The 243,793-nt window shown below is 41.6% G+C and overlaps 3 protein-coding genes across 16 annotated transcripts in view; 2 read left to right on the top strand and 1 right to left on the bottom strand.

Moving 5' to 3' along the window:
- Nucleotides 1–226: 226 nt before the first annotated feature.
- Nucleotides 227–35,201, top strand: LOC120398753 (lanosterol 14-alpha demethylase). Its single transcript, XM_039526352.1, has 10 exons — nucleotides 227–481; nucleotides 2,104–2,202; nucleotides 11,529–11,705; nucleotides 17,563–17,689; nucleotides 20,738–20,912; nucleotides 28,100–28,219; nucleotides 29,647–29,842; nucleotides 30,957–31,052; nucleotides 33,429–33,597; nucleotides 34,226–35,201. Exons 1-10 carry the CDS (start codon nucleotides 329–331, stop codon nucleotides 34,402–34,404), a joined length of 1,491 nt encoding a protein of 496 aa, XP_039382286.1. The 5' UTR covers nucleotides 227–328; the 3' UTR covers nucleotides 34,405–35,201.
- Nucleotides 35,202–36,211: 1,010 nt separating this feature from the next.
- On the bottom strand, nucleotides 36,212–223,967 carry AKAP9 (A-kinase anchoring protein 9). Of its 8 annotated transcripts, none has more exons than XM_039526343.1 (51): nucleotides 223,713–223,967; nucleotides 179,443–179,691; nucleotides 164,721–164,765; nucleotides 153,543–153,596; nucleotides 152,929–153,099; nucleotides 149,087–149,242; nucleotides 146,709–146,906; nucleotides 142,887–145,334; nucleotides 140,752–140,965; nucleotides 136,079–136,158; nucleotides 133,093–133,231; nucleotides 132,132–132,229; nucleotides 129,205–129,355; nucleotides 128,543–128,741; nucleotides 123,775–123,871; nucleotides 122,880–122,972; nucleotides 120,321–120,692; nucleotides 117,204–117,428; nucleotides 114,496–114,636; nucleotides 113,933–114,036; nucleotides 110,807–111,015; nucleotides 103,881–104,107; nucleotides 93,469–93,631; nucleotides 84,027–84,239; nucleotides 81,696–81,734; nucleotides 80,212–80,444; nucleotides 77,676–77,795; nucleotides 75,377–75,553; nucleotides 74,951–75,055; nucleotides 73,210–73,362; nucleotides 72,293–72,472; nucleotides 64,123–65,217; nucleotides 61,142–61,288; nucleotides 59,490–59,996; nucleotides 58,976–59,039; nucleotides 57,345–57,466; nucleotides 56,481–56,672; nucleotides 53,858–54,046; nucleotides 53,546–53,702; nucleotides 52,416–52,635; nucleotides 51,622–51,772; nucleotides 49,915–50,583; nucleotides 48,882–49,096; nucleotides 46,836–46,944; nucleotides 45,438–45,623; nucleotides 44,601–44,801; nucleotides 43,979–44,211; nucleotides 41,713–41,798; nucleotides 39,687–39,810; nucleotides 37,461–37,600; nucleotides 36,212–36,760 (listed from the first exon to the last, which is right to left on the bottom strand). In XM_039526343.1, exons 1-51 carry the CDS (start codon nucleotides 223,758–223,760, stop codon nucleotides 36,717–36,719), a joined length of 11,952 nt encoding a protein of 3,983 aa, XP_039382277.1. In that variant the 5' UTR covers nucleotides 223,761–223,967; the 3' UTR covers nucleotides 36,212–36,716. The 8 variants fall into 8 exon arrangements, with proteins under 8 accessions (XP_039382277.1, XP_039382278.1, XP_039382280.1 ...); XM_039526344.1 differs by having other exon boundaries at nucleotides 53,558–53,702; XM_039526346.1 differs by lacking the exon at nucleotides 81,696–81,734 and having other exon boundaries at nucleotides 53,558–53,702.
- A 6,634-nt stretch (nucleotides 223,968–230,601) lies between these two features.
- Nucleotides 230,602–243,793, top strand: part of MTERF1 (mitochondrial transcription termination factor 1) — a 14,386-nt gene continuing 1,194 nt past the window's right edge. The window contains exons 1-3 of one of the 7 annotated variants that reach the window (XM_039521876.1): nucleotides 234,591–234,667; nucleotides 239,906–239,960; nucleotides 243,502–243,793. The exon at nucleotides 243,502–243,793 is cut by the window's right edge and continues 1,194 nt beyond it. In XM_039521876.1, the coding sequence (XP_039377810.1) occupies nucleotides 239,958–239,960; nucleotides 243,502–243,793 (295 nt within the window). In that variant the 5' untranslated portion in view covers nucleotides 234,591–234,667; nucleotides 239,906–239,957. Of the gene's footprint in view, nucleotides 230,689–234,527; nucleotides 234,668–234,687; nucleotides 235,090–239,905; nucleotides 239,961–240,002; nucleotides 240,243–243,501 lie in introns of those variants that run through there. The other 6 variants (XM_039521877.1, XM_039521880.1, XM_039521874.1 and 3 more) reach the window with 6 other exon arrangements.

The raw sequence follows: 243,793 nt of genomic DNA, 5'->3' as shown, positions 1-243,793 counted from the left end.
CGACCTAGCGAAGCAGCCGGCGGCTGCCAATTGTAGAACCCGCCACTCGCTCCACCCGCTAAGCCCCGTCCCCACCCGCTGTCGCGAGCACTGCCCCGCCCCGCCCGCGCGGTCGACCTGTGGCGCTCGGACGCCGATTGGTTCGGAACACGGTGGCCGTCATATAGGCAGAGATCAGCCCAGCGCGCGGAGGCGTGTCTAGCGCCTCCCCCGGGTGGGGAGGCGAGGCCAGCCCAGGCCCCGCGCAGCGCCGGGGCAGCGCTTGTAGCGCGGCAAAGCGGCTGGGGCCCCCGTTCCCTGTAGCCGCTCGCCCTGCAGCTGGGGCGGGATGCCGAGCCTGCTGGATGTCGGCGGGTTCATGCTGGAGCGGGTGGCCACGGGCAGCCCCCTCTCCATGGTGCTGGTTGCCGCCGCCTTCGTGCTGAGTCTGGGCTACCTGCTGCAGCTGGGTTTCCGGAGCCAGCCGCGGCCCGACCAGGGGGTAGGTCCCGGGGCGGAGGAGAGGGGCCGGTAGGGTGGGGGAGGCTTTATGTGGTCGTGGGGACCTCGGCTGTGGGAGGGGCCGCTGCCCCGGAGGCGGGGTGGCGAGGGGAGGGGGCACCCAGCAGCACCGGGGGGCGCAGGAAGAGGACGCCCGTGTTACCTTGCTCGGAGGGGGCTGCTCTGCGAAACCCGCAGCGTTAAGGGGGTATCTGAGAAGAGCCTGCTGCCCTCAGCGGCCTCCCCCCCACCTAGCCCTGGGGTGAGCGGGTCCGCCTTGGAGCCCAAAGCCTCGGGTCGCACTTAACTCGTTCTGTCTGGAGAAACCTGTGTGTGCCCCTTCTGGGCAGAGAGCTGCCCCCAGGGAAGAGCTGGCAGGGTCTGACTGTATGGGGGAGGATTTGTGAAGGAGTATTGTATTTGGCTTTGTTTCCAGAGAGTCACAAGCTGCACACGCTCTGGAACAGCCCCACTGGATGGGGCACTGCCCTACCTATTGCGCAGAAGAAAGGTGTCTTTGCCTCCAAGTAGGACTGACTTTTTGGAACAAGCTTTTTAAAATGCACTTACATGCATGGCCGTCCTTAGGATTTATGGGGCCGTGTGCAGTATTATTAAACTGGTGCCCCTATGCCTGACTTTCTCTTAGCAACACAAACATAAGCTTACAGTATTGGAAAACTTGCCATGTGCACTTTATTAAGAACAGCTTAATTGTGCCACCTTCACTCCCCAACCTCTGCATAGTGCTGCCTTCACCCTAGCCCCTGCACTTCTCGCCTACCTGTGCCCCAATCCCAGCCTGCCAGTGTGACCTGCCACACCATCCCCCTGCCCAGTACCCCCTTATGCCCAGCAACCCCCATGCCCAGTGGCCCCTCAGCCAGAGATCTCCACCACAGATCCCTATGCCCAGCAATCTCCCACCCACAGACCCCTGCCCAGTGCCCCTCTCACTGTCCCTCCCGCCCTGCCCACCACTCCATAGTCCTTAGGGAATTCAGCACTAAAAAATTAAGTTCTGTGCACAATATTTTAAAATTCTGCAAATGTTGTCAATAAATAAATGTGGAGGCTCCAGCATGGCAGTGGCAAGCATAGGCCACTGCCTGTGTGTAGGTGGGAGATCAGGCTGCAGCCTTCCCTCCCCTCCTAGGATAGGGACTTGGCAGTGAGATACCTCTGTGTGAATAGCTGATACTAATGGCTGAGTACAGCCCTCATCCAGGCCCTTGCCTGTCACGGCTCTGGGTCATCAACTCCCAAATGGCCTTTCATTCTCCCTAAAATAGTCTCATTGCAGCCTCATCTATTATACAGCACACTTAATATCTTTCCATTTACCGTATCTTTCTAATCTAGTCTCATTAACCCGTCTCCAGAAGTATGTATTTGAATCTTTCCTATCTTTAGATCTTTGGTTAATAACAATCTCTTATCCAAAGCTCTAGGTGCCATAACATGAGTAATGTTATGATTATTTATCCATATACGTTCTCGGCCAGTGTGAGTTGTTTAATCCAATTATTCACCTAATAAATCATGAAATAAGTCAGCAGTCCTAATGCAGTATTTAATTCTTTTTTGAAGCAATCTAAATATTAAATGAATATTCTCTTGCAGAAATACCCACCTTATATTTCATCTAATATCCCTTTTCTTGGACATGCAGTAGCATTTGGAAAAAATCCTATTGAATTTTTAGAAAATGCCTATGAAAAGGTGAGTCTTGCCTAATGAGTGGTTGAGTGTACCTAGGACATTCTTATTTGTTTTGCTACTTTCTGTGTTCCCAGAACCTATTTAGAATTTGGATAAATTTGAATCTCCTTGGAATGAAATGTTTACACGTTGTCTGCTAGAGTTCAATATACCATACAACCTTGATAGTGTGGGCATATAATGTGGTAATGCCTCATTCTGTGGGCAAGTTAATGATAGAAAGGTAAGGGAGATGTCATTTGATTAATAAAAATCTACAGAATCATAATTTCAATGGTGTCATCTTTTGTGGTGGGGCAGGTTGGATTTGGTGCCTCCTGTCCCAGCTTCAAGTCCTCTGGTTGGTGGAAAGTTCGTTAATGCAGTGTCTTTGGAATTGGGTCAAGCTGGATATCATTCAAAAACCTTTTCTTCCACAAACTCACAATGATACCAAACATAATAAACCTAGAACAATTATGTAGATATGCAATTGAGAAAAAATATTTTAAAATTAACATTTCGAATTATACTTTGATATAGGGATGTGTTGCTTACATAAAAAAGACATTGATCTTTGGTAATTCTAGGTAAGTTGGCCTTGATATGTAGAACTGAAAACATTCATTCATCAAAGTCATCATCAGTGTTGTCACCAGGTAGGGCATCATTGCTAGACACGTTGTCACATTGATCCTCATCCACACCACACTCGCACATCTAGGTACAAGACAGGCTACTGGTCAAACATTTGTAAAGTGGTAGGCATCTGGTCTTTTCACACGAACATTTGATTAGCTGAATGATGGATTCAGGAGCGCATGGTATATTGCACAAAACTGGTGTGATCAGTTCATCCTCCAAGACTGATAGGGAAGTGTAGTTTTGGATTTGCTCAAACATCCCATCCCACTACTTTATAATTTGCCTTCTTAATAATAGGTTGTGACATACCAGGATACAGTCCAGACTAATGGACTGTATCACTCCTTCCCTTGGGGTGATCTTTAAAATGTTCTGCTGCTGTAGCTTCCCTGCCTGGGTTGCTCACAAACAGTACTTCTGGGAGAATTCTGCATCACTGTGCAATGCAGAATTTGCGCAGAATTAATGTTCTGTGCAGAATTTCATTTTTTCCTGCGGAATTGGTGCTGCAGAGCTGCTGGCTGCCACTAGAGACCTCTGGAGCCCAGAGAGCCTGACTCCCCAGGTTGTGGAGTTCCCCAAGGGTCAGTCCTAGGACCAATCCTAATCAATTTATTCATAAATGATCTGGAGAAAGGGGTAAACAGTGAGGTGGCAAAGTTTGCAGATGATACTAAACTACTCAAGATAGTTAAGACCAAAGCAGATTGTGAAGCACTTCAAAAAGATCTCACAAAACTAAGTGATTGGGCAACAAAATGGCAAATGAAATTTAATGTGGATAAATGTAAAGTAATGTACATTGGAAAAAATAACCCCAACTATACATACAATATGATGGGGGCTCATTTAGCTACAACGAGTCAGGAAAAAGATCTTGGAGTCATCGTGGATAGTTCTCTGAAGATGTCCACATAGTGTGCAGAGGCGGTCAAAAAAGCAAACAGGATGTTAGGAATCATTAAAAAGGGGATAGAGAATAAGACTGAGAATATATTATTGCCCTTATATAAATCCATGGTACGCCCACATCTCGAATACTGTGTACAGATGTGGTCTCCTCACCTCAAAAAAGATATTCTAGCACTAGAAAAGGTTCAGAAAAGAGCAACTAAAATGATTAGGGGTTTGGAGAGGGTCCCATAAAAGGAAAGATTAAAGAGGCTAGGACTCTTCAGCTTGGAAAAGAGAAGACTAAGGGGGGATATGATAGATGTATATAAAATCATGAGTGATGTTGAGAAAGTGGATAAGGAAAAGTTATTTACTTATTCCCATAATACAAGAACTAGGGGTCACCAAATGAAATTAATAGGCAGCAGGTTTAAAACAAATAAAAGGAAGTTCTTCTTCACACAGCGCACAGTCAACTTGTGGAACTCCTTACCTGAGGAGGTTGTGAAGGCTAGGACTATAACAATGTTTAAAAGGGAACTGGATAAATTCATGGTGGCTAAGTCCATAAATGGTTATTAGCTAGGATGGGTAAGAATGGTGTCCCTAGCCTCTGTTTGTCAGAGGATGGAGATGGATGGCAGGAGAGAGATCACTTGATCATTGCCTGTTAGGTTCACTCCCTCTGGGGCACCTGGCATTGGCCACTGTCGGTAGACAGATACTGGGCTAGATGGACCTTTGGTCTGACCCGGCACGGCTGTTCTTATGTAGGTTGCAAATAGAGGACACTGCCAGGTGGAGGGGGAGCTGAAGGGTTCCGGGCAGCTGCAGTTTCCAGCATGCCCTGGAGGTGTGTGGGAAACTCTGGAAGCCAGCATCATGTTGTTTCTCCCTCTGTATTCCTGGGCTGGGCTCTGGGGGAGGAGGGAGTGCAGGTGTCTGGCCCTGCAGCTGGGCTCTGGGGGCGTAAGGGGTGTAGGTGTCTGGGGGGCACCTTGCAACTGGGTTCTGGGAAGGGGGGAGTGTGGGTGTCTGGCCCCACGGCTGGACTCTGGGCGGGAGAGGATGTGGGTGTCTGGCAGCTGGGCTCTTAGAAGGAGCCAGACATCCACTCCTCCAGCACCCACCAACTGTATGCCCCCCTCCGGCTCCCACTTCCCCTGGCAGTGTCCTCTATTTGGGAGTCTCTATATAGTAGCCTTAGGGGAACAGGGCAAAAAAACAAGTTCCTCTCAAGATGTGCTCAGCTGGCATGCGTGATGCATCCAGACTAAGACGCTCATAAAAGCATAACAGAGAAACAGGAACTGGTTGTCATAGGCAATTCTTTAACTCTTTACTCCTGGCAGAATACTTTTTGTTGTCTTTATTGTTAAAGACCTACTTGCTGACAGGCAATTTGAAATAAATTACCAAAATAATTGAAACTGGCATGACTATATTTTTATTTTGACAAATATGCAGAAGTTTATTAACTACAAAGAGAGATTTTAAGTGAGTACAAGTATGTTGCATCGCAAGAGCAGGAACGAAGTCCAAGCAGAGAGAGAGTGTGTGTGTATGCAGCCATCTTTATTCATTCCCAGCATGCTCTTATATACAACATGATAAGCAATCACAATTGCTAATTAGTTAATTAAACCCACACAGCCGCAGCTGTAACTCATAGGGTAATTATCATTCTACACACCTGTCTACCTATTCACAATTAGCTGGCCAATGAGAACAAGCCCAAAGCCAGCCCTTCACACACAATTCCAATCCAGAAGCCTTCAGCATCTCACATTCAATCCCACATCTCCCCCCTTTATTTACAATCAAAAGAAAAGGGAAAAGGAAAATAACACCACAATCTATCTTAATCAAATATTATGTTATTCATAAAACATTTGCAACTCATAACAGCATAACATTATAACCTATCATAAACAAAAAATTAAAGCTTTATAAGATCAACCTATATGACCATTCAATCCTTAACATATAATTTCAAAAACATCAAAAAACAAAACACAATAAACAAATGATGTAACCTCTGCAGGACCCCCTTTTTTTTTTTGAAACATCCCTCAGATGTCAGGTGATCAAACTGACACTGAGGGTGGTAAAACATCAAACCACATGACAATACAACAACAATTCTGGCCAGAAAACAGACAACACAAAACATAACAAGGAACATAAAACATAAATCTTAGTTCTAAATAATAATTGCATGGTACCACACAGATTTTCTTTCAAACACAAAAAATCATCTCAAGTGAGTAATTCATTCATGGAGGATCAGACAGAAAAAGTCCTGGCAGAGCTAACAAACAGCTCTCCTCCCGGGGCTCTGGTTCCGCGACATCTCGTGAGGCTCCTCCGCATCTGCCTGAGGCGGACCCACCTCGCTGGCATCCACCTGGGACCCGCATCAGTGGTAACACACACATAACCCCTGCCCCACGTTAGCAAGTCAACTGGTCCTTTCCATATTTGCTGCTGATAATCAAACCATTTGACCCTGCTCTTCCCCAGTCATCCCGCTGACATGTTTAATCGCTGGGGCACCTGGCTGTTTTACCAAGATGTAACCAATTATTGTCTTAAAGAGGCATGAGCACATTCAATAATAGCGTGTAGTTTGTCTGCTTCAGCCTGAAGGGTTTGGACAAGCAGTTCTTTGGCTTGTAGCTCCTTCTTAATTTCACTCAGCTCAAGAACAGCAGCTCTATAATGACGACGGTTATGTGCTGCATCTACTTTGGCTGCCGCAACCTGCTTTTGAAGGTTATTCACTTTTGATTTTTCTCTTTCTAAGTCAGTCTGTAAAGCTTGAATATTTAGGACTGCTTGAAAGATTCAGCTGCACCAGGTCTGCCTCTCTCTCTGCTAGTAATGTTTGGGGATGTTGCTGTGAGCAATGTTAGACTGACCAAGACCAGTGAGCTTCCCCGTTCATGTTCCAGTTCGAGGCCAACTTCTTGTTTATTTCTTCCAAATTTATCTTTCTCCTGAAACCTCTAGATTCTCGAAGCTCCTGGCTGGTGAGTGAAATTATGTCTTGCAGCTCTTTCTCCGACATCATCTTACTGTGGCTAACAGCCTGCAGCTCTATCTCCAAAGCTTGAATCCGTTCATGAGAAGCCTGGTTATTTCCTCCATCAGCGATTTGTGCATCCCGTTCTTTTTGCACTGACTGGAGGTGGCTTTCTAACTCCACTATCTGCTGGTGAACCTGGGATACTTCCTTCTGAAGTCTTGAGCATTCAACATCAATGGACTGCTTTTCACTTTGAAGTTTCAGTAACTCCCGTTTTAATTCTTTCACTTCCAAATCCAGCCGCTTCTTTGTAGATTTTAATTCACTAATCAGCTGGTCCTGTGAACTTGCATCTCTTTGATAAGCTTCCACCATTACCTTTTGCTGTAAGAACTGCTCCTTTACTATTTGGGTCTGTTTCTTCAGGCTGGCACTTTCCTGTTGCAGATTTTCCATCTGGCTCAATTGTGCCAAGATTTCTGATACTGCCTCAGTACTTTCACCTAAGAAGTTTGCGCCTTCATCAAGTTCTTCTTTGCTTGCTTTTGCTGCCTGCAGAGCTACCTCTAGGACAATCTTCTCATTCTGCAAATATTGGATCGTGTCATCCTTAGAAATAACATCACCCTGGAATTCCTCTAACCTGGCCACCAGCTCATCATATTGAGTCTGTAGGTCATTTAGGGACTGCTCTTTGGTGTGCAATGATTCTTGGGTTAAGGTGAGCTGCTTCATGAGCACTAGATGCTCTTGCTGTAAAGATTCAAACTGTAGATCTCGCTGATGCAGAATCAATTTAACCTGTTCCAGTTCTCGCTCCAGTGTTACTGCAAAATCAGCCATTTTCTGAAGTTGTCTTCTCTCATCCTCAAACTCCTCCAATCGTCTCTGCGCGGTGAGCCATACTGGACTCAGGGAGAAAACCTCATCGCCCTGAGCCACCGATTTCCAGAGCTCACAGCCCAACCGCTCCCAAACAGTTTTATTACTTGATTGAATGGAAAGTCCCCTCTTCGTCCCCACGCAACAGGCAGGATAGCATCAGAGGAACTTTTCTCCCCACCGCTCTGTGATGCGTATCAAATCTGCTGACGCAGCAGTTCCCATATTAGCTGCTCACTTCTTGGTTCGAGTGTGCCTCCCTTGTCAGATGCCCTGCGGCTCCCAGCCGCGGCTCCCAGCCACTTGTCAGGTACGCCTCCTGATTGCTTCCCAGCCGCTCCCAGCCGCTTGTCAGGCACGCCTCCTCTCGGACGCCCTGCAGCTCTCAGCTGCTCCTGCAGCTCCCAGCTTTGATGCGTTCCCACTTGGGCGGTTCTGGAACCAGATCTTGACCTGTACCTCGCTGAGCTTGAGGCGTGGTCAGGCTCAGGTACTTCTTGCAGTGGAATTCCTTCTCCAGCTCCAGCAGCTGCTGCTGGGACTTCAGGCGCGTCCTTCTTTTTCTTTTTATCAATTCAGGTCACCAACACTATCTTCATTCAAGATTGGCAACAGTGGTACTAGTGCTTATCTTGTTTTAGTTCTGTTTGCCTTCTTGATAGTTCACGATTTGTCTTCTAGTGACTTCATGAGTTTAGTTCTCTTTGCATTTCATTCATTTCCTTTGTCTCAGCCTTCTCATACTTTCCTCTCCTTCTCCTAGTGATAACCAGTACAATAATTCCAGCAACAATTGCTAGTACCACCACTACAATGACTGCAATAACACCAGCAGTCAGATGTTTCATGGAAAACTCTGGGGGCTTTTCATCAACATAGTAGATTAGAGCTTGATCAAATTTTAGAGGTTCTTCACTGATGTTTATCTGTAGTGTGAGTCACCTTTGACATCTTTTTCAAAGTAGTAAGCCACGTCAGATATATCCACACTCTTGGCAGACTTCTGGGAAACATTTTGTTTCAGTTCAATAGTGATATAAGGTTTTTCATACACAACATCAGTTATATACTCTAGATTCAGCTTAAATTCATTTTTGATGATTTCCTTCAAAGAGAAGCATCCACAGCTGTACTTCTCTCACTGTGTTTTGTTTCAATGATGATCCAGCTTGTTCTGACTAGTTCACTGCACTGTAAGTCTGTATCACATCGGGGTCACCATTTGTTGCATCGCAAGAGCAGGAACGAAGTCCAAGCAGAGAGAGAGTGTGTGTGTATGCATCCATCTTTATTCATTCTCAGCATGCTCTTATATACAACATGATAAGCAATCACAATTGCTAATTAGTTAATTAAACCCACACAGCCGCAGCTGTAACTCATAGGGTAATTATCATTCTACACACCTGTCTACCTATTCACAATTAGCTGGCCAATGAGAACAAGCCCAAAGCCAGCCCTTCACACACAATTCCAATCCAGAAGCCTTCAGCATCTCACATTCAATCCCACACAAGTAATGAGACATAAGTCAGCAATGATTACAAGAAAAATAAAGATAAAATGTTTACTAATACTTAACAAACTACATTAGATTCAGAGCAAGTTCTCACTACATTCTTCAGGAAATTACTGACCAAACTCTTAGGTCAGAATTCCTCCCCCAGGCCTAAGCTGCTTCCTTTGTCCTTCAGATGCCATGACTATGATGGGCAGAGAGAGAGAGAGAGAAGGTGTCTCCCCTTCCTTTTTATAGTCCTCCCTGCTTTAAGAAGCATTTTCAGCTAGGAGTATGGTGACAGGCAGTTTGTGTGGGTGGGAACTCTATATTTCTTTGCTAAGATGTAGATTTTTCACCCAAGCCCTCTTTCCTGCCAAAGAGTAGCCACTTACCAGGTAATGGCTCATTGGCCTTGTTTACACATAGCCAAGGCATCAGCTTGCTATTTGTCTGTGAGGAACTTTTTGGTCACTCCCTAGACTTGGATCATGTATTAACACCATAGAATGGAATCTTATAACTTTACATACAACGTTGCCATACATATTTTACCAGGATAATAATGACCAGCAAATTATGTTTTTAAATGACATCTCACAAGACATACTTTGTGCAAAGATAATTACAAAAGCAGACACAGAAGTATGTTCTGTCACACAGGTGTAAATGCACCTGTTATCAGTGGCAATATTTATCTGCTTTTTGGAAAACATCCACCAGTGTAGCTCTGCCATGTGTCGTAATGTTGATTTTTGTCGAATATGTATCTACATAATTGTTCTAGGTTTGTCATGTTTGGTACCACTGTGTTCGTGGGTTGAGCTGGGTATCATTTCTCTCTTTTCCAATGATACTGTATTATCAACTTTTCCACCATCTGGAGGACTTGGAGCTGCAGAGGCAAGGGGCAGTGAGTCCCCACCTCCCAAGCCACAGAGGATGACACCATTGAAATTGTGATACTGTAGATTTTTATGAATCAAATGACATGTTCCTTGCCTTTCTGTCATTAGTTTGCCACTGGAATTCCACATGCTCCCAGGCTATGACTGAAACAGAGTCACATCCCTGGATTTCAGTTGTGGATGTGACCTGATTTCAAAGAAGTGTACATATAGTTGAGGGAAGCCTGCCAGTGGATTCAGTAGTTATCCAATGAGCTGTTTGAATTACTTACCTTAACATTTGTTGGTACTACTCATGCTGTTTTTCTCAGTCTCTTCCTTGCTGATAATCTTGGGTCCTGTTAAGAGGTCAGCATATGATTGGGCCACTACCCTGACTACTTGAAGAATTTGAGTGTCTGTTGTAAACTATGAATAATTGGGTGTTCAGCCGCACCAATATTTTTACTAGCCCAGGGAAAAAATGAAATGATACTGATCTTGTACTCGTAATGTCTGAATTATGTCAGAAGAAGGCTTAACGGTTAGACTTTGGAACCACAGGCTTGACTCGTGGTACTATTGATTTCATGCTTGTGAAATGGACAAACTTAATATGCACATCAGGGGGATTTGGTCAAAGAAAACCTTAAAGTAGAGTTGGTTGTGTTTTATTGGAAAGTACAGGTTTCTTAAACCCAAAAATTCTCATGAAAGTGATTTGGGTTTAAAATTTCAGCAAATGATCCAGCTTGCTCTATACCATGATTTCCAGGCTATATGTCCTGGGGTTGGGAACCTGAAAGCCCTGCCAGATCCAACTGGAGCTTGGGCTCTCAGGACTTAGTCTCCATGGCAGGGAGCCTGGAAGCCCATATTCTCGTGGGGGATTAGCTTTTGATTTCTGAAGCAAGGAGCCTGGAAATCCTGGGGGTTCTCAAAGGTTCCAGGCTCTCTACTGTGGAAGTCTCTACCTCTCTATGTCCAAGTCCCCTTACTATTTCTGTGGTTTCACACATTCCTGTTTTAAAGAATGTCTTTCCCCTGTTGTGTAAAACCCCCCGCACAAATGAAAATGGAAACTGACTCATTAGACACAAAATGCAATCAAGTAAACAGGAAAAACACAAATCCTTTATTTATAATCTTGGATATTACATCATAAATATATTTGGGAAAATCAGATTTAAGTTTGATTTAAGGTATCATGTCCCATTAAGTGATTTTTAGTCACTTCTTGCAAGAGTAGGGGCTTGTGCTTATTTCCTTTGGTCAAACTTCTCCTCTCTTACCTCTCCTCTTCTTCCCCAATGTGCAGTGCAAACTATGCATCAGTTGTCTAGTTGGCTGCTTTTCTCCTTTCCCACCCCAGAAGTGGCTGCACTCCAGTAGTATTGTGGGCATATAGATTTGAAGCAATTAAAATCTGAAAGGTTCTACATAAGGATACATTTTTTTTTAACGTTCCAAATTCTCATTATTTTAAATTAACTTGTCCTTTTCCCCCCCTCAGTATGGGCCTGTGTTTAGCTTCACTATGGTGGGCAAGACGTTTACCTACCTACTGGGTAGCGATGCTGCTGCCCTAATATTCAACAGTAAAAATGAAGACCTGAATGCAGAGGATGTATACTCTCGACTGACCACACCGGTCTTTGGCAAGGGAGTTGCTTATGATGTACCTAACTCGGTATGTATTTAGAGTACAAAGTCAATTAAACATCTAGCGTGTAGATCAAATCCTCACAAGGTTTCCATGAGCTGTTTGGCCTATATGATGGGGATTGACAATATCAGTGAAATTCTGGTAGTGTGGTTTGCCGATACAGTTGCTGATTTTGATTGTTAGGCATAGAGTGACCAAAGACTGAACACATTTAGGCTCTGATATTGTTTTTTATATGGCCATCTACTGGTTTGGACAAAACTCGTGGGTTAGACCTTCTCCTTCCACCACAGTGGAAAACTAACAGCTTTGTCTTCTTTGTTTTCCTTCCTCCTTTGAGCTTATACTTTCCGAGTGCTGCAGCACCTCACTGGCAGTTTACTTTTAACCTAAGAGCACCTTTAGGCTCACTCCTTTCCATGGGAGCTTCAGAGTGAGATTTTTATATAGAGAGATGTATAGATCTATCTATTTCATAGAACTGGAAGGGACCCCAAAAGGTCATTGAGTCCAGCTCCCTGCCTTCACTAGCAGGACCAAGTACTGATTTTTGCCCCAGATCCCTAAGTGGCCCCCTCAAGGATTGAACTCACAAACCTGGGTTTAGCAGGCTAATCCTCAAACCTCTGAGCTATCCCTTTTTCTACCAGGCCTATTTGTACATACAAATGTGCGGCGGTACCACCTCCCCAAGCAACTCTGATAGTCCCTCTCTCTAGTACCAGATCTAAGTGCTTAGTGGGTTGTCTTTACAAAACCTTGCACTTCTACCCTCACCAGCAGGTGGTATTGAGTCTCCTCAGTGCAGTAGACAGCAAGCAGCATAACCCCTCTCTGTTACCTCTACCTTCTTTGCTTTGTATTCTTGCAGAGGCTGAGACTGGAGAGGAAGGCAGCAGACCTTCCTCCCTGACTATGGGAGGATGGAGGACTGCACAACAGTTGCTGAGAGTTTGAGGATGATAGTTATCTAATGTGCTGCTATGGAGGAAAAGAGAAAGTTAGAACTATGAGGTCTTCAGAATCCTTTCATTCTTGAAGAGCCAGATAAACTAAGGCTGACTGGCTCCAATAATTTTAATCAAACCAGTAGGTGGCTGTATATTTGCCATGCTGAAAGTAGCAAGGTGGAATACTTTTGCAGATTGCCCACAAGTTAATTTCAGAATGGACCAAGAACATGGAACTTGCTGCCTGATGAAATACGTGTTTGTTTGTTAAGCTCACTATTCAGAGCTAAATGCTAAACTCCCCTCTTCAACCAAGCTGTCCAATACTATCCACATTCTCAGATGCACTTTTAAAAACCCATAAGCTGTTGTCTTGGTGGCTGGGAAGGATAAGTGAGTGTTTGTGTGGGGTTTTTTTCTTTGCTTTTTGGAACCTATGAAGCTCTCTGGGAAGAGGCAATGAGTTGAATGGGTAGATAGAAGTTAGTTAAAATCTGAAAGAAGTATAGACAGAATATTGACTTAATGACTACCAAATGTTGACCTGAAGAGGTTTGCCGAGTAGTTGCTCCAAATATGAAAGTAAACTGCAATGGCACTTGAATTTCTTTCTAGATAATAACATTCAATTGCTGAAGCTTTTGAGCGTGGAAAAAGATTAAAAAGCTTTAATTACAATTTAATGACACAATGTTCATGTTCAGAAAGCAGTAAGAACAGGATTTAAGTGTATCCTAGAATGCAATTCCACACATTTGCCAGTTTCCATTCACGAGAGAAGAATCTAGACTTGCTCTTGAAAATATAGTAGAAGCTTATGTTATCAGGAACTCACTTCCATCAGTAGTTCAACTACCAACCAGGATTTTAGTTTTCAGTATTTTGTTCTTTATGTACAGTAATTTTGTAAAATTAAAATAAAATTCCCCACTACTAGTGACAGTGACGTGAGTTGAAAACCTCCCAGCATTTATAATTTAGCTAAAAGTTCAATAACATGAATTTCCAAATTAGGTCATAGTATTGATTTAGGTTTTTTTAATATTACTTGCTCTATCTGGCTTCATTCCCAAAATAGGGAGTAGCAGTAAGAGCCAGAAGCAGAATGGGATAAGAAAGCTTAAGCTGGTATAGAGTACAGCGGCCCATCTGTTTGGAAATAATGCCAGTACTCTGCTTTTTCAAGATAGGTCCTTTTTGAGGGGTTGCTTCTTACTCAGACCGTAATTTTCAGCAACAGCTACCTTACACCAGTGCTATGAAACTTGGTCAATGTGATACTTGTTAACGTGGATAGAACTGTCAAAAGAGCTAGACTCAGACTTTGGAACTTAAACTCACAAAATATAAGAATGACCATTGATTATGCTTTCAGAACTAAATGCCAAACCCATTCCTTTGATTAAGCTTCCTCATATGCTACATGAAACTTAGGAGAGGAAGGAGCTTGCTACTTTTTATGCCACTGCAGGTGAAGAAGGGAGGGTTGGTTTTTGTTTTTTTTTGTGTGAGGTGCTGTAAGCGAGGACTGGCCTGTCTCCCAAGGTCTGTGAGAGTCCAGTCCACACAAGAGGTCCACTTCCTAGACACTACAGCGCTAATACGCGATGGTCACATAAACACCACCCTATACTGGAAACCTACTGACCTACACACCTCCAGCTTTCATCCAGACCACATCACATGATCTATTGTCTACAGGCAAGCTCTAAGATACAACCACATTTGCTCCAATCCCTCAGACAGCAACAAACACCTACAGAATCTCTATCAAGTGTTCTTAAAACTGCAGTACCCACCTGGTGAAATGAAGAAACAGATTGACAGAGCCAGAAGGGGACCGAGAAGTCACCTACTACAAGACAGGCCCAACAAGGAAAGTAACAGAATGCTACTAGCCGTCACCTACAGCCCCCAACTAAAACTTCTCCAGCGCATCATCCAGGACCTACAACCTATCCTGAAGGACGATCCCTCACTCTCACAGACCTTGAGAGACAGGCCAATCCTTGCTTGCAGACAGCCCCCCAACCTGAAGCAAATACTCACTAGCAACCACACACCACACACCAAAAACACCAACCCAGGAACGAAACCCTGCTACAAACCCTGGTGCCAACTCTGATGGTGTCCCTTGAATAGATATGTGGACATAGGACCTAACCACATCAGCCACACCATCCGGAGCTCATTCACCTGCACATCTACCAATTTGATACATGCCATCATGTGCCAGCAATGTCCCTCTGCCATGTACATTGGCCAAACTGGACAGTCTCTACGCAAAAGAATAAATGGACACACATCTGACATCAGGAATCAACATTCAAAAACCAGTGGGAGAACACTTCAGTCTCTCTGCTTACTTAATAACAGACCTCAAAGTGGCAATTCTTCAACAAAAAACTTCAAAAGCAGACTCCAATGTGAAGCTGCAGAACTGGAATTACAGTAACCTCTCACTTAAAGTCGTCCCGGTTAATATTGTTTTGTTGTTACGTTGCTGATCAATTAGGGAACATGCTCGTTTAAAGTTGTGCAGTGCTCCCTTATAACGTTGTTTGGCAGCCGCCTGCTTTGTCCACTGCTTGCAGGAAGAGCAGCCCTTTGCAGCTAGCTGGTGGGGACTTGGAACCAGGGTGGACCAGCAACCCCCCCACTTAGGGGAGCTCCCTGCTCCCCTAAGTTCCCTGTGCAGCAGCCGCCCAGCAGGTTACCAATTGCCGGCAGTTCAGCTGTCCCTCCCCCCACTGCCATGTGCTGCTCCTGCGCTCTGTCTTGGAGCTGCTCCCCAAGTCTCCTGCTTGCTGTGTGGGGGTGAGGGGAAGAAGGGGGCTAATGTCAGCGTGTCCCCCTTCCCCCCTGCTCCTGCACCCCACTTACCTCATCTCCATAGAGCAGGGGACGGGACTGGAGGGAGCTTCCTGGCAGCAGCTGCGTCTCAGCTTGCTGATTAACTTAACAAGGCAATGTACTTAAGAGTGAGGTCAGCCTACTTAAAGGGGAAATGCGCATCTCTTTTCTTTCTCAGGGTGTGTCTGTCTGCCATGCTGTCTCCCCTCCCTCCATTCGTGCTGCCTTGTAGAGTGTGAGGCTACATTAACGACAATGAGTTAACCCTTGAGGTCTCAGCCGAGTGCTAGTTCATCATTTAACAGTAGGGCATTCCCTGGGAAATATCCCATCCTCTTCCACCCTCTGACTTCACCACCTCAACTAAGCTTCGCAATCATCACTGCTGTGTACAGTATTAAATTGTTTGTTTAAAACTTATACTGTGTGTGTGTGTGTGTATATAAAATAAATAATACACACACTTTTGTCTGGCAAAAAAAAAAATTCCTTGGAACTTAACCCCCCTATTTACATTAATTCTTATGGGGAAATTGGATTCGCTTAACATTGTTTTGCTTAAAGTCGCATTTTTCAGGAACATAACTACATTGTTAAGTGAAGAGTTACTGTAATTTGCAAACTAGATACCACCAGATTAGGCCTGAATAAAGACTGGGAGTGGTTGGGTCATTACAAATCCTAAACTTAATTTCCCCAATACTAATTTCTCCCTACAGTTACTCACACCTTCTTGTCAACTGTCTGTAATTGTCCACTCTCTTATCACTTCAGAAGTTATTTTTCCTCTCTTGGTATCCTGCTGTTAATTGATTTATCTTGTTAGACTGACCTAACACTTGGTAAAGCAAACCCCATTCTTTCATGTATTTATATCTGCTCCCATATCTTTTACTTCATATATCTGATGAAGTGAGTTCTAATCCACGAAAGCTTATGCCCAAATAAATTTATAAGTCTCTAAGGTGCCACAAGGACTCCTCGTTTTTTTTATAGACAATGATATTATTACACCTAAGTTTCATCTAAATGTTAATATTCCCTTTTGATCTCAGAATCAATAGAGTATAGTAATGGACAGGAACCATCTGGTTACATGATTAACATCTAACAAGATGCAAAGAATCCTGTGGCACCTTATAGACTAACAGACGTTTTGCAGCATGAGCTTTCGTGGGTGAATACCCACTTCGTCGGATGCAAGTATTCACCCACGAAAGCTCATGCTGCAAAACGTCTGTTAGTCTATAAGGTGCCACAGGATTCTTTGCTGCTTTTACAGATCCAGACTAACCCGGCTACCCCTCTGATATCTAACAAGATGTAAGTAAACACATACAATTAGTATTTACCGCTAATTCTGTAACAATACATGTTTCCATTTCAAAGCTCTAGTTTATCTGACATGGCTTTGTTATAAAGAATGGCCCTAATTACCATTTAAGTACTCTTGTAATATGTCTTTAAAGTTTGAATTCAGGTAATTTAGCCTGATAGTTGCTTAACCCTTTCTGGCTCAGTGTTGCAACACTTAGTTAACATTTTCAGATTTGGGTGCCTAAAGTTAGGCATTAAATAAGTGGCCTAATTTTCAAAAGATGCCAAGTATCTGCAGCTCCCGCTGAAGTCAATAGGATCTGCAGGTGCTGTTTAGCTATTTGAGTGACTGAAGTTAGGAACTCTATTTAATTCTGAAAATGTTAAGCCAAATGTAGTGTCATTCTTTAATAAATGAGTTCTGCTTTGACTCTAAGAGATTTGCAATTTGTTGCAGTTTGGTTGTCCTTAAGCATTCTTACTTGAAAACCAAAGCAGCTAAACTCAAGTGGTTTATAGTTTAGGGTGGTTTTTTTTTTAAAATTGTGTTTTGGAATTTGTAAAGAGTGTATAGTAGATTTTAGAGTCCTAATCTTGATTTCATTTTACTTTCGTTTCTAGAAGGTTCTCCCTGTCCACGGTGACTCTTATTTTTCTATTTCTGTCTTTTCTGTTTTAGTACTGCTTGCAATACGCTGTTAATGACTAAACTGTGATTATGTTCCTCATGTTCTGTACCTCTAATATCTTAACCCTTGCAGGTATTTTTGGAACAAAAGAAAATGCTAAAAACTGGGCTGAATATAGCTCAGTTTAAACAACACGTACCTGTAATTGAAAAAGAAACAAAGGAGTACTTCAAATCCTGGGGAGACAGTGGAGAAAGAAGTAAGCAAGATCAGATGCTTTTGTGTTTTGAAAAGTTATACTCAAGGGAGTGCACGAGAAGTAGACAAAACTAGCTTTATATGATAGTATTTTGATCTACTTGAACATTTTTAATAGAAAGGAAAGACAGGTCCAACTGTATCACACATCCCATGCTCAAAAGAACCAGGTACAAAGCATGTTCTTTGCCTACTTAAAGCTGAGGGGAGGATGAAGCCACTCACAAACTTAGTAGTAGGTTGTAAAGAGCTAATTTGCTCTTGGGCTTTGTAGTCTCTACCGGTTTGTTCCCAACTAACAGTTCAGGCTGCATTAGGATAGTTTTGCAGGGGTTAGGCCACTTGTGCCTAATATCTTCACTGTTAAACCAGCAACTCATCATTTCTAAATGTTGTTGTTCCCTCGTTCCAGAATCAAGATCAATAACTCAAATGCTCTTTAAAGAAACAGACTATTTATACTTCCTTAACTAAAACAGTCTGACTTAAGCCAAATTAGATTAAAAATTAATCAGAAAAAATAGACACCCCCCCACCTGTCCATTTTATTAGTCAGCATTCCCAAATTTCATTGACTTGAATAGGGCTGCTTCATCATAGACATATTACTCCTGGGGGAATTCTGTGCCACTGTGCAATGCAGAATTTGTGCAGAATTAATGTTCTGTGCAGAATTTCATTTGTTCCTGCAGAATTGGTGCTGCAGAGCTTCTGGCTGCCACTAGGGGCTGTTGGAGCCCACAGAGTCTGACTCCCCAGCTCACAAATATAGGACACTGCCGGGGCGGGGGAGCTGGAGGCTTCCCAGCAGCTACAATTCCCAGCATGCCCAGAAGGAAGGAGGCGGTGTGCAGGAAACTCCATACAAGCTCAGGACCCAGCATCTGGCTGTTTCTCTTCCTAGATCCCTGGGCTCTGGGGGTGGAGGCAGTGTGGACTGGGGGGAGGGAGGGCACTCCATAGCTGGGCTCGTGAGGTGGGGTGGGATGGGGAGGGAGTGCATGTTAGGTTCTGCGACTCCCTCCAGCACCCCCAAATACCCCCTCCCAGTACACACACCCACCCCTCAAGCACCCCTAGATACCTCCCCCAGCTCCCCTTCCCTAGCAGTGTCCTCTGTTTGGGAACTTCTATATGGTAACCCTATGGGGGCAGGGAGAACAAATGAGAATCTACTAAAAGACCAGAAGGGCAGAGTTTTCCCCAAGATATGCCCATCTGGCACATGTGACACACCCAGACTGAGGCGCCAAACAAAAACATAACAGAGAAACAGGAACTGGATTGTTGTAAGGGTTTCTTTAACTCTCCACTCCTGGAGGAATCTCTTTTGTTGTCTGTATTGTTACAGACATACTTGCTGATAGGTATTTTGAAATAAATTACCAAAATAATTGAAACTGGCGTGATTGTTAGTTGTCAAAATAACATGCATAATTTTTAATTTTTTGGTGCAGAATTCCCCCAGGAGTAGCATGTGCATGAGTAAGAATTGCACAGTTGGGCCCACAGAATAGAAGATGGTTATGACTGAATTACTTGTTTCTAGAGCAGTCTGTAAAACTATCAGATTTATCAGCAGAATATTTTTTGTTGCTGCTCACTTCTTTTCTGACAGCATGAGCAGTCTTTGTCCAACCCCTCTAAATGTGACGTTACTCTTTTCAGGGAATGTCTGTTTGCATACACCCTAAGATTATCTGTGAAAGATGTAGGATTGTACAGAAGCAACTTCTTTTCCTGATAACTGTAGCTGACACTTTAAAAAACAGCTTTCCTCAAACATAACCAAATTTTTCCATCTTTCCTTGCCTGTATATTGGAGTAGCTCAGCAAAAACACTCACATCATTAATGAAGTTAAGGAAGTTAACAATGCCTTGCTTTTGTATCCTTTGTTGAATTTGTTATTGTCATCTAAGATCCCAGGAAGTCTCTCTTCCTCTGTACTACAGGCCATGATGGATTGTCAGTATGGTCCAATCTACCACAAAAGTGGTGGATTAAAGAACAGATACAGAGGTTTTTAATCAAGCTAGACACAACAATGACTAACGTACAGACCAGTCCCCCAAAATACAAAGTAGTAATAAGAGCTTCTGTAGCCCCTTAACCTGAACTGCCCATAATTTGGTCTCTTGAGGTCATTCTCAGTGAACCAGCTGCCACTCCCTTCCTCAGTGCTGTCTTCCCTACAGCTCCCTAGTAAGTGAAGGAGTCTGGGGTCTTCAAAATACAGACTCCTCCTCTTTTCCCAGCATGTTTTGTTACATAACATGACAGCCATACAATTTTCTCCCATGGTAATAGAGCAGCTCGGACATCCTCAAATAGTTACTCCTTCCTGACTACTGTAGATAGGACGCTGTGCAGAGTAGGCTTTGAGTCCAACCTTCAGGTCTGAGGATTATTGTTCCAGGACTAGCTTCTTGGTATTGTTTTCTCTCTGAAACCAGATCTCGTCAGTCTTCTTCTACAAGTGATGCACCCTCCTTTCAGAGCTATGAGCAGGGATCCTAGCACAACATAGCCTTTATCTCCACTGGAAAACTTTATCTTGGAAATACTTAAAATATTTTCCTTCAGTTGGTTGAAATGCACTTTATGTTCCCACAGAAGTGCTTCAGATCAACAGGGTGATGCTGGGGTATGAGTTCAACCATCATGGCAATTACTTCTGGATTTTGTAGGGGTAAATAACAATCAAGTGCCAGTTTGGGCACATCTTGCTTGCACAAACGGGCTTGGGACTTACAGCTGCCTCAGTTAGTGAATCCCCTTTAGTTCTCTGCAATGCTTTCTATCTTCTCTCCCAACCAGCCTTTCCCAGTAATCCTTTCTGGAAGTATCCCCTCCCCACTGTCCCAAAACAGGGATCCATTTGTGGAAGAACACTTCCAGAAACTCATAGAAAAGATTATTTCAAATTCTCCGTGTGTATTCAGTCAATACCTTTTTTTTGGCAGAAGTGAAAGTAGTGGCCTGTAAATATTGACACCATCTCCCCAAAATGGGTGCTGACTGACTTTCCTTTTCCTCCCTTTATTCAGATTTGTTTGAAGCTCTTTCAGAGCTTATTATTTTGACAGCAAGTCATTGTTTACATGGGAAAGAGATCAGAAGCCTACTCAATGAGAAGGTGGCACAACTGTATGCTGATCTGGATGGGGGATTTACTCATGCAGCTTGGCTTCTGCCAGGTTGGCTTCCTTTACCTAGCTTCAGGTACCAAAAATAACATGTTAAACAGTATATACACCTCTACCCCAATATAACACTGTCCTCGGGGGAGGGGTATGTCAGTGGTTTGAGCATTGGCCTGCTAACCCCAGGGTTGTGAGTTTAATCCTTGAGGGGGCCACTTAGGGATCGGGGGTAAAAATCAGTACTCAGTCCTGCTAGTGAAGGCAGGGGGCTGGACTCAATGATCTTTCAAGGTCCCTTTCAGTTCTAGGAGATAGGTATATCTCCTATTATTATTTAATATAAAATCTTACCGCTTTATAGGTGAAACCACATTAATATCAAACTTGCTTTGATCCGCCGGAGTGAACAGCCCCGCCTCCCCAGAGCACTGCTTTACCATGTTGTATCCAAATTCGTGTCATATTGGGTCATGTTATATCGGGGTAGAGGTGTACTTAAGAAACTTCTGTGCCTGTTTCAGCTCTTTCTTAGAGTATGTTTTAAGTAAATATGAATTTTAAATAAAAATGGAATGCAAGGATATTTCCTGTAGGGGAGTTTATCAAAATACTGTTTTCATGGTGTAACCTCAACTAGAAATTAGGAAGGCAGTTGCTTTTAACTGACATCTAAAAGCATAAGACCTATAGCATGCCTAAAAGCATAACAATTACAGCATAACTAAATGTTATCCCCACAACTATTGAGTACCTACATTTGAGTCAAAGCATTTAAGAATGTGGGTTTGGGAGTTTCTAAACATGTTAATTCAGGATAATTGAGCTGCCTAAATTTAGTGTATGTAATTAAGTATATACTGATCTAATTCAAAGCACTTTTTGAAGCTTTGTTCATTTTCTACAAAGCAAATAACTTTTATGTAAGATATTTATTATATTGGGTCTGATCCTTCAAGTTCTGCATGAGCACATGGGTTTCTTTGCATCTTGTCTTAAATTCATTTGTATTAAAACTTTAGAATTAAAATGGCTACTACAAATATTTTGGGTTTTTTTGCGTAGTATAATTGTATAGGCCCTGGCAGCTTTGATGATTCATCCTTTGGGTCATGTCACCATTACACATATGGGGTGAGATCCTGCTCTTACAGATGTCTGCTGTTCACTCTTATCCTCGACTTGCAGGAAAGCTAGCAGCCATCCCAGGCCAGGTCTCAAGGCTTGGCAGCATCAGCTTTGTCTAGAGGATCCAGGTTTACTTACTCATGGCCTACGGCAGAGCACAGCACTGATCTAGTCTAGTACTGAGATGATTGATAACAACCTCTTTGGGCTCCAATACCGTATGAGCATGGCATGTGGGGCATATGTCCCCTTTTGGGTCCTCAGTACTATTAAGGACTGATTTTCTTGGTGCGACCAGTCTCAGCCTCCCTCCCTGGTACAGCAGGCCATCTGAGAGGAATGGGTGATACTGGCCACAGTGGTGTTGCCAGACAGGATCGGTCAGCCTCTACCCCTGAGGATTACAAACTGTTCTAGGACCTTTTTGGGAGGGTAGCAGCAGCCCTGGAGATAACCACCAAGGAGATTCAGGACACGCTGCACAAGGTCCTCGACATCCATCACTCCTTGTCAGTAGGGCGCATAGTGAGCCCAATCAACAAAGGCTGCCTGGAGCTCACAAAAGACCTGGCTAGCTGATAGATGGTATCAAGTCCCAGCTACTATACACAAATTGTTCTACTCCCATGCAGTTCCAGGATCCTGGTCATATCATAATCACAGCCATCGAGAATACTCACTGGGGTTGTCAGAAGGTGACGCGTAAGGATAAAGAGGCTAAACACCTATCTCCTAGGTCATAAAGCTCACTTCTCATCAAGATTCAAGATGCGGATAGTGGTCTTAGAGAAATACGATCATGTATCTAGTGTGCATTACAACCATTTATTGGAAAGGTTCCACCAGATTACAGGCAGAACTTTTGCACCATCCTGGTGGAGGACTGTTTAGTGGGCAGAACAGCACTGCAGGCAGTTTTGGCTGCCGCTGATTCTTCCTCCAGGGCAATGGCAATGGCAGTTCTTCATGGCTGGCTTTTGGGGGCATACCTGGACAGTTGCAATTTAGAACTTGCTTTTTGAGGGCCAATCCCTCTTCCATGAGAAAACTGATAAGGCAATGAGATCTCTCAGATTGCAGAACAACCATCAGTTCTCTTGTTACATACACTGAGCCTGCAAGAGTAGGCATTTTAAGCCTCAACCTTTCCAATATCAGCCATTTGTCTAGTACAGACCACCTGAGCCTCCAGCCCGCAGGCAGAGGTCCTTGAGATGAAAATCTGCTACTGGTTTTTCCTCCCAGTCACTCCCCTTATGTTGACAGCAAGCAGGCAGTACATTTGATTTGGTGCCTGAGGACCGCATACCATTCTTCTTGTGGTCTTTGCCTTCCCACCTTTTTGGTGACCATTTGACCCACTTTCAGCACGTGTGATCCGACATCATGTCAGACTGTTGGGTTCTGGAGGTAGTCTGGGCAGGCTAGATCATTCTGTTTGTCTGTCTTTCCTGGCCATTCTTGATGCATTCACGGCAACAGCCTCTCTACCACTCAACAGATTTCATGCCATATGCACTCTTTGCTTCCACCTACAGTCCCATCCTTTAGAGTGAGGTCTTGCTTCCTGCTGCAAGGTCTTATGGCAGTGTGTAACTTTTGTAACCTCATTTGCAAAACTCCAGTTCAGGCATGTTTGGGCCTGGCTCTCCTCAGTCTACAGCCCAAGATGTCACTGTCTAGACAAGGTGGTGCATCTTTTCCTGACAGTTCTTCAGTCTCTGGATTGGTGGACAGACCCTTGCAATATGCACAGGGGAGTCCCATGTGCTCCTGGTTCACCCTTGAGAACTATGGTCACTGTTGCCTTCACATCTGGATGGGGAACCCCTATGGACAATCTAACTGTGTAGGGCCTCACATATCAACGGCCTGGAGCTCAGGGCCATGTACAATGCCTGCCCTGCCTTCTTTCCTGTGATTCCTGGTCAATTAGTCCTGGTAATGAGGGACAGTATGGCAGCTCTGTTCTACTTAAATAGGTGGTGGTAAGTGCCGAGGGCAGGTCCCTTTCTCTGTGCCAGGAAGCCATTCACCTTTTGGGACTTTGCTGATAAAGCAATACCATGGTGTATTGCAGACCATTTCCCTAAATTAGACAATGTGAAGGTGGACAGTCTTTCTACAAGGGGTCATTTGGGACCTCTTTAGGCTTTGGGTCCCCCACGTAGACCTTTTTTTGCAAGAGCACAGAACAATGACATTTTTGCTCTTGGGACGGACGTAGTCCTGTCTGTCGGATATGATTCTCCTTCCTTTGGACAGAGGGTCTCTTCTATGCATTCCCTCCGCCCCATCCCTCTGCTACCTACAGTTCTGCAGAAGATCAAGTGAGAGAAGGCCATACTGGGGCTATGAGGATTATATTGGCTAAGGCAGATGTGTTTCAGGGAGCTTTACAACCTCTTTGTAGTGCCTTCTATCTCTCTGCCCATGATCCCCAACCTTGCCCATAACAGTGGCTCAACCTTGCACCAAGACATGAGCATCCCTTCACCTGACAGTGTGGCTGCTTGCTGGCTGATGTCAGTAGAGCTAGCCAGCTCTCAGGATGTTCAGGGTATTCATATTAATAGCAGAAAGACCTCCACTATGTCCACTTCTCTCCAAGTGGATGAGATTCTCACATTGGGTGATGCAATATCAGACGTCCCATGTCCTTGCTAGCATCTAGTATATTCTGGATTACCTGCTGCATCTCAAGCATTCCAGGGTCTCACTAAACTTGATGATGGTGCACTTTCAGGTCATCTCCATGATCTACCTGCTCATTGACCAATTTTTGGTTTTACCCCACTCCATGGTGAAGAGATTTTGAAGCGCATCTCAAGGCTCTACCCACTGGTCAGGGATCTGGCTCCAATGTGGGATCTGAACCTGAACTTCACATAACTCAGGGAACCTCTCCCCCCGCTGTGACAGATTTCTGTTACCAGTCTGCCTGAGGCGTCAGGTGATCAGACTGAGGACGCAGGATTGTTAGGGGAGGAGATGGGGCACACCCAGGGTCTAAGTTTTAAAGCTTTATTAATAAAATAATATAATAAAATAACAGCGGTGAGTGCGGGGAACGCTCCCACGTCACTCAGGGAAAGAAAGAAAGCGTTAGTGCCCCAGCCCTAACCCACCTTCAGACTCTCACATGCACAACCCGAGGCTGGCCAAGCCTGGGTGTAACATCAGAAGAAGACAGGGGGAAGGATGGACAAGAGTTCTGTCTTGTGCACAAGCTGTCCAGGGTTTGCTGTTGATCTCCAACTTGCTTCAGCTCTCAGGAGGGTTTTAAGTCCTGGGTTCTTTCGGGGGCATTCGTTCAGGGACCTCTGTTCCTCGTGCTCTTTGTACCAGTCCAAACCGGCTTTCTGTGGCTTCCTCAGCATTCCCAAAACACACCAGCTTCAAGGACGTGGGCCTTTGTTTTTCCCCCCTCGCTGGCCTTCACCGTTTCACTCGTTTTTACACTCTCTGCAAACCTGCTCAGTTCTCCTTTCTCACAGTTGGCTGGGGTGGGTGAGATCCAGATAACAGGCTTCTTGGCTACATAGAGCCTATTCGAGTGCAGTGACCTTGGACTGGAGCTGGTGTCCTATCTTCAGATTGAGCTGAGGCATTGCGTCAACCCATTCTCCTCTCCCTCCCTGTAGACGGGTCAGACTCACCCCCGCGGCGCCTCCTGCTGGTGACTCCAGGAATTAGCTCTATTCCAGCACTGGAGCGCCCTCTGCAGGCTGGTGATCCACCTGTCCTCTGGCCCCCGTGTCTCTCCCTGGACCTGGTGTCCTTTTACATGGGGTGCTTCCCCCTGGCAGTAACCCCTTTCTCTCAGGGTTACCCCTTCTCAGGGAACCCCCACCCTCTATCCCCACCTTGCCTCAGTATTGGCTACTGCCAGTCATTGTCTAGCCCCACACTCTGGGGCAGACTGCAGTATCAGCCTACTCATCACAGGCAAAGGGGTTTGGACCTGCTGCCTTGGCCTACCCCTGGGCTGCCCTCTGCAACCCCCAGTACCGGTTGGCCCTGTGCTAGGCCACAGCCTGGGGCTTTCTAGGCTGGAGCTCCCCAGCTCCTCAGCCTTTCCCCAGCCCTGCTTCACTCTAGGTACCTTGCCTATAGCCCCTGCAGCCAGGCCCTTCATCCTCTTCAGGCAGAGGAAGACTGTCTGGGCTTCTGGCTTCCCTGGCCTTTTATAGGGGCCAGCTGTGGCTCAGTTTGGGGCATGGCCTCACCTGCCACCACTTTTCCCAATCAGCCTAGCCTTCAGAGCAGCCGCTCTCAAGCCCTGCCAGGCTGCTTTTTCAAGCCTCGGCCCCTTCCCAGGGCTGTTTTTAACCCCTTGAGGACCGGAGCAGGGATCCACCCTGCTACACTCCCCCCTTCGGCCTCTCGCAACCTGCAAAGGAATCTTCCACTCCACACTCATACCTTTAACCTGTCCCAAAATGCCTTGCGATGTTTGCAACAGCATTAGCAACATACAATGCTGATCTGCCTCCCCAGGGGATCCCCTGAGGGAGGGGGCCACTGGGTTGTGACACTGCCCTTGAGCCTCCGGCCACATGCTTCTTACCTTATTTGTTAATGAAGGAGACCTTCCTCTTGGCTAATATCTCTGCCTGGAGAGTCAGAACTCCAGCCCCTGATGGTAGGACTACCTTATACATTATTCAACTGGACAAAATATCCATGAGTCCGCATTCTAGATTCCTGCCCAAGATGTTGATTGAATTTAATGCTAATGAAACTATCCTCCTACCTGTATTCTTTCTCAAATTTCATGCCAGCAGACTGAACAGGAACTACATCCCATTTGAGTGGGCAGAGCCATTTTGTTCTACCTGGACAGCACTCAATCCTTCCAAAAATTACCCAGACTGCTCCTGGCCTGTGCAGAGGGTCTTAAAGGGCAGGCCATATCTTCACAGAGAATATCAAACTGGATCGCCTGGTGTAGCTGGACGTGTTATCAGTTTGTTGTGTGGCTACAGATCAGCTATGTGAAAGCACATTCCACCAGGGCACAGTCTAGCTCTGTGGCCTTGCTGGCAAACCTCTCCTTTCAGGAGATTTGGAAGGCAGCAACCTGGACTCAGTGCATGCTTTTGTTGAAATTATATAGTCAGCTCCTTGACCACACTTTTGGTTAGTTATGACATATGTTCAAGAGACCAAATAACTAATGTCAGTCAGGTTTATTGCTCTAAGCCAATCATAATGTCGTACAGGGAAAAGGTTCTCCATGATACCAGTCTCTGGGAAGCCGTCTCGTGCAGTGATGTTACATTCACCTTATGCAGAAGATTTGCTCATAGAGTTACACATTTCAGCTGGGTAGTGTTTTTATATGATGATTGTACAAGTCACATCTCTCTTTATATGTCACTAAAATCTAACCCATTAGTTTGTCCCAGTTCCCAAACTTCTTGTTCTGTTCCTGCCTCACCCTTGTTTTGGATACTAGCATTCCAGGTACTGGTCCATGAAGGTACTTCCCTCGCTTGCACTAAGAATGTGTCTCGATTTTGACACGTTTCCTATCTGCTTATGCCAAATGCTTGCTTCAGCAAATGCAAGGTGTTACAGGATACTTAGTATAAATGAACAGAGTTATGGTATAGGCCAGTTTAGGCAACAACACTATTATGATTTGTGCTTAATTGCAGGGTGGGTTGGGGCATGTTGTAATACAAAGCAGCTGTCTCTCTGGCCCATCTCATCAGCTCAATGGAACCTGAACCAGTTTTCCCAGTCTTACGTTCCTTTGTGTTTCTGGTGTGTGCATTGTACTGTGATGCACGTTATCCACTCCATATTCCCCAAAATCCTTGATGCAATTACACCTATCAGATCAAATACCTAATCTGCTCTGTGCCTGTTCTGCTCCTCAAAATGGTATCTGAAATTACTATGACCCAGTTAACAATATTTGGGTAGTAAATGACTGACATGTCACTGAAATATTCCTTTTAAAGACTAGTGAAAACTTTGTGAATAAGTATTTTAGGCATTTTATCTAAACAGTCTTTTGGATTTTTCACTGATTATTTGCAAAGAAAAATTCTGCACATTTGATAAGTATTTACAGCATTTTGTGTGTTTTGTTTTATATACAGACCCTAATAAAAATGCTTTGAATTACAGACGTAGAGACAGAGCCCACAGAGAAATAAAGAACATTTTCTATAAAGTGATCCAGAAACGCCGGCAATCTGGGGAAAGGGAGGCTGACATGGTCCAAACATTGCTGGATGTTACCTATAAGTAAGTGCAAGTGTTGAAGGTTTGTCATTTAGAAGCGTAAGGGGGAAGTGCGTAGTACTTTAACAGGGTGTGCTTCATTTACCAAAATTTCCCAAGTCATTGCTGGCGCCGCATGACTCTTGTCACCCTCCTCACATCTCTTCCTTGGGTTATTTGGCTTTCTCCCCTTGTATGCAGCTTTCTATAGGCTTTTGGAGAGAGCACTTCTTTCCATGCCATGTTGATGAGGATAATGGGTGGAATTTAGGCCTTTTTGCCACCTGCCTCTAGAGGCTGAAGGATTTCACTTTGTTTAGGTGCAGACTTTGTGAAGCACCCAAACAGTAGATTTCTTAAAAACAAGATTGATTTTAAGAATGGAAAGAAAAATCAGACTAAAATAAAATGAATGGTTTGCATAACATACCCCCACCTGAATACTGTGCAAAGCTCAGGGAACTAGGCTTTCTTATCTTAATTATAGAGAAGAAAGATGTTACATGGGTAGGAAGCAAAACCCTTCCCTCCCCCCTTAGTCAGTCTAACAGCCTCGTTTTCCATCTCACTTACCCAACCTACTTATCTATCCTTAGGGCAAGGAATTCTAACCTCACTAGATGAGGTCATCTCAATGTTTCCATAATGCAGATTTTATCAGGAGTCTCGTCCAGAGAGGATATGCCACAGTTAGTGTCTCCCCCCCCAAACCAGTAAAGTTGTCTTCTAATCATCTCTGGAAAGCTTCCCAGCCTTATCTTCAAGTCCCATATTTCAAAAGCCCTGTTGAGCTCAATTTCTGTAGACTAACCAAGGTGGTTGGTTTTTTAATTTAATTTCCATTATGTACTGCAGGAGTTAGACTGTACCTCTGTGGAATGCCTCAATTTCTCAACTGTACCCCTGCTGGATGCCTCCTCCAGTTTCTCTGTTGCCCTCAAGCCTCTTTTTTTAAAAATCTTTCAGCAGTTTCTCTTACCATGAAATATATATTGACAGACCCTTTCTCACACCTCTGTTCTCTGTAGAAAGAAAAAGAATTGTCTGTGCATTGGTGATTCAGTAAAATTCCATGTACAAATGGCAGACTTCAGGTGTGGTCTTGCCAGGTTCATTACTAGCTGTGTTTAAATGTAGATCAAAACATTAGGAGGTAATTTGTTGTAGATGCTTAGCCAAATGTTGGAGGCAGCTGTCAGACAGCTGTTGCTTTTCTCCCTCATGGCAGCCATGTGACGACTTTCTCTCTAGCTCCTTGCCTTGCAATCTCTTTTCTTTCCCATGCATCTGCAGTTCCGCAACTGGAAGAAGGACAAAACTGAAGCTAAAAGTAACTACAGTCAAACACTTAACATGATGCCTTATCTGGATACCTAATCAAGTAACATGATGGCACTATATCTGGATACCTAATCAAGTAAAGCTAGAATGTATTTATTTCCTTAATCTAGGGATGGCCGTCCACTGACAGACGATGAGATTGCTGGAATGCTTATTGGGTTGTTGTTAGCAGGCCAGCATACGTCTTCTACCACCAGTGCTTGGCTTGGCTTCTTTTTAGCTAGAGACAAATCAATACAAGAACGATGCTATGCAGAACAGAAAGCAGTTTGTGGAGAAGACTTGAGGCCCCTAAATTATGACCAGGTTTGTTTGATGTATTATTTTCAAAAATTTAAAGATAGACTGAAAGTTAATTTATTAAAGTGTTTAAACTCTTAATTGTAACAAAGTATTTGATTATAGCATCTATGTCACACATATTCTAGATGCTCATATCCTTGAACTTGGTGAATGAAAGCAGGTTTTGGTGGTAACTTGCATTCTAATATCACCTTCTGGATAGTGGAATCTTCTTTTAATTCAATCAAATGAAGAAGCAGAAACAAACAGGGTAGCTAGTGCAGTGTATACCATATATACTCGATCATAAACTGGTTCGTTTATAAACTGACCCCCTGCCAAGATGGATAAGTAAAAATGTGGAAGATGTTTATGACCCATTTGTAAGCCGACCCTATAATTCAGGGGTCAGCAAACTTTTTGGCTCCTGGGCCATCAGGATAAGCCGCTGGAGGGGCCGAGATGGTTTGGTTACCTCGAACGTCCGCAGGCACAGAGGTAAACCTAAGTAAACAAAGTGTCCCGGCGCACCAGCGGCTTACCCTGATGGGCCGGGACAGCAACTGGTGTGGAAATTTTTTTGGGGGGGGAGAAGCTGGGAGTAAGGAGAGTAACCCCAGTGATCACCCCCCACATGACCCCACCCCTAGCCCGGGACCCCCACGCACTCCCCATCCCATCCCTTCCCACCTTATCTGGGGAGGGCCAGGGGAGGATGTGTCTGGCCTGACTGGAGCTGCTCTGGCAGGCCGGGCGGCACGGCTGCAGCCTGCCAACCCCGAAGCTGCAGCTGCTTCCGAGGCTGGGGGGTAGAGCAGTGTGGCCAGAAGCGGAGACACTCTGGCCCCGCCTCTTCCCGTCTGGCTCTGCTGTGTCTCCTTGCTCCCTCTGTTGGGGGGAAGGGGCTGTGTCCCACCTCTCCCTCTCTATACCTGGTCCTAAGCTGACCCCCCTTCTCTGGTGCTTCCCTTTTTTACTAAAAAAAATTTGGCTTATGAACGAGTATATACAGTATTTGGAATTATGTATTTAAAATATGAGCAGCTTATCGCATGGATTTTTCAAATGGAAAAATACTGATTTATGAATGTTAAATATTCCTAAATCATAAGGTAACTGATATTTATTATATTTGCAGCTGAAGGAGCTGAACCTGCTGGACCACTGTCTAAAAGAAACTTTAAGGCTTAGACCTCCTATAATGACCATGATGAGAATGGCCAGAACTCCCCAGGTGAGCATATTTGTTGGCTCTGTCCAGATCAGTGGTGTGGCTGTAATGTAAATTAATTGTAACCCTGTAGTAGATAGGGAATGACACAGTCAGAAAGGATGCAAGTCCAAACTAGGTTTTTAACTTAGCAAATGTGTCACCAACAATGAGATTAGTGCAGTGTGCAGCACACTAATTAGCACAGGGGCATAGGAGGACTGGAATGTGATAGTTTGAGCTTATTTCTGTCAGACCAGGGAAAATGAAGAAAAGTTTGGGAGTCAGTGGCTGTCATCTGTTTATCAGAGAACTTGTTGTTGTGGCATTTTATACCTCGCTAAATCACCGGTGCTGTGGGTCTGTTATATACTTCTTTTAATGACATGAAGATCAGGATTTCCCCTGCCTTGGAACTTGTCTGCTTTTGGCACTTGTGAACATGAAATTAGTATATTTAACTTTATTTATTGTACTGTGGTATTTCTGTTGGTAAACTAATCTTGCTTCCTCCTGAAGGGCCTTCGGTCTCCTACATTGACACTTGTTTCTTTGTACTTTGGAGAAAACACATTTCTATCTAGTGTGAACTTTTCATCTCTAGCCTCTTGGTCTTAGTTTGATTTGCAGTTTTTCTAACCTGTTCATAACCTGCCCATCTTACCTGATATACCTCACATATCCTTCTGAAGTGCACATAGGCTGAGCACTGACTTCAGCTGATCTGAAAATGAGACCCTATGTGTGTCTGATACTAAGCAGTCTGATTACCTCTGTCCCCTTGGGCACAAACACCCATTTAAAAAAAAACAACCCCCCCCCCCACAGGGTGTGTGTTTTTAAAAAAAATTTACTTTTACTGTTTGTGGTGTTTGGATGCTCACTTGAATGACCTTAACTGCATTGCAGCTAAGGGTATGTCTACACTACAAAATTAAGTTGAATTTATAGAAGTCGGTTTTTTAGAAATCATTTTTATACAGTCGATTGCGTGTGTCCCCACACAAAATGCTCTAATTGCATTAAGTCGGCAGACTGCGTCCACAGCACTGAGGCTAGTGTCGACTTCCGGAGTGTTGCACTGTGGGTAGCTATCCTGCAGTTCCCGCAGTCTCCGCTGCCCACTGGAATTCTGGGTTGAGATCCCAGTGCCTGATGGGGCAAAAACATTTTTGCGGGTGGTTCTGGGTACATGTCGTCAGGCCCCCTCTCCCTCTGTGAAAGCAACAGCAGACAATTGTTTCTCGCCTTTTTTCCTGGGTTACCTGAGCAGCCGCCATACCATGGCGAGCATGGAGCCCGCTCAGCTCACCGTACATCTCTTGGGTGCTGGCAGACATGGGACTGCAGTGCTACACAGCAGTGGCTTACTGCCTTTTTGGCAGCAGCGGGTGCATTACGATTGGTAGCCATTGTCGTTGTACCTTGGGTGCTCTTTTAGCTGACCTCGGTGAGGTCGGTTGGGGCGCCTGGGCAGACAGGGGAGTGACTCAGCCAGGTCATTCCCATCTTCTGCCACGCACCCAGGAGATGACGATAGCTAGCAGTTGTACTGCACCGTCTGCTGCCAGCCTAGGATGTAAAAGCTAGATGGAGTGGATCAAAACAAGAAACTGACCCGATTTGTTTTGTGAAATCAACAGCCTGCTAAACCCAGGGTTTTGAGTTCAATCCTTGAAGGGGTCATTCTGTGTGACAGTTGTCTGTGTTTCTCCTTGATGCAAAGCCACCCCCTTTGTTGATTTTAATTCCCTGTAATCCATGTTGTCAGTCGCCCCTCCCTCCCATTTGTTCTTATGCCAACATTGTCCTTTATAAATACACCACGGGTAAACACCAAAGAGGGAGAAGAGCTATTTAAAGCTGTCTCCTCTCAGTCTTTAAGAGCTTAGTTTGTTTACCTTGGCAAAATAGTCTCTTATTGTAGTATCAGAGGGGTAGCCATGTTAGTCTGGATCTGTAAAAGCAGCAAAGAATCCTGTGGTACCTTATAGACTAACAGATGTATTGGAGCGTGAGCTTTCGTGGGTGATGCATCCGATGAAGTGAGTATTCACCCACGAAAGCTCATGCTCCAAAACGTCTGTTAGTCTATAAGGTGCCACAGGACTCTTTGCTTCTCTTATTATAGGTTTTCCATTCCCCATATCTTCCTAATAGCTCTTCTCTGCACCTGTTTTTACTGAATTCATCTTTCTTGACCATCGGTGTGAGACTTAAACATAGTATTCCAGATGAGGTCTAACCAGTTAGACTGCTCTAATTGTTCAGTTAAAAGAAAACAACTCTTTATAAGCCAAGTTGAGGATGACACTTTGGAGAACTTTTGTAGAAGGGAAAAGAGAGAACTGCTTTTTGTAACAGGACTTTTTCCCCCCCCCTTCTCCCTTCCCCTTGTAGACTGTTGCTGGCTATACTGTTCCTCCTGGCCATCAGGTTTGTGTCTCTCCCACTGTTAATCACAGACTTAAGGATTCTTGGATAGAAAGTTTAGAATTCAAACCTGACCGTTACCTCCAAGATAACCCTACAACTGGAGAGAAGTTTGCATATGTGCCATTTGGTGCTGGTAAGTCAAATGATACAGTAAGAAATTGCATTAGGACTGCGGGGTTCTCAAACTTCATTGCACCATCACCCCCTTCTGACAACAGTTACTACATGACCTTAGAAGGGGGGTGGAGCAGGAGTCACAGCCTGAGTCCTGCTGCCTCAGGTGGGGCTGGAGCTAGGGCTACAGCCCTGGGTCTCAACAAGTCTAATGCTGGCCCTGGCAACCCCATTAAAATCGGGCTGTGACCCACTTTGGGGTCCTGACCCAGAGTTTGAGAACCGCTGCATTAGGTCATGGATAAAATAGCAGCATGAAGATTTTTGCCAAGAAAATAGAGCAGATTCTGTTCTGTAGATAGTATATTTGCTGCTGTGAAGGTAGGGTTGGATTTGAAATCAAAACAATGTACTAATTGCATTAACCAGCAGTGCAGTTAAACACATACGTACATGCTTAAGTCCTACTGATGTCAATCAGTCTAAGTATGTGCTTAAGCGCTTTGCTGAAGTGGTGCCATAACAGTTGTTTAAACACAGTGAAAGAAAGAGTAGTATACATTTAAAACAAATTGTTTAACTCTTATTTTAGCTCAAGATGCATTACCAAGTGCAATAACTATTCTCCTCTGTGGGTTTTCTTCTAGGCCGTCATCGTTGCATTGGAGAAAACTTTGCTTATGTCCAGATTAAGACTATTTGGTCTACTCTGCTTCGTTTATATGAATTTGAGCTCATCGATGGATATTTTCCTACGATAAACTATACAACCATGATTCACACACCTGATAACCCAGTTATCAGATACAAGAAGCGATCACACTAAGTTTTGGAGACAAAATTATTTCTGTATTTAAATTGTGAAAATGACTGTTTTTGAATAGTTATGACACAATTAAATGGTTAATATAAAAGCTGGTCCATTGGATGTGTAGTGTTATGAAAGTGAGGTTAATCTAACCAGAAAGTGTGAAATTGTTGTATTCTGCACAGTACTGTATATTCTAAATTAACCAATTATAAAAATACTATCTTTTCTACCTGTGTAACAATTTTAAGGTGGATGCTGCATATTAGTATAGGTGAATTCAACTGTTCAGTCAAATCTTTTTTTTACAAAGATTAGATGTTCACCTTTGTCCTATCTTAAATTTTAATTGGTGCTTTAAAAAAACCTACTTTCCTTGATTCAGCTACTTTAAAGGGCAAGACTAAGCTCATGGACATCAGGGGGAACAGAATCTGTTCTCTGATGCTGGTGCATATTTTAATGTGAACAAGTTGGGACATGCTCACTCTGCAGATTTTCAGCCCTGTCTATATTTGCAGAAGTGAACACTTTTATATAAGGAACTAGTCAGCAAAAATTGCCATGAGTTTTAATTTAGAAAACCTTAACATTTTCAGTATCTTTCAAATGTGACAGGTGATTTACGTGCTCATCTTGAGACAGTTTTTGAAGGGTCTGGATTTTCTAAAAGTGCTGAACCATCCACCCTCTGAAAATTAGTTCTGTTTTAAATTATGTAAAATTAGGCATCCAAAATAATTAGTCACACTTGGAAGTCTTGGTTTCAGTGCAAAGATTAGCAGTAGAACCTTACAAAACCAGAGTTAATAGTTAAGAGTTAATAGTTAAGAGTAAGCATATAAACTACACTTCTCAGATATCTTTAACTGTGTTCACTGTTTACTAAAGAAAGTGAATGAAATACCTAGTGTACTACTGTATTAACTAGAGTAGTGTTTAGAGTGATGTAGAGGGGAGAATGGGTACTGTATAGCAATAATATATAATTAATTATTTTTTTTTTTTTAGAAGTGCCTGCTGTTTGGGGGACAAAAATAGTCTCATCAATATTAAACCTTCTGCCACCCTTTATTATTAAATCTTGGCAATGTAGGCAAAGACTGATGCTGCCCACAAAGAGAGACAGTGAATTAATAAGGTTCTTCTCCCATAATGCCACATGGCCTGTCCAAACTCTGTTCACAGGGGAATGAGTAAATTTTATTTCAGGACTGTTAAATGTTGTACTTGTGTGGTGGAAAATAGCTCTGATGTGACTATAAATTTTAATGAAAAATTTCTGTAAAACTTTGTGAAATAGTTTCCTGTGCTCAGAATGCTGTCCATACTTTCAGAAAAATATAGAAAGGAGGCTCTTTTTACTTACTGTTTTAAAACTTCCTTCTTGCTGAATTTTAATAAAGGAATGGATCAGTGTGAACTTAAGCCAGTCTGATGCTGACGGTAGTTAGTAACAAAACTGTGTGGTCACAACAAAGTGAAAATCTCAGCTAGCACATCCCCATTTTTAGACACTAATATAAAATAAAGCTCTTATCTGTCAAGCTGTTGCCTTAGGAAACTCCCCTTGCATAGAGGCTGAGTAAAATTAATTCCTAATTATTTACTATAATAGAACATCATGCTGAGTCTGGACTTCTTCCCTAGGCAGCTGCTGGCAGCACTGCGGTGCTTACCATGAATCCTCTTACCTACCCCTGAAACTGAAACCAGCAAGAAAGGTGGTGAGAGTACATTTTTTTTGTTGTTTTTTTGGCAAGAGTCAGGGTTTAATAGTGTGCACAAGAAATACTCCTGTACTTAAAATAACCTGAAACAACAATTAAAAGGATGAAGTCATCTTTATTTCAGTACTTTGACAAAATACCCATAAAATTCAAAACTTCTACCTTACAAAAATAGGTCTCTACAAGTGATATATTCTGTCTGCACTGCCATAGCAAATATATTAGGACAGAATTGTGTAACTTCAGTAGCTGTGTCAGAAAAAGTGCAGTACACTCTGAGCTACACATTCAGCAATCAAATACACAAGGTTCATCTCCTGGCATCCCATTTGATAAATACACACTTTTTTTATAACTTAATCATTTAAATTAGCATTCCACAAATATACATGTAATTTAATGATTTTTGAATGAACACAAAGTGCCTATATATATAAATTCCAGTCTGCGTGGATGTGCCAGCAAGGGAACTCTGTAATCGTACAGCTGTGTTCATGTTGGTCCCACAATGTACACATTATACAAAAGCACAGAAGGAGCACAGATTTACAAAAAGGTAGTTCATTCATCATTACCAGTGATGGAGATGTTGAAAGGGTATTATCTTCTAACACCAGAGTGCAAATGAGTGTAGGAAGTAGAACCTGTAAGATTAAAAAAAATCTTAAAGTGCTTGGAGAAACTGGATAACTTATAGACAGCATTAGTTATCTGACATTTCTGCAAGACTCTTCAGATGACCTGTGCAGATTGCACTATAAAGTAAAAGATATACTTCAAGAACTAAACTACTTGTTTCTAAGCTCTGTTTTGTTAAAGTGGTTTGACTCCTTATCAAACTAGATTTGGGTCATTTTGAACAGTTACTGCTAGAAGTTTTGAATCCTGTTAGCTGATAAGTTAATGGAGGTATTTCTTAACTGGAAGAGCCTTTTCAGAAAGCATGAAAAAATGCTGCAATGTGTCATCCAGTGCTTGTCAGCATGGGAATAGGCAACTGAGCCAAACAGAACCAAAGCTGATTAAACAGGAGGACTCTTGATGCAAAAGAGTTTACAAAACCAATCCCCTCCCTGTCATTCTTAGATGTTGATTAAAACCTTGCTGCAAATTTATCAGACAGCCCCAGCAAAAGCTACACCACATATTTATTCAGTACATAACTGAACAGTTTCATTCCTATATAGTTTCTGACACTCTCATGTGTAGTGGGCTTTTTGCTCCTTGAGTTCAGCTGTGAGTTTTCCCCTTTAAGACTGAACCTGAGAAACCAGCACATACTTTCTAACTCAGAACAAGTATTCTGTGTCTTTGTACCAGGAAGAGGAAAGCTTGAGTATTTACCTGACTGTACGCTTCCAAGTCGCCTCTGTAGTGCCTCCAGTCGACTGATATAATCTGTTAAAGCTCTGTCAGGATCATAATTCTGCAGTTGAGAACACGCAAGGGAAGCTGGGCTTAAATCAACATGGATGCCCTGGTACCTAGCAGACGAAAAACAATGAGCTGTAGGTTTCAAAAATTGAAGTTACTGTACTGGAATCCTGTTTCAAAGGAGAATGTAGCAGCCATCTTACGAATGTTAAGTATTACATATATGCTGACTTTTAGAAAATCACAGTGATCGACTGAGGGTATTTAACTGACTCCCATCCTGACTCCCCAGTTTCTTGGACACACTGAGGGGAAGGATAGCTCAGTGGTTTGAGCATTTGCCTGCTAAACCCAGGGTTGTGAGTTCAATCCTTTGAGGGGGCCATTTAGGGAACCGGGGTAAAAATCTGTTTGGTCCTGCTTTGAGCAGGGGGTTGGGACTAGATGACCACCTGAGGTCCCTTCCAACCCTGATGATTTCCCCCACCCCACACACATTAGATCTACACTGCAAAAAAGACCCATGACAGTGAGTCTGAGGCCCGTCTAGGGGACTCTGAAACCTGGCAAGGGGGCGTCCAGAGGCCAAGCAGGAATGCTGTAGCACAAGTCCTGTGAGCTGGAGTCTGTGGCTCTGAGATGTGCTGCTGTGGGGTGGTGGTTTTTTTTATTTCAGTGTAGATGTAACCTCAGCTGCCTAACTTCCCTGCTATTCCCAAGATTTTTGTTGCAGTCCTTTGAGGCAAAAGTCACAGGTCAGTCTTCTATTGAGACTGCATAAAACATGCAGAAGTAGCAGTAGTTTCAAGTATGTTTGTTTTAAATATTTCTTCTAAGAAAAAGCAGGATGTTTGAAGAAGCTCTGTATTGTTTTAGTTCTCCTCCATAGTTTCCAGCTGCTAAATCACATTAAAGACAACTACAACTAGATTAAATATTTTTCCATGTAACCAACTGCTGTGTAGTAAGATGAAGCCCTGAAACATAAACTCTTGTGTCAGACGTCCAGTCTGAGGCCTGAAGCCTAAACCAAAGTACTGCCAGGCATTGCTAAGCAAAAGCTGGGCTGTAAGCCAGAGGCAGGCCCCGCTCACAGAAGTTGGCGAGAAGAGGGTTGTTAGAAGCAGGTGCATCCACACATAAGTGCCAAGATGACATCAGGACACTCCACAGACATGATATAAGGAACAGGCAGGTGCATCCTAAAGACAGGGTCAAAAGGACAGCATGATGGATAGCTCTATCTGTTTGAAACAACATGATCAAAGGAGGAGACAGCACCCTAATGAGTCAGTAGGGATGAGTAATCTGTCCTGTAACTGTGTAAAAGTAGGTCCCAGAGTGCGCATCTTTGTCCAGCCAAGGGGGCAGCGGAGTGTCCCACCACTGACTGAGCTGTGCCAGGGGCACATATTCGTAGCATGTCCTATAGAGTCTATAGGAAACTATTACTGTGCTTCGTTTGACAATAAACCTGGCTCAGGTTCCTTCGTACCTTACTAGGTCTGTGGTCTTTGGGGGTTCTCTCGGGGTTTGCTGTGTCAGCTATCTGTGCAGAGCTGGGGCAGCACACAGAGGGAACGTGCACGCAGCCGACTGTTATCATCATCGAACAAAAGCAGAGCACCACATCGGTAGCTACTGACAACATGCTATAGTTGCCGTAGGTTATGAGACTGCAAATGAGAGGGGAGACTATTTGTACAGTAGCGGGAGAGGAAGTGTCCATGGCACTAGGTGAAAATACATCCCACAGCTTGAGAACTCCTGGAGCCTGATTTTCAGAAGTGCTGAGGACCCACAACTCTATTTGAAGTCAAGAAAGACTGCAGGTACTTGAAAAATCTTGCCTCGGGGGTGAAATACTGGCTCCAATGACTTCAACAGTGCTAGGATTTCACTGTGGTGTCCTAGTGGTGATGCTCTAAATGTCCATAGATGAGGGCTTGGCATGAGGCGCTAGAAGCATTTACATAATTTTGAAGCAACCCCATTTGCTGATTTATGAATACTGCTGATGGTTTCTGAAGAACATTATGTTCAACAGAAGGCTGGAGACTGCAAGGTTAGGCCTTGGACAGAAAATATATAGTATAATACATATCAAAATGTGAAATGCCCACACTCCTAAAGTGCATTAGTATTAATTGTAGAAATAAACTTTTCAGACAAAGAATAATTATTTAACAAACTTACCTGTGTTGAGAATTTATAGGAGATCTGAGAGACTCTAGGTCTGATCTGGATCTATCAGAAGAATGTCTGTGTTCTCCGTAGAGCTCCAGACCACCAGCTAACGAATCAGGCCGTAGCTCATTACCTAAAACAACAAAGAAGTATTGTCTATACAAAAAATATCAACTTGTGAAAATCAGACATTTTGCACATTGACAGATATCCCAGGTGCACTCTTTGTTTTACATGTGGTAAAGTGAGAGTTAAAAACTACACCTAGTTAAGAAAGTGCAGCTATTCTTGCCTACTAAGCTGACCAGTACTGTTTACTTGTACTCCTTCCTCTGCCTACAGCCGTCTCTTGTGTTACACTTAGACTGTGAGCTCTTTTGGGGCAGGGACTGTCTTTTAGTTGTGTGTTTGTACAGCACTGGTACAATGGGGGCTTCATGACTGAGGATCTTAGCCACTGCAGCAAAATAGATAATTAATAATAAAAGTAATTGCCACTGTATGATCACCTGTTTTGACACCTAATCTGAAATTAGGAAGCCATAGAATAGTATGTATACTCACAAACTGCATGTCTTAAACTTCTAGGTCAAAGGAAGTCTCAAACAGCTGTATCAGCTCTTCTGTTTAGTAAGAGTAATTTTTGTAAAATGGAAATTTTATGTTCTACCATGAGCTTTCCCAGCATATAACTATGGGTTGCTTCCCCCCTCTTATTCAGGTACAGTAGTTACAACTTTTCACTTCTCAGGATCTTGGCACTTCCTGTAACCACGATCTAGTCAAAACTTCCTTGAGGCACTCTCAAAAATAGCTATTTTAACAGTATTGAGTAACTATGAATATTGGATGGAGCTTCACAACCAGGATTGGGAACTCTGCAGAAAAACAGTTTTCAGGTAGAAAAATTAGATTTCCTTTTCTACTCCATAGGCTGGAATGACAGGATTCTGCCTAGCAGTACCCTAATTTGCATAAGGCTGGTACTGCATGGAGTTGCACTGGTTAATTTAGAACTATAGTTCTGATGTAGCCCTATATTAACACTATAATACTTAGTGCACGTGTGGTCTGCGCTCCCAGTCTTTCCCAGCAGACTTCCATTGCTAAAGGAGACTCGCATTCAGCCCAGGAAGCTTTCTTGAACCTCAAGAAATAGAGATTACTTCATCCTTTTACGATTTCTTGATAGAAGACCATGGGTGAAATCCTGGCTCACTATAGGCAATGGCAAAACTCCCATTGACGTCAACAGATTCAGGATTTCACCCCATGTTTACATAGCCAGGAGTGAGTAAAAGTTTTTTTTGACCCTCCTCAGGCAAACGGAATCAGATTTCCTGGATTTTAGGTACATTCCAGGTAGAGCTGGTGCTAGGCATAAGCAGACTAAGCAATTGCTTATGGCCCTGATCAGCTCAAGGGGGCCCCCATTCACTGTGTTGGGGGGGCAAAATTTTCCTGCTAGGGCCCCCAGTGGGCTAGCACTGCCTCTGATCCAGGAGACATCAGACAACTTTTTTGTCTGGGTTGGAGTTAAGACAAAAAGGGAGGAAGTGTTGCTCAACACAAGGGTCAGCAATGTTGCCTCGTCTGCCCTTGCCTCAGGCTGGTGTGGTGGGCCCTGTGATAGTCAAGGTTCCTGCCTGTCCATGGCCTGAGAAGGATTTACTCAGTGAGCCTTCTGGGGGAAGGGTCTTTGATACCGGAGAACACTTCAGCAGACACAGAAAAATCTCACAGTTCACATGCTGCCCTTTGCCTAAGATGAAGCTGCTACGTTTAAAAAAAAAAAAAAAAAAAACCTCCTGCACATAGATTTGCATCTCATGAGAAGCAAGGTACAAGAGAGTTCAGAGTAGTGTCTGTGCTGAGTGGAGTGAAATCTGAGAAACAGATAGGTCTAACAACTGAAATGAAGGGGAAGGAGCAACCCATTGGTTCCAGATCATAGGAGGTCAACCTAAAATATTCACTCAGCACTAGTATAATTCATGGATGATGCTTCTTCAGACATTGTCAGTCAGTGAGTTACCTGTGTTCAGGCTAAAGCCATCCCTGTTGACACTTATTAAATCAGAACCTGTAACTCGGTGCCATCGACGAACCAGGAACTTCATTCTGCATTTAAAATAAAATAAAATGAAAAAAAAATACTTTAGAGTAAGCCAAGTATTTATTTAAATAACAAGCTTATAATGTTCCAGGGGGTATAATAATCCACACAGCAACAAACTGAGTAAGAAGATAGACTTTTAAAACCTAAAGAACCTGGATTAAACAGAAATAGAATTTACCTAAGAAAAAGATATGGGCCATATTCTACCTTCAGTTATACCTATACAATTCCAGTGATGTTTGGGTGTTGAACAGGTCTGACTAAGGGCAGCATTTGTCCTAGATGTCTACATTACTTAGCATTAATATCTTAAAATATAAGTCACAACAAATAACTGCAAAAAATTTCAGCCCCAATGCAGAAAAAAGCTCCATGATAGCTGTGGTATATTATAAACCCTTAGTCACTAGGTCCCCCATCTTGCAAACACTTTCACTCATACTTAACTTGAAGCATGTGAGTAATCTGAATTCAGGGGACTGCTCATGTGCCTAAAGTTAAGCATGTATGTATTTTCAGCATTGAAGCCTCACAAAGGAATTAAAAAACCAGATGTAGTCACAGTATTTACTGCTTATACACAATATCACTCTCTATCATCTCCAAAAAGTTTAATTATAACAACTTGATTTCTTAGATACATTTCCATTTTATGGATTACAATGCCTGTGTTTTAAGGGATTGTTTTTACTTTTAAAGAAAAAGTAGGTTACAGAAAAGAAACAATGATACATTTCTAAAATACACAGGCACTCTGGAGACGTCACCAGTAATTCATTAGTAATTTTTAAAGCTTGTTATCATAGCCCATAAATTCTGACATCAGTGGATTACAACACAGAGCCAGACTGCTTTGATTTACAGTTGTGCTGCAGAATGGCTTAAACAACTTGCTCCATTCTTCTACATTACCAATGCTCTGTGTAACTGCATTCTTTTTAAGATGCACTGTTTTCATGGTTACCAAGACTTACAATTTTAGAGTGTATCACAAAAAATGCTGGATTACACAAGATACTTAATTTGATAAAATATAAGGCCCTATGTGAATTGTGGGAAGATTGTCAAATAATTGTGGCTGAGTTATAATAATAATTGGAGATATACCTATCTCATAGAATTGGAAGGGACCCTGAAAGGTCATTGAGTCCAGCCCCCTGCCTTCACTACCAGGACCAAGTACTGATTTTGCCTCAGATCCCTAAGTGGCCCCCTCAAGGATTGAACTCACAACCCTGGGTTTAGCAGGCAAATGCTCAAACCACTGAGCTATCCCTCCCTTGCAGACAAGACATGGAAAATCATGAAAAGTAATAATGGACCTGTATTAATTGCAGTAATTTGGAAAAGCTGGCCGCCCGTGACTGACAGCAGGAGCCCCTGCGGCCCAGGACTGACAGCTGGAGCCCTGGCTGCCCAGGACTGACAGTGGGGCTGATTGTTAAAATACAATATACAGTAACTCCTCACTTAAAGTCGTCCTGGTTAACAATGTTTCGTTATTAGGCTGCTGATCTATTAGAGACCATACTCGTTTGAAGTTGTGCAATGTTCATTATAAGGTTGTTTGGCTCTCCCCGCTCCACCTGCCTTGCGCTCCTGCAGGGAAGCGGGGTCAGAGTGAGGGGGCTTGCCCCATTGCGTCAGCCCCCATGCCCTGGCCCCACTCCCCAGCAGGAGTGCCAGGCGGGTGGCGTGGGGAAAGCCCCCATGCCCAAACTCTGGCAGGAGGGCCGGGTGGAGCAGGGCAAGCCCCTACGCCAGGACCCTGCCTCAACTAAGCTGCACAATCATCATTGGTGAGTACAGTATTAAATTGTTTGTTTATATAAATATACACTATACGTTTTAAATAATTTTAATGCCTTTTGTCTGGTGAAAAAAAATTCCCTGGAACCTAACACCCCCCCCACCCCCGCCGCCCCCATTTACATTAAGTCTTATGGGGAAATTGGATTCGCTTAACTTTGTTTTGCTTAAAGTCACATTTTTCAGGACGATAATTACAACATTAGCGATGAGTTACTGTATATACACCTGAATTTAGTATCAAAATTGCAGTGGAAGCCTAATATTGTGGGACCTGCAATTTTGCAACATCGCAAATTAAGTAGGGCCTTAATAAAATATATGTTAAATTCAATGTTCACATTTGGTTAACCTGTAACTTCCTGTGATTTACCTTGAAATTGCAATGGACACTCTGACCACAGAGCGAAATCTGGTAAAACCCTTTGAACGATGTGTAATAATTTCTAGGTCAGTGTATGAAGGCTGCCCACCCATTCTTGCAATGAGGGCCAGGGTGGCTTCTTCACACTCTTGGAATCCACCTACTAAGAGCAGTAAGTATTTTTTCTGATATATGAGAGCTTTCCGAAAGCTCTCTGCTCTCAGGTATTTTCCATAAATGATCTAGATGACAAGAAACAAAGAAAACACTGTAAGTAAAGCATTCAGAGGACTGTTACAATTCCAAGATTTTTGACATCATTATTGTTGAAGTTCATCTGTGATTATTCATTTCCTGCCCCTGCCTGCACTAATGATAACATTCTTTGAATACCAGTTCCATAATATAGGGATGTTTTGAGCTGCAAAAAAAAATATGTAACTTACAGAAGAGTTTTTAATGTCTTACTCCAGGGAAAGTTATAATGTTTCCAAGACCAAGCCTCTGAAAACTGAAACATACTGATGTCCCCAGTTAGTCTAAGTGAAAATGATGCAATGGAAAACAGGCCCCGTTCTAAACAAGACAGCCCACTGTGCTGAGAGAGTGCAGTTGGGGACAAGCTTCCTACCTTTAAAACAGCGTTTTCAGAATTCGATCCCAATTCTCTCAGAAAAGCTTCACTCCTTAGTTCTGCTCTCAGTTTGGACAGCTCTGCATCAGCTTGTTTCAAAGATTTCTGTAGTAACAGCTTTTCTCTGTTCCAAATCTCTCTCTCAGAGGCAATGAGTGTATCGATATTAGCTCCATTGTCCAGTGAGTATCTAGAAGACTGCAGAGGGACCAAACCCTATTTTAGCAACACATCTTCTTGTAATTTATTCATTGATTCAGTAGTGTGCTCATCACATTATTGAGTGGGAAACCCAGGTCTGACCCTTGGGCCCCCACACTTCAGGATAACTAGGGTTGAGAGCACTGTGAGATGATGCTATTAACTTCCAAGGAAAAGTATACTCATTGCTTCTGTCCCAAGAACCCAAACTAACAGCTAGCTTATAGTAGCTTTATAATCTTGAAAACACCTTGAGTCTGTTAGCTCCTAAAGGGGATGATGGGATGTAACCCGCCTGAGGAGGCACAAGGGACTTACAGGGAAAATGGCAGCCAACTATGCAAAGGCGGATGAAAACAAAGTGCCTGTCTATGGGGAAAAGAGAGCTTGCCCAGGTACCCTGATTACAGACAGCTAGAGGGCAGGACAAGGAACAACTGACATCTGCTTGCTGGGGAGGGGAAGGACGGGAAGAAAGGCAGAAAAGTTAATCACCCTTCTTCCCCTCCTCTTAGACTGCCAGCCCACTGAGTACTGAAAAGAACTTGTGTAGATATATTTCATGTGAAAACAGGGTGATGCTTTTTAGTCTATACATATTTGTTTATGGCAGTGCATAGAGAAGATACATACATAGTCTCCACAAGGTCCTCTCTGTTGGTATCGTCTGAGTTCCTCCTCCAGTTTCATGGCAGCGTTCCTCAAATTGTTCTTTTCCTCACTCAGTCTGCTGACAAGCCCTGTCAGCTCTGCATTTTGTCTCAGCAGTTTTTCAGTTAGTGAGCTAGCGGTGGCCCCAGGGGGCAACGCTAACTTCAGCTAGAAAGGAAAAAACTTGCATGAGATCAGATTGATACGACTCCTACCCTAGACGACAAATTTTGTGGATGATAACAGTGCTTTGTTACTGTATCTGAGCAGGGGCGGCTCCAGGCATTTTGCTGCCCCAAGCATGGCAGGCAGGCTGCCTTCACGGCGACTGGCAGAGCGCCCCCAGTGGCTTGCCGCCCCATGCACGCGCTTGGCGTGCTGATGCCTGGAGCCGCCCCTGTATCTGAGAAATCTGAAAAGCGTAATGTTAATCTAAACAACCGGTGAGTTAATACACAGGTACAAAGTATCAGAGGGGTAGCTGTGTTAGTCTGTATCCACAAAAACAAGGAGGAGTTCCGTGTCTCTAAGACTAACAGATTTATTTGGGCATAAGCTTTCAAGGTAACTCCCTTCTCTTCATGTGCCAATATATATTTATGCCTGTATCTGTAATTTTCACTCCATGCAGGTGAAGAAGAAGGTTTTTTACCCACAAAAGCTTATGCTCAAATAAATCTGTTAGTTTTTAAGGTGCCATCGGACTCCTCGTTGTTTTTACACAGGTACAGTGACTTTTTATGGTATGTTATAGCAGAATATTTCAACACAAACTAATCTATTATAATAATAATGTGCAATATTTATTTTTATTATGTTCACATTTGTTTCTAAAAACCGAAAGAGCAGTTTTCAAGTTAGTGCTATCTTAGAACAAAACAAGGAAAGCTAATTTTGAACTACTTTGAAAACAGATGTTTCACACTGATGTTGGCTTTAAGGTTGAGTTCAGTCAAGAACCAAACATTGCCCAAATGTTATTCTTTGTGCCAGACTGCCTCATTTCATGTTCTGAACATTCTTAATTGCACGCAGATTTTCCTGTTGCATTTCTCTTAGTAAAGACAACATAGGTTAAGTAAATGTCCTGTAACAACCTCATATAGTAAACATAAAACACTGATTTTTCACATCTGGGAAATATTGAGTAAAGTTTTTCCCACAGTAGGTTGCAGCTATATGAGTTACGTTTAGTAACTTTTAGTACTTTTCCTAAAGAAAATGCTAGGAAATGTGAAATATACGTCAATTTGTGATTCCTTCTCAAAGCTGACAGGTAAAAAGGAAAGGATTTACAGCACTCTTTCCCAATGTTAAATGAACACAGACTATAGTTAACTTTTCACTGTATAAGTTTACCAAAAGTGATTAACTTCTCACCTCTTCTAGTTGGGACAATCCAGGTAATGTTCCCAACAGTAAAAGAACATCTTCAATATTACTTTGTACCTCAATAAAGTTGTCATCATCTGCTGTTTCAAACTGTAACCTGGAATGAAAATAGCAAATATTTATAGTGTATGCAGTATAATACAATGTAACTACAGTGAAGTATATAGTTCTATAAAGTACTAGATTTCTACAGTTCTATAAAGTACTAGATTTCTACGGTTCTGAAGAAAGGCACAGGGAAAGTGATTGAAATTTCAAAAGTAAACAATGCCATGATGAACTCAATTCTCACAAAGTAGAACTGTCTTTTTCTGGTTATTGAATTTGTTTTTTAGCAAGCACCGCTTTCAGTTTTCTGTAGACACTGTTCGTAAATACAGACATTTTGAAAAGCTGGCCATTTCTCAGACACTCACAGTCCAAAAGGGTTTAATAACATTACAAAGTGCTCAGTTTCCCATTTCAGCACCTAAATTAAGCTGGCCAGCGTTTAAACAGCACTCGGCACTAAGCAGCTACTGTTGTTTGGAAGGGGAGCTTTACAGTGCTGAGAATCCTTGGACTTTTGGACCCTAAGTCTCCCCAAAATTCTTAAATCATTGTGACCAATTGTATTTGAGACATTTTCAGAAGTGCAGAATATGTTCAAAGTACACCTCTACCCCGATATAACGCTGTCCTTGGGAGCCAAAAAAATCTTACCACATTATAGGTGAAACCGTGTTATATCGAATTTGCTTTGATCTGCCGGTGTGCACAGCCCCGCCCCAGTGGAGCACTGCTTTACCGCGTTATATCCGAATTCATGTTATATCGGGTCGCGTTATATCAGGGTAGAGGTGTATTGCACTTCACACTAAGTTTTTCTGATAGTAAATCAGTGTAATAGCAGAATCAAAAACGGATTCACCCTGGGCTTCCATGCTGCTGGTGTCACAAATAAAGTCCCCTCTTAGCAAGGTGGTAGTCAGTAAAAGAAGGTTCAGGAATGTCAATCTGAATGAGTATTTTGCAAATAAAATTCACAATTTATAGAGTCCCTGATAATCCTTTTTGTTTCACCATGAATGTTCAAAGCATTACTGAATACAAGAATTACTCAGTTCTTTTTAGGGGTTTTCCACCTACATCAAGCTCAAGTAACCCCCTCCCACCTTGCATAAGAAGCCTCCATTTTTGTCGGAACTAACGAAGGATTACACTAAGTGTTAATATTTAGAACTGGATTCACTACTTTGTGATCCAGTTTTACGCTGGTGTAACTTGACTAAAGTTACACCACATAAAACTAGAGCAGTGGTCTCCAACCTTTTTACACCCAAGATCATTTTTTGAATTTAAGGGCAACCCAGGATCTACCCCGCCCTTTCCCTGAGGCCCCGCTCCTTCCCCAAAGCCCCACCCCACTCACATCATCCTCCCCCCTCTGTCACTTGCTCTCCCCGACCCTCACTCACTTTCACTGGGCTGGGATGGGGCGTTGGGGTTTGGGGGGGGTCCTCTGGGCTGAGCCTGGGGCAGGGGTTCAGAAGGGGGTGAGGGTGTGTAAGCTCTGGGAGGGAGTTTGGGTGCAGGACAGGGCTCCAGACTGGGGCAGAGTGTTGGGCTTCAGGAGGGGGTACGGGGTGCTGGCTCTGAGAGGAGGGTCAAGGCTGAGGGTTGGGGTGCAGAAAGGAGTATGGGGTGCTAGCTCCGGGAGGGGCTCAGGGCTGGGAGTGTAGGAGGGGGTTCCGGGTACAGGAGGGGTTGCTGGCTCCAGGAGGGGCTCAGGGCTAGTCTGGGGTGCTGGCTCTGGAAGGGGACTCAGGGCTGGGAGTTGGGGTGTGGCCTCCTGCCGGGTAGCACTTACCTCCGGCGGCTCCCGGTTGGCAGCACTGCCAAAGATCGCAATCAACTGGGAGATCCTCTAGGATCGACCAGTTGGTGACCACTGAACTAGAGTAACACAGGAATGGAAATTCTGATTCAAGTGCCAAGATGCTACAGTTTGTTGGCTGCTGCTAACAAAAACATGTAGCTGAAGATGCATCTAACCTGCTGGTGGCTTTGTGTGCCAATTGTTTCAGCTTTGAAGATATGTTTTGTAGCTTTTGTCTGATGTTCTCCAGAACTTTACTTCCTTCACTTAGATCACCTTCTCCTTTCACTTCAGTCAGCGTGGGGTAGGTTGATTCATTCATTTCAACGCCTTCCATTTTCTGCTGTAGAACCCAATTTCTTGTTCTCTCATTGGATGTATCCCAAGTAGTCTGCATATGTATGTATAAAAATGCAAATGGTACATGTATTTCAATTGAAAAACACTTAAAATGTAACCAGTTCTAGGTCAAATTACAGAAAATAAAATGCATGTTGAGTCAAATTCTACACTGAATTATGCCCCATGTAACCCTATTTACTTGAATGAGGTTGTATGTGGTCTGAGTCAGTACAGAGTTTTGTCCATTATTCCTCACCTTTAGCAAGTATATGGTATTTCCAACACACACTCCTAAACACATGGCCACATTTTGGTTTATGTGGGGTTATACACCCCTTCCAAATGGGCCCAGATATACCCTGAAAAAATGGTGTTACTAGGTTCTGTATTGTGCCTGAGGCCAATCCTATGCACAATCACCTGGAGCATTCCTGAATAGGAATAATTTATTCAATGGGCTGGGTGCTGGGACTACATCTTGGTCTGCTTGGCAATGGATATATGTATGCGGACATACAGTCAGGCTTTGCTTACTTCTCCCGTTGCCACTCTCAGTTACCCCCCTCTGTGATTTCAATTGCACAGGACACGTGGAGTGGTGTCACTAGATCTTCCTGGCGTAGGCAGAATTGGAGTGGTCTAATGCTCCTGCCCATGATTTTGGCAGCCATGCTGTGCCTCACCAGCCAGGATTTAGCCCAAAGCAAGGAGAATCTCCAAAAGACTGAATTAAAAGAGTAGCAAATGAATCTGATGAAAATTGCTCTTCAACTTTACTGGCCATCTAATCAAACTAGAGATTTAAGAGCACAGTGACAACTTCAGAATTCAGCTCAGTGTTACACATTTTTCTAAGCTCTACTGTACCTCATTGAGATTCTGGCACATTGCTCTTTCAGCTTCCTTTTTTCCCTCCCTTGCCTGTTCTTTTTTCTGTAGCTCCTGTATTAATTCCTGCAACTTCTTTGCCTCATGCTCTAGTTTATGAACCTGTTGTCTCTTCTCTCCAAGCTGCCAGCGAAGATCTTCCACTTTGGACTCCAGTTCATGTACTTTCTTCTGTGCTAATATGTTAGCGTCCTGTTCTGTTTGCAGCGTCTTCCTCTGAATCTGCCTCTCCTTTTCCATCTGTTGCCTCATTTGCACAGAGTCAAGTTTATACCTCTCCATCTCACTGACTAACTCTACTATATGGTCATGTTTTTCATCCATTTGTTTCTGTAAATCTTTAAGTAACTCTTTAGTTGGTTTGTGTGTTCCATCCTGCCCCTTATCTTCAACACTCTGAAGCTGAGCACACAGTTCTTTCTCCCTTTCTAGGGCACTGCTCATTTCAAGAGCTCGGACTTTCTCTGATTCAAGTAGCACCTGAAGCTCAGAGTTACGGCCTTGTTCATGTGACAGCTGGGCTGCATTCAGAACTTCCTGGGATTCAATTTTCTGTTGCAGGTCACCGGACAGCTGCTTCTCTTGTTCCAAAAGTTTATTTAATTGTAAATTCTTTTGGTTTTGATCCTCAAGAGAAATTTTCAAATCCTTCAATAAGAAAATAAAAGAAAGTGACTGGTTATATTCATTTAAAATATGCCCTTTTGCTGAAAATGTAAAGTATTTAAATCTAGACAATTTCCTTTAATGCCATGAATCTTGATTAAAAAACAAACATTAAATACTATAGAGAGCCAAATTCTGCCATACCCAGTGCCTTGAGAGGTAGCATGGATGCTGGGAAATGCATCCTCTGCCACAGGAGTCCTGCCAGCCAGGATAGGATTCCATATGGTGGGCCCTGGTACACAATGCTTAAAACAGGACCAGCAATGTGCACCTCTGTATAGTGCTGTGTACATTCTAGCCAGATGTGGGGGCTGTGTCTGCTGCCTTGTCAGCCAATACATCTCTTTGAAGATGTAGTATATGCAGGCTGACCCCTTTCCTATTCATATCGGAAACACCATTGGTGTGATACAAAGCCAGCTGAAATTCATATGAAGACTCCCATTGATTTCAACGGGCTTTGCATCAGGTCCTTTCTGCCCCGCTGCTTGTGTGGGAGTGATTCTGTACACCAGGGTTTCTCAAACAGGGGTCGCTGCTTGTGTAGGGAAAGCCCCTGGCGGGACAGTGTGTTTACCTGCCCCGTCGGCAGGTCCGGCCAATTGCGGCTCCCACTGGCCGCAGATCGCTGCTCCGGGCCAATGGGAGCTGCTGGAAGTGGCAGACAGTAAGTCCCTTGGCCTGCGCCGCTTCCAGCAGCTCCCATTGGCCTGGAGCAGCGATCCGCGGCCAGTGGGAGCCGCGATCGGCCGGACCTGCCGACGGGGCAGGTAAACACACCGGCCCGGCCCGCCAGGGGCTTTCCCTACACAAGCGGCGACCCCTGTTTGAGAAACCCTGCTGTACACCTTCTTCCAACTCCAGTGAATATACTGCAGCAGCAGAGGGGAAAATCTAGCCAATAGATTGCACAGTACATTAATCAAAAGGTAAGCTGGGATGAAATGTTAGAGAAAATCTGAAAGTATTTGTATATTTTTTAATGCTGAGGATAATTTGAAAGCAAAGATAGGGTACCTCTAGCTCTTCTCTTCCTCTTTCTTCATTGCGTTCCATTTTAGCTTTCTCCTTTTCCAAAGCCCATTGAAGCTCTCTTGATTTTTTCTGTTCATTTGCCATTGTATCTTTTAACATATCTAGCTCAGCTGCTTTTTCTTTAACCTCAGTCCTAATAAAGATACACAGGCTACCTTTAGGATTATTGTTTTTGTCAAAAAGCAACAAACTACACGGGGGAAAAAAGCATTTAACATTAACACACATACAGAACTGCTTTTTAAATCAGTGTGTAGGAGGTACATTTGCAAAGTCAGTAAAGAGAATCTGTGAAAATTATTTCCTTAGCATGATTTTCCTACCCCGGTCACCTCTGCTGTTGACCTCAAAGCAAGAGTAATTAAGTCACATAAGCTACATGGAACTGCACATCACAAACTACCTGTAACTTTCTCACACTATGCCAGTCTCAGCATAAACTGTTTTTTTTCTTGCTATTGTGTTAATAAAATATTTAAAATTTTATATGTAATGGTCTAAAGTAAGTACAGAAATCTCAAAATACCTGTCCGTGGGTTGTGAAAGTATTTCAGAGGAAGCAATAAGTAAAACTAAGAAAAAGGAAGCTTTCCTTGTTTCCATAGGATTACATTTCAATTGGGATAATTGGATACTTGTCCTCAGCAATGTTTTATAGAAATCTTAAACTCAGATGGTAACAATTTTCTTAATAAAATTAATATGGTAATAAAAGGCAATACAAGAATGAACATCTAAAAGCCAATGAAGGAAGGGTTAGCCACTGAAAGCCACACCTGATGGTTTCCAAGTCTTTGAAGTGCTTGTGCTGGGCCTTAAGGGTTGTTTCAAGTTCTAGTTTAGCTTGGGCAAGTTCATTCGTCAGTTCTGAAACCATCATTCTCTCAGAATTCAGCTGGTCTTGAAGTTCAGCCGCTCTGTCCTTCACACTATGGAGCTCCACTTGCATCTCCAGTATCTGAGACTGCTTCTGCTGCATGTTGTACTCCAGTATTTCTAGAGATAACATCATTAATATGGAACTTACCCAGGTAGCATTCTACAAACAACGTTCCTCATTTGGGGTGAAATTTGCCCCTGTGCATACAAACATCAAAATTACTCTTGCTCCACATAAGCTTTCCAAATGGTGCCTAGGCCCTGTGCCAGATCTGTGTACAGGAGTGAATTTTACCCTTTGTGAGGATCAGTTAAAACATAAATATTTGTTTAGCAGGACTTGAATGCACAATTATTTCAATTTCTTGTACCCAGCCTTTGGCTCCCACATGCCTTTAAGCTTGCAGGATCTGAGCAGGATCCAAATACTGTCTTTGAAAAGGGGCATGCTAAAATGACTCTAGTCCATTAACATTTTAAGAATTATAATTAGATAAAAATATACATTCTATAGATTATTTGGAAATATATAAAAAGACGGAGACATTTTGATATTGCCAAATATACTCATATGTAGAAAACATATTTGGCACAAAGCACAGAAAGGTTATAGTAAGTACACATCTAGTCTTTGAACATTTTTCTCTGTCAAGTCTATACATGACAATCTTAATCACTATCAATGACTACTCATTTTAAAGAGATACTCTCAAAGCTGTTAGACCTAAAACCTGAAGTACAGGCTCAGAAAAAATCCTGAAGGTGCAAACTTCAATATGGGTTCACTTTCAAAATCACTCAGCATCTCTTTAAATTAAGTAACAGAGGTAAGAGTTTGTAAGCAGAGAGATTATTTTAATTTTCAAAAGGTAGATTGGTCAGATAAGAGTGAAAGTTTTGAATCCTCACAATGACAGAGACAGAATGAAGGGCACAATCTGAGGAAATATACCTACACTCTATCTGTAAGCATATTTTTAAAAGTGTGTTTGAACACACATGCACAGGTATACACTTATAGTATTACCACATAAAGAACCTTGACTTTTTGGATCAATCTCTTGTTCTCTCTTTGGATTAATTTTTCTATTATTCATCTGAGTGCGCAGTACTTGAATTTCCATTAGCAAACTTCTTCTATCTGCATTCTGAATGAAGTCCATTGCCGTTCTCTGGCTAATAACCTGTTAGTGTTACAAATTTAAAAGTAAAACTCCAAAAAGTAATTAATGCAACACTTAATAAAGGAAACAGTTGCTTTGTAATGCTTTCCCACTGCATTTATACATCAGAGATTAAAATGTAACATGCTTTAAACAGAAGTAGTGTTTTGCCTCACCTGTTCTTGAAGTCTGTGCTCTAACTGGTTCATCAATACAATTGCATCCTTGGTACCCAGTTCTGCAAGTTCAGTTTGAAATGCTGCTAGAAGAACATCCTGTTCTCTCAGAAAGACTTGCTGAACAGCATGCAGAAGTTCACCTCGCCAGTCTGGAACACTTTCAGGAGATTCACAGTCCACATAAATCTACAGTGGGATAAAAGTGACTAAGTATTTAACAGAATTGCAAGTATACTGATTATGTTAAATTATAATTTTATGTGTGCAGAGTCAGTGGAACACTAAACTACTTTCATTCAACAGATACAATTTGTGTCTGTGCACATACAGATTTGTGTGTGTATATGTACTTACCGTATACATGCAATTATTCTCTCTGTATGCATAAATACTACTTACTGCATGCAAACTGACATTTGCATTTTTCACAGATCCCTATATTTGAAAATTTGACACCAGGTAGCAATATTCTGTTTTATATTGCATCAGATTCTCCTTTTAGTGGTATAGCTTTTAAGTTGGAACTCTATGCACTGACTATTACAGCACTATGTGGTACTGTACCACACCACTGAGTGTATACTGTACTAATGGTTTTCATGGAGCAGAGTTAATCTTGGTTACATTTTGTAGTGACACTGCCAGATTCTTTGACTTATTCCTTTCCCTTTGTGCCGTACAGGCAGTGCAACAGGCAAGGAAACTACCCGCATATCTGAAGCAGGGAATACACTTTGTGTAAGGCTCCTCAGAGGGCATGGAGCCAGTGTACCTTGCTCCTTAGCCAATCCCCTGCAGCCCTAAACATAGAAGATGTATTGGGGATGCACTCCAGCTAGCCCCAGAGCTGGTAAACAATCCCTTGCAGACCACTGACACCTGGGGTGGAGAAGAGCAGAGAATCAAGGAATTGTAACTGCAAATCCTCGGTTGCAGCAGATAGACTATGCTGTTACTTACTATGGGCCTGATTCTGCCATCCTTACTCACATTGGTAGTATCTCACGCCATATCTAGGCCCATTGAAATCACTGAGCAAGGCACTATTCACGGTAAGTAAGAGTGGCAGAATTCATGAGTTGTTTTTTTAATTCGATTTCAGTTTATAAAAATGCATCCATCCATTGCTCTAGGAGCATGTACAAATAGGACTCAATGATCTGTCTCACATAACATCTTTCATAGTTATCTTACTTCTAGAAATGTTTGTAAAGGCTGGCTTACTATTCTGTACCTGGGTTCCCAGGGATTTTGTATTGTTAAAAGGTGAATTTCACTAACGGTTTATTTATTTATTTATTTATTTTAAATCTCTCAGGACTATTTTTTTAAATTTTGCAGTATATAGTATGATGTATATTTAGACTCTGATAAACAACACAATATCTTTGTTACAAAATAGAAGTCAGGCACAGATGGAGAAGGGTACTCTGAAATATTTGTAAAAGGTTTATACCCTTCCTCTTAAGGCCAATTTTCCAAATATAGCATCTAGATTGTGGCACGAACAAGCATTATAAATCACTAAAACATGAAATAAAATGAAATGAAACAACAAAATAAAGTCCATCTTAATAAAGATAAATATTTTTTTCCTCTCAGTGTAACTAAATTGGGAACACTCCAACATTTAAAACGAACATCTCCAATAACCAGCACAACAAGAGAGAACGTTGGGCAAAATTGTAATGCAGAGGCAATATGAACATCTGATTGGAAGAACAGCTGTAAGGTTCAAGTGCATTATATTAAAAAATACCAAATTCTCAAGTTCTCCTAGTAGAAAGAAAGTATTGATTATATCTGGCCCAATTCTGTTAGGTGTTGAGTACTCTCACCTCCCACTGATCTGAATGGCCTCGTCTAGAATTGGATTTAAAGGTATGTTATTAGATTGTGTTGTTAGATCTATCCAAATAAGACGTTCTAAAACTCTAGTCAAAATAAAGTAAATTGTACTGCAGCATATCCTGAACTGGCTGAGTTAAAACCTAGGCTCCTCTCTAGGCTTTAACTCAATCAGTTTAGCACATGCTAAAGCAGTGGTTCTCTGGGGTTACACAGAGGTCTTCCATGGGTACATCAATTCATCTAGATAATTGCCTATTTTACAACAGGCTACATAAAAAGCACTAGCAAAGTCAGTACAAACTAAAATTTCATACAGACAATGAGTTGTTTATACTGCCCTATATACTATACACTGAAATATAAGTACACTATTTATATTCCAATCAATTTATTTTATAATGTTGTGGCAAAAATGAGAAAGTAAGCAAATTTTCAGTAATAGGGTGCTGTGACACATTTGTATTTTTATGTCTGATTTTGTAAACAAGTAGTTTTTAAGTGAGGTGAAACTTGGCGGTACACAAGACAAATCAGACTCCAGAAAGGGGTACAGTAGTCTGGAAGGTAGAGACCACTGTGTTAAAGTATACATTTCTGGAAATTTGCTGAAGATTCGGAAAAATTCAGTTTTGGTTTGACCCAAACCAAATTCCACCCCCCTATTTTTTGGGGCTGCCAGTGAACCAAAAAATCAGTTATTCACACACCTCTAGTTTCAAATGCTGCTGTATAAATTATTTTGATCTGAGTTTTATAATATTGTTTGTACCTCAGTTTCCCTATGCAGTTGCATTTGTGTAATTAAATCCTTCAAAGATGAAACAGTGCTCAGAAAAGTTTTCCTTTCCTCAAGCCATGATTCTGGCCCTTGTTTAAGAGACAGTATATCCCTTTCACTGTCAGGAAATTCAGTGAGAGACAGCACCTGTACGCCTTCATGATGCACTGCTCGTAGCAAACCCTATAACAATAATATAAGAAAAAAATTATAATACTGACAGTCATAATAGTGATCTTGACTCATGAGCACTAGAATTTGGCATCAAAACGAATCAGAAAAAGGAGGCTGGTTATGCAAGAGAAAGCATATTTATAAGTAGCTTGGTGAATATGATTAATGTTGAGACTAGAAATACAGAAAGTGCCTGATTATTTAGTAGGGTTTTAGAAATATATATATTCCCCCCACACTCCCCCAAAACAAATATTGCTGTAGTCCCTGAAGTTCATTACAAAAAAAATCTATTAGATCAATACTACAAATTTAAACTGAGTTCTCTACATAAACTTATATTTTAAAAGTTAAATCCTGGAAAGTTTCCATTCAAATTTTGAAACTCGCATATGGGCTAGGGCTAGCACACAAGATTGGTGGCAGGAGACACATTCTTCTTTATAATGGTTAGAAATGAAAATAACATTCTTATTTGTTAAAATTATTTATATAGTTCTGGCCTTTGCTGGTAGCCAACATGTTATATAGTGGTGATATCTGAAAAATGCAATTAAATAATTTTTAAATATCTATACAGGGCACTTCATCCCAAAAAGAGAAGATCTACATTTCAGACAGTATTAAGGAGCTTTAAAATGATCTTGTTTTGAAGTAAAAATTACATCAGCTCTAATTTACCTTTATTTTCTTTGGAAGCAGATCTGTTGAAGTTTCATCATCTTCTCCTAGTCCTTCTGATACTATGTCAGATCCCTGGCTCTGGGTGAGATAAATTCCTTGACTCCAGTCCGAACTAGAGTCTAAAATAAAAGGAAAAAACAATAAAGTTGAATTGCTTGGAAACCTTTAAATAACAGATAACAAAAAAGGACTTCTGTTTCTTGGTTGTTCGGACAAGTGGTTGCATAAAATCTACTTTTACGCTTTTCTTCTTTGCTTTCAAAACACAGCAGCAAAGAAAATCATTTAAAATTCTGGGAGACAGAATCAAGACATTTATCTGAACACTACATAAACCTTTTGCCAACTGACCCTTCTGAGTATCTGTAGTCTCTGCCTCCAGTTGAATCTATACCTCCACCCCGATATAACACGACCCGATATAACACGAATTCGGATATAATGTGGTAAAGCAGTGCTCTATGGGAGCGGGGCTGCGCACCCCAGTGGATTAAAGCAAGTTTGATATAACACAGTTTCACCTATAACATGATAAGATTTTTTGGCTCCCGAGGACAGCGTTATATCGAGGGAGAGGTGTACTTCCTATTTGCTACTGTAGGATAGAGTGTGTTAATTTTTATGGTAAAAATTTGATGGGTCTGACTCACTCCTGTTGGTGCACATACTCAGATCACACCTGTCTGCAGCCATGGAAAGAGGTGCACGTGAGGAGACACTAATATTGCCACCATGAGAGATTTTGCCAGCAGCCTGCAGTTTTAAATTCCATTCAGGGCTGAGGAGACTGCCCTGGATTAACGCTGAAATCAGTATGAAGAAAGGATGGAGGGACTCTGCCCAGGCAGAAGGAACCAACTTCCAATTTCTTTCCTCAAGGCAGCTCCATGCCCCCTCTGTCACACACACGTTTCTGTCCTAGAGTAATGAAGAGTCACATAGAGATATAATGCTCTTTGTCTTTCCCAGATCTGCCAGCGTTTGAGTACTATGGGATTTTGTTTTGATTTTCACTGCTGCTCCTGTTGTAATTCCTTTTGTTATTGCAGGTTGCTTTTTGTTTTGCTTCTTGGGCTACAGGTCTCAATGCAAGGAGTTCCTTTAACACAGAAGCCTATCAGGCAAACAGGGAGTGAAGATCAAGGTCCTGCTTACAAGTTGGGTTTGAATTGGATCAAGTTTTCAATACAGACACTTGATGTTCCTATGGGAAGATCGTGGGTAAAGAATAAGGGGAAGATTCTGCCTTTATAGGAGGCAAAAACTAAAGCATTTTGGGAAGAACACTTGATGATGGTATTACATGTTGCTTATGCTGTGTTTTTTCTGAACTTTAAGTTTTTTGCTGTGCTGCTGCTGCATGCTGGAAGTAGAGGAGAAAAGCATCAAGTAAGTATCTGTTGCATCTTTAATAAAATCCTGACTTTGGTCCAAGGTCACAGTAGAAAAGTCATAATTAATAAGAAGGAAGCCTGCAAGATTGATATTTTACCTTGTCAGGTGACTTCAGTTTCCATTGTGCTAGGATTAAAGTAATGCACAGCTACTTTTGTTTTCTATCATACAAACAATTTAATTTATAATACTATTATGGGAAATATGAAGGCTATAAAACAATTGTCTCTCACCACTAGAACATCCATCTCTGGCCATATAAGATGCAGTGTGTGGTAACCCAGAAATTGGGACTGCCTATATTTGGAAAAGAAAACATTTAAAACTTTGCAAAAAACACAACCTGACACATAAGGGCCCAGATTAATCAGAAGAGAGCAGCTGAACAGAGGACCACATGGGCTACTCCCTCCTAATCACCCGGCAGTATAGATCCTCTCAAAAGGGGGCAGAAATGGGAAGGTTCATGGGCCAACACTTCTGCTTCACAAGTCTATTGAGCTGGCTGGACACAAGAGGGCAGCAGGTTGCTCCAACCTAAGGGATGGTAAAGCTGGGGAGGGATTTAGGAACTCTCCCTGAGGTGGAGCAACTCTACACAATTTCAAACACAGTATAGTGCCTTAATGGCACAGTCTTCCATGATTAAGGGGACTCAAAATAGGAACCCTACTTAGGAGTAGCATGAACTAAAACATTCTTTATAAAATACAGAATGACAGAATAAAAAAAAATTACAATATATACCTCTTTAGCTCTCAAAGTTTCTATGACGTCCTTCAAAGCATTACATTCATCTGTTAATACCTGGACTGCAACAAACTGCTCTCTCTTCAATGCTTCAGATTCAGAAATATGCCTGGTTTCCATGTCCATGATTTCAGCAGCATGGAGTTCTTGCATTTGGTCAATTTTATCGGTAAACTCTCTTATGACCTCTGCAACCTCCTCTGATGAATATTCATTTTGTAAATCATTTTGGATTTCTGCATTTTTAACAAGGATCTGTAAAGTTTGGTTGGAGCTATTGATTTGCATAGTCTTATCAGTCTGAGATGATGAACTTTTTCTGGTGAAAGTTGGGTCTTCTTTGGTAGAAACATTATCTGGTTTGTCAACATCCTTTCTGTTGTCAAGTTCTGCTATTTCTTCTTCCTTTCTCATATAATCTGCAAGCTTCTTTTCCGCTTCAACTAGGTTGTCCTGGACTCGGTGTAGCTCTTCTTGAAGATGTGTCATACTTGTTTCTCTTACCTAAAGATATAACAAATTTGAATTGCGGATACCCAAATACCTTTAAAGAACCAAGTTTAGTATTTTTAAATGCTCTATACCAGGGATCGGCAACCTTTCAGAAGTGGTGTGCCGAGTCTCCTTAAATTAGAGTGAATAAATGGTATCACGTGCCAGTAATACATTTTAACGTTTTTAGAAGGGCTCTCTCTATAAGTCTATATTATATAACTAAACTATTGTTGTATGTAAAGTAAACAAGGTTTTTTAAAATTAAATTAAAATGCTGATCTTATCAGTTTAGTGCAGTGGTTCTTAACCTGGGGTGCACGCACCCCCTGGGGGTGTGAGATGCCATTTCTGGGGGTGCGAGACGTGAGATTTTTTTAGAAGGGAAATCATTGAAAACACAAATTAAGCACAGACACATAAGTACAACTACTTTGTTTCATCAAACCTATGTATTTATTAACATTATTCATGTTTTAACAATTACTGTAATATACAAGCAAAGTTTTTAAGTTTTCAAGTTTTTAAGCTAATTGTAGTGTAATTTTTTATAAGGGATGCAGAGCGCTGGGACCGGGCCAGGAGCAGAGCCCTGGGCTGGCTGCCGGTACCCCAGGCCGGCAGGAGGGCTGAGCGGGGCTGGAGGACCATACCCCAGCTGGCAGGGGGCTGGGCGGCTGGAACCCCAGACCAGCAGTGAGGTGAGCGGGGCCGATGGCCAGGACTCTGGGTTCTGTCCACCGGCTCCTGCCAGCTGGGTTCCTGGCCGCCAGCCCTGTTAAGCTGTTGCCGGCCGGGGGTTCCGTTCAGTAAAAATCGGCTCACATGCCGCCTTTGGCATGCGTGCCGCGGGTTGCTGACCCCTGCTCTATACAATGAGGAGTCACAGCTATTCTTTTTAGATTAATCTTGTTTAGATGGATTATGTCTGTTAGATGATAACACAAAGTTATTATCTCAAGAAACAGAGTAGATCCTGTAAAATTGGTATAACTCCCTTGAAGTCAATGGAATTGCACTTATTTGCAGCAACTAAAAATCTGGTCCACAGCATCATGTAGTTTGAACAGTATGAACAGTGTGTACTGTACAGTCATTTTTATTAATTTTTTTTCACTGGGAGAGAGAAAACAATTATGGAACTATCCGGTTCTTACCATTAATTCCTCTTTAAGTTTTTCTGACTTTTCTCTGTAACTACTCAGTTCTTCCTTGGCAGCAGCTGATTCAGCTTTGATTTTCTCTAGTTCACTTTCAGCAATGAATACACTTCCTTCTTGACTTTGACTTAGTTCTGTGACTACCTACATGTCAGTACAAAATATAAGCAGTAGTAGATAAAACATCTATTACAATGGCATCAAAATATTAATGATGCTGACCCCTGCATGCAACTCCACAAATGCTAGAGATGAGCCAAGCCACGTGAAGAAACATCAAGTGCCTTGAATAGGTGGTGGTCAGACCTAACCTAACCTCCAAGACTTACGTTTCAAAAGGCCACTTTTCTAGATTAACTGGGATCCCCAAACTGGAAAAAAAAACAAAAAACTGGAAGTGCTGTGAAAAGGATAATCTTCTGGGAAGCTCTCTGGCCAAGGATGGAAAAAACACTAATATACTAAAAGGCAGCAACAGGGCTGTGAACAAACAGTAAGCCTCTGGAAAATGAAGTCTGCTAGACACCATAAAGTTTTAAAGAGAAGTTTCTGACCTTAATTCAATAGCGTTTGTACAAAAGGTTTTAGCACCTGTGGTCCAGGCCCTGCATTCCATATCTGTGAACTTCAGACTTTCAGCAGCAAAGCTGAGGTTTTCATTAAATTGCTAGCTACAGAACATACAATCAACTCAACTTTGACTCAGAGGGTAAAATTAACAGGTGATCTATGGAAGGCAGTATGAACATAATTTGGCATAAGTTAAACATTAAAGAGGTATAAGGTGAGGGTTATTGCAGAAAGCAACCAAAGGAGGGTGTAAAAAGGTGTAAGAGAAAAAGGAATCTCTTTCAAACCACATGCACTTTTTTACCCCTTCTTAATCCTCTTGTTGGCTCTGTTTGTTACTATGACTGTGTTTTTGCTTCCTAGGCATATGAATTACATAGATGTGTAATGTAACCCCCATATACTTCGCCTCTAAATCTGACCCATGGAGTGGGAAATTTCAGACATTACACAGTGGGCCTAGAATGTGGCAAGCCATAGGATCTGTCACAACCTCACTATTATTAGATGAGGAGACAAGGATAAAACTAAGTTTCTTTGAATTTGACTTCCATAATTTTAATAAATGGCAGTGACAATGAAGTTAAAATTGATCATGTTAACAAGTCAAAACCGGAAAGCAGGTATCTGTGCAATGAAGATGCTTTCCTGGCATTAGATAAGAGAAAGGAAACTAAATTATCCAAAGCAGGAACAACCTCTAGTGCCTTTGTTATTTATGTTATAAGAGCATCCTAAATTGGAATTTACATTATATTTTTGTGAGATCAGCTTACTTCAGCTACAAGTGTTTTCATGCCCCTTCATTCCAAATACAGATGGAGTAACATTGCTAATTTAATATTCAAATAGAACATTGTTTCCTAAAAGCAAATAGCATTGAACTGTTGTTGCAATGTTAAAAATGTGTAATTGTTGAATTCATACCATTTTAATAGTTGTAAGACTATTTTAGACAGGAGTTGGAATGGAATTTGGGTAGAAAGACTAGCTTTTTGGACTGCCTGGAGAGAAAGTAGGGGGAAGACTCCTCTTGAAGAAAGGAGAGATGGTCTGTATAGTGTAGGTAGGTAGGTAGATATTCTGAGACCTGGGGAGATCCAGGTTCAGTTCCGTGTTCTATCACGGACTGATTTGCTCAAGATCACACATGAACTTAGCCTCTCTGCCCCATCCATATAATGGGATAATAGTACTTCCTGCCCTCAGAGGGGTGCTGTGAGGATAATTACATTAAAGATTGTGAGTTGCTCTGATACTATGATAATGGGAATTGTATGAATGGATAGATTAGATAGTGCTATGGTCTTGGTTATATATGGACAGAGAACTTTGTTAGAAGAATCCCTTTGAGAGGATTATACCTGCTTGTAAATTTTCACTGCAATATATACAAATAACTAGGGCCCAATATCGCAAAGTGACTTAGGCTTAATACAGTGGTGGTTAAGAGAGTCTCCTGAGAGGAGGAAGACTTCTGCTCAAATCCTTTCTCCCCATCAGGTAGCATGGGGAATTGAACCTGGGTTTTACACATCCCAGGTGAGTACTTTAACACTGGGCTAAAGGTTACAATGGAGGCACTACGTCCAGCCATTTTGGATGGAGTTAGGCATACACCGCTGCTGTTCTTGCAAGAAATGGTTTGGGCACCAAAGGTGTTTCCCTTCCAGGAGAGGGTTCTATGCTGTGGATCCCAAGCAGAGACACAGGCACCTCCCTGCAGCTGGCTTAACTACCTGAGAGGGCAAGACATAGGGCATATCCCTTCAATAAGCATCTCCTGTTGACTAGCTTAGGCAGCTCCCTGTCTAGCATGCCGACTTTCTCAGGTGCCTCTCTCTCCCCTTTCATTATATAGAGAGCCTAATACCTAACTCAAGCTTTATGGATTCCAGTGATTTTTTAGGTGCCTAAAAGTTGGGCAGTGCAATGTTGAGTGTCACAATGCCTAAGGCCCATTGTGATTCAAGGCCTAAATCAACATGCATGCCCCAAATTAAACCTTTAATAAAAATACGTTTTTTAAGACTTCCAGTGCCTCAAAAATCAATCTGCAGATTCATGACAAGCACATCATCAATCTTATCATCTTCAGAAAATATTCACAAAAGTTGAGAAAAGTATGCTTAGTTTTTAAAACACCTAGTTCCCATGAAAAGGCTGGATATGTTTTATTCAAATATCCACAGGAAATCAACAGTGGAATTTACCAAAAGTGCAATTTTTGTTCTATTTGTAACTCAGAGGAGTATGTACATCTAACACAGCTCTGACTGAATCTGCAGTAACAGAATATTAATGTCTTCAGTCTTATTAAAAAATGTGTGCACCCACCACAGTTCCCATAAAAATAATTGATTCTTAGGCAAAGTGAGCAAAAGATCATGAGGCATACAATTTTTTACCTCAGATGTTTGCACCTCTCCCTGTTTAGGGGTCTTTTTAATCTCCTCTTTGTGTTTTTCCTGAATGTCTTCTAGTAACTGCTGAAGTTCTAACAGTCTGTTTTCTTTTTTTATAGCCTCCTTCTGTGCAATTTCTGCATTTTCTTTTTCTAGCTCCAGGTTATTGTACATCTTTGCCAGCTGGTTCTCCATCTCTGAAAGTTTCTCTGTTAATACTGATAATTTTGATTCTGTCTCTTCTTTAGCTATGTGATTTACATTTTCTGTTTGTGTGTTTTTGTTTGCTTCTTCAGCGCCTTTTGAAAATGCCTGCATTCTCGGCCTCAGTTTATTTTGCTCTTGAATTGCATTCAACTGAACTTGGCTCACAAGAGCAGCAGCAACCTTTTCCTGAAGCATCTCTTCAAGTTCCAGTATTTTCTTTTTAAGTACTTCTGTTTCAACCTTGGCTTGCTCTTTCAAGTCCTTTATTTGGTTGTAACACTGGCACAACTCTGATTCCCTCTCTTTAATAGCTGCCTGAAGATGCTGCAGCTTTATCTCCATGTTGCTGATGGTGATCTTTGTATTTTCTTCCACGGACTTAAGCTGGATTTTATTTTCTAGCAGCTCTGGTGACTTCTCATTCAGGGCTTCTTCCAGTTTTTCACTTTTGTTTTTGCTCCTATACCCTACTTCTGCCTTGTCATCTTTCATCAGTAAATGCTTATATTTCTCTGTTACTCTCTCATGTTCCCTCTTTAAGATATCTAGTTCTTTCTTTAAGTGGTTCATTTTTAATTTAGTTTCTTCAAGCTCATTCTTTGTCATGGATGACTCTACATTATTATCTTCCACTTGCTTCTTTAAAGCTTCTTTTTCTGCCAACACTGTATCAAGCTCATGTTTCAGACTGTCAGCATCCTCCTGAATGGAAGCAACATCTACAGGTTCTTTTTGTTCAATATTTGCCAACTCCTGCTGAAGCTTTTCAATCACTTCATTCAGCTGTTCTATTTCCTCTTCACTGTTTTTCTTCACACGCTCTTGATCACTTTTTAGGCATTCTATCTGGGCTTCAAGTTCTCTTATATGCTCATTTTTTTCTTCAATAACCTACAAAGTCAATGACAGAAATTTATAGTTACTAATTACTATAATAGTTAATATTATATAACAACCAGATTATGCTTTCTCCTGGATTTGCTGGCAGCGGTTTGTTTAATCATTCATCCTGACATCTTGTGAAAGAAGCATAGTAGCAATAAATGAAATTGCCTTGATGATTTATCGCTCATAGATCTTTACATGAATCAAAGTACAGACGTGTTGGACTTGGAAAAGAGGTGTGAGCTTATTGAACTATCTACTTTCTACAAAGCTACATGTGAAAGCTGAAGCTTTCATAATATTTTTCCAGCTTTCTTGTCTAAAGCTCTGACAACATCCATCCCCTGGGCAAATTATTACTGAGGTTAAAGCAGTGGTCCCCAACGTGGTGCCCGCGGGTGCCATGGCGCCCGCTCGGGCATCTATGTGCGCCCGCGTACTTGCCAGCAGACAAGCATCTGCCAAAATACCGCCAAGAAGTGGCAACGTCAAGAGGCGTCGCTGCCAAAATGCCGCTGTCAAGAGGCGTTGCTGCCGAAATGCTGCTGATTGTCGTTGCCGCTTGTCAGTGGCATTTCGGTGGATACTTGTCCGCCGGCCATGGTCCTCAGTGGCTTGTCGTCCGGCGCCCACCAGATGAAAAAGGTTGAGGACCACTGGGTTAAAGGGACTACCAGCTGTAGTAAGGACTGTGCAGATAAATCTCTTTGCACAATCAGGGCCTTAGACATAGTTTGACTTCCAGCACCCAAGAAACTAAGGGCATGGCTACACTTGCAGATGCAGAGCGCTTTGAGTTAAACCAGCCTTCGTAGAGCGCTGTAAGGAAAGTGCTGTAATCTGTACACGCTGACAGCTGAAAGCGCATTGGCGTGGCCACATTAGCAATTCTTGCAATGGCCACAGAAAGCAGTGCATTGTGGTAGCTATCCCAGCATGCAAGTGGCTGCAACATGCTTTTCAAATGATGGGGGTGGGGTGGAGCATGACAGGGAGTGTGTTGTATGTATGTGGAGGGAGAGAGAGTGGGTTTTGGGGGGGCTGAGAGCATGTCAGCATGTTGTCTTATAAGTTCAGACAGCAACAGACTCCCAACCCCAAGGTCTCTCTCTCTCTCACACAGAGCATTCCACAGTAATGGTTGCTTTGTCTCAGAGCAGATAAGCTTTCTGGCTGTCAGAAATGCCTGCAGTGATTCCAAAACAATGACAAAAGTGGCCACTTGACTTAAGGGGATTATGGGACGTGTTAATCTTCTCGCCGAGGTGGAGTACCAGGAGTGCTCTAGCCCTGGAGTCAGAGCACTCTATGTGCCTTGCCAGTGTGGACGGGTAGTGAGCTAGGGCGCCCAGGGTTGCTTTAATGTGCTCTAACTCGCAAGTGTAGCCGAGCCCTAAGGGTCTTGGAATCATCTTACCTTCAGAGTAATCATTTTGCAGTATATTCCACAAATAATCTCCCTCTCTCTAAAAAAGCAGTGGATCCTCAGTCTTGAAAATAACAGTTTCAAGACTGAGGGTTCTAGCATACACAAGTTAGATACTATATTCAACTAGATTAGTCAGATACTGTATTTCTTCACCATTAAAAAGAAGCAGCTCCCCTTTCCAAATATACATTCATCTAGTGATATTCAGATAAAGCTATATTGGCTCTACCACTTAAAATATACATTGGATATATATATGGAATGTGAAATATAATGGATTTATAATGGAAATGCAAACAGGCCCTTAACTATATCAATATTATTAAGCACAAATATAATACGGATTTTCTTTTCCTTTCTACATATATGTACCGGTATATATATTCTGTGCAAGCCACCTGTAATGAAGTAATTTATTTTGCACAACAATTTAATTGAAAGAAGATAGAGATGGAGATGCGGCACTATTTGTGAAAAGACTCTATAATGCTGTCAAAACAATTCAGCAACAAAGAGACTTGTGATGATACAAGGAGAGCAAAACAATACATTTCTGGACTAACTCATGATATTTGAAGTTACCAGATTCATATTCTTAACTACCCAGAAATTAGTCGAGTAACAGAAACAGCCCAATATATGTCCTCACTGAAGAGGATGACTTTATGATGCAGATAATAGGGAATATGACCAAAAGAGAGACTGACTTCTGGGAAATTTGGGGTCAGTGAACATAAAAATTTACCAGAATAAGGAAAGAGTTCACCAACAGCAGCAGTAATAAAAGAGTATAAGATTTCAAGAGGATTTCAAGAGGATAAGTTTTGGGGAATTAAGACTATAATATGCAATGTACAGTGGGAGAAACTTCTCATTCCACAAGTGTAGAAGAATGCTGGAAGACCCTTAAACACACTATAATATAGGCGCACCAGAGTAAGAGGAATAAGGATGAGAGAAACAAGAAGTGGTCAATATGGCTTCATAAGGAATTGATCAAATATCTTAGGTTAAAAAAAGTCTGTACTGGAAATGGAAAAGTAGCAGGCAATCAAACAAGAATATTCAGTCAGTCAATACTTGTATAGAAAAGATAAGGAAAGCAACAAACAATGAGTTAATGATAGCCAAAGTACTTCACAGAGTAAAAAGGGCTTTCAGAAGAATATCAGGAGCAAAAAGCCCACTAAAGAGAAAATAGGTCAGCTAATAAAGAAAGTTGGGGATAAAATTAATGACTACAAAATGATTATACTGCTGAATTTCCCTTTGCTCTCTACCCTTCAATATGTTTAGACAATTGAGAAAATTGTAAAGTTGTAAAATGATCTTATAAAAATGGCAAAAAGCAAGATTACTTGGAAAATGTGAACGTATATAAATCAGTAGGGCCAATTTTGCATCTTAACTAATATGTTAAGTACGTTTTCCAATTAACATATTTTTGGAAAGTCTTGGAGAATTGCAGAAATCCTAGAAGACTGAAGAAAAGCAACTGAGGTACTGATTTCCAAAAAATGAAAGAAGAGTGATCCTGGCAATTTCTACCTAGTATGTCTCATTTCTGACCCCAGTAAAACTGTTGAGCAAAAAAAAAAAAAAAAAATTTTTTTTCTTTTAGTGGATAATGAAACCATGAGTAGCAAGCAGTTTGGGTTTATAAAGAAGAAATCATGCTGTAGACATTGATTGGTTTACCACAGAATTACATTTGAATTTTAGTAAAGCATTCACACAGTATCAAGAAATCCTGCACACAAAATTCATTTAATTAGGCATGAGTATAATATGCAATATTATTCAGTCAAATAGACTGAAAGTTGGTGAAAGTGATTGTAAAAACAGAACAAACACTGAAGGGAGGAAGAGATCTATAAAAGTAATGAAGGGATCGATCTAAAGTAGTGGTTCCTGAACTTTTTAGCAGGGCGACCCAACAACTGCATTTTGCCTGATTTTGTGACCTGCACAAGGTCCATCTTTGGAAAGGGAGGGGCATACAAAATCATAGGCTAGTGTCCTCCATTTCCACTGCCACCTCTTCCTCATCCTTGCCCCGCTGAGAGGGCACTGGCCACCTGCAGCAGCACCCTCTGCCCTGGCCCTGCAACCCTAATACCGACTCGTTTAGGTGGGGAGGCCCGAGCGGGGGTTTGAAGGGCGAGCCTACCTCACATTCACCCTGCAGTAGCAGCTCCTGTCCTACAGGTTTTGGCCTGGCTTCCTACTCCAGGCATTGCAACCTGGTGCACAGGGTTGCTGCGCCACTCAGGTCTGGCCCAGCCACCCTTCCATCATGACAGAGGGACAACTGGGCAAAATCTGCGTGAGTGGCATTGCAACCTGGTTTGACCCAGCCACCCCATGGGACAGGAGCCACCGCTGCAAAGTAAGTGCCGGGTGGGGGGCCACCCCTCTGAACTGGGCCCACAACCCTCCTAGAACCTTTATGTGACCCACTGGAAGGTCACAAGCCATTGTTTGGGAAATACTGATCTAAGGTCTAGTCTTATTTATATCTATATCTTGCACCAAGGAGAAAAGGGAATTATTTAACATGCTAGAGAATATAACTAAGAGTGATGGGATGAAATTAAGAAAGGGATAATATAGGTTGAATCTGAGCAAGACTTCTGTTTTTTGAGATTTAACAACTTCATTTTGGGGGTTATTTTTAGCAATTTTTGAATTTTACATAGCTAAAAAAAATCAGGGTTTTTCGGGGCTTTTTCTTTGTAAATACTGTAATGAGTAATGTACACTATAGTCCAGGGGTCGGCAACCTTTCAGAAGTGCTGTGCCGAATCTTCATAAATTCACTCTAATTTAAGGTTTCACGTGCCAGTCATACATTTTAACGTTTTAAGAAGGTCTCTTTCTATAAGTCTATAATATATAACAAAACTATTGTTGTATGTAAAGTAAATAAGGCTTTTAAAATGTTTAAGAAGCTTCATTTAAAATTAAATTAAAATGCAGAGCCCCCCGGACTGGTGGCCAGGACCCAGGCAGTGTGAGTGCCACTGAAAATCAGCTCGAGTGCCACCTTTGGCACGCGTGCCATAGGTTGTCTACCCCTGCTATAGTCATTACTCCTGTACTATAATGACTAATCTCTTGATAATGTTCCCTAGAGCACTTTAACCTAGTACTCTTTCTAGCAGCACTAGTTAAAAGTAGGGAACCTAATAGGTTCTATATGGACCAGTTAATGAGCAACACACATTAGTGCGCTTTAGAAATCATAGCCCCGAAGTCTGCATTCCTGCTATGTGCATATAAGCTCCTAGACACACGTAACCATTTCTGGGAGTTTTCTGGTGTTCACTTGATAAAGCGAGCACCTGTACAGTAACTGGAGTGCTTTAAGATATTTGTCTCTCAGCATGCTCCACTTCAAGTGTGTGTATGCCCGTGCAGTTTCAATCAGAGAGTTCTGTCAGCATTGTCTGTGGGCCCATGCAACTCCTTTTCTTTTAGGCTCCCTATCACAGGATCAGTGTCTTTTCTTCCTGAAAGGCTTTGAAGTCTCTGAATGTTCCCCATGGTCTTTGCTTACTGGATCCAAAGAAGTCACTGAAGCGCTAAGAGGCTGAGGGGAGGAGAAAGGGGGAATTCACACCTCAAAAGAGGAAACAGGTCTCAAAGAATACTTCATAAGGAGCAAGTTCAGTCTGTCCTCCCTCAGTTTCATAGATCTGCTCTTGAAAATGCAGCAGACTTTGCATTTTGATAGAACGTGAGACTTTCTAAAGCAGTGGAGGCAGCTGGAATACCCGTCACTGAGGGGAAAGGACCTGTGGCAGGTCTGGCAGGGTTTGAAGACTGGGTTTTGGAACATAACCCAAGGAGAAAAGGCTGCATACAAACAGGGATTGAGGACAGCAGAGGCCCTGACTATGAAACAAAGGAGGGGGTCTGAAAGCCTGTGCAGAGGGAAAAATAAAAATGACAGACTAAAATAAAGGAATAATATCAATAAAACAAGAAAAAAACCCAAGCAAGCTATGAAAGCTAAACTACCAGACACCACACACTGTGTTTCCAGCTGCACAGAACTGAGAAGGAACTGGAGCAGTGGCAGGTCTGCCCTCTCCCTATATGCCTTTGGACCAGAGCACAAGGATGTCTAGGGTGCAGGCGCAGACCGTGGACAGTGCTGACAAAAATCTCTGATCGAAAGCACATGGATGCACACACACTTGAAGTGGAGCACCGAGAGGGACAACAACTTGAAGAAGAAACAGTTATTTCATTTTTTTCCCCAATCAGGGAAGTTTTATCACTATTTATTGGTTAAAATAAAAAAATCAGAAGCTCTAAATACACAGAAAGCTTCTTGACAGTAAGTTATATTAGATTCTGGGATAGGTTCACAGTGAAAGTGTTGAGGGACATTTAAAACTATACTGGACAGAGTGTGGGAACAATCTTGCACTGTTAGGAGATGTTCTTCTCTACCTCTAATTTCTATTATTCTTTCATTATAAGTTCAGGTTCACTACAGCTAGAATTAGCACACTGAAATGTATTAAAAACTATTCAATTAATTGGAGTTCAATGTAAGCAGATTCCACTATCACCTTGTGGGATGAAATCCAAATGCTCAGTCAGCTCTTAAGTGTACACACAGCTGTTCTTTATGACTTACAAAAGGGCCATATGAAATGAAGGATATGTGTCTTTGGAGACTATGTTTATTATTAAAATTTATATGGAGAGAGTCATGTGTACAACTATTTGAATAGAAGATAAAATCCCACCATAATAAATCATCCAATTTGCTTTCTACAGAATATATGAGACTTTGGGCCAGTTTCTCCTCATGCTTATCCTAATTTAAATCAGAAATACCTCTGTTGGGATGGTGAATCTATCCTGCACTAACCTGTTGTGCTCTAACTGTCTCTTTGCACTCTGCTGATGCACATTAACAAAGATGACTAAATCAAACTGTTATTGCATACAGCAGACAAGCCCTGAATTATACTAATGTAAAATGGATGCAAGTCAGTGGAGAATCAGGTCCATTGTCTATTACAGGAGAAAAAGAAGTGTCAATAGTAGTTTAGAAAGCAGCAAAAAGCTAGAACTATTCAAGTATAGAAAATATTGGAAATGGTTCTTATTCCACTTTGTCTTATCAATATAGTGCTGCAAGTCTCTTGCCTGAAATCCTTGCATTTCAGACAAGCATTATACTGTATTAGAAAAGGTCTATGGCTCATGATATGATCAGAAAGGCTGCATTTACACATATCTAGTGAACTCATAGCTTCATTAGTTTGAAAAGAATGAATTTCAGAAATGAAGCATTATCCAGAAGGTGGCACCAAAATGCAACCTACTAAATATATCTCATATATACAAGACAGTAGAATAAATTCAGAAAGTATGCTGAGATGCAACTCAAGATGTCTGCATCCTGATAGGCTGCAAGAGGATCAAGAGTACTTAAAGACAGCAAAGTATATATGATTATATAAACAAATACAGGCAAAAATAATTCTAATGTATTTTCTTAATAGAACGTCGGATCCATAAAAGAACTGAGAAATAGTAATTAGTTTTGAAGGTTAGAGCACTGTATTCTATTAATGACTAAGTAAATGTGTTCTTTAAATATAAACAAAAGATTTCAAAAAAATATACTTTGTTGTCTGTTGTGATTTCAAGTTGCTGTTGCAGTGTTGTTATTTGTTCATTAAGATGATCTATTTCCTGCTCCTTTTTCTGCATGATCTGAGCAAGTTTCCCAGGCACTATACAATGATCCTTTATGGGTGCATCTTCAGATTTCTGGATCACTAGTCCCAATCTTTCCATTTCATCCTATCGAAAAAAATCCATAATATGTGATATAATTACATGTACCTTTTTTTTAATATTCTTCAATTAATAGATTATTTAAATGATAGAAGATCACATGAAATACAGAATGGTTATATGAAATTTTTAATATTTTGTATGTTGCTGTCGCGGAGTGTGGGGGAGTCAGGGCCCTGCACCCCCGGGCTCCCTGCGATTCACCAGGACTCTCAGGCAGTCAGTAAAGCAGAAGGTTTATTTAGACGACAGGAACACAGTCCAACACAGGTCTTGCAGGCACAGACAACAGGATCCCCCGTTAGGTCCCTCTTGGGGCCCCAGGAGCCCCACAGCCTCCATTGGGGATCAGAGCCCTGTCTCTGCTTCCCTTCTTTCCCCAGCCAGTTCCAGTCTGCCCAGCCCCCTCCGGCCCCTCCTCTCTGCTCAGCTTCTTTTCCGGGCCAGGAGGTCACCTGACCCCTTTGTCTCCAACACCTTCAGCCAGCACCTTTGCAGGGAGGGGTCCGGGCCATCAGTTGCTAGGACACAGAGTGTCAGGCATTCGGCTGCATGGCCTTTTGCTTTGCTAGATACTTAAGATCTGCACACAGCACCCCAGTAAGAACAGTCCCACTTCATCACAGTTGCACAGTACAACACTTGAGACATCAAATAGAGTTAAGAATCTTGGTTTTACCCTAGAATGAATTTATTCAGGGTAAACAGGAATGAAACTACAATCTTGTCTGTTGGATAATTACCTTAAATAATTTATTCTCTTGTTCCAGTTCTTGAAATCGTGTAGTGGATTCCTTTCTCTGGATTTCTAATTGCATATGTAATTGTTGAACTTCTTCATTTTTGTTTTCTAGTTCCTCTCGAAACTGCTCCAGTTGTTCTTCAAGGTTTGTGATCTGCACATCCAAAATGTGGATTGAAGGGGTTAATAGACACACAGCAGAGCCACATTTAAAAAACAATAAAATATACCTGGGATCAGTTTTGTGTCTGCAAATTACAGAATTTTACTCAAATGAGATATTGTGTTAACCAATATACTGGCCACTTTGATTGTAAAGATACATTTGATTCTTACGACTGAATGGATTTGGAAATAGTGATCTAGAAGTAGACCAGGTCACTCATCCATCCTCTGAAGGCCTGCAAGCTATCTGTATGCAAAACTCCCCCTGATGTCAGCTGAAATCACTATGACTGTTCCAGTGAGGGAGAGCTTGCAGGACTGGGCTCATTTAAATTTACCAGTTCTACCTCACAGTGGCTTTAGATTCTCAAAATGCTTAACTGACATTTTAAAAACTGTTTACATGAGCTTCTCTTATTGCTGCCTTCAACAGCCTTTTCAAAAAAATTAAATATAAGTGAGCTGAATTCCACTTTCAGTTACACTGGTGTAAATCTGGAATAATTTCAGTGAAATCAATAGAGTCCAGATTTTCAAGAGTGTAACTGAAAGAAGAGTTTGGTCCATTACGTTTAAAATCACTTTAGGATAACGGCTGGGCTTTTCAAAGGATCCCAATAGAGTTAGGTGCCCAAATTCCAATGAATTTCAATGAGATCTGGGTACCTACCACCCTCAGGTTCCTTTGAAATGCTCACCCATTATTTTTACACTTCGCTCATATGACTGAGAACTTTTTATTTCTTAATTTAGACTAAATGGGCCATATCTGGATCTCATTTACACTATGTGAAATTAGAGTAACTCCACTGACTCAGTATCAGTGTTATCAGAATGTGGCCCTTTATCCTTTCTCTCAGGATAAATACTTCTGTAATCACAACTGAACTACATTTGTACTGAATCTCATTTTTATAAAAGAGGATTTCAGGCATCAGACTGTGGATGATGTTCACACCTTCATTTTAAGTTTCCTGAACTCCATTCTGTTTACCATCAGGATACTTGCTTTTTGGCTGGAAAGGTATAATGTAGGTCTTTTCCAAAAACACCTCTAACGTGTGCAGGCTAGTGCTGGTGGTGGGGTGCCCTACTATCACCAACACCCTCGTAAAGGTTAAGCATGGCACATTTTTCCCCATTGCAAGGAAAAAGCAATGGAAATCTAAAAACCAAGTGCATTCCTGGTCTTCCCTCATAGAAACCTGGTATCCTCCAACACTGCCAGTCTGCTAACCAAATATATAGTCCTAACAAGATTTTCTCCACAAGTGTACACAATAGCTTCACTAGAACTTAGACGGGAAAACAATTCAAATAAAAAGTGTCACCGACTGAATAAACACCACCACTGCCTACAGCACTTCAGGAGGTCCTTGGGAGAACCTATTCCAATAATTACCAGGCATAAGCCTGCTCAGCTTGTGGGAGTTGTTGAGATCACTGTCCGATATTGCCTTGCTGCAGAGTCTATAAACAGTGAACTACAGATTGCTGCATTGAGTCAGGTGCAAAGCAAAAATCACCAATAAGTAATTCATATTAGAAGGAAATTTCAACATTTGGAGATACTCTACCTCTTTTTCCTTTCTATCTACAGCTTCTTGTTCAGCCTGCAATTGTACTTCAAGGGGCAAATCTCCCTTCACAGTGGCAGCTCCACACTGCTTTCTTTCCTCCACCTTTAAACAAGTATTATAATATTAGCTACTTTAGCTTTCATTTATTTATTATTAATTGAGTAAACATTGCCGTATTCTTAAGTAAATGAAGAATAATAGGAAATACACCTCTACCTCGATATAACGCTGTCCTCGGGAGCCGAAAACTCTTACCGTGTTATAGGTGAAACCGCGATATATCGAACTTGCTTTGATCCACCGGAGTGCACAGCCCCACCCGCCCAGAGCACTGCTTTACTGCTTTATATCCAAATTTGTGTTATATCGGGTCACATTATATCAAGGTAGAGGTGTACATGGAACTTTTATACACAACAATACCTTTTGCAAATTGTCTGCGCTGATAATTAAGGCTTGTTCCAGTTCTCTTATTCTGCACTCTAGTTTCTCAATTTCGTCATTCCGTTCTTGTATATCTCTCTGAAGTTGCTCTTTAGAGAGCAAAAGCTCACTGCATTTGTCTGTTTTTTCTTGTAGATGGTTTGTTAACTGTTCAACCTGGTGGACAACATGGTAAGCATGAATACTCTGTAGCATATTGGAATGTGTTTCTAGCATTAGTATAACACTGATTTTTGAGGGAAAAAAACTTGTCTGTTAATGAATCTCCAACCTCCCTGGCAGAAAACAGTGCAAAATTAGAGTCTTGTAGCTCCAAATCCAATAAATACAAATTATGCCTCTGATGAGTTTTATGTTTTGCATGATGGCATTTGCTACTCCCTACAATTTATTTTGTCCTTCTGATGGTTCTCAGACTCGCTATTGGGCTAAGACATATACTGTGGTATCCCTGTGCAGCCCATCAGTGGGATCCCTGAAACATCCAAGGAAGAAGTGTCTTGACTCTGGAGAACAAATTCAATTCTGGCAGTTCTGCTATTCTTCAAGTCCTATACAAATATCTGTGCTAAAAGTCCTTGAACCAAAAATAATTTGTGAAAGAAGGAATGATAAAATGCTATGTTACTATGGAGGCAGAGTTAAAGTTGTCTGGGAAACCTTAATTATGTATTTCTGTACTTCAAAACATTTTAGCTTTTTATAACTGCTCTAACTTCATCTAGATCTTTAACATTCAAGTCAGTTAATACAGTTCTACCTTAACTCTAGATTAACAAGAAACTGTGTTTTCTGCCTAAGTTTTTAAATAGGATTTGGAGATGGCTAGGTGGTCAGCACAAGCAAGAGGATGTAGATTATATGGTCCCACTTTCTGCAGTAAAAAACATCATCTAGATAAAGCATTCTGAATCTCCTGAAGTTGAGACATTAGAGGCCTAGGAGAACCACATTAAGGTAGTAATGAAAGTAATCAAGATGGTAAGTAATTAAGACACAATTAAAGATTTCAGCAAAGGTACGTCTAAGGTAAACACAATTGTGGCACTGTTCTAGATGTGAAGTGGACAGAATTGCAGGTAAGGAAAATGTGTGAGTAATGAGTTCAAAACATCTGGCCTGAGGCACAAAGATAAGGTCTGAGTTAAACTGAGTGATGGGGGGAGATGGGACAAACACAGCTTTTCATTCATGAAGTGGATTTCAGTATCTGAAGTATTTAGAAGTTACGATTTAGCCTGGTGCTAACGGAGTCAATGCAATTTAACAGATGGAAGATAGAAAGATCAGATGGAAGGATGCCACCCAAGTTTGAAGCAACCAGTTAGACATCCCAGAGGGAGAAGATAAATGGAAAAGAAAAGAGAGTCTGAGACCAAGTCTAAAGATAGTCCATTGTGGAAGAACTGACAACATTAAACAGTAAAAGTAAAAACAGAGTAGTTAGTAATGTAAAATGCAAGCAAAGAGAAGAATACTGCTATTGGCTCAAGGCACTTATACAGAATAGAATAATATTTCATAACTGTGCTAGTGTAAAGAATATAGACGTCAGCTATAGCAAGAGACAGAAGACTGTTTAACCTTTAATGAATAGGAAGATCATGTAACAGAGGCACTTCTGTTCATTGTCTATATGCAGTTCACACAACATTCTTACATATCCCTCCATGCGATTAAAAAAAAGTAAGTTTAATAATTCATTACATTATGTTATGTAGTAATACCCTCAGTTTTTTATCTCTTAGTCTTTCACATTCAATAATAAGATTTTTCGCCTATAACCAGGACCTTACAAATCATGACATTTGTGGACAATACAATAGCAGGCTATTTGCTCTTCCATGTGTCTCTAACTTAAAAATGACGACTTCTCTAGTTAACTGTCAGCTACTAGAGACTGTCTTCTGTATGAATGTATGTGCACTTACAATGGTTTCTTCACAATCAATAGTTTCAATACTTGGGACATGTTCCAATATAAGAACCTGGACAAATTGGCAAATAGATTGAACATTTCCATACATTCTTAAGAAGTTTTATCTATCTTCATTAGTTGTTCCAAATGTGTCTGTTGCTGAGATAGCTAAATTCTGCATTATTTTACTATTTCAAATAACATTTTCATTCTTCATCCATATTGATTTATTTTCTTGCTTTGCAAAAGATGCAGATTATGTACATTATAAAATAACATTATAAAATATTTTTAGTGTCCATCATTTGCTTTTATCATGTACATTCATTAAGCACAGCTGATAATACTTCAAAATGTTACCTCTCTGGTTTGGTGTTCATTGATAGGTTGAAACCTTTGTGGAGTCTTAAGTTGCTGCTCTAGTTTCTGTATCTCTTGTTGGAACACATCTCTTTCATGTTCTCTATCAATTGCCTGTTCCTGAAATTTAATTATGACAATGTTATTAGGACAAACATTATTAGAAAGACGCATATTAAAAAATTATGCATATAATATTTCATTTCTGCAAACTGTGAGTTTGTTTTATATAAACCTTTTTTGTTAGGTAGCATGATCTCTTTTTATTTTATTAAACCCTCTACTTATTGAATGGCCACCGTACTTCATATTTTTCTGTTTGATCAGTCAAAAAACCAAAAAGATATTGTATTTCCCTATGTATCCAATACTAACTTGTGATACTGCATCAGAGTGTATTATTTCTTCTGCAACAGACAAGAAGAAGCCTATTATTTTGATGTTTTAAACTTTCCTTTTTCTTTAATATATTTAGTACAAATGTAAATTCAAGTGTTGAAGTCTGAATACTCATACTAATATTAGTTTGGCACCAACTACAAAAAACAGATTCAAAGAATTAATATATTATCTGAATTTTGTATTTCAATTTTGTCTTGATAAAATCAAATTGTTTGAGATATATTTTGTGACATTTGTGAAATAATTTCTAAATATTCACATATAAAATGCTGCAACATTTGTAACAACAGGGGCTGTACCTCCTACCCAACTGTCAGTTTGTAAAAGTAAGATTAAGTTTGTCTGCTAAATGAAAACAATCAAATGTCTAAGACACAGCAGCAAAGAACAATTATTCTCTTTATTTTTAATGCCACATTAGAACAATAATATGTGTGTTTAATTTTCACAAAAGTCAAATATAGTGAGACATAACATTAACCTCCATGAATTGCTGATTTAATGAACCCAGATGTATTCTACTGCAGGAGAAAGGCCAGAATTCTAATGCATTTATAAAGAGTTTATTTGTATTCTAGCCGTGTGCTGTCGCTCTTAAACTCATATTGTTGATTAACAAAAGTTGTGTTAAATTCATAGTGATGAATTTGTCACATGTTAATTTTGAACCTAGCTATAGAAAAAACACTAATTTTAATTGTAACAACAACATCAGAACAGCACAAAATGAAATAATGCAAATGCATCTAAGTGATTAATTGTTTCTAGACCGGTCTTCCAGTTCACACTGCTTAGTAGTAAATAACGCAGAGGTGACATCACAAAATATTCTAGCTGTTATATTAATTACAAATGAAATTCATCCCTCCCTACACATAACTGGAATAACTGGGCTTGAGCAGAGAACTAATTGTAGCAGGGTGCATTTCATCACCTCCAACCCACAAGCAGGAGGTAGGACTTCAGTGCAGCTCCTCCAGGCTGCTTTTCTAGCCACAGGCTACAATTGCAGCCCTTGCTACTCTGTGTCCCCGATGCACTGATTTTGACACTGGATTCATATTGTTGCAGATCCAATGGCATGTAGACTTCCTGGCACAGCTTTACCACAGAACTGAAATGATCTGGAGGGCACTGTGTTGATCCACTGCATCACAGTGAATTTCACCTAGTTTGAATGAACATCATTACCAATGGTCTAACCTTAAAGTTAACTTGTAAATTAGTTTTTGGTACATGATCCTCTGCAGGAGACTTCCTGCCAAGTCAGAATCTGCAGATTGCTACCACACCTACTCCGCTGGTGCAAAAACTGCATAAATGATTGCAGAAAGAGAGAGTAGATGGAGCAGATGGAATACAAGCTAGGGTGGAGTTTGAACAGAAGCTTGCAGCGGGGCACTCCAGTGGCAGCCTCATAGCCAGGGAAGGTCAGGCATGGTGAGTGGAAGGAAGGGTAGCTGCAGCTGCAAAAGGGAAAGATCAGATAGTGTGCATACTGAGTGATCAGGTAGGACGTGCAACCTGGTAGAAGGGAAGGGTTCACCTGCAAGTTCTGTAGGGTGATGAGACAGATGGAATGGGTGTGGTTGGAGAGGGAAACTGTCAGGGAAACTTACATGTAGTCCAAACCACTAAAAGGATGGAATTTTCAAAGGAGCCTAAGAGAGCTTACCACTCACTCTCCTGAAGTTCAATGTGAGTGTGATATTTAACTCCCTTAGGCTCCTTTGAAAATCCCATCCTGAACTTTTAAAAACTGGAAAACACAGTATACCTTGCCATACACAAAGCCAATTCTAAACATTCATTTTTTCTTACTCATTTTAGAGATTTTTAGATTTGTAAGTTTAGAAATATTAATTTTTTTTTAAATTAAACTTTGCAACCAAATTATATTTCAAAATACATTGGGAATATTCTAAATGTAGTGATCTCAACTTTACACTCTACTTTTAAAGAACAGTGTTATCGCATCTCTACACTTGATACCACTCTGCAAGTCCAGTCATATCTATTTTTTCATTTTAGTTCAAAGTCTTAAAGAAATAGCATTTCTTGCTGTTGAGAGAAGTCTCTCCACCTGTATGGCCCCACCTGACAACACAAACGCTTTTGCTTTTTCTATACTTACATCTAGAAATTTTCTTGTTTTCTCAAGCTGCTTCTCCAAAGCCTGGTTTTGCTGTCTTAGATCTGTCAGTTCTGCATTTTTTTCTTGCTCTAGCTCTATAAACCGGTTGACCTGCTCCTCCACGTCTGTTTCCAGGGCCTTCACTTGTTTCTGGAGGTCATCGTACTCTTTTTCAGCTTGACGCTGTACTTCTATTTTTTCCTTCATTAGCTTTTCTGTCTCCTCCAGTAACTCTGTTTTTAAATAAAGGAACCATATTGCTTTTAGATATGTATAATTACTTTATCACTGCAAAACCACTCCCCAAGATTGTATATCCATGCTATACCCAAATAAAGGATGTGAACAGGTTTGGGTTTTATTAAATTTTTTAAAAATGTGGTTTTTTCTATTTTTTCTATTAAAAAAGTATCATACCACCATAAAATCCATACAAATCCCAGACAAAATGGCTAAAATGCTATCATCTTCTTTACAAGATTATTAATAGCACAGCTTTATCATGTCACTTTATTGTCCATATTAATCTAAAGATATCTGTACAAATTGAACAATATAGGAAATGCATTAGTTCTGTTTACAACTGAGGAAGGTGCACAGCTTTATAACAAGGCATGGAAAACCCAACCATCTTCTCATCCTGTAGCAGTTTAATCCATTCCAATTTTTTTTCACATGATGCATATACAACATGTGAAGGGAAATACTGCAGAACTTGACCTGGTGAGGTGATATAGAGAGGGAAATTACTTACTTGTAATTGGAGTTTTCAGAAGGCCTGTATAGATCCCCAGTTTTTGGTTTTGTGTCCTCAGGAGAGGACTGGAAAGCATATACGATAAAGCTTAGGACCACGCTGATGAAACATTAAAGGCATGTACTTCAAAGGGTCATATCACTTAGCCTTATCCATCCCTTGAGGTAAGACCGAAGACTAGGGATCTATAAAGTGCAATTATCTTTGGAGAATCTTCACAAACATGATTGATACTTAGGTATATGAAAAGAAAAGCACCAGATATATACAATTTTCTTTTACTACACAATAGAGATCCTTTGGATACCATCATCTTACATAATTTTTATCCAATTCTTGTTTTGTTAGGTAAACATTACATGTCAATATAAAACAATATCCAGCAAAATCATTATATTAATTATATTTACAAGTTAACAATAATCAAAAGGCTATTAAAAACCCCTTCCAAGACAGCACGAAATCTTAAAATTCGTATGTGAATAAGATGATGGTTATTAATGAATCTGCTTATTAAATCTGTTAATAATACATTGTGCTTAGAAATTATAAGAAATGTTATTAAAAAGAAAAAGTGTGAGTGTGAAATATAACATCAAAGCTGAAGGCCAGTAAGAGTTACAGTAATGTCAGAAAGCTGAAAGCTCTAAAGTTCTTGATTAATAAATGTCAGTAAGTGTAAGTCTGCCACCCAGTTAAAGATCAGCCATGCAATATACGAACACACCTGCTTGGGAAGCTGCATCGACTGCAGCATCTACTATGCCTAGGAGAATAGGAAAAAAAACAACAAAAAACAAGAAGCAAAGTAATTCACATGCCAGCTACAGTTTTCTCATTATTCAATTATGTAAGAGAAAATGAAGCTGAAGACAGAATGTTGTGTTTAAAGACATAGTTATTGTGATAACTTAAGGAATGTGCTCTGTTATTCTGAGAAGTATGACATAGATGTGTATTTTTTGTCCACAAGTTTAAAGCGAACATGAAAAAAACTTATATTTTCAAGTGATTTTGTAACGTACACAAAACAACCAAAATTGCACACAAGGATTCCTCTACTGTACCACAAGAATGAACAGACTACGTGGATACTTGAGATTGCAAATATACAACGGGACTTTAATCTATAATTTAACAATAAAGCTTTAACAATATTTTGAATAAATGTACAAAAAATCTTGAAGATAATTTATTATTCCAATTATCAAACCTCTCAGACATTATATAAAATGCTAACATTTCACAGGCCATTTATAGTATAGGAATGATCAAAAAGCACTGTTTAAATACCATTGCCCTAACTTTTTCTCCTCAACAAATATTAATTCACAGACATTTAGTTCCTTGTTGAAGGAAGGATTAAAAAATGCATTTACTTTATGAAGTTAAACATTTGCTGAGTAAACAGTTAACAGGACTGCTTAGCAATTAAATCATCTGATAGCTGTGGTCACCTCTTGTGGTTGACTAGGGAGTCACCTGACAGAGGACTGGAGGGTTATAAAGAGCAGGAGCTGTTTTATGTCCTCTCTCTTTAGCCCTTTTCACCAGCTTAAGATGGGGGAGAGCTGCTGCAAAAGAGAGATGAGGCAACAGGGAGAGGAGGACCCTGTCTACCTCAGCTCAGAGGGTTTCCCCAAAGGAAGGGTGAGCAAAAGTTAGGGAAAACACATACAGTAGAACCTCAGAGTTACGAACACCAAGTTATGAACTGACCGGTCAACCATACACCTCATATGGAACTGAAAGTAAGCAATCAGGCAAGAGCAGAGACACCCCCCCCCCCCCAAAAAAAGGCAAATACAGTACAGTACTGCGTTAAACGTAAACTACTATAAAAATAAAGGGAAAGTTTTAAAAATGTTTTTGACAAGGTAAGGAAATTGTTTCTGTGCTTGTTTCATTTAAATTAAGATGGTTAAAAGCAGCACTCTTCTTCTGCATCATAAAGTTTCTAAACTGAATGAAATAAATATTAAGTTTTAAACTTTTGAAAGAACAACCATAACATGTTGTTCAGTTACAAACATTTCAGAGTTATGAACAACCTCAGAGGTGTTCATAACTCTGAGGTTCTACTGAGTAGGGTCACTTACTTTGTATGGATCTGTATATTTCTTGTGTGATTAAGTCCAGAACAATAATGTGTTAAAATCTGTGAAAAGTATGTGTGTGTGTCGTATGCTGCAACAACATTTCCTCTGAGAAAGTCAAACTGTAACCCAGAAGGCTCACACTTTTGAGGGGATTTTGGCAAGGATGTGTTTAAGCTATAGGGGGACACTGAGGAGTCAGCATGGGTTCCAGGTGCTAGGCAGCAGGGCCATGTAGTCATAGCTCTCTGAAGGAAGTGTTAGGAGAGGGTCTGCATTCCGAAGTGTAACTAGGGACCCCAAGATTGGCACAGTGCCTGGCCACTGTTCAGACTCTGGAGGCTTAAAATACCTGGGGATCCAGGTGCTGGATTTCTCCTTAATAGAGTCTGCTATGCCACCCTGCAGAGGGAGCTCAACAGGATCTGTGACATCATGTTACATTCTTTCCTAATAGTGAGTCCCTGAAAGAGGAGTTTGGTGAGGGAAGAACACACCTTTCTCAGTGTCTAATCATGTGTGAACTTGTGTGACTACTTCAATCATGTGTGCTTAAGTATAGTTTCTTGTGCAAACAGTGGTAACCGATCTAACTGTACTAGGAAGGAACAAAGTTAGGCCAACATTTTTAAAGTTGGGTGTCTAAAGTCAGCAACTAAGTCCAAATTTGGTCACCTAAAAGTGGCCTAATTTTTAGAGGCGCTGAGCAACGACATTTCTCACTGACTTTACTGGCAGCTGTGGTTGCTCACACTTCTGAAAATCAGGGCACTTTTTGTTTAGTTGCCTAAATATGAATTTTTGTGGTCAGATTAGACATATGAAACTGTTGGCCTTATTGCATTGTTCTATGAATGATACTAAAAAAGAAAAAAAAAGTTAGTTAAGACTTCTGAAATTTATTAAAGATGGAATAGGAAAATATGAGAGAACCTCATAGACAGATTGTGTAGAATACATACGTTGCTCTACTGGTCCTGCATCTGCTTTCATGGCATCCTTCTGTCTGGAGAGTAGCTCCTTTTCTTCCTGGATCTGCTGTCGTTCAGCCTCTAGTTCCTGCAATTTGTTACCTGTACATAGTAGCTCTTGCTCAAGATGGTCTACTATATCTGTTTTTTCCTGGATTTGTTTTTCCAGAAATGCTCTTTCATCTGCATAACCATCAATGAGGCCTGTTGAGCAGAAATATTAGGTTCATTTAATATGGCAACTTTTGAACTGCAATTTCACTGCTATGGCAGAATTTCAGGCAACATAAAACTTCTAGAAACCTAAAGGTCAGATTAGTATTACCACAATGTTACCATGACAATTGTTGGGTGCTGACAACGTGTTCCGTGCTCTAAGGAACACTGTGTAGACAAGTTCCCCCAACTAGGTTTACAATCCTAAAATCTAGTCCTGAAAAGCCTTGTTCATGTGAGTAAATTCATACTCATGAGAGACTCCCAATGAAGTGAGTGAGACTGGAACACATTTTTCTTGGTATGGAAAACATTCACCTGCTCCTATTTCAAATTCTTCATCAAAACACACTTTTGTCCTGCCTATCAGTCCTAAACCACCTTTTGAGGCAACATTCATAAGAACATAAGAATGGCCCTACTGGGTCAGACCAAAGGTCCATCTAGCCCAGTATCCTGTCTTCCGACAGCGGCCAGCCAGGTGCCCCAGAGGGAATGAACAGAACAGGTAATCATCAAGTAATCCATCCCCTGTTGCTCATTCCCAGCTTCTGGCAAACAGAGGCTAGGGACACCATCCCTGCCCATCCTGGCTAATAGCCATTGATGGACCTATCCTCCATGGATTTATCTAGTTCTTTTTTGAACCCTGTTATGGTCTTATACGATTGCATGTGTGGGCACTGCTGAGTGAGGAATCTTACTGCTGGTATAATACCACTAGATAAATACACCATGTGTCTGATTTGTTATCTGTAATTTCCCTTTAGGCTTTACCTTTCAAAACCTTATTCATGTGAGTAATCTAAGAAATTCATATTGAGGAGGGATTTGGAAGAAGAGAGGGTGGATGACTGTCACACAATTGGCTGGTAGGGCACTCCCAGGGGATGGGAACAGCATAGAATATATAAGGATGAGAGAGGACAGAAACAAGGGTACGAGTAATAGAAAGCTATGAAGCATGGATAGGGAAGTATCAAGGTTTTTTGTATTCTCATGGGAAGAGTCCCTGTCCCTTGTTGTGATTTAAGGAGAATAGAGAGTGTTCAATGAACAATTATTTATTAATTCTTTCATCACCATCTTTATATCAGACATAAACCAGAGCACTCTAAAACACTGTTTGCATATGTCTCATAATAGAAGATGTTGAGATGAATCATTTCGTGCTTATTCACTGTAGCTAGCTCCAGGCTCAGAGTTCAATGGAAATTAATCTTGAAGCGTCTGACAAAAATCATGTATGCCTTTATTTTAAGTGTCTACAACAGTAGCCTCACACACTGGTTCTTTCAGTAGACCCCTTTGCTAATGAGATAACCTGGATGAATCACTTCCCTTCCTAAATTCACAATCCCTCACTTTCCATGTGGCATCTAAAATGTTTGGATGGCTAATATTTTCATTCTACACACTGCTGGAAAGGGCTCTGTGGAACAGAACTGAGCACTGCTGCACTCTGAACCAATATAGAACCAGTGCCACAACATGGTATTTGGGAGTGATGTGCTACCAGAGGTGCCATTTTTCAGAAGACACTTAAAACTGAGGTCTCATCCACGCTAAAATGAGAACAGGATCAGGCCCTTCAGCAGCAAGATTGGCACTTGGCACTTTTCATGAGACAAGTCTCCTACCTAACTTCCAACTTCAGCAATTCCATTCTATTATTGCTATATTTCCTCTACAGCTTCACTTCTTGTGCTAACCTGATGTGTAATGATACACAGTGTACCAACAGAGTTGCTGTATTTAAGCCCTGACATGGCTGCCTTTTAGTCAAGGATGACATAATCCCTCTGTATATCATTATTATTAGATATTTATAGGACTAAATCCCAGAAGTCCCAATCAGTTCCAGGGCCTTACAGTACTAGAGTGCTGTATCAAGCACATACATACAAACAATCCCTATCCAGAAGAGTTTTATTTGTAATGTGCATTAAGCAGAGTTCTTACAGTTACCTTTTTAAAGTAGGTATTATAAAAATAATGTTCTCACTTTGTCAACAGATGCTTTTACTCAATTTTTTCCTTAGGGTTAGATGCATGGTTTACTAATTGATTAGATTACCAAAAGATTGTTCATTTTTCAAGATTAATTCCCAGTTTAAAGAATAACTCCCACAAATCACACTGGTTCAGATTTGTATAACTGAAAATTGTTCCAAATTTACAAGTTATTGATTTATAAATTTCAAGATTAGCACGATGCACCTATGCAACAAATTACTATACAAGCTTCGGTAAGTTCACTTTACATATAGATATATATGTACTTTACTATAATTGCAAGTTATAAATTTAACCATAACCACTCCTTTAGAGTGTTCTGAATAAGAATATTTGACAAATTAGGCATTTAAGGGCATATAAGATATGCAAAACAAAGTATTTGGGACAGGAACAAGCATTTTGTTCTGTTTGTACAGCACCTAGCACAATGGGGTCCTGGCCTATGAGCTAAGTTCCCTCTAAGCTGCATGGCCGCACAGCAGGCTATCAAGGGTCACGCAGGCAGGGAGAGGCTCTCCCTGAGTGTAGAACTGATAAATGATTATTTATCAGTTCACTTTATTAATGTAACATCATACGTAAAGTTTTATGAATGAAACAACATTCATTCATAAAACCGGTTACCCCAAGAACTGGCTAATTTACAATGAAGATGCGTGTTAAGAGCCATAGCTGTTCAGTCAGCTGCCCTTGTAAGTTTCACTATCAATCCAATTCCTGCTTAAATCACTGAGACTTGCACTGTTTTAGTATTGTAACTTCTGTTCACCATTTATTACACTTGTCTATATTGTACCTTCTGTTCACTGTTTGCCATATTGTAATTCAAACCCCATTTTAAAACGCTTACTCCATTTTGTAAAAACTTCCTCCAACCTTCATTTTTGCAAACCCTGCTGTAATCTTATTAGTTTAGTTTAGATGTGTTGATGAGGTATGTATGGATGATGGAATCAATCTCCAGCCCCAGCCTGTCCTGATGAAATAGAGTAGATGTAGACAAGAGCCCTAACAAAGTAAGAAGAGTCCACCCTAAAAAGAAAAGGTACAATAGAAGGAAGATCAAAGCCAGGTCCGAGGCTGAAAGTCATGCCTGCAATTGACGGGTGATCAATTACCAAACCCAGAGGCAGCGTGACACAGCAAGACCTATAGACTCTGGATTCAAACTAAAGCCTACAAAAAGGATGGGTGAGATGAAAGACTTTGAAGGGTAACATTCTGCTGCCAACATGGAAGGGCATCGGTGCATGCCCGGCTTTCCTGGCCAGTTAGCCGCCACAAGCTACGAACCCAAGCTGCAAAATCAAGCCACGAACTGAAGCTATGTTCAGGAATGGTAACTATGCAGCAGCTGCAGAACATCTGGTGTGTGTGTGTATATAAGGATTAAGATATTAGTTATTGGTCATAAATCAAATTATCATAATAAATGTGGCATCTTTGTCTTGCCCCCTGAAAAGATCCTGTGTAGTTTTGTCTGTAGAACATGAGACAGCCCAAACCCCAAACCCCTCATCCCTGGCCCCATCCAGAGCCTGCACCCCCAGCCAGAGTCTGCACTCCAACCCTCTGCCCCAGCCTTGAGCCCCCTCCCACACTCCGAACCCTTCAGCCCCACCCTCACCACATATCACCTCCATATTGGTGCACATAACAAAATTCATTCTGTACATGGGCATAAAAAATTAGAGGTAGTACTGTGAGTAGGTCTCCTAGGTGCTACGGTAATAAAAATAATAATATCTGTTTGCTGCAGAAGGAAAAAAAAAACAACCAGTGTCCCAAGAGAAGTATTACCTTTCCATGGTTTATTATTGTCTTTCTTGCTCTCTACTTCTTACCACTGCCCTGCTGTTTTTTTCATTATCTTAATATGATTGAGATATAAATACCTAGGGGCAGTTACTTTGTCATTTTATTTGCCTGTAAAGCATCAGGCATACTAATAATGAAACAGAAACACAAAATTGGTGAGTCCAGATCCCCAACTGGTACAGACATGTTTTAACACTGCTGGTCTGTGATCTCCCTCTGGATGCACTGTAGGTCAGAAGAGGGGATACAACTTCATACAGTAGTAATAAATATGCTGCTGTGATTCTTAATACAATTAAAAACTTTAGTAGCTTTCATGTAACAACTGACGTTGATCTCCTGCCAGTGCAAGATGTTTAAGGGCAAGGTGGCATAGTTGAGACATGATCATTCAGTTCAAATTTGTTAATGTTCAAGGAAATACCTTTACATAAGAACGGCCAATAGTTCATCTAGCCCAGTATACTGTCTTCCAACAATGGCCAATGCCAGATGTTTCAAAGGGATGAAAAGAACAGGGCAACTATTGAGTCACCATCCCCTGTCATCCAGTCCCAGCTTCTTGCAGGCAGAGGTTTAGAGATGCCAAAACCATGGGGGGCTGGAGGGGTTCATCCCTGACCATCTTGACTAAATTCATTGACGGAGATATCCTCCACGAACTTACCTAATTCTTTTTTGAACCCAGTTATACTTTAGGTCTTCACAACATTACTTGGCAACGAGGTCCATAGGTTGACTGTGCATTGTGTGAAGAAGTACTTCCTTGTGTTTGTTTTAAACATGCTGCCTATTAATTTCATTGGGTGACCCCTGCTTCTTGTGTTATGTGAAGGAGTAAATAACACTTCCCTATTCACTTTTTCCACATCATTCATGATTTTATAGACCTTTGCCATGTCCTACTCTTAGACATCTCTTTTCTAAGATGAACACTCCCAGTCTTTAATCTTTCTTTGTGTGGAAGCTGTTCCATACCGCTTGTGACGGGTCTGGCACCCCAGCACCCCCTTGTGGCAGGGGCGGGCTGGGGGCCTAGCGCCGCGCCGCTAACTTGTCCTTCGGTCTGCCCCTGGTAGCCGGCGTATTACGGCCTAGCGGCCGGAGTCCATAAACACCCCCTCCTCGGAGTGGGGTAGCGCGGCCTAGCGGTCAGAGTCCACAAACCCCCCTTCGGGGCGGGGTAGCGCGGCCTAGCGGCCGGAGTCCACAAACACCCCCTTCGGGGCGGGGTAGCGCGGCCTAGCGGCCGGAGTCCACAAACACCCCCTTCGGGGCGGGGTAGCGCGGCCTAGCGGCCGGAGTCCACAAACACCCCCTTCGGGGCAGGGTAGCGCGGCCTAGCGGCCAGAGTCCACAAACACCCCCTTCGGAGCCGGGTAGCACGGCCTAGCGGCCAGAGTCCACAAACACCCCCTTCGGAGCGGGGTAGCGCGGCCTAGCGGCCGGAGTCCACAAACATCCCCTTCGGAGCGGGATTTAAGGGGTGTGGTAGGGGGACTCGGGCCCGCCCTCTCCACCGAGCCCCGACCCAGGGCCCTGATTCTGGCAAGCTCTCCTTGCCACCCGCTCGGCGGGGATCCGCCCGCAACACGCCGAGCGGTACTGCAGCTTTAAGGCTGTCAGTCCCGACAATCACCCTGGGTCACTTCCTACCCTGTCTAGCCAGACGTCTGCGTTGTGGGAGCGGTTCCCCCGTAGGCCCCTTGCGGCAGGCGTCCCTCCCCGGGGTCTCCGGTACGGCCTCAGCTCGGCTGACGCCCCGGTCCAGGCTCACTGGCTCTCCTTCTGCAGGAGCTGACGGTCTGCGTCCTTCTCCCCCGGTGGCCAGCCCAGACTGAGCAGACCTGCAGGCTTTTATACCGGTCTGCCAGTTGGAGCATGCCCAGCAGAGCTTCCTGGGCGTGGCTTCCTCTGCTAGCAAAGAAGGGTTAACCCCTGCTGTACCAGTGCGGGGCTGTCCCGCCCCGTCACACCGCTAAATATTTTTGTTGCCCTTTTCTGTACCTTTTCCAATTCTAATATATCTTTTTTGAGATGAGGCAACCAGAACTGCATGCAGTATTCAAGTATCAGGGGATAGCCGTGTTAGTCTGTAGCCACAAAAACAACAAGGAGTCCATAAATGGCTACTAGCCAGGATGGGTAAGGAATGGTGTCCCTAGCCTCTGGATGGAGATGGATGGCAGGAGAGAGATCACTTGATCATTGCCTGTTAGGTTCACTCCCTCTAGGGTACCTGGCATTGGCCACTGTCGGTAGACAGATACTGGGCTAGATGGACCTTTGGTCTGACCCGGTACGGCCGTGCTTATGTTCTTATGAGTCCGGTGGCACCTTAAAGACTAACAGATTTATTTGGACATAAGCTTTCGTGGGTAAAAAACCCACTTCTTCAGATGCATACTTCCGATGCAGTATTTAAGGCACTTATCAACATTGAATTTCATCTGCCATTTTGTTGCCCAGTCACACCCAGCTTTGTGAGATTCTTTTATAACTCTTTGCAGTCTGCTTTGGACTTAACTATGTTTACTAATTTTGTATCATCTGCAAATGTTGAGACCTGTTTATGCCCTTTTCCAGATTATTTATGAATATGTGGAGCAGGACTGGTCCCAGTACAGATCCCTGGGGGAACCTGTTATTTACCTCTTTCACTGTGAAAAGTGACCATTTATTCCTACTGTTTGTTTCTTATCTTTCAACCAGTTACTGATCCATGAGAAGACCTTCCCTCTTATCCCAGGACCACTTACTTCGCTTAAGAGTCTTTGGTGAGGGACCTTGTCAAAGGCTTTCTGTAAGTCCAAGTACACTATACCCATCACCCCTGTCCACATGCTTGTTGCTGCTCTCAAAGAATTTTAGTAGATTGGTGAGGCATGCCTTCCCTTTACAAAAGCTGTGTTGACTCTTCCCCAACATATTGTGTACATCTATGTGTCTGATAATTCTGTTCTTTACTATTGTTCCATTGATTTGACTGGTACTGAAGTTAGGCTTACTGGCTTGTAATTGCCAATTTTTAAACCAGAGTGTTCCACTAATATTTTTTTTAAATTAACTCTTAGTCTGTGAATTGATATAGGAGGCACAAAATTAGACCAGGCTGGAGGGAGGGATAGCTCAGTGGTTTGAGCATTGGCCTGCTAAACCCAGTGTTGAGAGTTCAATTCTTGAGGGGGCCACTTAGGATCTGGGGCAAAATCAGTACTTGGTCCTGCTAGTGAAGGCAGGGGGCTGGACTCAATGACCTTTCAGGGTCCCTTCCAGTTCTATGAGATAGGTATATCTCCATATATATGTATACACACACATTACTACCTCTTAGTGAAAGCTGAGGACCTTCTATAAAGATTTATGATACAAACTACAATAATACTAGTAAAAAGCTCTGTGTAAGCTCAAAAGCTTGTATTCCTCACCAGTAGAAGTTGGTCCAATAAAAGGTACTGCCTTACTCACCTTTTCCCTATAATACTAGTAAGTCAGATACCAATTTAGCAAAGCCATTAAGCAAAAAGTCATTGGTGGATCTGGGCAAAATATATATATATATATTATATATATATACAGATTTGTTCTTTTAATTTAATTTTAGTTTTAGTTATTATTTTTTTTTTTTACTTTGTTATTTTAGTTTTGAAATCCAGCATTTCTTTTCTACCTTCAAATTCTCTTCTGCTGCAGAATTGGATACTGTCTAAACAAGAAGGAAGTTCTCTCTAAAACTAGCATTGGCAAGACATTGACAAACATGTTTCATCTCAGAAATGACTGAATACCTATCAGTTCTGTAATGAGTGTAGATTACACTCTCCTGGGATCTACCCAAGAATTCCTAGTCAGATAACATAATATACTTTAGCTTATCAGAGAGCATTACACCACTCACTCCAATGAACAGAAAGGTAGATTTTACATCAAATTCTTGCTGCACTTTTGGGTACTGTTTTATTTACAGAAAATACAGAAAAAAAAAGTGTATAATTTGTAAATTTGCTAATTCTAGTGTTTCTCACCAAAAGATGAAAAATGCAAACAGGTCTGATTAATTAATGAGAGTTATAAAATACCCGGTGTCTACCCGCACACTCCTAACCGCAGTGTTAGACATACCCTTACAGGTGCGGCACAGAGAGTTAAGCTGGCTTCTCTGCATCTGACATGTCATCACTAGTGACAAAGGTTTTCCAGGACAAATTCTGCTTCCAGTTACACCTTTGAAAACCCATTATCTTCAAATTAACCTCTCAGTGACAACTGTGTACCTGCCATTTGTAAATCTGAATAGGTGGAACGGATAGGACCTTAATCATAGAAATGTGTTATTACTCAAGAACAGAATCCAGCTCTCCCTCTTTTAGCTGTGGTGGCACTCCAGTGCTATCAGGAATAAAAGCAATAAAAGCACATTTTTCTCATTAAAGTAAGCCACTCTAAGTATGAACAAAAATAATGAGCGGAAGTTCTACGTTTTATTACATTCATGTGAAACTAAACTGATGCTTGTTAAGTCTTGCCTACACAAAATGGGACAAGACATTTTTTCTTAGTACAATAATACATGCAATGAATTTTTTAGCACCCATAGTCTAGTGAAAGGCATTCACTACATATTTGTGTGTGTGGCTCAATTTTCAGGTTTCCCTTCTAGATTAATAGATTTTTGATTAACAGATTTTAAGACGAGAGGGGACTATCATGATCATCTAGCTTAGGTTACATTAAAGTACAATTAAAAAACTGGGCTGGCCTGGGGGGACTAATTGCACAACCACATGTTGGAATCAGAGTTCTAATACTCAGTCTCTTGGTTTCTCAGGTCACTACAGGCTAGGAGCACTGAGGAAACAGTGTATTCATCCTTGGCAAGGAAAAACCATGGGTTGGGGAAGAGATAGAAGAGAAATTGGGGGAGGGGTGAACTATGAGGATCCCTCCAAAATGAAAAGTTAGTATTGTCTCCTTAACCTTCCTGACAATGTATGAAGTTAGTTTATATGCCTTTTCTTCCCTTCTTTCTCTGTCTCTCCTTATGTATCACACTATGGCTGTGTTTTTGTTTCACTTTATTACCAGTCTTCTTACTTTCAATCATTTTCTTTTTCTCTCTAGTTGTACATCCTACCTCTAACTGTTGGGGAAAAAAGGATAATTTAGCCAAAACTATCCAAAATTTGATAGTGATCTAAAATGTTCATTGCCAAATAAATTGATCTAATTTGCAATGTGTTTAGCTATTTTATAAAAGTAGATTTCTAAATAGAAAAGAAATACAATTATTGTAGCTACAAAATTTGGCCATGTACTATAAAAAGTGAACGGATATGTCTGTGTTTTCAAATTCAGCAATATATCAATGGGAAATGCTCACCCTCTGCTTTGCTGAGCTCCAATGCCAGCTGCTCTCTGGCTTTGACCTCTTCATTGAGTCGATCTTGCAATTCTTCCTGGCATTTGAAAAATTCAGTGGCCTCCTGCTGCTTTTTGAAGGATTCTCGCATAAGTTCTGTCTGCGAAACTTTAGCATGTTCCAGCTACAGCAGGAGAAAGTAACAAATATTAGACATCCATGAGAATTTTAAATAAAAACACCTACTCTACGGGTATGTCTACATAGCAAAGAAAAACTTGCAGCTGGCCCATGCCAGTTGATTTGGGCTCGTGCTCTGAGGCTGTTTCATTGCTGTGCAGACTTCTGGGTTTGGAATGGAACCCGGGCTCTATGATCCTGCAAGGTTGGAGGGTCCCAGGGCTTGGGTTCCAGCCCAAGACAGCAGGTTACATAGCAATGAAATAGCCCTACAGCTCAAGCCCCGTGAGCCTGATTCAGCTGGCATGGGCCAGATGCAGGTTTTTTTGGCTGTGTAGACATGCCCTCTATCATTCATGTAAAATTATTAACTGCATTGACTGATTATTAGCCTGATAAAAAGACACATTAACTTCAACGGATACTGGATCAGATGTTCAATGCATATGCATTGACATACTACAATACGAAGTCCCACACAAAACGAAGATCTAAGAAAATACAGACAAATGTTCAGTACAGAGTATAGTATGAGTCACATGACTGAATCCATATTTATGTGCCAAAACTTGAAACTTCCTGGTTTTTGTCAGTTTATACCAGACTCACCTTTATTTAAACAAAATGAGTTTTGCATTTAATATGTGTAGGAGTATACTGTCACTAACCACATCCATAGTATGCTTAAGAAGCACCATACAAAATCTACGGCATTTCTGAACAAATTTTTAGGTAAGCAGCATTCCTTTCTTCTTCCATGCATATGTGTAAGTAGACACAAGAGGAAAATGTGAATTTTGAGAATATTAAAATTTTCAATTAATGAGGCAGTAAAGCAATGTTTGTTTCAACAGTTCCTTATTAACATTGTAATGGCTTTTTAATCTATCTCTTCTCATGATCCTCAAGTTACAGAATGACACAACAAATGTTTGCTTAACTTCAGAAAAGTAAAGAACTCACACCCTTGTTTTTATACTGTAAGTCTTGGAAGATTTCTATAAGTATGGTCACTTCCGTGTTTTGCAAGTCTGTTCTGTGAAATGGAGGCTACTTCACCAAATTCTTCAAAAATAAGAGCTGTTTATTTTTCACTAACTCCAGCTAGGCTAATTAATAAATTAAGGATACTGAATCACTCAAACTAAACTGTCTTACTAAAATGCAAAGACTTTACTGTTTTTGAAAAATGACTTGGGAAAATTTTATAACAATTTCACACCAATTTGTCTACTTATCCATAAAAATGGCTGTTCAGAATTAAACTTCTAACTAAAAAACATCTAATCACTAATATTTCCTCTTTTAACATTAATGAATTTAAACTATCCTTTGAAAGCAGTGTGAGGCTTTAAAAGGGTGCATGGCTGCTACAGGGGAGTAGTGGGGGCAAAAGACATATCTGGCTTTAAAACTAAGCTTGATAAGTTTATGGAGGGGATGGTATGATGGGATAGCCTAATTTTGGCAATTAATTTGGCAATTGATCTTTGATTATCAGCAGGTAAGTATGCCCAGTGGTCTGTGATGCGATGTTAGATGGGATGGGATCTCAGTTACTACAGAGAATTCTTTCCTGGGTGCTGGCTGGTGAGTCTTGCCCACATGCTCAGGGTTTAACTGATCGTCATATTTGGGGTCGAGAAGGAATTTTCCTCCAGGGCAGATTGGCAGAGGCCCTGGAGGTTTTTCGCCTTCCTCTGCAGCATGGGGTACGGGTCACTTGCTGGAGGATGCTTTGCAGCTTGAGGTCTTCAAACCACAATTTGAGGATTTCAATAACTCAGACATAGGTTAGGGGTTTGTTATAGAAGTGGATGGGTGAGATTCTGTGGCCTGCATTGTGCAGGAGGTCGGACTAGATGATCATAATGGTCCCTTCTGACCTTAAGTCTATGAGTCTACAGATTGTACTGACTTTTTAAAGGGACATCATCATCTACTTGAAACAAAATTTATTCAAAAATAAATTTAAAAGAAGGGACAGGTACTAGAGGTGCCCAGGAATCTCTCTACTAATTTGTTGTGGTTTTACAAGCACATTATACTATTTTAAGTTTTTATATCCTAGGTTGCTGTATGAAACACCCATGCAAACAAAAGGGGAAACTAAATAACAAAACATGCTATACAGAGTAAACAGTGAAACTGACTCAGAACTTGTCTATAAGGAGATATTCAGGAAATCCGAATTAACTAATTTCCAAACTGAATTAAACTAAACTGAAATAAAGCCAGTTTAATTTTGAATGAGAGTGTCTAAACAGGGATTTAATGCAGTTTAACCAATCAATTTTTAATTCACACCTTTAGTTAATTTGGATTAATTTTTCTAGTTTAGACAAGCCCTTAAACAAAGTACTATCAAATGCACACATTAAAACTGAAAAATAAAAGATTTTTTCTCTCTAATCCCTTTAAATTGTAAAGAAGTTAGGCGTTACTGGTAATAAGCATAGGAAAAAAAAGTTTTTTAAGTTGACAATATCCTTTTCATAAAACTATTAGAATTACCCGTATTTTTCCATGTATAAGACGCCCCCATGTATAAGACGCCCCCACTTTTCTAACCCCAAATTTAGGTTTTTGGTTTTTTTTTCCCTCAGCTGCCCCACACCCACACACACACACTGCTGCTCAGAGGGGGAACAGTAGGGAGGTGGGGTAGGGGGAGGGAGGAGGGCGTGGCGGCGGGCTGGTCCCGGCGGCTGCCCTGCCCTGCCCGGCGGCCTCCCGCGGGCGCGCGCCCGCCGCCGGGCTCCTCCCCCCCCCCCCGCCGCCCCTCTCCCCCGGCCCCCCGCGTCCCCCCCCCTCCCGCCCCCCCAGCCCCCCCCCCCGCCCCACCCCCGCCCCCCCGCCCCCGCCGCTCCCCCCTGCCGCCGCCCACCCCGCTGTGCCGGACCGGGGGCCGGGGGGGCCGCGAGGGGGGGCTCCCCCCCCCCCCCCGCCCGGTCCCCCCCCCCAGCCCCCGGCTCCCCGCCCCGCCCTCCCCCCCCCCCCGCTCGCCCCCCCCCCCCCCCCCGCTGCCCCGGACCGCGGCACTGGCCCGGGCCGGCCGGGCGGGACGGGGGCCCCCGAGGCCTCCCGTCCCCCGCCGCCCCCTCCTCCCCGCCCCCCTCCCCCCCCCCCCCCCGGTCCCCTCCCCCCCTCCCCCCGGCCCCCAGCGCCAGCCGGCCGCCCGGGAGGGCCCGACCGCTGGCCCGGGGGCGGGCGGGGCCCGCGCCCCCCCCCGCCCCCCCTCCCTCCCCTCCCCCCCCCTCCTCCCCCCCTCCCCCGCCCCCCCTCGGCCCCAGGCCCCCAGCCGCCCGCCCCGGCCCCGCCGCCGCTGTGCCCGGCGGGGGCCCGGCGGGCCTGGAGGGGGGCGCAAGCGGGCGGCTGCGGGCCGCTGGCCGCCGCCGCCCACCCCCCCCCGGCCCCCCCCCCCCCCCCCGCCCCGCCCCCCCCCCCCCGCCCCCCGCCCCCGCCCCCCCCCCCGGCCCCGGGGGACCGGGAGCGGGCTGGCCCCCCGGGGCACGGGGCCCCCCCGGCAGCGGCTCCCCCCGCTCCCCCCCCCTCCGCGCTCCCCCCGCCCCCGCCCCCAGCCGCCCCCTCCCCCAGCCCCCGGCAGCCCCCGCCCCCCCGGGCCCCGCGGGGCGGGCAGCGGAGGAGCGGCCGGCGGGCGGCTCCCCGCCCGCCCAGCTCCCCGCGGCTGGGCCGCCCGCCCCCCCCGCTCGCCCCCCGGCACCCCCCCCCAGCCGCCCCCGGCCCCCGGCTCCCCAGCCGCCCCGCCCCCCTCCCCCCCTGCGCCCGGGCGGCCCCCCGGGCGGGCGCGGGGCGCGAGCGGCCCGCCGCCGCCCGGCTCCGGGCGCCTCAACCCCCCCGCCCCAGCCGCCCGCGGCCCTCGCCCGCCCGCTCCCGCCGCCCCCGGCCCCCCGGGCCCCAGCCCCCCCAGCTCCGGACGGGGCGGCTGCGGAGCGCGGGGCCCCCGGCGCCCGGCGCCCCCGCCGGGGGCCGCCCAACCGCCCCCCCGGCCCCCTCCCCGGCCCCCCCCCCCCCCCGCCCGCCTCCCCCCTCCCAGCCAGTCCCCAGCCGCCCCTGGGCGCCCCCCGGGGCAGCCGGCGGGCCGGGCCGCGGGCCGCGCTCCCCGCCGCCGGCTGCTCCTCAGCCCGCCCCCGCCCCCCCCCCCCCCCGCCCCCCCCCGCCCCCCCCCGCCCGCCCCCCCCCCGCGCCCCCCCCAGCGCCCCGCGGGGGCTCCCGCCCGGCGCCGGGGCCCCCAGCCCAGGGCCGGCCCCAAGCCGGCCGCTCCGGAGCGGCCCTGCCCCGCGCCCCCCCCGCCCCGCCCCCCGCCCCGGCCGGCGCCTCCCCCCCGCCCCCCGCCCCGCCCGCCCCGCCCCGCCCGGGCGCCCCTGCCCCCGGACGGCCGCCCGTGCGCCGCCTCCCCCTGCGCCCCCCAGCGCCGGCTCCCGCCCAGCCGCCCGGCTCCCGCTCGCCTCGCGGGCACTGCTGCCTGGCGCTGCCCCCACCCGGATGGAGCCACGCCCGAGCCCCGCCTCCAGGACTCCCGGATGCGGCGCCGCGGGTGGAGGAGAGCCAGCAGGGGGGGGCAGGCAGGGGAGGGTGGGGGGGGGGGGGGGGGGAGGAGAGAGGAGGGGGGGGAGGGGGGGGGGGGGGGAGGAGGGGGGGGGGTCAGAGGGCAGGAACAGGTGGGTAGATATGCCATTTAAAATTTACTCGTGCTATTAAATTTCATATATGTATATTATGGCTTAGAAAATGAAACCTACAGGGGTGGTTTTATTACATTACACTACATTTTCACACATATAAAAGAACCAAAACTCATAGGAAATCTCTTTGTTACTGGTCTAAGCAATAAGCACTACTAAAATACATGCATAAGAACACATGAAATACTCGACCTTTGTATCTTTTCATAAAAAAACTTAAACACCCAATACAGTTACAGTTTGTAGCCCTAATAATTTTATAATTAAGACTTATCACTGCCTGTTAAAGCATTGAAATAAAAAATGGACAGCATACATGATTAAAAACAATAGGTTCTATGTTTGAGAGATATACGTTTAATTTATTTCCAAACACACTTTCTTTTGGTTGTAAAGATTAAAAAGTTGAACTTCCTTAAATAATATCATACTTACTGAATATGGAGGTGTAGGCAAGGAGATTTTAGAGACAACTTTTAATATATGCCCATTTTTTTTGTGCCTGTAGTGAAAAATTGAAGTATTTACAACTACAGAGTTATTTTCATCCAAGTGTTCAGTGAAAGGAAAAGGATTTGGTAAAGGCACACGAGATTCAACCTCATAGGTATCTTCTTCTTGGCCTTCTGATCGCAAGCCATTAAATAAGTTAGATGCCCAGTATGTGCGGTAAGAATCCATTCCAAAAGATGTTGCTGTTGCTCTCTTCTCCTCCGTCACGTGGCTATTTTGCTCTGGCTATTTTAGTTGTAGACATGAGCAATAAAACATCTTACATTTTTGACACTCTGAGGAAATGGCACAGTAGTGCTAGCGACAGTGTGGGAACAATCATTTCACATTCACATGAGTAATCAAGAAGTGCAGGAAGGTCCCAGGTAAACATCAAGCAATAAAAGAAATCAACATTTGCAGAAACCAGCTGGATAACTGAGCTTTGCCATTTTTCCAATAAAAAACCCTCCTCTATAATATATTTCACATTAAAGTGAAATATGAATCTTTCAGAAACAGAAAAATGGTAACCGGAGGGAGGTAATTACCAAAGCAAGAAAGTATACTTTCGGTATCAAAGCAGGTACGCTGAGCAAGCAAGCAATCAGCAGAACCTGGCAGCAACTGTCAACACTTTTAATCTCCACTGGAGCATCAACAAGAAATTTACATATGAAGGTATTTGCCTTTATTCTTGTTCCTTGAGTTAATTCAACAGGAAGAGCTGTTTTGAACTCAATCAATCAAAAAATGCCTCGTCTCACTGAGTAAAAGTTTCCTGTCAATATCTTCCGTGAAAAAGAGTTCAGGACTGAGGGAGTGGCTAAATTAGGTACACTGGCAGGTGGAATTTGAATTAATACGCCCACTTATGAAGCTTGCTCAACAGGATTCAAATTCCACAACAGAGCTCTAAGAGAGTGTGTTCAAACAGGTTTAAAATAGCACTTTAAAGATTATGTCAGGTTTCTACCACTCCTTTTAAAAAGTATGCCGATTTGTATGCATAGTACAATTAATTGAGGAAAATGACTTAAGTATCTGCTCTGCTTGTAATTATTTTATTTAGATGTTATTATCTCATATTGATTATATTGAACACGTCATGTTATTTCTATCATTCATCTCTTCAAACTCTTTTCTTTTGGGCTTCCATTAAAGGTAAAACAGCTGAGTTTACTTTTTTAATGTTCAGACACAGAATATTTAATAAATTATTAAGAAATTTCTTGCAACATTAAGAAACTCCCTACAACTCCTCTGTTTCTGTTACCAATTACATGTAACTAAATTAGCAGACATCAGGGGTCACATCACTCGATATGCTTGTTATTCCCAAGTAGAGAAACATTATCTGGTGAGTGGTTGGGAAATGGGGCCACAATTTATATTAGATACTACAGAAAAATGTGTAAACAATGCATATATTCATTTATTTTTATCAGAGGTCTCATTAACAGGGATAAATCCACACCTCTGAGTGATGCAGTTATATTGACCTAACCCCTGGTGTAGACAGTGCTATGTCAATGGGAGGGCTTCTCCGGTCAACATAGCTACCACCTCTCGGGGAGGTGGATTAATTATGCCAACGGGAAAAGCTCTCCTGTTGATGTTGTAGCATCTTCACTGAAGCGCTACACTGGTGCAGCTGTGCCGCTCCAGCATTTTAAATGTAGACCTGTCCTTTGTAGACCTGCCCACTGGCCCTATCTGAGGAGCTGAGGGAGCGAGGGGCACAGAGGGAACAAAGGTGGCATTATGCTTCCCCCAATGTCAGGGGTTTCTGGCAACTGATTTAATCTGCTGTGGAATCTGGAACAACCTCACAGTTGTGCTAATTTACAATAGCTGGTAACAGTCTCCTAGGTGCTATTATACATCTGAGGATTACTGGAGGACAGGATACAGTAGATACTCAGTCAATAACCCTTCCTCAGACACAGTATTAGCACACCCTTATTCCAGGGAGGAAGACTGAAAGGAAATGGCACAGAGGCACCTGTACCAGCTCTGTGCCACCTAGGGATTCTGCTTAAGCCAGTATTCCAGATCTTTGCCCTGCAGCAGTGGTATAAGGGAGCTGAATAGAGGCCAGGAACTGAACTAAAATGATGTACCTTTTCTGACACTACAAAATAAACATTTGTAAATGTCGAAGTATTGACACGATGCCAAAGAGATGAAACATTTTCCTATTCTAAATGATAAATTATGGTGAGGTCTTTTTGTTCTGTTTGTATAGTGCCCAGTACAATAGGGTCCTGGTCCCTGAGGACAGTACAAATAATAAACAGTAACAATAATTGAATGCTGTAAGAGAAATGTTTACATTTTAGTATTACCCACTACATTTCATATTTTGTGTGAGAATAATATGCATTATAGCGCTGAAGAACACAGAAATAAAAAGTTATACAAATTAGTTATATCAAATGTGCAATAACCGCACAAGTACATTTATAATTAGAATAACAAATGATCATGTCTGCCAAGGCTGTTGGGCACTTGTATAATGTGTCAGAACATATAAACATTAGATTACCATAGGGAGAAGGATGGAAAAAATGTACCTTCTGACTGGTTTTATGAAATGACCATAAAGTACAAATAAACAAGCTGCACCATTTTTTGTTTTCTTTATGCTGTAAAATGAACTGATAGCATCTGTTGTAAACTGCAGTGCTACTGAAAACCTCTCTGTGGCAAAGTTTATAGCACGGAACAGCTCAACATTTGCTTTCTTTTTTTTTTTTTTCCTGCTTCACCCTCCAGATGGAGAAATCACTTATTCCTCATGCATGTGGAACATCACAGTCACAAAACCATTATGCAGTGTAATCTGTCCAGAATTGTATCTACTATAAAAAGTAACAAAGTTCAAATAACTAAATTCAGACAAAAAATAGCACAAGCTAGAAAATCCAAGGTTCTGGCTGAACGCCTTAGTGAAGAAAAAAAGGCACAACATGATGAGATAAACCAGACCATCAACACTGACTTCAGCTTTTGCCGGTATTAGAATTTCTTGGTGTCCTTACAATAGAACCTCAAAGACACAAACACCAGAGTTATGGACTTACCAGTGAACTGGACACCCTGTGGAACTGATCAGTCAGGCAGCAGTGCAGACAAAAAAACAAAAACCAAACCAGCAAATACTGTACTGCCTCGGGGCTTTAGCCCTGGGGCTCAGGGCTTCGGCCACAGGGGGTTGGGACTGCAGCTGTAGGGTGGGGTGTGTGTTTTCAGGGCTCCAGGCTTCTGACTCTCAGGAGCAGCGGGGCTCAGGGCTTTAGACTGTGTGGGGGGGAGCTCTGGGGCTCTGCAGCTCCGCTCTCAGCTTCAGCCCCATGCTGAGGCTCGGGGCTTCAGGTGTAGGGTGGGAAGGGGTCTCCCATTCCCGCTGGGGGTGCTGGGGCTCGGCACTTCAGCCCTGCGGCTCCATTGTTGGCTTCAGCCCCGCAGGGAGCACTGGGCTTTAGCTACAATGGGTGCACCAGTTTCAGCCCCAGCATTCCCCCCATAGCTAAAGCCCTGACCCCGAAGTCAGGAATGGAGATGTGAGGAGCCCTGGCACCCCCTGCAGGGCTGAAGCCCCAAGCCCCAGCGCTCCCCCCAGGCCTAAAGCCCTGAGCCCCGGTGCTCCCATGGGGCAGAAGGTCTGAGCTCCCAATCTGGAGCCCTGGTACCCCAAGGGTCAGAAGCCCTGACTCCCCTGCCCCTCTGGACCCCCATCCTCACGGCTGCAGCTCCAAACCCCCACCACTAACACCATGGCTGAAATCTGTAACCTCTTGTTCAGAGTTATGGACCATTTCGGAGTTACGGACAACTTCCATTCCCAAGGTGTCCATAACTCTGAGGTTCTACTGTATCCTGTTTGCATCTGAACTTTAATATAGTTTAAATACACTATTTTTGTATCTTTTTTTAAGAAAGAAAAGTGTTTAAAAGATTATGAATGCACTTTTACCCAAGATAAGAAATAAGAATTTCTCTAGTCTCGAAGATAAGTACACATTTATGTATTCAGATATGTATATTAATATGGGGAAAATGCCATTTACTTGTTAAATTATAACAGCTCTAAAGTTCTACTGGGTCAATCAATATTCAACATCTTTTAAAAGATTAATTTTTAGCCCAACACACTGACAAATTTTTTAAAAAGTCATTAACCTATCACTCAAATCCTTCCTACCCTGTGAATCATTGACCATACAGACTGCATGTACCCAGCTACTTCACACCCATCATGGTCCACTGCATCAAAGCAACTGTCCTATGTGTATATGTGTATAAGTCCAGTTCACAACTAAAATGACTGCTGAAAAAATATGACAATAGCATTTGTCATGTCAGACTGGACCAACTATACCTCAAGTATGGTTTCTTGTGGCCTATCCCTGTAGAAAGTGAAGAAAAACATCCCCCTCCCCATGCCTACTAATGCACCTGGGCTAATATAATGCATTTCTATACATGGATGTAAAGGATTCATTAAATTAGATATTTAACACAACAGAGCATATTTTTAAAATTCAATTTATCTAGTTTTCCTATTGGGTTACAAAAGTACATATACAAAGATAACATACAGAGCAAAGAAGTCTCCACCTCCAATGACGGAGTATTGTAAATCTCTGTTTATGCTGGGAGTTCACTGAAACACATCACTGTTAAAGGCTTGGGGCCAGAGCCTCGGCTAGTGTAAACTTAAAAGCTATGCAAAGGGAAAGCTTTCAATGCCTGGAGCCCTTCCACAAAAACATAATGCAAACCAAGGCCCTAATTCTGCAAACATGTATACACGTGAGTAACTTTACCCATGTGAGTAGTCTTATTCAACTCAAAGGGACTATTCTCATACGTAAAGTTATCCCATACACAACTGCTTGCAGGATCAGAGCTCTAAGAAAAAAACAGAAATATTCTCCTTTCCATATGAATATAGAGTCTGCATCTATACAAACACATTAATGAAAAACAAAAGAAAAAAAAGCCTACCACTGCAAACTCAAAGCATATATTACAGTTAGGTAACCCTACCTGATTGCTGGTTTCATTGATGGCTTCCAAAAGTTTTTCAACAGCTGCTTGCAGTCGAGAACTAATATTTAGAACTAATTCTTCATTGTCAGGGTCTATCTCTGCTCCAGCAAAGCCACTCTCTGTGAGATGCTGAGTCAGCTGAAGTCCTTCATCTGTTACTCCTGACCACCTCATAGTAGCATCATCTCCCAAATCAGTACCGTGATATAAGGAAGAGGGCTCTTCTGCAATAACAATAATCTTTATATATGGACTCATAGTATTTAAAATGAAAAAAATCACACATATGAATTATAATTACAGAGTCAGGTCATAAACTAATTATAAAATATTTCTACCTTCAAAGCAGGACACCACAAAGACACACAGAGAAAATGTTGTACACTAAAAAATACACAAAGTACAGTGCAAGTTAATCCGAGAACAAGCAGAAAAGAGAGAGAGAGAGAGAGAGAGAGAGAGAAGAAGAAGTTCTGAACAGAGAATATTATTTTGAACAGACTTGTAGTACTGCTTTGGGCTCTAAGAGCCTGATCTTTCAAACCCTTATTACTGACGATAATTTTTATTACTGCAAGTAGTCCATAATAATGATTTGCAGGACTGGCCCTTAATATGGAGTACCAGGTTAAGAAACAGATAATCTCTCTGTCATCAGTAGCTAAGTGTGGCATTGTGAATTAGCCCAGTTGTTCAAGAAAATTACTAATTAAAATACAAAGACTTAAATTAGTTGAGCGCAATAATGTAAGCAATTCACACAAAATTTCTTGGAATGAAGGTGACTGGAATCCTGAATACATTGATAGTCAGCAATATTATTAATGAACTGTAAATTGGTTAAAGGCGTATATGAACCAATGACAAACGTTGCAGACGAACTGGTAGGGTCTGTACTGGTGGATAATATGGCCTTTTTCTAGTCCAGGGGTAGGCAACCTGCGGCACACGAGCTGATTTTCAGTTGCACTCACGCTGCCCGGGTCCTGGCCACTGGTCTGGGGACTCTGCATTTTAATTTAATTTTAAATGAAGCTTCTTAAACATTTTAAAAACTGTATTTATTTTACGTACAACAATAGTTTAGTTATATATTATAGACTTATAGAAAGAGATCTTCTAAAAATGTTAAAATGTATTACTGGCACGCAAAACCTTAAATTAGAGTGAATAAATGAAGACTCGGCACAGCACTTCTGAAAGGTTGCTGACCCATGTTCTAGTCCTTAATATTCCTGATGTCTGATTTCAGTTTCATATGCAATATCCTTTCTGTCTGAAAAGCAGCAGCAGACACAGTTTTGCCCAAGGTTTTTTTAACCTGATACAAGTAATCAGAAAGCACTGGATTTTGAATATTTAGAATGTAGGTATTCAGTAAAGCAAGAGACAAATGTGCACATACTGGCTGCTTTCAAACCTTTTAGGCAACAGATGAAATTTTCAATAACAGTAGGGCGAGTGCGATAACAATCCATGTCTTGTAGCAGTAGATTATTTCATTATGTTACTTCCAAATTTTGAAAATGAAAAGCACTATCTGATTATTAGATTTTGAATTGGCAAAATGTTTCCTTATAATGGAAAAGTTTGTTTTATTAAAATAATATAATCTTGAAAATATCTTTCTGAATTTTTTTTTCAAATGGACAAATATTTTTATCCAAGGTTTAAATTTCATAAATTGAACAGGTTTGTTCTCCAATTCATAATATCGATAGTCAACAGTAATTACCCAATATGTCGCATGGCATCAGCAATTCGTAATTCTGTGCCTGACACACCAAATGTCATTCCTGCTTTTAAGTTAGAGAAGGTCAAATAATTATCCCATGAAACTACTTTGGAGAGAGATGGAAAAGACTTTTTTGGGGGACAAGTAATGGTATCACTCAATGTATGCTTGTTCAGCAATTAAATATGAAACAAGTAATAGGGATCTGTAAATTACAGTATTGAGTTGTTATTCCATTTAAGGGTTCTGATGATATCAAGAATCATGACAGCAAAGCTCAAACAGTCTGTGTAGTCAACAGAACTTCAAAATGGAACTACAGCAGCCTATTCAGAATTTGCTTGTTTTTAAACAAAAAATGTATTTAGTACATTGGTTTGATCAAATCTCTTTATACTGATTCTTCCCTCTTCTTTATTGCTCTTCCTCCTTCAAATTGTCATAAGAATGGTTGGTCCCTCTGAAAAACCAACTCCTACAACAGTTGTTTTGGTGGGAATACAGCAAGAAGCGCAAGATTCTAGTTTTATTTTTTTTTAAATGAGCTGCAATGTGTTTAACAATGCAGTTGATATATTATACATTTTTATGCCTAAACTATAGCATTCAGGGAAATGATCAGACTTTTTATTTCATGTCATTCACATTTATTTCACCATAATCAAGCTTATTACCCATATACAACAAACTACATCTACATCAAATTTTAAAACAGGTTTTAGTTTTGATTTTTTGAATTTTATATTACATTTGTTAATATTTTTTTCTTGACATTATATAAGTACTGTTTCATAGCTCCTTTTAGTTTAGGGATATAATATAATTTTACAAAATCTCTTAAAACTCCATGAAAAAAGAACATAAAGGAAGAAGCACAATTTGAAATATGAAGGAAATGAATAACTGGATGAATGGAATTTACATTCACATGACACCTTTCATCTACACAGGATTTCAAAGCACTTTACAGACACTGAACATTAGAATTCTATTCACAACCAATAAAGTGCAGTGACCTCAGGGGTGGCTGGCAGCCATTTTCTGACAATCCTCTACACAAATTTTAGGGTAGGTTTGGGGTAATAAAGATTTTTCTTAGCACCTTAAGATTCCAAACCCCTGTAATGTAAGGTCTTCAGTGGAACTAACTATTCTATACTTTTATAATAAATATGTCATTTGGATTTCTTAGCACCCAAGCCAAGAGGCCTCTCAGTATCTTGAAATAGGGACACATGAGCTTTCATATCCTCTGAGTAGAAAGGACCTTTATCTAAGATGGACATCCAGCAGTGCAGAGTTTCCCAATGCTGTACCAATGCATTAGCTAAAGACTGAGTTGAGGGAAACATACATTCTACTAAACCAACAGCACCATTTACTGCAGCACCTGACGCTCTTTGGAGGTCACCCATCTTCAGTACTGACCAGGAAAGACCCTGCTTAGCTTCTGAGATCTGACAAAATAGCATAGCTACAGACAAAATATAATTAGATACAATGAAATATTAGTTACAGTTTATTCTAATCTATGTCTACAAGCATCCAGAATTGACTATATCATTATATTTCCCATTTTGCTTTTCAGTTTTCAATTTTCTCAAAATAGAATAAAAACATCCCTACTAATTTGAATATATTACAACTAAATTTTTCATACTTTTTCAAACTCTGGCTTGAAAGACATTTATTAAAGTTTTGTTAATGTTAATGAATTTGGAATGAAACTTGAAACTCAAATTAAATAATTGCAGTGCAGCCTAATGGTCATAGCCTGTAATCCCTGAATTTTAATAGAAGTTTTGTCTGAGAAGTACTGTTGCACTGGGCCATAGTGAGTTACTTTAGAACACAAAGTATTCTTTCTGCAAAGGAACTGCATAGATATGGAGCACTTTTCTGCAACTTCTGGCTGATCAGATTTATGAATGGAAAAATTTCAAAGCTCAAAGCTTGCTCATAATCAGTACTGACATGGTCTCATCATTTCAGCAGCTGATGCTAATAGTATCATTCTCTCTTTACCAATGCTTCTAGTATTAAGTAAATTCTCCTTTATCCATGCCAATGACCAAAAGATTATGGTGTGGAATTCATGAGGTAAAGACAAAGATTTCAGACTTCAGATTTTAAAATTTGGTTATGTTAGTTTTTCCCCCATCCCCAATTCTGTAGCTACTGTTTTGCAGTTTATCTTTGGCTATATATAAAATAAAAACCAAATGCAATAAAGCATTTTCTAAAGAAAAGAACTATTCTGAAGCATAATTTGACTGAATGATAGCTGTCAAACAAAGGGAAGTGCCATCTCCCATCTCTTGAGTTGGGAGTTGAGCAGTGGTAACAAATGTAAAGTGCTATTTTATTTTTAAATACAATTTTTATATTTATTAATTTATATTTAACAGATCTGTTTCTTGTGTTTATTCAGAGTCATATTTGTTTATTTTAGTAATTAAGGCTTTGATCCTGCATTGAGCTCTGTGTGGGCAAGACTGAAGCCTAAAATCAGATTTTACTGCTTTTTATTCCTGTTGGCCCTGCAGAGCCAACAGAGTTAAGAGCATGTGAGTGGGATTCTATTTCTCCTAATGCATCACCAACAGAATAATTTACTAAATTCTAATTAGTTACATCAGTGCAAGGCCCAATAGTGCAGTGCAATTACCCAAGTGTTACCCGTGATTTGGCCTGCAGAAACTTTACAAATAGTAAGGATACTTGAAGAGGAAAACCCCCAACTTGACTCTCAGAGTTTTGATTAAGTTTGCAGAGTGAACAACTGGAATATGGAAATCACTTGTGGGATGGTAAATATAGAAACCATTGATGGAATTTTTACAAAATCACTTTTCAGCATAGAAATGCACTTTAAAATCACTATTTGCCTGGAAAGTGTAAGTCTCCAGATTTATTCTTCTGAAAATAGCAGAGCATTCCCACATCTGTGCCATTCTTTTTAGGTGACAAATCTGAGGAACTGTCCCAGACTGAGGAGTCAATAAAGATTTTGGAAAAAACTGATAAATTAAACAGTAACAAGTCATCACAACCAGATGGTATTCAACCAAGAGTTCTGAAGGAACTCAAACAGGAAACTGCAGAACTACTAACCATGGAGCGGGGGGAAGGGAGGAAATGGGTCGGCAGTTCTGGGGGTCCTGTCAGGAGGCAGGGAGTGGTTGGATAGGCATGGGAGTCCCAGGGACCTGGCTGGGGGCGGGGGTGTGGATAAGGGTCAGGGCAGTCAGGGGACAGGTAAGGGGTAGGGTCCAGTCAGAGGACAAGGAACAGGGAGGCTTAGATAGGGGGTGGGGTCCTGGGGGGCAGTTGGGGGCAGGGGTCTCAGGAGGGGGTAGTTGGGACAAGGAGCAGGGGGGTTGGGAGTTCTTGGGGGGGCAGTCACCCAGCCCTCTGCCCTGAGCCCCGCATCCCCGCACACATCCCAGACCACTGCCCTGAGCCCTGTACCTCCCTCATACACATCCAGCCCTCTGCTGTCTCCTTCATCCCCGCCCCCCCTAAACCCTAGCCCTGACTCTGGCACTCTGACACATACCCAGCCACCCCACTGCCCTGACACCTGCACCCCCACATACCCAGCCCCAGCCCTGACTCCAGCCCTCTACCCCAGCCCTCTGCCCTGACTCTTGCACCCCACATCCCCAGCTCCCCCACAGCCCATGCACCCGCCACATCCCCCCCCCCAGGCAGATCACCAAATGAGAGCTCCTGCACGCCCCCCCCCCACATTCCCACCTGCACCCCTCGCATCAAATGGAAGCTGCCCAGGTAAGTGCCGCACACCCGAACTTCCTGCCCCAACCCTGACCCCCTCCCTCATTTTAGCTCCTGGCCCAACCCTTCACCTATAGCCCTGTGCTCAGTGCACTCCCACCCTCAGCTCAGTGCAGAGAAAGGAAGAGAATGGCCAGAACCAGGGAGAAGGTAGGTACCCACTGTATGTGGGGAGGGCCGGGACCCCAGACTGGCAGCAGGCAGAGCGTATCCGGCAGCTGGGATCCCAGCTGGCAGGAGCCGACGGATGGAACCCCTGAGCAGCAGTGGGCTGAGCCGCTCAGTCCACTGCCAGTCTGGGGTCCCGGCCGCCGGCCCCACACAGCCCGCTGCTGGTCTGGGGTTCTGGCTGCCGGACCCTTGCCAGCCGGGGTCCCAGCCGCAGGCCCTGCTCAGCCCGCTGCCGGCCTAGGTGAACAGAACCCGAGACCAGCAGCGGGCTGAGCGGGCTGGTGGCGTAAGATCAACATTTTAATTTCATTTTAAATGAAGCTTCTTAAATATTTTGAAAACCTTGTTTATTTTACAATACAACACTAGTTTAGTTATATATCATATAGACTTATAGAGCGAGACCTTCTAAAAATGTTAAAATGTATTACCGGCACACGAAACCTTAAATTAGAGTGAATAAATGAAGACTCGGCACACCGCTTCTGAAAGGTTGCCGACCCCTGCTATACATCTTTATTTACCATTTGAGTAACCACTCTATAGTATACATTTCCCTAAAATGGAAATGTTGTAATTTTTAATGGTTACTATTTTTTTCCAGTGATGTCCACTTAAGAAATTAAGACTCCACTTAAGTGTAGGCATATATAATAAAATGTTATTTTCTGGATAGATTGTCACCTATCCTTTGTGCCCATCCAGGGCGCTCCTTTTCCCTCTAGCACTGGCTACCTGCACCATGGGTAGCAGCTTGGGGAAAGAAGCCTCTGCAGAGCCATTACTCTCTCTTTTCTACAGGTATGTGGGAAGCGGGCTGTGCCTTAATCCAGCCTGCACCCCCAATCCCACCAATGTGCCAGCAGATGTTCACAGCACCAGGTACAGAGCTAGCACAAGATACATCTGTTTCCTGGTCTGCTCCTGGGGCAGCTATATGCTGCCACATACACAGAGCTTGTAGCAAAGGTACAATTTACCCCTCAGCGGGTGCCTAGGTATATGCAATAGTTAATCAGGTGCTGGTTGTTAATGATGGATATCAAATGGAGCTGCCATGTATATTCACACACTTTTTTCTTTTCTTTTCTTTTTTTTAAAATATACCTGCCCTTTAAATTACCATGAGTTAAAAAATCTTACTTTTCAAGTAAAAAGTCCTGGCACATTACATGGCTTCTACATGATATGAAATTACAAGTAAACATGCAACCAGTACCTTTTTCAAATCCCACATGGACACAGGGCTTTACTGACTGCTCTGCCTCCGCCTCCCATAGAACAGTTTTAGAAGAAGCAGGTTCTTTCCCAGGTCTATCCAATAATCCAAGGACATGAAGACCAATTGTTTCTTCTACAGCTACAGTTGTCTTCACAACCTCTAACAGAATCTTCAGGAGTCTGTTATTAGCCTTTTGTAGAGTATTCCTGTACATATAGATGAAATAGAAACTAATCAAAACATTTTTTCGCCTCACATTCTATTTTGTGGGGCCAAATCCAGGTCCCACTGAAGACTATGAAAGTTTTGCTACTGATTCAGTGGTACTAGGATTTGGTTTTAAGTCACATAAATGCCACATTAGCTCATCTATATTAGTCCACAGTCAATCAATTAAAAATATTACATATTGTTATATTAAATAACTACAGAAAGCTACAATTTTGAGGAAAAATTTCCTAGTAATTCTTTTTTTAAATACAGATAGCAGTGTCATGTTTATCAGCATTTCCATTATAAGGCCTTCCTCCTTATCAGGTTTCATATGTACTGACCAGTGAGGCACTATTGCTCTGTAGAACACAAGTAAAGACTACATGGATAGTGCGCCTAGTGAAAACAATGCAGAATTATCCAACTTGAATATTTGTGTCTAGGTACATGGGCCCTTTAGGATGCTTCTAGTGTCTGAAACTACTGCGTCTTACTAGCCTACACATATCATATTGGCTCAACAATGATGTGAGATATGGACTTCAGACAAAGTACTTTTGGCTAATATTACCAAAAAAGATAAACCATAAATGTTGTCCTTTGCAAAGCAGGGTAATATTAAAGTAGAATCTGTATTAAGTTCTATGCAAAGTTATTGACAATGTCGGTCTCTTCACAAAAAAAATATTTGTTATCATTTAATAAAAGTGAAGTATGTCTTCTCCTCAACTGTTTTTCTTCCTCACCCACTGAAATAGGCCTTGACAGGCCAAATGCAAACAATTAAAAAAAAAATCCTATTCCATGTGGAGTTGTATGCCAGAAGGCTGATATACCACCATGGTTCATTGACAATGAAGTAAGGATTAATAGAAGCTACTTTTCATATCCACTACCCACTCTTTCACAGGCAGGTTACAGTTGTTTTGGATGAATAGTATGGGACCTAACAGCAACATTTTAAGCACTGGGCAGTTCCATGAGCACAAGGTCAACCAGAAAGGGACTTCTTTAAAGTACAGTCCTGCTCTGAAAAATTACTATTAAAAATGACATTTTGAGACACCATGTGTGTCAAGAACCACAGGTTTCCTTAACAAATTTCTTAGTTTATAAGTAAAACTACATTTTTTTCTACCATCCCTTCAAAACCAACCCTTCAAAAACCAGTCAAGCTGGGTCCTTTCCCTTTGTACTCATGCATGTCTGTGTTGGCTCAGCAGTGCTATTAGGAGTTAAAAACAATCAACATTTATATTTTGTCATTAAATTAAGCAACTATGACTCAGAACAACTAGAAGGGGTGAATTAAATCATAACCTCATTGAAATCAATGGGGCCTCACTTTGCCATTGATTTAATTGGGGCCAGTATTTTACCCCAGGAGTAGACTTATTTTACTCTGCAGGTAAAGTATTTTTATAATCACTTTAAAAAGCTGAACTATAAAAGTTATTAAAGGTCATGCTTATAGATTGAGTCTCTTAGAGCAGTAGTTTTCAAACTTTTTTCATTTGTGGACCCACAAAAATTTTTGAATGGTAGTGCGGACCCCTTTGGAAATCTTAGATATAGTTTGCAGAGCCCCCAGGGGTCTGTGGGCTCTGCAAACAGAGCCCACAGATTGAAAGCCACTGTCTTAGAGGTTCTTCACATGAGAAAAAATAAAATTGCTAGTTGAAGAACTTGGACAACATGAAAATAAATATTATTGTCCAGCTATGGTAATATATGATGATAATAAAGCAGCACAATTATTGATTTTATTTTGCACTGGAAACGTGTACTTTTTAAATATAGACCACATCAGTCTGTTCATCTATATCTGATGGCTACATAATTATAAAATAAACATTAGTTTATTTATATCAGTACAGTATACTAACTATATTTCATACAGTTCATTTTTTTCAAAGAATTACTGTGCTTCATAATGATGGGGAGCCAACACCTTAAGTTGCCAAGATTCCACATGCAGGCTGAGGAAGGAGATTGGGAGAATGTGGCAGCGTTGGAAGTCAGAAATTAGAGATGGGGAAAATGACATAACTCAAGATGAATTTATGTTTAAAATGCAATCTTTGACTTTATAACAATAAATGTAATTTGTGGAGGTTTTGTAAGAATATTATATTGGTAGCTTAATATAAAATGAACAGCAAGAATTGTGCACAAAAAAATAGTTAAATTACGCAGATGATATTTTTTGAAAATGCTTAAGTTATGCCATGTAGTATAAGCAATATTTAAAATTACATAATGACATTGAAAAATAGGCTATTGTGTTTCTGGTGAGCATCTTTGTATTTATTTATTGTAAACGTTTACATAAAAAGTTCAAGATAAGGAATATTCAAAGATACACTGGAATACTTTGACAAAAAAAATCAATGTAAAAATATATAGTGCCCTATATAGTGTATGAAATGGATAGGAAAATTTGCAAACATCAAAAACATCCTATTTGACATTATATAGCTATACAGAAAAGGTTGAGTTTCAGGTAGAGTACACAACCTAAGCAGTATGTAAGGAATGCGTGGCATAAGCCAAGAAGTAGCCTTATAAATTCCAATGATTGGAATATGATTTTAAATGCTTGATTCAACTACTTGGAGTAAATAGCCTGAGAACATCATTTTCAAGACCATTTTTAAAAAATCCAATTTTGTAATACAGCTGTTTAAATAATACAGTAAAAAAGTGACAAATTATTTAGATTCACTCAAAAAGCATCCAGGTTTGGATTCTATATTGACTTATTATAAATTTTTATTGCATATGTCTGATACATCAGATAATTACATGATTCACAAAGCTAAATATAATTTTTTGATTGCAATTATAGTATAAATACAGAAACTTTGAATTAAAGAAAGTCTGGATTTAACAAGTTCAAGCTCTGAGTACCTTTCTTTTGAAAGAATATCCAAAGATATTTCTTCAGGCTTTCCTCCTCCATCTTCACCCTCAAAGGTGTACTCTTTTGATTCAGTTTGGCTTTCATTTTCATTCTGAGTAAGTATTTGCAAAGGCAGAGAAGACAAAAAAGACAAAAATCCTGTCATAATGGAATCAACATTGTATTCTGATACATGGTTACATTACGAAATTAAAACTTTTATGCAAAAATTACATATTGTTTGAAATAAAACAGCTACCCCTTTCCATGAAATTGCTAGTATCCAGGAAAGATAATAAGTACAAAACACATTAATGTGTAGATGAAAAAAACATGACAGATCCAAACCAGAGCCTGTTAAAATGAAGTTTGTTATGCTAAATAAACAGTTTCTGGGTTCTCTGTTGGATGTTGCTATAGCAACATTAAAATCTGAGTTTATCTAAAGTAAAAAGACAGGCAGCTAAACTCCACCTCCTCATTATTTAACCAACCCATAAGGCAGCAGACAAAAGAAATCCTACTGCATTTACATACCATGGCTCCTAAGGTAGCCAAAGTCCATATTTACCTGTGTTTGCGTACTGTTGTTGCATAGCTCACAATGCAGCTTCTCTCTTCCGGGTACAGAATGTTGCTTTAATAATTCTAGTTCCTCTAAAAGCATTCTCTCTCTCTCTGTAACCAAGTTGTCATTCTCCACTGAGACACTCTAAAAATGAAATTTCATAAGGGCATGCTATGAACAGTAGAAGGAAAGCATTAACATTAGGCAGGTTTTTAATTTTCTGGTATTAGTGATTCCTGGCACTTCCAATACTCAACATATTTTGCACCAGGAAAATGCAGCTTCTTTTGTTAAGTTGCTAAAAGCAAATTTAAAGCTTTCTGAAACTGAGAGCTAATCCATGGTTTTGGTAGCTTAAGTATATCTAGGATTTTCATACAAATCTGTAAGTACTTCTTTTAAAGCACTATATTTACACTGGAAGTTACAAGTTTAACATCATAATATATATATACTGTAGTATAATTTTTAGGATGGCAGATAGACTACCTAGATAATATGTCCTTTTTATAAAAGATCTTCATAAAGGTGAAAGGATATAGTATAACAAACTAATTACAGCTGAGAGTAAAAACAGGGAAGGAGATTTCTAATAATCAGAGGAGCAAGACTCTGGAGCAGCCTGCCAATATGAGTAGGGGGGCAAACAACCTAACTCCGTATTTCTCAAACTGGGGTCTACGGAGCCCCTGGGGGTCTGCGAGCCCTGTTGATCAACTCCTCCCTCTCCCTCCCTCAACTCCTCCCACTCCCTCCCAGTGCCTCCTGCATGATGGCCGGAAATAGGCAGGGAAGAGGAGGGGCATGGGTGTAGTGGGGTGGACAGAGGTGGGGCCTTGGGGGAAGGGGTGGAGTGGGGGTGGGGCCTGGGGCTGAGTGGGGGGCTTGGGGAGCCATGAAAAATTTTAAATCAAAATGGGGGTCCTCGAGTTGCTAAAGTTTGAGAACTGGTGACCTAACTAGTTTTAGGGAGCTTGATAAGTTTATGAACTGGATTAAGTGACTGGGTTGCCTGCTGGAGACTGGACTTTATGACCAGGGTGGTCCCCTCCAGTGCTATGGTCCAAATTTAGAGGAGCTAGAAGTATTCCTGATTTAATAATTATATATTAATTCTAACATAGATCTCATGGCAAAAACATCCTTTACATTAAAACAGAGGAGCTAATGACCTAAATCACACAAGTACTCTCTCCCCCCAGTGTTAGAAGTTTCAGCTTCTGCAATGTATAGATGTGAGTGTAAGGAGATAGAAGAGGCAGTGCAGAGGAGGGAAAGATATAAGTACCCCAAAGGAACAATTCCAGGACAATGAGTAGGAAGAGGTCCAGAAATAGGCTAAAGGATAAGCAGGCCTGACAACCACACCCTGAAGTTGCAGAAAGGAGAAGCAGGCTTACCAGCTACCTACAACCATAATGTTTGGGAACAGCAGGTCACTATTACACTTTCCTCCCATGAAGCAGACAGAAGGTAGATAAAGAAAAACCTAGTATGGGAGGAGCGTAAGGTGTCAGGTGGAACCTTGTAAGTATAGTGGAGTAGAACTGAAGAACTTTAGGGTTCTCCTGTCACTATTTTCTTGTATATTTTTGTAATGTTGCATTGTTCAGAGGACACATCAAATACATATCCATGCACTGTCAATGTAATATGTGAGTCTGTGAATGTACGACTGGATGGATTCTTCTGAGTTTTGTCCTCTTAGTCTGGTAAGAGACAAAATCTTATTTCTGAGATCCCGATAATTAAGAGGAGTTCCTTTAACATTCCTTTTATGGAGATTGTATGGGTTTGGGACACTGGATTCTAGGGTGGCTATATTTTAGAAATGCAAAAAATATAGTAAACATACATCCTTGCCTTTCCCACTAAACTAATTTGTACTTTACAAAGCCAAGCTCCTTACGGCACAATGGAAACAAGGAGGACATCTTTTGGCTGCTGGGAAGTTCACTCTTGCTCATAATGGTTTATTTCTTCCCTAGGGAATATTAACCCTTTTCCCCACCAGTGCATGGAAGCTCCTTGCAGCTTCCATAACAGCAGGTCCAATCAGGCAGACCACTGAGTCTCCTGTCATTGGTACTCTTTCTCATTTCACCTGAGACCCAGGTGAAAGCAGCATATTATGCAGTGGAAAAGCAGTGTGGACTGCCTTTCTACACCACAAGATAGGGCATCTGGCTTGAGATAAAAGGGAGCATGAGGGAAGAAATATAGCATTAGAGACACTAACTGGGAGTTGGATCAGTGCAGGCCACTCTTGGAATGCCCCTCTCCACAGATGACCCAAGTTTGGACTGTGAACAGTCATTACTGGGAACACTGTGCCAATGACAGCAGTGAGGACAGGGCACTAAAAGAAGCAATGGATCACTACTCCACTGACAACAATCACTGGGTGGGTCAATTAATGATAATCCTCTGAGACCACACTTACTCTGAGGGAAATTGGTTAACGGAAGCTGGCCCCAGAACTCTCATGCCCTTGACTTGGTAGGCTTCACTGTACAGATAGTGGCAGGAGTTCAGGCTGCTAAATGTTTTCCCAGCAACAAAAAGATGGTTGAACTGCTGGAGGCTCCAACCAAGACTAGTCCATGACAGTTTAGGGATGACTGTGGTGAGAACTCATTTTTTAAAAAAAAGCCAGTATCAGTTGTCAATACACTCTTCTACCCCTGCCATCGCCCCAGATCCTACTTTACCTCGGCTAATTGAACTTTAAGTCTATCAAGCTCTGCTAGGAGTTGTTCTTGATTTTCTTTTTGCCGTTCCATTTGCTGCATATGCCCCTGTCTCAATAATTCTGTTGCCTGCTGATGTTCCTGATATTGTCGTACAAGTTCTTGTCGCATGTCTTCCAAACGCTCTTCATATAGCAACAGCTGACCTGAGGTTTCTGTACTGGATGTTGCCATCTCATGATAGGGCTGTAATATTTGAATTGTTACCATTTTATATGCAGGTACATGTATGAAATGGTTAAACAATTTTTCAAAAATATTTGCACAAATCAAAACAGCTATCATCTAAGGCCTGGTCTTCACTGGGGGGGTTCAAACTAAGGTACGCAAGTTCAGCTACGTGAATAGCGTAGCTGAACTCGAAGTACCTTAGTTCGAACTACTTACCCGTCCTCACGGCATGGGATCGAAGTCCATGGCTCCCCCATCGACTCCGCCACCGCCGTTCGCGGTGGAGGAGTTCCGGAGTCGACGGGAGCGCGTTCGGAGTTCGATATATCGCGTCTAGATGAGACGCGATATATCGAACTCCGAGAAGTCGATTGCTACCCGCCGACCCGGCGAGTAGTATGGACGTACCCTAAGAAATCAACTTGTTCCCTGCTTTTTGGAAGGCCAAATGTTAAAGAATCACATACTCCCCAACTAAGAAATAGTAAACATATGTAATGATGTAATGTTCCAAAACAAAGAAAAATATTAAGCTTTGTTTAATATTTTGAGGTTGGTGAGAGAGTGCAGAGACTTCATATATGAAGCTCTATCCAAGTAATATTAATATCCATGCCCTTATCTCTAACCTTCCTCATTGCAACCTCCTGCACTCTGGCTTTGCACTTTTATCTTCCTCTTCTCAAATCTATCAAAAGTGCTACCACTGAATCACCTTCCTTGGACCACATCTTATACTCTTCTTTTCCCTTTTTCTTCTGAATAAAATTAATGATTCTCTTTTTCAGTTTCAAAGCACTTCACAACTCAACTCCTACCTATATCTCTCCTCTCATAACCACTAATGCTTCTTTTGTTCTCCAAAAGTATCGCTCCTAGCTGTTCCCTTTGTGTGTGTGACTCACTTCTGACAGAGTGCTTTCTCACACACTTTTCCATACCTGGGATAGACCACAATTCAAAAGCCTCCTCATATTCAACCTTCAAAAATATCCATATGGCCTACTATTTGCATGAGGTACTCCAGTTACATTTTTTGTTTATCTCTGAAATGTGCCCATTGCAACTACCCATCTCTCTGTTTTTGTACTGTAGTCTTCTGTTTTGGCAAGCAACAAAACTGCCTGTGCTCTTATACCTTTAATAGGGATGGGTGAAATTTGTTGACTTTTCCAATTAAATTTTTTCCAATGAAAAATGCATTTTTGGTTCAACCAAAACATTTTGCAAATTCATGTCCATTTCAGTTAATTGCATCAGTCCAAAAAAAAATTAGGAGGAGGTGCCCTTCCTCCTTATATCCAAGAGCCCCATGATTAGGGACTTGAACCCAGGTCTCACACATCCCAGGTGAGTGCCTTAACAACAATGGCATTGGCTAATCTGAGGTGGGTCTCTTTCAGTCTCTCCTGTTGAAGCTGTTCTACTTTTATATAAACAATTAATTTCACTGCAGCAGGGACTGGGAACCCAGAAGTCCCCACTCCCAGGTGAGTGCCCGAGCAGTGAGGCTACAGGGTCATTATCACTCTCTGGTCCAATGAATGTTTAAGTATTTTACACAAAGTGCAACATAGAATATCAGGGTTGGAAGGGACCTCAGGAGGTCAGCTTCAACAGAAAAGACTAAGAGAGACCCATTACAGAATAGCGAATAGCCTAGTGGTTACTCACCGGGAATAAGGGAGACCTGGGTTTGAAGTCCCTGCTCAACAGCAGTGATTTGAACCTGGGTCTCCTGCATGAGTGTCCTTGCCTCTGGGTTATAGGGAGCCGCCTCCTCCATTTTGTGAGTGGTGCCTAAGTCCCCTTGTAAATATAGCCCTTCATTTTCTTTGGAAAAATGAAACTTTTAACATCACAGTCCAGGTTTAGTTACTTAAAAGTGGATTGTGTAAAGGGAGGCTGGCGGAGATTTCTGTTACAGACATAACTTAACCTTTTGCTATGAACATTTTCCATGTATCAGTTTTTCCATATATTTATTTCAGTTTGCCCTGGACATATACTGCTTCTGCCTCTATGATACCAAAAAGAAGTAGACCAGGATGGTTTTGCTATTTAAGCAGGTGAAGGGACACAGTCTGAGGGGGCAGTAAGAGATATGCACCCTCCTACACTGTGTGTAGCTTCACTCTGCAGAGGATCCATATGTGGAAACACATAATGAATGAGCATAACATGGGCCAGAGGCCCTTCAGCTTTGTGGATCTTACCATCTTATCTCTTTCAGAAGGGAATGAATTGAGTAACCTATCGTTGTCACTGAGCTGCAGTAGCCCTGTAGACACAACAGGGTAAAAACTTCCCCATCTCACTTTATAAATTGCCAAATGCCTGGCTATTAGGATTGAATGGTATACATTCTGCACATACCTCTCCTCCCCCAGAGATTATTAAAAATAATATATTTTAGCTATCGCTTTTATCCTTTCAGATGATGTCCTCTATATATCAAGAGAGACATGGGTGGGTTAAAATAATACATTTACACAATTTTATCCCCTTTATATAGGTTTCATGTGTCACTAGTAAGACATATTTATTTGTATTAAAATATTTTTTTAAAATCAAGCTTATTTTTCACTGTTTATGCCATTCTTTCTTTTTTGCATTTCACAAGCTTTGATCATGAAAATGGATTAGTCATTTTCAGTATATTCAGTTTTATGTTCCAATTCTCATGCATTAGTGTAATGCTACAATATTTGGGTTAAAATACAGCACACAAGCTGCTAAATAAAATATGAATTTTCATAGAATTAAAATAAATCATAACATTTCTGGTAAAATTAACTCTTTTCCATTTACAATTTTTTAAAACCCCATCAGTTTAGGCCTAAATTACCTAGTAGTACTGGGGGAAAAAAGCAAAAGATTTTCTCAGGTGGATGTCTATATACTTACTGATATTTCCTTCACTGTAAGCTCTTTGTCATGGGAGAAAGGTAATACTGGAAACCTCATTTCATTCTTGCTCAGTTCTTGTATGTAACCAGGATTAACACTTGATTCAAGTTGTTCTTCAAGAGAAGAAATCTCATTGGACTCTTCACTCAGCTCCTTGCTAAGTGGTTTAAATTCTTCTGCATGTTTAATGTCTGCTTTCTTCTCCTTAATAAGATGGCTGTCTAACTCATCTTCAGTGCATTTCTTCTTACTTTCAAAACATTTTTCCTTTTTATGAACAATTTGTGTTTGTGCTGATTCTTCCTCTTGTCTAGCCATTCTTGCCAGTTCAGTCTGTTGAGCAAACGCTACACTCATTGACACAATAACCTGAAAAAATAAAAACAACCTTTAGAAGTTCATACATAGCAGCGTCTACTACTGCAGAAGAAAACTAGTTGCATAATATGAATAAATGAATAAATCAATTTTACATGGAAATAAATACATTTAAAAGGTAAAAAAGCAACACAGTTAGCAAATAATATTTGTATTTTTAAATAAGCTATTCTAAAGGGGACATTTCACATTTTAGAGAAAGCTACTTAACCTAGTTGATGTCTAAAAAAATATCTGCAACTATAACAACAGGTTTTGAAGAAAGTAGCAAGACATTCAATCCCTCACCCTTCCCAATTTTCATAAATCATTTTTAATGGTGAGGATAAAACAGTTTGGCTGAACAAAGATCCAGACACTTAAAGGATATGAGGACTGATAGATGAGACACACTATGTGTCTTGCTACCTTCTTCAAAACCTTTTGTTATAGTTGCAGATGTTTTCCTAGACATCAACTGGGTAAAGTGGCTTTCTGTAAAATATCCCATTTAAGTTCTTTATACAGTCTCCACTACAGTCCTCATCCTCAAAGGAAACCTGCAGAACGTTTTCAAAACACAAGCCTGGGAGCTTACGTTCATAACTATGCTAGACATCAAAAATCATGGACTGAAACAAGACTCTGGACTTATGGCTTATTACAACAATCTGTAACCTACTAGCACCCTCTTTTTGTCCTGAGACTACAGAGGTGTTAACGGGCCACTGTACCTTGAATGGTCCCTTAGAATATGTGCTAACTATTTATACTTCGAACCCTGTGTGGATACAAAAATTTGGATCCATAACCGATGTGCTTCCATGATAATTAACTTGTATCTGACCCGTAATCTGCACTTCACCTTTTATAAGTATCTGCATTCACACCAGCACCCGAACCCTATCTCGCTGTTAGAGCCCTGCCCACAGTGCTTAACTTGTAATGAAAGAGGTGTCGGAGCTCAGCCTTGGCAAGCCCTGGTACAAATTAAACACTGCAGCTGGAGCCACAGCCGTCCTTGCATGCGGGACCTGACAGACTCAAAGGAGTAAGTCGGTGCCAGGGCTATGACCTGCTATACCAAGAGATGCTGAGACTCAGCCCTGGCAAGCTGCAGCACAAATTAAGCACTGCCTGTGCAGACACAAAAATTTGGATCTGCATCTGATTCACAACCGCATCTGTATCCATGGATATAAGCGGATAACCGTGAATTTGCAGGGCTCTACTTATACTAAACATTCTGCTCCACCTTACACTTAGCCGTGATGCTCGGAGTCTCTCTCCCAGAGCTAAAGAACAGCTGTTTGTGGCTCAAAAGCTTGTCTCTCTTCTGTCAACAGAAGTTGGTCGAATAAAATATTAGGAAAAACTTTTTCACTCAGAGAGTGGTGAATCACTGGAACGGGTTACCTAGGGAGATGGTGGAATCTCCTTCCTTAGAGGTTTTTAAGGTCAGGCTTGACAAAGCCCTGGCTGGGATGATTTAGTTGGGAACTGGTCCTGCTTCGAGCAGGGGATTGTACTAGATGACCTCCTGAGGTCCCTTCCAACCCTGATATTCTATGATTCTATGAAAAGATATTACCTCACCCACATTGTCTCTCTAATGAAAATACAGTCAATTGGTTCACAAGGAGAAAATGTATTCACATTGTACAGATATACAGAAAAGTTAATCAGTTCTCTTCTCCTTTTATAAGAATAAAAATTAATAAAAATGGAACAAACCAGGTAAGCAGCCCAAATCTTCTAACCTTAGCTAAGTGCTTCCAGTCAACTCTAATCAGATACCTCTTTCAAAAAAATTGGATGAGACTGATTAAGTTGCTCTCTTCCTTTACGGAGAAGATTTTGAGAGGGTTATACAGAGGATTTTAGGAGTAGAACCCCCTGGAAGATGGATATTGGTTAAGAAAATAAAAGGATTAACTAATGTATGCTAAGGAATGAGTGAGAAAAGAAAAATAAAGTGGGTTAGTATGGGCATACTTATCACGTTAAGCTTGTGTCAAAAGCACAACGTTCCCTACAGGCTTTGAAAGACTCTTCCTTGTTCAGAATCAGAACAAGATAGTTTCCCATAAATAAATATAACTATACCAATATATTTGTTCTGTAATTTTCTGAACAGTAACAAACAGTAAATAAAACCACATTATACATGCTTAAAATGTTGTCACTATAAAGTTATACCTTAGCTGTTTCTTCTTCTAATCTTTCTTGGTACTGTTTTTCCAACAGCTGAATAATGTCCATATCACCTTTTGATTCCATTTCACGAGGAAACTAAGAAAAAAAATATGAAATATTAATTCATGGTTTCTTGCTTTACTTTCTCAATTCTATAAGTTTCATCTAGGATACTGAATTTTCTAAACATTTTTTTTTAAAGGTCACCTGTAAATCAGTTTAAGTAATCTTGGTCCATGAAGAAAAAGAGTTGGGAAAGGGAATTTTCCTCACTGTGGCTCCAAAATCAGATACAAAAGCTAAAATTGCAATAGATGAAGTGATGGTTCAGTTCTCCAGCACTGTTTGCACCCTCAGAAGCACAGAAGCCGGGGTAAGGGCAGAAGGGACATGACTAGATCACAGAGCCTTACAAACAAGTCTGAAATACAGTACTGCCAATCCCAAAAGTTCAAAAATCATGAGTCTGGTCTCAACAAATATTAAGGGTGGCTTAAAAATTTTGGATTTTTTTATTTGCTGTTTTTTGAGCCTTTAAGAATTAAAATTTCAAACTTTCTTCTGCAACAAGGGGTAGACTTTTTTTTTTAAATTAAAGCTAAGATTATTACTCATCATAATTTGTCTGACACACATTTTCTTTTATGTGTTTTGTAAACACTTAAATGAAATTTTCATTTGTTTCTTGAGCATGGGCTGAACCGATGTTCATGTTTCACTTCCAAACATATGATATAAATATTGAGATCATCATCATCATCATCTGTTTATTACTCCAAAACATTATTCTCAAATTTCAATGATGTCTTGTTGAAGTGTAAATATTTATATCCCAAGGTACTTAAATTATGCTGAAAACACATAATATTGTTGATAGACAAACTGAATTATACAGTACCTCTACTGCCGTATCTGTACTTTGTTGATAAAGACCTTCAGTTTGTGTCATTTTCTGCATGACGTCTTTAGAGTTTCCCTGTGACTCTGCAGATATACTAAAATGTAAAAGAAAGATGGGAAAAAGATTAATATTACAAGATATTAAGTTCAGTTTCCCAATACCTCTAGCTAATTATATAAGAAAAAATTAAACTAGTGACAGAGTACACACATTTTACATGACACAAATTCTGTGCTACTCTTTTAATAGTAGAATGCAAAATGATGATGATTACTGTTTATTATTTCTATTGCAGTAATGCCCCAGTCAGTATCAGCCCCATTGAGAAAAATTCTGTGTAAGCACAAAGCTAAACAGAGCCTCTGCCCAAAGACTTTACAGTCTAATTTGAAATAATAAATAAGTGAATGTGACAAACAAGAAGAGCAAACGGGAGATGGAGGATAAAAGTAATGAAAATAAACACTTTTAGTTATGCATATTAGTTACTACACAATTTGACAATTTAAGCTTAAACATAAAAGTTGGGATATTTGAAAGAGCCTAAGCGACTTAGGGACACGAGTCCTCTTGACCTCAGTGGGACCTATCGTCTTAAGTCATGTAGGCACCTTTTAAAATTCCACTCAAAATCAATAAAGTTTGGTGAACATGGCAGATGCATCTCCAAACATTTTGGTACTCTAGGCAAACCTAAATATATCATTCCCACCTCCATTCTATGTTTTCTATCCATGCTACTTAGTCGCCAGGGAAGCAAATACATACAATAATCACACTTAAATTTCTACAAGTCTGAGAGATATTATCAGTTCTACCAGTATTCACCATTGCAAGTACAAGGACGCTTTCACAAACTAACAGAATCTTTCAAAACAGAAGATATTTTTAAAAGTGTGACTCCTGTGTATATATTCAAAAGAATGAAATAGTCCATCCAATATTAAGAAAATGTTAAGGCTACAAAATGAAGTCTGAAAAAGTCTGGTTTAGCTCTGACCCCCATGTTTATGGATTATGATACAGTCTTTAATTACATGATCATATAAAATAGCAGTTCTCACACTGTGGATTGGGACCTCAAAGTGGTCCCAACTCCGTTTTAATGGGGTTGGCAGGGCTGGCGTTAGAGTTGCTGGAGCCCAGGGTCAAAGACAAAGCCCTGGGCAGCAGAGCTCAGGATTTGTCTTCAGCTCTAGGTGGAGGGACTCAGGTTACAGGCCCTTTGCTCAGGGCTGTAGCCCTTGGGCTTCCACTTTGGCCCTCCCCACCCAAGGTGGCAGGACTCAGGCAGGCTCAGGTTTCTGTCTCCCCCTCCAGGGGTCATGTAGTAATTTTTGTTGTCAGAAGGGGGTCGTGTGCAATTGAACTGCTGATATACAATATTTTCCATGGGACTTCTTAGTAATTTAGGGAACAAGATGGACAGAGCACAGTGAATGAGGGAGCTATTTATTTGTTATCCACCTTGTTCAGTGTCCAGTCCCCTGCTTCATTCAATGTACATCACTCTACCCCATAACATCCACTACCTACTCACTTTACAACCCTCCCTCCACAGAGTACTCTTCCATCACCCAGCCACATGTCCTTTTTCTCAACATCTACACTCCCCACCTTCAGTTATACAGACTCCCACCCTTACAGGCAGGTTGTCTTTTAAAGTCCAATTGAGACTAGCAGCCTCTGCCAAGCTCCGGCTGCTCCTATTGTTTATTCACCACCAACATACAATTAAGGGGAAGCCAATGGTCAAGGTTTGACTAGTAGGGTGCAGGCTAAAGAAGAGGAGGTGCTGAGATGCTGGAGAAACCAGATGGGGCCAGACACCAGCTGGAAGACTGATCGCAATGTTTTTGCTGCCCTTTTAATTGTTACACCCTAGTCAGATGCATGTCCTTCTTGTATTATATGGGTGGCTTGTTAACAGACAAGTCAAGCATCTGAATGAATAAGGCAGGTAAGAAGTCTCTTGTTTCTTTCTACACTTAAATACCACAATGCTAGGCACCTTAGAGAGCTCTACATATTCTAACGGGTTACGTTAAATCTCCCATTCTTGGCAGCAAGTTGATACAAGGAAGCTCAAAACTCTGGCTATACTCTTCTTAGGAGAGATGTTACGAAAGGCCAAAATTAGAACCATGCTATAAGAATATTAAGATTTGTGGCTTTCACAAATCCTTCCTTTAATATTCCCTTTCTGCTATCATGAGACAAATGAGTGCCTTGCTAAAGAAGACATAATGTGTAGGGTGAATGAAATAAGACGTTAAGCTTCTTTATTGCTAGGTTTATGATCTTTTGTCACATTTTAAATATATACAGTTTTCAAGCTTACTTTTCCTCAACAGCATATTTTATGTAAAACCATGTCTTCAGTAAGATAACTTTGAAATAGCAAGGAATCCAAAATACCTGATTAACTTTCTCGAAGTAGCAACAATTCATTATTTTATCTACAAAAAAGTTACTGATTATTTCTAGGACTCTTATTAAAAATTTTATTTTGGTTTCTTTATAAAGAAGTCAGGTAATGAAAAAGTCCTATACTATAATGCATGGTGCTCTTCAATCTTAGGATTCACTGAGTTCATCAATAAATAACTATTAAAGAAATTACTCTAATTTTTAAATAGCATTGCACAGCTTTTCCATTAATTATTTACCAAGATGTGACCTGTGACCTGGATATGCAACCTGGTGAAAAGATCCTACCTGATTTCCAGCAAGGAAGGAATTAATTTTCTGCTTAGCTCTTACACAGATTACAAGCGGAGTAACAAAGTAAGGATGCAACAGAGAGTCCTGTGACACCTTTAAGACTAACAGATGTATTGGGGGGATGGCACCTTTAAGACTAACAGATGTAAGGATGGGGACTGAAGACCCCCCAGAAAACTCTATAAAGCAGCTACCTGGTAATCATAGGTGAGACCTATAAGGAGGTGAAACTACATATTTGGTTCCCAGAAGACTAAGCTATACCCAAGTAAGGGTATTTTTCCAATTAAATTCTAGGTTTATGTGAAAACCTTTGGTTTCCTTCTAACTTGCATAAGGCTCAAGAATACAGGGACGAACGAACAGGACAGTGCATCATCTAAAATGTTTATTCTAAAAAGAATACATGCTCATGAGTATTTACTTATTGCTAAATATTTTCACTGCACAAAGAGTTAACTTGAATGAAACCAGCAGATTAACACATATACAAAAAGAAGTCTAAAAAAGGATCAAGTGGTAACAAACTAAAAAGCGTCAGGAAATTAATTATAAAGGCTGATAACTTGTCCGGGCCAGTACAGATATTGCAGTCTATAGATTTTAATAAAATCCACATTGAAAATACTTCAAATGTACCATTTTTACAATGCTGAAAACTGACGAGGCTAGCAGGCCTTAAACAATCCCAAATGCTCACTGGAAGTTCATGCCTAGCTGTATGAGTATTCAGAAGGCAGTGTGTTTGTTCTACAAAACAGACAGTAGCAGGGAGTTTAAAAACTAAGGTACTGGTCCTGCAAACATTAAGCCTGTGTGTAAATCCATGTATGTTCAGGGCCTAGTGTTTCCAATAAAGTAAGCATATATGACTGAGTACACACAAGGAGCAGATCAACAGGGTACATAGATACCATTTTTACTTGCATCCAATGAAGTGGGTATTCACACACGAAAGCTCATGCTCCAAAATGTCTGTTAGTCCAGGGGTCCCCAACCTTTGTAGGTCCAGGGACCGGTTTTTTTGCGGACCCTCCGCGCGCGCGCCTGGGCGGAGGTCCAGCTGCCTGAGCGACGACGCGCTCCTCTCCAGTCGCGTGTGGCGAGTCCCGCCCTCTCCCGGGTTGCTGGAGCTTGGGCAGGACGAGAGCGAGAGCGGCGAGCGCCCTGCTCAGACCTCCCCTCCCGCAGGCAGGCGCGCGCTCCACTGAAGCTCCACTGCGGGTGGTCGCGCTCCGCCGGAAGAGGGACGGGCCGGACCGGGGACGGGGTGGGGTTGGGGGGGTGTTAGTCCATAAGGTGCCACAGGACTCTTTGTCCATTTTTACATAGTCACTTCTCAGGGTAGAAATGTATTTTAAGAAAGGGAAGGAAAAACATATACAATCTAGAAAAGTGTAACAAAAAGAAAAAAATATGCTTTCTCCACTTTGCCAAAGCAGACATACCTAGCTTGAATGGCCCCCAACGGAGACAGGAAGTGCTTTTGTTCAGACTGGCAGGGTTCTGCAGGGCAGTGGGGAAAGAGAGTGGCTGTGCCTTTTCACTTCCCACAGCTACCTGGGAGGTTTGCCCCCACCCTTCCTATGCTATTTGGTAACAAGTACTGTACTAAATACACCAAATATTTAATAATTTGTATATTGAGTAACATGAAGTAATGAGTAAAATTTGCAAATGTTCAAGGGTAACTACCAAATCTATTGCAATGGTATAACATACAATAATTGGCAATGATATATTAGAAAAATACTTGTAACATAGCAAATTCAGTATCCAATAATTTCTGAGTTACCAGATACTGCTCCCTCACTTAGTTCATACTGGTTATACCATTTCTTTGTAAAATACTTGATTTTTTAAAAAAGTGATGAGTAAAAAAAATGTTCATATAATTCAATGATTTTTTCATATTCTGATGTTGTTAATAAAATATGAAGCTTTGCACCCATTAACTTTTTGAAAACACTAATGTTTACATATGGTGTTCAGTACAAAATGGTAAACACTATAGAAAAGGAGGATAAAGATCATGGGATACCTGAAATCTTTAGGGGATTCACTGACATCCTGAGGTCTATTCTGTAAATGAATGATCTCTGTAGTGTATCTCTCTTCAATTTCTTTCAACTGCTGCTGGAAATAGGATCGGAGATGCTCAATTTCTTGAGCATGTTTTCCTTCAAGTTGTGTTTTAAGGTTCTCCATCTCCTCCCAACGAGATGCTCTAACCATAAGATCTGTAATTGGGTAATTTGAAGGGAGAAAATCGGTTAACAATTACGTTAATACACACAAAAAGTCTATTTGAAATAGTAAAACAATGACTAGTAATAACATCAAAGATCTCATAAAATGTTAATGAAGGTAATTATTTTTATTGTGATAGCAGAGCAATCCTATTTTCTATAAATAACAATCTTGCAAAAACAACACAAGAACTCTCTCTCTCTCTTATTAGAGGTAATATTAACAATCCCTTTAATTGCTGAAAACCAAAAAATATTACTGAACATAGTTCTAGAGCAGATCTGCTGAATTTCTAAACAAAATTCCAGAGATTTAAAAAAACAAAAAGCACATAAATCAGATGAGAGAATCCTCAGTACTTAAGGTGTTTAACCTTGTCTTATCCACAAATTTAGATTTAAAGCATTTTTATGGCTATAGACATTACAAATAATTGCATATGTATCTCTTTACCAATAAGGTCCTGTGAAGGGGTCTGAAAGCCTTCTGTTTTCATTTGCAGACAGGTGCTCTCCTCTTTTCTATGCTCCAGTTCAACATATGATGTCTGTTGCTCCAGTTCAACATGCTCCAGTTCAACATATGATATCTGTTGCTCTTCAGCCTAGGAAAAGTACAGTAAAAACAAATGACAATTTAAATAATATTTAAATCAAGAATAGAAACTGTAACTGTCCTGAAAGCATAACACAAGTGCTAATACTTTACTTGCACCCAATCTACCATTTATATAAAATACATACACATACCCACGTTATGCACATTTTGCAACCTTTTTCTAAGTGTAACCGCTGAATACATCACATTTAACCTTTTAATATGTAGCAATGCAGGATACTGTCTGTACTATTATCAAATTTTCTACTGATGGCACATCACTAAGAAAAATGATCATTTCATCAAAATCATCTTGCTCACAACAGGTGTGTTGTAAGCAAGACACGAGAAGTCATTCTTCCGCTCTACTCTGCGCTGGTTAGGCCTCAACTGGAGTATTGTGTCCAGTTCTGGGCACCGCATTTCAAGAAAGATGTGGAGAAATTGGAGAGGGTCCAGAGAAGAGCAACAAGAATGATTAAAGGTCTTGAGAACATGACCTATGAAGGAAGGCTGAAAGAATTGGGTTTGTTTAGTTTGGAAAAGAGAAGACAGAGGGGACATGATAGCAGTTTTCAGGTATCTAAAAGAGTGTCATAAGGAGGAGAGAGAAAACTTGTTCACCTTATCCTCTAAGGATAGAACAAGAAGCAAAGGGAGGTTTAGGTTGGACATTAGGAAAAAGTTCCTAACTGTCAGGGTGGTTAAACACTGGAATAAATTGCCTAGGGAGGTTGTGGAATCTCCATCTCTGGAGATATTTAAGGGTAGGTTAGATAAATGTCTATCAGGGATGGTCTAGACAGTATTTGGTCCTACCATGAGGGCAGGGGACTGGACTCGATGACCTCTCGAGGTCCCTTCCAGTCCTAGAATCTATGAATTTGTATGACAGAATACTGTGCTATTTACCCAAAGACTGTCTTAAGTTCTACAGTATCCAGTATATCAACATATGGAGGGCAGGCACACTGAAAAGATTATTAATTTGGTCTTATGGTAATAGATGGAGTATTGCTGGTTACACATCTATTCAACCTATTTTGTTAACAGATCCACCAAGTGGAATTCATAGTGACTTTTATAAATGCTGCATGTCTCTCCCCCCTGCTTTTCAATAAAAGCTAAATCATGCATGCGAAAAAAACCCTGAGAATGAGCTCAGAATGAGAATTTTTACTTTATATTAAAAGCTCATGCTCTGTTTACCTATAAAATATTAGCATATATAAGGTGCAGATAACAGGAATTCAAGTTAGCTTAAGGAAGAAGAAATACTTTACTACTGGTCAGATTACCCACAGACTATTCTTTTTACACTTATTTTTAAAAATATAGGACATCTCTCTTTGAGGTTATTTGAAGTTTTTCTCTCTTAGAATTTAAAAATCGTTTTTTAAGGCTACCGAATTTGTTCATAGGCAACAGTATAGGAAACTTATTTTCAAAACATTTTGATTTTTTTTCATTTCTATTTAGATTTATCTGGTTAATCTTATTTCATAATATGTTGTCCAACCTATGTCCTAAATAGATCAGGCCAATGCACAGGATATTTGATGGGTCATTCTTTAAATAAGATTATCCATGAAATTTTACATTATGTAATTGCTCGATTTTATACATCTACCTGTGCCTCCGATCAAAACTGGACATGTTGAGCCTGGTGCCAGGGGAGGATGCAGCTTGGAAAGCGCAAGGAGAGGTACCTTGAGCCTCTGAGCTTCCTTCTCTGGCTGCAGCCTTTCAAAACTGCCTTTCTCTTATTGGCAACTGCACATTACTGCCCAGTTTTGGCCATCTGCTGAGGGGTTGTTAGTAAGCAGGATCTACTGTATATACTAAAAATGGCTGAGCTATAACCCATGACTGAACTATATTTATTTTCTGCAAATTTCTAAGGACCAGACTTGGCAAAGTACTTGTTTTAGGAACCATATGCATGACATTAATTACAAATTAATTACAAATTTTAATGAAACTACTTTCTTCGGGAAGGACAGTTAGTACATAATTTCCAAGAAAATGTAAAAAATAGCACAAAACCTGACATTTTGTGGCTCCATATTAAGCAGCAGGACAAGATTAAAAATGGGGATATTTGAAGCTGAACCCAGCATCCACCTCCATCAGTACTACTTTGGTTTTGGTAGCTTTCTTGGTTTGGACATATTAGAATGGAAGAACAATGAATTCTGAAGAAAGTTTACCAAGGAATGGCTGTACATGGCCGATGATTACGGAGGCAGCAAAAGCTTTGATGGTGAGATTAAAATTGCTAGTGATGGACATAAACTGAACATTCAGCCAGGCCACTTTAAGGACCACGCCAAAGAATAATTCAGGTGGCACTCGATCTGCAAGGAGGCCAGGTCCATTGGGATATGCCAAGATGATGATAAAAATATCTTGTAAAATCATCTTGAAATATTATAAGAATGTTAGTGTAACTTTTTTCACCAAGAATACCAACTGAGTTTTATATGACATAAAACATCACATTTAAGAGGGTTTTCCATTTAATTTTGAAAAGTTCATTTCCCCTTCTTAGATCCAGGTGCATTACACAGTCATTAAATGGTCTTTATATAATTCTGCAAAAACTTGCACGTGCTTCATTTTATGCTTGAAATAAATGGGCCAAGTGACGTTTACATGCACAAATTTAAATATAGGCGTGTTTGCAGGATTGGGACTTAATAAACAAGAAACAGATGGAATCCACAACCAGCATCTGGTTCGCATATCCACTTTATAATCGTATGGAATTGTAAATAGTCTACCTTTTTACAGTCGCTCATGAACTGTATATGAAGTGCCATCAGCCTGTTGTATTCTTCCATTATCTTGCTCAGAAGAATTTGCATACTTTCTTGCAAGGCTAAATTACAAAGAGAGCTAATGACATTTTCATCAAATTCAGTTAGTGTATCATTACACACTGTATTTTTAATTAATCAACTTGCTCACAAATTCTTAACTGAAGAGGATTATCATCATTACTGTTATACTACTCCATTATTGTAAGTGGGAGAGGGGCTGTACAAATTTTGATGCACTTAGTATGCATGTGTTTGTTTATAATTTTGGTAGGACTGCTTAGCTTCTCTTGTTGTATGAGCAGAAAAATCAATCTCCTCACATTATCTATCTGAAAGATCCACTACAATAAGCACAGGATAGGACAGCACTCACAAAATAAGAGTGATACAGAATATTGAGGCATCTTGAATGCTGATTAATTGGTGATGTAAATATGCAACTGAATCGTTTGCAGAAATCAAAGGGGTGTATAAAAATTGTTGAGCAGACATATTAATACTGATTTCAGATCAGTGATCTCCAAACTGTGGAGCACACCCCCTAGGGGAGTATGGAGGAACGTCTGTGGCAGCGCAGTGGGTCCTGGGCCAGCCCCCACAGTGGGGCGGGGAGTGCCACCCTGCCCCTCTCTGCCCTCAGCTCCTGCTCTGGCCCCATCCCCAGCCGCAGTTGTGGCCCCGGCTCTGCTTCCGGCTCAGCAACCGGCCTCTACCCCCCTCTCTCAGCCACAGCTCTGTCCCTGGTCACCGGCCCAGCTGCAACTCCACTTCCGGCCCAGAGGGGCATGGACATATTCCAGTACTGGTTACGGGGGATGCGAGAGGAAAAGTTTGGGCACCACTGCCTTAGATTATTAATTATAAATACCAGAATATTAATATAGTGTTGTCAGCAATATCTAAAAGTTACTATATGTTTTACCTTGAGCTTGAATTCTGTGCGTTGGTAATTCTATGTCAGGTTCCTTTCTCTCAAAAGTAGGAACATGGAAAATGTCTTGTTCTCCAGGACTAACTTTGACAGGACTTGAGTGTTGTTCACTCTGAACACTGTAGAGAAGCTATATGACAAACAAACAAAAATATCAAAAATAAATAAATATAGTTTAGGCTACAGCAGATTATTTATGATTATATTAAAGACAACAGGCAGAGGAAACAAAATAGAAAAATAGCATCCATAAAGCAGTATCTTTGGGGTAATAACTTCTGTGGAAATAGTTGCATACACCTGTTTGCAAAGTTTTTAGATGATAAACGACACTTAATATTTTGCATTTAAAAAAAACAGTGGGAAGTGGGGAGAGGGTGGTTCAGAAAAAAAATACTGCTTTAGCATTGAAACTGACACTGTCATGTCTTTTAGGTCTTGTAAAATTAGCGCTACCCTGTTGTGGCCCACAGGTCAATGCATATTGCACCATACCTTCACATTGACTTCCTGCTCCTTTGCTGGTGAGAAGTGTCCTGTATTGTAGAATACAATCTACGAGAATGCTATAAAAGTGTTTCTAAGATTTTTGAAGAAGTCATTATCCAATCTAGTCTCAAGAATACATCAGACTAGCACAAAGAAAGGGGATGGCGTGAAATGCATCTAAACACAAGTGAAAAGAATGCCTCAAGTTTATTGGTGCTAGATTGTCCGGGATGAAAGGCATTTGAACATTGAGTTGGCTGAAGGAAAAAAAAAGATTTATCCATATAGCATCTGAAAGCATTGCTATACTCCGAAAAAAATGACTACAGAAACAGCAGTGCAGGGTTCCTTGTTTATTGACTTAATGATTTCTAAAATAAATATGCTTAACTTACAAATAGAAGGATAGCTTCTCTAACTGCCAGCCATACACACTCAACCTGGAAACTTAATGTGAAGCTGTGTTCTTTTTGGCTTTAACACCACTAATACTAAAGCATCTGCAGTTGGAATTTAGTTAACAGTTCCCTTGATGGTGTGTGTAAGTCATAATGAAATCCACTTCAATCTCTCCCTATATTTGCTCCCTAGTACTAGTATAGCATGAATACAATTCAATAAAAACTTGTTTAGTCAGGGAAGTAACTCTGACTAACTTCATATGGAGAGGAGTTTTTTGTACTAAGAAGTGTCATTATCTCTTGTTTTGACCATAAATCACTTGAATGTCCTGTACATAATTATTTCAAATGTATAGCAGTGCCAACAATTTTAATAAGTACTCCCAAAAGAGAAAGAAGACATGATCTCTGTTCAGAGGAGATAAACTAGATTAGACATTATGTAAGGAGGTGGTCACAGGACAGAAGGTAGGAGTAAGGAGAGGAGGAATACAACGGTAATATCTATACAATTATGTGATTACTCTGCTAGAGCTAGCATATCGACTCAAAGTAAAGAAGGCAGGACTTTGGGTTTTTTTCTTATATTCAAAGTAAATATCTAGCTTGGCCAGTTTCATGTAAATTGCCCAGTTTTGGATGGCAGAAGATAATGTACGTACATCTTTGAATTTTTTTTAATATCACAAGTTTGGTGATAAAGGTAACTGTGTTGACATCACAGACTTCTGAAAGGCATTTGACTTAGTCTGCGTGACATTCTGATAAAAAAAATTAGCACTGACAAAAATCGATGCTGCCTATATTAAATAGATTAAAAACTGCTTAACTGACAAACATCAGAAAAGTAACTGTAAATGGGGAAATCATGATCTTGGGTGTGTCTATAGTGGGGTCTTGCAAAAATTTGTTCTCAGCCCAATGCTAGTCAACATCTTTAGATATGATTTGAAAGGAAATACACATCAATCCTGATAAAATTTGCAGATGACATAAAAATTGGTGAAATGGTAAATAATGCTGGGAATAGGTCAGTCACAGAGGATGACCTGCATTTCTTGGTCAGGCAGGCTCATTTGAACAACATGTGTTTTAACATAGCCAAATGCAAGGTCATACATTGAGGAACAAAGAATGTGGGTCATATTTCTAAGATGGGGGACTATATCCTGGAAAACAGTAACTCTGTAAAGGAGACAGGAGTCATGGTTGATAATCCTCTGAACAGGGACTCCCAGTGCGATGCTCTAGCTACTATGCCTACAGTTTTTGGACATATAAGCAGTGAACTACCAAGAAAGAGAAGGAAGGTGGTATTACCTAGGGATATAGCATTAGTAAGACCATTACTGGAATACTGTGCCCAGTTCTAGTGTCCACACTTCAAAAAAAATGTTGAAAAACTGGAAAGATTTCAGAAGAGTTACAAGAATGACCTGAATCATGGAAAACATCCCTTATAGTGAAAGACTAAAGAATCTCAATGTATTTAGGTTATGTAAGAGAATGTTAAGAGGTGATTTAGCACCTATTTAGGGAAGAGATTTCTGATAATAGAAGACTCATTAATCTAGCAGAAAAAAAGCAAAACAGTTAACCATTGGAACAATATACCAAGGGACAAGGTGGCTGCTCCATCACGAAGTCTTCAAATCAAGATGAAAAGATATGCTATAACTCAAACAGAAGTTATGGTCTTGATGCAGAAATTACTGGGTAAAGCACTTTGGCCTGTGTTTTGCAGGAAGTCAGACTAGTTAATCATAATGGTCCCTTCTGGCATTAAAATCTATGGATCTATGATTTTTGGCCATTTGCAGAGGTTTACAGAAAGGCGGCAAGATTTCAGAAGCATTATATACAGAACATTGTGGGGAAAAATACAGGAGTTGAGGAAATACATGAAGGAAAGAAAAATGTTCTGGTTTCTCAGTCTCAAACTGAAGGATTACTGACAGAGGAAAAAGCTCTGATGAAAGTTTGTTGGGGTGGTGAGAAGAACTAAGAAGAAATAATTCTATCAATATGTAAACAGTTCTTGATTTTCAAAATTCCTATGTAAAAAAGTTTCTTTGACAAAGTCTTACCTGTGTGAGCCTAAAGCATTCCTCAGACACTGCCTTGCTTAGCTTTTCTATAAGCATCACTGTAGATTTGCCTTCATCATCTATTAATACAGATTATTAATATTAACTTATTTATTGTAGCATGCATTAGATGTCACACACTTTTCAAACAGACAACAAGGTTCACAATGTGGACAGACAGACAAATAGACAGATATTGGGGGAATGGGAAAGGAGATGTTGCTTACCTTGTAGAATAACTGCAGTTCTTCTAAATATTTGACCCTAGGTGGTCTACTTCAGGTGTGCATGTGCCCCATGAGCCCATGATTGAAGACTTTTGGTAGAGGTTCCTGTTTGGTCCACACATGCGCCCTAGCTAACCTTGTGCCCCTTACTAAGGGCAGCGTCAGATGAACTACCCTCAGTTCCTTCTGTATTACAAAGTGTAATGGAAACAAGACTCCAAAAAAGAAGGGAAGGGTGGCAGGTAGCGTAGCACCAACAAGACTAAAATCTCAAAGGACTCTAATTACTGTACAAGTATCCTCTCCTTCTTTGAGTAATTTCCCTATCGGTGCGCCACTTCAAGTGACTCCTGAGTTGCATTCCTTAAAGGAGATGGGTACTGAGGAACCCAGTCTGAGGCTGTTGTAGAACTGCAGTACCAAACGCAGTGTCTGCCCTAGAGGCATGTATTAGGGCATAGTTTAGAGAAAGTGAGCACCAAAGACCATGTGGCAGCTTTGCAGATTTCTGCAATGTGTGTTGTTAGGAGTAAGGCAATGGAAGTAGATTGCAATTTGGTGGAATGCTCATAGGAGGAAGCTGAACCTTAGCAGCCTCTTAACAAGAAAGTGTCCAGCTGAAAACCCACTTGAATAGTCTCTGGGTCAAAACGGGAGCCTCTTTAATTCTGTCCACATAAGAGACAAATTGTCTTGGGGAGACTCTAAAGTAGCGGTTTTCAAACTACTGGGCACCTCCCTTGAGTTGGATGCGAGATATGTACCTTTAAAAAAAAGACTCTCAGCCCCAGGTGGCCGGGGCTTGTGCAGAAGAAAAGACAGGACTTCTTGCCCCTACAGATGTTCGTGAGATTTCTCTGAAAAAAGACAGGGAAGGAGCAGATGCATAGACATGAGCCCAATGTTATTACCACCAAAACCATCTGTCGCAAGTAATCTGCTCCCATGAGGTACAAAAAGAGGAGAGATCATCTCCAAAAGGAGGAGGGTGGGTGGAAGGCAGGATGATGCAACTGTAAATCCAGATAATGGGATTGTTCATGGTCCTCGATGAAGATACAGTATCAGAATGAATCCTTGGTTGACGAAGATGACTGTGCTGTGACAGTCATAATGGCTAATGTTTTTCCATTCTGGAACCTAAGTTTTTCCTGGAAGGTTCTGAAGGTCTATGGTAAGCTGGAAAATGAGATCTTTGATCTGTCTGTGACCTGCTGAATCTCCTTTTATTTGCAAGTGTATAAATCCTTAGTGGGTGGAGAGTAACTCTTAAATTCTTTAGGGAATGCAAGGACTCATCCATTGATTCACTGGATAGCCTAGAGGTTCCTGATAATTATAGCCAGAATGCATGTCACATGATAACTGCTGTAGAGACGGAGTAGGCTGCTGTTAACAGCCGCATCAAGAGAAGCCTGAAAAGAAGTTCTTGCCAGGAGCTGGCCTTCAGCACTGGTGGCCTGAATTGCTCTTAGTGTTCCTAAGGCAAATATTCAATGAAGTAATCAAACTTTGAATAATTTATGTGGTTGTATTTTGCAACAAGCAACTGGTAGTTGGCAATCCTGAATTGCTGGGGGTAGATGAGAAATACTTACAACACAAGAGGTTCAACAATTTTTGTTCCTTGTCATGCAGGATGGTTTTGCCATGGTATGGCCTATTATGCTCGTTCACTGCATCCACCACAAGGAGATGTGAACCACCACATGTGTGAACAGAAATTCTGAGCCGCTAGCAGGGACACAATTCTTTTTATCTGTCCTCTTACAAGTTGGAGGTATTGTGGCCAGGCTTTGCGAAATCATCTTGGCCAATTGAAGTGAAGTCTTATTTATGGGCACAGCTACCTGGATGGAGGAAGCAGTGTGTAGGATGTCCAAGAGTCTATGCTGGATCTCCTGTAGCGCTTCTGAGGGGACTTGAAGAGTGTCAGCATGAGGTCTTGAAACTGATTAGAGTAATTCACATGTGATCAGAGGCAGGGGGACATGATTGCTTCATCAGGAGAGGAAGAAGAGATATTTATTTGACCATCAGCAATGTTCTCATGCTCCTCAAAGGATTCCTCCTGCAGTAGAGAATGAGATAAAGGAATGGGAGGGACAGGAAATGGTTACTTTTGATGTTCAGCATGTGGGTAGCTGGATGCTCTGGAAAAGTGCTGTTGAAAAGCAGCCAAGGGATTCCAGTATGGTCACTGAGGGGGGCAAGAAGGAAAGGCAAAAGATACCCAAGATAGGTCATACCAAGAAATACGTGAGATACTCGAGGCTGTTTGTGTCTTGGGATCTCCTCTGAACAGACTTCAGGGGAGGCTGGTCTAGGCTGGTAGTCAAATAAGCCTTGGACACAGATATGAGAGTCAAAGCTGCTTTCATCCCCATAATGAATGGGAAATGCAGACAATAGTGTAACTGCAGGTTGTCCATCCATTCCAGTGGGTACCAGGGAAGCAGTCGGTACTGGAGAGGAGTGAAGTACCGTGGTAGGTGAGACTGTGGTACCCAGAGTCTTCTCGGGTCTGTAAGCAAGGGGAATTCAGGTTCATTGGATACAAACAGGTCCCTAGAAAAGCTATATTCCTGCAGTACTGGGTGAATTTGTGTGGAAACCTGGCAGGGCTTGCCAGTAGAATACAGTGGTAGTGAGGATTATGCCGGGTGCAAGGATAACTGTCAACCAGATTGTACTGTTGATTTGGATACGGTACACAGTGAGGAGGAAGTGGAGGCCATAGACATTACTGTCTTCCTAGCTGTAGAATCTTTAGAGAATCTAGCATCTTGACTGTGCTTGGATGGTACTGGCGCAGGCTTTAGCAGTGACTGATGAGTACTGTAGGGCTTAGAAATACCCAAAGCCTTCCACATGGAGGGACCTTTGGTACCAGGAATGCTTGGAGCCTTGGCATACCCTTGCTTGGGACACAAGGTCTTCGACACGACAAGGCTCTTAGCACCAACTTATTTTTGCGATTTAGAGCTCCTCTTGCTAGATGACTTGGTGCTTTCTCTCCCCAGTCTCTCCTGTGAAGGTCTTATGAGTCATCAAGCTGCAGAGGTCGCTGGAAGACTGCTGTACCAGGGCAGGTGGTATCCAGCCCTGGGTCTGATGCAGGTCAGAGGAAGTGCTCCATCATGAGGAGCCTCAGCTTTATTTCCCTGTTCTCTCTATATTTACTTTTGAACCCTGAGCAAATCTCAAATTCAGAAGGAATGTGAGTGTCTAGAACAAGGGTGACCATCACTAACTGGAAAGGGTCCCAACAAGTGACACAATGTTTAAATCCAAGGGAACCAGGCATAAACTGAGGATTTAAGATTCCCTCAAAGAAGGAGACCCTCTGAGGAGAGAAACCCTTGAGGAGGGGTAAGTGAAAGGTCCCAAAAATAAAACACTGAACTAAACTAGTAAAACTAAATACTATGTTAAAACTAAACTAAACTATTCCAAAGGGTAAGTTAGATAGAAGTAACTTCAACAGACACTTTGTCTCAGGCCAATGTGGTTGAGAAGGAACTGAGGGCAGTTCATCAACAATGCCCTATATATCCTTGGTACGGGGCATGAGGATAGCAAGTGTGGATGTGTGAACTGAACAGGCACGGCTACCAAAAGTCTCCAAAGGTGCATGGGGCACATGCTCACCTGAAGAGGATCACCCATAGGGACATTACTCAAAGAAAAGCATATACATTTTTCTTAATATACATGTCAACTAGATTTAGTCAGCATGACAAAAATGGGTCCTTAAGAGGGACTTAAATATGGCATGGTATGTCAATAAGTTCAGGAAGTTGATACTATATAGGGGGAAATATGTCAGAAGGCACAGAAGTGATTGACAAATGAGCAGTCAATGGAGGAGCCATGGGGGGGATAGCAACATGAAGTGAGACACACTCAGATAAGAAGGGAGGGGCAGAGTTATGCAGAGCTTTGAAGGTGGTGATAAACAAGCTTGAATAGTGGATAAGGAGCCAGTGGAGGGATTCAAGGAGGGGAATGACATAATCAAGACAAAGGACAAAGAAGGTATTGTGTTACTACATTTAACTAGAATGATTTCAATACAGAATACAAACCTAAACATTTTTTAATGTAACCCTCTAAAATGATTGCCCTAAGACAAATAGCAAAAAATAAATTTGAATACAATCATCTATTAATAAATATAATCATAATAAAAGTGATAGCTTACATAAGATTTTTCAAAATTATGCTGAATAATACACAGTGTGTACTACATAATGGGCTTCTTGTAGCTTTACAATAATTTGAGTTAAAACATTTAAATATAAAAAAGGAAATATCGGATAGAAGAAACTATATTGTTAGACAACTGAAGAAAATTTTTTCTCCAACTTTTCTGGTCACTTGCTCTCTTTTAAATAAATATTTTTTTCACAGAGAACTTCTCTCCTATCATTTTCAACAAAATACCTGCTTGTTGACCTTTCAAGGTCTGGAGCTCCAGTTGATGCATTTTCTTAAGCTCATTCATCTCTTGTGTATGACTGCAGATGAGCTCCTCTTTAAGGCTGCCGAGTGCATTCTCTTTTTCAGCTTTCAAGTACTCACGGACCTGGTCTACATGAGCTGAATAAACCAAAGAGAGACAAATGCGCTGGGCCTCCATCTGTAGCTGTAAATCAGCCTTTGAATGGAAATACACATATCACAAAGAGTTAAAAATAAGGAAGAAAGTCCAAATTTTCTGTATTTCATTACAAGCTGCTAATTTTATACAATAATAATTTTAAACATGTCCACCCAACACCTAAACATAATATTAACATTTAAACATTTGTTAACTATTATCTAGTTTTTATTTGCAGTCATAAACCAAATCTGTACAATAATTGAGAGATTTCCTAAATTCAAAATATATCTGCACATTTTTGCTCTAGTGATTCAGTAATGTAAAGTATACTTACAAATCATATTTTCCTTTGAAAATCACTATTACTTAGTGAACTGATATGAAATTCAATGGGCATGTGCCAGAGACTATGATGGTGGCATGACAGTTTTCAAGAAAATTTTCAGAGGAATGACAAGTCAGTTAGGTAGTCTGGAGAGAAGCTTGACTTGGAGTAGAAACACAGTCCCAAATTTATTCAGTGAATGGATTAAAGGACTGAGTTCTTAGTTTAAAAGCACAGCTGGTCCCTTCACAAAGGAAGTGAATACCAGATCACGCTGTGTGCTTGACTGGAAAGGCAAGAAATAGCATCAATTCTCAAGCCAGTGAGATAGTCAGGGACCTGTTTATCATTTACATATCAAATTATATTTTGTAAATTTGGATACTTTGTTAATTTTTCTTGTTATTTCAAACCTCGTTTTATTTTTCGTCTCTATTTTTCTACATTAGCACACAGTGCACTGAATTTAGCATTGGACTCTATGCCCCAGATCTTTGGCTAAGACTAAGAAGCATACATCACAACTGAGGAAGGACAAGTGAAAAGTTAGCCTGATATCCACTTTGGTAATAATAGTCATGTGGACTCTTAACAGTAAACTGTTTTAAAACTGTCAAGAAATACATATCATAACCTAAAAAAAACCTGGTCAAGCACAAAGTCTAAGGTATTGGTGCCTATGAAAAACCTAACTTTTGCTACAATATTTATAGAATCACTGCATGTAGATTTAAGGCCAGATTTTGATGCCTGTCTCTGTTTAAATATTAGTAAAATATCTAACTGTTTGCACCAAGCAAGCAGATATAATACTATTTGTATTTGTACCTGCAGTTCAGCATGGATACAAAAATGCAGGCATAATTGCACCTCCAAAAATGGAGGTTAGGTGGAGGCCCAACTGGCTTTTAAGATCTTCTAATATTAAAATATAATATTAAATATAAAAATATATTCCCCTTCCATTTCTCCACTTCCCATCCAGAAAAATTAAACTGAGAGAACATTAATGTAGTGGCAGTGGGTTGTTAAAGGTTCTACATTTTGTTTTGCAAGTTTAATCTAACATAATTAGTGAGAAAGTATAGTGAATTGTCTGCATTCCTTCCTATTTTTTGTTTGAGTGGGTATACTGGAGAGCTGCAGAACTAATCATAAAAAAGGTAGAAGTGTCTTGGAAAAAATAATCAACTCTTTCCTGACCTCTCCAACAAAAATCTAGAAACATTAAAACTTTTACTTTCTTTGAGTAAGATAGGATGTTACAATTGTATTGAAGACAAAATGCAATAATTAGGTTTTGCTTCATAATAATGTAATTGATGGCAAAGAATTTACCAAAACTGAAAGCTTAATTTTACTTTAATATTTTTTGCTGCTTTCACTAAATTTAATATTTTATTTCTTTTGATCTATTCATACATCCATTAAAAAGGAACCCCTTCACACACTCCTTGAGAATTCTTAAACATACAGCTATGAATTAGATCACTCCTATGACCCCCACCCCATTAACCATTAATCAACATATCCACAACAAACAAAAGCCCAGAAGCAAAAGGCATATTTAAAATAAACATTAACTTGTATTAGTTTGCACAGATGTACTCCTGGTAACTTTCTTTATCATACAGGTTTCTATAAACATACCTGTTCAGATTTTAATACATCGAGTTGCTGCTGAAGCTGATCATTTTCATGCTGTGTAATGGCCAATAGTGACGTTTCTCCTTCTAGTCTGTCAGTCATCTGGTGCAGATGATCCAACAGTGATTGCTGCTCTGGATTAAAAATTTGCTGAATTTCCTTCTCTGTTACATGATGATCTGAATCTTTACATAAACTCAGATTATCTTCTCTTACTTTTATTTCCTCACCAAGTTCATTGCTGGGATCAAATTTTAGATTCCGAGTTTGAGACTCTGGTATAGCATCTGCTTGAGCTTTTCTGTTAGAGTATTTTGTCTTCTGTTCAAAAATGTTAACATTTTCTGTCTGACTGTGACTAATTATGACTTCTAGTTTTTTACATTTTGCTAAAACTTGTTCTTTCTCTTGTTTTAAAGATTTAACTTCTTCGCTTAACTGACAAATTTCACTATGTTTTAACTTTAATTGTTCAGAAAGATCTGAAAGTCTCAAGGACAGTTCCACTTTTTCACGCTGGGCTACCTCAAGCTTTTCCATAAGTTCTGTAGTATCTTTCTCAACAACTTCTCCAACTTCAAAAGTTTCTGCTCTGCATATTTTGTCTTCTTTAGAGCCTTCAAAGACTGAACTTTTAGTTTTCAATACAACCAGTTCATAGCTTTGTAAATGCTGAAGCTCTTCAGTCAGAGCCTTAAGCTTGGTTTTATATTCAGCTTCCTCTTTGTTTTTGCTCTCTTCTAAATCAGCTTTTATCTTTAGAAGACAAGCATATTCTTCCTGCAGCTCTTGATAACTAGCTTCAAAATTTTTCTCAGCAAATGAAAAAGTATTCTTTTGCCTCTCAATTTCTGCTTTGAGTTCAATGTCTTGTTTTATAAGCTGCTCATTTTCAGCCATTAGCTTTTCTATTCTTTTTTGCATGTCAAGGTCTTCTGACTTAGAATTATCACTGTCTGTGAAAATCAAATTTTCTTCTGAAGTTACCAAAATATGTTTTAATTTCTCCTCTAAAGCGCTATTTTCATCTTTAAGAAGGTTATTTTGTGTCTCAAGCTCTGTACATTTTTCTTGAAGGCTAACTTCTTTCTCTTTCATTTGTTTCTCCAACAATTCAGTTTTAAGTTGCAACTCTTGAACTTCTTGTTCAAGTGTACCCTTTTCTTTTTTTTCTTGCCTAAGAACATCAATCTCCTTTTGGAGTTCCTGTATTTGAAGAGTCATTTCTTCCAATTTAGAATTTACAACAGACTGCTGCAAATCTTTCAGCTTTGAAATCTCCAACAACAGCTGACTTTGCTTTGTTATTAAGTTGTCCTTTTCAAATTGCATGGCTTCTATCTTTTGACTCATTTCATTTTGTGCTCCTTCTAATTGCTGTTTATAGTGTGTGGCCAAGTTATCTTTAAGAATTTCAATGTTTATTCTGTGCTCTTGTTGTAAGTCTTCTCTAAGTTTGGACAGTTCTTCTTCATGACTAAACAGAAGCTGTGTCCTCAGTCTCTCTAATTCAGCTTCTTGAGATTCGGCCATTCTGTCCAAAACTTCATCCTTCTCTCTTTCTAGCATTTCAAGTTTTATTTTATAATTTGTGACTTCTGCCTCGTGTTTTAATTCTAACTCTTTCCTGAGCTCAGATGCAGAAACAAGCTGAGCTTTCAGATCTTCAATCATAAGCTGGTATTTATCTGCTTCATTTAATCTGCATTCTTTGTCCATTATGGTTTGCTTGGCTCTCTGAATCTGCTCTCTTGCAAAGGTCAATTCTTGAAAAAGATCTTCAATTTGTGTTTGTTGAAGAGAATTTTCTGCTGAAATTTCTTCCAGTTGTTTTGACAAATCTTGCTTTATTTTTTCCTTCTGATAATTAGCATCTTGCAATTTCATATTCAATTCATTAATTGCTATATTCATTAAATGTACTTGATCTTCATTAATATTATCACTTGAACATGGATTTAAAGTTTTCTCCAGCTCTATTTTTTGTTGGGCAAGTTCTTCAATTTCTAATGCATGTTGCTTCATTAACTCTTGTTTCATTTGTACAATCTGCTGCCCATACATCTCATCTAATTCTGCCTGAAGTTGTGCCAGTCTCCTTTGTGTTTCTAATTCCATTCTTTGTACAATGTCAGTTTCAAATTGGCTGTCTTTATGGCATCGCTTCTGTAATTCTTCCACAGTACCCATTAACTGTTTTATTTCATCAGAACATTGTCTTTCTTTTTGTTTGCAGTTAGCCAGTTGTAGTCTCACATTATTTGCCTCTTGATTCTTTTGTACAATCTGTTCTTTTAATTCCTCAAGTAATTTATTGGCATCTGATAATTTTTCCTTCACCTGAAATGCATTTTTTTCTTCTTCTATTATTTTTGCTTTCAGCTCTCCAATTAGTGCTTCTTTTTCTTGTAGTTTTTTATTAGAATCTTCTCTTTCATTTTTGTGTTTCTCCTTTAAAAAGCAAAAACATGCTATATTTTAACACTTGGCATCTCAATATTTGAATGTTTTTAACCTTTGAATATTATACTTAAAATTTCTTCTTTAAAACATCATGTTACACTGTAACCATTTCTAAAATTAGATCTAAACCATTTGCTACTCAATTTCAACAATTTTCTCTGCATTGGGAATAAATTATGGTTCAAGATCACTTTATTTTTTCCAGTGCTGCACTTATATTTCAAAAATGTTTGGCTTAGTTAGTTGAAAGCTATTCTTATAGAATTAGTTTCCTATACAAACTACTTTTCTTCAGAAATTAGAAGTTATAAAGGGAAATATACACAAGAATAACATTTACAATGTGGGGGAAGGTTTGACTTTGAGCACCACCATTAGGGGCTGATTCACCAACCACTGAAGTCAATGGGAGGTTTTTTCATTGATTTTAGTGGGCATTGTATCAGTTTGCACCAAGCGTGCAAAACGCCACTGAATACAAGTAGATATATCAATAGGCCCAAATATGCACTCTTTTGGTGGGTGTATTTCAAATGTCTGTAGAACAGTCAGGAGGTTTTGGCTGGTGCTTCTTTAAAGGGCATTCAATTTTGTGGAGTGATTTCAGATGTCTTCCATGAAGAACACTAAATAAACACAAAAGATATACCATAAAGCATAAAAATACTTCTTGTTTAAGACAAGACAGTTATTCAAACAACTGTTTTTATATTTTCTTTCAGAGTTACTGGCAATTAACATAAGCATTCTAATTCCAGTTCTACCTCTCTCATTCACTTGTTATAAGTATTTCTGCTGTAATAAGAAGTTTATTTGGACATTTTTTCTAGAGTCTAAAATCAAGACCCAAGCAATTCAGCTAGTACTTACTTCTAAACTATGCATACAATATACATTTAATATAATAAATGTAACAGTCTTCGTCTTAAAAAGACAAGTTCCCTTTATAAAATGAATATAGGACGCCAATATTTTCACAGCCTCTAATGAGGAGTTGCACACACATATTTGGTGTTATATTTATAATTAACTTCAAATGAACTGTAATTAGGAAAACAACGTCAAGTCGGGTTTCAGAGTGGTAGCCGTGTTAGTCTGTATCAGCAAAAAGAATAAGGAGTACTTGTGGCACCTTAGAGACTAACAAATGTATTTGACCATAAGCTTTTGTGGGCTAAAACCCACTTCATCGGATGCAGATGCAGTACAGCACAGTACAGCAGATACATCCGATGAAGTGGGTTTTAGCCCACAAAAGCTTATGCTCAAATAAATTTGTTAGTCTCTAAGGTGCCACAAGTACTCCTCGTTCTTTTAACATCAAGTCAGTACTAACAGGTATCAGTCTAGTAAGAAACATACCATTTCATAGACACTGATTCTGTCTTGCAGAAGAGTAATTTCTACTTCAAATTCTTTATTCTTTTTTTGGTAATTCTTCAGTAGATATTCTTGTTCTTCTAGCTGTTGCTGATGTGTAAGGATCTGTTGTTTGGCTTGCAATAAATCCGCAGCTGTACTACTATGGCTGGTATTCCTTAAGGCTTCACTTGCCTGTAACTTACACACAAAAAACACATATGCAGGTCAGAGTTTTCTAAACCACCAATCCTCCCATTTGCTCAGTTTATCTATAAGCAGGGAAAGTCTGTTTGAAATTTGTTAGTCACATTGTCTTCTCTTTTAGTAGCAATGGAATGGTGTTCATCATGTTGGAATAGCCAGCAAATTATTCTTTCATGCTCAGTATTACACTGCTGCTGCTTCCCCCCACAGTCATCAGGGGAGAGATCTTGAACAACTGCTAGGGATGTAACATAAGGCCCAGAAGGGATGGGTGATGCCAATATACTTGTGTGGTAAAAGGGGTGGCTGCCCCTCCATCTCAAGTCGACTGCCTTCCCATTGGCTGGGGATGAGTGATCTGGCTAGCTGATTGGCTCTTGTGTGCCCTCTCCCCCATATTTATACTCTCCTGGGATTTTCAACAGCCTCTTGTTCCTGTCAGTTGCCCTGCCCTCCCCTCTCCTCTTAATTGTATAGGAGTTGTGTTTTTTAGGATGTTGCATGTGTCACTGATCACCTGTTTTGGGATCGTGAAGGAATTTTTTCCATTGGATCAAATTAGCCTATGTCTACTGGGTTTTTTTCACTTTCCTTGTAGCATCATGGAGGCACAATTGGGTTGTATGCAATAGACTTTAAGATTTAATATTAGGAAAGGAATGACTGTTTAAGCTTGTCACAACATGTGGCCAGTGCAAATAAAGGTTAAAAGGGCCAGCTCCCACAGGTAAATGAAATTCAGGATTTCATTGGTAGACCTTGGGCCTATAGGAGAAGGGGAGACCGGGAAGATTTTCAGATTGAGGTCCCCTCTTGGTAATCTCTGCCCTCTTCACTCAGGGTGATGCAGAGAGGATTTAAAAGCAAACTGAATCCTAAGGGTAGACCTGAACTACTGGTTATATCAGGGGTTGGCAACCTTTCAGAAGTGGTGTGCTGAGTCTTCATTTATTCACTCTAAGTTAAGGTTTCGAGTGCCAGTAATACATTTTAATGTTTTTAGAAGGTTTCTTTCTATAAATCTATAATATATAACTAAACTATTGTTGTATGTAAAGTAAATAACATTTGAAAATATTTAAGAAGCTTCATTTAAAATTAAATAAAATGCCGTGCCCCCCCCCCCCCCCCCAACCAGTGGCCAGGACCCGGGCTGTGTGAGTGCCACTAAAAATCAGCTCACGTGCCGCCTTTGGCACACGTGCCATAGGTTGCCTACCCCTGGGATATATGGTGGGAATCCTGTAACTCTGCATTGCAACCCATTAAACACTTGGTATGTGAGAGTGGTGGGTAGGCATAAAGTGCCTCTTCACTGTGTAAAATCAATACCATTGTGGCCTGCTGCTTAAATCCATCCCATATATCCATTGTTCATTTGCAGGCATATCTCAAAATATGTTTTATGGCCAACTAGCACAGGTCAGCAGTATATTAGGAAGTCACTTTGAAGTGATAATATGCCTTGTACCTGCAATTGTTAATTCTCAGAAATCAGTATGTGAAATACTGTAGATTCACAATGCCATGCTCGAAGCTTGTGGAAGTTACCTTTGAGTAACAGCTCAAAATATTAAAACATTTAACTGCAGCACAAATGAATAATGATGAAGCCTCTGTGGCTACCATTATACTCAATCATCAGTTCCTTTTTGAACAAATTAATATAAAAATATGTAACAAAAAGGAACAATGGAATAATCTTCAACCCCAGCAGAGAAAGTAGGGGTGTGACTAAGCCTCTAATAAGACTCTAGGGTGAAATCCTGAATCCAATGAAGTCAATGGGAGTTTTGCCATTGATTTCAAAGATGCCAGGATTTGACCCCTAATCTTTTGAGAACAGTTATTACAGGTAAGTTTTCCTTTCTACAGTGGTTGCAATTAGAAAGCCAGTATTTACCAATAGTTACTATCGCGCAATAGAAGTGAAACCACATTATTTCCTATTGTATTATAGGAAATGAGTGCAATATTCCAGATACTACAATGTGGTAACTGTTGGCAAATACCAACTCTTTTAATCACTGTAGATCTTGGGTCCAAACTTTCAAAAGTTTTCATGAAAGAACACTGATTTTGTTTCTAAAGGAAGTAATACTTCATGGATTTTGTTATCCAAATTGACCCTCTTTCATCAAACCTGATGAAATATTGTTAGCAATAAAACTTACATGCTGAAACTGAATTTGCAGTTTCTGGCTTTGCTCAGTAAGCTCTAAAAATTCCCTCAGTGTTTCATCCTTTTCTTTCCGTGCTTGCTGTAGATTAGTAGTAAGCTGTGTGATAATATCATCTCTTTGTTTGATAGCAGCCTCAAATTCTTGAAGCTATGGAAGGTTAAGTTAGTGCAATTAGTGCAAGTCAAAATATCTACAAAAACATACTAAATTATTCTCATAAAATGGGAGTAAAAAAGTAAAATGTATTTAATGCATGACATCTCTACTCAATAGTGTTTACAAACACGTATGGTAGCATTAATATTTTAGCAATAACTTTTATACCATAAGTATTTAAAACTATTCAGACACAGGATACTGCTTTCTTCCTTAAGCAATTTTAACACAATTTGCCCCCCCACCCACCAAGATACTTTACTGAAGAATGTAATCTGGACTTTATATTGACAAGATATTGCATCTTGATTAAATTCATCAGAGTTAGAATCTGAAACTAAGTTAAACCAGAAGTTCTCTAAAACATTCTTTGACATCAGTATGGAACGTGCAATAAATTGGGACTTCACAAGACAATGAGGAAATCAGATTAAACATTCAAGACTGATACATGGTATATAGCAGACAGAAGCTTAGATGGACACGTGTAATAAAGAAAGGAAAAAGGACAAAATTACTGTTGATGGAAATAAATTCCTTCAGAAGTGTTATAAGTACCTTTCAGCAGCATAGAATCATAGAATATCAGGGTTGGAAGGAACCTCAGGAGGTCACCTAGTCCAACCCCCTGCTCAAAGAAGGACCAATCCCCAACTAAATCATCCCAGCCAGGGCTTTGTCATATATTTTATTAAATTCTATAAACCATGAATTGTACATTATTATTAACTGACACTAATTTTCTTTAAAAAAAATAAATTTTTTGTGGTTTACCTGAAAATTACTTAATTTATTTAAACTCTTCTTTCTACAGCCAGCAGAAGCGTTAAAATGTACATAATCTGTCAGTCATATTCTTAAATCAGTAATCTGCTCCTATATTATACTGTAAATTTAATTTTCTACGCTCTTCTAAAGAATAAAAAGCACCTACAGTTCATACAGGGAGATGTTCACTCCACTGACTTCAATGGCTTTGCAGCCACTTAAGTCAGTGGTAAAGTGGGCAGAGCACCTACCAGCTGTACGAAAACCAGAGCACCAGTAGCAGCCATTTTGTTCCCCAGGTTGACTGAATTTTAAAATTATTTTTACAAAGAAAATCAAAATGAAGTGTTAGCTTCTGGCTTTTCATTAAACTTAGAAAACTAACATCAGAAAGTCAATGGAAGTGTCTACATGGAACACTTTTCTTATAATGCTAGACATTCACCGGTGTACACTGAAGGAAAAGTTTAGTATTAGCACATGATGCTTTTGTATTGTTCTCAAATGTTTTAGCTGAGGTTTAATTCATAATTAAAGGCATATTATTCAGTACTGATAGGAAAGCAAGTGGTTTGTTGTTTTTTTTAAAACACACAGACCTACTCTATATGAGCCGTTTGAGAGAACAGAATTCTGTTCATATCATCCTTTATTGCTTTGAAAAAAATAATCTGCTGAATCTACTAAGGGCCTGATCTTGCAAAGTGCTAAGTGCCGTCAAATCCCATTTTGATAGATCAAGTCCTAAAACAGTTGTTTGTTTTTACACCTTCACTTTCCTGGATGATGCAATTGCTGGACAACCATCTTAATACATAAACAGGCATAAATTGGGCAGTTATATATGCCAAGCCCTTGTACATACCTTGTACATTCTACCAAATTCATGTCCATGAAAAACACATCATGGACCGTGAAATCTGGTCTCCTCTCATGAAATCTGGTCGTGTGTGTTTTTACCCTACACTATACAGATTTCATGGGGGAGACCAGTGTTTTTCAAATTCGGGATCCTGATCCAAAAGGCAGTTGCGGAGGGGTTGTGGTATTGCCACCCTTACTTCTGCATTGTCTTCAGAGCTGGGTGGCCAGACAGTGGTGGCTGTTGGCCACATGCCCAGCTCTGAAGGCAGCTGCCTGCCAGCAATAGCACAGAAGTAAGGGTGGCAATACCATACCATACCACCCTTACTTCTGCGATGTGCCTTCAGAGCTGGACGGCTGGAGAGTGGCGGCTGCTGACTGAGGGCCCAGCTCTGCAGGCAGCAGCACAGAAGTAAGGGTGACAATACCATCCCATTCCATTCTTACTTCTGCGCTGCTGCTTACAGCAGCTCTTCCTGGGCTCCTGACCAGCAGTTGCCACTTTCCAGCTGCCCGGCTCTGAAGGCAGCGCCGCCACCAGAAGCAGTGCAGAAGTAAGGGTTGAGGACATTCATACTATTATCCAATCTGTTTTTAAATTAGTTTTTGTTTATTCAATTTGTCTTTTCTTGAATAGTAAAAAAAAAACATGACTGGCAGTTGAAATTAAAACAGACACATATATTCAAACTGATTTTTTTTAGGAGGTTAGGAAAATAAAAGGCTTTTACGGGAGTTAAGGAAAGTATCTGTTGAAACTATTTTTCAATTAAGATATAATGCATACTACAAAGCTACAGTAAATATAATTTAGTGTGACTGAAAAACATTCTTAAGAATTATTGTGCTACAAACTTAAGGATCTCAATAAAAAGGATACTGTATCTTAAAAAACAAACAAAAACAAACAAACCAGAGTTACAACTGTCTTATAAACTTTCAATTATATATGTTCACTATCTTTTATTTCACTGAAAAGCAAGTGTTGGCAGCAACTAAACAGAAGAAATTATAACTCTTGTAAAATCCATCAAGCACAAATGGTACAAGATACAGTAAATAGGAACTAAGCAAGAATTAAAATGTATCAGTGCCATGGAAGATAAGTGGTCTTTCAAATCATTCATATGCACTGAAAGACAAAACAGTGATAACCTATCCCTTTTTTTATTTATAGGGAATGCTACTTAGAAGGATATCCACATTTCACCAGAAAATTACATATCCCTTTCATAGATTTGCTAAAATAAAAGGAAATCTTTCAAAAATAAACAAAAAAATCCCACAGGGATGAATACAATTAAGACTACTTAGTTTAAAACAAGTTTTGTAAACCATGATCCAACAACAAAATTTTATCTACAGTAGAAACTTATAAAACAAAGCAAAACATATGAGCACACGTGCAGTATACAAATCAACAAAAGGTCAAAGAAGAGAGAGACAAATGTGAAATAAAATACAGACCATGAAAAATAAAACTATGCCTTAAATTTCACCAATGGTCCAAATTCAGCATGATGTAAGCTAACAAAAACCTAACAACTTTAATAGGAGTACCACCTGCTTACATCAGGGCTGTATGCCTGTCTGCAAACTCTGACAGACAAATGACCTCCTGGTTAAGTAGCTACCTCAGGAATCTCACTTCTTTGGTAGGTGGAACTTGATACTCTGCTTGGTCTCTGAGAAGCAAGGGGGAAAGAACTGTGTACTGCCATTGGACAATTAATGAGGAAGAATTAGAGCTTGTCTTGAAGAAGCCTATGTATCCACTCTTCCAACCATAAGGCAAGCACTGCAACAGCTAAGCACAGAGTGAAAATGTTGGCCAGAGAATAAAAAGAAAGGTGAAACACACTGGAACTTCCTTCCAAGTAAAGATGATACATGCTGATGAAACCTCATTCTCTTTGGAACTAAACAAATTTCTGTATTCCACATTCTCTGACTGGCTCTCTTTAACCATAAACACTTCCAGGTGACACTCAGAATTTTTGTGTGTAACCAAGTAGCAAACAGAAAGCAACATAAGGTAATTATACCTGTTGCAATCCTTCTGTACCATATGCTGCCCTCATTTCTTCTAGTTCTCTGTTTAGCTCCTCAATCTCTTGTTGTTTCCCAGCCAATTCATTCTCCATCATCTGTAGTCGTGTCTGAGAGTGCTGCATTTCATGCTCAGAATAAGTCTCTCCAACTCCAAATTCTTCTTCCTAAATCAATCCAAGTTCCTTAACAACCCAACACTTACATGTTTCCTCAAGGTGAGCAGAGTCAAATTTTGAATTCTCCATCAAATACCACGTTAGAACATTAAAATATAACATAGCATTTAGGAGCTTATTGCCATGGTAACCTGCCTTGTTGGCATAATTTAACCTCAAGAGCACTGACATACAGTACTTCTGTGAATTCTGTATTAAAAGGCTAAGATTTATACTAGAAGGAGTATTTTTTGTTTTTCCTAAAGTTTAAAAGAGGCAACATTATAAATATTAAGATGTCAAGAAACAACAACAAAGCAAGATAACATAGCATACCACAGAATTTTGTTAGTAAGCCAGGTAGTTTTGTTCAACCAGAATATTACTATACAAATTGCTTAAGGTTTTTAGTGCCCAAGATTAGTAATATAATTTAATTTGTAATACTATACCCTGATTAAGTCTGCTGGTATAGCTGTTCTTGTCACAAAACTGCAACCATTTACCTGTATAAAGACAATTTCTAGACACATTATAATTTAAGATGCAGCTTAAATTCTAGCTTCCTTTCATTTGAGATGTATCTGATTATTTTTGTAGACAAAACCTTGTGAGCAGAGAATAATCACTTCATTTGAAATGCACACAGTTAGTATATACTGTTCCAGAATCTGATTGTTTTGCACAATTCAGATATACCTAATTGTATCAAAAGTAGCAAGGGTTATTATTTTGTAATTTAGAACTTCTAAGATTAATTAAACCTGGGCTGATGTCTTTAGGATATAAACTGTATTAGAATTCTGATAAACAAAGAAAACAAGGAAATTCAGATTTAAAGCTTCACATTTTAAATGTTATAATATTAAAAATCAGTAACAAAATATACAGTATGAGCAGAGTGAACAAATAATACATTTTAAACACAAAATATTTTGAGTACACACATTTTAAAATGGTGAAGAGAGAATCTCAGTAAAGAGTACCTTAAATTACTAAACTCCTCTCCTCATCCATTTTTTTTTAAATGTGTGCACTTCATAATTTGCCATTACTAATCACTCTCCACTGGAACCAGAGTTATTATATCATATTCTTGTAATCTGAAATAATTTCTTACACTGAAAAATGTACAAGAGACTTTGGATTTCAAATAAAATATCTGAAAATTATTTCTTCCCTTTCACTTACCTGCTGCTGTCACACGGTGCAGCGTCCATGAGAATTTTGGCTCTAGAGACCACATAAGCCAATAATAAAGAGACTCCAAAATTTTAAGTGCAACCCAAAAACAATACTTACAGATCTACAAGAAAATTGTAAGAAACAAACACAAAAATACACAGGGCTTTTACTCAGCAGGTCCTTTGACTCATGTGTAAAATGGTGTAACAAAAAACTGCCACATTCCTCTCAGAGCTCCTCGCCACATAAGAATCTGAAGTAGGAGTGAGGATTTTGGAGAAGGGGAGCTACTGTATATTTATAGAATTTCAGTTCCACCCAACGTCATCACTGTAGCATTTAAGTAAAAAAACAGTATAAAACCAGTAAAAAAAAAAAACAGTATGGAAATCTGCTTAGGAATTGTCTAGGCAGGGCAGGTCTTATTTACAATCTGAGGGCATCATGTCTGTGCAAACCCTAAAGTCTAACATCAAAATGCACTGGCATGCAAGGGATCAAAGTCTGACCCCCAATTTGATTAAAGCAGTAGGGTATCAAAAATAACAATGCCTCACTGCTGAATGACATTTTGGTAGACACACAGAAGGGTGCTGACTCGTTTTGGGGGGAGTCAAGTCCAGACCTCCTCTACAATAAGTAAGGTCACCAAAACATAGTCTAAGTTTGAGAGGGAATGAATACTGTAAAATACTGTAAAAATCAGGGGATCCCAATAAACTCATCTGCCCCCATAAGGGCACTGCAGGTACTCTTAACTCTGCAGGGCAACTGACTGCCACTACATTCACCCAGCGTTTGCACTGTAGCTATTACCAGAAGCCTTAGACCAGATTTGGGCTTCTGGTCCTATCACAATAGTAACAGATTAGTAGGAACAAAACATGAATGTAAACAAAACAAATGCTACTTTTCTTTTTCCTTTATGTACTCCAATTTCTATTGGCTCTTAAATTGATAAATAAAAACACTAGCTACTGAAGAGTTATACGCCACATCTGTTGGATTGCCCACAGTGGTCCTTTGGTGTTGTGTATAATCTCTGTACTTCTCCCATACAATTCTCTGTGGAATTTATTATAATTTTTCTCTTTTGGCATGGTGCAAGGTGAAACCTAACAACGTTTTTAATAAATTTCACTTGGTATTCCAAAGTGTAGACTGAGCACAATGAAGAATAGAAGCTGGAGAGATCTGGTGGGTGCCAAACAGGCATATTTTAGACATGGAAGAGTATTGCCTGTAGGAAAGCTGGCAGACGATTACAGGAATGTGCAAACACTGATTTTGAAATGTCTTGTTTTAAAATAGATTCTAAATGAATTTGTAATTTTGAAGGCCACAATCCTGCAAACGATTCAATGCTTGTGGACCTCTGTGCAAGGCTCATTGATTTCAGTGGGTTTCCACGTGGGCATACAGGGTTGCCTACACAGAGCTCCCTACAACACTGGCATCTAAATCCATATATATCATTGATTATTGATTTGGAATCTTACAATTTAATTTCTATTTTTAAAGTTTTGCAATGCACCTTTAAGGCTGAAATGTTCTTAAATCACAATGGTGTAAAAAGTACTGCAGCATATAATAAATGAAATCATCCATCCTTTGGAGATCCTGGAAATATTGAGTAACAAGAGCAAAGTTTTTAATCTTAGTACTGAATTTTCCTGTTTTCATTATTATCTTAATATTTTCACAAGAAATATTCTCCAAACATAAAATCTCTTTTAAATTGTTTATAATCGATTGTATAAAGGTAAATGTTCCTTTAATTTATACTTTATTTTGTACTGTTTTAGCAAACACAATGCATATTTAAGCAAAAGCAGACTTAAATATCACAAAACTAACCAAGCAGCACCACCGAATATAGTGATTCATAACTACTGCCACCAGGGGTCAGCACAAATTTTTTGAGCCATTGCACTTTAATGTACAGTATAGCTATCACAATCAAGCTCCATAAAGATTTTAGATCCTATAGACCTCGGAATCCCTGACAGGCTACCACACAAACTGTAGCATCAATCTTCTATATGGAGCTATTTCAATGCTATTAGAAAGATTTGTTTAGAAATTAAAAAATTGCTCTCCAATATAAATTATCAAGTTTACATACATGTCAAAACATTGGCAATGTAGGACACATTTTAATATATAAAAGAATAGCATATTATTGATTGACAGAAACTTTCAGGTCAGAAAACAAAAAAACCCCAAAGCCCTTAATTTCATTATATATGAGTTTCTATAAAAGCATCTGGAATGGGTAATGCATTTTTATTCCAAATCTTTAAAAGAACTCATATTTATTTATTTTAAATAGTTCTTTATTCCAATGTGAGGATTAAGATATACATTTTATTCAGGAATTATTTCACTTTTATTGCCACATTATTATTCCATGAACACAGAAGTTTATAACATTAATACTGGCAGACGACATTGCTTGCAGCCTGCAATGTTGCTAACTGCTAATGGTCTCTTTTAATAGGTCCCTCTTTTAAACTAAATGAGAAAACACTTTGATTCTGAAAATATACACAAAGTGCTGAATCCTCAGCTTTTGCACTCGTATAATTTAGTGCTTTTTAGTTGTCACATATTATAGCAACATCACAACATATTGAGCACTCCAATAAGTTTTAGTCTGATTACTACAAAGAATTTATCTAAGATTCTAGCACTATAATAAGATCACCTTGGCAAAACCTATCTCCATTCATACTTATTTTTAAACTGTGGATAGGCAGAAGATATTTCCTGTTCGTTTTATATAAACAATTAGAATAAAGACTTAAGCCTAACAATAATATATGCACAACCTTTCAAATCTACAGAGAATTTAACAGTGACTTTTAAAAATATGTGATGGCTGTGTTACTTAATTTATTTTTCCATTATATAGTGCATTAGAAAAATTTCTTCATTTTAAGGTTAAAGACTACCGTTTACAACGTAATTAGTTTTTCCAACAACAAACTTATTTTCTTCATCTTCCTCAACAGTGATTAACAATATTCCTTAGGGTTTGAAAAAAAGAAAAAGGTTTTGGCTACTGTCTTTTAGTACTTCTTGTAGAAGTATGGAATACAAGTTTATATTTGGACCTACGGAGAAGCATCATCAAGAAAGGTAAAAAACAGTGCTTGCTACTAGGAAAAGCTCAACTTCCCCATAGTCTTGAATTTGAACTATAACCCTGACTAGATTTCTAATCATCACCATTATTTAATTCTAAAGGCTACATAAGGTCTCATGCTAGTTTAAAATAAGTAATTTGTTACAAACAGCATATTCTGTATATATCCGTATTTTGGATTTGGTTACCATGTCCACAACTGTGGATTTGCACAGGAGACTGAAGGAAAGAGAAGACTTAATTTATAATAATAAAATTCCTGTAAGACAAGAATGCTGATATCTGCAGTTACTGTTTCCCCCAACTTTGCTTAGGAAACTGTACTCTGTCATTACACAGAGCCATTATGAGCAATGTCCCTCAAAGAGGGATATATTTATTTGTCACTGGACCTTATCCAGTTCCCCAAGAGAATTAGCTAACAAACAAGAAACACATTGCTCACTTTGCCAGCTGTAATAAAACAAACAAAATAATACTAGTTTAAAATATTCCACTTGAAAGCATGACTACTATTTTTTTTGCATTATTTCTGACTGAAAAAGTTTAAGTAAACTTTTTTAAAAAATGAAGCAAAGCCTCTTTAAATAATCAGAAGAAGGAGGGGAAGCAAAGAATAAGATCAGCAAAGAATAAGATGCGTACCACTACTAAGCTCATTACCAGTCTGTTCGAGTTGCCAAGCACCCCTGCATCCCACCAACTTCAAATTAAATTGTAGGTGTTTAGCATTTCCAAACGTAAGGTGCTACATGCCTGAAACAAAACTGAGTTCAAGATTCAGTCTCCAATTCCATACAAAATTTGTCCAGTCTATGCTACGGTATACAGAATTTAATTTTCTCTCACCTTTCAAAATTCTCAATGTTACAGATGGCTGCAGTTGTTCATTAACATAAATGAAACATATTTAAAAGTGTTATTATGGCTGACCTGAATATATGCTTGATGACAACTCAATGGAGTTCCTAAGACACATGTACACTGGTTCCAAGATCTCACTGCAGTGACGAACTTCACTGACTTTTAACAATTAAAAGGAATGTACGGAAAAGCTGCACACCCTGCATCTTAACAATCATTGCTTGATTTTGCAAGCCAACCATCATTTGAACTGCATGCACAAGTTTCTCACTGTCTACTTATGTTCTGGAACAAAATTATTACTTCATGAGAAAAGGGAGGGGGCTCCTCTCACAGGAATGAGAAGAAGAGTTCCTAGAAAAGCATGAGTTCATACATAGTTATTTTTTCATTTTCGTTTTCAAAGAGGCTGAAAATGGGATTTTTTTTTAAGTAGAGTTCAGAACGAGATCTGGTTACAATTCTACAATATTAGTCTTCTGTGGTCTTTGACATTTAAAATACTATTAAAATCTCTAACATTAGCTGTAGATACTAAGGAGAACCTTTTGAATACCAAAAAAAAGAGTACAGACCCACAAGGTACTGGGCTAGGCTGTAAACTCTTCAGCTCAGGGATTGTTTCTTCACCTATTCTTCTACAGTGTGGATGCTACCATAGTCTAAATATTAAATAACTAACCCATGCTCATCCATAATTATCATGAGACATTACATCAATGTCCTTCATGTACTCTTTCTCAATCTCTCAGGACTTGCATGTTTTCTTGGGATTTTTGCTCTCACTTTCTGCAATAGCTGCTTCTTACATCAGACAAGAGGTTTTGATTATACTTTTGTATGGCTCTCAGTTGTGCATATGTCAGAGCATGTCATACCACTCTGGGCTTCTGAGGCATTGAAGGCTGGCTCTTCATGTACAATGGGTGTGGTACAAATATCTCACTGTGGTATACATTCTAAACATTAAAATACCATAGTAAAGTCAGTTCTGTGCACAGAACTGTATTTGTTTTCTTTTTAATGGCAAACTGTGTGAGTTGCCTCCTTTCTTCAACACGCATACACAGAGCTCCTGATGATTCTTTTAACCTTCTCCTACCTCTCACCCTTCACCAAAACATATAACAAGAAGTGTGCTGTGCCCAGATATATGAGATATGAAATCTCTAATCAGAGCATATAATCTGGATTTCCTTCAGGCAGAGGAATAGGAGCCACTGGTTACCCAGGAGAAGTAACACTAGACGCGGAGCTGGCAGCACCACATATGCTAGGTTGCCTGACATTATCACTATCAGATCCTGCTTTCAGTTACCTAACATTGCAAAACTTTAACCATTTGGGCTCAAATCTTCCATTCCAGGTGCAGGGCCGGATTAACGCAGGGGCTTTAGGGGCTGCAGCCCAGGACCCCTGGCTAAGAAGTGCCCTAATGCAATAGCGCTCAGGCAGGCTGGCTGCATGCCATGGCCCCACACTGCTCCCAGAAGCGGTGGGTTGCTGGCACCTCTCTGCGGCCCCGCACGCTACCCCTGTTCCCAGCACCATCCCCACAAGTCCGGTTCCCGGCCAATGGGTGCTGCAGGGGTGTGCAGAGTTGTACCAGCAGCCGGCTGCTTCTGGGAACAGCATGGGGTTATGACAGGCAGGCAGGGAGCCTGCCTGAGCCCTGCTGCGCTGCTGTCCAGGAACCACATATGCTAAGCGCCTCCTGGCCGGAGCCTGCACCCCAACCCCATGCCCCAGGTCAGAATCTCCTCCTGCATCCAAACTCGCACCCAGAGCCCACACCTCCTCCTTCATTCCAACCCCCTGCCCCAGGTCAAAATCCCCTCCTGCACCAAACTCCTTCTCAGAGCCCGCACCTCTTACCCTCTCTTGCACCCCAACACTTTGCCCCGGCCTGGAGACCCCTCCTGCACCCAAACTCCCTCCCAGAAAGAAACTAATATAAGAGCTGTTCTAAGGTAAGAATTAGGCTATTTTGAATTAACTTAACTATTTTCTACATATTTTAAGACTAAAATGTAACCACATAACGCCTTTATGTTAATTAAAAGGCAAGTTTAGTATAGAGCTAATAGCCTCAATGTCATAATTGTGCTCATTTTGTTTTCAATTAGGAAAAAATTGTATACAGGGGCCCCACAAAATCTAATAGCCTTGGGCCCACAGGAGAGTTAATCCGGCCCTGCCAGGGTGCTGGCTGCAGGCTGAATTTTTTTGGAACATTTCAGTCAAAACAGTTCAGCCATCTCAGAGAAGGAATTTAGGGAAAGATATAGTGTTTTGTCATGTTAAAAAAATCCTTACTATGGTTCCACTGAGAAGCTTGAACGCCCCATGTTTTGGAGCAGGGACTTGACATTTGGCAGGAGGGTGGCTTTTGTGGCAGGGATGTGCCTTTTGCTAGTCCCATGAAAATCTGGCCCAATGTTATACGCTTTTTAAAATCTCAACTTGCACATGTTCAGTGGAGGCTTTTTAGAACTGTACAGCTAAAATAATATCTGCAAAACTCCATCACATTCAGTATGCTCTAGCCCAGGGGTCTCAAACACGTGGCCCGCAGTGTTATTTGCTGCAGCCCACCAAGCCCCCCCCCCCCGAGTTATTTCCTGCGGCCACCAAGCTCCCCTCACCCGCTGCCCCCCACCCCACCCCAGAACGGCAGTGCCCCCACTCCTCTGCCTACCTCCAGGCGCTTAGCGCTTTCCAGGAGTGAGGGGGGAGGAGGTGGAGAAGAGGGGGGACGGGGCAAGGATTTGGGGAAGGGGTTTGAATAGGAGCAGGGAGGGGGCAGAGTTGGGGTGGGGACTTTGGGGAAGGGGTTGGAATAGGGGCAGGGAAGGGGTGGGAAGGGGCAGGGAAGGGGTGGGGCCTCATGGAAGGGGTGGAGTGGGGGTGGGGGGCTTTTGTACCTTTATATGAAAAGGTGTCAGTGATGAGGCTGTCAGGCGAATGTACTAGTCCACATGTGGCCCTCCTGGTGATTTGAGTTAGAGATCCCTGCTCTAGCCCCTCACAGTTCCAGTGTGTGACTGCTCTTGCACCATCCTAACTGAGCTTGTTCCTGCACAGGGCTACAGGGGCTCAGTAGGACTTTCCCTGCAATTGCAGCTGCAGACTGCAGTGGGGCTGAATACAGGAAGACAGTCTCTTCTGTGCTCTCAGTCTCCACCATACCTGCTGGTGCCTAGGCTGCATGGAGTAGAAAAGTGCTTGACTCAAAGGGAAGGAGCAAACTGGGACAGAGCTGGGGTTGTGGAGGAAGATTTGAGACTGGGATCTGGCAGCTGGTATGGTGTGGGTGAAGAGAAGAACTGGAACTGGCAGCTGGAGGGGGTGCTGACACTAATTAGGCCAGGGCACAGTCTGGGAACTGGGAGACAGGGAGCTCTGGAGGGAAGAAGAGAGGTAACTGGGGGAGAAATGAAGACTGAAGATGGATGAGGAGCTGGAGAGACTGAGCAAGTAGACTACAACTGGGAACCACACGGGAGAGAAGGCGGGCAGGAGTCCAGCTCTGACAATGAGCCAGTGTTCAGGGGTGGGCAAAGGGACTGAGCCAAGAAGCTAGGGACGTAGAATACTGGGACAGGGAGCTGGGGAGGGCTTTGGGAGACAGAGCTTGGATAAGGAGCCCAGGGATGGAGACAGACAGACTGAACAAGGAGCCAGTAAGGAGGAACTGGGTTTGAACTGAGCAGGGTTTGAACTGAGACTGGCTGCAAAATGAGACTGTGACTGACTGAGCAAGGAGACTTGGATGGTGGACAGGGTAGGAAAAGACTGGGAGCAGGGCGTGAAGCAGAATTGAGACTGGAAGCTAGTGGGTGAACAACTGGAGTCTAGGAGGGAGGGAGGGAGACAGATCGGATAAAAAGCCAGAAAGGCTGGCTGGCTGGGCAAGAAGACTAGAGGCAAGGACCTGGAGGGAAAATGAGAATCAGATGAGCAGTCCTGAAGGGAAGACTAGGACTGGCTGAGCAAGGAGACTGGTACTGGGTAGGCAAGGAGAATTGGAATTGGACAAGGAGCAAGGTGTGGGGGGAAAACAGGACTGGGACAGGGACAGGTTGGAGGGGATGGGGCAGAAAGGGTCAAGCTTAGGAAGAAGGGGTAGAAGTCTATGTGCCTACTAGAGTACACTCCCAGTAGAGGCTGGAACAGAATCCAAGGTTCCTGGATCTGAACATTCCTCTGCTGTCAGCAAATATCTCTGAAACCCACTGGCAAGGTGCATATTTTGTCGCCCTCTAGAGAGATAACTACTGCTATCAGTTACTTCCTTTGCTCAAATGGCAGAGGTCTGTGTGATGGGTCTGAAGGGTCCAACCCTGCTGATTATTCATGTGGTTTTCAATTTGATGCCACACAATGGCATCTGTTTTCTTTTTAGCTTGCTTAGAAAATTACACATTTAAAAACCACGTTAAGAGAACATTAAGGTTGCTAAAGAGCTCCTAAGTGATGCTAGGCAAGTCAATTAAACCAAACTTTTCACTAAGGGCTTGCCTTCACTGCAAAGTTAACCTGAGTTATAGCTCAAGTACTGCCGCCAGCTTGAGTCCCATCCACCCACAAAATCCCTTACCTTGAGTGTGGTTGTGCTTTTAACTTGAGTTGGCTGGCCTGGCAGGGGATATAAGCTAAACTTTAAGTTACCTAGAACAACCACTAATATGGATGCAGACTAGCTCCACTTGAGCACTGCTGGTCCTCCAATGCCTTCCCACAATTCCCTCTGGATCCCCAGAAAGGATGGAGAAGTTCTCTCACAAATCACTGGGAAAAAATTCATAGAGTGGCTCATCTTACTGCAGTGCAAAGAACTATGGAATATATCCCCAGAAGTCTGAGTGCCACACACAAGTGAGTGCAGCATCGGTGTGGATACAGTAGTTTGAGTGTCATTTCGCAGTGTGGTCTCTTTCACTCAAGCTAGGATAACTCAAGAGGAGTAACTCAAGTGAAGATCACTGTAGAGTTAACTCTGCAGTGAAGATATACCCTAACTGTATGTTCCTCATTTTCTGTGTACCCAACTTGAGACCCATAATCTGATTTGCAGAAGTGCTGTACACTCACATTTGCAAACTGAAGTTAGTGGGAGCAGGGCCATCAACATATAAAGTGCTATATGAAGCTAAGTACACTGAAAAAATCAGGTTGTAGGCAGTTCAGACTGAGCAGCTAAAATTAGCGGACACTTTTTACTTTAATCTCTCTGTTCCTGAATTCCCCATCTGTAAAATGGGAATAATAGCCTCTCACCTAACAGCAATGTTGTTAAGATAGGTTAATTAATGTTTGTGAAGCACTCAAATACTATAGTGATGAGTGACATGGAACAGCCCCTGAGGAAATTAATAACTATATTCAGAGCAGGGTTTGAATTGTGTGCAATAAATAAGGCAATAAACCATTGAACAATTAAGATAAAACAAAATATTGAATAGCTGCTGATTTAATGAGCACTGAATGAGGCAGGGGTCCTGGGAAAGACTGTATGCGAGCATGTAATTAAAAACTATCATAATGCATAAGCACAAGGGGCCCAAATTAAGGTTGTTCAGGCACCCTATATTTTGGCATTTTCTAACCTTTCAGAGACTGGCTTTGCAACCTTACACATACAAAAGCTATGTTAAAATATGATTAGTAAATTGGCCAGCACGTGTTATATCGAATCAAATTTATTGTTCTCAAATTGACAATATTACAATTTTTCTATTTGTGTTAACTGAGAAAGTTAGAGCTGGAAATAGTTGGGAATTGGCAGGGATAATACTATATGTTACAAGGCTCACCATAAATACAAAATAACATTTAATTATAAACTCTAACAATTGATTAAAGAAACTATCATAGTTTTTGAGGAATCCTCAAGAGGTAAGAAAATGAATAGCATATTGACATGAAGTTAATTATTATTAATGCTCTAAGGGCCTAATCCTGCTCTCAATGGCAAGATGACAATGACTTCAGTGTGAACAGGATCAAACTATTTCAAGGTATTTCTTTCTATAATTAACTAATTTTCAGAACAAGTAGTTTTCATTTAACTTACAAGTTAAAGATAATCACTCTACTTGGCATTTAATTCTCCACAGAAAATTAACATAGGGAAATGGTTGCATAACCAGAACTCTGAACAGTACCATTAAAGTGCAGTTGTTGTGAAGAAACCCTCACATTGGCTTACAAACCTACTCCTTTATTAGGTATTGGATTTATCCTGTTATTTATCTGGCATGCTGCTTGTTTAATTGTGACTGCTTAAAAAAAAGTTATATTTTCATGTTATTTATAACATTTCCAAACTAATACTTCCTTTCTCTTTTTTTAAACAAACAAAATATTTAAAACTATTCCACAGTGTTTAAATGTGACATATTAAAAATGTAAACTGTTACTTCATTCTTACCTCAGAACTATAATCATCTGCTGTAGTGGAAATTTCACTGTCTGGCTAAAATAGGAGAAAAATAAAAATATTTACAATGTTAACAGACTTCAAAACATTAAACATAATTTCTATCTATTTTTGTGTATCTGGACAGTAGTTAAAGCCACCTGATGAAGCATATCTAGTTAAAATACTCATGTTATCCATTAGAATCTACAAAATGAGAGCTATTCCCAGCTCTCTGAGGCCTTATCTATACATATAGCTATACCGGCAAATCCTCCTAGTGGAGATGCAGTTTATATAGACAAAAAAGTGCTTTTGCCAATATAGCCAATACCAGTCTTTGCAAAAAATCAGCAGTACTGGCAGAAGTGGCATTACTCTACATCCCAAAATTTCTAGTGTTGCTCCGGCCTCAGATATGATTATCCAAAGCAGCGAACACCTTCAATTTCCACTGAAGTTAATGAGCGCTGAAGGTGATTTCTTGCAGGAGGCGCTTAGGATCAGGTACGCAGGCTCAAATCCTGCAATCAGATCCGCATGGATTCAAGCAATTGCAGGAATAGGGCTTCAATTTTGAAAGTAACAAATATGCCCAATGAATGCCTGATTTATTACCAAACATGATTATCAATGTGATACAAAGTATCAGTTTAAGTTTCAATATCTAAAGGGTTATCTCTACAACAAAACTTCAGAAGTAGTCACATGAAATCCATACTTGGCATATTAAAAAATACTACTTATCTTTCCCGAAGCTAAATTATGTAAGGGTACACTCTAAAACGTAATTCTATACAGGCAAAAATGGTGGAAGGGGACATGTCCAACATTCTTAAGTCAGTTAGAGCCTTTCCATTTACTTAAATGGGTGCTGGATCAGGCCCCATGTAATTAAATACCCTCAGGGAGATTTTCAAAGATACAAATAGTTAGATGCCTAATTTCCATTGACTTTGAATGGTGCTGAATTGCCATTTGTGCTTTTGAAAATCTCCTCGAAAGGTCTGTTGGAGCCCTTCAGTTTTTTGCTATTCAAATGCCATGCTTTCTATAGATTTCAAAATGTAAATAAAATATATAACTTCACAAAGAAATCACAAAATTCAAAAGTGTTATATTTAAAGAGTAAACAAAACTTTTGTTTAAATATGAATATTTCTTCATAGATTCCAAGACCAGAAGGGACCGCTGTGATAATCTAAATCAGTGGTCTCCAAAGTGGGGTGCACGACAGTAGGAGCATTGGGTTTTTTTAGTTTTTTTTTTTCCTGCTTGGCAAAAATGGTAGAGCCGGTGTGGCAGGGGGTGCATGCTCAAAATTTTTTTACTGATAGGGGTGCGCGATCAAAAAAGTTTGGAGACCACTGATCTAAATCATCATATTATTATGGGGATTTAAAACTCATAAAACTGATAGGGTTGTATAGACCAAAAAGATCCACTTAAAGAATAAGAAAGTATTGTAGTGAATATAAACTGAAGTTTATAACAGAAACCAAAAAGGTGTTTTTAAATTCTGAGCACTTGCACAGACTAAAATAATATTAAAGTTAGCCATTCAGAACTGAAATAAGTATTGTAGAATTCCCTTAACTGGGACATTCCAGAGGACAGCCTATAATTAGTCCATTATGCCATTTAAGAGAAAAGACTGTGATAAACTTGAAAACAATCAATAGGAATATGAGTTCCATCCCGCTATTTACAAAAACTTTATGTAACTCGAATGTTAATTTGTATATTTTCTTTACTATATAAACTTGTTTTACAGAAATATTTTAATAAATATATGAACATAGTCTGAAAGATGAGATGATTTCATCCTATTCTGAATAATAAAAATGAAATCCACTGCTTTGATCATTTTTTATTTTTATTTCTTCTCAATTTAATGTTTATTTGGTAAATTTTGTATTAACAGGCCACGATTTAGAATTATTTAACACATGACTAAGAACCGCTCACTCCTTTGGCACCTGTCAAATATATTCCCATTAAGTGCAATTTATGTTAATAACCATCCTAGGACCAGAAATTTTGGCAAGGTTTCCCTTGTGGAGTTTCCAGTGAACAACTTCTTTAGAAGGTGGGGTTTGTACTCCTGAGGAATGACTAAAGGGTCTGGTCATCAAAACTACTTGAAGATGGGAGTGTGCCTGAATGCAGGGCAATATACCCTCCCAGCTTCCTATAGTAGTTGTGCAACCAGAGAATGTACAGCCAGCCACTGGACCAGACATCTCCCAGGTGGTGTTCCACAATGCCAAAGGGAAACCTCCTAAACAAATGCCGACCCAGTCAACATTAACTTTGGTAGTAAAACTCCATGGAATTGCTGGAAGAGAGAGGAGATATGGCAAAGAATTGGTGTGGCCTCAGCCATGATTATGTAAGTTAAAGTAGGCCACCCCAGCACCTTTAACTTACACTTTTCCCCCAGGTTTTTAGCATATAAATTGTAACAACTTAGTCTGCCTTTTTTATTTTTAACTATTTTTATTTTTACATTTGCTGGAAATTAAGTGTGTGGGGGGGAAAGGGGTAGGGGTTGGAATTAGGGCAGTGTTGACAGTGGGGCTGCAGGGGGCTCCCAGCACTGACAACAGGGCTGCAGGGGGCTCTCCCTGCATGGCCAAGATGCCCCAAGACACCAAAGCACAAGGTCTGAGGGAGGCTGCAGTCCAGGCCTTGTGGAGCAGAGTCCCCCAGCCAGGATTGCAAGGAGGAAGAGGAACCCCAGTACTGCTGAGTTGTTCTTGCCTGGAGAAGGCTCCCACACATCTAGCTGGTATGTGAGGGAGCAGGACTGTAACAGTGGAACTGAAGAAGATTCCCTGCATGGCCACATGGCCAGCAACACCCAATCCCTGAAGGTGCAAGGTGAGGGAAGGTACAGTGGGGGGCAGAGCAGACCTTGGCCAGAACTGCAAGGAAGAAGAGGACAAGCTCCCAGCCGTGGGGGAGGCCACCCCATAAGAACATAAGAATGGCCATACTGGGTCAGACCAGTGGTCCATCTAGCCTAGTATCCTGTCTTCTGACAGTGGCCAAGGCCAGATGCTTCAGAGAGAATGAACAGAACCAGGCAATTAGCAAGTGATCCATCCCCTGATGTCCAGTCCCAGCATATCGCAGTCAGAAGCGGACAGATATCCAGAGCACAGGCTTGCATCCCTGACCATCTTGGCTAATAGCCATTGAAGGACCTCTCCTCCATGATCTTATCTAATTATTCATTTAATCCAGTTACAGTTTTGGCCTTCAAAATATCCTCTGGCAATGAGTTCCACAGGTTAACTGTGCATTGTGTGAAGAAGTACTTCCTGTTTGTTTTAAACCTTCTGCCTATTAATAACCATTCAGCAGTGGAGTAACCTCCCCCATGGCAAAGGACTTCTTGAGGCCATGGCCAGCTGTCCCTGCTCTGCCTGCCAGAACCACAGCCTTTCCCTCAGGTGTCACCTGCCCAGCGGCCATGCAGGGAGCCCTCTGCAGCCCCACTGTTATGGGAAGAAGGGAGCTCACTCCTGCCTGGGGAGAGAGCCATTCGGCCTCAGGGTGGTCTATCCCAAGGCCAGGGCTCATCCTTATCCTTCTTGCAGCCCTGACTGGGGGTTTGTGCTCTGCTCACCAAGACCACAGCTTTCGCCGCACCTTACACCTGCAGAGACTGGGTTTCAACTGGCCCTGTGGCAGTGCAGGAAGCCCTCTATAGTCCCACTCTTTTACCAGGTGGGAGTGCTGGGGGCCTCTACTCTTCCCTGCGAAGACTGCAGCCTTCCCTGTACCTTGCTTCTTCAGGAAGGGCGTCTCACCAGCCCTGCAGCAGCACAGGGAGCCCTCTGCAACCCAGCTGTCATGGTCCTGTTCCCTCACTCCCATGACAGCAGAGTTGCAGAGGACTCCCTGCACAGCCTCAGGCTGGTGACGCCTGATCCCTGCAGGAAAGGGGGTGTGTGGCATTAGGATTAGGATAATGGATTTCAGCATTAGGTGAAACGAAATCTACTGACTTCTGTCGGTTTATATCGAATCCTGCGAAGACTACACACTGTAAGTGGCTATCAGGTGTGAGGAAGTCTGAGCCTTAAAGTAGTTGATTGACACCCTCTTACACACCATATGTGAATCCTTTGTATCACAAAATGTGACTGAATGGAAGAGTTAACCACAAATTTCAAATACAGAGGATAGCAATATGTTCTAAAGGTTGATTGGCCCTGGGATGAAAAAAAGACAGACAGACTAAACTACAGCATTCAGTAAATCTGTATAAATGCTGTTATGTAAGTGATGCTCTCCCTACCATTGCAGTGAATAGTCATGGATCTTTTTTAAGTGGTGGTTTCCAAATTAACAGGATTAGTCTTAGTAGCCCAATAATACTTTATTAGATAATTTGGTCTGATATTAGAATTCTGACTACTGTGTCCCCAGTGCATTCAGAAGTTCGAGTGTTTATTCTTAAATAACCACGGTTGAGAGACATTCTACATGGGTTCTCCCTCTCAGTTTAGGTGTGAGTACCTGCAAGTAATTTCTTAATTCATTTGCCTCTATCTCACTTTTTTTTTTAAGGCAGAATGTAATCATCCACTGACTCGGTGAATTTGAAGGGAAGTGTGACATACAATCTGAGAGGCTCTCTGTTGACTGAGACCACCCAGACCTTAATGACTTGTAGTACAGCACTTGTAAAACAGCATGAAAGCAGCCTTTTCATTTTACTCCTTTCACATTGATTTAGGAAGGCTTCCAACTGATATGTGGCACCAGCAGCGATAGACAAACAGATCACCTCCTACTCTTCACCCAGCAACAAAAGACGCCTCAGATTAACTGAATCTAAGCTAGAGGGAGAAAATATCACATTGAACTGTCTTTCTCTATGGTTTAGTTTTACTTTTCACCTGTATAACAAACTCCATTTTCCTGCAACTTTTATTTCTAGCAGGTTCACTCTCAGAAAGACTGATAACATGACATCCTTGGTGTGTTTTCAGTGTGTGTACATCACTGATTGAAACAAATACACATATTATGTGGCAATAATGGTGATATCCTTATGAACCCCACATCTTTACATAACCTAACTGCTCTGCACTGTTGTTTCTGAGTTGCTAATTAAAGGTACATGTTCTCTCTTCCATCCGGGTAGACTACTGTGGATGGCTCCAAGGTTCCAAGATGATGCCCACACAGTTTTGTTTTTCAGATAAGTGGTACTTCTGGTAGCTTGGATAAATCTCCTGTTTGGCTGTTAAGATTGAACTGTTTTGCCAAGAGATTTGTCTGAAGGTAACTGCAGAATGCTGGCCAGAAAAGCTCAAATTAAACCTCTTTGGATACGTATTCTACTTTAAGGGCATGATCAATGGAAAGATTCTCATTGACTTCAATGGGCTTTGAATCAAAACTTAATAACACGTCTATTGTTTTAGTCTCTTGCTGCCTCAGTCTCTGCAGGCAGTATTCAAAACAGGCAACAATTTGCAAATATTCATCTTATATTCTCTGGGTCTAAGCAGTTGTATTTCATTTCCTATGGCTGATCAAAGCCTACTCACTCACTCACTTGAAAACAAAGTTCTCTGTAAGGCTGTATTGTCCCCTTTCTTTCCATTTTACTCCATTGCTGTATACTTCCAATATTTATCAGTCAATAGGAATCCCTAATTTCTATATATCTCATCTGATTGAACCCTTAGGATTCAGTTTTAAAGGAAGCATGGCTTTTCTCTTAAAAAAATCATTTGCTAATAATAAAATCATTTGACTAGGGCAGGGGTGGGCAAACTCAGGGCTTTGGATCCAGCCTGCGGGATCGCCACCCCTGTGGTGCCGCAGGACCCGTGCCAACCAAGTCCCTGCAGCCCCTGGGGAGAGTGGGGGGGCGGGCGAGGGCTCTGTGAGCTTCCCTTGCCTGCAGGCACCGCCCCTCGCAGCTCCCATTGGCTCAAAATGGGGAACCATGGCCAATGGGAGCTTCGGGGGAAGTACCCGCAGGTGAGGGCAGTGCGCAGAGCCCTCTGCGCTTCGGGAGCGGTGCAGGGCCAGGGCAGGCAGGGAGCCTGCCCTGGCCCTGATGCACGCCACTGCCACCCTGGAGCCGCTGTAGGTAAGCGGTGTCGCACCCAACCCCCCACCACACCCCTCCTGCACCCCAACTCCCTGCCCTGAGCCCCCAACCTCCTACCCTGAGCCTCCTCCCGCACCACAACCCCCTGCCCTGAGCCCCCTCGTATACCCCGCACCCCTCCTGCGCCCTAGCCCCTTGCCTTGAGCCCCTTCTTGGACACCGCACCCCTTCCCACACCCCGCACTCCCTCACGCACCCCAATTCCCTGCCCCAGCCCTACATTCATGCCCACCCCTGATTTAAACAAATCAATACAAAATAAAGTTGGAGTAGTAGCTCTTGATTGTGCTTTTCTCAAGAAAAATGTGTTTAGTAAACTGTCTTAAGAATAGACCAATGAATTTTAGCTTCTGGCCAAGCCAAAATTTATCCCAATTTTCCATATTTTATTTCCATAACTTTCTCTAAATTCCTACAGGGTTAGTACCTGAAATCTGCAGCATCTTATCAGGTAGTTCAAGTTTTTAATTTTTAAGTTCAATTATTTCTGACATGAAAAGATTTCAGCTTTGCTAAGTCACTTTTCAAAATACATGATGTCAAGTTAGAGGCAACATAACTCTTCTTCAGTATTAATGAAAGAAAATACAATTAAAATATCATTCAGATAGAGTATACTATAACTTCAAAATGTATAATATAGCTACTAAATCAGGGGTGGGCAAACTTTTTGGCCCGAGGGTCACATCTGGGTATGAAAATTGTATGGTGGGCCATGAATGCTCACAAAATTGAGGGTGAGGGCTCTGGCTGGGGGTGAGGGAGGGTAGGACCGTGGGGTTCAGGGGCAGGAGGGGGATCAGGGCTGGGGCAGGGGGTTGGGGTACTGGAGGGGGTCAGGGGTGCAGGCTCCGGGCGGCGCTTACCTCAAGCAGCTCCCGGAAACAACGGCATGTCCCCGCTCTGGCTCCTACACGGAGGCACGGCCAGGCAGCTCTGCGCGCTGCCCCATCTACAGGTGCTGCCCCTGCAGCTCCCATTGGCCCCGTTTGCTGGCCAATGGGAACTGCAGGGATGGTGCTTGGGGCAGGGGCAGCGTGCAGAGCCCCCTGGCTGCCCATATGTGCAGGAGCAAGTCCCTGACCCTGCTCCCCGGTAGGAGCTCAAGGGCCGGATTAAAACATCTGAAGGTCCGGATGCGGCCCCCGGCTGTAGTTTGCCCACCCCTGGTTTAAATCAAAGGAGCCTGCTGTATAATTTAGGTCTAAAATGCTGCCAGGCACGTGGGGCTGATATGGAAGATACCAGAGTTTGTAAGTAACCAACCACAAATAAATTACTAAACAACAGAGCATATCATTATCTTTGTGAGAAGGAAACTGGACAGAAGGGAATTTAAAACAAACCTAGGGCAGGCCCAAAGATTTATATTATACTATATACAAGAAATTGGGGTTAGAGTCCCTCTCCATATCTCTCACTTTCCAAGCAGGGAGATAACTTTTCTCAGCTAAAGGAATAGCAAAAAACGGCTACTCACCTTCTTGTAACTGTTGTTCTTCGAGATGTGTTGTTCAAGTCCATTCCAATCAGGTGTGTGCGTGCGCACGTGCACGTTGTCCAGAAGATTTTTCCCTTAGCAGTATCCGTCAAGTCGGCCTGGGCGTCCCCTGGAGTGGCGCCCTCATGTCGCCTAATATATAGCCCTGATGACCTCCCACCCCTTCAATTCCTTGCCAGTTACTCCGACAGAGGGGTAGGAGGGTGGGTATTGGAATGGACATGAACAACACATCTTGAAGAACAACAGTTACGAGAAGGTGTGTAACTATTTTTTCTTCTTCGAATGGTTGTTCATGTCGATTCCAATCAGGTGAGTCCCAAGCAAAGTTAGGAGGCGGAGTCGGAGCTGACTACTGACTGGAGCACTGCCCTACCAAAGGCTGCATCATCTCTGGCCTGCCTAGTAATTGCATAGTGTGGGGGTAAAAGTGTGTATTGATGACCACGTCACCGCCCTGTAGATTTCCTGGGTGGGAACCTGAGCCAGGAAAGCTGTTGAAGAAGCTTGTGCTCTTGTAGCGTGCACTGTTATAAGGGGCGCTGAGATTCCTGCTAGATTGTAACACTCAGTAATGCAGGCCACAATCCATGATGAAATGCACTGGGTTGAAACAGACTGTACCTTCATTCTGTCCGCCACTGCAACAAAGAGCTGTACCGACTTCCTGAAGGGTTTGGTCCTTTCTAGTAGAAGGCCAGTGCTCCACGGACATTGAGAGAGTGGAGTCGCTGCTCCCTGTCACTTGTATGAGGTGTAGGATAGAAAACCGGAAGGAAAGTGTCCTGGTTGAGGTGGAACTGCAACACAACCTTGGGGAGGAAGGCCGGGTGAGGCCTGAGCTGAACCTTGTCCTTAAAAAACACGTTGTAGGGCGGCTCAGATGTTAGGGCCCTGAGCTCAGACACCCTCCAGGCTGAGGTGATCGCCACCAGGAACGCGACCTTGTAGGAGAGGTAGAGTAGGGAGCATGCTGCTAGAGGCTCAAAGGGATGTCCCATGAGCCTACCGAGGACCAGGTTAAGATCCCAAGAAGGAACTAGTTGGAATACATGAGCATACAACCTGTCGAGGCTCTTCAGGAAGTGACTAACCAGGGGATTAGCGAAGACCGAGTGGCCCAGTACCCCCGGATGGAAAGCAAGGATGGTGGCCAGATGTACTCTTATGGAGGACAAGGAGAGACCTTCCTGCTTCAGGTGGAAAAGATAAATCCAAAACTCAGGGCACTGAGGCTAGTGCCGGGGAGAAGTTGCACTGAGCTGACCAGATTGAAAATCTCCTCCACTTTGCCAGGTAAGTGGCCCTAGTGGAGGGTTTCCTACTGCCCAAGAGAACCTGTCTTACTTGTTCTGAACAGGAGAGCTCGAATGGATTCAGCCATGGAGCCTCCAGGCCGCGAGATGTATCGACTGCAGGTTTAGATGCTGGAGCCGCCCATGATCCTGTGTGAGAAGGTCCGGGAAGAGTGGTAGGATAATCAGGGCCTCCACTGACATGTCCAGGAGAGATGTGTACCAATGCTGGCGGAGCCAAGCTGAAGCTATGAGAATGACCAAAGCCCAGTCTCTGCAGATCTTGAGCAGAACCTTGTGAATGAGTGGTATGGGTGGGAAGGCGTACAGAAACAGTCCCCTCCAGTGGAGGAGGAACGTGTCCGCTGTGGAGCCTGGACTGTGGTTCTGGAAGGAGCAGAACTGCTGGCACTTCCTGTTGCGTCGCGTGGTAAAGAGGTCAATCAGGGGACAGCCCCATCTCTGGAAGAGCAAAGATGCGACATCCAGGTGAAGGGACCACTTGTGGCTGTGAAAAGACCTGCTGAGGCGGTCCACCGGCTTGTTCTGGACTCCCAGAAGGTACGACGCCTGCAGATCAACTGAGTGTTCTGTACAAATGTCCCATAACCTGAGGGCTTCCTGGCACAGGGGAGAGGAGCGTGCAACCTCCCACCCCCTGTTTGTTGAGATAGAACATCACGGACATACTGTTCGTCATGACTGATACACAACGACAAGCTAGATACAGGCGGAATGACTGACACACTAGGTGTACCATTCTGAGCTCTTACATAGATGTGAAAATAGACATCCGTCTGCAACCAGAGGCCTTGAGTCCTGTGTACCCCCAGATGAGCTCCCCATCTCAAATCTGACACGTCCGTCACTAGCGTCAGGGATGGCTGTGGGGTGACGAAGGGGACTCCCAAGCACACCTGCTGAGCATCCATCCACCACAGGAGTCAGTCAAGAACGGGGCAAGGCAGGGTCAAGATCCTGTCCAAGCTGTCCCTGGCAGGTCTGTACACTGACGCCAGCCACGACTGTAGCGGTCGAAGCCTGAGCCTGGTGTGTCGAACCACATATGAGCAGGCCGCCATATGGCCAAGCAGCTTGAGACAATTTCTCGCGGTGGTGGTGGGGAACTTCCTGAGTCCTTGGATCATAGAGTTGAGGGCCTGAAATCTTGCCTCCGGAAGGAATGCTCTGGTCTGAGTTGAGTCCAGGACCGCCCCTATGAACTCTATGGTTTAGGGCCAGAGGGCGGTTTAGGCTGGCCTTGATTAGCGGAGGAGTGTTGTCTTCTCCTACTACTCCTGTTCCTCCTCCTAGAGTTGTCCTGGCAGTTTTGCTGCTGGAACCTTTGAGGAGGTTGTGTGTAGAAGTATCTCCACTGAGTGGCGGGGGTATCCAAGCCCAAGGATCTGAGGGTGGCTCGGGAGTCTTTTAGGCTGTGGAACTGTTTATCCGTTTTCTCTGAAAATAGTGTCTCACCCTCAAATGGAAGGCCCTGAATCGTCTGTTGGACTTCATAGGGTACCCCTGAGACTTGTAACCTGCCCCTCCATCGCCATGAGTCTTGTGGCATCGTCTGCAGAGTCTAAGGCCACCTGCAGTGAGGCACGGGAGACTAGTCTCCCCTCTTCCACCAAGGCGGTGAATTCAGACCGAGAGTCCAAAGGGACGAGCTCCGTAAACTTGGCCATGGAAGCACAGGTATTATAGGAGTACCTACTCACGATGGCCTGCTGGTTAGCAATACGGAGTTGTAACCCCCCAGTGGAGTAGATTTTCCTACCCACTAGGTCCAGGCATTTAGCGTCCCTATTTTTTGGGGAAGGACCTTGGAAGCCTTGTCTCTCTCACTGGTTAGCCACATCAACAACCAGGGAATCCGGAGGCGCGTGTGAGTAGAGATGTTCAAAGCCTTTGGAGGTGACAAAGTAATGGTGCTCATTGCATTTAGCAGTGAGCAGCAGAGATGCCGGTGTCTGCCACAGGGTTTTGGTGGCATCCACCACTGTTTTTATGAGGGGTAACGCTACTCATGAGGGCCCCGAGGATGCTAGGATGTCCACCATGGGATCCGCTTCCTCGACCACCTCCTCAGCCTTGATGCACAAGCCTTGGGCAGCTTTGCAGAGCAACTGCTGCAGAACTCTATTGTCCTCTAACGCAGGAGCTATGGATGACCCTGCCACCGCTTCGTCTGGGGATGAGGAGAAGGAAGCATGCGCCGGTGGTGGAAGCTCTCTACCATCTGCCCCGGATGGGTCACGTGACTCCTGGGGCAGCAGTGGAGGAGGTGGTGCCGATGATGGCAACATGGCCGTAAATGTTGTAGACAACATCAGCGTTGGCATCAACTGCACAGGAGAGAGCTGCATCGGCACACTCACAGGAGCTGCCGGTGTTGAGGGACCCGGTGCCGGTGTTGAGGGACCCGGTGCCGACGTCGGCACCAGGGCCGTAGGTGCCTGCATCGAGGTCAACGTCGACAACGGTGCAGGCATGGGAGACAGGTCTGCCGACGTCATACGAACCAGTGCCCAAGTCGGAGTTGGGCACGGTGCTGGAGTCGACGACGGTGCCGGCCGGAAAGGTATCGAAACTGTAGTTGCCGGGTGTACAGCTGAAGGCGGCACAAAGGTGGCAGATGTGACTAAATACGTCGCTGAGCGTGGGCCCTGGGTTCCTTGCTGGCCCTGGTGGTAAGCCCAGGGGGTCCAGAAGGGCAACTGAGGTGGGTTCTGCCACTGTGGAGGCCACGCCTGCTGCTCCCTTTTATCTTTGCCTGACCTCGCTCTACGACTCCTGCTACCACTTGAGCGGTAGGAGTCGGGCTCCGACTCCGAGGTCTCAGACACTGAAGACACAGAGGAGCCAATCTTTGGTGCCTCAAACATTGAGAGCTCAGGGAGTGGGAAGGCTCTCTAACAGAGTGTGTAGGTGCCGATGGGCAAGGCGAAGGAGAGTGCCTCAACATCATAGTTGGCTTCCCTTTGGAATGCACTGGAGGACAGGGCGCTGAGGATTCCTCCCTGGCAGGCGAAAACGGTGCTGTCAGGTGGAGGAGATCTCTAGCAGCTTGATAGGCTTCCAGCATGGACGGGAGCTGAAGTTACCAAGTAGGTGCCGGGGACTGAAGTGATGCCGGACTCGACTGCCTCACCCAGGTAGGAGTCGACACTGCCCCGGAAGGAGACGCCGAGGAGAGGTCCACCTGGGGTTGCACTTCTCAAGGTTTAGCCAGAGGAGAGTGGTCATCCGGCTTTCTCTTCTTTTGAGGCACCAGCAAATGGGAGCGGTGCCTACTGTCCGACGGGCCCCAAGAGGAGCCATGGTGGTGCTGGGCATCTCTGGTATCGTTCTTCGGCGCCGAAGACATAGACGGTGCTGGGGCGCTCTGCGTTGAGGACGACACCGATGGGGTCGTTCTCTCGAGCCCGGGTCAGATTGGGGGCGCAAGGCTGCCTCCATGAGGATCACCTTCAGGCACTGTTCCCATTCTTTAAGTGTTTGTGGGAGGAACTCGTGGCAGATCTTACAGCGATCTTTCTGATGGGTCTCCCCCAGGCACCTAAGATGGGCGAGTGCGGGTCGCTCTTAGGCATGCACTTGGCACAAGCCATGCAGTTCTTAAAACTTGGGGACCGCGGCATGCCATGGTGCCGGGCCGGAGAGAGGGGGGGAAAAAACCCCAACAACTATACTACACTAAACTTTTAACTGGTACTACAAACTAACTGAGAACTATATACATGGAAAAGCGAAGAGAACTTGCTGAGGAAGAGCCAAGGGAAGTTCCAGCCACTGTCACTGGCGGTAAGAAGGAACTGAAGGGGTGGTGGGTCAGCGGGGCTATATATTAGGCGCCAGGAGGGTGCCACTCCAGGGGGTGCCCAGGCCGACCCGACGGACACTGCTAAGGGAAAAAATCTTCCCGCCAACGTGCACGTGTACGCGCACACACCTGATTGGAATCGATATGAACAACCACTCGAAGAAGAACTATGATTTAAGGACCTTACAGATGAAGTTCAGGTGAGAGATGCAATGGATGGGAAAACAGGGATGGTTATTTCTTATCAGTTAGAATAATAAAAACTGTAGTAATCTTCAGGACTCTAACAAAAACAGACACTCCTCTCCCCTCTTCCCACCTTTCTTAAACTGGCTCCTATACAACACTCCGAGGAGAAATTATGCCTGTCAGATTGCTACAGACTTCTCTCAGGGGAACCACTCTAACATGATTATTAAGGAATATTAATGACTATTTGTGCCTTTCAAAAAATAGTCTTCTTCAGGTGAAAGGCTCTGGTGAGTTTTTCTAGTAAATTTTGGTAATCAGAGGGATTAGACACCCTTTTAATCCTAAAAGGAAGGGAATTAGACATCTTGTGACATCCTCCCAGGAAAAGAGCAAGAAAGCCCATAAACTGAAGTAGCCAATGAGACTGCAAATACTGAACAATAAAGAAAACAAAATGGTCCTATTACAGTTCTGATGATATAACCAAGAAAGGGAAAGAAAAGTATCAGTCTTTTGAATAGATTCCTTCTATCTAAGAAAAGGAACCCATAAAGTAAAGAAATAGAAACACTTTGATTCCATCTGCTGTGGTCTGCATCAAGAATGTGAGTTTCTTCAGGACTCCGTTTTTATTTTTTTTAAATTGGAGATTCTAGTTCCACTTGCTGACAGGAAAAACTCAAATCAGAAAAATCACAGAAAACTGTGATTTGTTTTATCTACAGAAACACTAGAAGAACAAAGAAAGTCCAGTCACGACACTTAAAAATGCTACATACACCAACTACTGAATATATTTTGTGGCACAAAAGCAAAAACCAAAGACATATCCTACTACAAAGATGAGGTAAGTAAGAACTGGAAATTCAGCTAGAAAATAATCCCTTGTAATACTTCCAGTAATCTTGCCTTAGATCTTTATAGGATGTTGTGTCAAGACAGTAATGTTGGGTGAAAGAGCAGACAGCTCTAAGAAAATGCCTTGTAAATCTCAGTTGGAGAGATTAACCTGAACCTGGCTACTTGGGCTGTAGTACCTGAGCCACTCAGACTCAGGTACAGGGCCAAAACTACACTCAGACACTAGATCACAACACCAGTCATTCAATTTTGGCCCCACAGCACCACCTTCATGGAAGAGCCATGGGATCAAACCTGGCTGGGAAGTCAGCACTGCTTCTCCACGTTGCTGCCATGGGGCCGGCTTCCACGCCAGGGATCCCCCCAGAACCCTGCTCAGCCTCACCCTGCTTCCAGTAGTCCATGTCCCCTCTGCTGTGCCCACAGTACTTGCTCATCAACAGCCTCAAGACCTATTACAAGTACAGGGAGCTGGAGTGAGCACCTGTATAAGGTAGCTGGCCAGGAGAGGGGCAGTGAAGAGCCCCGAGGTAGAAAAACACTAGACGGTTCAGTTATGCAAATCATGTAAAAAATTTCTGGGGGTACTCCTGAGTAATACTTATAATTTTATTATAAGCTTTTAAAAAATATATACAGCTTTTATCCTATCAAGGAATGCACATAACTGTGCCAGCAAGTGCTTCACATTCTACAGCTCAGTTATCATGCCATAGAAAATATGTCACCAACAGGCAAATGGAGAGTGTCAGCTCAGGGCATAAAGCAGCATGGAGGTTGAGGCAAGGAATAATGTCAATATTCTCATAATGTTCACTCATTTTCCTTTGCATATTCACTACAGTTTAGTAAAATATAAAGAGCCCATCTTTAAATAGAAAAATAATGTAATTGCTTAGGACCTGAGAAACACTTACTTCAATTGTATACGTCTGGTCATGTTTGATAATTTCTCTACTGCGTAAAGTCCTCATTATAGCAAAGTCCGCAGTAGCAGCTGCTCCTCTTTGGTGTGTGGATGTCTCATCACCCTGTGACCGGTCAATATCAGGACCATCTTGTATCAATTCTTCATCTTTGGTGTTTGATGCCTTTTTCTTTTTTTTCTGCTTCTTAGATGCACTCTGCCCATCAGACTGTGCTTTCCGTTGCCTAAACTGGGCAAGCTGCACATAAGAGAAAATCCTGTTAAGGTGAAAGTTTTCTTCTTTATTACTAATGACACCAATTATGAGAGCTTATGGACTGTTCTACATAAATCTTCTGACTAATCTCTGCAGAAAACAAAGCTGAGGTTAATGCTGCATATTCCAAATACCCTTCAATACAACTTAATATAAACATGAAAATAATGTTTAAAATGTACAATATATAAGCAGCACAATGATAATTTAATATAGGTCTTGCAGGTTTCAGAACAGTATGTACTTATTGGACAGCTATCTAGAAATCAAAAGATTCAAAGTTAAACAAAGCACAAAGGTTATAAAATAATCTTTGATCTCATTTTCTTAGGGAAACTTAAATTTCTCTAGTTTTATATTACCTTACACACCAACAAGATTATGAAACTCATTTTATCTGCTTTGAAATAAAAGCGGAAGAGCAACCCTCTCTAATACCAAATATGTACCACTGCACTCTTCAGAAAGAAATACTTTTAGGAATCAAGAAAACCAGCCCAAGCTGCTAACAAAACATAGAAGAAAGTAAAATACATCTTTAGGAAATCGTTTAACAAAAGACAACAAGCAAATTACAAGATACTCCACCTTGTAGCAAAACATGATGATGAATAAAAAGTCGCAGGTGATCCAGACACAGCACAGTTGAAAAACCAATTAGTACGTAAGCTATTCAAATACTCTAAGACACTGCCTTTTACAGAGCTTATCACTTTTAATCAGATGTAATGGTTTACATGTGAAAATCCATTTAGAATATATTTTTCTTAACTGGAACAGAATTTCAGTTCAAGAAAGAAAAATAATAATTACGTTTTTTACAAACGTAAAGACAAAATTAAACGGACATTAACGAAGTGTTATCCATCACCAGGTTTTATTCTCCCACCTCAAAAGTCCAACATTAATGACTGCTGCAACCATATTACTTTATTAAGCACATTCACTTATAAACACAACAATATTTAAATAAAGCCCTAGACTTTCATATCTATTTTATGTTAATTAATACCAAAGTATTATGCATTTTGGTAAACCCACTGTCAATTTAAAAAAAAAAGGTTCTATCATATAATAAAAGTATATTGGAATTTTTGCTCATGATATTCACCAATCCAGAGAGCCAGGCTTCCATTCAAACTCTTTGTCAACGCTCAAGTGGCTCAATCAGGATTTCCAGTTTGGCAAAGATCTCCATTCCCAGTCTCTGCTCTGTCACAATGCAAGCTGTCACTTCTGTGTTTTCTAATTGTCATTCAACCTCAAGATAGCTGAGAAAGCCATAAATTAAACAGAGATGATACTTGCAAATCAACTATGATTTCTTCCATAGCTAATGCTTTTGTCTCGCTGCAAGAAAAGATTTTCTTATTTCCCCAGCAGGATTCTGCAGTCTCAGGGCAGCTGACAATGTGGAATATAGCTTCTGCTCTGCTCAGAAGGACCTTGAGATCTGCTGAGCAAATAATGCTCACCTACGTACTTAGCATGTATTTCCGCTTTCTTTTCATTACATTCCTAACTAGTTTAAATATTTAACAAGGCTTTTTCTATTTTTAAAATAAATAACACTTTTTAATATTTCAGAACATTTGTCAAAGAATAAGTATTTTACACCAGGAAGAGAGGAGAGATTCCCCACCACCATGTTCAGGTAAGGAATAGGATACATCATAGACTCATCATCTTAATAGAGGGAAGAATGAGGATACTAATTCCCTAGCTCTTCACAATACCAATACATGTTCTGAGGGCTTGTCTATACAGTGCGGCAAAGTGCACCAAAGGGGTGTGATTTGTAAAGCGTTCTAACTGGCCTGTGTCAGGGTGGATTTGGCCCGTGTCAGGAAGACTCGATTTAATCATGTTTTTCTACATAAAAGTGCATTCTTGTTGGTTGTTATAACCTTAATACATATTCTTCACAACTCAGAGATAGATGCAGGTTTCATTTTTAGAAGGTACACACTATATATTTTTAAGTGATTTAATTTGAAAACTTTTTAGATTAATTTTACAGCTATATCTGAAAATGAATGATTGTTTGGTTATTTCATTTACCAAAGGTAATTGAAGCAGATATTTATGAAGTCATTGGGAGGTGAACTATCTCCAGTTCAACAGGTTAACCATTAATATTTGGAGGATTTTCTTGCCATGCTGTATTAGGAGAACATCACCAGACAAACATTTAAATTGTTTTACTTAACTAAAACAACAACGTTATATATTCTGGATTTTTTTCTTCAACAGCAAACATATAATATTTTAACCAAACAAGCATATGTATTTTTGAATTTAGTTAAACAAGTTTTTTAAAATCAGGTTTGTTTTTGTTAAAATTGTTTTAACTAAAATAAATGAATTTTTTTTTAAAAAAATTAAATCGACTATGTCAGCCAGGTCAACATGAGAAACTTAAAATATGGCTTCTGCAGCTAACTCAGTTGTCTTCACCTTCATTTTCCTGTTTGTTCATAATCGGGGGTGGAGGAGGGAGAGAGACAAAGAGAGAAGCTTTCCTGCTTTTTCAGGTCCCAAGTGATTTCTCAGTTTGGAATGAATTAGTCCAAAGGAAGAAAATATTCTTTCTATACTGGCAGAAGAAGCTACTGCTGTTAAAAGTGAGATTATCACTTTAACACTCTCTGAATCCAAGTGCTTAAGTGACTTCCACCAGTTCACTGGTGTGACTTTCCTTAAAACGTAATAGTTGGCATTATGGAGGGATGATTGCTGGATGTCCATGTCGCAGCCAACTCCTCTTCTTCAGCCATTAAGATTTGACCCTGGTACCGAGTACTGAGACTATTTGCAAGAAAATAAGCTATTCGTTTTTTTAATGCTTGTAATTTAACTCTGTCATTGCATATTTCTCTCTTTAAGAGCTCACTCAGTTCCTTCCAAATTTTAACAGTGTCAGCAATAAAACTGCTATTTCTCTTCATTTTGTTCAAGGCTACAGAAATAGGCTTCAGGGTACTCAGCATGTATTCAACATTTCTCTTAAGCCCTATGTTGAGAACTTTGGCTGTGACGGTGTCATCTATTCTTTCATGATTTTATTCACAAACTGTCATCAGATTAGGCCAGTTCTCGATATAGTGCTCAAACAGTCCACTACTGAGTTCCATCACACATCTTGTGGGAGAGTTAGCTTGGTTCCTCCCATGTTTTTCAGAGCAGCTGTTGCAAAGTGGTTGTTACGGAAGTATTTTGATTTTTATCCACTCTGGCTCATGTAGACCCTGCTGGGGAGCTCTAAAAGGCAACTAGTTTGCATTAACATAATCCTTTTTGAGACTATATGTTACGTCAACAAAACAGCTAGCTAAGTCATTCTTGTCATAAGTAAAACCCAAAGTATTTTCTAAATAAGCCACTGGTACAAGCTGGTGGGTTTGGCCTTCAGAAGTAAATATTTGAGAAATTTTTAAGAGAACTAGACAGTGTCAGAGATCAAGCATTCTCTTCCCAGACTTGATCACATATTTTTATGTTACCTAAAGCAACCCTAACATTGTCTCTGTAGCTAAAGTTGCTGCAAGAAAATGTAATTGTGAGCTTTCTGGAACACGTACACACTGGTTCTAAAGTATCCCATCAACCCTATGATGGCTGAAACCGTATGTAATAGATAAAAGGTAATACAGCTTCTTCCAGTGCAACTTTATATTCTTTATGGGCCTACAAAATTAGATAAATGACTCCAACAAGAACGACTGAAGGATTCTAATCCCCTCGAGTACGGACTGTCTGCGTGATGCATCTAGTTAGATTATATTCCTCTCTTTTCAAAACTAAGCTACCAATTTTTATCAATGAGGCATTATCAGATAAAACCCTAGCAATTTTGGTTAAAGATATTATATAATTAATTGAACTTTCTTTTAAATAATATTAAATATGGGCATGTGTAAATGTATGTACTAATCTGGGCATTCAAATAATGATTGCACCTTATTTTCACAAGAATGTCCACTAGGTACATAATTGGGCATTTGTGTTCTGAAAGTAACCGATTTTCATACATGCACCAACTGCATGCACAAATCTTAGAAATTTTTACCCTAAAATTTGCAGTCAAATAATAAAATAATATGATTTCAAATTCAGAAATTTAATCAAAATTTAAAAAAAAATAGAAAATTATGTTTCTTTATTTTAAAACTACAATTATCCCTTCAGATTAGAGGTGAAATGCACTAGATGCAATCCTCAAAAATACTGCTGACCAAAAATACTTCTGCTGCTCATGAAGAAAGGAGAACCTAAAATACAGACTTCCTTCAAAAGTCAGGGCTCTAGAATTAAGATATATGGTCAGGGCTTGGGGGGAAAAAACAAAACACACACACACACCCCTTCAGTGACAAATGGGAAGAATTCCATAGCAATCATTTTAGGAAAGGCCAACAAATTCTAAAAAAATTAAGATTTCATTTAAACAATACTAAGTTTCCAGATTTTATATTTGCAAAAAATAACCTTCCAAGTGTGAAAGAAATATGAGCCAAAGGTAAACTGATGTAGTGCTGTCTTCCTGAATCTAAAGAAAGAGCTCCAGAGCTTCTACTCCTGCTCATGATTTTATCAGAGTTAAATTAATAATACAGTAATTACTTTTATTGCTTCTATTCAAAATCTGTGGCCAGCAACTCAAGAACCAAGTCAATTTCATGCCACTGCTGATACTTGGAAAAGCTGTAAGAAACAGCAAAAGATGCAAGTACTGGTGTTATTCAAAGGAAGGAGGCTCCAAAAATAGAGAGAGAGTCAGAATAGCAGACATATTCCACTACTGTCAACTCCTTACAGTAGCAGGAGGCTCTGGTCCCAGAAACTACAGGAAGAAAGGACAAGACATCAAAAAAGCAGCCACAACTTCATTGAACAACACACCTGGAAACTATTTAGCAATAACTTGTCCAATGCAGGTCATCCTTTCCTTGTAATCCATTCTACCTGGTGGAGGGTTGCCCATCAGCTCTCTACCTCACAAATCTGGTCCAAGTACCATTACTGCAACCTCCAAGCAGTAGTGAAATTCCAGCCTTTCCAGAAACTGGGAGATAACGGCTGGTGGCGATTCTAACCAGGGCCCTCTGTTTTTGTACTTAACTGGCTTGTAATGGGGTCCTGGTCCAAGACTGAGCTCCTAGGTGCTACAATAACACAAATTATTATTAATAGTATGTTTAGTCCTCTAGTTAGTTGGTGTCTGGTAAATCTTTTAAGCACTGTTATGGTCAACAGATCAATTCCCTATGGAACAGGAAAATGCTTTCAACAAGGCATTGAGGATTCCATGTTTATTGTCAATGACTTCAGTGTCAAATGTGTAGTTTACAAGTAAACTGCCAGCCTTGAAATTTCAGACTGAGATCTCAGAGTAAAACTGGGTTTCTTTCCAATTCACACATCATGATCAGTACTAATGGTTCTACTGGCCAAAGATCTTTACTTACAGCTGTATAACTCCCCATGTCCTCAAATTATGCTCTCAGCAACTTCAATACCTGCATAGTCCCCATTGTCTTCAATAAGTTTGCAAAGGTATAAATGACTAATCCTTGCATCCAATTCCGAGATGCACAAGATGGAACACATTTCTTATTTCATCTCTCTTAGCTGTGTTGGCTCTGCAGAGCTAACGGGTAAAAAGCAGCAAAAACTTATTTTTGTCACTAAAGTCAGCAGAATATGACTGAACAGCAAATGGAGAGTAGATATATGAGTAATATGTATAGTTTTGGAAATCATTTTTCAGAGTGGAACTGTATTTGAATATAACAGCATAAATATTTAAAATATTTATTTGGTTATGTAGGTTCTGTGGGGTTCTGAACCTTTTCCCCCCTGGAGCCCCAAAATCATTCACCTCTTTATCACAACCTGTATTAATCCCACAATCCTGAGGGAAGGGCTACAGCAAAATACTACAGGTGATGTGGTTTGCAAAAGAGTGGGTGAAATCCTTGCTGCAAGATGATCAGAAGTGCAGAAGAGGGTTGGTGTGTGCTGGGGCTGCTGGGTTCTAGGTAGGCACCCTGTTAGGACACGTGCTATCTTGGGGGCTGGTTGGGATTACTGGTAGAAATCATACCAATTTAGTTACCTATTTTACTGCTGATCATTTTAGCAGAAATATCTATCCAGCTATTCTTGGTTGTGGACATAACTTGAGTACCCCTGTTTTCTTCCCCATCCAACTCTTAACCTCAGTGGTAAATGCCACATGGGCTTTGTGTCAGAATATAGAAGTGACATGGCACAGTATATAAATGTGAACACAAATTTAAAAGATGTTCTGATTTAATGTATGGTGTGAAGTGCATATTCACATCAAAGATTTCCCACATAAAGTTCAAAATTATAAGGTCCAACTAAATTTTTCGACACAGATGTGAAACTACACAAATGAAAACAATGATGACATTTACTTTTCACTACGTAATCTCTTTACCACATATCAGGCCCAACACAACATCTGGCAAGTTCATGACATAAGAACTCTATGGGTAACAGAAACCAATCATCATACACATATACAGTACAAAAGACTAAATTTAAGGTGAAAACAATCAGATTCTCAATTAAGTTTGCCTATTACCCCTTCACACTCTGAAAAACATGTCATTTTTCAGATCTGCTGTGGTAAGTAGGAGCTGCAGGTTTTTAACACCTCTAAAATAACTTCCCAGTTGTGGCTATTATGGAAAGAGACATGATGTACTGTCCCTTAAAAAATAAAACTATTATTTTATTCCTAAGTATATACTTTAGTACTGTAACTTTTCCATCAAGACATCTATAACTATGATCAAAGATGTGATTAATCTTACTGTTCAAAGGACACAACTCTGTTTTACCTACAATGTGGAAGAAACAAGAACTCAGCAGACTTTTTCTAAATTCTTGTCTACCATAAGAACGGCCATACTGGGTCAGACCAAAGATCCATCTAGCCCAGTATCCTGTCTTCCAGAGGGAATGAACACAGCAGGTAATCATCAAGTGATCCATCCCCTGTCGCCCATTCCCAGCTTCTGGCAAACAAAGGTTAGGGACACCATCGCTGCCCAAACAGATTATTATACATCTACAGCAATTCTGTCGGGGGATACTCAAAAAGAAATGAAGACTGCAGTATCATTTTTTCCCCTCTCATGACAGTCACCTCCAAAGAATGTGCAATGTGTCCCATTCTCTTTTTTTCTCTATTAGAGAGGCATATAATTTCAAACACTGAGAACACCAGGAAGATTCTCCTCCTCAAGGGCATTACAATACATATGTAGAAAAAGAACAGTTGTGGACATATGCCATGCATCCCTACCTTTCACTGATGACAGGGAAATAGGCAGTGCAATGTCAACATGGCACAGGACAAATGCTGTAAACCATTTTCCAATAATCCCAACACAGCCAGTATACCATGAGCACTTAACATTAGGTTTTCAAGAGAAGATTCTCAACTCCACTTTACAATTTTTAAATAAGGTATAGTCATATTCTGTCCCTTAACCATTCTCTCGCTACATATACAGATAGATATGAGTTGGTGGGGAGGGGGGGGGGGGGTTGCTCATAGCCATTTTTTTCATTCCTCAGCTGGCATTTGTGACACACACTAACAGCAGAATGGGACAGTGCATGTGCCTACACAACATGCTCCACCAGGATGATGATGCTCCTCATTCTGAGGGCAACGCAGCTGTTACTGCAGCCTATGATCTTCCTTGACAGCAAAAGAGGTACTTCTGCCACTGAAGCTATACAGGATGAGAAAAGCCTCTGGTTCAAAATGGCACCCTCATTCCCCCAAAGTAAAGAGGATTTTAGCTATGCTGTCAGTGGGAAGTAGAGAAGCTGGAAGGGAAGCACTGTGCACCAACTACCTGCCATGCTAACAAACTGACCAGAGCCTCAGAGGGGATGGAAAAAATGGGCACCGTGGGAGGAACCAGCTTCTTCAGAGAGACAGAAAGGTCCTGCCTTGAGACCTGAAAAAGAGGCAGTCAGATGTATCTTCTCTGAAGGAGAGACAGGATCGCTTGTGGCTAGAAACCTGCCCCGGGTATGGAGCTGTCTGCTCAGTCAAAGCTAAGGGGTTAGTAGAACCAATGGAGAAGTTAAGGAGGAGCCCTTTTCCTCTGCACTGAGGCAGAAAGGTCACCAGTCATGTGCTTGTCCTTGCCATTCTAAATGGCCTATTCTATCTTCTACTTTTCTCTTTACCTTTCTTTTTGTACACTTTTATTAGTTTGTTTGGAGGCTGGAGCACAGAGAGGAAGGCTCAATAATTGATAAGAGGAGGCAAAGGCAACTGGGGTTGAGAATTAAACACTGCTAGAAATACACACACTTCATTCTTTGCTTTGCTTCTACTAAGTTGACTCATAACATGAGTTTTCATTAAACTGGAGTCTGAAACTTTCCTTAGGCTTTAAAAAGTCTCTCTAGCATATTGTCATTATGTCATGTTAACTGAAAACTAACTAGCCTGTCAGATCCAAGAAATGCCAACTCAATGCTAAAGTCTAAAGAGCTTTAGAGTTGTTGGGCAAAACTATTCAAACAAACAAACAAAAAAGAGCCAACAAAAGTTTCAGCTACGTTTTAAAAGAACAAAAATGAGAGAAAGATAATAGCATTACTGTTTAACTTTATCTGCTAAACTTATTGTTTTGAATCTACTTGTTGCAGACTTACAACCTTCTCCCAGTTGGAAAAACACTGGAAAATTGTAGTTTAAACTGTCATTTTTAGGCCATGGCAGTTCTCCTTATCAAGTGTTCCTACTTCATAAAAGTATTTTGTAAAAATGGTGTCCTTTGGCAATTGGGTTTGCTACTCTGGAAGCACTTTTGTCTGAGCATTGCAACCAGCTGCAAAATTGTTCATTGGACTACATGAGCTTTCTGGCTCAGAGCTTTTTTTTAATCATCAAAATTTATTACTTGACACCAATCAGCAAACATCACCCTCTATATTCTCTAAAACAGGGGTCAGCAACCTACGGCACGCGAGCCAATGGTGGCACGCGAGCTGGTTTTTAATGGCACGCCGAGGTCTCGGCCGCCGGCCCCGCTCAGCCCGCTGCCAGCCTGGGTGAAGAGAACCCCAGGCCGGTAGCGGGCTGAGCGGAGCCGGCGGCCGAGACCCCGGGTGGCAGGAGCCAGCGGCTGGAACCCCAGACTGGCAGTGGGCTGAGCGGGGGTCCTGGCCGCCGGGACCCCAGCTGGCAAGGGGCCGGCAACCAGAACCTAGAAGTGAAAGTAAGGTGGAGCGTGCACGCTCGGAGCCGGATAATGCTGGGGTGCTATCCTGTGACTGGAGGCACAGCCCGTGGCACACTCCCAGCTGGAATCCTGCTGGAACTCTCTGGCAGGCTGGCGCTGGCGGCCTCGTGGACTGGAGTGAGCATCAGGCAGTCAGGCAAGTGAAAGGGGCCAACGGGAGGCGCGGAGGAGGTGTCCGCATCCCAGCCTGTCCTGCTCTCCCTCTCTCGCCCCTGTGGCTGGATACCAGGACACTACAGGCACGTGCCGTCCCTGCGGCGTGCACAGCTGCGGCCCCTCGGGGGAAGGGAACAGCAGGCCAGGGGGTCTTCTGCTGCTGCCCCCCATTTGCCTGCAGATGCAGTGCCCCCACACAGCTGGCCCACAGCTCCCTTGGCAGGAACAGGAACAGCGTGGGACAGGGAACCATCCACCATCCAGGTAACCCGGCTGCAACCAGGACTGTCCCAGGCCAGCCCCAAGCCCTGACCCCCCAGGACTTCCCCCCTACACATACACCCCAACCCCCTGCCCTGAGCCCCTCATGCCACCCAACCCTGACTCCTGCACCCCCATGCTCCCAGCCCTGACTCCTGCATCATCCACATCCCCACCTCCTGCCCTGAGCCCCCCTCACACTCACACATCCCCAGCCCCTGAGGCCCTCCCCACAAGGGGGGTTGCAATATGACAGTACCTGTAAGAAATTTAAGTTACTTTCACCCCTGCTGCTCATCCCGCTGCTGGTCTGAGGTTCCAGCCACCAGCCCTGCTCAACCCACTGCCAGCCTGGAGTACCGGCAGCCAGCCCAGGGCTCTGCTCCTGGCCTCGACCCAGCGCTCTTCAGTCAACCCCTGCTGTAGCCCACATTGGAAAACTCAGCAAGGAAAAGCGAGAGCAAGGATCACACTTAGCTGATAAGATCTGCATTTTAATTTTATTTTAAATGAAGCTTCTTAAATATTTTAAAAACCTTATTTACTTTAAATACAACAATAGTTTATTTATATAATATAGATTTATAGAGAGAGACCTTCTAAAAACGTTATAATGTATTACCGGCACACAAAACCTTAAATTACAGTGAACTTGGCACACCACTTCTGAAAGGTTGCCTACTCCTGCACTAAAACAAGCTAAGGCTCAGACAGTGAGGCCCAGAGTAGGGTTACCACCTTTGAAATACAAAAAAAAACAGCGCTCCCACACGCACAAGGCAAGCCCGCATGCAGTCCGAACCCTCAACCACAAGGCAACCGCGCAACTCTTCCCCCCCCCGCCACAAACATCCACTTACAGTATCTAAAGTGATAACGCATTTAGATAACATTGATAACATCATTTATAACAATATGTTTTATCAGCACATTTTGCCAGCCAGTCTTTGTAGTCTGTTTCGTTTAGCCAGTTGTCATTAATGTGCAGTTTCTGATGCAAGCTTTTTTTTCTGGGGGTGTAGTAGGATCACTCGCACCATAACCCTGCTCTTCCATTATTTAATATGCCTCGCACATCTCCTCACTCTCGCATGAGTCAGACCCTCTCTCACACACACGGTGGCTTGCATGTTGGTGGGCAGACAGCTGCTGTATTTTCAACAGTTTTGATCTGTTATCACTTAACCTGCCCAAATGAGAACACTGTGGCACCTTTAGCTGGACACAGAAACTTGGAACACAGCTATCCCAACGTATTCTGATAATAATGCAAATCTATAGACCCACTTAAAAAAACCCCAGCAAATTAAAAAAAATTCTGGCACCTGGCAAATCCATAAAAACAATAGCCAGACCAGTCAAATACTGGCCAGGTGGTAATGCTAGCCCAGAGCCACAATGAGACTTAGGTGCCTAAAGCCCAAATTTAGGCCTGTTGTGATCCACAAAACCCCTGCCACCTAACCCTGTAGGTGTCTAAACTCACCAGCACAAAATTTTCATTGTAATGGTTCTCTAGGCACCTACAGGTATGTCTACACAGCAATGGGCTAGAGGGTCTGAGCTAGGGTTGCCAAGAGTCTGGTTTTCAACTGGAACACCCAGTTGAAAAGAGACCCTACCAGCTCTGGTCGGCACTGCTCACCGGGCCATTAAAAGTCCGGATGGTGGAGCAGCGGGTCTAAGGCAGGCTCCCTGCCTGCAGTGGCTCTGCGCAACTCCCAGAAGCAGCAGCATGTCCTCCCTCCAGCTCCTAGGCATAGGAGCAGTCAGGGGGCTCCACACGCTGCCCCACCCGAAGTGCCGGCTCCACAGCTCCCATTGGCTGGTATCTACAGCAAATGGGAGCTGCGGGGGCGGTGCCTGCAGATGGGCCAGCGCACCAAGCTGCCTGGCCACACCTCCACATAGTAGCTGGAGGGGGGACATGCCGCTGCTTCCGGGAGCTGCTTGAGGTAAGCGCCAGCTGGAGCCTCCACCTCTGACCTCCCTCCTGTGCCCTCCAATTGTCCCAGCCCTGATCCCCCTCCCACCCTCTGAACCCCTCGGTCCCAGCCCAGAGCACCCTCCTGCACCCAAACCCCTCCTCCCCCGCCCCCCACCCCGAGCCCACCCCCCCAGCTGGAGCCCTCAGCCCCCCCGCGCCCCAACCCCTGCCCCAGCCCCGATCCCTCTCCAGCCCTCCGAATCCCTGTTCCCCCACCCTGATCCCCCTCCCACCATCCGAACCCAGCCCAGAGCACCCTCCTCCCAGCCCAAACCCATCATTCCCAACCCCTCGCCAGAGCCCTCACCCACAGTTGGAGCTCTCACTCCCCCCTTGCTCCAACCCTCTGCCCCAGCCCTGATCCCCCTCCTCTACTCCAAACCCTCAGCTCTACCCCCAGCCCAGAGCCCCCTCCTACACCCCAAACCTCTCCTCCCGGGCCCCCCACCAGAGCCTGCACCCCCAGCCCACACCCCATTCTGCATCCCAAATTCACTGCCTGAGCCCAGAGCCCCCTCCCACACCTGAACTCATTTCTGGCCCTACCCCTGAGCCCGCATCCCCAGCTGGAGCCTGTACCCCCTCCTGAACCCCAACCACCTTAGCCAGCGTGGTGAAAAATGAGCGAGTGTGAGTGAGGGTGGGGAGAGCGAGTGAACGGGGGGGGGGGAATGGAGCGAGCAGGGGGCGGCTGAGAGAAGGGGCGGGGTAGGGGCAGGGCTTCAGAGGAAGGGAGGGGCAGAGGGCAAGGCAAGGGTGTTCAATTTTGTGTGAGTAAAAGGTGGGCAACCATAGTCTGAGCCCACGTTAAACTGGGACCTAGGGTCTGAGCTCTATTGCTTTCCTGTGTGCATGCAGCCCTGGCTTGACTTTGCTCCTGGAAGTCCTCCTGATGTATCCCAGAATTCCTTGGGGGAGCTTCCTTAGTCCGCTCTATGCCAACAACCTGTGGTGCAGTCTATTGCAAATGGAAACCACACCGCACTTTGCAAAGGGCCGCAGCTCAGGTCAGTGTTAACCCATTGTCTGCTGAACACTAGCCTGCAAACACACTATCAGAGAGGTGACCTACAGGGTTTACAATGAAGACAGAAGCAGCTTTTTGCAGAGAGAGCTGCTTCCTGGTCAGAAGGGCACAGCCAGATTTTGGTGCATGCAGCCTAGGGGCTCCTGCTCACGCAAACACAGGGAGGTCGGGGGGGGGGGGGGTGCCGGGGAGCAAGGCCCAGAGAGCGTAGCGGGTACTAAGCTGCTGCCCTGCAGGGAGGGGGAGCTGCAGAGCTCCTGGCTCAGCACAGCGGGGAGAGGATGACTCCCAACATCCCCGCCGCACCCCATCCCTGCAGGGGAGCTGCTTAGTCCCCAGGGTCCTCCCTACCAATTATGGTGCCCTATGCAGCCCGAGCACCTGCTTCCCTCCCTCGCCCAGCCCCAGAGGGTCTGGGCTGCACTCAAGGCCTGCGGGGCCGGGGAGGCAGGAGCTGTGGGGGGCCACTTTGGGGGGCCCCAGAGGCCCAGAGCGGCCCCAGTGGATTAGCAGGGGCCCGGCGCTGGCAGCAGGAAGCGGAACCACCCAGCCCCAGCCCGCTTGACTCCTCCACCCCAGCCATGTCGCTCGGGTAGGGGAAGTTGGGGAAAGGACTGTGCCCTGCACTCACTGGTAGCAGGAAGTGGAATGACCTGGCCCCAGCCCGCTCCACTTCCGCCGCCCCGGCCCCAGCCGTGTTGCTTCGGGGAACAGGGGGACCACCACCCCACACACTCACTGGCAGCGGGAAGCGGAGTGACGTGGCTAGGAGATGGTGGAGTGGCCTGGGGCCAGGTTGTTCTCCTTCCTGCTGCCGCCAGTGAGTGTGAGGTCGGGCCAGACCCCTGCTGCCAGCATAGGCCCCCTGCTAATCCTCCGAGCTGTGTCCATCACTTGGGGAAGAGGTGGAATGGGGGTGGGCCAGGGGCGGAGCAGGGGAGAAGATTAAGAAGCGGGAGGAAGTTGTCCCGGGCCCTACACCCTCGTAGGGACAGCCCTGCCCCTTGCAGTGGGCACAGCCCGCGGGGGGGGCCAGGTGGTGGATAGGGTTGGCCGCCAGAGCTGGTGCTGCATAGCTGTCTAGGGCACCATGAAATTTGGGGCAATTTGGTGCCCCAAATTTCATGGTGCCCTAGGCAGCTGCATATGCCTAAGGACAGCCCTGTTAGTCCCCTCTCCACTTGCTGGCCCTGCTGCCCTCCCTGGGGCTGCATGTGAAGGGGTGCTAGGGCAGTGAGTGGGAGTCAGCCCCTAAACCTCCCCACAACCTCCTGCGGCTCCAACTCCTCATTCTTGCTGCTGTGCAGAACTTTCCCAGAGCAGGGAGCAAAGTTGAGGCAGGAGTTCCAGTCCTGGTCTGAATGACTCTGGGTCAGCATTTGCTCTGGATTTCCTGCTGTGGGAGAGGCAAGGGGTGGCATTGGGCCTTAGCCCCTACTTGCCACAAGGCCTCACCCCCTGCTCCTCCTCCCAGCCAAGGCTGTGTTACTAGCCAGGCCAGAAGCCAGAGCTGGGCAGTAGTAAGAGCCATTCAGGGAGCCTGGGCTGCTGTGGGGAGCCCCATACCCTGCACATGCCTTGGGCGGCATGCCCTAAGATGTAGGAACACAAGGCAAGGGGCTGCTTTCAGGCACCCCAGTCCCTCACTGAGGACAGATGGAAGCACCGGGGCTCCCCACAGCAGCCCGGGCTCCCATGGCAGCTCTTAACATGGCCTGGCTCCAGCTTCTGGCCAAGGGGCAGGACCTCAGGTTGGAGAGGAAGAGCAGGGAGTGGGGGCACGGAGGGGCTGGGGCTCCTGCATGTGTCCCACTTTTGACTTTTGAAAAGGTGGCCACTCTACTGCCAGGATGTTGGGGGTCATCCCTCCCATGGCCTTGCTGAGCTGGGAACTTTGCTGCTCCCCATCCCTGCAGGGCAGCCACTTGGTCCTGCTCCACTCTCTGTCTCTAGCTCCTGCGTCCCGTCCCCTGCCCTCCCTGGGGCTGTGTGTGCAGAGGGGCCCAAGGTGTGTGCACCGACAGTGGGTGGGAGCCAGCCCCAAAACTTTCTCACAGCCTCCTGGGGAGTGGCAGGGATAAGGGATCCCGAGGGAGGTGCTGGAGCACACTGCAGGCCAAGCCCTTGGGATGCACTTCATAGCCGGCAGCAGAGAGAGAGAGAGAGAGTGTGTGTTTCCTCTGAAACCTACATTTTATGTCAAATTTCAAAACAAACAGACAAAAATAAACTAACAACCAAACAAAAACACCTTCATTAAACATTCCATTTTAAAAATTAAGAATTGCAAAATTTCATTTTTATAATTTGACAGCCTCCCTAGTATCCTTTAACTAAGTGGACTCTAGGATAGTCTCATACGGGGAGCCACGGGGCTCTGGCCAATGGGAACTGAGGGGGAAGGCGCAGTGCCTGCGGGCAAGAGTCATGCAAAGCTGCTTGCACGCCTCCGCCGAGGAGCCGGATCTGCTGTTGGCCAATTCCAGGGCACAGCACCAGGCCAGGTGGGAAGCCTGACTCTGCGCACCACTGACCGGAGCCGCCAGAGGTAAGTCCAAGCCCCAGCCCCAATCCCCAGCCCCCTCACCCCCAGATATACCTATCTCACAGAGCTGGAACCTCTTCCTGCACCTCCAAATCCCTCATCCCCGGCCCCACCCCAGAGTCTGCACCCAGAGCCCTGACCCCCTCCCACACCCCAACCCCTTGCCCCAGCCACAGCCCTCTCCCATACTCTGAACCCCTCTTTACCAGCCCCATCCCGCAGCCCTCATCCCTGCACTCCAATCTTCTGCCCCAGCCCTGAGCCCTCCCACACCCCTCATCCCCAACTCCATTGGGTCATGGGCATAAACAGTTTTCTTCAACTGGGTCCCTAGAAAAAAAGTTTGAAAACCACTGCAATATACTGCAATAAATGCCTTCACCACCACTTCTATAATGAATGAAAATACTGGGTCTTGTTACTTGTTTTGCTTATAGTCAATTAAAAAAAATACTGATAAGTCTAAAACAACAGCTTGATATTTGATATGGGGGAGAGGGGTGCAAGCTCTGGGAGGGAGTTTGGGTGCAGGAAGGGGCTCCAGCCTAGGGCAGAGTGCTGAGGTACAGGAGGGGGTACATGGTGCTGGCTCTGGGAGGGGGCTTAGGGCTGGGGCAGGGGGTTGGGGTGCAGGAGAGGGTTTGGGGTGCAGGCTCCCCACCTGCCCCAGCCCCACACCACTCCCGGAAGTGGCCAACACATCCCTGCAGCCTTTGGTGGTGGCAGGGGGTCTCTGTGCACCGCCCCTCCATTCCCGGCCAATGGGAGCCACGGGGGCTGTGGCCACAGGCAGGAGCAATGCACGGAGACCCATCCCCCTCACGGGCTGCAGGGACCGGCTGGCCACTTCCGGGAGCGGCGCAGGGCCAGACCAAGCAGGGAGCCTGCCTTAACCCCGCTGCACCACTGGACTTATTAGTGACTGGAGATTTTTGGGTTTTTTTGTTGTTGTTGTTGTTTTAGGGTTGTAAGGGACCTCAGGAGATCATCTAGTCCAATCCCCTGCTCAAAGCAGGACCAATCCCCAAATGGCCCCCTCAAGGATTGAACTCACACCCCTGGGTTTAGCAGGCCAATGCTCAAACCACTGAGCTATCCCTCCCCCAAATATATGGAGATATACATATCTCACAGAGCTGAAAGGGACCCTGAATGGTCATTGAGTCCAGCACAATCGACTGTCAGAGGCCCCAGGATCGACCAGTTGATCGCAATATACCAGATGGTCACCACTGCTGTACAGTATGCTCTGTTCATGAACTGTCCATGTATGACTTACTCATTACCTTATTTTATATTCCAGGCTTATTTTATCCATTGTTACCTTGTCCATTGTAAATTGTTCCTAGGTGTTCCCCCTTATCTTAGCTAGAGTACAGACATTCTGTTTCTAGCCTGCTGATCCATTTATCTCCTTAATCCTGTCTCCCAAAAAATGTTCAATTATTTATGTCAAGCCCTGTTTACAGCATTGACACTTTTTGTCAAGTTGTGAAGTACGTAATTTAGTCTTTAAAATGCTTTTCCTTTGAGCTCTTGATGACTGTAACCTTGTAAATAGAATTATTGTGTTGGAGGGGAAAGACAGATGTGGCCCCTTTGTGAAGCAGGCAACAGAGCAAGATAAATACAATATATTAATTACATTAGCAGCGCATTTTGTCAAATAAATTTCCTACACACAGTATTGAAGGAAAATTAGTCATCAAAATTAGAAAAAATATATATTGCTAGCCTTTATATTTATTACCCTCAGATTTCAATAAATCCAGTGTAGTCAGTGTTGTTACACCAGGGAAAAATTTTGTCCATTCTCTTCTATAAAGCAACAACAATAATTTCAAAATAGTCTATATAGATATACCACACACTTTATTCTGGTAAAGTGAGAGAAAAAGTAAATCCAAAACGCATGGCCCACGTTAACTGTCATTCACAGTTAATGAGCTTTTTGTCCTCAGTGAAAAACTGTTTACATTACAGAGTGGCAACTCAGTATTGATTAAATATAAGCAATAGAGAAGAAAATGTAAGATTTTGGCAAGTAGCACATTCATCAAAGTGGCAGAATGTCAAAAGAATGTCACACTAGAAAAATTGCCAACAATCCTAGTACTGCTTGGGTATTTAAGTCATTTCATTTCTGCCTTAAGGAACAGATGCAAGACCAATTGCTATGACTAGTGTATTATGCAGCTGCTAGAGATTTATTTAACCACTTTAGAGTCCTGGCATGGGCAGCATTTATCCTCCAAAAGCAGTCTCAATGTAGTCCTAGGGTTAAAACATGTTTATTCCTGCCACAAAAGACACATGGCACTCCAGGGGTAAAGTAAAATGAATGACAGCAACAGTAGAATGCAAAAAGACTCAAGACTAATGACAATGGTATCATTGAGCTTCATCTGTCCTCACAAAAAGAACTGTATATCTGTATTTTATTCAGGCACTATTTCATTCCCTGAAAATCAAGTGGAGATTGTTCTGAGAACACAAAGCAAAAAAAGTTGAGTCTATTTCCTTAAATCTGCCTTGCTCTCATATGAAGATTATATATAAAAAATATAATGAAATCTAATAGTGGTTAGGTAAAGAGGGAAATAAAACTTCTTTGTACAATGAGATAAACAAATATTTTTCCATAGCTAATACTTAGCACTTATATTACACTTTATGTTTCTAAAGTTCTTTACAAACATTAATAATAGTAATTCACTCCCTCAAATCCCATGTGAGGTAGCGAAGTGCTATCCTCATTTCACAAAGGACAGAAATATAATTACATTTCTTCCCTATTATTTTTTTGCATTGGGCAAGAGTAGAAAAAAAAATAATTATCTGGACACCCCAAAGAACAGAGTAAACCCTTCATAGCCAACTCAGGGGGAAAGTAGTACTGTTTTTCCTCACACTATAATCACAGTACATTAGATAGTGCACTTATCTAGCTGAAAGTCCCTAAGGACTCAGTTTTATCTTCAGATACATGGATTTATATTGCTGTATATCTTGAAGAAAAAAAAATGCTACTCTTGTAGCACTTGTCTTTAGCTTATTGCTAAAGTCTTTAGCAGATTGCTCAAGATATGTGGATTCACATAGTGGAAAACAGAATTGAGCTAACGTGCTAGGAACATTGAAAACATTTTCCACTAAATTATTTTACTCTGAATTTCCTGGATTTAAGGCATGCTGTTGCACAGGGGCGGCCAAACTTTTTGGCCTGAGGGCCACATCGGGTTTCCGAAATTGTATGGAGGGCCGGTTAGGGAGGCTGTGCCTCTCCAAACAGCCATGCGTGCCCCAGCCCCCGCCCCCTATCCGATCCCTCCTGCTTCTCACCCCCTGGCGCCCCCTCTCCCCCGGAGTTCTGCCCCATCCAACTTCCCCGTTCCCTGTCCCCTGATGCCCCCCCCAGCACCCCTGCCGTAGTTTGCCACCTCTGTCTTGAATCTTCAACCAAGAGCTAGCAGGGCTTCTTTAAAGAGGTACTAAAGTCAGGTCAGAGGAGTCTTACATAGCCAAAGAGGCCACCTTGTGATCACCAGTAATCAATCATGAAGGACAAATAGGGCAGTAGATTTGACAGAACAAACACCTACCAAAGCAGAACCGGACAACCTGCATGGAGAAAGATGAAAATGCAGCAGAGAGAACACACAAATGAGCACAAGATATTTCAAAACAGTTAAACTGTGTTCATTAAAATTAAAATTAAACCTGTCCACACAACATTTTCAGCCTTTAGCTAGTACAGTAACACGGCACATTTTGTCCATTTTACTTTATATGCAAACATTTTCCCACAACTCTAATTATTTACTCAGGAAACTTATCTGTACCACTAAAAACAAATAGAAAAGAATTTAACTGCTTGTTCCCCGATGGCCTCACCATAGTTAGCTGCTGATTCACCAGTTCACAGCTTCTTTTTCTACTGAACAATTTAAGTGCATCTTTCATACAAAATATTACATGCAAGTCAGCCTACAAATTTATTAGCTTTTACACATCTAAACAAAGTCCATCATACGCTATGTACTTGAAAAAACTATAATGCCAGATTAAAATACTGTATTAACACTTAAAGACTACACAATTGACTACTGTATTTAATTGAAAGTATTTCTCAGACAGAAAGCTGTGTTAATAGAGGCACCGGAGTCACTGCTTATTTTCTTTTGTAACAGGCCAGTTCAGCAGCTAATTAGAGTCTAAGGCCAGCAACACAGGCACGGACCCATCCTCTTATTTATCTGCAAATACCATGCACACACAAATTCACACAAACACTGTATATACAACAATAAGACACATAAGGAGAGGAATCATGCTGAAACCAGTGTTTACAAAAGCTATATAAAGAAGCACCACAGCATTATCAGCAAATTAAAGGTCTCAATCCGTTCCAGTCTGATTACTTTTAGCTGAAGGAAATCAGGCTCCGTTTAAATTCCAGAAAGTGACAGTAAATTGATGGTAATAAAATCGCAAATTAACCCATGCACAGATTTTTTAAAATGATCTAAAAATAAGTGCACAGTGATGTACTTGAAGGCTTTTGCTTAAACATGCATACTCCTACAAATATTATTTTGAAATATAATGGTCATGAAACCTTCACATTAACACTAGTGCTAATCTCTTTATTTCTATTTTGCAAAATAATATATCAGACTACAGACCTAGCAGCTATAATTGAAAGCCTTTCAGAATAGTTAACATTTGATGTTTAGATAATGAAGTTTAAATTACTGTGTAAACATGTTTTAGTTTATTCAGAAACATACAAAAGCCACAGTCTGCAGCCATCTGTGTTTGCCACTTAGGAGCCAATTATAAAAATGTGAACGTATGCAAGTGCAGCAACAGTTGCAAGGATCTTCCAAGAGTGCTTGTCGCTCAAATTACTGGTAACAAAACACAAATGCTGAGACCCATTTCTTGTACACAGCCCTTTTTTTTTTTCTCCTTGTAAATTGTCTGGACTCTGGAGTGTTTAAAAATTATTGTCTGAGAGTTGACAGTTTTATAAGATTGTTTTTCTAAATCTAATCTTAAAACATCAACTACAGAAAATTTAAACCTGTAATAAAGAAAATGGCATGCTGCTCATATTGCCTCAATCTATACAAACATTTTCAACAATAAATAATCTGCATATAGAGACCAAAAGAAATGGGAGTTTGATTTTGGTATTACCATTAAGCAAAACGTCTACAAGAAAGTTTGGTTTAATATACAAAATAACTGTGCCTGAACATTTTCATTTTTTCTGCTATGAAGCTGGCCAAAATAGGTTTAACCTCCTCATTTTATAGGTCCTATCCTGGAAATGCTCAGCACCAGCAAATCCCACGGGCATCACTGGGAAAGGAGGCTGCTCACTGCATCTCTGGAACAGGTACTTAGGCTCTGATTCACAAGGTACTTAAGTACACACCTAAGAATGCAAGTAGTCCCATTGATTTCAATAACACTCTCCGGTCTTTAAAGTTAGGCAAATGTTTATGTACCTTCTTGAGTCAGGAAGGTTAAGGATCTGATCCAGAGTCCAAAGAAGTAAATGGGAGTCTGTCCATTGACGTCAGTGGGTCTAGGACAAGTGCTTAATGCATAATTTCTCTAATGTCCGTAAGGACACACTGGTCTCAGTTCATTACCATAAAAAACCAAATCAAGACATTACCACAGCTTCCACATCATCATTCTTATTTCTTTGGTGCTACCCAAAGTTACAGACCTGCACTGAGGTGTGTGTAGAATCTGGGGCACCATCTAAACTAATCCTTGATCACTGTCTCTTTCAGTATTACATACAAAATACAATTTATAACACCTTCTGTTTTCTAAGAATACAACTGTAAATTCCCTTTAATATAAGGAATTGCCCTTTTCTAGTTTGCTTTCACACTAGGCCTTCCAAATGTATAGTCATTTTTACACGTGCCATATATCACCACAGTACTGAATTTCCACATAGTAACCAGGATACACACTGGCATATTATTCTTATTTTAATCTGACTTTACTTTATGTATAATTTTGCTTCAGTGAAAAAATGATACTGGGAAATAACTTTCCTTAACCTGTTAAGAAATATTTTATTTCACCTGTTTTCTAAAAGAGTATCCAACTATTTTTACTCAGTTAAAGTAAAATTTCCATGATATGTTGGATATCTGTAAATTCTTTTGTATTAGGTGAAGAAAAACAAACTGGAGACTGTTTATTAATTTCAAGAACACAAAATGTTAAAAGAAAAATCAAATTTCCACACAAAATCATTCATCCAAATGAATGGAGGATCTGGTAGTTAGGCTGCCTAGCACTTTCTAGGATAAAAGATTTTAATACCTCCACAGTTTAAAGCAGACCCTTGAAATTGAACAAGGAGAAAAGCTTGGGGTTAGAGAAGTGTCTTTTCTTTATCCCATGAAATTCCACAAAGGTTTGGTTGAGATATAAACTTTTTGAAAATCATCATTTCCATTCTACTCCTTGTTTTCAGCAAAAATTTTGGCAGCTTGCCAAAATAAGAACTGAACATGACTATTTTAAGGTAAAGCTGGGCCCACACCACCATCAATGCAACAGCACACACTGCACTGAGAAGACAAACAGTCAGGGAGAAGAGGACAAGGAAGATACAGCCAGACTGAGCTCCCGACAAAAAAATCCTCTCCATGGCTTGGTGACATATGCCCCCCACTCCTGGCGAAGGAGGGGAGAGAGATAGGCAGGCTGGGATCCCTGCAACCACCCTGAGAGCCAGCACATGGCCCCAACAGCCCATTTTCCCACAGGATTATAGCCCTCTCCTGTTAGCACCTGATGTCCTGTAGTTCAATTTACACATAAAATAATTTTTGTTTTTTCCTTTAAAAAAGCCCTGCAATATTACATAGTAAAACCACTGTAGCATGATCTTAGATGTAAAGTCCAAAAGACCCCTGCCTCGTTAAGTGCACTCGGTGTACAGTACCCAAGGAATGAATTAGAGCTGAGTAGTGAATAAGGCTGTTTGTAGGATCCTTGCCTCACTTGCTCTAAAAGTTGGAAGGTGTGTAGAGAACGAGGCAGGGAGTTGCAGGAAAAGAAATGATGGTCTCCTGCTTAAGGCAGATGAATACCACAAAGGAGAACTCAGTTCTATCCTTATCTCTGTCATGGTTGTCCTATGTGACACTGATCAAGCCACTAAAACCACAATTTTGGCAGGTATTTCCCTCACTGTGTGTTCCTCATTTCTAGGAGATACCTGGAGGCCTGATATGCAAAAGTACTGAGCACTCACAACAGCAAAAGACATCAGTGGGAGCTGTGAATGCTCAGTACTCCTAGAGGAACAGACCCAGAGTTGAATCTCAGGATATTCTGAGTTCTAATCATCACTCTGCCTGTGGTTTCAGACAAGATTCTTCATCTCTTTCCCCCCATCTGCATAATACTCTTATTTCAATGTGTACATAAATTGATTAACGTTTGTGAGGCACTCACATTTTATGTTGATGAGTGTCGTAGAAAAGACTCTGAGGAAATGAATAATTCTGTATTTATTGGAGGCTTTGGACAGTGTGTACAATAAATAAGGCAGGGAACTAATTGAATAATGAGGATAAAAATAACGAACAGCTGTCTCATGTCCTGAGCAACATCTATTACAGAGGTAGGCAACCTATGGCACGTGTGCCAAAGGCGGCACTGATTTTCAGTGGCACTCTCACTGCCTAGGTCCTGGCCACCGGTCTGGGGGGCTCTGCATTTTAATTTAATTTTAAATGAAGCTTCTTAAACATTTTTAAAACTTTATTTACTTTACATACAACAACAGTTTAGTTATATATTATAGACTTATAGAAAGAGACCTTCTACAAGCGTTAAAATGTATTACTGGCACGCGAAACCTTAAATTAGAGTGAATAAATGAAGACTTGGCACACCGCTTCTGAAAGGTTGCCGACCCCTGATCTATTCTGTGCAATGAATATTATTAAATCATGTAATTAAATACTGTATCACAATGCATATGCACAAAATGGGCAGAATTACAGTTGCAAGGACATTATTCTGGCATTTCCTAACTTTCATGTGCTTGACTTTGGAACTGGTTTGTTTTTTTTTTAAATAGAGTTTTTTAAATTATTATGGGGTGGTACCCTGCAAATCTCTCTCATCTTACGTATAGACCACACTCACTACAGGCCACCTTCACCACCACTGTGCTTTATTATACTGTTCTAGCAGGCCATTGCCTGCAGTACTATTTACATATTTACAGGTCCCAGTCAGCTCTCCCTCCTACTTCTGAGGGAGAAAGAAGCAGTACCAGCAGCAGCAACCAGATCGGCCTTCCTTCAGATTCTTTCCCACCACACACATTTATCTATTGCCAGCCTCTGGAGTTGCTTCTTTCCCTAATTAGGCCTTCAGTTATTGCCCCACTTGTTAACTGATCCTCTATTTAGGTCCCAATTAACCTATACTGGTGGGGATTTGACTTTCAACTCCTGACTCAGAACCCCATCACATAGATTAAATAGTTTTTAAATGACTGTGTTTTAGAATGGCAATATAAAGTAATGGCTGAGGATACTACTCTTACTCTAAAAGCTATTATTTAGAAAATGTTATTCTAGCAGGAGTAATTATAGCCGATTGGCTTAATTTCATATGATATCAGTAAAAATATGCATCTCTGAGGTTTAACAATCTGAAGCATGTCACATATTTATTTCCATTTTGCTTTATTAGAACATTCTAAATTCAGAATGTAGCAGAACTGCACAAATGACCACCACTAATTTCCTATTTGCAGTTTTTAAATCAATAACGATATTACAACAAACCTAAGATTCAGTGCATGTGAAAAAAATTGTTATGTAAGTAGCAGTGTATTCTGAGTGACCAAGAAAAAACTCAACACCAAGCTTAAGAATAGCTATGTATTACCTTCCAAAATGACCATACACAGTATTTACCTAAAATTAGAATAGGATTAGACAAGGAACCTTAGAAAAGCAATGCTGTTGAAAATCAGTAGTTGCTGCTAAGATATTTGGGGGGAGGGCGGAAGACTCTGCAAAATACTTATTTCATCCTCTACTGAAAATACATATTCTATCATTTTTCTAGTCTTTATTTGGGTCCATATGCAAAGTGAACTAAATACATTTAATCTCTTATGTGTCAAGCTCTTCTCAATACATTTATGTACCAAATGCATTAACCTGCAATGGTATATATGGCAAACTTTCATAAGGCATACCATGTAAGTCCCAATCCTGCAAAAAGTTATGCATGACTAATTTAACTTCAGTGGATCGACTTACATGAATCAGATTACTCACTAGCAGAACTGTTTAAAGGATTGAGCCCACAGACTCTAAAGAGTTTAAACAGTGTTTGTCTGTATTATGTTGATGGCTGATGATAAAGTGATGAAATATTGTATGATGGTAGTTTGAATGGCCTATTATTGCTTTACAATTTACCATTTGTGGCCTGTTTAACAAGGGAGGCCATCTACCTTAGAATTATTAATGTGCAAGACCATCTTTATGGAACTAGTGTCTCATCTGGAGTACAGAGGAGTTATTTATCCAAGTAATGACAATTATTTTTAATAGAACTATGTGTATAAATACCCTCTATCAATGGGGAATATAGATCCCTTTCTCTAAAACTAAGTAAAGGGATACGCCCAACTTGAAAAAAAAATCTAATTTCTATATAAATATTTTGTACCCACCTGTTACAAGCAACCCCTAAGATTACTGTAACAAAAAGACTATTTACCATCTAATTATTTTCCTTACATCTTTGTTTACACTGTACATTTGGTAGCACCTTATGTTCAATTAATTTCACTGTTTTGTTGACAATGCAAAGAATGCGTTTAACAGTAACAGCAGCAGCAGAACTTTGAATCTGAAGAGGCAGCAAGAAACATGCAGTTGCGCGAACAGAAAAAAAAGAGAAAGCAGGAGAAAGGAGTAACTTGGGCATGTTTGACAATTATAGTCAGAGCTAACCAAATAAGTCCTCATTAACAGGGGAGCAAAACCCCTCTCCCTTCCCCATTTTGTTTTGTTTTTTAAGAAACCTCTTTTAAAACATCAGGACATGTTCTTCAAAGGGTACACGAATAGAAAATTGAATTATTTAAAATTAGTCAATCTGAAAAAAATCATCTTGACAGTGTCCCTTTAAACTCAAGCAAATAAAGATAACATGGAAAAAAGAAAAACAACAATTTATAATGATCAGGGTGAGGGACATCATAATGGATGACAGTGAAAAACATAAGAAAACACTTAACATGAGTGCACACAGACACATCCAATTTTCTTGATAATTTGTAATATAAACTGCCCTGCTTTAGTCTGACAGCAGTTATTAGTTTAGCAAAAAGTTAGAAATAGCATTTCTCTATTGGGCCTATCTTACATTCCTTATTTAGACAAAATTCCAACTGAAGCCATTAAAATCAGTGGGAGTTTTGTCTAAGCTGGGGTGCTGAATAAGGCCCTGGTCACTGTCCATGCACTGAAGTCTATGGAGTTCTATGTGGGGACAAGGGTTTGTGTGCCTGTGCAGGATCAGGGCCTAGGTAGAAAAAAGGATCCTGTATAGCTGGTTACACACAAGCCTGAAAGAGTTGACTATTAAAATGTCATTCAGAGTGAGCAATTAAGTGATTTTTTAAAAAACATTTGGCTCACAATGTGAAAGAACAAATTGTTCTCTTCATTTATACTAAAACAGAATTAAGATAGTATTCAAAAGAAGTTATAAAAAAGAATAGTTACTTTACAGTAAGTTTTCTGTGTGTTTGTGTATTTTTTTGTTGTTTTCTTTTTAAGATGTTTTGTCTGTATGGATCCTACACACAAATGAAATCTTTTCATCAGTAGTGTACTCCCACTCCCACTCACTGGCAAATAGGGCAGAGCAGCCCCAACCCTTTCTCAGTTCCCTCACTAATCCAGAATTCCAGCAGAGACTGATTCAAAGGAATGGATCATGGGATCCGCAAGATCAAAGCGATGATAACTGCAAGGTAAGTAACCTTTCTTCTTCAAGTCTTTATCTGGGTGAATCCGTTTATGGTGACTAGCTAGTAGTTCCCACATTAACAGGAGGGTCTGAGAAGTTCAGCTAGCTAAATAAGAAATATTCTCCCAAATTTGGCATCTGATCTAGCTGCAAAGTCCAGGATGCAATGTTTGGTAAAGGTACAGGCTGAGCTCTAAATGGCTGCCCTGCAAATCTCTGATACAGGAATATTTTTAGGCATGTTGAAGAGATTGCCTGGACTCTAGTTGAATGGCCCTGCTACAGAGAGAAGGGGTACATCTGCTAGTTGGTAACATTTTGTAGTGCAGTTGGATAATCTCTGGGAAGAGATGGCCTGACCAGTCAGTTTTCCTTAATGCCACATATAAACAGGGTGATTATCTGAATGGCTTTGCCCTGTCTAAATAATAAAGAAGGGCTCTGGAGATAAAGAATGGAGCTTAGTTTCCACTGAATCTAAGTGGGGTTTGGGGAAGAAAACAGAGAATTTGATGGTTTGGTTTATATGAAAATTGGACACCACTTTGGCATGAAACTGAGGTTGGGGTCTCAGCACTACCCACATCCCCGTAGAAGACAGTCTTAGGAAGATGTGGTATTAGTACTTAAATCTCAGTAACTCTCTTGGCTAAGATAAAAGCCACAGGAAGGCAGTCCTGAGAGTCAGGCCTGGTCTACACTGGGAGGGGAGGGTATTCTGAGAAAGGGATCACATACAGCCAAAACTTCATACATACATAAGAAAACATTTGAGTCCAGTAGATTAGACTGCTTTAATTACTGTAATAAATAACTTCCAATGTCATAATCTTTGCACACAGACTGACTGATTTAAAGGGACACTCCCAAGAATGGTAGGCCTGAACTGAACTACAACTTTGATCTTTGTTTATTGATGTACAGGTCCTGGCATCCTCTTAAATAGGCAGGTTTTTAAAGGCAATTTCAAGGATCCTGCTACTAAATATTTTGGAGGACAAATTTTCAATATCCGGCTGTTACTTAAATGAAAAATAAAATGTTTTATTAGGTTAACTAAATTATTTATTTATCTACCACCTACTTATAGTGACTTGACTCTGATGTATTTACTTATCTTGTACATTTGATACATTTTTATTTCTCATGTAAGAAAATCGATTGAACTAGAAAAATATTTTAATGGCAAATTAGCAATTAAAACAATTTACAGTAGAATATATTCTGGGCTTTTCAGCCTGCACAATGTCCTTTTAAGAAAACTTACTTACTTCATAGACATTTACTAGAGCAAAAGTTGGATAGACTAAAAATATGTTGAGAGCCACAGATAACTTGAAAATTATATGGCAGACATGCAAATAAGTGCTGGATAACTGTTCATTTTTGACATTTTGAAAATGAACTGAGAAATCTGCAATAGAAAATCATCCATCACAGAACCAACAAACTAGAGAAGAGTTATATGCAGTATATCTAAATATGGACATTGCTAATAACCGATACAGGATTGCCAGTCTCCCCAAATCAATGAGTGACATACATTTAAAAACAAATTACTATAGATCTGGATATTTTAAGTGATTGACAATTGGATATAGAGCTTTTCAGCTCAAAGGGCTTGCAGCTTTTAGCGACAAGGCTGTGTTGCTAAAAGTCAGCACGTGTGAACGCTCTCTATCAGTATTTTGTCAACACTTCTGCCGACAAAATACTTCTAGCCCCAGGAGCGGTAGTCACTATGTCAGCAGAAGAGCACTCCTACCAACAAAGCCGCGTTCACACTGCCACTTGTGTCGGCAAAACTTTTGTCTTTCACACGCTGGGGGGCTTTTTTAAGTACCCATGAAAGATAAAAGTTTTGTCGACATCACAGTGTAGGCAAGCCCAAAGTCACTACTTGACTCCAGTTCAGGTAAGCAGTGAAAGAAAGTCGTTACCACATAATCAGTCTGTGATGGTCAGTAAAAGTGATTTGTTAATTTCTGCCCAGTTACTAAAGGACAATCATTTCACAAAGAAAAACTATGGCTGAGATAGTCAAATAGATAGGGGGATTTAGACACATCTTTCATAAAGTTACTGAATGGCCTCAATTTTTCAGTGTCCAACTTAGATCCAGAGCTGGTTGAAATGTAGAATTTTCATTTTGCAAGAACTTTTAACATTTACTTTTGTTTCAAATTGGAATAAAATACATTGTGAAATTTCCTACAAAACAGAAATTCTGAAAACAAATCAGAAAATTTCAAAACTTTGAAATTTTAAAATTTATTTAATTTTTTTTTAGATTTCATGGCATCAGTAGTAGAAGATGATATGTCATTGTCATATGATGAAATGTGCAAGTATTTGGGGAATTTGTCTATCATTTATTAATTCTGTGGGAGATTCTCTGTATCTATCTCTTTGCTGATGTGTAATTATCAATGACCAATACTTTGTATGGATAAAATGTTACAGAATTATAATGGAAGTTCCAAGGAGATGATGTATCAGGGCTTGAAGTACTCAATTTAACAGTCAAAAGGGATACTTTATTAAGTGCTGGAGTCAGATAAGTTTGGCTGTCCTGGTGAATCTCTGACTTAGAAGAGTGAGTTAATGGAAGTTGCTAAGGAAATTCCAGTGTAGTAGGTCTTTCCCCCCGTATAGGAAATTTAAATCCTGGAATATATTGCAGTTGTTGAAGAAAATCTCGGAAAAAATAGTTCCTCACACAGTCTTAGTAGATGAATGATCTCTGTACACAATATGAAATATTCTTAAAACCCTAGCTACATAATGCATCCTACTGAAGCTGACCTCAGAAAGAAAGGCTCTCCCCTTTGTTCTGGAATCTGTTATCTATCTAAGCAGTACATCTCTTCCAGAGAAATTCCACATAATCTAAAAGACTATGTCTAATCTTTACTTTGGAGAGTAACAAATAAATTGTCTTGGGAGAATGATCATGTGCTTTTCCTTTGTTGCTATATAGTCAGACTCAGGAGGCACAATTAAGGAGGAACACACAATGCAGGATAATCAGCTCATGGAAAAACTAAACCAGGGCTGAGTGAAGTGCTTTTGTCTTTCTTGCTAGTTTATAACCTAGCAAAAGAAATTAAAAATAAAATACTAGTTTGGTTTAATGAGCAGCAGGATCTTCTGTAACTCTGTCTGATCATTTCCCTCATAATCCACACTAGATCAAAAATATTTTAAAATCTCAAACTAAGATGCTCAGTATTGCCAACACCCAAGTATTCAAAAATCATGAGGCAGAAACTGCAAAATCACAAGATTTTTAAAAACAACAAATCTTTGGGGAATGTTTTGGCTCTGGTTGCTGAGCCTTTAAGGAGTTGCTTCATGTTTTCAAGATTTGCTTTGCAACTATGAAGACTAGAAGTGTACTCGTTTTTAAAAATGAAAGCTGAGAGTCTCATGTAATTGACTCTAGGAGTTGGGGCTTTAAGGAAAACACAACAAATATCACAAGTCATGATAAAATCATGAGCTAGCAATACTGTAAGTGATGCATTCTGAAGTGCTGTATGCACAAAACTGCAGATTAGTGAAATTACATTGTGCATTAACCCTGCTCCCTTCAAATAGATCAAATCACCATGACGCATTACTTAGTTATTTACAGAAGTTTTATTCATATCATTTGCTACTTGCGACATCACTCTTTGCTGTTTATTCTCTCCTTACATCTATTCTGTTCTTCCTTCTTATGCACCTGCTCCTTCCCTCTGTCCCTGCACATGCTTCCCTGGTGGATCCTCCCCTTCTCCTACAGACAGATAGCAAGCTCAAAAGAGCAGGGGGAGAGAAGAACCAGGCTATCTCATTCCCTGCTCCCTAGTCAAATGACCCCTTCAGTCTACTGGCAGCTCCAGTCTTGCTGTTGGCTGTAGTCATTGAGGATACCCTCTTATTTTCTTTCTCCCTTGCCTGTAGCAGTAGTTCCTAATGGAGACAATTAGTCTTTGTTTCTACATGCTTTTACACATGGCCAACATCTTTATAACGTATAGCCTCTTCCAGAGGCTAGAAATCAGCACCATGAGACAGGGCAGTTCTCTGAAAAACCACCAGCAAATGCCCCAAAGACAACAGTTGAGGGCTGCTGCTCTCTTATGCGCTTTGGCTTTGTATGTAGTAAACCATCAAATGTGGTCAAATGATAGTGTTTATTTTAAAGTTGTTCCTTTCTCAGCATATCTCTGCAATAACAAAGTGACTCATTAGCCAATCCCAGTTATGAGAATTCCTTGATGAATATTAAGACAGATCAATGAAAGCGGACTGTGACCTCTGGATGTCCATTAATGATCAGACTACAGCAGAGGATCAAGCAGTAAAGGGAGATGGGGAAAGAATTTATGATAGTTGCCCCCTTCATTAGTTGAAGGTTTCTAACAATTATATATTAGTAACACAATTTGGAGTTGATAACTAATGTTGGAACCACTTCAACAGCCTTTTTCTGATTTTCTCTTTTCCACTGTTCTCTTATTTTCCTTATAGGTTTACATTATTTCTCAAATTCCAATTTTTCCAACTATTGATTACTGTAGGATCTCAGGTACCGTTCTGCAGCAATAGATCTCTGTACAGGCATCTGAGAGTAATTTTTTGATAGATAATGTTGCCTGTAAAAAAAAGAAACAAAACAAAAAAACCTGTATTTTGTATTTCTCGTGTGGCCTATCCTCAAACTGTCGAGCACTACTTCCCCTAAAGTACTGGATGCACTTCATTGAAAACACTGTACAATTCTTCTATTAAGTGAGAATTTATATTTATTCACACTAATTTGAAAGTTCAAAATATTTCTACCTGTACAAGTAAATTGGAAATTATTTGACAATATAAAGATATCTGCAATGGAAAGCTATGCTATTGTAAATATAGATGGTGGCTACAGTCCCATCATCACAAGGAGATCACTGAAAAAACAGGTAGTTTGAGAACAGACTGGAGAAAGAAGGAAAGGCAGTTATAAAAAGTGCCTCTTCACTTGATTTGTCAAACTCAGGTCTCCTGGATTTCTCCAAAGTAATTTTCCATCTATATCCTTCCCTGTAAATCTCTCCTTTATGGTTTGAAAAAATAGTAAAGAGATAAAAGTTGCATTTTTAAATGTCTATGTTTATTACTTTTGGAATGCTTTTTAGGACAATTTGTTGGCTTATTTCTGCCCTTTTTTTGGAATCATGGGAGAACATCTTTAATTTTTCCCCCCTTATTCATAAAAGAAATGTTCCCAATATGGAGGAGCACGCTATTGTACGCAGTTTGTAATTTTTTATGAGAACGTAACAAAATTAATGTCATCTCCTAGGTGATGATCTTAGCGTATGTCTACACTACAAAATTAGGTCGATTTTATAGATGTCGATCTTAGAAACCGATTTTATACCGTCGATTGTGTGCCCCCCCCACTAAGCGCATCAGGTCAGTGGAGTGCATCCACAGTACCGAGGCTAGCGTTGACTTTAGGAGTGTTGCACTGTGGGTAGCTATCCCACAGTTCCTGCGATCTTCACCGCCCACTGGAATTCTGGGTTGAACTCCCAATGCCTGATGGGGCAAAAACATTGTCGCAAGTGGTTCTGGGTACATGTCGTCAGGCCCCCCTCCCTCCTTCCCTGCATGAAAGCAATGGCAAACAATCGTTTCTCGCCTTTTTTCCCTGGGTTACCCATGCAGATGACATACCCTGGCAAGCATGGAGCCCGCTCAGCTGTCACTGTACATCTCCTAGGTGCTGCTGGCAGACGCAGTACTGCAGTGCTACACAGCAGCATCTCCTTGCCTTGCCAGCGGCAGACAGTGCAATACGACTGTTAACCATCATCATCATCATCTTGTGGGTGCTCCTGGCCGACCTCGGTGAGGTCGGTCAGGAGCACCTAGACAAAAATGGGAATGACTCCAGGTCATTCTTCTCTTTAAATTTCATCTAATGGAGATTCAGTCCTGCCTGGAATATCATTCCAGCTGGAGGCTTCTGCCTCAGGCTGCTCTTCCAGCCAGCAGCACCACACAGTCACACCTACCCCAGCCTACCCTTTGCTCCCATGGCTCATGAAGCCTGGACAGTAGTAAGGAGCAGTTCAACTATAGGCTGAACAAATGCAGAATGTGCCTTTGGGATGTTTAAAAGCTCGCTGGCACTGTTTGTTGACTAAGCTGTTTGTGATTAGATTAGAAGAGCACAACAGGGCACGCTGTGCATCACAGAAGCTTTGAAAACCAGTTTCATGACTGGCCATAAGGGATGGCTTTGCTGCAATGGGGTTCCCTAACTGTGTTGGGGTGATAGATGGAACGCATATCCCTATCTTGGGACCAGAGCACCAAGGCAGCCAGTACATAAACCGAAAGGGGTATGTTTCAATGGTGCTGCAAGCACAGGTGGATCATAAGGGACTTTTCACCAACATCAATGGGGGATGGCCGGGAAAGGTACATGACACTTGCATCTTTAGGAACTCTGGTCTGTCTGAACGGCTGCAGCAAGGGACTTACTTCCCAGACCAGAAAATAAACGTTGGGGATGTTGACATGCCTGTAGTTATCCTCGGGGACCCAGCCTACCCCTTAATGCCATGGCTCATGAATCCATATACAGGCACCCTGGACAGTAGTAAGGAGCTGTTCAACTATAGGCTGAGCAAGTGCAGAATGGTGGTAGAATGTGCCTTTGGATGTTTAAAAGCGTGCTGGCAGTTTACTGACTCGGTTAGACCTCAGCGAAACCAATATTCCCATCGTTATTACTGCTTGCTGTGTGCTCCACAATATCTGTGAGAGTAAGGGGGAAAACGTTTATGGTGGGGTGGGAAGTTGAGGCAAATCACCTGGCCGCTGATTACACGCAGCCAGACACCAGGGCAGTTAGAAGAGCACAGCAGGGCGCGCTGCGCATCAGAGAAGATTTGGAAACCAGTTTCATGACTGGCCAGGCTACGGTGTGAAAGTTCTGTTTGTTTCTCCTTGATGAAAACCTGCCCTCTTAGTTCACTCTACTTCCCTGTAAGCCAGCCGCTCTCCCCTCCCCCCTTTGATTTCTGCTTGCAGAGGCAATAAAGTCATTGTTTCAAATTCATGCATTCTTTATTAATTCATCACACAAATGGGGGGATAACTGCCACGGTAGCCCAGGAGGAGTGGGGGAGGAGGGAAGCACCGGGTGGGGTGGCAGAGGAAGAGAGGAGGGAAGGCCAAGGCCAAACTGCACTTCAAAACTTATTGAATGCCGGCTTTCTGTTGCTTGGCAGTCCTCTGGAGTGGAGTGGTTGGCCGGCCGGAGGCGCCCCCACCACATTCTTGGGCGTCTGAGTGAGGAAGCTATGGAACTTGGGAAGGAGGGCCAATGGTTACACAGGGGCTGCAGCGGCAGTCTGTGCTCCTGCTGCCTTTCCTGCACCTCTACAATACGCCGGAGAATATCAGTTTGATCCTCCAGTAGCCTGAGCACTGTTTCCTGCCTCCTCTCATCACACTGATGCCACCGATCATCTTGATCCCACCATCTCTCCTCTTGCTCCTGTCACCTGTCCTCACGTTCATTTTGTGCTTTCCTGCACTCTGACAGTATCTGCCTCCAGGCATTCTGCTGGGCTTTCAGTGTGGGAGGACTGCATGAGCTCGGAGAACATTTCGTCGCGAGTGCGTTTTTTTCGCCTTCTAATCTTCGCTAGCCTCTGGGACGGAGATGATATGGGGAGCAGTGAAACATTTGCAGCTGTGGGAAGAAAAAAAGGGAGAGTAGTATTTAAAAAGACATTTTTGAGAACAATGGGTAGACTCTTTCATGGTGAACCAAGCTGTTAACATTACATAGCACATGTGCTTTCTTTACAAGGTTGCATTTTGCCTCTTATGTTGAGGGCCTGATGGTTTAGTGTGAGAAATCAGACACGCAGCACCGGCAGGCAACAGAATTCGGCTTGCAGGCAGACATAGTAAGCCACAGTCTTTTGGCTTCTTTAACCTTCATAAGAAGTGGGGATGGTTTCAAACAGCAGCTCCCTCATTTCCCATACCAAGCACCCATTGGGTTGGCCATTTAAAAGAAGGGGCTGCAGTTTTTGGGTTAACGTGCAGCACAAACCCAGCTAAACCCCCCCAACCCACACCCAAATCGCTGGGATAATCGCTTCACCCCTCCCTTCCCCACGTGGCTAGCAGCGGGGATGATTTCTGTTAAGCCACAGGCAAACAGCCCAGCAGGAATGGCCACCTCTGAATGTCCCCTTAATAAAATTCCCCTCTTTCAAACAGGTGACCCCCCTGGGAGTACATCCAGGAGAGCTTCACTGACATGTCCCTGGAGGATTTCTGCTCCATCCCCATACACATTAACAGACTTTTCCAGTAGCTGTATTGGCCGCCAATGCATCCCAAGTCTTCAGGGCAAATCAATCATTAAAACACACTTGCTTTTAAACCATGTATTGTATTTACAAAAAGGTACACTCACCAGAGGTCCCTTCTCTGCCTTCATGGTCCAGGAGCCCACCTTGGGTGGGCTGGGAGGGTACTAGATCCAGGGTGAAAAGCAGTTCCTGGCTGTCGGGGAAAACTGTTTCTCTGCTTGCTTGCTATGTACCATCTTCCTCGTCGCCAAAATCTGCATCCCTATTGCGTGAAAATCCATTGATGGAGTCCATGCACTGGGGTGGGGCATACACAGGTAGTTGTAGGGGCACCCCCTAGAATGGCATGCAGGTCATCATAGAAGCGGCATATCTGGGGCTCTGACCCAGAGCGTACATTTGCCTCTCTGGTTCTTTGGTAGGCTTGCCTGAGCTCCTTAAGTTTCACGCAGCACTGCTATGGGTCCCTGTTATAGCCTCTGTCCTTCATGCTCTTGGAGATTTTTTCAAATATTCCAGCATTTCGTCTTTTGGAACAGAGTTCTGATAGCATGGATTCATCTCCCCATACAGCGATAAGATCCAGTACCTCCTGTTCGGTCCATGCTGGAGCTCTTTTGCGATTCTGTGGTAACATGTGCTGATCAGCTTGCCACAATGGCCAAACAGGAAATGAAATACAAAAGTTTGCAGGGCTTTTCCTGTCTATCTGGCCAGTGCATCTTAGTTGAGGAGTGCTGTCCAGAGCAGTCACAATGGAGCACTCTGGGATAGCTCCCGGAGGCCAATACCGTTGAATTGCATCCACGCTACCCCCAAATTCAACCAAGCAGGGTCAATTTCAGTGCTAATCCCCTCATTGGGGAGGAGTACAGAAATCGTTTAAGAGCCCTTTAAGTCAACAAAAATGGTTTCGCTGTGTGGATGGGTGCAGGGTTAAATCGATCCAACGCTGCTAAATTTGACCTAAACTCGTAGTGTAGACCAGGGCTTAGTCATCTAAGGAAATTTCACAAACAATTTTACCTCTATTGTTTTTATCTTATAGCTTGTAAGATAAAAATTAAAAATTGTTATTTAACATTTGAAATTACTAGAACCATCTATAAATGGTTATTCAAATGACCTGCATAAAAACTGGAAATGCCTGTCTTTGACGAGGCTTACAAAAACAGCCTATATCCCTTTAACAACAACAACAACAACTTCTAGCAGACTGCCATGGCAAAAATAGTATATAGCTGCATCCTCTAAGATTAGAGGAAACTTTCTGCCTTGCAGCAACACTAAACCCAAGGAAGTAAGGAGTCACAAGTTAACGTAGAGATGAACTGAAGGCAGCAGGTACAGTAACACCAGAAACAGTCAAGCCACAAATAATGAAGCAACATTGAGACTTCTGAAACCCAGCAGTAAAAAGCAAAGTACATCAGTAAGAAGGGGAAAAATAATTCAACTATGAGAGGGAAGAAGGATTCCAGTGAGAAGTGTGGCAATCCAGGACTTCAACATAATTGCAATTTTTCTTGGACACCCAATCATGTCTGAAAGCTACTTGAAGGAGCACACACTGAAGTATCAAAGAAAGAAAGTTAAACTTTCGTTTTGGAAAGAGAGACTTGAAGACCTTTATGTGGAAACAATTCTGTATCAAGGAGGAAACAGTGAAGCTTTAATAAAAAAAAATATGTATAATGGCTTAGCACAAAAGGTTTTTTATTTATTCAATTTTTAGTAGCATGGATGTTGAGGCAGATAGCTCATGGATCACTTCTCCTCCTGATCGCTCAGTCAAGCTGGCACTTCATCCTGGCAGCAATTACCATATTTGCATGTCTTGTCTCAAACATGTACACACAGTTAATTTTAATGCTAAAAATCAAAGATGTTCTTTTTTTTTAATAAAAAAGTGTTGCTGTATGTTTCATTTCTTTGTTCCCCTCCCTCCTTTGTTCCTCCCCACCCTCATCTATGCTGTATTCCCTCTCTCCCCCCCTCTTCTATTAAAAAAAAGTTATCCCCACAAAAGAACAGTCAATCCTCACACATTTGCAATCTCCTTCTCTAGGCAAAGTCTGTTCTCACACACCCCCATTCAAAGTAAGTTACCACCTCCACATATTCATAAAAACATACACAATCCAGAACTCAATTCTACATACTTTCCCACCTATTTACACTGGGGATGAACAAGAGAGAAAGTACTGGAAGGAGCCATTTGAGGAAGAGGATGAACAAAGAACAGGAGTTCTGATGGACCAGTGAAAAGAAACAATTCTGCAGCACAAGAAAAGGGAGCCCAGGAGTCATCTGGAGGCTGGAAAGAAAGGAAGCAGAAACAGGTCCCTTCAAGAGAACTGTCTCCAGCCCCATTCTCTTCCTCCATTGCTTCCTCACAGCTTCCCCTCTGGGTCCAAGTCAACCAATCTACTGAGCAGTTTGCTTTTCTCAGTCCTGTTAAACCTATGCTCATCCACTCCCTTCTCCACCTTACTCCAGTGCATTATCAGGAGTCTCCTCTCCAGTTTCTCTCTCTCACACACACACACACACACACACACACACACACCCCATCCATGCCAGACTTAGTGGTAACCCACAGTAAACTTCTCACCCTAGCTAGGAGGACTTCAGCACCTCTCCTTATCTTCATGCGTTTTTGGTTTTTTAAAGCATGAAATGTGAGAGCAGTAACATAATGCTTACCACAAGCAATGCCTTTTGTTACATAAAATGTCTTGTGTTAAAAAACTGATTCAAGATGCACACTGGCAAGAAAATGTTTGTATAATTTCTGCTTCATAAATGTTTTTGTTCAACTGACTGAAAGCAGTTGGAAACAAAATGAGCAATCTGCACCTGAAAGCAAAACAAGATACATCAGTAAGGTCAGCTTTTAAATGACACACAAAATTTAGTTTTAAGAAAGAGAGAGGATGCTACTCACCACATCCTCAATAAATTGCAAGAAGTTTCAGCAGTTACCCTGAAGAGAAAAATAATATTTAAAGGATTGTTCATTAGAGGTAAATTTTCCTAGTTAAACAATTTCAGACTAAATTCTTTATGTTACATTTAAACACTGACCTGATGAAGTGTAGAATGAAATCCTTTCATGCTTCTGTCAAGTCAATGATTTTTTTTTTAAAAACTGGAAACCGGAACAACCTGTAACTTCATTCTAAGAAATCATAATTTCTCAATACAATTAGATCAGATGACAGAAGTAAAACTTATCTTGTGCATCATTAATTTGTAGGGAAACAAAACTACAAAGTTCAGGCTACCAGGCAACATCAGTGTATTTGTCTGGATACATTCCACCTTCATGCTCAGCCACTAGAAACAGGCACAAACAAATATTCACAAACCAAACTGTTGAAGATAATTTTCTGGTACAGTTGAATTTCTGAAGGTATCATCAGACAGACCTACAGACTACTTAAAATGGCTAAGTAGGATTAGCTCTCCACAACAATGGACCTTTGCCATTACACTTGCTCTGATTATTACCTAGTATAAATCAAAGACATGCAAGTTCCTCGTTCTGTGTTTAAACATGTACTAAATAAACCAAACTGCTTCAGGCAGTTTAGGGAGTATATTTCCGTGGACAACATGCTTTCAAGCAAGGGACCAAGTATGCACTGTGAATATACAGAAGACACTGACAACCATTACAATGAATAGAGGGCATTCTGGATACAAAAAGAAGATATAGACAGTACTTAAAAGCCCTGAGAATCCAGAATTAAAGCCAAAGCTGGAATAAAGATTTTCGAAGCAAAATTCAGTATAAATATGACTGAACAAGCTAGCCAGTATGCCACCACTGCCCTTCATCCCTCCTCCTAAATATAACAGAAGAAAAGAGCATGATCAAACACACTGGGAGGTAGTTTATGTCCAAAAAGTTTCATTAATGTAAGATGAACAGTTTTACAAAACTTCATACTGGCAGAAGTATCTATGAAACTTTATACTTTTTTCAATTAAAGTAGTTGAGTTTTTAGAGCATTTAAAAAGTTTCATTCATCTACAATGATAAAGGCTGACGAGCAAATATATAGCAGGAAGGTTGCTATAGATTTACATTCACTTTGCACCCTTCAGGTCTGAAGAGAGCCATAAGTAGCAAGAAAAGCAAATAAAAATCCTTTTACACACACCTCACCACTTAATTTACAAAAATTTTAATAGAGAACAGTGTAAAATTCAGCTGTGATGTTTTAAGGGGTGTAAGATACCAAGTCTTTAAGTAAGCACTTACAGGAGGACTACCCTTTTAGCTTTCATCCAGAGAGGACTAGAAGAAGGTATAGGTTACACTAACCCTCCTGGAGTGAAGTCAAGGAGGACAGATCTAAATAATAATCACGGAAGGGAATCAAGGGGAACGCCATAAGAAAAAAGCACAGTCCACCCCACATCAGAAGGGAGCTGCTGGGCTTCCCTTTCCATCAATCTCTGGTTCCCTCGTCAATCATTCCCACCCTCACGTTCCATGTCCTTACTCCTGCATGTAGAAAGATATAATTCTATTGAGAGGTTTCCTGACATTGTAAACCACTAGTTCAGATGCTGAGTGATTGCAAAGATTACATTTCTTTGTAGAGTATTCGGGGGTTGTTGGGTTTGTTTGTTGTTTTTTTTAAACTGCACTAGAATTTTCCTATCAGAAATAAAACATTAGTGTTACTATAATATTATTGTCAGAGTAAATCTTGATGGTTATGAATTCATAGCATAAAAAGGTGCATTTATTTTGAATTAGATGTTAAAAACTACACAAGAGGCACCCATCCAAAACTCTGGATGTCCTTGACATGTATTTCAAAACAAAACACTGGATAGTTACAACAAAAACTGTCTGAAACACTTCTCCCCACCCAGTTAATTATTAGCATCCCCTCATCTTGATGGAAAGGATTGGAAACAACTCACCATAGTAGGGGCAAGGACTAGTAGACATCTAGCTAAACAGATGATACTGTGTGATCCATAGTGATCAAGACAATGAAGAGGAATCCTTGGGACATGCGGATAAAGAATAAAGGGATGGGGAGAGTAAGGGAGCATATGAGAGCAGCTGGCTAAATATGCAGCTGCTTTAGAGCTGGCCAAAGATAGAACCTGGAGAGAGGAACCCAGCAGCAGAATCTCATCTAGAGCTGGGGAAAGAGCACATTTGAAAAAGGGAGAACTCAAAGAGGCAGCAGATGCAGGCTGCCAATGAGGAGTAAATATTGCAACTGGCAGACCTGGCACGTGGGAAAGAGCAGTTTGTCTAGTGTTCCTGGGATCTGGGCCAGAGAATATGATGTGAGAAGAATCACCTAGAGATGCCAGAAGGCCTTGTAGACTGTTGCCTAGAGAAACAAAAAAGTTACAGCTCGCAAATTCAGCAAGGAGGCAACATGAGGGGCTTCTCTAACGCAAACGCTAGAATAGAGGTCCTTAAACAGGGTGCGCCCTCAAGAGGGGCGCTGAATGTATTCTGGGGGGCATCAGCAGCTTTGTGGGGGGAGGGGGGAGTTTACTGTGCACATTCAGAGCTGGGTGCCTGGCACAGCTGCTACTCTCCAGCCACCAATTTCTGAAGGCAGCACCGCCACCACCAGCAGAGAAGTAAGGGTGGCAATACCATACTATGCCACCCATACTTCTGTGCTGCTGCTGACAGCTGCGCTGCCTTTAGAGGACAGCACGCGGTCAGCAGCCTCTGCTCTGCCTTCAGAAATGGGTGACTGGACAGCATGAGCTGCTGGCTGGGAAGCTGGGAGCGTAAAGTACTATAGACACAAAGAAGGGGACACGATTAAATGATTTTGAGAACCACTGCACTAGGAGATGCCACAGGCATCAATGTTAGAGCCAACAGCAGCCTATGCAACCAACAGCTAAGAAGATTTCCCTCCCAAAGAAGGTAACTTTGAAGAACCTTTGGAACTAGACATAAGGACTGAGATACTAGCCTTGTAACTTCCTATATGATTGCCCCTTAGGGAAATAGCCTGGAAATTTTCTGTACCTTTCTTCTGTACACAAGCCACTTTGGTTTCAGTGTAGAGTCTTTGCACCCCTTCTTTTCTGCCAGCCCTAATAAAGAATCTCCCTTTATTTACTAGGTGCATGCAAGTGTCTACTGGGAACCAACCAAGAACAAGAGCCTGTAAAGCCTAGCATTTGAAGTGCATAACGTGCTTCCCTCTAAATCCATGGTCTACAGCAGGCTATGTATCACAGCACTCCTGGTAATTCTTCTAAGGAGAGAAGGGGGAAACTTGTCAGATACAGTAGTTTGTCTGCTGGTTGATGGCACTTTTTTAAAGAATTATAAATAGGCACAATGGCTATACTTAAAAGTTTCTACTGATTCATAATTTAACTGAGTCTACCACTGTTCTCCCAAAAATGTATAGGAAATCTTTCAAACCAGCAGAAACGTTTCAATTGCAATTGCTATATATAAACACAAGTGTGAACATGGTAAAAAAATAGACTTGCATTGATTATTTTAAATTTTTAGTATTGCCATAAGAGTATATGGCACTTTTTAGAGGGAGTAAGGTAAAGATGATTTAAAGAGCAAAGAGGTTAAAGTGGAAAGGTATTTTAACACCTCTGAAAAAGTACTTACAAAAGTGTTCTGCATGAATAATATAGAATAAATGTTCACTGAATTATTATTACAAGAGCAAATTCTTTCCTGTGTGCACAGCATCAATTTTTAAATAAAAAAATTAAGCTACAAAAAGAAAGATACACATTTGGCAATGTCCTTAGTTGTTTTCCACCCCCTAATATACTTCATTTCTACATATGATGTTCTAAAAAAAATGTGCTGAATGTCCACATTGTGAGCTGGGATTCTTAAATACAATTTTTTAGAGAGAGAGAGAGAATGGAATTTTACACGTTATCCATGTTTAGCAGGTAATATTAGTATAACTTGCCAGTGCTTGTTCTTTATTCATTGTTGTTCAAAATGACTACTTGATAAGTTTAAGCAGAATTACTAATTTTATTAATTTTTACACTGAAAACTTCCCCCCTCATGTTTCAAAAAGAGCAGTTTAATACATAAATTTACAGTGTACACTGCCATGCCATACCAAAACATCTTTGTTTGCTTATGTAATGCTGGCATATAATACCCACTGAAGAACTAGCACAAAACCATAAAACTGTTTTGATACCTCAGCAATGGAAAGGTGGCTATAACATTTACATACACTCTGTATTGGGGAGTATTTATTCCAAGATATGGCCTTTTCTGATAGTTTAGTACTACTCACTGATACTTCTCCAGTTACACGTTTAGGTTAACCATTTTCACAATGTTAAGATTTGGCAAAATATGCTATTACATTGCTAAGATAGCTTATAGCAAGGAAATCTATGGGAAATATCTAGTTGTACAAGATTTCTCCTACTTGATAAAGATCTTAAGGATTAAAACTGGGTAGAATCCTAATGGACTTGTAGACCTAAGGGGCTTCAGAGCCTCCTGACAATATCATCCATTCAATTTGATACTTGGATTCTAGACTTATTTTTTCTCCTCCCCCTAGATGTATTGCAATTGGGTGAAGATCCAATGAATCTCACACTTTCTTACCTCTTCAATCTCTCAGCTGCCCAGGCTCTCTCCTGCCCATTATTCTTCTACTCCCTGCCTCCCGTTACTTGTCCCTGCACTCAAACCCCACTCATACTCCAAAAATCCCTTCCTCTCCCCAACCTCAAGTAGCCTTCTCTGCCAACCCTCCACAAAACTGGATTATATGAACTATATATATTAAATATATATTTAAAAAATCAACTTGCCATCATCATGATGTCTTGCCCTATCCCTTCATTAATTTCCTTTTAGACTGTAAATTCTTCAGGGCAGTACCTAGCATAATGGAACACTGTTCCTGCTGGGGGCTTTTGGTTGCTACTCCAATAGAAATAATATTTACAAGATACAAGTCACAACAACCAAATAGAGGCACTGAACACTTTTCTGGATAATATATCTTAGCCTATTCAACTTTGCACAACTGAATTTCCAACCCCAATTTCAGTGAAGAGCCTCTGCAAGAAAGACAGAGATGGACATCATCATGTAGTTACAGATTTACTTTGTTCTCCAACTGCACACACAATGTGATCTTGCTAAATTATCTTTTCCAATGTGAACTGACAATTTATGTTCTATGAATTCTAGTATTTGGTGGTAAATTGCCTAATTAGATGGACAAATTAAGACCAATTGCCATGGTTTACTAAACCTAAATTTTGCTTTACTATGTTTTATTTTAAGGGTTGGTTAACCCTTAAGTCTTCTCTCACTGATCATTTGTGAGCTTCCCTTACTCTAGGAATAAGGTCATTATAGCTGAGCCAATGTATTCTTTTACGGATATATTCTGAAGGTGATTTGTTTAAATACATTTAAATTATCAATAAACAGCTGATTATGGGAATAGTTTGGGAAATAAGGCATCAAACACACTGCATTGTGAGGTTACTTTGCAGTATTATAGCTCACTGAAGACCAGATGTCCTTCAAAATGAAAAACAGTTATCTCTATAAATTTTTACATTGCACATTTTAAAAATGCAAACAGCAACTTGTGCATCAGGTTAACAGTATGTTGCAAACTGCATTTTCCTCACCACCAAATCTCCTTTTGCTAAACTGAAGTAACTTTAAAGTATTTTATCCAGACCATTAAAGCTATACACATTCACAAAAAACACCAGCACACAAAGAGTTTCACTCACAGAAATGCCATTAACTCTCAATGTGTAACTGCTGGCACCTGTGGCACTTACAAGTCATGGCCGTCCGCCAACAGCTGTCACAAGCCAATCATACAGATTGGAAGAAAACCTGCTCTAGAGGCCACCGCTATGAAGGAGAGTATCCCATCTCCTACAAAAACCCCATGATGACTGCACACCCCATTCTCAGGGACACAGCACACTGGATACCGGTGAAAAGCAGAGTTATTCCTACACTTTGGGGTGTGCTCATCCCAGGCTACTCGGCAGAGGATTTGGTTCCCCTCCAAAGCTTCCCCCATCAATCCTCTCCCCAAACAACCCCCCCCCAGCTTCCCTCGTCCTCTTCCCTCCCCCCCACCCTCAACTTCCCTTGCCACCTCCCCGTCCCCAACTTCCCTCGGCCTTCCCCCGTCCTCTCCCCTCGGCCTCCCCCGTCCTTCCCCCTCCCCGCTCCCCTCAGCTCTCCCCACCGTGCCCCTCCGCCAGCCGCCACAGTCTCTCCTCCTACCTTGGCTTTCCCGGCCTCTAGTTTCTTCTGTCTCTCCTCGTCCTCCATGGCCCCTGCGCGCAGAGAGCAGACGCGTTACCGCCGCCGCCAGCCGGCCCCGCTACAGCGACAGGAGCCTCCCGGGCCGCTCCACCGGCGCCGCCATCTTCAGCTCCACGTAAACACGCGCGGCCGGGAAAAGTGACGTCCGCGCCGCCGCCGCCTCCTCGCCGAGCCCCGCTGCTCCGCACCTGGCCGAGAGCCCCGCCCACCCGCGGGCCGCCGGAGCCACGACAGAGGGGAGGGAGAAGGCGTGACGACCCTGTTCCCCCACCCCTCAGCTCTTACCGGGGATCCATCCGCCTCCCCCTTTTTGAGCCCCTGCCCCCCAATCGGCGGGGGATCTACCTCCCCAGAAACCCGCCCCTCCCCCCAATCTGCGTGGATCCACCCCCCCGAGATATCTGCTCCTCCCCCCCAATCTGCGTGGATCCCCCCGAGATACCTGCCCCTTCCCCCCAATCTGCGTGGATCCACCCCCCCCCCCGAGATACCTGCTCCTCCCCCAAATCTGCGTGGATCCACTCCCCCCCGAGATATCTGCTCCTCCCCCCAATCTCCGTGGATCCACTCCCCCCCCCCCGAGATACCTGCTCCTCCCCCAAATCTGCGTGGATCCACACATCCCCCTGAGATACCTGCCCCTCCCCCCAATCTGCGTGGATCCACCCCACCGAGATACCTTCCCCTCCCCCCCAATCTGCGGGGGGATCCACCCACTTCCCCTGAGACCCCTACCCTCTCCCCAGTCACAGACTGGCCCTATTGGAAATTCCCACCCCCCCGCCCCGTCCCAGTCCCTAGATCCCTTCCCCTCACATTTACCGGGGGCGATACACCCCTACTCCCCTAACAGACACCTAGCACTCCCCAGTCACTCACCCTATAACACGCTGTCCTTCCCCCAATAGGATGACACTGGAGGGTGTCCATAGTTGTAATTTTAAAAATGTGAAGTAATAAGTACATTTTTTATTAAGACTAAACACTTGCAAACTGAATGCTGCTACAGTATTCATGTGTGCAACATTGTTTTTTCTAAATGTTTTCTTTAAAAAGAAAGAAATGTTTCCTTGCCTTATTACCTATTCCTGAAGTTGATCCAATGATCAGAGCACATTACATTGCAAACTGTCTGCATGTCCTTTGCATTTTTGTCCTGGAAATCATAAAAATCAAGTCTGCAAGGTGTTTGTGCATTAGGTACCATGGGAGGGTGATGCACAGTATTTTGTAAGATTAGGCCCCATGTCTGCATTTCATAACGTGTATATTTCATGCACCAGAAGTTTTAATAGCTTTTGTTTGGTTAAGGATCATGATGTTTAATTGACATGTATTAGTGAAATGTCAGGGGCACATCAGTACCTGGTCATTCAAGATTAAGCAGTATGCTGTGGTAGCTAATAATACATTTGTATTACATTGGGGCTCTGAATATGCAAATGGCATGCTTTTCCTTTCTGTTGTCCAGTCTCTCAGTTTTACTTTTGTTGAAGCAGGAAAATGGGTTAGATATTCATTAACACAAACATTTCTTACAAAATGTATGTCTTAAAATATAAATTTTCTTAAACATAATGCAAGCCTTATCAATTTAACATGCAACCATTCTATATGAACACAAATATATTCCCTATCAATTTGTATGCATACATGTTTTCATTAAAGCTTATTTACATTTTTTAATTTGAAATAAGATATAATTTTAAAATAATGTTCAGTTCGCAAATTTAGCAGTCGGATACATTGTTTATCACCAAACAGGATGTTTAAAAATATTTTAATGCTAAAATTGCTGATATTTTACCACATAAGGAAGAACACTAGCTTCTATATTTTAATTTAATTTATCCAACACATGAAGCATCATATTTCAGTGTTGTAAGGAATGATTTGAGGGAGAAGCCATTCTGTAATTTATTTTAGAGTTGAAAATCACATGTACCAAACAAATTTTATTCCTAAAATATATATATTTTTCTGGGGGGGGGGGGGAAACATAGGCAAGATCTCTCTCTCTCTCTCTCTCTCTTCTCTCTCTCTCTCATACACATACACACATCAAACTATTTCCACAGAAAATGTCTTACAGAAAGGATTTTTAATTTAATCATATTCCCAGACTATGTCTGATTTCAATATTCCTTACAAGAATGTTCTTAGCTTCAATAGATCGCTAATAACATCCAATAGCATTAACTAATGCAACTGATTTGCACAACTATATCTTCTAAAGAAACAACTGTATATTGTCTCTGCCTCTTTGACTATCAATTACCACTTCAGGAAATTCATCATTGTATGCACTAGCAGCTAATGAGATTCTATTGCTTAAAAGTACAAAGAGAGGATGCAGAGAGCACTGATGTGCACACTGATGTGCATACCAATGAAATAGTTTATACTGACTACTAAGGAAACCATTTAAATAATACAGCGTACATGAAACTCATATTGATTAAAAGGTAATATCTAAAATCTCTGTCAAGGCTTTAAATTTTCAATCATGCTGATCCCTTTTTAATAACATTAATTGCCAAGAAATGTTTGTGTTTTTAAATGTTATATTTAAGTTCTGCATGTTTTAACTAAGCTGTAAACAGTCGCTCCAGATACCTGTGCAATAAGGGTGAGTACTATGAACGATAAATCCTCTTTGACCTCAGTCCAGTTCCCATGGAAGTCAGTGAAATTTTGTCTGCACTGTCAATTTTTAAAAAACATTTCCATTATTAGTCTAGCACTAGAGCAGCTCCACTGGCACCAGCAGTGATGGGTGTCCTACTGTAGATTGGCCATCTGGGCCCAGATTCACAAAGGATCTTAGGCATTGTAATGCCTAACTTTTAAGCATCTTGGGTATATTTACACTGCAATAAAACACCCATGGCTGGCCCAAATCAGATGACTCAGGCTCAGAGTGCTTGGGCTGCAGGGCTAGAACATTACAGTGTAGGGATTCACGCCCTGGGTTCTCAGACCTTCCCCCTTCATGGGGTCCTGGAGCCCAGGCTCCATCCCAAACCTGAACAGCTACACTGAAATGTTATAGCCCAACAGCCTGAACCCCATAAGCCCAAGTCAGCTGACATAGGCCAGCCAGAGATATTTTATTGCAGTGTAGACATACCCGTATGATGCCCAAGTGGAAGCCACAAACCTTAGGTTAGGTTCCTAGGCTCCCTATACTTTGTATGAGAGAGATAGCTGCCTGAGAATGGCATCCCCAAAAACCAACATGGTGGGAGGGGACCTGCTTAAACTAGCCAACTGCAGATGCTGAGGAGAGGGGTGTGTCCTAAGTAGATAGGTCTCTCACCTGAGAGGTGGGAAACCCCTGTTCAAATCTCATCTCATCAGACAGAGTGGGGAATTGAATCAGGGTCTCCCACATCCTGGGGGAGTAACCACTGATCTAAAGGTTATAAGGAATGCTGCCTCCATTTGGTGTGGAGTTAGGTGTGCTCTGATCATTCCTACTAGATCAGACCCAGCATGCAAGATAGGTGTTGCCCTGCCTATCTTCACCTGGTTTGAGGCATGATAGTCCAGAACCCCACCTGGAGCAGTAATGCTTATACCCAGAGGCAGAAATATAGACACTTAGGGAACATTTATAGTGAAAAATGTAGGCATTGAATGAGTTTAGGCAACAACTGAACAGGGGTTTTGTGGATAGCAGTAGCACCTACACCTCTTTGTGGATATGGGCTCAACATCTTTACCACCATATCATCCAGACCTGCTCTGAGCGGGGGTAAACAAAATACTGGTAAAAACGTTGGTAGGAAGCAGTCTACATTAGCGCTTGCCTTTTGCCACCACTGGAGAAGCTATAGCAAGAGTGAGGTATTTTTAGAAATAGTTCAGTACAGAACAAAATATGGAGTCAGTAAAAGAAGTGGGATTAAAACTCAGGAATTCCTACTGTGACAATTAGGGTACAGACACCCCCAGAGGAGAACAGAGGGTTTGAACTGCAAAGTATAAGGATTTGAATCAAAGGGATAAATTTTTTGTTTTGGAGTTTGTGTTTCTTTTCACTTTAATTTTCTAATCAAGACCAGAAACAGCACAACTCAAATGGCAAGAGAAAAGCAATTTGCATGGTGTTACTGACCAGGACTCTTGCCACAAATCTTCTAGCCCAATTGTACATCCATGCTAAACTAAACCTGAAGAGGTTTTCTCATCATTACTAGGGGAATTCAATTTTCTAGAAAAGTTCAAAGTGATCTGCTAAGGTTTATATAGATACTCAAATTCACATTATAAACACATTGAATTGTGTCCTGAAGATTAGCCAGTAAAGAAGGGAATTACAAATATCTTTGCAATATCCTTTCCTAGCAGCTGATGCTTGGAAAGACTATAAATTTCAATAGAATTTTCTGAACTTTAATCTGTGGGAAACATTTGTTATGGCAGCTAATAAATGAAAGGAAATAAACTAGGGATGCCAATGGCCTGGAATATTCTTTCAAAGTCAGTTAAATATTCTTTTATACAGTCTAAGTGTGTAAAAAATGGGCAAAGTCTGTATACATATCTCATAATGATCATTAAATTTAGAGCATTTAATCAGCTTATTCTTTGGGGTTCGAACTCCCTGTTCTCCCCCAGGGAGGGGTACTGGACCCTGATTGTCACAAAGGGGACAATGGAATAAAAAACTAAATCAAGAAAAGATTTCTTTATACAAAGTAAAGGTATAATCTGAAATCAGTAAAAACAAACAAAACCTCTCTGATTCAAAGACTGTAGAAAATGGAATATGTTTTCATGGACTTCACTGGGCTCTCAATCATATCGTAGGGGAGAAGCAAGTCATTTTCTCTGTGCCAAACAGCATTCCTCCTGGGCTGACAGTTTCAAGTGTCACTGAACTAGCTGCTAGGTGTCAATAAGATTTCACACATACATTAGACTGTGACAGTAATTTCTCAATCAGAATATCCAATTTAGAAGATAGAGGCCCCCAAAGTCCCATCATCATTCACCCATGAAGTCACTTAATAAGAGCTAATGGGTCTCATTTTCCTCCTGCTTACACCAGTTTTACACCTGTGTAACTCCAGTGGAGTAACTCCTATTGATATGAGTGTGAGATGAAAATTAGGCCCACAAATTGTGTGCACACTCGCAATGACAATTAGACAAAATATTTTTTAAAGGAATAGCACTTATAATTCCACCGTTTCCCTACGCCTTGGAAGCCAATGCTAAACGGGGGTTGTAGGAGAGCATTTTATTAATTTCTAAGGAATCTGCAGAGATTGTAGCTCTTTTTAGTTATATAAAATTCCCATTCTACAAATTCATATATGGCCAGTTGGCTTTGGGGTGCAACTTGGTTAGCCTCTTAAGGTTTGAGGGTTTGAGCTATAGGTGATATTTATCTCCAATAATCTATTTTGAGAGGGTGACCAATACTGGCTCACCTAAGATGCTACTTGATTAAGGGCCAGCCCAAAAGCCATAAATATTTAAACATCTTGGTTCATTTTCTAATCTCCATAAAGCTCACATACCATAAACAAGTAAGTTTTTATTTCAAACATTAGCATAAATACAATTATAAATGGGGCTAAGCCACAACATTAAGATCTGGATCTGAAATTCCTCAAAATATGAGGGAATGGAGTTTTTGTTTGGGCTCAATTCTGCATAAAATATAATCATTTACATCTTGAAATTAATGTTTATAACTACTGCACTGAATTAACTTTGAATAGCAAGGAAGGCTCTAGGTGTTGAGAGCCTCTGTCCAAAGCAACAGTGCAGGTTCTATTCAGGTTCTTCTCCACTTATGTCAAAATCGCTCCACTTTTGTAGAACAATTAAACCCTCCTGCTGAGCTGTCTCGTTTTGCTGCCCTTATTTTCCCATTCACTTAGTTGTGAGACTTTGCCTGGTTCCTCTGTTAATGCCCCCTTAAGGAATGGGGAAGCTAGAAGATAGAACTGAAGCACCACTTTCCAGCTAGGGACCTGGAGAGGGTCATTAGGGAATTCAGCCTCTGCCACAACCTGGTGAAGTCGGAGTCAGATGGGTAACCAGAACTGGGGATGGGGCTCATGCTGGCAAATCAGATGCGTGAATGGGGTGCAGAAGTTCTGGAACTTCAGGGGCCTAAGCAGATGCATACATCACTTAAGCCTAAAGCTAAGGAGCTCAGATACTACTGTGACTGGGGATATAAAGTATTCAGATAAATAGATAGCCTAATACTATACAGTACTGCTCAATAGTAATGAGGCTATCCAACTATAATTGGGCTGTATCAAAAAATAAATTCATATTGAAGTGGAAAGCTAGATGAACCTCATTACAGTCTTAGAGCCCACTGCCTTATAAGGACAACCTCCTCTCTGCAAAGTAGGGATCAGAATTTTTCCTGGCACCCAGTATAATGATCCTGCCATTTTGGGTTAAAGAGAGTTGAAAATGTAAGATTTCACTTGCAAATGGCTATATTTGTTCAGAATTACATGGAGGACAGACTGCCACTGATGCTTGCAGTCCAACCCTTCTGCTGTGGCCCTGGGATGTGCTGTACAGACCTACATGACAGGAGAATGGATTGTGAATAAAATTGTGAATTAACTCTGTGAAATTATATTAAAACAAGAGGTACCTACATTTGAGAATTACTGAATCCAAAGCATTATTTGATCAACGCCTGCTTCTGCTTCCACTGACACCAGTGAGAATTTTATAATTACATTTCAATGAGAGCAGGAGAGGGCCACCAGTATTTAGGTGTCATAGTGCCTATAAGAAAGTAATTACTCATCTCCACTTTGATAAGAAGAAATAGAAAGAATGAAGGGTTAACTTGATGAATACCTCACCTCAGCCCTTGCCACAGTCTGCTACAACAGTTCTGCTCCAGCGTCCCTAAGTATCCATTACTATCTGCTCTGCAGCTGAGGTGAGTTTTGCTTTGTACTGGAGTATCTCAGAATGCTGTGGGCTGCTCTGTCACCATGGTTGCAGCAGGAACGTGTTTTAGGTAATAGTGTAAACATCTTCTCTGGACACTTATTCCCTCACCTCCAATCTTTACTGAAATAGAGTTTCTGTTATGAGATATTGCTGCACAGTATTCTGGGGTCTCCTTCAAAGGCAAGCAGTAACAACATGCAATTGCAGAATAAGTAAGTGGATGGTTGGTGGTAAAGGTGCAGGAGGGGAAGCTGAGTGGATGAGACATGAAACAATGTTTGGGGATTTAAAGAAATGACAGAGCAGAACCTTTTCTTAAGAATCATGTTGAAAGGAAAAAGTTACAAACTGGGGTTAGGATCAGGTCCACAAAATTATTTAGGCCCCTAACTTGAAATCAATGGAAGTTAGGAGCCTAAATATCTTTGAGGATCAGGGCCTAAGTAATTATTATAGAGGTTGCTCAAAGTCTGATGTGGACATAATAATTGTTTTGTGTTTCTCCACTTCTTATTAATAATTAATTAAAAAAGCAATATGTGAAGCAATATGGGCACTGAGGAAAGAAACAACTTTTGGAAAGTCAGCTAAAATAAAGTGTGGATTTTTATATGTTAATTGTAGGCCTTGTAAATTAGCCATGTTCATGTGACGTATACAAAATGAAACATTGTATAGGTCCCTCCATTTTATGTCTACTTTTATTCATTATTAAATATTAATACTCTGTAAATCTAAATACATTTTGCTGAGCCCTTTTATAAAGTGTTCCAAAATGCATCAGAATATGTACACACCAAATGCGGAGCTAAACAAAGATAACCGCACCTGCACATTCACATGCTAAATATACACGTGTTCACAAAATCATACATACAGGCATACAAGCACGCTCGCTCCATGCCTCAAATATGCATCTGCAAAAACATACACATAAGCGCTTTACTTATATTCTGAACACCCAACATATTTGTCTCCTGTTGTAAAGATATTAATCACTAACTCAGACAAACGGAATGATGCACAGATCTCTTGTAATAGTGCAGTAATACATACCCCCTGAAGTAGAGTGTTGTTGTTGTTGTTTTCTGGATCCTGGAGTTGTACAGCTTATAGTTTGACAGATTGTAAACTCTACATATCTCTTTTTGGACATATTTGATTATTATTCCTCATCTTTTAATTAAAGAGACAAATATTTTAGGTTTGCTGAGCTGGTGACTTCTTTGGTATGAATACTGTAGCTGAAAAGAAGATCAAGACCCCCTGCAGTGTAGCAAGTTTGGTACGATGAATAATTTATTCTGAAGTATAATATATCAGGGAGGTAATTTAAGTAAGTCTGCAACTAATGCAGATAATTAATTAAGTGATCCTGGAGCACCTGATTTACATTTCCTAATTCATTTATGTACAAAAATTCTACTTGTATCACAGATCAGTTGGTATATATAAAAATATTATAGTACACTTACATGTTACTGTATGTCTGAAGTGTATACAACTGTCCCAACTTCCTTTAAATATTCAGAATAAGATTCTTTTATACTTATTGTATGTGTAGGTATAAGTTTGCCTCTTTTTGTATTTTATCTCTATGATCATTATTTGTTTTAAATGGAATATAAAACCTCAGTTACAGTATGAAACCTTTATAACCTTTAACACAATATCCACGTTTCCTAACAGTTTTGGGGGAACGTACCAGTTTGCTAGAATAAAAACTTTCCAGTGCCCTCTGCCTCCCTCCAAATGTATGCAGACCATGCTTCCTGGCAGATTAAAGTGTCCACAGCAGAATGTGAGAAGCAGGGCTGGCCCTAAACCAAATGGAACCCCAGGCTAGGAGTATCCTCGGTGTCCCCCTTTCCATTTGTCAAACTTCTGAATACCATTCAAAGTAGCATTACAATGCCTAACTTTTAAGCATCTTGGGTATGGAATAACTGAAACATTTTACATATGTGGATTCATTTTTCATTAACCTCCAAGAATATTCTGGACCTTTGCATCTTGGGTATATTTACACTGCAATAAAACACCCATGGCTGGCCCAAATCAGATGACTCAGGCTCAGAGTGCTTGGGCTGCAGGGCTAGAACATTACAGTGTAGGGATTCACGCCCTGGGTTCTCAGACCTTCCCCCTTCATGGGGTCCTGGAGCCCAGGCTCCATCCCAAACCTGAACAGCTACACTGAAATGTTATAGCCCAACAGCCTGAACCCCATAAGCCCAAGTCAGCTGACATAGGCCAGCCAGAGATATTTTATTGCAGTGTAGACATACCCGTATGATGCCCAAGTGGAAGCCACAAACCTTAGGTTAGGTTCCTAGGCTCCCTATACTTTGTATGAGAGAGAAACATTTTACTTCAAACATTTTATTTTCCTTTTTGTTGCTAACAACAAAAACAGCACGCTGAGACTGACATTTCCTAAGCCCAGCACCCCAGGTGGTCACCTGGGTCGCCTGCCCTGAAATATGGCACTGGTGAGAAGAGAAATTGCATGACCCAGAGTTGATACCATGGCAGTGAAATCCAGAAAAGCCAGAGTTCCTAGAACTGTGACTCTCTTAGTAAATTCAGTAGGTGCTAAAATGGAGGAGATTGTCATGTGTTACAATGTCCCCAAATATGTCAGAGAATTGAATTACTTTCATTATGAGAATTAGTCCTAAAGCAGTGCATCACTGGGGGGTGGAGGGGCGGCTCTGTTTTTTCCAATATTATTATGTTTAAAAGATAAGGCCTGACATGCCATCTCTATTAGTCCCATAAGAACTGGTAGGTATGGTTAAGTATACGCGGCTTAGCTTTGGTACTTAGGGGCAAATCATACCACACCTCCTCAGGTACAAATCATTCCCGATGCAGAAGAACCAGAATGGGTCATCTGCAGGATGGTGTGTGTGTGTGGGGGGGCTGTAAATGGGGTGCACATCCCCTGCACTCTATGAAGCTTCATGGGTGCTCCCTCCACTGCCAGTGGCCAGCAGCTGTAGGGGGATGAGTAGGACAAGAGCTGGGTGGGTCAGGGCCAAGCAGTGTGCGTATTCATCAGTCATTGACCCCATATGACCACAGAGGCTACTGCAGTCCTGAGGCTGAAACAGCAGCTACAGACACCTGTGACCTGCCCATTTATACCCAGGTTAGTTATCTGGCTGGGCATGGGGGTCAGGATTAGCCTTAATGCATTACTAGTTCTTATTGCTCTGATAAAGAATTGACACATTGGACCTATCTTTATGATAAAATTAAATAATACAAAATTAAAATCCTTCTCTTTGTTGATTTAAAAAATACATTTCGTACCCAATGTGAATGTGTTGACAACAATGCATAGTGTTGCTATCTGGGATGATCCCACCCAAGCCCATAAAACTGGACAGCTGGCAGCGTGTACTGAGCACCATTACAGATTTCCTAGGACAGCTACCTCAAAAAAGGACAATCCTGGGAAAACCTGGACAAGTGACAACCTTCTGTAACAGACATGTTAGAATCCTCACCCATCCATTTAATGAGACATTTGGGGGAAGAAATATGATGTTGCTATATGAAGGCCAATGGCAATGTCTCTGTTCCATATTCCATATCCTCCTAGAGAGGCTTCAGACACCTGTCATCTTTGTGAAGGTTGTTAGTAGCCCATTCTTCTTTCCTACGTACTCTGCAAAAACATTGTGGACACCCCCCCTCACACACCAAATCTTAAATATAGCACAAAATACCGCTGCACAAATGGCATGGTTATGTTATTTTATACTGCCATCTCCTGGTGAAGCAGTTCACTTTAACTAAAATGAGTGAAAACAGGAATCTGGTAGGTGGCAGCACTAAAACGAAAACCAAATCCTTTTTAATATCAACTTTTCTTCTTTACTAGCTTTGACTGCTTTCTCCTTGTTAGTTTTCAACTTTAACCTACGATGAGGAAGACTCCGGACCGCAACGTGATGGTAAATTACACGTTTTTCAGTCTTATTGTACTGGTTACTTCAGAGTTATTTTACGTTCAATCTTACTGAATGGAAAACGCAAATCACATACTTCTCGGCTATAGCGCGTTTCACGTTACTGCTAGTAGAATGCAAATTGCAAAGTGAAACAAGAAATTTAAGGAAGAAAGCTGCAGTGAAATAATTAAAAGGGGTTAGCTAGTGTGTGCCGACTAAATGCTTGAAAATTACTCTTATGAAAGCAGCAAGGTTTTGTGGCTTGATTTAACAGGAAAAAGATTTGCTTTGCCCAATAGGAAGAGTTAGCAAGACTAAAGGGAAGTAAAAGTGGTCTTCGGATCCGAGTAAAGTGGTGGGATTATCTGCGTGCAACATAAGGACTGATTCTGCTGTGTAAAATGCAACCAAGAAGGTTTAGAGAAGTATATTTATTTTGTCTTATAATGGGGTTTCTAAAGATATTCTACTGTATTAATTAGTCTGATTTTTTGCTTGAAGTCTGACTAGTTTTTCTGTGTATTGGCAAAGGTCTCATGTCTGAGCAATGTGAAATAAAAATCCCCAAATTAGGGTTGCCAACCCTCCAGGATTATTCTGGAGTCTCCAGGATTTAAAGAGTAATCTTTAATTAAAGATTATGTCATGTGATGAAATCTCCAGGAATTTGTCCAACCAAATTTGGCAACCCCCAGTGGATGCTTAGGTCAGGGAGGTCTGGGGAGATTATTGCTTAGAATAATAGAAATAGAATAGAAATAGAAATGAGCTGTGCAATCATATATCCCTTGCTATTTTGGAGGAAGGTTCTTTTTCTCCTGTCAGATGAGTCAGGGCAGACACATGGATATTTTTAGGGACAGAAAATATTTTTGCCGCCCCAAGCCTGCTGGCCCTGGCTAAAGCCCATTTCATCAAATGCATGGAGTGAAAAATACAGTAGGCAGGTATAAATATACAGCACATGAAAAGATGGGAGTTGCCTTACCAAGTGGGGGGTCAGTGGTAACGAGGCCAATTCAGTCACGGTGCATGTGGCCCATTCCCAACAGCTGACAAGAAGAGTGAATATCAACAGAGGGAAAATTACTTTTTGTAGTGCTAACAAGGCCAATTCAATCAGGGTGGATGTTGTATTTTCCCAACAGTTGACAAGAAGGTGTGAGTATCAACAGAGGGAAAATTACTTTTTGTAGTGACCCAGCCACTCCCAGTTTTTATTCAGGCCTACTTTGATGGTGTCAAGTTTGCAAATTAATTCCAGTTCTGCAGTTTCTCATTGAAGTCTGTTTTTGAATTTTTTTGTTGTTGAAGAATGGCCAGTTTAAGTCTGTTATTGAGTGTCCAGGGAAATTGAAGTGCTTTCCTACTGGTTTTTGAACGTTACATTCTTGATGTCTGATTTGTGTCCATTTATTCTTTTGTGTAGAGACTGTCCGGTTTGGCCAATGTACGTGGCAGAGGGGCATTGCTGGCAGATGATGGCATAAATCACATTGGTAGATGTGCAGGTGAACGAGTCCCTGATGGTGTGGCTAATGTGGTTAGGCCCTATGATGGTGTCCCTTGAATAGATATGCGGACAGAGTTGGCAACGGGGTTTGTTGCAGGGATTGGTTCCTGGGTCAGTGTTTCTGTTGTGTGGTGTGTAGTTGCTGGTGAATATTTGCTTCAGGTTGGGGAGCTGTCTGTAAGTGAGGACTGGCCTGTCTCCCAAGGTCTGTGAGAGTGAGAGATCATCCTTCAAGATAGGTTGTAGATCCTTGATGATGCACTGGAGAGGTTTTAATTGGGGGCTGTAGCTGAGGGCTAGTGGCGTTCTGTTACTTTCTTTGTTGGGCCTGTCCTGTAGTAGGTGACATCTGGGTACCCTTCTGGGTATCCTTCAGGTGGGTATTGTTGTTTTAAGAACGCTTGATAGAGATACTGCAGGTGTTTGTCTGAGGGATTGGAGCAAATGTGGTTGTTTGTGGGAATGGCAAATGAGAAGCTGTGGGTGGCTGTGCCTGCAGATGGTCAATGTAAACAAACTGTCTTGCAGCCCGCCAGCGGATTACCCTGACGGATCATGTGCGGCCTGCAGGTTGCCCAACACTGGTCTAAACCATCCAAGACAGATGGTTATCCCGCCTCCTTTTGAAAACCTCCAGTGAAGAAGCTTCCATAAATTTAAGTAATAGGGATTTGCTCAGTGTAATTTTTAGGTTGTTTATTCTGCTCTTCGGGCATATGTGTTACTCCTGGGTGGGGAGAACAGGAGTTACATGCCTGTACCAATGAGAAAATGTTCTACGTTTTAAGATAGTTTTCATCCTTCTTGACTGTTTTTAATTGCTATTGGTTTTCATCTGTATACTGAGCTGTTGAAGAAGGCTCCAATATGCCCTGGTGTGTCTGAGACTGTTAGATCAGTTATTCATGCAATTCCCTTTCATCAAGTGTTACTGTAGCACCTATCAGATTATTGCTAGTAGTGAACAGATTATGAAATGTAACAAGAAGAAAAGCAGTCTGCAATGAAATTATGTAATAAGAATAGTTGGCTGGTATGTCCCACTGAACTCTTGGGACTAACTGACCTGAATCCCAATAGGGATAAAATGGTTAAGGACTGCTTTTATTTTAACTAAAAGCATTGAGGTTTTGGAACTCAGTTTAATGGGACAGATACCTGCTTTCGTAACCCACACTAAGGGATTGTGAATCTTTTAGTCTTCTGCTAATGGGTGGTAGAGGAAGATTAGGAGCCCACTATAGTTTCCAGCTATTGGAGTTTTTCTCAAGCTATAAAGGCTTACTCTCTTAGCCCTTTAGATCCAGGGTGTGAACCCTTCTGATGCCCCAGACAGGAATGCACTTTGTCCAGCAGGAAGTTAGTTTGTCTAGAGCAGTGGTTCCCAAACTTGTTCCACCGCTTGTGCAGGGAAAGCCCCTGGCGGGCTGGGCTGGGTTGTTTACCAGCTGCATCCGCAGGTTCGGCCGATGGTGGCTCCCAGTGGCCGCAGTTCGCTGCTCCAGGCCAATGGGAACTGCTGGAAGCGGCGCAGGTTGAGGAATGTACTGGCTGCTGCTTCCAGCAGCTCCCATTGGCCTGGAGCAGAAAACCGTGGCCACTGGGAGCTGCGATCAGCCGAACCTGTGGACGCGGCAGGTAAACAGTTCGGCCCGCCAGGGGCTTTCCCTGCACAAGCAGCGGAACAAGTTTGGGAACCACTGGTCTAGAGGCTAGTGGAATCCTTAGTGCAATATGTCATTGAGTCAAATGTTATAATTTGACTTTGAAAAGGGGTAAGATAACTTCATAAGCAGTAAAAATGATTGTACTTAGACCAAGATATGGATTGTCAAATCTTGTTACATTGCATCAGCTGATCAGAGCATGGATGAGGAAAGTATTCCCTCCCATAATTAGCCAGGTGATGTGGATGAGGATAGGTTGGAGTTGCCTTCCTCTTAAGAGTCAGATATTCTCCGGGGCCAGCATATTGGATTTTGATACACATGTGGTCTGATTTGTAATGGCAAAATATCTTTCTCTGAAAATGATCTTTTGATAGTTCACTGCTTGGGAAACACTATGTGCTATATGTCCTGGGGGTTGGTGGATTGCCGCTTGGTTGAAAAATACAGGCTAGAAAAGGATATTTATTTTTCCTTACAGTACAATTGCTGAAACAATTAGAGCTATATCTGTTAGTCTGAAACTTTTACTTGTCGCTTATTATACCCCTTTATTGCTGGGGTGTGGAGAGTGTGGCTAATAAAGTTATTCCATAAGAGGGCATCCATATCACTTTCCTTCCAAGATTACATTTCTTGTTTGACAAAGAAAAGTTATCAGTAGTTATGGTCCTGAATCTGATCTGAATTCAGGGCCTAGAATAATATTGCAATATAGAAGTGCCAGAGCCTCTAATGAATTTTTAATGGTAATGTTCTGGATAGAACAGAAAGATTATTATCAGTATATAGCTAAGGAACTCTGGGGTTTGTCTATGTACTATTGTCCAAATGACCAAGAAACTATTTTATAGCGGACCCAGATTCAAAGTGGCACCTGTGTTCCATATGTTGGTAGAAATGTAGGACCTGATCTCAGGCCCATTAAAGTCAATGGAAAAACTCCATTTGAGTTCAACAGACTTTGGATCAGGTTCTTAAAGCTGTATTCTGTTATTACTGTAGACTTACTATGTATAACTGTGGGTTTCTTATAAAATTGATTATTATGAGCCATATTGTAGTGTGTACTGTGTGTTGGCGTTGGCACAAGGGAGTAAGAAGGAGTAAAACAATCTTGTACCACAGCTTCCAGCACACTAGAAGGTAGCATGCTCCACAGAACCATTACATCCCCATGTAATATACATGATGAGAAGGGACCATTGTGATAATCTAGTCTGACCTTTTGTATAACACAGGCCATAGAACTTCCCCAAAATTATTCCTAGAGCAGATCATTTAGAAAAACACATCTAAGCTTTGATTTAAAAATTGTCAGTGATGGAGAATGCACCTTGACCCTTTGTAAATTGTTCCAATGGTTTATGACTCTCACCATTAAAAATTGACACCTTATTTCTAATCTGAATGTGTCTAGTTTCAACTTCCAGCTATTGGATCATATTATACCTTTTGTAGCTAGACTGAAGAGCCCATTATTAAATACTTGTTCCCTATGTAGATACTTTTGAACTGTAATCGTCACTCCTTAACCTTCTCTTTGTTAAGAAAAATAGATTGCGTTTTTGAATCTGTCACTATAAAGCATGTTTTCTAATCCTCTAATCATTGTCTCTGAATCTTGCTGCTGGGCTAGTCCACAGGCAACAAAACAATTCATTGCCCCTTGGTTGGGTCCAGACTATAATGTGATGATCTTACTCCATGTAACAGAGGCTCACAAGCCGCTACTGCTTGAGCTACTGACTTCATATTTACTGTTGTTTTAAGAATTGGCTTGGATTGTTAATCTGTGTTACATTGTCTGGCAGTGTGATTTACATTTTTTTTTCCTCCTGCAGTGAGTGGAAAAGGATTTATATATGTGCGACCCCGATACTGAAAAATACCAATAGGTTCTTTGCACACACTTAGGGTGTTAATGCTGGGCCACTACTATTAAAGATGAGTCAGGCTTTCCAGTCTACATTCACTTCTGTATGTTTAACTCTGTTAGATTCAGATGTAAAACCCACCACTTATGGCAGTTTGAATTAAAACCATCTTGATGCCTTCTAGGAGGGAAGAAATTGAAGGATGAAACACAAAGGGGAAGAGAAAGAGAAGTGGAATGGTAAGGAGAGAAGGGAAGAGGAAGGTAGAGGAAAGAGAGAGATTTTTTTGCTGAGGAAGTGTTGGACCAAGTTGTGAAAGCAGGGGACAAACAGTAAGGACTCCTGGATTCTTTTCATAGCTCTCCTTTAACTTGCTGTGTGGCCTTTAACAAATCAGTCATCCAGTTTGTACATCAGTTTACTTAGATGTAAAACTGATGTAGAAATACTTATCTCACAGGGCTGTGGTGAGGCATAATTTCTGTTTAAGAGATTTTTGAGCATCCAGTAAAAGGCACCAGGTAAGGACAAAGTATTATTAGTACTCTGTATTTCGTTTTTTTGTTCTTGTTCTCAGCTGATCATCTAAGTAATCTTTAAAATTCAGATAAGCAATTGTGGAGGTATGGAAAGCTATGAAAGGAATAGCTTTCTTTAAAGGTTGGTTACCTTCAGTGTTTCTCTGACCCTCGCTTTATTTTTAAAAGAGGTTCAGGGACAGTTACAGCCCAAAATATATGCCAAGTTATATGTATGATTTTTAAGGTCCTCTCTGAAGAGTTTTGTTGCTGCTGTGAGGGAGTATTTGAGAGCTCCTCTCAGATGACAGATTGTGTCGGGGGTTGGGCTTTTGGAGGAGGAAAGAAAAGGAAGCCCAGCTTCTGAATGTCAACTCTGTAGCTGCTACGGAACATCCTGCATAAATCCTGCTTTAATCCTCCTGCATTAATAGGAGGCATCTGAGATAGCAGAGGAGTGGAGAGCTCTACTCCTCTCCATAACTGGTGTGGGGGAACAAGCAATGGCTGCAGTGATAGTGTATGGGAGAGGGAGTAGGTTATGACTGTTTTGACAGCTGCTAGAAACCAGCCACTCAGGCTCTGATCTTCCCGAGGGCTGCCCCAGCAGTTCCCTTTTCCTTGTTAGAGCATCCCTTTGAAAGACATGAGCCTTTCCATAATCAGCAGCCAATCAGCCATGGTGCAATAGGGTACACTGCCAGAGGTTCCTAGTCCTCTTCTCCTGGGCCTCCCTCAGAACTGGGTGAAGGGGTTAAGGGGTGGCATTAGTGCTTCTCCTGCCCACTCCCGTTGTTGACAGGACTTTGGGTGCAGGATGTTTGATCCTTCTCCTTTTCCCCAGTTGGCTCTAGGAGCCTCTGGTGCTGCTTGGTGGGAAAGGAGAGCTGAGCAGACTTGACCTATGACCTCTCTCCTTTCAATATGGTGCTTTAAATGCCTACCCAGGAAGGGAGAGAAAAAAACACTGGGAAAACCTGCCTTCAGCAAGGGAAGTGGGGAGATGAAGGTCTGCATGGCTGGTTTCCAGCCCAAGTGAAACCAGACATGGCTCTCCATGTCCACCTTCACTTTCTCCTATTCCTTTGCAGTGGCTGGCACTTTTTATTTTGCTTTTTGAAGGGAGAAAAAGGTGTCTCAAAATGTCTACAGCATTACAGTTACAGTGTGGGGCATGCCCACCTGTGCCCCTCCTGCCCCCTCTGTTCATTAATGCAGAATTACAGAGAGGTTACTTGTTCCATGCTCCTTATTCAGTCTCTACCCACCATTATCTTTGGAGGACACAACTGTCTGCTCCCCTTCTATCTCTGGTGGCATGATGGTGTCTATCCTTCCCTTCTCCCATTGTTGATGCAGGACATTGTTGGTAGGAGTGCTTGATCCTTTCCCTACTCTAGGGGCCTCTGGTGATGTTTCCCATTGCACCACGGCTGCTGAAGAGTTTTTCTTTTCAGCATTTGAAATGCTTGTTCCTTCCTGTCTCAGGAGCCCTGATCCTTGCAATAATACCTGAGAGGGAGCCCATCAGAATTCCCTCTTGGCAGCCAGAAGTGTCTGGGGAGCTCCTAACTCCCCCACCCTCCCTTATTGTAAATAAACCCATAGAAGCTACAAGTGCCGCTCATCCTTATTTATTACACAATAAGGGTCTGGCACATGCCAACAGTTTGATTTTTAAAACTCTGGAAATTTGCCAGGAATTAATCCCTAATGGGGTCGGAGTCCATTTTGCTATTTTGAAAAATGTTTTGTAGCACCAGAGATTTTTAACTTTTGAAACTACCTTTTCATATTGTTCTCATATTAACATTTAAAACTCCCAATTCTGATGAATAGGAGAAAGATTCTATTCACTTCAGTGGGGTGTTTGTGTCACTTGTTGAGGATTTCCGACATGAATTTGTGGCACTAAGAGACTGACATAATTTTCTGAGTTGCTTGGCTTAGTTTGACTGTATTGGAAGACCTAACAGCTGGGGATTTTAAATGACCAGCCTTCTGCAAAGGTTCCAAGAAATGACATATATTGTGCTGAGACTCATATTGTAAGTCCTAAATCTAAAACTCCATCTTCAAACCATGAAGGGGACACAAAAAACTTGTTCATCTTTTTTAACTTCCATTTTTGATCAGATGACATTAAAACTTGTTACTGTACTTAGACTGTGTACAGACAATTGATTGGTTACAAGAGAGTTATATTTATAAACCCAAGTGTCAGGATCAAAGTCAGGCCTTGCAATGCCTGATATCTTCTTGGCTGTAATATGCTGAACTAGATGAGGGGCTTTGTGGCTCAGGATAGTGGTGTAATGTGTTATATGGAAGAAACAGTTTAGAGGGTGGGGAAATACAAGAAGCAAGGATGAAAGGAAAAAAATACAACCAACTAACCAGCACTCAACATGAAATTGACCAGAATACAGACACACACTTCAGCTCTTTGTGGAGAACTATTCCTTGAGGAACAGTTTCAAATATTGGCAGCTATGAAAGGGGACAGAGTTAGATGTGGTGAGATGTCAGTGTTATGTAAACTTTTCTTGCTGAGTCCTCACCTTGGGTGAGATTCTCACTCCTGCACCAATTGTTCTATGCTGAATAAAGGGACCAGAGTAGTATAAAGGGGCCTAAAAGCCACAGGTCCAGCTGGGGGAGAGCTCCTTTGGAACAAGAGCTGGGGGAGAGAGCTGTAGGCTGTCCTCTTAGGACCCTTCTCAAGCCCATATGTAGGGGTTGTGCTGGGGAAATGGCTGCGGCTGGGAGAGGAGGGTTTGGAGTGAGGCATGCCCAGGGAGTATACCACACTGTAGACGGACCTCCAGGGCTTCCTGAAATATGACGGGGGAGAGGGACACTTCAGCCACCAGAGCAGTCCAGAATCGGGAGCGTGCAAGGCTGGTTTAAAGCTACCTTAGCTTCCCACCTGGGCTGTCTGTACCGTGCCTCTTAAGAGATGAAAGCCTGAAACTTACTCCTTTAATGTAGCTGAACATTTTATTCTGGTTTCATGGTAGTAGTCCTGTACACTTCTGTTTGCCTCCCTCCATAATTTTAAATGAATGAATTTTAAACAATTTATTGAATTTGCTAATTTATAGGGTTTTTTTTAGCCAGATCTTTTAACTAAATAATTAGATATTCCTACTTGGGCAGGTTATTATTTTTTAAGCTCTAACTATTTAAAAATAAACACCTACATTCTTCATTTAGTGTCCAGTAGCTGTGCATAATGACTGTTTGTTTTTTCCCCCGTCAGATGATAAACAGTGGACGTACAGTACTACAAAGATACTTGCAGCAGCTGATCCCTATGGCAGCCAGGGGACTGTTGCACATGAAAAACTCACTTCTTTACAATATGAATTGCATCTGGCTGATTAGATTTTCAACAGAGATTGTGCTCAGACCTGTGTCTTCTAGGCACTTCTGTCTGAAGACAGACAGTGCTGTTGCAAAGTCATGCCAGGAGAATGGCATTCTAGTAAACAATCTGGCATGCATGGGAGTGGATGTCAAAATGGCAAGAAGGCGACAACCTGGAGTTCTGA

Source organism: Mauremys reevesii, linkage group 2, assembly GCF_016161935.1.
Source record: "Mauremys reevesii isolate NIE-2019 linkage group 2, ASM1616193v1, whole genome shotgun sequence".
Lineage (NCBI taxonomy): Eukaryota > Metazoa > Chordata > Testudines > Geoemydidae > Mauremys > Mauremys reevesii.
Note: the sequence above shows the minus strand (reverse complement) of the source record. Positions and strands in the feature narration are given on the sequence as shown.

Excerpts from the sequence above, each read along its gene's own strand:
- LOC120398753 (XM_039526352.1), top strand. The coding sequence starts at position 329 with ATGCCGAGCCTGCTGGATGTCGGCGGGTTCATGCTGGAGCGGGTGGCC. Across the intron at positions 482-2,103 it reads AGCCGCGGCCCGACCAGGGG|AAATACCCACCTTATATTTC; the intron begins GTAGGTCCCGGG and ends ATTCTCTTGCAG. Across the intron at positions 29,843-30,956 it reads GGCCCCTAAATTATGACCAG|CTGAAGGAGCTGAACCTGCT; the intron begins GTTTGTTTGATG and ends TTATATTTGCAG.
- AKAP9 (XM_039526343.1), bottom strand. The coding sequence starts at position 223,760 with ATGGAGGACGAGGAGAGACAGAAGAAACTAGAGGCCGGGAAAGCCAAG. Across the intron at positions 136,159-140,751 it reads CTTGAAAGGTCAACAAGCAG|ATGATGAAGGCAAATCTACA; the intron begins GTATTTTGTTGA and ends CTGTATTAATAG. Across the intron at positions 128,742-129,204 it reads CCCTTCACAGGACCTTATTG|ATCTTATGGTTAGAGCATCT; the intron begins GTAAAGAGATAC and ends ACCCAATTACAG.